The 283,374-nt window shown below is 43.8% G+C and overlaps 12 protein-coding genes and 2 long non-coding RNA genes across 40 annotated transcripts in view; 10 read left to right on the top strand and 4 right to left on the bottom strand.

Moving 5' to 3' along the window:
* The first annotated feature begins 2,401 nt into the window (after positions 1–2,401).
* N4BP3 (NEDD4 binding protein 3) lies at positions 2,402–26,837 on the top strand. Of its 3 annotated transcripts, none has more exons than XM_081900297.1 (5): positions 2,402–2,545; positions 20,086–20,517; positions 22,569–23,105; positions 24,948–25,205; positions 25,673–26,836. In XM_081900297.1, the coding sequence occupies exons 2-5, from the start codon at positions 20,116–20,118 to the stop codon at positions 26,240–26,242; spliced, it is 1,767 nt and encodes a 588-aa protein (XP_081756423.1). In that variant the 5' UTR covers positions 2,402–2,545; positions 20,086–20,115; the 3' UTR covers positions 26,243–26,836. The 3 variants fall into 3 exon arrangements, with proteins under 3 accessions (XP_081756423.1, XP_081756425.1, XP_081756424.1); XM_081900299.1 differs by lacking the exon at positions 2,402–2,545 and adding an exon at positions 18,558–18,843 and having other exon boundaries at positions 25,673–26,837; XM_081900298.1 differs by lacking the exon at positions 2,402–2,545 and adding an exon at positions 19,303–19,689 and having other exon boundaries at positions 25,673–26,837.
* A 3,789-nt stretch (positions 26,838–30,626) lies between these two features.
* On the top strand, positions 30,627–40,299 carry RMND5B (required for meiotic nuclear division 5 homolog B). Of its 2 annotated transcripts, XM_081900343.1 has the most exons (10): positions 30,627–30,765; positions 31,176–31,344; positions 33,853–33,998; positions 35,710–35,844; positions 36,169–36,269; positions 36,673–36,839; positions 37,131–37,296; positions 37,374–37,476; positions 37,586–37,740; positions 38,728–40,299. In XM_081900343.1, the coding sequence occupies exons 2-10, from the start codon at positions 31,206–31,208 to the stop codon at positions 38,789–38,791; spliced, it is 1,176 nt and encodes a 391-aa protein (XP_081756469.1). In that variant the 5' UTR covers positions 30,627–30,765; positions 31,176–31,205; the 3' UTR covers positions 38,792–40,299. The 2 variants fall into 2 exon arrangements, with proteins under 2 accessions (XP_081756469.1, XP_081756470.1); XM_081900344.1 differs by lacking the exons at positions 30,627–30,765; positions 31,176–31,344 and adding an exon at positions 33,089–33,333.
* Positions 40,300–43,376: 3,077 nt separating this feature from the next.
* NHP2 (NHP2 ribonucleoprotein) lies at positions 43,377–45,540 on the bottom strand. The gene is made up of 4 exons (XM_081900416.1): positions 45,310–45,540; positions 45,126–45,195; positions 44,016–44,121; positions 43,377–43,767 (listed from the first exon to the last, which is right to left on the bottom strand). The coding sequence occupies exons 1-4, from the start codon at positions 45,464–45,466 to the stop codon at positions 43,642–43,644; spliced, it is 459 nt and encodes a 152-aa protein (XP_081756542.1). The 5' UTR covers positions 45,467–45,540; the 3' UTR covers positions 43,377–43,641.
* Positions 45,541–45,606: 66 nt separating this feature from the next.
* Positions 45,607–75,601, top strand: BRD8 (bromodomain containing 8). 5 transcript variants are annotated; one of them, XM_081900238.1, is made up of 28 exons: positions 45,608–45,727; positions 46,376–46,472; positions 48,542–48,611; positions 48,900–48,949; positions 49,905–50,027; positions 50,134–50,214; positions 50,651–50,715; positions 51,222–51,358; positions 51,710–51,925; positions 53,845–53,989; positions 55,957–56,166; positions 56,603–56,883; positions 57,244–57,678; positions 58,364–58,457; positions 58,578–58,624; positions 59,815–60,020; positions 60,397–60,489; positions 61,872–61,940; positions 62,207–62,384; positions 62,708–62,812; positions 64,105–64,149; positions 68,588–68,887; positions 69,282–69,755; positions 70,074–70,216; positions 71,163–71,252; positions 72,510–72,578; positions 74,061–74,291; positions 75,163–75,601. In XM_081900238.1, the coding sequence occupies exons 1-28, from the start codon at positions 45,709–45,711 to the stop codon at positions 75,167–75,169; spliced, it is 4,080 nt and encodes a 1,359-aa protein (XP_081756364.1). In that variant the 5' UTR covers positions 45,608–45,708; the 3' UTR covers positions 75,170–75,601. The 5 variants fall into 5 exon arrangements, with proteins under 5 accessions (XP_081756367.1, XP_081756364.1, XP_081756366.1 ...); XM_081900239.1 differs by having other exon boundaries at positions 45,626–45,724; XM_081900241.1 differs by lacking the exon at positions 51,710–51,925 and having other exon boundaries at positions 45,607–45,727.
* Positions 75,602–77,664: 2,063 nt separating this feature from the next.
* KIF20A (kinesin family member 20A) lies at positions 77,665–93,302 on the top strand. Of its 2 annotated transcripts, none has more exons than XM_081900260.1 (19): positions 77,665–77,805; positions 80,712–80,870; positions 81,155–81,241; positions 81,665–81,784; positions 82,102–82,240; positions 82,343–82,530; positions 82,632–82,776; positions 83,464–83,661; positions 83,837–83,948; positions 84,151–84,222; positions 84,679–84,822; positions 85,041–85,206; positions 86,502–86,657; positions 87,181–87,320; positions 87,448–87,550; positions 88,666–88,876; positions 91,475–91,566; positions 91,773–91,910; positions 92,695–93,302. In XM_081900260.1, the coding sequence occupies exons 2-19, from the start codon at positions 80,730–80,732 to the stop codon at positions 93,016–93,018; spliced, it is 2,676 nt and encodes an 891-aa protein (XP_081756386.1). In that variant the 5' UTR covers positions 77,665–77,805; positions 80,712–80,729; the 3' UTR covers positions 93,019–93,302. The 2 variants fall into 2 exon arrangements, with proteins under 2 accessions (XP_081756386.1, XP_081756387.1); XM_081900261.1 differs by lacking the exon at positions 77,665–77,805 and adding an exon at positions 77,853–77,874.
* A 1,604-nt stretch (positions 93,303–94,906) lies between these two features.
* CDC23 (cell division cycle 23) lies at positions 94,907–105,170 on the bottom strand. Its single transcript, XM_081900296.1, has 16 exons — positions 104,992–105,170; positions 103,546–103,618; positions 102,737–102,874; positions 102,505–102,547; positions 102,046–102,151; positions 101,694–101,826; positions 101,170–101,347; positions 100,987–101,084; positions 100,136–100,217; positions 99,840–99,993; positions 99,498–99,617; positions 98,883–98,958; positions 98,325–98,386; positions 97,583–97,661; positions 97,240–97,359; positions 94,907–96,161 (listed from the first exon to the last, which is right to left on the bottom strand). The coding sequence occupies exons 1-16, from the start codon at positions 105,129–105,131 to the stop codon at positions 95,991–95,993; spliced, it is 1,773 nt and encodes a 590-aa protein (XP_081756422.1). The 5' UTR covers positions 105,132–105,170; the 3' UTR covers positions 94,907–95,990.
* A 177-nt stretch (positions 105,171–105,347) lies between these two features.
* LOC309363907 lies at positions 105,348–130,310 on the top strand. Of its 3 annotated transcripts, XR_014165639.1 has the most exons (6): positions 105,348–105,401; positions 109,461–109,681; positions 110,571–110,672; positions 114,822–114,934; positions 126,544–126,716; positions 128,470–130,310. It is a non-coding gene; the product is annotated as an uncharacterized lncRNA (long non-coding RNA). The 3 variants fall into 3 exon arrangements; XR_014165640.1 differs by lacking the exons at positions 110,571–110,672; positions 126,544–126,716 and adding an exon at positions 117,875–118,002; XR_014165641.1 differs by lacking the exons at positions 110,571–110,672; positions 126,544–126,716.
* Positions 130,311–149,961: 19,651 nt separating this feature from the next.
* GFRA3 (GDNF family receptor alpha 3) lies at positions 149,962–169,801 on the bottom strand. Of its 2 annotated transcripts, none has more exons than XM_081900310.1 (8): positions 169,531–169,801; positions 160,393–160,671; positions 159,128–159,220; positions 157,966–158,293; positions 156,858–156,967; positions 156,063–156,197; positions 154,050–154,189; positions 149,962–153,362 (listed from the first exon to the last, which is right to left on the bottom strand). In XM_081900310.1, the coding sequence occupies exons 1-8, from the start codon at positions 169,574–169,576 to the stop codon at positions 153,222–153,224; spliced, it is 1,272 nt and encodes a 423-aa protein (XP_081756436.1). In that variant the 5' UTR covers positions 169,577–169,801; the 3' UTR covers positions 149,962–153,221. The 2 variants fall into 2 exon arrangements, with proteins under 2 accessions (XP_081756436.1, XP_081756435.1); XM_081900309.1 differs by lacking the exon at positions 169,531–169,801 and adding an exon at positions 162,286–163,021.
* Positions 169,802–184,225: 14,424 nt separating this feature from the next.
* On the bottom strand, positions 184,226–201,604 carry CDC25C (cell division cycle 25C; the record flags this gene model as incomplete). 5 transcript variants are annotated; one of them, XM_081899284.1, is made up of 16 exons in its annotated part: positions 184,226–184,648; positions 186,184–186,295; positions 186,428–186,561; positions 186,781–186,879; positions 187,357–187,419; positions 189,580–189,681; positions 190,854–191,009; positions 191,878–191,958; positions 192,972–193,100; positions 193,844–193,942; positions 194,180–194,269; positions 194,433–194,469; positions 196,546–196,579; positions 197,392–197,474; positions 199,311–199,427; positions 201,526–201,604. In XM_081899284.1, the coding sequence occupies 15 exons, from the start codon at positions 199,418–199,420 to the stop codon at positions 184,508–184,510; spliced, it is 1,470 nt and encodes a 489-aa protein (XP_081755410.1). In that variant the 3' UTR covers positions 184,226–184,507. The 5 variants fall into 5 exon arrangements, with proteins under 5 accessions (XP_081755410.1, XP_081755409.1, XP_081755408.1 ...); XM_081899283.1 differs by having other exon boundaries at positions 201,489–201,576; XM_081899282.1 differs by lacking the exon at positions 201,526–201,604 and adding an exon at positions 201,064–201,074.
* Positions 201,440–206,408, top strand: LOC309363186 (oocyte-specific histone RNA stem-loop-binding protein 2-like). Of its 3 annotated transcripts, none has more exons than XM_081899286.1 (5): positions 201,440–201,569; positions 202,347–202,424; positions 204,918–205,007; positions 205,856–205,963; positions 206,215–206,408. In XM_081899286.1, the coding sequence occupies exons 1-5, from the start codon at positions 201,520–201,522 to the stop codon at positions 206,375–206,377; spliced, it is 489 nt and encodes a 162-aa protein (XP_081755412.1). In that variant the 5' UTR covers positions 201,440–201,519; the 3' UTR covers positions 206,378–206,408. The 3 variants fall into 3 exon arrangements, with proteins under 3 accessions (XP_081755412.1, XP_081755413.1, XP_081755414.1); XM_081899287.1 differs by having other exon boundaries at positions 204,918–204,992; positions 205,853–205,963; XM_081899288.1 differs by lacking the exon at positions 201,440–201,569 and adding an exon at positions 201,599–201,713.
* Positions 206,409–207,142: 734 nt separating this feature from the next.
* LOC309363187 lies at positions 207,143–208,715 on the top strand. Its single transcript, XR_014165292.1, has 2 exons — positions 207,143–207,278; positions 208,440–208,715. It is a non-coding gene; the product is annotated as an uncharacterized lncRNA (long non-coding RNA).
* A 1,428-nt stretch (positions 208,716–210,143) lies between these two features.
* Positions 210,144–226,394, top strand: FAM53C (family with sequence similarity 53 member C). Of its 5 annotated transcripts, none has more exons than XM_081900352.1 (5): positions 210,144–210,163; positions 214,615–214,862; positions 220,509–220,566; positions 223,801–224,543; positions 225,961–226,394. In XM_081900352.1, the coding sequence occupies exons 2-5, from the start codon at positions 214,785–214,787 to the stop codon at positions 226,231–226,233; spliced, it is 1,152 nt and encodes a 383-aa protein (XP_081756478.1). In that variant the 5' UTR covers positions 210,144–210,163; positions 214,615–214,784; the 3' UTR covers positions 226,234–226,394. The 5 variants fall into 5 exon arrangements, with proteins under 5 accessions (XP_081756478.1, XP_081756476.1, XP_081756475.1 ...); XM_081900350.1 differs by lacking the exon at positions 210,144–210,163 and adding an exon at positions 210,224–210,246; XM_081900349.1 differs by lacking the exon at positions 210,144–210,163 and adding an exon at positions 210,307–210,583.
* Positions 226,395–228,533: 2,139 nt separating this feature from the next.
* LOC309363839 (C-terminal-binding protein 2-like) lies at positions 228,534–243,905 on the top strand. Of its 2 annotated transcripts, none has more exons than XM_081900331.1 (9): positions 228,534–228,947; positions 231,979–232,133; positions 232,641–232,785; positions 234,506–234,712; positions 236,532–236,746; positions 237,626–237,756; positions 237,880–238,007; positions 238,623–238,743; positions 239,617–243,905. In XM_081900331.1, the coding sequence occupies exons 1-9, from the start codon at positions 228,899–228,901 to the stop codon at positions 239,783–239,785; spliced, it is 1,320 nt and encodes a 439-aa protein (XP_081756457.1). In that variant the 5' UTR covers positions 228,534–228,898; the 3' UTR covers positions 239,786–243,905. The 2 variants fall into 2 exon arrangements, with proteins under 2 accessions (XP_081756457.1, XP_081756458.1); XM_081900332.1 differs by lacking the exon at positions 228,534–228,947 and adding an exon at positions 229,616–229,865.
* A 3,318-nt stretch (positions 243,906–247,223) lies between these two features.
* Positions 247,224–283,374, top strand: part of KDM3B (lysine demethylase 3B) — a 37,269-nt gene continuing 1,118 nt past the window's right edge. Inside the window, exons 1-24 of one of the 5 annotated variants that reach the window (XM_081900218.1) lie at positions 247,224–247,514; positions 253,629–253,820; positions 254,300–254,413; positions 255,503–255,608; positions 257,158–257,282; positions 257,886–257,954; positions 259,089–259,667; positions 260,976–262,221; positions 263,177–263,378; positions 266,171–266,385; positions 267,966–268,118; positions 269,974–270,081; positions 270,913–271,040; positions 271,689–271,968; positions 273,497–273,753; positions 274,505–274,771; positions 275,929–276,100; positions 276,350–276,440; positions 276,551–276,681; positions 278,371–278,490; positions 279,210–279,349; positions 279,752–279,928; positions 282,258–282,392; positions 283,266–283,374. The exon at positions 283,266–283,374 is cut by the window's right edge and continues 1,118 nt beyond it. In XM_081900218.1, the coding sequence (XP_081756344.1) occupies positions 247,344–247,514; positions 253,629–253,820; positions 254,300–254,413; positions 255,503–255,608; positions 257,158–257,282; positions 257,886–257,954; positions 259,089–259,667; positions 260,976–262,221; positions 263,177–263,378; positions 266,171–266,385; positions 267,966–268,118; positions 269,974–270,081; positions 270,913–271,040; positions 271,689–271,968; positions 273,497–273,753; positions 274,505–274,771; positions 275,929–276,100; positions 276,350–276,440; positions 276,551–276,681; positions 278,371–278,490; positions 279,210–279,349; positions 279,752–279,928; positions 282,258–282,392; positions 283,266–283,346 (5,259 nt within the window). In that variant the 5' untranslated portion in view covers positions 247,224–247,343 and the 3' untranslated portion in view covers positions 283,347–283,374. Of the gene's footprint in view, positions 247,515–252,505; positions 252,548–253,628; positions 253,821–254,299; positions 254,414–255,502; positions 255,609–257,157; positions 257,283–257,885; positions 257,955–259,088; positions 259,668–260,975; positions 262,222–263,176; positions 263,379–266,170; positions 266,386–267,965; positions 268,119–269,973; positions 270,082–270,912; positions 271,041–271,685; positions 271,969–273,496; positions 273,754–274,504; positions 274,772–275,928; positions 276,101–276,349; positions 276,441–276,550; positions 276,682–278,370; positions 278,491–279,209; positions 279,350–279,751; positions 279,929–282,257; positions 282,393–283,265 lie in introns of those variants that run through there. The other 4 variants (XM_081900217.1, XM_081900219.1, XM_081900220.1 and 1 more) reach the window with 4 other exon arrangements.

Consider the following 283,374-nt stretch of genomic DNA (forward strand, 5'->3'; position numbering starts at 1 on the left):
TGTAAAGCAATGCTGTCACATCAGGGGAGTGTTTAGTATATTTTTAGCCTCTTTTAATGTGCTTTAGCAGCTGGAAATGAGGGAAGAATTATAGTCAAAAGGTAGCAACTGTGGGATCTCATGGCTGAGGAGGAGGGGGCAGCTGGGCTTCAGCTGTGCAGATTAAAATCACAACATGCCTTCCTGACAAAAGTGAGCTTGGGTAGGAGCAAATGCAGGAATGGAGCTTGGTCAGACGTACCAAGACTGAATCTGATTTCCGAGAAGGGTTCTGTTCTCACCTAGTAAGTGAGGCCCCATTTGTCTGTACTGAGTCCCCATTAAAAAGACTCAGTAGGGTTCATCTGCTCAGGGCATTGATCAGCTCTTGAGGCAAGTAGCAACTTTGGGAGGGTGATAGTCATTCAATAAATTGTGGCACCAAAGTGGGATGAGGGACAGGGAGTTACTACCCTTCTGTGTGTACCAGGATCCCTAATCTGGCCTCCACTGTAATGGCGACCATTTATAAACAAATATTAAATGCAATCATACAAAATCTGTTCTATGCAACCATGCATGTAATAGGTTCTTTGGCTTCATTTATGATAAAATGTGAAGTAAAACAACAACAGCAAAACAAAGTACTTGGGGACCTACTTTCCAACAGTGGGACCTTTTTAATTTCATCTCTTACTTGGATCAGCTCTGTTGTGATTTTAGTCTTTGCACCAAACTAGCAGTAATCTTGCTTTGGGTTACAAAGACTGGCTATTCGAAGACTGGCTCAAGGGCATATATAAATTTTCCAGCTTAAGTTGGACCTCCACACATTTCTGCTAATGTGCATCTCAAAAACATAGATAACAGCTCTACTGTGTTATGCAGAAGGATTATTGGGGAGCTATGAGAGTAGCTTGCTGTTATGTTGTCAGTTCCTCCAGCAATGGCCTTGTAATCACCAAGGGTGTTGTGACTACTATATATTTGTCTTGAGTGGAAATGAAATTATTCTCTCCTAACAGGAAAATATTTTCAGTGCTGAACTCAGAAATGATGCAAGATACTGCATAGGGATGCCTGACACAGAAAATCTTTATATAGTGGCTATAACCATCTCTTTAGGGTATCCCAAAATTTTCTACCTGAGGCAACTCCCTCACCCTGTATCATCATGGCTGCCCCACAATAACAGAATTTTCCCTTCCTGGAGACTTACCATAAATCCAACTCTGAACATCTTCCAGAGGGATTGTAGTATCTTTGAAACCACCACCCCCAATTGGATTTTAATGGCTTGAGTTACAATGGTTTTTATACTGGTTGAATTATATTTGAATGTATTGTTCAGGGGTTGTATTTAAAAATAATACGAAATCTGTAACAATATTGTAATATTTTATCTATTAAATTTTATGCTTGCATTTTGTTTGCCTACCTTGAGGGGACTTGGTCCAGAAAGGCAGCTTATCAATTTAAAACAGTAGTAATAATTAAAAAACTCAAAAGAAATAAATCTGGTGTTATCAAAGTTCTGTGAAGCAAAACCCACACAAACTGTACATAGCATTTTGACACTATACTGTATTCTCTATCATTACCAAGCATTTTTTTACTGATAAGTGCATTATGGAATTTAGAACAACTTCATAATCCCACCCTTATTCCCACTTTAAAAATGTGGACTTGAAAGTACAGAGGCTCAAATTTAAATATTATCCATTGGAAGGCACTGGGCATTTGTTCTTCAAAAGTACACAGGTGTTCTATTCTCAAACACCCTTTATAGCCTTGGTTACTGCATAAAGTTTGGGAAATGAAAACACTGGAAGACAAGATCACACTCAGTACACAACTTCTGGAGTGAACCAACCAAAACCTGCAAGCAAACTTTTATCAAAGTGCTATAATTTAAATTCTAGGAAGAGCAATTTCCTGTTTTTAATTAAATCAGCCCCTGCACTATTCTGCTCCCTGGAGAGTCCCCGTGGGCAACCATCCCAACCTTTCGGATTTTCCAGAGTAATGGATTCTGGCTGCAATCGCTTGCTCTTGATGTCCCAGCTCCGAATTTGCTTCCTGCGTATTCATGAAATAATTCCATGCTTTCGCATTCGTCATCTCAAAAGGTGTAATTTTTCTTGGTCTCGGGGGACAATTTAGCCACTTACGCAGGTGCCATTTTACCTGAGTCAGTGGGAGGGCACCCAGGGCAAGTGGCCACTGAACCTGCCTTTACCCTGCGTCCCATTTGGTTTGGGAGGTTCAAGTTTGCGAAATCCAGGCCGCGCTTTGCCATTGCTCTTGCCGCAGCACCGCGAGGGCCACTGCTCCCTTCGCTGTTACGTGGGTAGGCGCAGATGCCGAGCGGATCCAGACCAGGTTTTGCCTCCTCCCCAGCGGCGCAGCCAGAGACTCCCGGGCTCCTTGCCTGCAGTGGGGTGTTCAAATCTCAGCGAGGGAAGGAAGAGCCGACCGAGGGGCTGCAGCAGCAGCAGCAGCAGGAGGTCGCGGGATGGAGTCCAGCCCAGTCTAGCCGGGGATCAAGCTGCAGGCAGCAATCATGGTGAGTCGCTGCTGGCCGCCACTCTCCTCGGGGAAACTGTCCCAGGTCCCGGCTAAGGCAGGGACCTGTCCATCTGGCGGGTGGCTCTTTGTTCTCATCCGCTTTCGGACAGTGGCGCTTGCTTCCCCTCCTTCTCCCGGGTCTGAAACCGAGATGGATCTAGCCCTCTCTCATTTCGTTTACACGTGGTTGTTCCCCGATCGTCTGCGAATGCAGCCCCGAGCGAGCAGCGTGTCTTCCCTTTGGGGGGTCTGGGACGGGCTCAACAGGGTTCCCTTGGGACGGGGTGGCTGGCTCATGGGGCCGGAGTCTGAGTGTTGCTGGACTGGAAATGGAGGCGTCGGGGCGCGCAGAGACGGGGAAACCCTGCCCGGTCTCGTAACGCTGCCCCGGGCTTCGCAGCTAAGGAGTTCGGTGGTGAAGATCAGGCTAGAGGGCCGCAGGTTTTCGCCCCGGCGAAGGCGAATGGTTACCCCGCGACTTGGTGTTGGAAAGAAAGGCGCATCCTTTTATTGGTGAGCGCCGTCGTTCTTTGGGAATTGCGCAGCAGAGAGGCTCTGCGCAGTAGAATGCTTTCCCGCTTGCCTGCGTGGTAGCAATGATGGTAGGGGATATCTACGATCCGTGCTGGGAGCTTATGTCAGTGCAGAGGTTGCCTCCCGGGTAACTTTACATTGTGACATTCATTCTGGGATAGCTTTCTACCTAGTCGTAGATCTGGATAAACCGGAACATGTACTTGTGCTTGTGTTTGAAATTAAAAAAGCACACAAAACAAACAAAAACCGTACAAGGACTTGACAAGCATCACATGTGGCAAAGATCTGAGCAATTCGCATTACATATTTCTGGCCATCAAACACCCTGACAGTTTACTCCCGGATAGACAGGGGTCTGCCACACTTCTGGGGTTAAAGTGCTCTTTCTTACCGGTATTACATGAACACCCACGTTAAGTGCTCCCTGGAAATAAAGTAAAAGCTGGGAAACAGTTGAATTGTAAAGTATCCTGTCTGTTAACTGAGAGTGAGACCAGCTCCAGATCTAAAAGGAATGAAGTGCCACTTTTTATTCTTTGATAGCCCCACTGCTCTCTCAGCCAAGGAGGTAAAAGCAACAAAGGAGTAAACTTTTTAAATTATTGAAACTAATCTTTACGCACATTGGAATTGCATGGTGTGGTCTGTGAGCATGGCTCTGAGGTGTGGCAGATAATCTGGATGAATTAATCTGGAATACAAAGTTTATGATTATTTTTTATATGTATCCCCTTCTGTGCTATACTAGCTCCATTGAAAGTTATCCTTTCGCCACTTCTTCTGGCCTGTTATTTCTAAGGAACCATGAAGGTGATCATTCTCTTCCTTTGTGGTCTCCTGCCTAGCACAGGCAGAGCATTCCTTCCAGAGACCCCCTACTGTGTGACCAGTGAATGCAAGTGACATATTGAGATTGTTAACTAGAGTGAATTGAATGAAGCCAGCACAAGAGACTGCTCCCCTTTGCTAGGACTAACCCTATTGTTAGAAGAGACCACCCTGAAGGGCTATGGACCCCCACGAGCAAAAATTCCAGTCCCTTTTGTAACTGGACACCGAACACATGAATATGGCGGCATACAATATAAAGCCAGTGGTTGGCTTGAATATTTGACCTTCCCCCTCCCACTTGTGATCACCTTCAAAAAAGTCATCCTCATAAATGTTAACATTGTAAAGTTTTACTTTAACAACCAGGGAATCCTGAATGTTTATGAGTGACATGTATCTACCCTCCCTCCAGATTATAGTATCTGAAAGTCATTGAGTAATCATGCCCAAGATCACAGGATCTGGAAGGAAAAAACTGAGTGAGTGTGATCAGCATGTTGAAAACACCTGTCTCCAGATCTTCACAGCATGGAAATTGGATAGGAGAAGGGACAAGATGAAACCTTGAAGGACACTGTAGGACATACCCAGGACTAGGGATGAGGGAGACATCTCTTCAGTTCACATTCCAATGCAAATTTACCTAATTTTCAAGCCAATAGGCAAACCAGCAGACAGTTATTCTTCCAAATTTGCACATCTCTGAATTTGAGATGCTGTTCTCCAGCCAAAAAATGCATATAAAGGAAGAGCGTATATTGAGGGAAAGTGTGTACACAGATGTGTATATTAGTGAAAATAATGTCCAAAATGTATTAGGGAAGGTTGCCAGCAAAGATGCATGTGTTGGGCAGAAATGTACACAGAAAGGTGTTTATTGGGAGAAATGTGCAAAAAAGTACAGATTTTTGTGTTGACTTAAAAAAAAAAATCAAACTGTTGTGGAAATAGGACAAATTGAGTTTAAGCATGGAAAACAAGAAACCTAGACAAAACAAAACTGACAAATTCATCCATCCCTATCAGAGCTGATTATAGACATCTACCATTACCCCTGGAATCCCTTTGCCAGTGGTAGAACAACTTGACATCAGTCCTAGAGATGTATGTCAAGCCCCACCTTCACAACACATTATTATCAGCAACATCAAGTTAGAGAGGTTGGAAAGGCAGGACCATTCGTCCACCAGCATCAGCAACCCCCACCTGCAGATCAAGCTATAAAATACAGAGCAGGGTTTGCCAGGATCAGAGAGTGGGTACGCTGCAAAAATAGCTTGAAATGATTCATACTGCAAGCCACGCCACACACTGCAGGGGAACACAATAGCCCCCAGGCTCAGTGATCACCGGGGGAAATTCCCAACGTAACCAAACCCTGAAAGTCTAATAAGATCAACATTGCGCAAGTTATTTTGTTGATCTCCAGGCATACATCATCCAGCCACAAGCAAAGTATAACCCAGATCAGAAACAAGATTGGCTTGCATCCAGCAGGCCATTTATCTTTCATTACTACAAATCACACGCCGTTCGGGTGGCTCATATGGCGGCACTTTCTTCTTCACTTGCCTTACCAGATTCTATTTGAAGTGTGTAGTAAAAAGTCCCAGAATATTAGTCAAACAGTAAAGGTTGGAGTCTTGACAAAGGAATCCAAGCCAAATTCGTGGGGTTGTAAACTCAAACGAGAGCTTCATAATGCCCCTGAGTTTGCATGTCTTGCTCTTAAGTGAGCACTTTGTTGCTTTGTACCAGGGGCTTATAAGGCACACACTAAGCTACCCATCTGACTTTATCTTGTCGCTTTTAATAATATGATGCATTATAGCAATAGGTAAATAAATAACGTACAGACATGAAGCTGATGACACTTCCCTCCTTCGAGAATGGTGTGCTGCAAAACACAGTGGTCTTCGGGACAGACCTATTTCTTTTTGCACCCACCTCCCCTCCCACCCAATATTATGAAGCTAACAGCACAGAATTGAACCTAGACAATGTGTTTATTTGAAGAAGAAGAAGAAGAAGAAACCCCATCAAAAATGCAAGATTTGAGGTCTTGCAGAATTTGGAATGTCTTTCGCCAAGTGCAATGTCATGGTAGGAGGAAATGTGGGGATGACTAATGGCTAAACAGAACACAACGCTCCATCCTCTGTAAAGATATGCTAGAAAGCTCCTTAAAAATGAGAACTCCTGAAGTTCTGCCTCAGGAACCGGATTCTGTTCGGCATGCTGCAGCCATAAATCCAGGAAGGAATCTCATAATGTAGTAGTATATGAGCACCTGCTCATGTACAGAAGGTCCCAGTTCAGATTGCTGAAGCTCCAGTCAAAAAGAATCTCAGGATCTCATTTCCTGTGAAGGGATGGGGAAAGTGTCTGCTTACTTGAAGACCTTGAAGAATCACTGTAGAATATACAGTGGTCTGATTCAATTTACAAAGACGGCGATTTTGTTTCTTGAATCTCCAAAGTCTAATAGTTCTTGATGAATCATTGGTATATACATGTTTGGCTTTCAGAACAGAGCATTCTCTTTCTGGGATATCTTAGTAGTCATTTTCTCCATTCTTTTTCTGAGCAGTATAGATTGTTAGCTATGTAAAGATATATACAATTCATACCGTTTTAGTCTCTGTCATCCTGTTGTTTTGAATGGTATATAGATCATAAAAGCAAGACTGAGGTCAGCTTTAGAAAATGCTTTCACCATAGCTGCAGGTCATTTAAAAACAAACCTCTTATGCAGGCATAGGCAAATTCGGCCCGCCAGATGTTTTGGGACTACAACTCCCATCATCCCTAGCTAACAGGACCAGTGGTCAGGGATGATGGGAGTTGTAGTCCCAAAAACATTTGGAGGGCCGAGTTTGCCTATGCCTGCTCTTATGTATGTGGTTTTTTGTTTTGTTTTTTGTTTTGCTTCTTTACAGGACAATTATGATGAGTTTGGATGATGGGAGTTTAGAATCCAAGAATACTGTATCTGGAATACCACAGTTTCCCCATTTCTGGTGTAGCGGTTGAGCAGTTCTTTTGATGCATGCATTCCTTTTTTGAAGGAGAGCTGATCAGTGCAGAAGCCAAGTCTGAGAATACTTATACTCAAAGGAATGTCTGGGTATTGCTTCTAACCTTGAATGCCCCAACATAGTCAACCTTACCTGCCCGGGGGTTTCACAAGCTGCTTCCTGTGAAATTGCTATTTTTAGATTTAGAAGGATACAGGAAACATGAGCCACTTCCTTGTTCCAACCATTGCCTCACCTTCTTTGGAGAGGCAACTGAACAGTTTGCACGGGCAGTACATGGAATAAGACTCTCCAGCTCTCAGGGTGTTGGTCTTGTGCCTAATGCTCTCACTTTTGTACTGTAAAATGTGTGCAAACTTGTTGAAGAGCTGCAATTGGGTGTGGCTTCCCAAAATGTATACAATGGTTGCACATGTAGCAACTGTCCTGTTCCCCCCACCCCGTCTCCCCACTGCATGAAAGTGCATTTGGTATAGCAAACAGCTCTTGGAGCACTCTCCATGCAGTGGCTCCTGGAGAAGAAATCTGTAACGTTAGATGGTCCACATTAGATGACTGATGAGAGGGGACTGACTTGGTTGAAAAAGTTTGTCTGGGCTGTTATATTGACTGAACTTTACAGTTCTGGTAGCTCCATCTCTTAAAAGAAATCATAGATCTCTGGAGAAGTGCAGGAAAGGGTGATCAAAATTATCAAGGGTTGAAATGCCACCCTTTGTGGAAAGGGGTAAAGTTATGGTACTACATCAGTTTGAAAAAGATGATTTATGAAAAAATATGTGGCGTGGAAAGATTAGATAGTGTGATCCCCCTCTATTCCCTTTCATAATACTAAAACCTGAGGTCACCCAATTGTTTCACAGTACACCCAGTAGATTCAGAACAGAGAAAATAAAATAATTTCAAACGAAGTGTAGAATTCACTTCCATAAGGTGTGTTGATGGCCACAGGCTTACATAATGATTTTAAAGGGGATTAGGCAAATTTATGGTGAAAGATTATCAATGGACACAATAGATAAATAGAACCTCCCAAGTTTAGAACATGTATAGCACTGAAATCAAGTTGGAGGTGGTGGTGAAACAACAGTAGAGGGCTGTCCTGCTACCAGCTTCCCTGAAGCATCTAGGTGACCATTACTAGGAATAGAATGGTGGACTAGATGGACCTTTGGTCTGATCCAGGAGGCCTTTTCTATTTTTATGACATTCACGGTCTCCTTCAGATGTTCAGAATCACAGCAAGCTTCTAAAAATCTGATGCTGATTTAAAAGTCATTCTCGGTGACAGCCACATATTGGAATCTCTTAATTTGCCTTCTGGTTTATGAGTCTTGGCATAAACTGCAGTCACATTTTTAATACTTGTTCACACCATGAAGCTTATCGCCTTCTCTTTTTTGAGAAATGAAATTAACATTGACATTCTCAGGAGAGACCAAGAGTTCCTTGGCCCAGAAATGTTACAGCCCACACAAGTACAGTGGTACTTTGGTTCTCAAACACCTTGGTTCTCAAACAACTTGGAACCCAAACACTGCAAACCCAGAAGTGTTCCAGTTTGCAAACTTTTTTTGGAAGCTGAACATACTCCGTTTTGAGTGCCACACTTCCGTTTTGAGTGTTACATTTCCGATTTGAGTGCCACTATTTGGTTTTGAGTGTTACACTGAGGTCTGTCTGTTTTTGCTATTTATTTTGCGTTTTTGTTTTTGTGGCTCTTTTTGTTTTGTTTTTGTGACTGTGTGGAACCCAGTTCAGCTAGTGAATGATTGATTGTGTGACTATAGTACATTGTTTGTTGCTTTCATTTTATGGATCAATGGTCTTGTTAGATAGTAAACTTAAATATTGCTGTTTTAGGGGTTGTTTTAAAAGTCTGGAACGGATTAATCCATTTTGCATTACATTCTATGGGAAAGCACGCCTTGGTTTTGGAATGGACTTCCAGAATGGTACCAGTGTACTGTATTAGTGTGTTTGGATAGTGAAGTTTCAGCTTTTAGTGTCAGGAATCTTTGAGCCTGACTTACTCTCTGAGAATTGGACAAGAACTGTTAAGTTGTGGGTGAACATATCAGACGACACAGCAATTCTTCAAACAGCTCTTCTTTATTCAGATGCCAGAACAGAACTGAATTGAAGGGCTCAGTCAGCCTGCTTATATAGAGCTCTAGTACCTTGTTACTGTAACAACTTTCTAAAACTATCCAATCACTGAATGTCACTTTCGATCCTTCATTTGCATAACTATCTACAGTATTCCCCTGCTGGCCCAGGGTGAGAACTTCAGTACATAACAAGAACCATGTCCATTTAGCCACCACTGCATCCTTACGGTAATGTGCCTCCAGATCTCAAATATCCCCCGTCATCTCTTGCCTTGCATTGCTCTCTTATGTGTGCTTTGTTGCAGTTATCGCTTGCACTGCTAGATCTTCCTTTCCTGCCTTAAACCCTTATTTCTACAACAGAACATGCCCATGCATCGCTTCTAGATTCCAACTATGGATGGTTTCAGGTGTTGCATTGGAGCACTGAAAAGATAACACTCTTTCCATGCTTCTGGGTAGTAGTAATAACAGCAAACTAGCATCTTCAAAAGGAGCTGTATAAGCTGGATACCTGTGTAGCACATAGCAGAATGGAAGAGGATGTGTAAGTTATTCATACATTTCCCCCCAGCAGTAATTCTGGGTAGTATCCAAAGCCATCTTCAGTTTCCCAGACTTTGCCTGCTTCAACTTTGAGCCTGGTTCATTTACATGTCCCTGACTTAGCCCTGACCTCTTGTATTATCCGTCTGTCACTGTCAATTTATTACTGTATTACATTACAGATTCGCCCAGTTTGTCCGATTGCTGCAAATACTTAGTGGAACATCAGAAGAACCCTGCTGGATCAGGCTAAAGGAGGCCTATCTAGTCCACATCCTACTCTCAAGAATTGGTTGGCCACTGTGAGACTTGGAGAAAGTCTCCTTATGCAGTTGGAAATCCTTGCAGAGGGCATTTGCTTTGAATACTGCCCGCTATTACAAGTGAGGTCTCTCTCACCATAGATTTGTATACTGTATTGGCATAAATGGAAGGGGGTCTGATCCTACAGGGAATCACTAGTTCCAGTGTGTGACAAAATTATTATGTTATTGAAGTCTGCAGAGGCTAGACTCTTGGCAATTCCTTCAGCAAGCCAGTCTCTCGCCTCAGTTCTTTTTTTAGCACTTATCTCCACAAGAATTGCCAATTTAGCCCAGTCTTCTGGCAATCACTGGCATTTCAAAATGAGGTGAAAAGTCATGCAAAGCACACACATTGTAAGATAATATACCTCAGAAATGTCATACCCCTATTTTTCATAATGTGATGGAATTTTGCCCTAAGGCTTGAAGGATTTATTTTCCTCCACCTATGTAGCACCAATTATTCTTGCTCTAGTTACCATTTATAGTATAGCTGCCCAATTTATCTTGGTTAAATTCTGATACTTAGATACGAGCTGTGTTGGAGATTTTCATAGGTCAGTTAAAAATTAGGTGAGAGTATCCTTTAATCAGTTTGCAACTAGCCCTAAGGCAAAGCAATCCTATGCTTTAATTTTTCTTTTCTTTTTTGGCGAGGGGGGCAGAATGCACCACCACTGCACTGCTGGAACATCCCCATATCCTATATTTATCAAGTTGGGGACACACACACACACACACACACACACACACACACAAATACAAATACAAAAACAAAAGCAGCATTAGAAAGGGAGACATCAAACAGGGCCAGCATTCCTGGGAAAACTGGCACTGCCCACTATGAATCAGGGATTGTGCCGGCAATGTGACTACACAGCACCCAAGTAATTTCCTGGGCAAGAGGCTTGCAAATATCAAGTGTAGCCCTCCTGCGAACAGGGATTAAAGATTCAGGTAGGGAGGTAAAAACTCTTTGGCCAAGCAGCCCAAGGGAGGGGTTGAGCTGTGTAACAAAAGCAGCTAGCTACAAACACTTGCTGACAGCAGCAACTTTCAGTGACTCACTGCATAGAGCACAGGGCTGGGAAGCAGGATATGAGAGTGTGAGCCCACTAGAGGGAGGGGGCAAATATGGCCATGCTCATCTTTTGTAAGCCTAGCCACACACACAAACACACAGTGGGGAGGGAGGAGGGGGAGGGAAGGAAAAAGCTACCGTATATCGGGAGCAAAAGAGAGTGAGTTTCCAAGGCTTGAACCTACACTGCAAATACAGTGGTACCTTGGGTTACAGACGCTTCAGGTTATAGACGTTTCAGGTTACAGACTCTGCTAACCCAGAAATAGTACCTCGGGTTAAGAACTTTGCTTCAGGATGAGAACAGAAATCGCGCGGCGGCAGCAGGAGGCCCCATTAGCTAAAGTGGTACCTCAGGTTAAGAACAGTTTCAGGTTAAGAACATACCTCCAGAATGAATTAAGTTCTTAACCCAAGGTACCACTGTACCACAGAGCAAGAGGAACAGACAGTTAGTAGACACACCATGGGGCATTTGTTTTCCTCCCATCCTCAGTCTGAACAACCATGCACAGATGCCAGGAGCTCTGGGGCTGCAGAAGAGCAGGCTGGAGGTCCCTGGTTCAAATCCAAGGTGCAACTCCACGCTAGGGAAGGTGAGGGGACACCCTCCATGCACAGCCGGGATAGCTCAGTTGGTTAAAGTGTGGGGCTGATGATATCAGGGTTGCAGGTTTGATCCCCGTATGGGACAGCTGCGTGTTCCTGCATTGCAGGGTTTGGACTAGATGTTCCTGGGGGTCCCTTTCATCTCTACAATTCTATGATTCTTTGTGCCCAGGTACATCTGTGCCAGTCAGGAGGAGTGCTGCATGCCCATTAACCTGATTCCTGCATGGCCTGCCTAGCCCTTTTTGCTCACCTCTGCTCTCTGGCAACCTACATGGTCAATCCACCTCCCTCTCACTTTTGCATCCCAACAGGACCCATTGCTTCTCCTAGCTTTTTGTTATAAAGCAGAGCATTACTGAGCAGAGAATATCTGGCAGGAGAAATATATCCAGAAGTTTAAAATTATGTGTTCATATATTTATATGTGAAGCATAGACAAGAGGCCAAGTGGAAGAAACAAAATGTGAAGCTTGTATTGGAGAAGAATGTGAATAGGAAGGAAGTGAATGAAGGTATATTTGGATGGATTTGGAGCAGGTTGAAGAAGTATGACTGTGCTTTTCCTAAGGGTCCTAGAGTCCAATGTGATATTGTAGAAGATGGGAGATCCTTCAATAGATGATTGAAAGGAAGCTAAGAGGGAAAAGGAACTAGATGAGGACTTGGATAGAACTACATGGAGCAAATTCAAGAAAAGGGTGGAGCCCTATGATGCCCACAAAACATTTCAGAAGACAGAGAACGGTGAAGAGTCATTGGACATCAGACTATGAACTGAACAGTAGAGAAAGAGATCTGGCAGGAACTGGCTTCCATCCCAGTTGGCATGACAGGTCTGACTGAGGAATTTCCATACAGATTCAATGTGTCACAGTCCTAGTGCTACCTGAACAGGTTCATCCATGTGAACCAGCCCAACTTCATTTTATTCCAGTTTGTATGCCACCTTTCCAAATTACTGTGTTTGAGGTGGTTTAGAACCCTAGGAAATGACAAAAGATATGCTAGAAATCACTGCTGCCCTGTAACAATTCAAAATATAACAAAAAACAGTTAACATTCAATAATTTGTTTCACATATAGTATCAACAACATGACAATAAAAGATAATGACCCCATTAGCTAATCATGAAATTACTATGAACAAAACAAGGCGGTATTAGGAAATATTTATTTTATTCCATTCTGTATGTGAATTACTTCCTATAAAATATCTTAAAGTAATAAATACATCAACAATAAATACGTGTGTGTGTGTGTGCGCGCGCGCACACACACACACACACACACACATAGTTTCAAATATAAAAACAATTTCAGTTTGATGCAGATACTGAGTGGGATAAAAATATCCACTGCAAAGGCTTGTTGAAGAACAGAAGGCATTCAATAGACTTTGAAAAGATAACTGAGGTGGTGTCTGTCTGATAGAAACAGTATGGATGGAGTTCCCAAGAGTTGGTGCTGCCATTCTAACGACCCAGTTCCTACATTGTACAGAATGGCCCTCTTGATTATATGGCATATGCAGAAGTCCATTTCTCTTCACAGTGCAGTCATTGGTTGGGCATATATAAGGAGTAATATACTCTTACATTCTGGTCCCAAGCTCTATAGACTTTGTATAGCAGCACCTTGAACTTAGTCTGGTAGCTAATTGGCAGTGGGTATAATTTTTTCAGCAACAGCATAACACAATGGTGATAGTGTGCCTCAGTGAGCAGTTGAGCCACTGCATTTTGCACGATCTGCAGTTTCTGAACCAACTTCATGGGCAGCATCACATGGAACATCTTGCAGTGGTTCAACCTGGAGGCTACCAGTGCATAAGCAACCATTTTCAGGCTATCCAGAAATGGCCATAGCTGTATTGCCAACCAAAGCTGGTAAAAAAGCACTCCTAGCCATGAAGGTCACCCCAGCATCTATTTATTTATTTAAAACCATATGCACCACTTTTCACCATATGTCTCAAAGCAGCTTACAGAAATAAAAACACCCAAGATACAATAAGTACAGTCATACCTCGGGTTGAAGTAGCTTCGGGATGAATATTTTTGGGTTGCGCTCCCCAGCAACCCAGAAGTAACGGAGCACGTTACTTCCGGGTTTTGCCACTCGCGCATGCGCAGGCCCTCAAAATGACATCACGCAGATGCGTGGAAGCGGTGAATTGTGACCCACACACGTGCGGACACAGGTTGTGTTTGCTTCAGGATGCGAACGGGGCTCCGGAACAGATCCCATTCGCATCCAGAGGTACCACTGTCGAGGGGAGAACATTAGAACAACATTCATGGTTTAACCTGACACCTGAAACTTAGCAAGGACAGTGCCTGCCTAATTTCTAATGGTAGGGAGTTCCTTAGAGTAAGTCTGTTACAATGGAGGCATGACTTCTTGTTGACATGAGTTGTGCTTCTGGTCCATGGGGGACCACACTTCCCCGGATGATCTCACTGATCAACCTAGGACATAAGAATAAAATAATAATAAATTTTATTTATACCCCGCCCTCCCCAGCCGAAGCTGGGCTCAGAGCGGCTAACAACATTAAAATGATACAACATTCTAAAATCATTTCATTATAAAATCAATTCAAATCGGATTAATGGCAACTATTGGGCTAGAGTTCTGTGAGGATTGCCAAAGGAGGGGGTCAGGCTGTGCTCTGGCCAAAGGCCTGGTGGAACACTTGGTCTTGCAGGCCCTGCGGAAAGATGTCAAGTCCCGCAGGGGTAAAGCAGTCAGTAAGGTATCCTGAGCCCAAGTCGTTCAGGACTTTGTACATGGTAGCAGACGGGAAGCCAGTGCAAATCTTCTAAGTCCGTTGTCATGTGTTGGTGGTAGTCTGTTTCTATCACCAGTCTAGCCAGAACATTCCACAATAGTTGAAGCTTCTGGATGAAACACAATGTCTTGAGGTTATCAGTACACATGGAATTTAGTAGCCAGGTCATCCCTAATCAGGAACTGCCACACTTGGTGGGCATCCAAAAAAAGAACTCCCAGTCACTGAGGCCACCAAGTTAGTTCCAGGAGTACCCCCAAACTATGTACCTGCTCCTTCAGGAGGAGTGCAGCCCTATCCAGAGTGGGCAACTGCCCTCTCTCTTGTATCTGGGAACCACCTTCTAGTGTCAGAGTTGGATCCAGGAGCACACCTAGTCTACAAACCTGCTCCATTACAGGAGTACAACCCAATAGGAAGGCAACTGTCCCATTATTGAGACTTGGGAACCACTTACCCGCAGCATCTTCATCTTGCAATGATTCAGACTCATTTTTTTGGCCTTTACCAAGTCCACACTCTGGTCCAGGGCATGCACAGTCTCTCCTGATTCAGATGGGGTGTGAGCCTCTAGGCCAGGAAAGTTTCAAGAGTCTTGGCACTGTGTAGGAATCTAGGACACCAAATCCTCTGGGACATCTATTGAAATGCCCCATCCTATCTGCCAGTCAACATGGGATAGGATCATTATAATGAGCCTTTAGCTACTGTCGCTACCCTTTGTCATGTGCACTGGGGACCCAATTATGTGCACCAAGGGTGGAGAGCTCTTACTCCTCTGCAAGAACTGTGTCAACATCTGTTAAAGCTGGGCGGGCTCTCTGCCACAAGCCTACTTTGAACAGACTGTATATTATCAGTACATGTGGGAACATAAATGAGCTGTGTGGAAGTCTGTTGCCATGGAAACCTTCCTCTTTGGGACTGCCTTGATCTACTTGATATGACTGGAGCTGACTTACTGGCCTCTGCAAGAGGGAATGTGGAGTCCCGGGTTCTGTTGCCAGTTTGACTGTGGACCCTTTTTGGCACCTGTTGGCAAAGCCCCTTTAACATTGTGCTTCCATCCTTGTAGCAGCTTTTTGACTCAGGGTTATGAGCATGTTGGGCTGATTCATTATCTGATAATTAATGAGCCGGCAGTGCTTAGGGTCATTATCTTGCAGGGTCAGAGCATGAACATTTAGCAGCAAGCTCGTTTAAAATGGAGGTGCAGAGAGTGCTCTGAGGTGCTAGCCTTCTTAGAGCCACTGCCCTGGGCAATTCAAGAAATCAGCCCTAATTTGGTAGGAAACTGGAATATTGAGATTACCTTCTTAGAGGCCGATGAATAAATGGAAGTGTAGAATAGAGCTCCCCCCCTCCCTGGGTTATGATTTTTGCTTTGTGATGTTTAGCTTATTTTTTGAGTTGATGATTTAAGTGTTTTATGAATTGTAATTGTTTTCCTGATGATTTGTTAAATATTCTATGTTGTTTATGGTGTATTTGTGATGTATTGTGCTGTATCATATTATTGTTATTTATTGTTCGTAAGCCGCTTTGGGATTCATTTGAATGAAATATATTATATAAATATAATAAATCACATCAAATCAGTGCATTGAGCTCTTACAGTGGGCATTTAGGCTTACTCATGCAGAGGATGAGAGTGCCTTCTGCCATCTTTTAGTGCCTTCTGCTAGCTTACCTGACTGGTACACCAACGATGACTATACTTGGACAGAGATAGCCTGGCTTCAGTGATCTTGGTGTGTCTTGGTAACCTAATTCGGTCACTGTGAGGTGTTGTATGTTGGACTGCCTTTGATGATGGTCCAGAAACTACAGATAGTATAGAATACAGCTGCAAGAGTACTATTTGTTATATGGGACTGCCTCTCCTGGTATGCCCCACGGAGGACCTTAAGGTCCACATATAGCAACACCCTAGAGGTCCTGGGCCCTAAGGAAGTTAGATTAGCTTCAACCTTCTCAACTCTGGCTCCGGCCTGGTGGAATGCTCTGCCTCATGAGACCAGGGCCCTGCGGGATCTGATTTCTTTCCGCAGGGCCTGTAAGACAGAGTTGTTCCACCTGACCTTAGGCTTAGAATCAGTTTGATTCCCTCCCCCTCTTTCTTTTTCCTTTCTCCTCCTATGAAGAGACTGCATCCTAATGTTTTAATGTTGTATCTTAATCTTTTAAATTGTATTTTAATCAACTTGTTTTTATTATTGGTTGTTAGCTGCCCTGAGCCCGGTCTTGGCTGGGGAGGGCGGGGTATAAATAAAAATTATTATTATTATTATTTGGGGCTGGGTACTATGAGCCTATTATGCCAACTACACTGGTGCCCAGCGTGTTGCCAGGCCCAAATCAGAGTGCTGATTCTGACCTTCCAAGTCCTTCATAGTTTGGGGTTGCAGTATCTGAAAAACTGCTTTCCCTCCTTATGTACCTATATACTCCGAGATCAACAATGGGGATCCTTCTCCGAGTGCCAGCACAGCTGAGATACAACAGGTGACTATGAAAAAAATCTGGGCTGCTCAGTAGCGGCTTGCCAGAGAGGTTCTCTCTGCTGCCTAGCTAGACGTCTTTTCGTCCCCAGGCAAAACCCTTTCCTATTCTCACAGGTTTTTAAAATCTGTCGCTTTTAATTTCTTTATCTACTCCCCCCCCCTCCTTTTGTATGTGTGCTTGTTTTCTTTTCTGGAATTTGTTTTCCTATCTGAAATGTTGCTGCCTCTTTTAATGCTGTTTCTGTATTGCATTTATTTTTTGTATTTTTTTTCTTGTTTTAATATTTCTTTGCCCATAACCCAAAGAATAACTAAAGCAAACAGGCAAGCAAGCAAGCAAGCAAGCAAACAAACAAACAAACAAACAAACAAACAAACAAACAAACACCATTTTAAACAGTAGATGGGAAGATATAATAATCCCTGGGTGTAGGAAACTATCTTATCAGGACTAGTCTAGCCTATTGCTTGCTGTGCTGGTTTCTGCTCAGGGAGTTTTTGTTGGACTTCTGGGAGCATTCGGAAATATGGCTCTCTACCTGCTGTCAGAAGTTCACCTTTATTTTGCTTCATGTGTAAACCAGACCTTGATCTGTGGCATTGGGAGACCAAACATTCATTTGCAAACAGTTAACAGCAGGCTTTCAGGCTCCCTCCTAGTAATGCCGAGTATTCAAAGCCTTCACACCTGCTCAGGAAATGATGCTGTCCTGCCCATCTTGCCTCCCAAATATCTTTTCCGGTTTCCTCCAATTCAGCTGTTTGTGCTTCCAGCTCATCTCTGAGCATGTTTCCAATTTAGCTCCCTGATACGCTGCCTCATCAGAATAAATCTGTGCCAAGATACTTACTTCAGTTCTTGCCCTGAGAAATCACCAAACAGTTTAAGACACGAGTCCTGCCTTTAGTTAGAGGGGACACAGAGGATTGTTACTCCTTATATTATTGCCTCTATGAGGAGGCAAAAATAGCAAGTCATATATGCTTGTTTCTCTACTGTTCAGCTCTGCCAGCTAGGTCTGGAGACAAGTACTGTATAAAGAAACTTGGTGACATTTCTGAATTTTAGGTGTCTTGAGATTTATCCTACCCTGAGAGTGCCCACTCATACATCACCAAGAAAGAGTAAACCTTACCAAAAAGCGGTAAAAAACCCCCCATACAAACCTGTAGTAAATCTGTATGTGCTAATTCATATGTATAGATGCAGATTTAGAAGGAACTGATATTTTAGGTAAAAGTACAATATATCTATCTCATCCATAGTGGGAAAGATTGACCAGGTGACCTGTGTGCCTCTCAGTCCACTGTTGAGGGGCAACTTCAAAGACAACACCTCCCCTTGGTTCTTTATCTTTAAACTGGATTCTGACCAGACAGCCCAAATAGAGAACTGTCCTCTCCATAGGGGTGCCCAAACTTTTTTCAAAGAGGGCCAGATTTGATGAAGTGAACATGCATGAGGGCCAACCAAAGTTGTTGAATTTTTTTTAGGATTGAAGTTGTTGAGCATTTTTTACAATTTTACCCCAAAGTTGCTGAACTTTTTAAAGGATTTTTACCCCAGAACGTATACTGCCACGGGGGGGGGGGGCGGATTAGGTCCCTAAAACGGACTTTGGACATGCCTGCCATAGTAGGACACATGGCCAGCCTATCTGCCCCATGGAAGCTGGCAAGCATTAGGTTGTGGCAATGAAGACAGAGAAAGTGTTGTGAATCCATGGTTCCATGGCAATGCTGAATCTTTACCTTCCTGCGTACATGGTCATGCTGTGTGAGTGCTGAACTGTGAGGCTGGGCTAGCATATTCTTGAAGCGCCATCAGTGGCCACATGATAGCAAGAGCACACCTCAGTGAGGGAGAGGTGTCAGTGGTTCCACACACAGCAAGAGGGCTGGAACTCAGGGCAATGGTGGAGCTGACATGTCAGCATCTGGTATGTGCCTTCCTTCCTTCCTTCCTTTCCCGCCTGTTAACCAGCTGAACATCAGACTGTACACTTAACTAGCCTAGAGCTAAAATAAAGGTCCTGTTTGATGTGAGAGGGAAATTGCAGTTGCATCATCACTATCACTCTTACAATATGACAGACCAAGGCTGAATCCTGGTAGGAAGCTCCTTTCCTCATTTTGGTCCCATCAAATGTCATGCCAGACTCATGTCCTGTTCTGACTGGCATGTTAAGCCGCAAAAATATGCTACCAGCAAAGTCTTATTATATAGGATTCTGACTGCAGTTGACCAAGTGGGCCAGGGAAGGCTATCAGTGATCATCACTGGAGCAGGATGTTCCTAGGGACAGTAGAGGCTGCCACCAGCATATAATGTATAGAGCTTGGCACCCTCCATATGTTGTTGGACTCTTGCTCCCATCGGCCGTGGCCAGCATAGTGAGGGATAATGGGAGTTGTAGTCCAACTGCATTGGCCGGAGATGGTGGGGAAGCACAGGTTCTCCAGCCCAATATAGGCTTGCCAAGAGTTATTTTATTGGCGGCTAAAATAAGGAAATGATTTGCAGAAGCCTTGGTGAGAGAATAACTGGTAGCTGCGCAAGTATTGTCAGTTTTGGAGCTCCTCCTTTGCCATCCAGCGTGTTTATTTTCGTTTTCCACCCTACTGCCTGAGGCAGGGGGAGGAGCTAGATATGGGAGTCAGCTTGTCATCAGAGGAGAATAACTTAGGCTTCTGTGAGGAGCAGGTCTGGGTGGATCCTGCCTCCTTGTTGGGAGTTGCTTCTTCATGCTGAAGCATCTCCCGCATTTGGACTCTGCTCTGGCTGGGTGAGTAAATAGGTCAGTAAAAGGGATACAGGAGACGGGGCCCATAGTTAGCTGTAGGGCAGGGGTGGGGACCTTGGAGCCCTCCAGATGTTGTTGGGCATTTATGCCCATCAGCCTCAACTAGCAAGGCCACTGGTCAGGATTGATGGGAGTTGTAGGCCAACAACAGCTTCTGGACTCCCTACCCCTCCCGTAATATCAGTGGCTTCTATTGGTGTGCTTGAATACCAAAGCTTAAGAGAGGACTTGTTTCCTAGCATGGTGTCACTAGGAACTGGTGTGAGGACCTTTCGCTGACAGGAATGGATTGGGATAGATTTTTAGCCTGCTGTCCCTACAGGCTGGTGGGAACAAACATATCAATAACTTGTGTGCCTGTGTGACTTCTTTTGGCAGTGCTGGCATTCCGCTTGTCGTTAAATCTCCATGGCAACAGCACAGGCTTCTCATGTGACCTGTGACCCTGGCAATTGTCTTTTTGATCCTTACTCTCTGGATTCTGAGCCTGACGACGGCAGCATGGGCAGCGTGGGCAGCCTAGTAGAGAAACAGGATTTCTTGCCAACTGCTCCGGGAGGTCTGCGTGGCATGCGTCAGCCAGATGGGCTGCTTCGGAAAGGAATGTCACAGCGTGAAGTTTTTGGCTACTTGCATGGGGGCAAGCGGGACACCCGGGCTGAGAAGAAGCACCAGTCATCTGGAGGTGGCTTTAAACGGGACTATGAGAGTGACCGGGAGAACCAGTCCCCCGAGCGGTATTTCCGGGACAATCAACGGGCAGCTGATTTCTCCAAAAGCTCCTTGCCTGAACGAGGACGCTTTGACAAGGTGAGCAAGCTGGGGGTGTGGTTTTAGGAAGGAAGAGAGAGTTTATTGGCAGAGACTGATTGGAAGGGGAATGGGGTGGGGCTTCTTGGCATAAATCCAATGCATTTTCCCACCAGTATTTCTACAGTATTTCTCATGTGTTGAAACAGAAAGCCTTTAGCTGTACATAGGGTCCAGCAGTGTGTGATGTGGGGATATTGGATTAATGGGGTGTTTTGGAGGTCAGGAACTTGCAATCCTCCAGGTGTTGTTGGACTCTAACTCCCATTAGCCAAAGCCAACGGTCAGGGCTGTTGAGAGCTGTAATCAAACAATATATGGGGGCAGGGCACAGGTTCTCCACCACTGCATTGGAGCATAGGAGGAGCTAATGGACCCGGAGGGACCTAGATCTAAGGAGATGCCGTTTATAGTGGACAGAACAACTAGATTGGCTACTGTTGCTGTACTGTTGCTATCGGTGGACCCTAGGATACACTTGGCCTCATGGCCACCAAATTCCACATCGTCTCCAGTATGCTGCTGCTGCTGGCCAGGGAGTGCCCAGCCTCCTTGGTCAAAGAAGTAGGCTGCCCTGGCCTGAAACTTGTTCTTCTTTAAGGCCTATGCCATTTATCTTCAACATCTGAACGAGGAAGTAGTTGAGGGGCGATCAGTAGGGAAAACCAATCTATATAACGGGGCAGCAACCCTTTTTTAGACCAAGGGCTGCAATCCTTTTGGGGCTACATGCCAGTGTTGGGTGGGGCCAGAGGCAGAAGTGGGCAGAGCAACAACAAATGTGAATTTTACTTTTGTGCAGGTGGCTAGTTTCCAGGTGGCAAGCGACAAGTATTATCAATTTCAATCAAGCACACGCTGCAGCCAAGCAAAAACATTCAGGGCAGTATTTCCCACCCCCAATAACCATCACTTTATTAATGCAGCAAAATGAGTACAGTGGTACCTTGGGTTAAGTACTTAATTTGTTCTGGAGGTCCATTCTTAACCTGAAACTGTTCTTAACCTGAAGCACCACTTTAGCTAATGGGGCCTCCCGCTGCCACCGGAGCACGATTTCTGTTCTCATCCTGAAGCAAAGTTCTTAAACCGAAGTACTATTTCTGGGTTAGCAGAGTCTGTAACCTGAAGTGTATGTAACCTGAAGCATATGTAACCCGAGGTACCACTGTACTCCCAAGGCATGTGCAAATGGATCTGCATTGTCTGAGAAAATAGTCTTCTCTGATGAGGGAGTGCACCTCATCATCTGTTTGGTATCTTCTGAGCTCCGAGTGTTGGCAACGCTGATGAACGAACAGTAGACAACAACCCAGGCTCACCACTTTAGCTTCAGCATCAAGTCACACATACTGAAAATCATTCCCAATAGATTCATGTAGTCTGGTGTGGGGTCTTCCAGGATAGGGTTGTTCTCTGTAGAGAGAGGTTTGTACTGTATCTGAGAATGTGATTTGGCCGCTGTGGGTTCATTATGTTGTTACCGGCCATTGTGCACTGCCTATGGCTACTCTGAACAGGCCCCATCGCAACACCAGCTTCCGCTTCTCTCAATACTCAGAGCAGTATTAAAAGAAATAATTTCATGAGCAGAACTACTTCTGCTTGCACAATGGGACTCCCGCTCCCCACTGTGTGAGGTGTGCGCCTCCCCAGATTTGCTCCAGAGTGTTGGGGCAACCCCTAAATCAGATTTGGGGGTCAGGGTGGAGGGAGAAGAGGGGGAGATTGTTGCACAGGGAGAATTCCATGTGCTGATGGAATGTTCACCTGAGCACCATATTGAATTCCACCATAGCGCTATATTGAATTCCATCCTTGAGGCAGGTCCAGTAGCGGGTGTGGCTGAGGAATGGTGTGTGGCTTGAGAAGAGTCCCAATGGCCAGATAAGAGACCTGGAGGACCACAGTTGCCCCCTAGGCCTGCTGTTTTGCACCCCTGCTATATAGAACCAACTCTACAAATTGTGGCAAGAACATGTTGACCTCCTTCCATCCCTGCTTTGCTCATGGGCTGATGTACCTGCTAATGGCTCTTGTGTTCCTTCCAGTGTCGGATAAGACCCTCTGCCTTCAAGGTGGTGTCTGGGAAGAGCTTGTTATCCATGCCGGGGCTGTCATCAGCCAAAGGCCAGAAGCTGTCCAAGAGCAACGGGAGCCTGCACACGCTGCTGACCCAGAGCAGTACCAGCAGCTCCTCGCAACGCGGCCCTCTCCGCAGCCACCTGCTGCACACCATCAGCCTGGACGAGAGCACCAACTCTATCCAAAGCTTCCCCACTTACACTCCCCGTTTCAAACCTGCTCCAACCCAGCTCAGTGCTTCCGTAGGCCACATCAACCACATTGGCGGTTCCTTAGACAGGGCTTCTCGGGGGCCACGGGACCCTTTGGCTGTAGACAAAGCACCTCTGTCTTGCAAGAGCCTCAGCCGCCTGCAGAGCTCTGGGGAACCACCCCCTCCGTATGAACCCACATACTCCTTGGAAGATGTGGTGAAGCAGCTCGAGGACCGGCTGACTGAGAAGGGCATGGAGCTCCGCCAGCTGAAGAGAAATCTGAGTGAGAATGATGATCCCTTCACACAGGTGGGTGGATTTTCACCACAGGATGGGCTTATTTGGTCCTGTGGAAACTACAATTTGCTCTCCCTTTCCTTATTTTGCCTTCTCTTTTTTGGATCTTGCATCATCTTCCGTTCCTAAAGCACCCGATCCTTAATTTGCATCCCACATACATCACTGTCAGCCATGTCACCCTTCTCTAGGCTTGCTAGTAGCCACTTTCCTGGATGCCTGTGGTGAATAAGAATGGCCTCAAGGCAATGGAGAAGCTTTTCTATGGAGTAAGAAAGCTGGTTGCTCCTACACTGCTTTCAGGCTTTCAAAGCGCCATACAGATTACTAACATGGGTATGTTGGGGCAGGTGGACTAGTAACAGTACTTCATTGCAAGCCTGCTTATTTGCAAGACTCTCAGTGTCTGATTTCCACTCCTATCTGGAACCAATTCCTGCTACCAATCTAGTCCTGAGCTACTTTGAAAGAAAGGGTGGGATATAAATTTAATTAAAGAATTCCTTGCACATTCCTCATTAAGTATATAACAGAAATAGAGGAAAGAAAAAACAGTTTACATAGGAGATGTGTGTGATGTACCGTGTGTGCCAGTGGAAGGAAGGAAGGAGTAGAGCATGTAATCGTCGTGGTGAAGCTTTTCCATACAGAAATGGGTAATATTGAAATACGTGTTGCTGAGGGATCTCCTCTGTGGAGCAGACTGTAGAGCTGAGAAGTTGAGCTCCAATTTTTCTGCCTGGTCTGATTTTATTTATTTTACTATATGTATATGATCATTGAAAAACATCTTATCTTACATTGGTCCCAGCACCAGTGTCAAGGGAGCTGAACTCCCCACAGTGAAAGACAATGGCCAAATTGTGTTACAGGCAGGGGTTTAAAAATAATTGTGCAATTATGTTCATAAAAGTGACTTGCCCAATTGTCCCTATGTGAATAATTTGTGTGGTCTAAAATATTAAACAACTACTTTTGGGGGCAAACTTTTCTGCTTGATTTCCTTGAAGGAATTCTTAGCCTCCCTAGGCTGTCAGGTAAATGGTGCTTCATAGCCCCTTTTTGTTTTACTTGGTTTTGTTTTGAAAGTCTTCTTTTTTGTTGATGATGTGGAGAGCACAATAGAGTGAAAAAGTGAACTGCTCAGATAATATTGCAGGGTTTTGCTGCCCATCCATATCTTCTGTTTGGAACATGCAGTCTTACTGAGTGTCAAGCTATGCTCTGGGGACAGAATGACTTGGCAGTTCTGCTGTCACTGGACTGTGTTTTGCTCTACCATCCTTAAAGTGCCAAGGAGTTACACATCGTGAATAATGGAAATCTTCTTTTCTGAATCATAACATATGTTAATTAAGTTTATACAGTCATGCATATTCAAGTTGATTATAAATGAGCTGACTTATTCTGAAGCAGGCTAGTGCTAGCTCTTCTTACCAGTCCTGTCTATAAACAGACTGGCAGCAGAATCTCAGGATGTAGACTCTCCCCAGTTCTGCTATCTGGATCCTTTCAGAGGTAACCAATGTGGTCTCTCTAGATGTTTCCATACTACAACTCCCATCATCCATGACCATTGGCCATGCTGGCTGGGGTTGATGGGGGCTTGGAATCCAACATCTGCAGGGTACTGTGTTGGCTATGCCTTTTACCTTGTGATGCTATGGACTTAAACGGAGACATTTAAAGAATGAGTCCTAGAGTAGAATAGATTTCCCTTCCATAGAAAGCCTGAGCTTTCTGGATTGGGATAGCTTTTGGACTGAGAAAAGCCACTGATTTGCCAACTGAATTTGGCCATTCATCTCAAGGGCTGACGTAAGACCCCTCCATGATCTTCTCTCCTTTTGACAGATGTTTGAGGACAAACAGCGCTTGTGGATGGATGAGCTGGATGAACTGAAGCAGATGTATGTAGCCAAGCTGCAGCAAGTGATGCAACAGGCCCAACGCAGCCAGCGGGCACTTCAGCTGCAGCTCTACAAAGCGCAGCAGGAAAAGAAACGGCTGCAAGAAGAGCTGGACCTTCAGCAGAGGCAGTGTGAGGAGCTGAGGCTGCAGCAGCAACAGGCAGAGCGCCTGAGCCCCAAGTTGGAGGAGACCCAGTGGGAGGTGAGTGGGGGAAACCCATACAGAGCACGGTGCCAATGTCCACTGTGATCCTGGCTCTTCTTTGCTCCTCAGCATGCTCATGGTTCTACTGGTGTCCATGCATCCCCATCTGGGAGTGGAGGCTGCCAGTTCTATTGAACGCTGGTGTTTTTGCAAAGCAGATCAATTCTTACTAGACAGCTGGCAAAGTTTTTGTGGCTACTGCTTCCCTCTTGCCAAGCTGTAGAACTAAGTTTTCACATGCAAAGCCTTATGTTCACAATCCTATCTGAGCAACTCCCAACATCTCCCTTTCTCTCTGGTCTTTGTTGTTGCTTGGTTGACTTTGCTGTGGGCATGACATTGTCCTTTGGAAATATTCCAACCCTTTCCCTCTGCTGTGCTGCAGCACCCAGGATCCAACAGCTCACTGCTTCTCTTTGTCTAGTCTTATCCCCTGTTCTCACCCTAATGTACTATTTTGACAGGTCTGTCAGAAGACTGCAGAGATTTCATTGCTCAAGCAGCAGTTCCGAGATGCCCAGGAGGAGATAGCCCAGAAACTGGGTGAAATCTTCAGCTTGAAAACACAGCTGCGGGAGGTCCGAACAGAGCTGCAAGCCAAGGACTCGCAACTGGCACAATTGGGGGACTCTTTCCAAACCTTGCCAGAGCGCAGCTCCCCTGTTCCTCCACGGGACTCTCCCATGCAAGCATGCCAGGACTTTTTGGGTTGTGAAACAGATGACTCTAAAAGTCAGGGGATGCAGGGGGAGAGCGCAGAGGGCGCTGAGTGGCTATGGGGAGAATTGCTGCGCGAGAGGCGCCAGGCCCAGCTACAAGCTGCAAACTTTGAGCAGGAGCGGAAAACTTGGCAAAAGGAGAAGGAAAAAGTCCTGCGCTATCAGCGGGAGATTCAGGCCAGCTATATGGAGATGTACTACCGGAACCAGACACTGGAGAGGCAGCTAAGTGAGTTCCGGCAGTTCCAAGCTGAGCCCAGAAGTATCAGCTCGGAGCCACCTTGGATTGAAAGAGTTGAGTCCTCAAAGATCTGAACAGTATGCAAGGGGCTCTGTGCTGGAATTACAAAGGGGAGAGGTACCACATAGCAGCATGGACCTTAGGGTTTTGGTAGAAGAAGTGGTTAAACTAAAGGGCTGGTTAACCTCGCCCATAGAGGATTTTGAAGACTGCTGCTGTCCATGGAATGGAATCCCAGCATTGCACCTGGCATTTTCTGTCCGTCCAGGTAGGCCTTTGCCTCCCTGTCACTGCTGTCTTGGAGGGCAGAATGCTTTCCTGTTGTGTCCTGCTTTGTGCCCACACTGGCACTGTCTGTCAGGATGGAAGGCTTGTTATTGTTGAATGTGAACGGCCATGATTGGGAGCTGTGGCCCTTCTTGAAAAGGTCTGAAGAAGAATGTGCAAATGATGGTGCCACCAAGTAGTGAGCCCTTCGTGGAGCTTTGGCTGTGTCTCTTCACAACTTGAGACTTGGCCTGTTGTGCTGAGAAGCAGCGGCGGGGCAAGCTTACAACACAAGGCCCACACAACTGGAGCTTCTAAGAGAGGCACAGCACGAGGACCAGCGGCAGAGCAAACTGATCGGGCACCTGGGATAGCGCATGTGCCCTGCACCTGCGGGGCAGGGCCAGCCAGGACAGGACTCTCTGCAGGGCCTCTGAGGAGTCTGCCTGCCTCCTCCCACTTAGCCACCCTACAGCTGAGGGGGAGGCGGTGGGCAGACCATTTGGGGTAGTGTGGAGCCTGCGGGCGCCCAAGCTACCGCATCACTCCCAGGCCCCGTGGTGAGTGCTGCCTGGCATTTTGTCTCTCCCCTCAGTGGTGACACCAGGGGCCGCCTGCCCCACCACACACCCCTTCTTCCCCCGCTGAGAAGGTTGAGCGCAAACCCACCTCAGCATGAGCCTTGCCCTGTAGGATTTGTTTACTCTCCACCTGGCTTGTCCTCATCAGGGGCGGAGGAATGAAAAAAGGGGGGTGACAAAATGTGGGGCGGCACTCACTGCGGGGCCTGCAGTGTGCCAGAGCCACACACCTCTCCTGGGAGTGACAAAGCGGCTTGGGCACCCACAGGCTCCATGCTACCCCAAACAGTCTGCCCACCGCCTCCCCCTCAGCTGTAGGGCGGCTGAGTGGGAGGAGGCAGGCAGACTCCTTGGAGGCCCCGCGGAGTGTCCTGCTCCGGCTCGTGGTGCCCCTGGGCACAGGGCATGTGCGCTGCCCCAGGCACCCGATTGGCTTGCTCCACTGCTGGTCCTCATGCTGTGCCTGTCTTAGAAGCTCCAGTTGTGTGTGCCTTGTATTGTAAGTGACAAGATGTTCAGCTCCAGAATGTGTAAGTCTGGTCCAAAAGCTCACTGAAAGCCAAACCAATTGGGCTCATCAATCCAGAGGGCAGGCAGGGTCATCTGGGCTTGGGCCAGTTTCTCCATAGGCAATGGGGAGAATGGGGGTGGGACTGTTCTGTCCCTCTATTCTGTTGCTGCTTGGTGCCCCAGTTTTTGGATTTGAAGGTTCTGGGCCAGAGTGATGAGTCCTGAAATGGAAGTTCTACCTGGCAATTCCTGGAATAAAAATCTGCCTGACACCTTTGGCTCCACGTTTGTTGCTTTCTCTTTCCACTGTAGCATCCCCTACATTTCTGCTATTGTTGACCATAGCATTTATACTGTAATTAATGTTCAATACACATGCTTACGTTGCTCCACAACCAGTTCTTGCAGTCTAACCTAGGCCAGATAGAACAGCGAGAAGAAATGGGGCCATGCATAAGACAAGAATGGAGATGACTCTCTTGCCTGTTTCTTCGGTAGGGAGGTGGGTGGGTGGGTAGGTAGGGGGTGGTGATAAAAGGGAATCTTCTTGAAGCATTTTTCTGAATTCAAGGGTGGAAAGTCATTTTAATCCTTTATCTGGACTGCAATCTGAGATGATGGAGAAAGGATTGATTGTGGTTTCTAGCATCCTGCAGCTTCTCTTCCTGCTTTAGAACAGGGTTTGCTCACCCTACTGGTAAGAAAAGTGTGAGGTGAGCACAGAGAGTTTGGCATGCCCAAGCCATTTGAATTCAGGAAATGTACAGCGTAACTACCAAGAGCAGAAAACAAAATAATTATCTGCTGGCTGGTAGAGGATTTGACAGATCGGATGACCAAATATTGTGCTGGGTGTGGGATATCCAGTCTTATATAACACAGCTTCCTTGCCTGCAAAAATTTCTCTAAATTATACTGCAACTGAAGCAGCTAAGCAATTTAATTTATTAGCCTGAGAAACTGGCTGAGCTTCACTGTGGCCCCGCCACCTCTAGAAATCTAATGTATTTATTGGATACCTATGATGTGTACTTGGCTCATGTCCAAGCCACAAGCCACAAGCCAAAGGCCTGGGTTAGTGAATGGTGGAATGGAAATTAATGAAGAAATTGCAAAATAGATTGCACAAGAACACCAGGCTGCATAAAAATACTAGGCCTGGTTGGGAACCTGCTTCCTACAATTCCAGTTGAATTGGACTTCCCTGGTCCCAGGAAACTGCAAAGGCTTGGCTTGTTTTTCTTGTCGGACAGCCGGCTGTTGAAATCCCTTGTTTGTTTCACTGTGCCCACACCAGTCCAGTGCTCTGTTGGCGCCTCATCCAAAATCCCCAAAGCAGGTTTCCACCCATCAATTAGAGCTGTGCAGAGCTGAGGAGCAACCCAGGAGAGGGCGGCACCAAAACTTGGCAGCAAAGCCAGAAACCAAGCTGCTAGCTCAGATGCCACAGGGAAGAGTTGAGGCGTCACAGGGAGCAGTAGTGCTTGCCTTCTAGAGCTGCTGGACAAACCAGTTTCCTGAATTCCACAGGACTGATTCATTCCCTGGAAGGAGATGGGGCCCAGGCAGGTGCCACTGATACAAAGAAATCTGCGGTGCTACAGCTCCAATCCAAAAACATTTGGAAAGCTCAGACGTCCTGGCCCCTCCAGCCATCCTGCGTTTGGCATGTGTTTCCTCCAAAGGTCTATGACAGCAGTGTTTCCTTCTTGGCCCCCAGCCCAGAAACCTGGTCTCTACAGCTTTTGTGGAGACAAGTGTGTCACTCCACTTTACATTTCTTCCCACTACAGCTGGACATAAGACAGCCTCAAAAGCATGTATTGTTCACATTGGTGTTTTTCACTGGTGGGATCGTTCCTTAGTGTCAGTTCTGCCATTTCATTTCCTGGACCTGTAGGCGAACATTGCTCAACAATCCTTTCCCACTTCTGTGGTTTATATCCAGCAAAGATGTGGACACTACATTTTTGTCACAAGCCAAGGTCAGAGGTTTTCTGTAGACTAGCTCCTGTTTCTCAGCTTCTGTAGTTTCTGTCTATGAAGTGGACTGCCTGTGGATTCGCCTTTGTCAACATTGAGGCACCCAAACAGGTACTGATGCTCCACTGCAAGTCTACTGTACTAGCATTGTGGACACATAGCACAATTCATCTGCATAAGCAATGGCCAAATTGCTGTGCATAAGCTGGGTGTTTAGTTGTTTTATCAAATTTTAATCAAGGTGTGATTGAAAAAGAAATGCACACATAAGGAAAAATGTCTGGCACATGTTGCTCATTGTTTTCAATGTAATGCCCCAGCTGAAAACCTTAGAAGAGCAATGAGATACCATGTGCATTTCATAAAAGTTGAATGGACTGCAGTCTAGTGTTTTCCAAAAAGTAAGGGACCACTGCTGATTTGCCTCTAGATGAATAAATATATAGGAAATGAGTTGTTAAGCCTTCATATAAGCCACCCATAAATGAATGTACCATTGGTAATGGAAAGCAGGGATACTTCTTATTTTCCCTTCTTGCCCCAATGGAAGTAAGTCCTGTTTAACGCAATGGGACTTACTACTGAGTAGATGTTTATAGGGTTGCACAGTAAAGGTAAAAGCCAATACACTGAATTTAAGTTTGAGATGTAACTGGATGCCACCAGAGCTCTCCCAGAATTGGGCTTATATGGCTCTAGATAAACCAACAGGCTACCTGAATATTTACGTAGACATGCTCCTTGAGCATATATTAAAGGTTTGTATCACCTCTGACGCCTTGAGCTGAAGAATTAACAGAAATGCTTCAGAAAAGCCATAGTAAAACATGCCAGGGCTGTGTCACCAGTTGGAGCACTAAACCTGCTAGGATTGGTCGTTCTTAATAGGTATCTTTTTAGATAATGAGCTACTTTTCCCAAACCGACAAGCCTCTGCCTGATCTGTCACTGCAGAAACACTTCGTTGGGCTTTCAAACTAAAAGTGGGTTCTGATTAGCTCTAAAAATGGTTCATTCCAGTCCTGCACTGCACGTCATCCGAGCCAAGAATGGTCCGTTCCACCCAGCTGTTGCCCGTTGATGGTTCATTCCAGGCACACCCTATCCGAAAATGAGGATGGTTTGATCCATCATTAGAGAACTTTAGCAGTTATGCCTATATAGGACCGCACCAGGGAAGGAGGCGGCTGGATACGCAATTATTCTTCTGTTGTTCCGGTCCGGAGAAGATTGACGTCTCATTCCGCGACTCTCAGGTTAGCTGTTCTTTTCCCCTTCCCCACCCCGCCTGTCCCTGGAAATGGTTCCGTCCAGTGCTCACACCGACCAGCAAAGGAATGTGCCACTGTAATATAAGGGGTGTGCGTGTGTTCTCCACCCCCACAGTACGGTGGTCTAGTCTCGCCCAGAGAATGTCGGAGACGGGTTAAAGCCTATGGTGTCCCTCACCTTCCCAGTTTGAACGCTCCGGGCCGTGAAATACACACTCCCAGCCCATAAGGGGCTGCCACAGTACCTTTCTCGGCCAGTACCAAGCGGTTAGGGAGGCCGGGGGTCGGTGGGGGGGCTTCCTTTCTTCCTCCCTGACACCTTCCCCTTTGGCTCGGGTCTTTATGGCCGCGCCGGGCCAGTGACTGATTGGGCGCTCTTGTCCCGCCTCCTCCAGGGCGCGCGCGGCAGAGGCAAGGCCGGGGCGATGGAGCGCTGCGCCTGCGTGGAGAGGGAGCTGGACAAAGTGCTGCAGAAGTTCCTGTGCTACGGCCAGCACTGCGAGCGAGGTCTGGAGGAGTTGCTGCGCTACGTCAGCCAACTGAGGGAGGAGCTGGGCGCTGCAGGTACGCGCGGGGGCCTCCGTCTGGCGGTGGCCAGTCGGCTCCTGCCTCTGAGGGAGCGAGGAAGGAAGGGCGGGTGGGTCGAGGGCGGCGTCGGGAGCGGCTACAGCTGGCGGCTTCTCGAGTGTACTTATTGTTATTTACAAGATGCTCCTTTTCTTTTTAGATGCATCAAATGTGTGAAGTGTTATCCTCAGCTGGCAGATATATAGGGTGGGTGGGTGGGGGAATCTGTAATCCCTGGAGCCCCAAAGGCAATGAAATGTAGCTACAGGGTGCATCATTTGCTTCAGTCATTTTACAAGTGAATTAATTGTGAGTCCCTGTCCAAGGAACCAGAACAAATCTGGTTGCATTGTAAGCTTGCGTTACCGACAGTGGAGCTTGTGGTGTGCTCCTTGTGGTAACTGGAAGCTTGTGTACTTCCTAAAGGAAGTGGTCAGTGCAGTGGTCAGCATGTTTCTGGGTTAAGATAGGACTTGTATTGTCCATTCTGTAGCTACACAGTCTAACACATTTCTAACTTCTTACTCTGCCATCAGCCTGAGTCTGGACCAGTCATGGAACAGGTTACAGTGGTACCTCGGTTTACAAACTTAATCTGTTCCTGAAGTCTGTTCTTAAACCAAATACGTTCTTCAGCCAAGGTGCACTTTCCCTAATGAGGCCTTTCGCCGCCGGGGCCTTTCCACCGTTCAGCTTCCATTTGTAGACCGAGGTAAAGTTCACAAACCAGAACACTACTTCCGGTTTTGTGGAGTTTGTAAACCGTGTAGTTCATAAACAGGACTGTTTGTAAACCGAGGTATCACTGTACCGTCTTGAAGTCCTCGAACCTTTTGAAACAGAAGCCAAAGAATGGTTGATCGAAGACAGCCATAAATATTGTATACGTTGGCATAATGTAGAGTTGTTCAGGTATCAGTGGTAGTGTTATTGACCTGAAGATACAAATTTCCCACAGATCTGAAGTAACTGTGGAGGAGGATGTACTGAAATATCTTCAGGAATGACAGTACTGGTAGATTGTGATCCATCTTGGTAGGGAAGTTGATGTTTACAACCTCAACCTCTACCTCTTTGTTTGCTGGAACAGTGTCTCTGGGAGACTATCAGTACATTGAAACTTCAAGGAAATCTCTGACAAAAGGGAAATTTTGGCATGAGCTTGCTGAACCAGAATTTATCGATAAAGTTGTTTGTTTAGGACTCAGAACCAAGGTTTTCTCTTAGGACTAATGATGATAAATTGGCACAGCAAAGATTGTGTTAACCAGTGAAAGCTATTGTTTATGTTACTAATAGATTAGTGAAAAGGTTGAATGTGTGTTTTGCTTTTGTAGAACGTTGTCCTGTTTTCTTGGAGCATATTATACCATAATTTATATATCATCTATTTGAAAGCAGCAAAATTCCTAGAATTGGTTTTGAGTGTTCCTGCTCTAGAAGCAGTGGGAAAAGCCAGTGTGGTGTCATGGTTAGAGTGCTGGACTAGGACTTGGGAGACCAGTATATAAATCTCTATGTGACCCTGAAAGCTCCTCGGATGACCTTGAGATGGTCACTATCTCTCAGCTTATCCTACCTCATCGGGTTGTTTTGAAGATAAAAAGGAAAGAGGGTGAATTACGTATGTCACCTTGAGTTCATTGGAAGAAAAGTGGGATAGATGTAATAATAAATAGATAAAATTAAGATCCCACCCTCCCATAGCCCCATAATCTGTTCGTTCTCTTACTGGTGAACATAAATTTCTCCCAAGACTAAGATCTAGGGGGAAACTGTTGGCTTCTGTTAATTCCTACCTGTTCCAGATCAAATTTGTAAGCAATGAGGAAGTCTTGCTCTATAGACTACAGGTAACTTGCATCTTACATGATGGTTCAGTTCTGGGAGTCCACATGTAAATGCAAAAATGTCCAAAACCGGGAACTTTGGGTGTGAGGGCTCCAGGATGTTGCCAGAGCCCTAGCACTGCCTTCCCAAAGCCAGGTAAGTCGGTGATCACAGCCTTGCGTGGATGGGTGGAGAATAAACAAATGGAGAGTGGGTTTCCCCTGCTCTCCATGTATTTAATAATTCTTCTTCCTTAGTGGTCAGTTGTAGCGAAGTAAGATTGTCTTTCATAAACACGGTTTTAACAATGAGTCCATAAGTGACTGTGGAGGCCAATGCTGGATCCACACGTCCTTCTACACTGGGGACATTGGATTTCGGGCGGGAGCTGATCACAGTGTGGCTTTGCCAAGCATGCCTTCCTCTTAGCACGTTTCTCCCTTGCATCCGGAGTTTGAGTGTCTTCAAAGCCCATAACGCCTTTGGTAAAGGCTGTTCTCCGATTGGAGTGCTCACAGGCAAGTGTTTCCCAATTGTTGCTGTTTATACTACTTTTAAAAATACCTCCCTGCACACAGCTGCAATTGTGTAAGTAAAATAAGTGTAAGATGCGAGTTACCTGTATACTCTTGAACTGGCACCCACACTAAGATATAATTTCTGCTTCTCCTGCAGCCTTGCAACGAACACCACTGTCTGCTACTCTCTCCCTGGTTATGTCCCAATGCTGTAAGAAGATCAAAGACACAGTGCAGAACCTAGCTTCAGACCACAAAGACATTCACAGCAGTATCTCTCGTGTGGGCAAAGCAATCGATAGGGTGAGTAGGTTCCAGGAGGAAGGTGGGAACCCAAGCATTTAAAACTGAAAACTTGATGAGTTTTGAGAGCAAATGTTTTTCTTGCATATGCTCCATCATCCTATATAGAGCTCATTACTGTACTGAAACATGGGTCTTTTATGAATTAGTGCAGTGTGCATCTTCTCTCCTGTGTTGTGCTTTGACTACATCCACACTGCCTGATTTTACTCAGGCCCACAAATGTCTCCCTGTTTTTCCAACCTTCAAAACCAGTGTCTTTCCTCTGTGTTAACACTTAAATCTAGAATTCTGCATAAAAGAATACGGGTTGCGAACGCTGCGGGTTGCGCGTTTTCGGGTTACAGATGTGGCGAACCCAGAAGTACCGGAATGGGTTACTTCCAGGTTTTGGCACTTGCACATGCACAGAAGTGCTAAATCATGCTTTACGCATGCACAGAAGCGCTGAATTGCGTCATGCGCGTGCGCAGACACGGTGCTGTGTTTTGCGAACGTGCCTCCCGCATGGATCATGTTCGTAACTCGAGGTTCCACTGTATTAGATTGTCCAGAGTTCAGTATTTCTAGTAAACACATGTGTGCATTGTATTGGCTAAACAAGGGTGGCTCCTGTTTTTTTCCTCTTCTTCACAGACATAGTTTAAATGGGATTAGTTTTGGTTTTGCAGGGCTAGGAGTGAAAGCACAGGGGACATTAAGCAGAAGAATCAGAGTTGAATCTTGTGAGAATTTCCTTGACTGTTGCCAAGGAGAGGGATATTATTTAAGCCTTGATAGTGAACATGACTAGAAACCATTGCAAACTCTGTTCATGCCATAATAATGTGATCTCTCTGCAGTTGCCAGGATGGCAACCCACCTTGCTTTCCAACATGCATAAGTTCCATCAAATGACTATACCCCCTTTTTAAACTCAAAGATGAAGAACTAGTGGCAAGCACTGTGGGAAGCCCAGATCATGAATAAGTTTTTGGAGTTGAAACCAGTAATTCAGCTGTTGTCTGATATATCATTTAAGAAATTGAAGGAAGTTCTCCTGCCTCAACTGAGGATTGGGCCTAGGGTCCCTCCCCATCAGTATCTATGGAGAGGAAGACTTAACCCATGTGCTTTCCTTTTGCTGTTAAATCAAGAGCATCCACATTTCTCCAGCACACAACAAGCCTTTCTACCTATCCAATTCCTTGCTCTGAATTCAGCCTCAGTTCCGGGTTGATGATGTTCATAAACAACAAGAGTAGGGCTTTTTCTGTTGATAGTTTCCTCAAGGATAGTCTGTGGGGGAGCTACATGATGATAGTGCTGGGCAGGACACTCCCTTTTTCTCCTTGCCACCAGAATGAAATTAGGTTGAGGGCCGCATCCGTGATCTACAAGCTTTATTGAGGTTCCTAAGCTCTGTTGCTTGCCTGTCATCTTTTCTCTTAGACTGCTTAAATTCCTGGAAACAAGTTACTGACAAGAATGCCCCTGAATTTGAAAAAAGACTTGCATGGGGTGTAATATGGCTGCCACTACTATGTCCAAAACTTCAATATACTTCTCTACCTGTCTCTAGCTACTGCCAAATTCATAGTGATATGGGATGACAGCTAGTATTGTACTCAGTGCTGATGGAAAGCCACTTATTGTTCTAGGATCTGGAATACTACTTGTTCTGAGGCTTTCTTTAGTGCTTGTGAGTGACTGACTCCTTGTTCTGTTCCAGCATTTTGATGCTGATTTGTGTGGCATTGTCCCTGCTATGGTCTGGGAGTCCCAAGAGAAGCAGATCCTGGTGTTGGCCATCATAGAGCACCTCTACCAACAAGGGATGCTGGGAGTGGCGGAGGAACTGTGTCAGGTACAGGGGTTTGAGGAGTTGGAAGTGCAAATGTTATTTGCATGGTGTATGGGAACCGATAGTTGTATCTCTACATTGTGCTATGGCGCTTCTTGGTATTGGCCATTGAGATGTGCCAGGAAAGGTCTCTGTTTCTTGCTTACAAATGCAGGAGGATCAGAAGCCTGAATCTGCCAGCCAGTTCCACTGCGAAGTACAACAAGCTGCCTATTATGCTGCCTGTTCTATCCAACCTGCAGAGGATGGATATGTACTTGACAGCTTCCCTCTGGGAATATATATCTTACCTTGAGCCTTGTTCTAATTTGGCTTGCCCTTCCACAGGAATCCACTGTGAATGTGGATGTAGACTTTAAAAAGCCATTCCTGGAACTTAACAGCATATTGGAAGCTCTGCACAAACAGGATCTGGAGCCTGCTCTGAGGTAAGAATGATGAGCTATATTCTGTTTCCCCTCTTAGGAAGTACAGTGGGAGAGGAAACAGAGTCCTAACAGAATGATTTTGAAGTAGCGCCTATGGCAAGGGCCATTGGGGGAACCACACTACTCATTATCAGTGAGCCTATCCACTCTATGGGTCTGCCATCTTTTCTCTTCCAACAAGCACTGAGAACTTCTGCTTGTTTTGTTTTCACTCATTATCTTCTACACAAGGCCAGGGTATTCCTGTAATAAGATACCTGAATTTGTGAGTTCACAGCATGCTGCTGCAACCTGCCTCAGACCAAGTCATCCACAAATATGTAGCTTGAATTGGAGCAGCACCCACTCTAAGGGCAGCTTTATATGTAGATGATGGCATTGAGCAGTGTTGTCTCTTGCTCAGTTGGGCAGTCTTCCACCGACAGCAGCTGGCAGAAATGAACAGCAATCTGGAGTTCCGGCTGCATCGACTCCACTTCATCAGGCTCCTTGCTGGCGGTCCAGGCAAGGAGCTAGAGGCCCTGAGCTACGCACGCCATTTCCAGCCCTTTGCTCACCTGCATCAGCAAGGTGAGGCTGTTTCCAGAAGCCTACTCTGCTACTTGTTCCTTGGGAGGAGCTTTCTTGCCTTTAGGCTGTTTCTCTGGGCCTTGCCGCACCCAATAGAATGGGCTCCTATTTTGTTGCTTCAAAGTGTTTGGAGTTTCCCTTTTTAGTAGGGGAAGTCTTGGGAGTTGTTGACTCAGCCTGGTCATTGTCATAGGTATCAAGCATTTCCCAATAACTGGTTCCATAACAGGCCAGCCCCGTTAGCAAAAGTATGTTTACCTGAGTGCTGCTTCCTGCATTTGTCATCTGCAGAGATCCAGGTGATGATGGGCAGCCTGGTGTACCTGCGTTTGGGCCTTAAGAATTCTCCATATAGGCATCTTCTGGATGAGAGTCAGTGGACTGAGATTTGTGAGATATTCACTCGTGATGCCTGTGCCCTGTTAGGTCTCTCAGTGGAGTCACCTCTGAGTGTCAGGTAAAGCTTGTTATGGGTGGGACTGGTGGTGGATTGAGCAGTGCTGAGCTATCTCCTCCCTCCTTCTCTCTCGGCAGCTTTGCTGCAGGATGTGTAGCACTGCCGGTGCTGATGAACATCAAGGCTGTGATTGAGCAGAGACAGTGCACGGGTGTCTGGAGCCACAAAGATGAGCTGCCTGTGAGTGCCTGGCCCATTCAGGGGCTGCAGGGTGGGGATATTTTTGTGAAAGAGAGTTAACTGTAACAACCAGGTCATGGGCCTAATTATTTTCTGCTTGTTTTATCAGATTGAAATTGAGCTTGGAATGAAATGCTGGTACCACTCGGTCTTTGCATGTCCCATTTTGCGACAGCAGACAACTGATTCTAATCCACCTATCAAGCTCATCTGTGGGCATGTTATTTCTCGAGATGCCCTTAACAAGCTCATCAATGGAGGGAAGTGAGTGGTTTTTACAAACTGTTGTTACTTTCCTCCATTCTGGGAGGCTGTGGATGATGAACTCTTGCCTGAAAAATTGAAGTATCCAGGGTCTCCTACCTGTGAAATGCTGTTGTCACCCTGACAGGATTAGATTCCCCACACATCTCATTTCCATGTACCGTATTTTTCACTCTATAAGATGCACTTTTTCCTTCCTAAAAAGTAAGGGGAAATGTGTGTGCATCTTATGGAGCGAATGCAAGCTGTGCAGCTATCCCCGAAGCCAGAACAGTGACAGGGAACACTGCGCAGCGCTCCCTCTCACTGTTCTAGCTTCTGGCTTAGCCGTGCGCAGCCTCTTCAGGGCAGCAGGGAGCCTTCATCCCGCTGCCCTGAAGAGGCTGCGCAGCTATCCCAGAAGCCAGAAGAGCAAGAGGGATCAGTGTGCACCGATCCCTCTTGCTGTTCTGGCTTTAGGGATAGCCACGCAAACCCTCTTGGGCACAGCGGGAACGCTCCTGCCTCTTCGCTCAAGAGGGTTTGTGTTGCTTTCATGTTTCTTGTTTCCCTCATCTAAAAACTAGGTGCATCTTATGGTTGGGTGCGTCTTATAGAGCGAAAAATATGGTAGGTCCAGAAGTCCCTTTCATCTTGAAGCAGTTTCTCACTATCATTTTATTTTTTGGGACTACATGTTAGTTTCACTGTGTCTGCTGCCCTCTGCTGGGTAACTAGGTCATACTGCAGTTGCTACAGTAAGGGGGACCTTAGCACTGCTCCTTGTAGTATTTTAGTCACTGGCAATCCCAAGGCCAAATCAGACTTGTTAACAGGGCAGAGAAGAGAGTCAGGTAGTGGACCAAACACCAGGACTTGCTAGTGGTCTACTGGAAGTATGGGTCTGGGTCAGCTTCTTGCTTATCTGATTTAGTGGTCTGGTAGGACTACTTGCCAATGAGAATTCTAAGGCCTTGTTTTGATTCTGATCTTTCTTTCTTTGTGCAGGCTGAAGTGTCCATATTGTCCCATGGAGCAGAGCCCAGCTGATGGAAAACGCCTAATCTTTTGATAATGGCATGCCTTGGAGATGTTCTGGTGAAAATAGGCTATTGGGATAATGCTTGATGGAAGGTGGCATATGCTGGCAGGAATGGTCTTCTGCTGTGAACAGTATTAGCTGCTACACGCTGGGAACTGACTGTAGCTCACTGGGCCAGAGGAGAGCAATCTTATGTCTACTGTAAGCCAAGCCACATTATTCTGTACTCCTCGCAACATACAACTTCCTAGGATTCTTCCTGGGAGCGTTAACTGGCAGTGATCCTTCCTAGCAAGATGGTTTACACTCTCCCCATGCATAGCTCTACTTGTTAAGATACAGCTTGTATCACAAATAGTACACAGAGAGCTGTTGCTATTTTTAAAACACTTCAAGATAAATCTAGGTCTTTTTTTCTTTTTCAATCCATCAGTTGGGGGGGGGGGTCTTAGAGCTGCCTTTCTCTTCCCACTGCCCAATATGTGCTTTTGACAATGGGAAGGATGGAATTTAAGTTGGGAGAAGTATGCTGGAAACTTGGCTTACTGCTATTTTGAAGAAAAGTTTAAAATAGGTTGGAAATGCAATGGTGAAAATATTTGAATCAACAAAGGTGGAGTTTGGGCCCTCTGTGTACTAATACACAGTGTAGCTCTTCAAAAAACAAGGGATAAGTAATAAGGTGTATTGTTTCCTAATGAAAATAACACAAGTGAAAAACTGGGACAGCACTGTATTGAAGAAATTCATACTTTATGACAGGTACATGATAGCAGCTTGCTGCTTTTGAGTGTTAGAAAGCCTAGCTAAGCTGCTTTATCTATTGTGAAGGAGTAGAAAATGGAGAAAGTACCATGACTTTGTGCAGGTTGAGAAATCTGGTAGAATAGTAACTATCATTGAGACATCTTTAAAAGTAGGTATACAGTCTATTTTATTCAAGAAATTTGAAGTAATCCTTTCCCCTGACAATTCACAGCATTTGCAAGTACTCATTAAGGTTACAGATACACATCAGAACCTGACAAGGTGAACTATTTTAGGCAATGGTCCTAAAAATGCTCTGTAATATGGGACAATGGGGGTATGGATAATTAACAGGGATCTTGAATCTGATTTAGAGATTTGAACTCCCTTGGAACAAGACCCGAAAGTAATATTAAAACAACTGGCAGAGTTTAAATCTGTGTTGCTTGAAGTCTGAACTTAGCTTTGCAAGCTGAGCCCATTTTTATTAGAACGGTGAGGGTAAATAGTTTAAAGCTGTAGTGTAGGCGCAGGAATTGGTGCCTACAAGTTGCACTTTAATTAGATTTTTGTTGTTGTTAAAAAAAATGCAGTAGTTTGGAGTATCAGTCTGGAATAACAGTGGATGTGAAGATCTGCACTAGCCTGGAGGGAGACGTTTAAAGATACTTTTATGATGCCACACAGCATGTATTCTTAGTTTTTCTTCCTCCGAGACACCAAGAACTGTTAAACCCAGGATAGAGATGGATGGCATGGAAATACAGCTAAATAAATTTCTTTTCAGCAAACTTGTGTATGGTTTTTGGTGTTGATATATTTAGAACGAAAAAGAAACATTTTCCTTAAAGTAGACACGTTCTTGACAATATTGCTTTTAAAGTCTCCCAGCAGAGCAAAACTCTTACACAAGTGTAGTAGTAGTAGTAATAATTTATTATTATTTATACCCCGCCCATCTGGCTGGGTTTCCCCATTCACTCTGGGTGGCTTCCAACAAAATATTAAAATACAACAGTCCGTCAAACATTAAAGGCTTCCCTAAACAAGGCTGCCTTCAGATGTCTTCTAAAAGTCTGGTAGAAGTTTTTCTTTGATATCTGGTGGGTGGGCATTCCACAGGGCGGGTGCCACTACCGAGAAGGCCCTCTGCCTGGTTCCCTGTAACTTGGCTTCTTGCAGCGAGGGAACCACCAGAAGGCCCTTGCCGCTTGACTTATCGGAACTGTCCATCTCCCTTCACCATGCATTCTGTGTTTACTTGTATTATTTATTTTTATTTTATTACCGTATTTTTCACTCTATAGGATGCACCCGACCATAGGACGCACCTTGTTTTAGAGGGGGAGAACAAGAAAAAAATTCCCCCTCTCTGCTCAGCGCCCCTTCAGCCAAGCGGGAGGAGAAATGGAGCCCCTTCCATTTCTCCTCCCGCTTGGCTGAAGGGGTGCTGCACAGCTCTCCCTCTCTGCTGAAGCCAGGAGAGTCTTGCTCTCTCGGCTTCAGCAAAAGGAACCCGAAGCCTTCAGAGCGCAGCACGAGTTCCCACTGCACTTCAAAGGCTTCAGGCGGCTATCCCTGAAGCCTGGAGAGCAAGAGGGATCGGTGCGCACCGACCCCTCTTGCTCTCCAGGCTTCAGCGAAAGCAACGCGTAGCCTGCGGAGCGCAGAGGGAGTGCTCCCTCTGCGTTTTGGATGCTTCGCGTTGCTTTCGCTGAAGCCAAGGAGCCTGCACTCACTCCATAGGACGCACACATATTTCCCCTTAATTTTTGGAGGGGGGAAAAGTGTGCCTTATAGAGCAGAAAATACGGTAAATATACCGTATTTTTCGCTCTATAACACGCAACTGACCATAACACGCACATAGTTTTTAGAGGAGGAAAACAAGAAAAAAATATTCTAAACGAAACAGTGGATGTATGATTTTTGTGGTTCATGCTGTGGCCACAGACATGTGATCTGACGGTGAGTTTGGAGTAGCCCAATGCAAAAATCCTGAGGATCCATGCTTTGTAACCACGTTTTTGCACCATTGCGGCCCCATGAAACAGTGGGTGCGTGTGTTTTTTGGTGCAGGCTGTAGCCATGGATATGCTATGTGATCTGATGGTGAATTTGGGTGACCTAGTGCAAAAATCCTGAGGATCCATGTGGATCCGTGCTTTGTAACCACGTTTTAAGTGGGGAGGGAAGGAAAAGAACTCAAGGGACAAGGAGAACGCGTGGGGGGTGTGGAGAAGGATGCTGCTGATAATGCAGGAGAGGCTCCTCTCTGGCGTTGCTCCTTTAGAACAAGCAGGCTCTGCGTCTCTCCCTCCTCCCCGGCAAGGAAACCATGATAGTAACCACTCTGAGAGAAATCAAGAAAAATTACGACCAACACTCTCCCCCAACAAGCGCAGTGAGGTCAAAACACACACACACAGAGAGAGAACTGGCCCTAAAGTCGCAGGGCGCTGGAAGTCGCAGGGACGCTGAGGGAGTGAACGGGAAGCAAGAGAAGGAGAAGGAGCCCTCTCTCACACACACAGACACACAGAGTGTCAATTCTAAAGTCGGAGGGAGAGCGCAGGGAGAGTGAACGGGAAGCAGCAGGAGAAGGAGCCCTCTCTCTCTCTCTCACTCACACACACACACAGTGTCAATTCTAAAGTCGGAGGGAGAGCGCAGGGAGTGTGAAAGGGAAGCAGGAGGAGGAGAACGATAGCTCAAGCACACACACACAGCCCCTATAGTGGCTAATCCAACATCGGACAGCAAAAAACTGCAGGCAGGGACAGAGAGCACGGGGTTGTTTTAAAGCAGCCAACCCCGCTCTGCTTCTCTCCCTCCTCCCGGCTAGGCTGGCTGAAAAGCTTTGCAGCTACTTAGCAGCTCAGTGGGGAGGAGAGAGGTTGTTTTAAAGAGGACGGGGTTGTTTTAAAGCAGCCAAGCCCGCTCTGCTTCTCTCCCTCCCCAGCTCAGCTCGCTGACAGGAGCCGCTTACACCCGCTTTGCTGTTTCAAAGCGAGCCACGGACAGCTCACAACTGCAGCAGATTCCCCCGCCATCTCTAGGCATTCGCTCCATAACACGCACAGACATTTCCCCTTACTTTCTAGGAGGAAAAATCTGCGTGTTATGGAGCGAAATTTACGGTATATCCCACCTTTCCTCTAAGGTGCTTGAGGTGGCATACATAGCTTTCCCTCCCCATAAACACAACAACCTTATGAGGTAGATTAGCCTGATGGCAGTGACTACTAGTCCAAGGTCACTCAGTGAACTTCATGGCAAGTGGGGATTTGAACTCTGAACTCCCAGGCCCTAGTCCAACACTACACCACAGTGGTCTAGATTACATAAGACTGGAGAAGGGAACTAGCTGGAGGCTAACTAAGGCTACACTTCTATGGTCCCTGGAAGGGCATCTCAGAGGTGCTATTTCTTTTGAGATAGGGGGCATCTCTCAAGGGCAGAGAAGCTGACCTTGAGATCCTCCTCTCAGGAGACTGAAAAGGTCCACAGATGGTGCTTCTTTTAAAAGTCCAAGGATGTTTAAAAGGGAGAAGCTGGGGACCTACAAGCCCCAAAGTTCTCCTGTTGCCCCAGCCCAGGGGAACAAACTATGCCAGCTCTCACCCTGAAATAAATGGGACGGACACTGCTGAAGGGAGAAAACACCCACTGCCACCACCTGCCCAAACAGGGATATTGCAGTTTCTCTACCATATTTGGATTGATCAGCTTACACATTAAATTTAAAAATCATTTATGTATCTACTTCAAGTGGAAGAATGTAAAAGTTGGTGAACACTTCACCTTGTCAAGGATAAGTTGTGGTATGTAGGGGTAAATAGTGTGTTGTAATAGACACTACACAACATTAAAAGTGTTTTAATGAGTTTAATCTCTCCGCCTCCCCCCCCCCCAAGCTTCACAAACTTCCCTTGCTGCAAGACAAGTCAATAACTTCTTTCTAAATCAGTTGCTTAATATCTGGCACTTGAAGCGGGTATGAGCCACAGGGCTGGTGACAGTGCCAATTGCAGTATTCTCTTCCTTGCGCGGCTCCTCTAAAATCAGGGTCAAGCTACTGCCCAGGCAAGTGCCTGTTTGTCAGTCTTAGTAGCATCTCTTACTGATGTTCTTCACAGAGGGAGGGGAAGAGCCTCCACCTCTTCCATACACTCATCATAGGCTTCCTGATATTCCTCATGGGGCTTGATCATGATAACACACGTTGGTCGCTTTGAACCTGCAGCTGCTCCCAAGTCCTGAAAGAAAAAAATAGGAAAGCAGCATTCAGTTTCCTAATTCACATACAAGTTTACCTTTTTTACTTTAAGCAGCAAACGGACCTTGTGCCAATTCACATGGAGAAATTATATAAATGCCAGCTGCATGAAACTGCTCTTCTAGAATAACCAAGATTTCTGTTCCTTATCAGGATGCAGGTCTATGGTGAAGAATAAAAATTCTACAAAAAATGGAAGCCTCTTTCTACTTCCCCACCCTACATTACCGTTTTGGAAGGGATGTAGACATATGGAAGGCTCCTGTCTTCACACATGATGGGAATGTGGCAATAGACATCAATAGGAAGTGTGTCTCCTGCAAGAACTGTGATCCTAAGAGAGACAGACAATGCAGCATCAGCAACAAAAATAAGACCAGAGCAATGCAAGTAGAGAAGACAACAAACACATTAAAACAGATATATTATGAATCTTTCCAAATATTTGATATTGTAATACAGGTATAATCCTGTGTATACGTATCAAATTGTGCTTCATCTCTGCAGTCATCATTTGCACAAATAAAGAGATTTCAAGCATGCATGTACACACATAAGGGAGCAGGTGAAATAGCTCACTGAGGCAAGTAGGTCCATTCAAGGCAAAAAACTTACTATGCAGAGCCAACTGAAAACGAGGTCTGATGAAAAGGATTAAAATCTGTTTTTGCTGGGCAAGGTATACTCATTTGCATGCAAGACACCCTTACTCATTCTCACACACAACCAGGTTGTTTCTCTGGTGATGATGCCTTCAAGGATGAAGGCCTTCAAATGTTACAAATCTGATAATCCCTGAAAATTAGCTATGCTAGTTGTGACTAAGAGGAATTGGAATATAAAGGTTCCCCACCCTTTGCCAATCAGGTGCCCTTCAGGTGTTGTGGACTACAACTCCCATCAGCTGTGCTGGCTGGGGCCCTGAGCTGTAGCCAAAATATCTGGAAGGCACCAGTTTGGCAAAGACTGCACTAAAAGCAGGGTCCCTTCAGTCCCTTTGTCTCTTGCACCAACAGAATCACAGGATTATAAACTAGTTGAGGATTATTTGAAAGCTTGCGACCCTGAACATCTCAGAAAATGTCATCTACTGATTCCAAAGCTGTGTGTGTGTGTGTGTGTGTGTGTGTGTGTGTGTGTAAGCAACACATAACTGCGTGTCTATATCTCTCTCCGATAGACAGACAGACAGAAAGAGGATTTCCTAACACGGCGAGAGTAGGGACCAGACCTGGCGAACCAGACTGGCTCCGAATTCAAGACCTGACTGCTAGCGTCAGGCAGCGGCACGGAGAGCGAAAGAAGGCACATCGCGTCGCAACGGCGCGGAGTTCTTACCCCTTCTCGCCTTTGTTGATGAATTTCTGGACCTCTTTCACCCCACGCCGGATCTGCTTCTGCTTCGATGCTGCAAGTCAAACGGGAGAGTTTCCAGCAAGGGTTGTTGGACGGAACCCCACCGCCCGCGAAAGCCGGACTGCCCTCCTTCCCCTCCCCTCCCCTCCCCGTCCTGCACGCGCACCTTTCTTGATGCACTTGTACAGCTTGCGCGTCAACTTGCGGGAGGCCAGAGGCCGCGCGATGGCGTTCACGTTCTCCACCAGCTCGTGGTACGACTTCTCCGGGGTCGCCTCGGGCTCCGGCTCTTCCCTCGACTCCTGATGCTTGGCTTTGCCCATCTTTGCCGCCGAAAGAACACAGACCCACGTGCGGTCACTTCCGCTCCTGACCCTCCCAGAGCAAGGAACTCTGGGAAGGCAACCATAGAGCTCAAGGGGAGGAAAGACCTTGTTTCCGGTCACCCAGCCGGCTCTGCCATCATCCAATAGAAAAGCGACTTTTAGGAAAAAGTGCCGCCCTCTCCTTCCTCTTCGGAGCAGGTTTCCCAGCAAGCATCGCGCTTGTTCGCATCTTCGGGAAGATGGCGGCGGGGACGGGTAGTGAGTGGGGGTCTTTCTTTGGGGAAGGAGGGACGTGGCGCGGAGAAGGGAGCTAGGGTTGGCCCCGCCATAAAAAAAACCTAGAGAAGGATGCCTGTTTCTTGGTTGAGCGAAGCTTCGTTTGTTGTGTCAGGCAACTTTTAACATGACTTTAAGAAGGGTTGGTTGGGAGGTGGCTTGTCTAAAAGGCCTCCGATGACAGGTCAGTTTTCTCCTTAGCTGAGGTACCCGGGAATAACGGCATAGGAGGTAGTAAAAGGGTTTATGCTTAGACAGACAAACGGTTTATTTATTGTTCATACTGACTGGCAGTGATTTTCCAGGGCTTCAGACAGGAATCTTCCCTACCACTAAGTGAAGGCACCTCTTCAGGATTTCAGATGGGAATGTTTCCTGAGGTTAACAGGAAATTAGCCCTGTGACTTTTTGCATGCAACATATATTCTCTGCCACTGAGTTACCAGTAGACTTTTCATTGAGTTGACTTTTAGTGTGGCTGTTTTGTGGTGGGGCATGGAGGGTGTAATGCTTGAAAACCAAACTTTTAAAAGCAGCATGGATTGAGATAGATTTAATTTTAGTTTGAGGGTTCTTTTAAACTGTGTGGGCATGTTGCAACACTGTAATGTTTATTTTTTTCCACATCAGAGCACAAGTTGCTGAGTGCTGGGCCTACAGAGCCATGGTCTATCCGGGAAAAACTTTGCTTGGCTTCTTCAGTCATGCGGAGTGGAGACCAAAACTGGTAAGAAACTGATATAACTGTTGGCTACATAAAAACTGTTGCTAAATGCAGATCCTACTATGCCTTGGAACATAATTTTATTATTATTATTATTTATTATTTATTTGTACCCCGCCCATCTGGCTGGGTTTTCCCAGCCACTCTGGGCAGCTTCCAACAAAGATTAAAAATACATTAAAATGTCGCACATTAAAAACTTCCCTCAACCCAAGATGTCTTCTGAATGTCAGGTAGTTGTCAGGTAGATCTCTTTGACATCTGATGGGAGGGCATTTCACAGGGTGGGCGCCACTACCGAGAAGGCCCTCTGCCTGTTTCCCTGTAGCTTTACTTCTCGCAATGAGGGAACCGCCAGAAGGCCCTCGGTGCTGGACTTCAGCGTCTGGGCAGAACGATGGGGGAGGAGACACTCCTTCAGGTATACTGAGCCAAGGCCGTTTAGGGCTTTAAAGGTCAACACCAACACTTTGAATGCATATTGTTTAACTGTATTACATACTTCATAAAGAACCCTCAATTGATTTGTGGTGGCTCTTATTCCAAACACAAGAAGTAATTGATTGCCCTTTGTGATCCTAACTTTGCATGTGTTGGAAAAATTGTTAAAAACCGAATTGTAGGATCGCAAGACTAGGAAGCATACCAAAAACCTACTGAGAAGGGATTTTCTAGACATTAGCCAGTGAGCTTTGACATATAACCCAGCTACATATTACATAGCCAACTATGCTAAAATGGTCTTGTGTCAGATAATTTCAAAATATAATTCTAAATATATAATCAACAATATACACTGGTGAAAAAAGGAGAGAAATGGGCTTTAATAGAAAATTGAGCAGGTATCTACATCTGCACTGTGTCATTATTTATATGTAGTTAGTAGTTCAGATGATTGTTAACACCAAATAGTAATACTGACAACTGGATAATTTGGGCTTCCAAAGAAAAACTGATTTAGAAGGATGAAGGTGTTCTTTTATACAGAGGTTCAAGATGGGGGAAGCTGTTCTTGGATACCATGTAACTATCCCTAAGGGTCTCAGAGCTGAACTCGGGGTTATTTTCTGGCAAGCTGTTAATAGTTCAGGAGGCTTTCGCGTTTCTGCTTGCCAGTGTTCTGTTATCCTCTTGCAAGTGTATTTAGCATCATCCTTCCAGTCATGGAACTGCAAGTACAAAACCTACAAGGCAGGGTGGTGCACATCTTAGCTGCACAGCAGCAAAATCAACCACTCTTTCTAGCTCCAAATATGGGCTACAGGTGGTTAGACTTGTAGAAGTCAGTTGGCCCATAACCTGTTATCTTGGGCCCACCATCTGTTGTCGATATTACACCACACTTTGACAAGTGCAAAGAGCAGAGTATGCACAGCTCCAGCAGAGTCATCCAGCAGAACTTCAAAGTCTTCTTACCTTCCAGTAGTCAGTATTTTCGAGAGTTCCCTGTTAAGAAAACTCCTTTACCATACAGCATGTAACATCCACCAACATGATAAAAGCTCACAGTCATGTAAATGCTGCTGAATCCAACCTTGGCTTTATAACTACCACTGCACATACACACATTGCTAGAGAAAGGGGAGGGGTAAGACGTGCTATAGGCCTTTGACCTTTGACTGTTTCTAACCACCCACTTGCTGCTGGGTTTTTCTTTAAACAAAATCCAGATGTGGGTGATGGGTTTCTCAAAACATGGTCCAAGCACTTAGTGCAATTTCATCCATTTTATTCTAAGTTACACTAACACAGAAGAGCATAGGAGATTTGGCAGGAGGGTGTGTGGAATAGACCTCCTGTTTTTTTTCTGAAAAGAAAGGAATGAAGGAAAGTTTTCCCCAATTTTTGTGGATCTTCACATAGGCACCCTAACTACCACAATGTGGGGGAGGAGGGTTACTTAAAATGAGCTCTAGTTATGGGGCACAATGTAACATAGTCATTTTCAGAAAGTATTGTATTGTCTGTTGGTCAAAGTTTCCTCAGTCCAATCAACTGGTGACCAAACCTTCCCCACTATATTTTGCCCAGCAAAGGAGGGAAGATCTTGAAACTTTCTCCTTTTTCTCTAGGGTTTCTGTCAGCAGAGCCATCAAACCCTTTGCAGAGCCAGGCCGCCCACCTGATTGGTTTTCCCAAAAGGTAGGGTGCTTAAAATTCACATCATAATAGGCTTTCATTTCACCTATGGGGAATACCTGTTCAGGGGACTCCCTGTAAGTATCTATTGCATGTTAAATGCGTAAAACATGTTTAAAATCGTTTGCCAGGAAAGTATACTTCCTAGCTCACATACCTGGAAACAGCTTTAATATGTGGAATGTGTGTTATATAAACTACCCCAAGTTTTTGTCTCAACTCAGATTCTTAGTACTGTCTGTTGTGATTTATCTTCTGAAATCTGTATGCACTTTTATTATCTTTTTTTAGCATTGTGCATCACAATATTCTGAGCTTCTGGAGACCACAGAAACCCCAAAGTGAGTTCAAAGGCCAAACCACCTCTTTGAGTGGGGTGGGACAGGGCAGGACTTCACATTGCAAGGAAGATACTGTGTAATGGTAAACTACTGCGTTATAGACTATTTGAGAACTGAAGAGGAATGATAGTTTGAACACAGCATACAAAAGTACCCGAAACGCTGCTTCCTGAAAATCTTTCTTTTTAAGTCTGGCTCCCAGAAATTATAGTAACTTGCATACTTTACCCTAAGCTAAGTTGTTTGGTTACAAAGAAAGATAATTCACTGGCAGAACAATCCAAACCCTGGCTGGGTAGTCACAAAACATGAAAGAAGGGCACAGCCACAGTCTTATCTAGTTCCATCCAGACCCATAGCTCATGCTGACCAGGTGGGGGGCAGACAGAATGCTGCCGGAGCAGTCAGGCCCATTGCCATCAAATGACAGCAATGAGGCCAGCTTGGAATCCAGTGGATTTTGTATTAGCTCAGGCTCTCCTACCCACCTCCAGAATGCTGCATTCTGGTTTGGGGAGTAGATGTGTTTCTAATATTTTTGTAACCTGTGCTTTACTTGAGGGTCAGTTCGACATCAGTCCCCGGGAAAGAGCAGTAGGATGTTTAAATCTGCAAAAGTCACTCAGCTTTAGGAGCCAAACACTTTTTCATATATGTTATTGTGTCTTGTGACTGAATCATTTGTTCAGTCCCTATAAATCATACAATGTACAATGTTTGGGAAGGTAGGCTCCTTGCAGTTTCCCATACAGATTTCCAAAGTGGCTGCCTGATACTTGGGCTGTAGTGATCTTTTTAAGATTGCATTTCCACTGAGTTGCAGAATAGCAAAAGTGGGAAAGAGATAATGGAACAAGGAAGATTAAGGTGGGATATGTGAGGGCAAAAGCTGCTGTATATGGGAAGATTGAAAGCCATTACTGGTTGGTAGATTGTTTTCTCCTTTTTTGTGTAGAAGAAAGCGTGGTGAGAAGGGAGAAGTGGTAGAAACTGTGGAAGATGTAATTGTGAGAAAACTGACAGCAGAACGGGTTGAGGAGTTAAAGAAGATGATTAAGGAGACACAGGAAAAGTACAGGTACCTATCACATTTTTTGGAGTCTGGAGCTCTTGAAAACCCTGGTTGCTTCAGGGCATGTGAATAATGATAACCTGGATCAAACCTATCTGTGTTGTCTCTACAGGCAGCTGAAGAGGGATGCAGAACTGATCCAGGCAGGGCACATGGACCATAGGCTGGAGGAACTGTGCAATGACATTGTGGTGTGGGTTATCTTATTATTTCCCTGCTACAGCTTTTCTTTCTTTCTGGGACTTCATATCTGAGCCCTCAGATTTAGTTCTTAGCATTGCAACGAAATGATTGAACTTGACGCTTCTTGGCTTTATGGCATCATTGCCCCTTGTGGTGCAATTGCCCAAGCTTTGTAGCATTTGCTCACTTTCTCTCCCTCATCCCATGGCTTGCAAGGCCTTGTGGCTTTTGAAGTAGAGCTTTGAGGGCATTCTTGGGAAATGGTCCTGATATCTGGCCTGACATTTTTAAGGTCTTGGCTGAAAAGCCTGCCTCGGGGCTTAATTGTGAGCAGTTACTTATTATATTAGGGACTGTGGGATATCTGTCTAAGACATCCATGGGAAGCACCTCCGTTTTGCACCCAATAGCCTAGTGTAACATTGAACTTGGTTATTGTTTTCCAGGAAGAAAAGAATGGAAGAGGAGGAGGCAGAAGTGAAGAGAAAGGCTACAGATGCTGCCTATCAAGGTTAGTTGGAAGCCAGTTTTTGATCCCATAGAACCAAACTCCTGGAGGTGAACATGGTTAGCGGTGCAACTGAGCTGAGACGAAGAAAGAGGTCTACAGGTCTATCAGGATTGGGTCAGCCTGATTTCCTCAGTCTTTCCTTTGTGAAGTGGAAGACAGTGTATGATTTTCAGAAGCCTCTCCCTTCTTCAAAGACTGTCCTCAGTATTAGATGCCAGGTTATGGTGCAAGAATCCTGAGGGAAGGCAAACTGCCAGAGAGATTCTTCTAAGAGAAAAAGAGATGAATTAAGAAAGCTGCCTGGATTAGTGATGAATAAGCCACTGAGGAAGAATTTGCTACCAGTTGCGTATTCTGATTCTTTATGCTGGGAGAAACGGCAGGAATTCATTAGCACCAAGAATGTTTGTGATGGTGTTTTGGGGATCATTTCATCTTGTGCTGAGATTTCTTATTTATCAAGGTGATTCTTTGAACTTCTTGACTGAATTTTCGGCATTTTCCAGCTCGTCAGGCAGTTAAGAACACATCACGAAGACCTCCAGGAATTATGGTCCGTTCTCCTGCAGGCTCAACCTCGCCAGGAGCAGACTACAGTCTGGGTGACTTATCTCAACCCACGTTGGAAGAGGCTAGTCCAGGGGTAAGGATATGGCAAGAATGAGAAACCATTGAGACCCTATAGGTCTCTCTGCAGTTTTCCCAGACTTCTTGCCCCCCTTTTTTCTTTTATAATGTTGATAGCTTGCATGCAACCTTTTCCAGAGAACAAAGCCTGCTTTGTGCTGTGTGACAAAAGGTTGAAATGCACTTTGGTGGTAACTGCTAGTGTAGGTCTGAAAAGGTGGAGGTACACAAAGGGCTGAGGGGAGCAAGAGTGATGGAGGAGGTGCTTGGGGTATGCTTGGTCATTGGCCCCGGTGGGAGGGGTGATTGGGACTTGTCAGGATGATGAGGATGTGGCATTGAACAGTGTGGTTTTTCTCTTTCTCAGGTAACTCCAGGGACATTGCCCAGCACCCCAGTTGCCTCCTTCATTGGGATCCCTGACACCCCTATGGGCTCCACCTCCCTGGATGCCCCCATGACCCCAGTCACAGATGATTCAGCCCAGAAAAAGATGCTAGGACAGAAAGCAACTCCGCCTCCTTCTCCTCTGCTTTCAGAGCTGCTGAAGAAGGGCAGCCTCCTGCCCACAAGCCCCAGGCTGGTATGGAGTTCCCTGCTTACATATGCAATAGTCCTGGTGAATCTCTGTGACTGACTTTCACTGGAAAGGGCAAAAGGCCCAAACATTTTTCAAAGGGGGAAGCTTAGATAGGACTTAAATGCCACATGTTAATTTCGGCTGCTATATAGCAAATTTTCCAAGCTCCACAAAGCACTATGCATGCAGCATCTTAGTCATTTATATGATAACCCTATATGGCAGGCCAGTATTATTATCTGCATGTTACACCTGTGGGGAAGAGTGACTGTCCTAAGTGAGTTCATAACACTAAGATGACATTTGAACTGGGAATTTTTAGTTCATGAGTAAACAGGGTTGAAGACCATACACAGCCGTATTAAGGAAATGCAGTTGCAGATTGGTTGGGATTTTTATTGCTTTTAAAAAAATTAATTGTTCTTAATGGTGATTGGTTGTTTCTTTAAAAAATTATTTATTATACTTAATACCTTGTTCTAACACGGGGCTCCCAGTGATTTCTCATCCAAGGGATTTGATCAGAACCACAATGGTTAGCCTCCAGTGCTTCAACATTAACTGTTTCCTGATCACTCACTGGACTTATTTTTAGTGTGGTTTGTTTAACAATTTAGTCCTAAATATGTTGTAAATCACCTCGAAGTATGGGAGAGGTGGGATAAAACTATTTAAAGTAAACATTGAGCATACAAAAGAGGAGAAGGAGGCAACCAAGCTGCATACAGTGAAATTAAAACACACTCTCTCTCTCTCTCTCTCTCTCTCTCTCTCTCTCTCTCTCTCTCTCTGTGTGTGTGTGTGTGTGTGTGTGTTGTGTACACACATGCAGAGAGAGAGAGAGAAACTATTTTATTTAACAGAAATTATATATCATTTACCAGAACTAAAAAGACTTTTAGATGGTTTACAACATTAATGTCAAATTAGACATGATTTAGTGCAAGAACTTTAGGAAACCTCACACAATTACACAATAATTTGGATGTTTTGCACTGCAATCCCATGCACCCAGGTAAGTGTGTATGGGATGGCAGCCATAATGTATTTTGTTTTGCTCTCTTAATATATTTAGAGCTTATTCACTGCCTGCATGTGGCGGGATCCCCAAAGAGCAGGGGTGTGTGAAGAAACTGTAGCCCTCCAAATGTTGGACTCCAACCCACATCAGTCCCAAGCACATGACCAATTGGGTTTGGGCTGATGGGCATTCTAGTCTAATAATCTCCAGAGGGCCACAGCCTTCCCATCTGTCCCATAAAGTCTGTCTTCTCTCACCATTGGTGAGTGTGCATGGGCAGGTGGAATGGACACAGTGTGGAAAGGGAGGATCTGCAGCCATATGGGGATCCCTTCATATGAGTAAGGTCATCTGGGATGTGTGTGACCAACTATGCAATGTAGTCTTTGTTTGCTTCATATACACCTTGGTTATTTTTTTCCTTCTCTCCTGTGACTTTTTAATACATAGTGTTTCATTTTGTGTTTTTAGCATTGATTATATTGGGGAGGTGGGCTTGGAAAAAAATCTGTCTTGTGTTTCCAAGGAAAGCTCTACAATTTTCTCCTTTTTGAGCTGATCTTTCCTGTCTGGCATTTCTAACAAATTAAGCCAAGCTAACCTGAATTTCTAGTCATGGATGAGAAGCAGAGTGTTATTTATTTGGATGAGAATGAGGGAGTTTTTTGTTTTGGATTTTCCTTGCCTCTGTACTTGATTGACTTTATTTACTTGATTGACTTTATCCATGCTGCTGGCTCCTTGCTTAAATGCTACACGGGAGCAGCTGGAGCATCTCAGCGGAGCCAGCTGCAAGAACCTGAGTTAGTTTTATTGGTAGTACAGGCAAAACCTTGTTGTATGTAGATAGCAGCGGGACAGTCTGTGTATTGGTTTTTAGTATGTGAATATCCTTTGGCAGGTGGGTGAGAGCGACATGACAGTAGTTTCTGGTCACACAAGCAGCTCTGGTCTCCTCCTGGAAGTGGGAGGGGTTCTTCCAGGGCTGCACGGTGGAGAAATGCAGTCAGCTTCAACTACGGTTCCTGCATCTCCTGCTGCTTCAGGTAGGCCTATTCTGCTATTGTTGTGTTTTTCTCTCTTCTGCATTAGTATCCTAGAGTTGGAAGGGGCTTCAGAAGAAATCCACTGCTACAGTGTGTAATTTCTGGTCTGCCATTTGTGTTGAGAACAGCAGGGGGTGTGAGGGTCCTGTTTCAAATAATGTGAATAAATCAAGAACATATTCTATGAAAGCTGAGACCTTGGAGACCAAATATGTAATTTGCATGGCAAAGCCTTTAGTCAAAGCTTTGCTTGTATGTGTCGGGGCTTTGTGTGATGTTTGATCATGTTACTTCATGTTATGAATGTTATTGCCTTGATTCTCTTCCTTAAATCACTTTGTTCGCTTACTTCCCCTTAATGTCGTGTTTAGCTTAATGTTCCTTACCACTTCCTCCATTCTTTTGGTATGTTTGTTCTTAGTATGAGCTTTCGTGTGCATGGTATCTGAAGAAGTGTGCATGTACACAAAAGCTCATACCAAGAACAAACTTAGTTGGTCTTTAAGGTGCTACTGGAAGGAATTTTTAATGCACTTTTGTATGTATTTAACTGATAGCTTGAAACTTTTATCTGAGCCATAGTGTGTCCTTTTCCCCTGCTCCCCCTTTCCTCCCTCCTTCCCTATCTTTCCCCTGCCCTCATTGTTAAGCACCTAGCAGTAGGCTGGTGGTGGGGAACCTAATTACATCCACGACCTGAGCAGTTAGCCCACTACTGTATGTTGAGATCTTCAGGTATAGGGTGGTATACAGATTTAATAAATAATATTTTCCCCCTTGTTTTGACGTCTTATGGCATCAGGTGCAGGAAAGTTCAAGCAGGAAAAGTTTAATAATAATAATAATAATAATAATAAGAGGAGAAAAGGTGTGAATATATTCCTGAATCTTCCGTTGGAGCCGGGGTTTGAAGTTTGTCACATAATGTCCTACGACATCAGCTAATTAACCCAAGGAGGCTCAGCCACTTTGGGATCCAGCTCTCCAATGTGATCCAATTTCTCACCCCTTGTAGATGCAAAAGGATAATACAAACATAAAGATTGGTGCCAAGTGCAGCACAAAGTACCCTGAGAATCTCAACTTTTTTAAAAAAGTAGTTTTCTGGCCCATTTTAAAACAATGTTAAAAGTGTAATTCCTGAGGAAAATGCAGGTGTTGGGGAAGTGATGTATTCTATACTGGTTGCAGAATTCACCTTCTCTTGGTCCAAATATTTCCAGAGCACTGTTAACATGGTGCATATACAGGCTTGGCTTCAGAGTTCTGCATCAGACTTTGTCTGCTTCAGCTCTGCTACATGACATAAGATTTTGATTGATGCCAAATTGCCTTCCTAGCTTGGTCCTCCTCCTCCTTTTTTTAAAAAGTTCATTCTCGCAATGATAAACCTTATGAGGAAAAATATTTGGGCTCTAAGTCCCCTAAACACTCCAGATTCAGCAGAAGACTTGTGTTGAGCTTCCATGAAAGGCCTTTTATACTTGACTAGCTCCCATGGCTCCAGAATCCTGCTATCCCTTGGGCATTGTTGCCCAGCCCAAACTTTGCCCACTCCCTTCCTTCCCCTATCCGATTTCATCTATACCAAAATATTGTGAATTATGCACACCTTTAAATACTGAAAATTGAATTTAGGTTTTGCAAATAAAGGGAAAGCTATGAAAACCTCCTGTGATTTGTTCACTGTACGAAAATGTTGTTTTGCCCCAGATTTGGATTTCTTCTAGTGGTATAAAATGCTGCCCTTCCTCTTTTAAAAGTACACAGTGACCCTTGCTTGTATATGCTCCTGAGCCCTGCTAAGTGAGTCCCAGGACAGCTCTCTGTGGTCCGTTTTGTGACTTGTGTCGGCGTGTGCAACCCTGGTGGGCATGAGCTGGTCAAGAGCCCAATGATTGCTTGCTCTGTAGTATTCTGTAGCTTCTTGGCTAATGTGCTTTCCCCCTTCTTCACACTTTTGTTAGGTGCTCCTACACTTTCCCGCCTTTTAGAAGCTGGTCCAGCGCAATTCACCACATCGCTTGCTTCCTTTTCTGCTGTTGCCAGTGAACCTCCAGGCAAACTCCTGCCTCCCCCTGTAGAGTCCGTGTCTCAGGCAACTCTAGTCATGGTGCCCACGCTACAAGCACCAGCTGCTGTGCCACCTGCTGCAACTCCCGAAAGTGTAGCGACAGGTGCGTCCTTGCACTCGTATGCCCGTCCATGCCTTGCAGAAGACTTTCCCTCTTAGGTTCGGTAGAAGGTCTATGTGGATGCGGGCTGTGGGTGTCTCTAAAATCTGTAGCTGGGTGGTTGATTTTGGGATTCATTGTGCCAGAGGCCCAGTGTTGTTGAGAAGAGTCCCCCTTGTGTTTCAGGCAGGGTGCAGGAACTGATAAGGAAAGATGATCTGGGGTAAAGTTAGTGAGAGGGATAGAGCTAGACTCCGATGCTAAGAGATGGCTCTTGCTCTGACTCTTATAATTTGGAAGGGTGGGGAAAATAGGGGCCATCAGCCTGCATGTGCCTTTATTTGGGAGCTGTAGAATGTGTTTTGATTTTCTTGATCTGACCCATGCTGCTGGTTGCTGCAGCTGCCAGGCTTTCACTTGACTTGTCACTCTTGTCCAGTGAGTCAGCCCAACACCTGTGTTTCCATGGAGGCAGTGCCTGATCCTCACACTGTGACAGTGTCAATGGACAGCAGTGAGATTTCCATGATCATTGATTCCATCAAGAAAGATTGCCTGGGCTCTGGGGCATCTGGTGCTGTAGGGACTTCCAAAGACCACAGCATTGATGGGAAGGAAGACCTAGATCTGGCTGAGAAGATGGACATTGCAGTTTCCTACACAGGGGAAGAACTGGACTTCGAGACTGTTGGGGACATCATAGCTATCATTGAGGACAAGGTAAAATTATCTAGAGGCTTGGTCATGCCTCTCATATCACATGAAACCATAGTTAAAATAAACTTCATTTGTTTTAAACAAGGGTTAAACCTTGCTGGGTTCAGGTGACACTACAGGGTATACCCTGGCTCAGCACAACTGGAGTTATGAGGCACCCACAATTTTAGCAGCATGTAGTAGCATGCTGCTCGTTCATATTGTTTAAATTACTGTTTTAATGCGACATGTGAACTAGACCTCTACTCCCTCCCTGTGTTTGGCACCCTAGCCTGTTGAATAGATGGGGTAGTGCAAGGGCTTTCTTTACATCTCCATTGTTCTCATGGCCTCTGATTGTTGCCTGTATCGCTGTTGGTAAAGGTGGACGACCATTCTGAAGTCCTGGATGTAGCAGCAGTAGAGGCTTTCTGCGATGAGATTGAGGATCCTCAGTCACTGACCGACCCCTGGGAGCACCCACTCCAACGAGAGCACCCAATCCAACAGGAACACGAGAAGCAGAGTCAGATCCCCCCAATGGCTGTGACTGTAAAGCAGGAGAGACCAGACTGTGAGGAATCGGAAGCTAAGGGGATCAGAGATCTGATGAGCATTGCGGATCTGGGAACAGAAATAAAGACAGAACCTTCTGAGCAGGGACAGATTCATCTGAGCCCTGAGGAAGCTTCAGCACTAGCAACCAGAACAAGTGAAGCCCCTGAAGATGAAGAGACACGGGTTGCTGGTCTGGAGTGCTCTGAAATGGAGATGGAATCCTCAAAGGTTGAAATGGATCATGGCACAGTGAAGACAGAGGTAAATCGATGGAGAGGCTTCTTGGATATAACATGAATGGGGAATCGGTTGATAGATGAGGTATGGGAGGAGAGAGGGAGCCCCTAGCTTGAAGCTGTTTTTCAGACCTATGCTTAGTGCACAGTAACAAGCAAATTTGTTTGTTAGCCAAACTGACTAGACTAACTATGTTCACTCTGTGCAATCTGTGCTTGGGCATTCTTAGATTTACCCCAAATAAAAATCTGGCATGTATAGATTATGCAAATTGCTGAAATTGGGGCAGGGGTTATGGGTATTCTTGTTTTGCTAGCCAGAAGGGAGTGGCAGTGAGTACTGAATCCCCGTCCCCAGTCCCTCGGGAATGTTCTTCAACTATCCCTGTCACTTGGAAGACATTACCCAGCAAGTATATTGTGCAGTCACCCTTTCTTTATCATTGAAATCTGGATTCACAGTCAGCTGAACACTTCATTCTCCATTTCTTTGTACTTGTGGGGCTATAGTATACACACAGTTTTGGCCATATGTTAGATCCTTGGGGAGCCACTTGCTCAGGTATGCAGAGCTTTGCTGTGGATGCAGCTGTTTTGTTGTTCAATTGCTGTCTGCCTTTAGAGTCCTGATGGTATAAAATAGGACTTGATGCTGAGTTGTGTAGGAAGTTGGTCCTGTTGCTCATGTGAGGCCATTCTTTTCTTTCTAGCTTCCCCCTGATGATGATACTTCCTCCCCACATGCACCAAGTGCAAGCGAAGATTCCTCACAAGCAGATCTTCACCACAAATATGAGCTTTCAGGTAACCTGACTGGCTTGCTGGGGAAGGGGGAACTGGTTGTGACACTGCTAGGGAGGGAGGCTGGTATCTGTGGCTGCCTGAAATTATTGGAGTAATTTTTTCCCCTTTCCCCCCTCCCAGAATCAATGAAGGAAGAAGCCCAAGCTCTTTTTGAGAACCAACTGAAGGTATTTTATTTACCCTCAGATTTCTTGACTTACATACAGAATGAAAGTATTTGTCAGCTGTTTGCATCTGAGGCCATAGGTGGAGAATGCCAGAATTAATTTAGAGTGTGATCCCAATATATACCAGGTTCTCAAAAATTACAGACGAAAAGGAAAAGTTGAGTTAATCTTTCTGCAGGCAGAGATCCAGGCCTCCCTTGTAGCTATGCTATTGTGTGTTAATATTTATTCCTATCCTGTTTTTTTCTGGCCAAAGACCCTCAAAAGAATGAACAAAGTATTGTGTAACAAAATGCAATATAATTAATATCTGGCAGCAGGCTGCACTGGGTGGGGGGAAGTAGTGGTGCAGGGATTCAGGGCCACTACCAGCTCTGCTGAGAAGCTAGGCTGCTTCAGCTCACTTAGCAGCAGCCATTAACATCCAACAGTGGGGAAGGAGGGGTGCAGGGCCATATCATCTGAGCAGCTGAGAGACCAGCAATTCTGGCAGCTGTTCGTGAAGTTTTCCACCCCAGCTGCCCACTGGAAGAATTTGAAATGAAGAACTTATACTTGAGTTTGCTTTTTCTTTCTCCCACCCAGTCTGTTTCCCTTTTATGTTGTGTACCTCTAAATTGTAAGCCTGTGGGCAGGGTCTCTTTGGGGAGGTTGGGGTAGGGAGAGTCCTGTTGTAAAAGGGGAAATAATTGTGCTAATAGGATGAGGTACCATCCTTCGTCTTAAGCATGTCAAAACCTGGCAACAATACCATCCATAGATTTTAAGATGCTGGCATAAAATTACAGAAATCAAGGGGAAAGTAGCAGAAGCTGAAAACCTCAATTGTTGAAAAAGTCTTGATGGAGAAGAGTGGGCTTTGCCATCTGTCAAAAGTAGGAGAGGGAGGAAAAAACACCTGCCTTTTGATAGAGGTGCCACTTCTGTGAAGGCCCTGTGACTTGGGGTGGGGGAAGTGGGACAGGGTCCCTTCTGTAAATCTCAGCAAGCAGATAGACTCGTGTGGGCAAGTTAGCTGAAAGGCATTCTCCCTAATCATGCTTCCCTAGTATGCTAGGAGCAGATGTTTGTTCATATAGCTTTTCCTTTTCCTCTGCTGTCTTCTTTGGCAGCTGGTGCAGATGCTGTTATTGGCAGCTGCACCTTAGTTGTGCTACTTGATTTGCTGGAATCTTAATCTTGTATCTAAGGGTGAAGAGGATGAGGAGGATGGTGCCAGTGAGGCTGCCAGTCTGGAAGAGCCCAAAGAGGAAGATCAGGGTGAGGGATACCTCTCTGAAATGGACAATGAGCCCCCTGTGAGTGAGAGTGATGATGGCTTCAGTATCCATAATGCGCCTTTGCAGTCTCACACTTTGGCTGATTCCATTCCCAGCAGCCCCGCCTCCTCACAGTTGTGAGTATTGGTGAACCTACAACTACTCACTAGATAGCCCAGAACATGCAACTAGCCTGCTGAAAGCTGAGACTAACTTTGTCCCTTTGTACAGTGGTATGTAGTGTGAATTAGCTGAGACCCATGCAATGTTATAGTCACCTTCTTCTTCTTCTTGTACTACTTCTTGGCTGTATGGAGAAGCCTCAAGGTGGGACTTTTGCTTGCTAGGAGACCAGCAAACATTTCTTTTTTTTCTTTTTTGTTAACTTAGATAAATTTGAAGTAGGAGGGGATGGATGTTGGAGATCGTGGTTAGTTGCTAGGCCATAATCTGTATGCTTTGCTTTAGGAGCCTTTGGGTGTCCTTTTCTAATAGATGCCTTTTCCTCTTCAGCTCTGTTTGCAGTGAGGATCAGGAGGCTATTCAGGCCCAGAAGATCTGGAAAAAGGCTATTATGTTAGTTTGGAGAGCAGCAGCCAATCACAGGTAAATCAACTTGAATCCAGTGTCCAAGTATGTAGAACAGGAATGGGGAACCTTTTTGGCTCCATGGGCCAGATCTTTTATCAGGATCTGCCTTATGGGGCAAATTTGACAGGTTGGCAGGGCCATCCACCTGTCAAAATCCCTTGTGCTTTGCGAGTCTCCCTGCGCTCCCCCTTTTTCAGCTACTGATTGCAGAGGCTTAAAATGGGAGCAGGAGGAGACTCAGAAACCCTTTTCCAAGTCTCTCTGCAGTTCCCATTCAAGCCTCCAAGATCAGGACTTAAAAAGGGTGGAGATAGACTTGCAGAAGGCCTTAAAACAGCGCCCATGTTCCTGTTTGAGTCTCTGGAGCCACAAATGGGAGTGCAGGAGCTATACTAAAGTCTTTGAAGTAACTTGGGATTAAACTGCTGCCTTGACTGCATGGACTAGTTCCCTGCTGGGAATGCATAGCCAATGCAGGATTAGACCCTGCCCTCCCACTCATCAGCTGATGTCACCAGTGATGTCAGCTGATGGGTGTGTGGGTGGCCATGGTTTGGGAGAAATGACCTGGCAGTTCCCTATGCCCGATGTAGGAAGAGGAGAGACTGCTGTATGTGTCTGTTGTACTAACATTCATTCTAGAAGAGGCATTTCCTTGTGTGAGAGAGAAAGGGGAATGCCTCTTCTTAATAGAGTGTTTGCCATCTGCAGTCCTTAGAAGTACTTGCACTTAATTTTTAAAAATTCTGCCTGATTAATTGGGCATCTTTTTAGTTGATTAATTGCTTAAATTAATATATTTCAAAACTTTTAATCAATTAAATGTTACAACTCTAGGCATTTCCATGCGAGCCTTTAGCATAAATCCTGGCAAACGCCATGAAATTTTGAAAAACTAAGCTGTCAAATTGAAACATAAACCCTCAAAACATGCCAGGTACTGATGGCTATGGGAGAAAACTGAAAAGGTATTGAGTGATCTTACCACATGGGCATCTGCAGCAGAATTCTGTAGCCTATCTTCTATGTTCAGTGGGTGTCATATCTTTGTGTGGTGCAGTTCACAGTACATCCATCTGACTGCATATCTGCTACTGCTCTATGTGCATATTTCTCAAGTCCCAACTACGCTTTGCCAGTTTGATGGAACTGGTACAAAAATATGCATATATAACACTGGTATGTAGTTTTCTCTTTGTGTATCTCCAATAGTAGAAGGTGGATTTTCAGGTGTAGAATTCTCTTGGCTATAGCATATTGAGCAAATGAGAGCATGTTGAGAAACAGTTCTGTACTTCTGCATGCGGAAGTTGTGTTACTTCCACTGACCTTGTATGTACTCAAACTTTCAGTAGCTAGTCCTGTGTCACTCTCTTACACATTTTTTTGTTGCACAGGTATGCCAATGTCTTCTTGCAGCCCGTGACCGATGATATAGCTCCAGGTTACCACAGTATTGTACAGAGGTGAGTCACCAGTTTTTGCCTTAGTGTTGATGCCATCTGTCACAGATCTGCCCTGGACGTCAGTCAGCCTGCAGATTTCAGACACTGCCAGCATATACCTGGGACAGTCTCTTCAATCTAGCATTAATAAAGTTGAACAGGTACAATGATCAGATTCTTGGCAGAAGTGGGGAGAACAGCTAGTTTAGTTCTTTTTAAATATATTTTTAGATTGTATTAATAAATTTAATTTCTTCGGTAACGTTTGCCTGGTGTTTCATTGACAGGCCAATGGATTTATCAACCATTAAGAAGAATATTGAGAATGGGCTAATCCGGACCACAGCAGAGTTCCAACGTGATATCATGCTGATGTTCCAAAATGCTGTCATGTACAACAGCTCTGACCATGATGTATACCACATGGCTGTGGAAATGCAGCGAGATGTCTTGGAGCAGATTCAGGTAAAGCCACAGTCGGAGGTTTTCAGTGGGGCACTGTTCTTATCCTGATGTTGTATGGGAAGCACTGAGTACACTAGAGAAGATGCCTGCTCCTTGCGGCATCTTTATTGTCTCATTAGCTTTTAAGATTCTCTTAGAGAGAAACTGGTTAAACCTGATGTCTGACCATCCCTGCATGATTTACCATTCCTACGATCAATCAAAAGGAATGCAGGCTTAGAAACAAACCAGTAAACTGAAGTTACCTCCATTGTTTCTGTAGCAAGCCACTAAACTTGCATTCATGTTGAGAACCTTAATAGCTATTATGTGGTTTCTTGCAGCAATTTCTAGCCACACAGTTGATCATGCAGACGTCTGAGTCTGGGATCAGTGCAAAAAGTCTGCGTGGACGAGATTCCACTCGGAAACAAGATGCTTCAGAGAAGGTGGGAGCTAACAAGAACCTTTGATTTGTTTGGGGGAGGTTGTTTGAGCCCTTTGATAGATGCATCCATTTGAGGGGAGTAGAGAAGCTTGGAATCCTTCATTTAGAAGTCTCTTTTGGAATAGAAGTGGGCTTACCCTTTCGGTTTAATTAGTAACAAAGATGGCTGTGGCAGTCCCTCTCCCTTGCCCCCATATCCTGCATTTTTCAATATCTAGTACACTGAAAAATTAATTTGTCCTTGAAGTTGAGGATTGCTACCAGATGAGGAGGGCTGGTATTTCAGTGTGTGAAGAGCAGCTCTATTCTGTTATCTGAGTGGTGGGTTAGAGACAGAGAAGTCACTTTTCCAAAACCTGAAGTCAGGAGCCCAATCGAGACATGCTTTTTTGGTTTAGACCAGGGGTTCTCAAACTTTCTACCCCCAGCACCAATTTGAGATGATTGAACATTATTGAGGTGAACCAGTCAGAAAGTAGTGGCAGAGGGAGGAAGAGCTTGCCATAATTGGCTAGCAAATTGCTGTCCTTGTTGTTGCAAGGAGTTCCATAGCTCACCTTTCCTCAAGCTAAGTACAAACATTAGTCTGCAAGTATTGCGGCTGTTTTCCCATGTTAAGCCAGATTCACTGATTCAGATATTCTAAGTGGAGAAGTCTTTTTCTTTTATATTTTTCCATTTCCACCTGCACCTGCATTTTAAAGAGGTATTACCCATCTCTTCTTATTCTCCTATTCTCCTTTCACACTCAACTTGTACTTATTTTCCCACCCACCCACCAATCCAAACTGCCTGTTTCATTCCTCTTCTCTGGTCCTTTTACATTCACTTTTTCCTATAAGAGCTTTCCTTTCTTAGACCCTTCTTTTTTATTCCCAGTTTGTTTATTTTCTTATTAGTCTCAATAATAATAAAAATAACAATAAATATTAAAATTTCATCTTACTTTCTAACTTTCTTCAACACTCTTCTGTCCCTTTTCCCTGAGAGGAGGGAGACCTTCTTTACCTCCTCCCCACCTGAACTTTCATGCCTTCTTATTAGAATTTGCTGCTGCTGTCTTTGGACCAGCCCAAAGGCTATAGTCCAGTTAGGAGGCAGGGAGGCAAGTGAGGAAGAACAGGGGAGGCTGTGACACTGAGGATGCTGGAAAGTGGCCCAAGGCCCTCTGGTGGGTCCCAGACCATGGTTTGAGAAACAGTGGTTTAGACTGCCACGTTGTCTTGTCTTCCTGTGTGTAGAGGTGTATATCTCCATCAAATTCATTTGCTACTTCTGTTTGTCTTTTAACAGGACAGTGTCCCCATGGGCTCCCCTGCCTTCCTCCTTTCTCTCTTTGTAAGTACTTAATGATTACGCTTTCAGCAGCACTATAACAATATGGGGACATTGCATGATGAGGGGCTTTCTAAAATTACAATCAGACTATGGTCATGTCTGGGTTGCTGAAACATAAGACATGTCTCTACCCCCTTTTGCTTCAGTGTATTGTTTCGTGATTGGATGTCTGGGGGAAAGTGGGGGACTTTTTGTTATTTCTGGCTGCAGGCTGCTCACTTCCTTTCATTTCTTCAGTCTGTCTCCTTCCATTCTGGCTTTGGGTAGATCACAAGACTCTACATTTAAAAAGGCAACGCTTAGAGGGTAAAGTTACGCACTAAAGTCCACATTGCAGAGTAATATCCTTGGCTTGCGGCTCTTCCCTTGTTTTCCCTGCATCCCTATGTTGGATTTAATTATTTACATCTAAAGCTTGGTTCCTGCCTTCGTAGCTCACAGGACTGTCAGAGCAGCTTTCTGTAAGACGTAACACAACAATAAAATTGCGAAATTATTCTGAGAATTGCAGAGGAAAAGATCCCCCGGAAGGGTTGTCTCAATAACAGCTTCCCCGGCTGTAAAGAGAAATCTAGTTACATATGAGCTGCTGTTTCATACATACTTCTTGCAACAGTTTGTGTTGAAGCCTCCTCCAAACTATGGGATAGTTCTAGACAGTGTACATTGCAAGAAGTCTAAAATACAGTGTTTTGTTTCCATGAATGCAGCCATGGTCCTATAGTAAGAAAGCTGCTGTTCTGCCCAAAGATGTGTTTTGGCAGTTTCATCCTCCACCCAAGGGAATGCGGGTAGGGATTGTTTTCTAATGCCTATTTATTAAAGACAGAGAAGCATGAGGAAAGGCAGCCAAATGGAGTGGGCAGCAGATGGAAGTGATCTCTCTAGCTCCCGTACATTCACAGAGAGCCGCTGTGAGGACATGCTAGGGAGATAGTGGCAGGGTCACCCACCTGGAAGAGAACTTCTGTAAAGAGAAGCAGTTGATCAGGTATGTTAGCCAGCATCCTTTCTGCCCACTGAAAGAAATGACTTGGAACTTTTCACATGGGGCAAACACATCATCACATATGCCAATGCCAAAAGTCCATTTTCCCCTTTCCCCTTTTGAGTTCACATGCAAACTCTGTAGCTGGTTTCATAAGGTAGTCCTCTGTGTTTTAGGAAGGCAAGTAGCACTGCCTGTCTGCGCAGTCAGTCTTTCCTGGCAACACAGATGGCAACCAGCAGTCTTTCCTTTTTCACAGTCTTGCTAATAACAGTGCCTTCCCTTCTCTTTGCATTTTGATTAGGATGGGGGAACCAGAGGGCGGCGTTGTGCCATTGAAGCAGATATGAAGATGAAGAAATGATGCTGAAGATAAGAAACAGCCCAGTCTTTGGTGTCTGGACTCAGGAAGCAAAATGAGAACCTTTCTGATCCTGAGGATGAAATGGCTATGGACAGGGAAGGGCTGACCTGTCAGTAATAAAGAATATCTATCATCCTGGAATGTGTAACCAGGGTTATCCCAGAAACAAGAGAGCAGCCCCACTGCCTGTTGTAGGGCAGCAGTATTGGGGTCCTATTAGTGTCCTCATATTAGCTAGCAACTGGTGGCTAGTACGTACTGTAATGTGAAGTGTACAGATTTTTTGTATTTGTGGAGTGTAAATGTGTATAATAAACTGTCGTAGAGAATCCTGTAGAATAAGGTGTGCTGGCTGCATTGATTTATTTACATTACCACCCTCTCTAAGAAAAACTTGTTTGTAAAGACCTACACATACTGTGAATCAAGATTTTGACTACATAGTCCAAAATGGCAAATCCATCAGCTAGATCAGACCTGCCAAGCAATTTCAAACAGGTCTGCTAACTCCCATCTTCCAGCCCAGGTGCTGAAAAAATAGTTGCCTCTGCTCTTCAGAGATCAGTTGCTGAAGAGCAAAAGGAAACAATTGTATTTTCCATGGCAGTTTTGGTCTTTCTGGAGGAGTTTGAGCTAGTCTATCAAACCCAGTTCTGTGATAGATGAGTTTCTACCTGTCTCTGGGTGCAGGATAGTCACGTCAACATTGGCCATGGCCCTCTGCTGGCATGTGGTAGTCCAGTACTGTCTCTTTTCATTGGCAGAGGTGTGCATGCAGGGTGTGCTATGTGTGCCCAGACACACCCTAATGTTTCAAGACATGAGGTCACAGCAAGGAGGAGAGAGCATGGAACAGCTATGGGGGGGAGAGACTAAGGCAGAAGTGGGGAGGAGGGAAGCAGAAAGAGAGACAGAATAAAAAGCCTAGAATGGACCTGCAGTTTCCTCCTTCCTTACTGTTGCTGCTGGAGCTAAGTATCCCACCATTGCTTACAGATACAGATGCAGGCAGAAGCTGCTGCCTTTTTTCTTTTGCCTGTGTCTGTCTCATGGCTTCACCACTTGCCTCCTTCCTAGGACAGGAAGATGATGAAACCATAATCTGTTTTGGTCAATTTGGTTTAACTCATCTGTTTAAAGGTCATGACATTTCATTATCACGGCAGCAAAAAATTGGTATTTTTTGTTAATAAAAAAGTTACATTTTAGTTTCTTCAGTTTATTTATTTATCAAACAATGTCCTTTATGATTATGTATTCAATAAATATTCATCCTTGGGGGAAAAGCAAAACCCCGCATACACACCCTCGTTAAATGTGCTGCACACAGCTATGCTCATTGGTAGAGACTGCAAGGCAGGGATGGGGAGTCTGTGGCTTTCCAGATGATTTTGAACTCTTGTCAGCTCTGACCATTGGTCATACTGACTGCACTTGATAGAAGTTGGAGTCTAACAACAGGATCTCCATGCCTGATCCAATATGTTGGATAAGTTTCCCTTCCCAACCCTGCTACTTAAGAACTCTTTCTCCCTTGCCCACTTTTCAAACTGGAGACGCCAAAGACTGAAACTATGATTGTTTAGGTCTTATGGGGGCAGCCAGTTGGTGTGCAGAGGTCTTCATTGTGGTTCATACCTTCTGGGAGTGATATGTCATTGTTGGCTGCGGCCAGAGACAAACATGCTCAGAGAAATGGATGTGATTCTTCACCTTTGTACAGTAGGCTTCATTACAACTGTGTGGAAGTTTCTATACACCTACAGCTGTCCTCCATCCTCCATACAAGCAAGCAAGACATATTTTAACCCAGCAAAAGCAGTCAAGGAGGGCACAGGAAAATAATATAATAATATTTATATCACACCACTCTGGGCGGCTTCCAACACATAACATAATAAAACGTTAATAACAACAATCTGATCTGATATAAAAAAATCACAACTTTAAAATAGACATATCAAACAAAGCAACAATCAACAATCCATCAGGATCTAATAATACATAGTAAAATTAAACAACGGCAAATAATTAAACAGTTCACACATACCACAATAAATAATTTACCAATTTACCAATAAATAATTTATCAATAAAAATAACAGCAAATCACAATGCATGAAAACCATAAAACATATAAAACCATGTAAAAGGATCAAATTGAAAAACAGGTACACAAATTATAAAACTACACACACACACACATCCCTGAAATCCTCTCTTCTGAGCTGCTGCTGTTCTCAAAGTCACAGTCTGGGAAAGGCTGCATGGGGCAGATGGAAACATCAGTGCCTGAGTAGGAACAGAAAACCCATGAGGGATGTGGGCAGAGGAGGGGAAGTGGCTGAGAGAGAGTCCTGAGAGTTGGATAGAGCCCTGGGGAGACCCACCTAGGGCTCCTCAACCTCAGCTTCACCACCACTTCTTTCAACCATGATATCTCAGCAAACACTTCAATGTGTTGCTTCAAAACATATGTCTACTAAAATTTATATTGTCACCAATGGGAGTAAAATAAGAAACCATCACAATGTTTTAAGACATCCTCAGGTTTTGTCAGCAAAAACGACTTCTTGATTTTCTCCACCGTGAATAATCTTTCAGGGATAATCAAAAGAATAGCTGTATAATCGCCAGTTAAGTGATCCCAGCCTAAGCAATACAATTGAGTTTTAGGCAAAGGACATTCCTACCCGTACTTGGAGATACCAGGGTTTGATCCTGGTCCCTTCTGCAGGCAAAGCAGGTGCTCTGCCATTGAGCCACTTCTGGGTTGCCCTGTTCCCAATCCCCACTACTAGCAAACCTGGTGATATAACCCAAGGCTTCAGCAACCCACTCCTGGCTCACCATTTGGATTGCTGTGGGACTTGGCAGATGTGCAGTGCCACATAGACAATTAGAAGCTAGGGATAATTTTTGGTTAAAGTTCTTTCAAGTCACAGCTGAGAGCATTACCACAATAGATTGTATATTTCAGGCTTTGAACTTGGCTCCTTTACTACCTGCTCAAACACCTGATCGGATCTGAAGCTAGCACGTGAGCGAGTGACAAACCCTCTTCCCATCTCGTGTACCTCTTGTAGATGGGTCACGTGTGGACCTGGCTGGAGTCCAAAGAAGAATTCTTCACGGAGTCTGAGAAGAGCAGCAGCTGCCAGTCTCCCCAGGGCTCCCCAGGCTCTAGCTCAGATCTTGACCTGGAACTAGGCTGCTGGAGAAAGGGGGAAGAAACTGCTGAGGAGGAGGTCGAGGAGAGCAGCAGCCAAGAGGAGGAGAGTCAGCTAGGAACAAGTGGTCCTCTGGCATGGGAAGGTGCCAGCAGAGGGGAGCAAGAAGAGGCTGGGAGGTACAAGCAGGATGCTATCTTGAGGTTCCTGTCAGAGGTATGGCTGCTGGTGGGTGCAGTTGAGGAAAAGGTGGTGGTGGGTGACCTTGTCAGTTAGAGGGGACTGCTGAAAAAATAGTGCTCCCAGTCAGCGTGGCAGACTGGCAAATTTCTGTATGCGGTTGGGTAAAGGTACCTGGAGATAGAGGTTCAGGATAAATGTATTGACAAGGGTTGGTGCCTGCCCTCTAATTCAAAAGTGGAAGGGTGTCTTTGCCCAGATGCACTTCTATTCACACGCCCATGGAGTGTTATTCTGTGTTTTGGCTGTGTCTTTATCCTATGCCCGTTAGGACAAAAGATGTGTTGAATGGACAGATCTGCAAATAGTTTTGTAATGTCACTAATTCTGTAAAGGTCTTAAGCTGTTAGCCTGTCATCCTCTCTTCCAGGTAACTCATTTGATGGAGCCCCTTTGCATTGGCAGCACGTACCTGGCCCAGGGTCCACAGGCACTTTGCAGTGCTGGGGAGTTGCCTGGAAGGGGATTGCTGGATCATGAAGGAGACATAAAGGGATCTGTGACCCACCAAGAGGAGGAAGTGGCTAAAGGAAGTCAGCTTCAGGTTCTGAAAAAGAGAGCTACTTCCCAGGGAAGGGGAAAGTTGGCATTTCAGGTCTCAGAAGAGTTGCCAGTTATGAACTGGGAAGCAGAAGGAATGGAAGAGCAACAGGATCTGTGTGAGGAGTCAGGAGACTCTCAGATTCAGGATGACAATCCTGATGGGGGTTTGGGAAAGAAGATGCTGCATAGCCTTGTGGAAAGTGCAGGAGAAACAGATGAAGATGACTACTCATTAGAGCTTACAAATGATACTTCCTTCAGTTGGAGAACACTGAAGGATGGGGTGCCACAAAACATAGAGGTAAGTGGTGAAACTCTCATCTCCCCATTTTTGGATAGAGGTCATATTCTCTGGAAAGGAGAAGCACAGTGAAGTGAAAGTTGATAAGCACCAAGGGAAAGATGAAATCTGTGAGCTAGCCATGATTGTTGGTGGGAAGGGGGAAAGTGAGAACAAGTTGCTTGGGAGGGCTTAGCTGCGTTTTCAGGTGGGGTGGGGAAAAGATGGACCTACCCAGTTAGAATCCTTGTATCTTGGTATCATGGGCATCTGGCCCTGAGTTTGATATTCCAATTGTTACTTTGCCAATTCAGCTCATGCCTATTTTGTGTTCACCAGGAAGTGGCTGCGGAACGCAATGAAGAACAAGCTGAAGACTGGAAAGATTGTGACTTCCACCTGAGTTACAGCAACGACGACTCCAGTCCCTATGGAACACCCTTGATGAGCTCTCCTACCACAAGTACAGCTTCTTTGCCTTTGTGAGTAATGGTGGCACAAAGCTCAGAAATGGCATCATACCTGCTCTTCAGGCTTAGTACTTTAAGTGTAGCCAGTCATCTTGCCATGCAATCATGCACAGGTCTACTCAGAAGTAAACCCCACTGAGTTATGTGGGCCTGGCTCCCAGCTAAGCTTATATATAGGGCTGCAGCCTAAAGCTCCCTCTAGAAGAGGCGCGGGGAACTCTTTGTTAGGAAATAACTGGGGAATTCTAGTTAATTCAGATATTCCATGTGTGGAGGAAACTACAAAAGAAAACGAAAAACGATTGACTGCCTGAATTAAAAAAACATGGGGCTGACTCACTCTGTAGTCAAAAGGGCCCCCAGCAGAGTTTAAAACTAAAATATATGCAGTGTTTGCAAAGCGTGGCAAATATAGGTTGTTAGACCTTTAAATGTCCCAGTATTAAGCACTGGGTACTAATTGTATTCCCCTGTCTCTACCACTCTCAGAGTTAATAGAGCACAAACTTTCGTAAGTTTAAATGCTTTACTTATATTAAGTAAAGGTCACACTCATGCATCAATCAATGCTACAGCAAAAACAACACAGGTAAAAACTTACTGAGTACAAAATATGAAAAGGGTACCTTCAAGCATGGAGTTTGAACAGGGAGCGCCAGCCTCATGTGTCTGGTCAGTTGCATGGTTCAAAAGAAGAGGGAGAGAGGAGCAGGAAACAAACAATACTTCCCCCCTCCCTGAAGGTGAGGGGTGAATCTTAGCTGTGCCTTCTCTAGAAATTTACAGTTCTGTGCTCCTTAACCCCTTCATTTACTAACTTTCATTGGTAAGTTGTACAAATTTCTTTTTCCATCAGGGGCTAACAAACTTAGCTGCACCACTGGTCCAATAACACATTTATCCCACCAATTTCTTTTTCCTGATGGGAATAAATCTGTTCTGTTTCTTATCTGTATAGGATGCGGCTGAGCCAAGATGACCCTCTCCAGCAGCATTTGCTTTTCAAGAAAACTCTGTTGTCCATCTGGAAGATGGTGGCTGGCCACAGGTGTGTTATTAAGGTTTATGGAGGTGAAGAGGACTAAGGGTGCATCCACAGTAGAACATCTTCACGGCTGCTTGATACTAACCATTCAAGAGCTGGTGCAGGTCACACAGCATCTTGCGATTTGTCTGTGTCTGCATGCCACTTCCTGTGAGGGTCCTCTTCTCCCCCCAATTTAAGAGATGCAACCTTTTGCACACTCTGGTCTAGACTGAAATCTCCTGCTGTCCCACTTCCTGACACTGCAGTTTTCCTCTTTCAAATTGTTTCATTTCTTTGAGTGGTGTAACGTTGCATCTATACATCCAGTAACCTAGGCACCTTGCTTATTGCATTTACTGCATCTGCTAATTTTTTTTAAATAGCAGAAATCGTATCAGACTTGCTTCATGATCCTAAAATCCAATACACTCCTGAGATTTTCACCCTGGGGTTTTTTTTTTTGGCAAGCAGCATCAAATTTATCAAGATGTATTTGGGTAAACAGGAGCGACTGCCTGTATCTGGTGGTTATTAAGAGGGCAAACTATGTGTGTAAGGTGAGGGTGAGGGTTGAAATTTAAGAGGAGGAAATGTATAAATAGAGGAAATGTGCCACAATTTAGTACCGATACAGTGAGAGTAAACCTAAGACTTTAAAACCTGTGTGGAAAGACCAGAGTTGGATACTGAGGGAGTCAAAGCTCGAACAGAAAAATGTTGTGGATCAAGCTCAGAGAGAACTGATGAAAATATGGGGGAAGACACTGGGATCCCAGGACTGAAGCCCAGAGGAAATGGAGTGTCCTATATGTATTAGCGTTAGGAATGTTGAAAGCAACCTTATACCAAATCAGACCCTTTGTCCCTCTAGCTTAGCACTCTCTACTCTGACTGGCAGCTATCCTCCAGATTTCAGACTAGGGACATTTTCAGTCTTGTCTGGAGACTGAACTGCAATCATTGCAACCAAAGCAGATGCTCTTCCACTGAGCTACAGCCGAAGCTAGCACGTGAGCCAGTGACAAACCCTCTTCCCATCTCATGTACCTCTTGTAGATGGGTCACGTGTGGACCTGGCTGGAGTCCAAAGAAGAATTCTTCACGGAGTCTGAGTGATTTCTTAGCCGATTGACTTGCATCTGCCAATCACTGTCATCCCCACCAGTCATTCTGAGATACAGAAAAGGGTGTGGCATGAAGTCCGGCGGTGAGCCAAGGGATTGTGTAATGCACATGGGAAAGCCTATTTAGCTCTCTTCATCTCTGTCTCCCCCTTAGATACAGCGGCCCCTTTCTGAAGCCCGTTTCCGAGAAGCAGGCTCCTGGTTACAAAGATGTGGTGAAAAGGTCAGCTGAAAAAGTGGAGGGAGAGCTGGTATGGAGAATAAGGCTGTGAGAGTGGTACAAGTCACAACAACTGCCATGGTTGCAGTTCCAGCCGAATTGTCCAATGCCAGAGTCTATGATATGTGACGGGATCAGTTTAAGCTTATGCAGTCAAGTTGATATGGATAAGATGCTGGTGGCAATACGTCTGCCCACATGCCCTCTTCACCCCTGTCCCTCCTAGCTGCTTAAATCTACCAAAGGGGGTTTGATTCCTTGGGTCCAAGGCATGGAGAACATTTTATTGTGTGATGGGGTGGTTCCAGCTGCCTTGAAAGAGATGGTGGTGTGAACACTCTTGAAGAAACTGGCCCTGGGTCCTTTGGACTGGAATAACTACCATCCAGTTGCAGCTACCAATTTCTTGGTGGCAGAGAGAGTAGTGGCAGGGCAGCTGCAAGCATTATTGGAGGACACAGAGCATTTAAACCCATTCCAATCTGGGTTCAGGCTTGGCTATGGGACCGAGTCATCCTTGGCCACCTTTACAGTGAGCAGGGCAAGGGTAGTGCAGCTTTGTTCCTGCTTTTCTGCCTCTCTGCTGCTTTTGATACCAGTGTCCATATAGCCTCTTGGACTGGCTCCATGGAATGAGAAATGGGGGGTTCTAGTCCTACCTACATTGAGAGAGTACTTTTTGGCCCCTTTGGTGGTTAAATTAAGGGATGCTGCCAGGCACTATTTTATCCCCTATGCCATTGAATACCTATATGAAGCTGTTGGGAAGCGGTCATTAGGCATTTTGGGGCCAGATGCCATCAGTACGCTTATGACACTCAGCTCTATTTCTCCATAACATCTGGATCAGGAGAAGCCTGCCTGTATGCAATGGTGGGATTGATGAGGTCCATGAGTCAGTCTCCCAGTCCCTCCCTTTACCTACCCAGTAATTATTATTGATTGAAAAGCAGTGAGGTAGAGGATGGGATTTGAATTGGGACTTCAGTACTGGGGTAGATTCCCTTAACATGAATCACTCCCCCAGAGGCTATTGTTTAGATGAGAAAAGACAATCACCTGTATCGTACCCATCTTACTATCTACCCACTCTGTGGATAATAGCAGCTTTAGTGCGTGATTTATGTATTAAGAAGCAGTATGAGTATGTGAAGGGTTAAAGCCACCCCCAGAATCATCATAGACCTGATCCAAATTGAGGGAAGGGGCTGATTTCAACAAAAGAAAAGTACCATATGTTGGAAGATTAAATCCACTGTATAACACAGCCAGTAATTGACACCATCCACTGATGGAGGAACAGAAATTCTTACTCTAAGGATTGGATATTTCCTTTGAGAGCTGCCTGGGCTACCAAGTTAAAATTCTGCTAGTTTCCAATCTATAACCGCCCAAATCCTTCTCTGAGAGACAATGTAATTTTTTTCTTAACAACTTGGCCAAAATGACAGACAATTGCAACTCACTTCTCCCTCCTTTCTGAAGACCAGCCGATCTTTCCTCCATAAAGAGGAGCCTCTCCAAGGGCCGCATTCAGAATATGGTGCAGTTCCAGCGGGATCTCATGCTGATGTTCCAGAATGCCATCATGTACAATAACTCCAACCACCATATACATCGCATTGCTCTGGAGATGCAGCGAGAAATCCTGGAGCAGCTTCAGATGCTGGGCGAGGCACTCCTGTGCTCAGAGGAAATGCAGGGCTTTGTGAGAAGGTGAGAGGATTGTGTTCCAAGGGGATCAACCACATCAGCCTCCCCTTTGCCATGTTCCCATACCTGTAGGGAACAAATGAGTGGAAATCCAACCATTCACAGGATGTATGGCATCTCTGCTTGTGTCTCCCAAACATGAGTGCTATTCATCTCAAGGTGAAAGCCTCTTCCTTAGATTTCCCAATAATGAGTAGAATTTTCTGCCAAGCTGCAAGGCATAAAGGTAAAGGAGACCCCTGACCATTAGTTCCAGTCGTGACCGACTCTGGGGTTGCGGCGCTCATCTCGTTTTACTGGCCAAGGGAGCCAGCATGCAGCATGTGGCCAGCATGACTAAGCTGCTTCTGGCAAACCAGAGCAGCACATGGAAATGCCATTTACCTTCCCACTGGAATGGTACCTATTTATCTACTGGAACTTTTGATGTGCTTTCGAACTGCTAGGTTGGCAGACGTTGGGACTGAGCAATGGGAGCTCACCCTGTCACAGGGATTCGAACCGCCGACCTTCTGATCGGCAAGTCCTAGGCTCTGTGTTTTAACCCACAGCGCCACCTGCGTCCCTTCTATATGCAAGGCATATAGATGATTAAAAATCCACTTGGCTCCCTAAGCAGGAACATAGGAAACTGCCTTATATCAAGTCAGACCATTGGTCTGTCTAGCTTAGCATTGTCTATGGTGATGGACAGTGGCCCTCCAAGATGTCAGACAGGGGTCTCCCAGCCCTGCCTGGAGATGCCAGGGATTGAACCTGATACTTTCTGTGGCCCTTCGTAATGAGGTTTATGTAGGCTTAGATACAGGCTATTCTGGAACATGATAAATCCTTAGGGAACTGAGAGATTTACTGTCTTTCTTTCAATTTATAGATGTTGAGGAGCCAGAAGAATCAGGCTAGTCCAGAAGCCGGATTTCAACCTTGATACCTTCAGTCTGGCTCTACGGAAAAGTTGTTAAGATAACCACAGTTCAGCAGTCTGATGCCCCTCCACTTCCCTAAGAGCTTTTGTTATCTATTATATGTCTCAAAGTATTAGTCATAACAGGTTTATATGTATCAGAAAAGTCAGTTTTTAGACTACAGATACTATGTTTTTTCCTGTTGTTTATTCCTGGAACCATGTTGTCTTGTCCTCACCCAGGAGTCTCAGTTGAAGTTTAATGGATGAAAAAGAAAGTTAAAGAACCAACAAGCCATAGCACAGGCAAGACTTGTCCCACAAAGCTAAGCCCCGTTTTTGGTAGCAGGCACCAACAAGGGGCTGTAGAACGTACATTTCCAGAGAATAAATGTTATGTTGTGTATAACCATTCCAGAACAGTTCTGTTCTAGATTCTGAAAGATTTTTTAAAAATCTGTATTGGCTTCCTTTTTAGAAAATTCTAAAACTGAAAGAGCATGCAGTTATCTGCAAACATTATTTTGGAGGCAAAAAAACCCCAAAAACCCTACATGATGCCACTGTTAGTACCCAAGCAAGGTAGCTTTGTTGGTTTCAACACTGGCACAAATTAGCTCTATTCATGCCTCCCTAGCAGAACACTACTCTCTGAAGTTGCATCCATTGTACTCACCTTTACCAGTTACCAAGTAGTTATCACTAGGCGTGGCCTAATTTGGGAAGGGCGTAAGAGATATTGGGAGTTCTCCACCAATAATGATAAATTATTTGTGAATGCCTGATATAAAAGGAGAGGAGCAGATAATGACCACGAGGAAAGAAAAGGGGAAAACAAATACCATAGCACGCTTCGCTTCACTTATACCTGTGAAAACAGGATCACCTTTATGACAAGACCAGATATAATGACAGCAGCTTTGCAAAGTGCCAGGAAACTGCTAGACTCTGCCTCTTCTCTGTCCCACAGAGTTTGAGCATAATGCGGCAGAAGCTAAAGTTGGACTGGGGAGAAACTGTGTGTGTGTGACTGACGGTGAATGTGGTTAAGAGGAAACATCCCTAGCAGCAGGTGGGGTGTGCAATGCTTGGTGTATACACTATTTTGCAGAGCCCCAGCACCTGGTGGGCTGCTACTAGGTAAAATCCATGTATGGCAGGGGTGGGAACCTGAGACCCAGGGCCAGATGTGGCCCTCCAAGCATATCTGTGGCCCTAAGGATACTTCAGATGCCACATCCCCTCCTAATCCACACTTCTCCATCCCTCCCCAATAAGAGAGTCTGTGTTCTGGTCCAGTAAACGCTTCCGCTGCGCAACCAGCAACAGTTCTCTTTGCAGAGCATTAATTAAGTCCAGTGCAGAGATTCTTGTTGCAGTACAAGCTTCAGAGTCTCAGCAGCAAAGAAATAACGACACAGGGAAGCCTGTCTTTCCCCAAAGACAGGTTTATTGCAGACAGATAACAGAAACACCTCCGGAGCTTTCAGACATTTTTGCTTCATGCCCCACAGGCAGAGAAAACAAACACTCTTTATATACTGAGCAACTTAACAACTTAACAAGCTTGACTACTTAAAGTCACATGACATTGCTAACTTGCCAACGTCTTAGGTTTCACACCCTAACACCCAAGTACTTTGGTATGTCCTTAAGCTAGCTTGCCAGGATGGCATCGGATGAGTGTAGAAATGTCTCTTGTGTGTGGCTGGAATGCGGTCTATCATATAAAGGTAAGAGTAACACCTTTTGCCCACCCACTGTCATCTCTAGCCCTATCCACCACTGGCAAATGGCTCCTGGAAGTTTTCCCTTGATATAATGTGTGTGTTTTTTTTTTACTAAAAAAAATGTTCCCCATTCCTGTTGTAAGGGATCTGGGCAAGGTTATCCACACTGCAGTTAGAGCAATTGCAGCAGGGCCCATGCCTGCAGTGGGCCCCAGATTCTGAGCTTCCTTTTTTTTCCAAGAAAAAAGCAAGAGTCTTTTGGAAGCTGAGTTAGGAATCAAAATGTGACTGGACAGGACCCTTTTTTTACTTGAAGTCAAGGATGCAGGTTTCATATAGCTCGCCTGAGCAATTCCCGATGTCTGAAGGGTTCCTTCACCTTCCACTGTGATTGGCTGTGAAGTAATCCTCTCCTTTTCCTTGGAGTTTGTGTTGTAAGGGGGTTGCAGCCAAAGGTAGCCCCCCCACACTTTTTGTGAGATATTTGGAGGTGGGTGGGGGCAAAATTTGGCACTGGAATGGTGGCAGGGGGCATATTTTGTGGCCCAGAAGGGTTTTAATAGAGGGAGAAGAAGCAGACCGAAGTAAACCGCCCGCTGCTTCTTCCATTCCTCTCAGACTGAGGCTGGACTACATACGACAAGAGCCGGAATTAGAAACAGCCTCGCGTTAAGCTCCGCGCTGGCCACGCCCCGGGTAGGTGATTAGCCGCTGAGTTTTGCGCGTCCTGATTGGCTGAGCGGGCCGACCGCGAGGTTTGAAAGAGCAGGAGAAGCAGAAGAGGATTTCGAGGGCTCCATTGTGGCTCGTACGGACACCGGCGATCGAGCGGACAAAGCTTGGCGGGCCGGGCAGAGGAGAGCACGGAGCGGGGGAAAGCCTGGTGAGAGGGGGGGAGAATTGCTTTGGACTCAATCCTTGCTACTGGTGTCGGGGAGAACGAGGCTCGGGCGTGAGTTGCCCCTTTACTTCTGCAACGGCCGCGGCGGGTGATTTAAGTCTCCCGCTGCCCCTCCTAATGTGAGCGCTGAGCATGTCTCATTTTGGGTACTCGTGAAAACCTCCCCCTTTCACTAGGTTGGCAGTCGTATTCGTAATTCTGGGCATTTATTTACCCACCTTATTCCAATTCCTCTTTATCTTATGGGACCTGGAAGATACGTTACAGACGCGAGGCTTGAGGCGGGTCTCCTGAATTAAGTTGCTCTCATAGGGAAAGGAAGAGGTGGATCCCAACGGCAGATTAGGTCGAGTGGCATGTTCTTTTTAAATAACCCTTTGCAGAAGCTGGTTAAAGAAGCTACGCTTGCACGAGGGTCACATTCCTTGCTGCTATAATAGTGTCTGAGCCAAACAATGCACTTTCTAGCACTTCCATAACGAAACAAAGTGCCCACATGATAGTGTTTTCGCTGCAGTCCTAACCCCACTTCCTTGGAGCTAAATCCCAGTGGATTTATTTCTGAGGATATGTGGTTGGGAGTGTACTTAAGGGCTGTCCCTTGGTTGGTAGAGACCACGTGTGTTGAATACAGAAGGTCCCAGGTTCAGTCACTGACATCCTCAGGTAGTGTGCAGACTGGGAAAGATGCTCTCTGAAACCTTGAGAGCTGCTCTCAGCAGGTAGAACAGACAATACTGGGCCCAGATGGAGCAGTGGTCAGGTAAGGTACCTCCAGATTTTTATCTAGTTAGTTTTTCCTAGAATGCAATGCATCTCTAGCTGAGGTATGTTGCTGGTATCCTATCTACTGTTTGGCTAGTGGAGGTTGTGAGGGTTGTTTGTGCTAATGGAAATTGTCCTCTGATTTAATTCACTTCTGTTGAGGTTTAATTGGCAGAAGCCCATAAGCCAAAACAAAAGCAACACGAAACAAAAAAATGTTGAGTGTTGACTTGCAGATGATGATCTAATGCTGGGCTGTGCAGAAGGTAGTGTTGCGTGCCATCTCAATCTCCAAGAGGTGTGAGATTCCAGGGGTCCATATTTCCTTAAAAGACTTAGAAGGGGGACCAGGCATTCATCCAACTCCCTCTCTGCCCCTGGAAAAAAACACACCATCATAATAGTAGATTGGCATTTGCTGCTAGGCCTGTGGATGAGCTACTGTAGATTTCTGACCACCCCACCCCTCAGTTTAACAATGACAATAACAAAATGTTTCTCTTGCCCTGACTCCCACACCTCCACAAAATTAAAAATACTGTACAGTACTGTTGAAATGAGAAGTAAACTGGAGTCGGTTTTTGTTTATGGAAGAGATTGGGAGCTCAGATCAGAACTTGTACTAATCCTTGGCTCTGAATTATTTTATTCTAATGGTAGGCCCTTTGCACCTGGCTTCAGTTGGGAGATTTCAGGGCTCTGGTAAGAACAGGAAAAAACTAACAGCTGCTAAAAACTGTCCACTCCCGATCTAAAGTACCTTTTTGCTAGTCCTCCCCTTTTTATTGGTTAGGTCAGTAGTTAATCCGTATAGCTGACATGGATAATCTTGCTTTTATTTAAAAAAAATCAAAGTGAACCATCAGAGAACGTTGCAAAAGTTATTTCAGATTACTTTTATTGCATCAACTATTTCAGATCATTTTTTATTATAGCTTTGAAAAATGACTGGAACTTAGTTATGTGGCAGTTTAACAATCTTCTGGCTGCAACCTTTTTATTTTCCTTATCCCACAAAGTCTGAAACCAATAAGGGGAAAATTTAACTTTTCTACAGAAAGATGAATACTTTCCTTCATACTTCATACAAGTTGCATGCTACCCTCTGGTAGTATGCAGCAGCTCCTGCCCTTTTCTGGAGCCTGTTTGAGCACACTCATGGTATGCAGGTGTTACGGACAAAGGGGGATACCCAACCAACTCATCAGGAGCATTGGCCTCCTGAGCTTGCATGCTACGCTGTAAGGACTTGGCGACAGCACACACTACCACTGATTTCTATACACTTTGCTCTGTTATACTGGGCTCTCAGTGCCACAATAAGGCAAGGAAACCCCATTTTCTGAAACATAAAAATTCACCAGAAATAGTCAAGTAGATGGTTTTATTCAGTTCCAAAAGGTAATAAAATTGTGTTCCAAGCATGGAGGGGAAGGGACCTGACTCATGGCATGAATGGAACAGGGACTTCATAATTCTCAAGATGTATCATCACACAGTTAACAGCCCTGACAAAGGGGCCAGACTAGGTGTTATCAGAGGGAAATGAGACCCAGGAAGAACAAATAAAGGTGCAGAGGGATGTTTTCCTGACAAGGGGATATGTAAATACTCTCATTGTGTGAAGTGGGTACTTGAACCATGTGTGATTGACAGGGGGATGTCTGGACCTCAGGTTTCTGTCTGGGACATACCTATGTTTTGATGCTGCTTTGTGAAATGTATTATGGGAAATTTTGGGGACTCTTAAGAAGCCATGTGCCCTTTGTTCTGGGCTTCTTCTTCCTTGTTTTAGTTTGGGAATTAAAACCTTGCTGCAACAATAAAGTGATCAAGGCTTCCTAGCCGCTCTTTTGCTTCAATTTGCCTGGCTGCGGTTTCTTGCTTGAACCTGACCAATTCAGAACCTGCAGGGTTAGGCCCTAGCAAAGCTGGGAGACGGTTTCAGTATTGTACCCCAATATTTTATCCTTATCATAGGCATCACACATTTTGCAGTTATAGGAAGTGTTGTTATAATTTATTTAGAAGTGGCAAGGAACCTGGAAACCAGTGGCAAAGTCTGGCAGTGGAACTTATGCTTCTTTTTCTATTCCTCATCCTATGATGGGCTTCTCTTGCAGCATCAGTGTGTAGCCGCTATGGCCTCCCCAGTAGGGCTGTTTTCTGACGAAGAAGCTGTCACTTCTCCTGTGCTGGAGTCCACTGTGGCAGAATGTGGGCCTGGCTTGTGCCGAGACCTCTTGGCGGAGTTCTCTGCCATCTCTTCAAGCAGTGAGCAGGTAAGAGCAGTGAGGTGAAGAACTAAAACCCTTGTTTGTGCTCCCTCGGGGGTAGCCAATGTGATGCTCTTTAATATGGTTGGACTGCAGCTTTCCACCAGCCCTGTCCAGCAGGACCCATGGTTGGGAAAGATGGAGCTGTAGACCAACAGCCTCTGAAAAGCATCTGATTGGCTACCTCTGGTCTGGTTTCAAAACAATTAAAAAAACAACAAAACGAATGGGCTAGTATTGCCTAACTCTCCTAAGTATGAACCTAAAAGTCACATGTGACTTCTCCACAGGCCGCTTCTGATGATAATGGAAAAGTGAAGGTATATGCAAGAGTGCGACCCCTGACACCAGCCGAGATGGAGAAACAGGAAGATAAAGTGAGTTTATAGGCAATGCATGGGCCAGCATCTAAGGTGTGTGTGGGGGGCTGCTTTTCCTAATCTCCTGGGAGGGGATAGACACTGGTCTCTGCCCTTATCCAGAGGTATAATCACACCAGGAGGTTCCTCCCTTTCGCTCTCTGGCAAGGGGAAGAATAGCCTGGCCCCAGCCTAACCTCCTCATCAAGCTACAATTCCCCGAGTTCCTTATAAAGAAGGATCGATTGTTAAGCCATCCTGGTAATTGTAGCTCTGTGAAGGGAATAGGGGCTCTTAACGACTCTCAGCACCTTTAAAAAAAAACAACAACACAGCTCCCATAATTCTTTGGGGGAAGCCACAAATGTTTAAACTAGTATCCAGGGGTGCTCCTGCTGTGGCAAATAATGTTGAACGCAGAATGTTAACTGTCCTCTCTAGGGCTGCGCCTGTATTGACGATTCCGAGACCCTTCTTCTCAAAGCACCAAAGGATTCCTTCACCATGAGAAACATTGAACGGGGGCTTGGTCAGGCGGTGCACAAATTCACCTTCACTCAGGTACATACTTGGATCTTGGGTTTATGTAGGATTCAACATGGACACCAGTTTTTTTTAAGGATTTTGCAGGGCTCCACTGAGGAAAAAGTGGAGAAGCAGGGGCAACCCTTCCCCTCTTCGTTTTACTGCCTAACTCTAACCCCCTGAGGGGGAATGTGTGGCCTGCCTCATATTTTGACCTGCAACTCCCATCAGCCCTAGCCAGCACTGCCAGTGGTCAAGGTTAATGGAAGTTGTAGTTCAACAATGTCTGGAAGGCCCCAGGTTCCCTTTCTCTGCTCTCTAAAGGAACTAACCTGTAACATTTGGGGTTGCAGATCTTTGGTCCAGAGGTGGGCCAGGCGGCTTTCTTTGATGCAACGATGAAGGATGTGGTGAAGGGTGTGCTCCATGGGCAGAACTGGCTGGTCTACACCTATGGCGTCACTAATTCAGGGAAGACTTACACCATCCAGGGTAAGAAGCACTCAGTCTGTGCTGGTTCAGGCAAGCACCTCTGCCTAGTGGCGGGGGGGGGCACTTGTCTCAGTGTCTGCTCACTTCTTCTTTGACTTGCAGGTAGTGGTACTGATGCGGGGATCCTGCCTCGCTCCCTGGCCATCATTTTCAATAGTATTGGGGCGCGGTTGTACCGGGCCATGGATCTGAAGCCCTTCCTCTCGAGTGAGGTGACCTGGCTGGACAGCAAGCAGGTTCGACAGGAGGAAATGAAAAAGCAGGCCCTGCTTTGTGGCAAGATGAAGGAGGTGAGTGTCCCTCCCGCTCGCCGAGTCTCTTGTTATAAGGAGAAAAATGCCCTGATCAGCAACTCAGTTGTCTTCCTTCCTTCCTTCCTTTGGAATTACAGGAGGAGCTGTATACTTCTCTGAATAGAAGTCACAGCACAGCATCCCAGCTGCAAGCAGGCACAAGCGGAAGCATTGACAGTGGCTTAGGTGGCCTCTCTTACAGCTGCCAGTCTGCCAACCTGACAAGCACCAGCCAGCTAGAAGGTACCTACTGCCCTGAGCCACCTGTCTGGGGACAGGTGGTTTTCTTATGGTCACGATCAAAGCTGAGAAGTACCTCAAGAGGTGTGGAATCTCAAAATAGATAGGGCCACCCAACCCACAAGAGAGCAAGGGGGGATATCTAGTGATAGCATCCATATATCAATTTTATAACAATGTTGAGGGGGTTTATGGGGACTCATTGGTGGGCTTTACAGGAGAGGGCCTTTGGGCTTCCTCTGGAGGGGCTTGTAAAATACTCCCTCAAATCGCTTTTGGCTTGGCCATTGCTTGATGGCCAAAGCCAGTTTTCTGTCACTAACTATAAAGCAGAAAGCTGGACTGTTGCTAAAATCTTATTTACCATTCAGTAGAAGATTTGTATTTTACCACTCTCTGATTTCACACCAGTGAGGGCATGCAAAGGCCTTCAGAAGAGTGAGTGGGCTAGCAATGAAGGGACTTACAGGAGACTTAAAATCAAGGCAGATTCAGAGGCATGTGAGAAATTTTGCAAGGGGAGATGCCTATGGCCTTCTTTAACAGGGCAATTGCTGTGTGTTAAAAGGGGGGGGATTATAAAGTTAATGGGGAGCCAGGCAAGGGCATTGGGAAGGGACATTGTGTCTTTTGGATGAATTTCAGCTGTGGCAATCACTGGCAATATACACGTTTGGCTTTCATTGACAGAGTCAGGGCCTCGCTGGGCTGACCCAGAAAATGTCTCAGTGCTGGCACAAGACGTGCAGTTTTCCATCTGGGTTTCCTTCTTTGAGATCTACAATGAACAGATTTATGACTTGCTGGAGACGACCACACTTGGCCCAAACTGCAAGAGGCCCACCTTGCGGCTGTGCGAAGATCAGACCGGCAACCCCTACGTCAAAGGTAGAGACTGGCCAGCTTACCCAGCCAGCGGTTTCCCCGTAGCTTGATCCACTGGCAGTCTGTGGGTGGCAGCATTGGTAACGTGGGCTGTGTAACGGAAGAGGGTCTTGTCTGCTTGCTGAGGGTGATCCCTCGTAGAGATGTGAAGCCTGAAGCCACATATTCCTGTTCCCAGATCTGAACTGGATCAATGTTCAAGATGCTGCTGAGGCCTGGAAACTGCTGAAACTGGGCAGGAGAAATCAGAGCGTGGCCAGCACCCACATGAACCAGCATTCTAGCCGCAGGTCTGTAACAGCACCATCATTTTATTTATTAGCAGAGGGGTTGGGTGAAAGTGTGTGTCTCAGAATTGGCAAAACATGTCTTTCGCACAAGAAAACAAAACCCATGGAGGTAGGAGGGCAGGTCTGGGTGTATGAGATAGGGAATGGGGGTGACAATCTGAGCCCAAGCTACTGGTTTTCATTAATCTCTTGCTCTTTGCAGCCACAGCATTTTCTCCATTCGCATTCTGCACCTCCAGGAAAGCAGCAGTGGGATGGAGCCAAAAATCAGCGAGTAAGTCAAAGTTTTTGCATGCAGCGAAGGGCAGAATTATGAGTTTCCCTGTCAGTTGGCTGAAGGGCAATCACATTTAAGGGCAGGGGAGTTCAGAAGGGCAAATGGGGTGTGTGGGAGAGAGTCCTTCCCCCCCCCCCCCCAGTCACAATGGGCACTTCTCAGACAGACGCCCACTGTATGTGTTGGTGTAAAGCTTTCAGGGGCTTTTCCAGTATCCCTGCAATGTGCCAGACCTGGAATGAAAATCTGTAGTTAGTCCCCCATTTTGCTTACCTGAAGCAGAGCAACCTAAATCTTCCATGGCGCTGAATTAACAGGTTTTAGTTGGGTGTATTTGGCAGTGGTTGACATGTCTGGTGTGCGGGATTTCTAACCTGAAGAATGCAACACTTGGGTCTGGTAGGATTAGACTTCCTGTATCCTGATACTGACACCACCCTCCCTCCTCCCCAGGATGTCCCTCTGTGACCTGGCCGGCTCAGAGCGCTGCAAAGAACAGAGAGTCGGGGACCGCCTGAAAGAGGCAAATAACATCAACACCTCCTTGCACACGTTGGGGCGTTGCCTCACTTTGCTGCGCCAGAACCAGCAGACCAGGTAAAGCTCTTCCTAGCTCTCAGTCCGACGGCTCCTCATAGCTCTGACTTGAACCCAGCAAGGAGGGCTTCCTGTAGGATGTCCTCTCCAACTTGAGATGTTGCTGGTTGTGTGTAGGGTTTGTCGAATTGGATTCCCGGCAGGTGGGGTGCCGGCTATGGTTGCTGCTTTTCTGCTCCATTTCTGGGGCTTAAATCCTCTTCCTGTATCCTTAACAGGCTGAAGCAGAGTGTCGTTCCTTTCCGGGACAGCAAGCTCACCCGTGTGTTCCAAGGCTTCTTCACAGGACGTGGGCAGTCCTGTATGATTGTTAATATCAACCCATGTGCTTCATCGTACTATGAGACTCTTCACGTGGCTAAGTTTTCAGCTATTGCTAGTCAGGTCAGACACAAAGTTGTTGAAGGTGAAACTAGGTGCCTGCAAGGTTCCATAAATGTTGGCTGGCCTTTGAAGTTTCACTGCTAATCCCTCCTCTCTCTCTCTCTCTCTCTCTCTCTCTCTCTCTCTCTCTCTCTCTCTCTCTCTCTCTCTCTCTCTCCCTCCCCTCCCCCCAGTGTACCCCAAAGTGTGCTTGTTACACTTGTACTCTCTCCCCTACACCTCTTACGTGTTTCCCCATTTTCTTTCCTTCAATAATGATAATGATGATAATAATTAAAAATAATTTATTATTAATTTATTATTTATACCCCACCCATCTGGCTGGGTTTCCCCAACTCCCAACAGAATATTAAAAACATCAAACATTAAAAACTTCCCTAAACAGGGCTGCCTTCAGATTTCTTCTAAAAGTCAGATAATTGTTTATTTCCTTGACATCTGAAGGGAGGGCATTCCACAGGGTGGGCGCCACTACCGAGAAGGCCCTCTGCCTGGTTCCCTGTAACCTCACTTCTCTCTGGGAGGGAACCGCCAGAAGGTGGTAGACCTTGGTGTATGAGCTGAACAATGGGGGTGGAGATGCTCCTTCAGGTATACTGAGTCGAGGCCGTTTAGGGTTTAAAGGTCAACACCAATACTTTGAATTGTGCTCAGAAACGTACCTATTTATTTGTATTTATTGCATTTGTTTACTGCACTTTGCCTGTAGATCTCAAGGCAGTCCACGACATAAAAATGCAAAATGCATAATAAAAACAAGAATGGAAACAAACTAATAAGCCCCCAGACCCCAGCCTCTCTTCTCCAGTATCTTCTCCACACCTTACCTTGGCAACCTTTGGCTAAGTTCAGCAGCACCTGCAATTCCCTCTCTGAAGGACCCTTGGGTGCTGGTGTGCTATGTAGCACAGCTGGTTGGCTGCAAGAGAGCGGAGAAACGGGCAATATTAGGGAATATGGTATATCTCAATCCTTGCCAGGGAAGAAACAGACTTTCCATAGTATGAGGAAGGACAGATAGCTGATTGTACTTCTAGGGAGGGCTAGATGTGTATCCAGGCATGGATGTCAACTGGGGCAGGAGAATTTCTGACAATGTGTTAAACTGGCTAGGTTAAACATAAGGCTGTAGCACATGGGTGGGAAAGCGAGGGCCAGATGCAGGCCTCTGCCTTGGCCCTGGGATTCTCCCTAGGCCACATCCCCCTGTGCTATCCTCAGGTGTTTTTGCCTGGCTGGGATGTGCCCATTGCTCTTTGGAATATGCCAACAGCAACACTTTGTATACCTTCCAGATCCTACAAGCTCCTACAAAGCTCCTGTCGATTCAGTCTCTCATCAAGGAGCACAGCCTCCGGGGGAAGAAGATCGCTGAAGAAGTACCGTATCAAGAAGCTGAATCGGACGAAGAGAGCGAGGATGAAATGGATGTGACTACATATGACAAAGAGGCAAGTGCTTGTTTGTCTGTCACTCGCTGAGAAAGTCTCCCATTGGCAGGGTCCTTTGGTAGACTGGAGCAGTCAGAAAACCTCTTATGGACCCAGCCAAGAATAGACCGTGAAGTGTCAACTGAGGTTCAAAAATTCTGTGCCCTCACGCAGGAAAAAATGGAAAGCTGTCTGATGCAATGATAGCCAGTTACCGCTAGGCTCCAAAACCTCCTTTGGATACTTACTTGACCATTAAAAATTGAGTAGCTGTAGTAATGCTTGGATGTCTGGGGCAATTCCTCAACTTGGCTGTTCTGGAAAACCTGGGACTCAGCTACATTAGTCAAAAACCTGCATTTTAAATGCGTTATAAACATGCAACACCAGATGGCGCTGGAGTGTACAAAACTTTTCTATGCGGTTTTACATACAGGGTTTTTTTAAAAAAAATTGTTAAATGATTGAATTTATGACTTACAGCGTTTTATTCCTGTGTGTAGATCCACCCCAGTTGTCATGTTCCTTTCCTCTCTTCCTTCAGGACCTGTTGCGTGTGGTTGAAGCTGTGCGAGACCTTCTGCTGAAAGAGCGGCAGGAGAAGTTTCAGCTGGAAATGCGTCTCCGCGATGAGATCTGCAATGAGATGATGGATCTCCTACAGAAGAAGGAACAGTGGACCAGGTACTGTTGGTGGCCGAGGGCTGTGGAGGCTCCTTTCCAGGATTGGCCTTGGCGGTCCATCCCACTTCTTGTCTGTTCTTGATATGACTCTTTCCCTGCCCACCCACTTTCACCTTCCTCTCTGCAGTGAGCATGTGGACATCCAAAAGGAGATGCTGGAGGACGTTTATGAGGAGAAACTGAACAGTCTGAAGGAGTCACTTACGGACTACTATCAGGAGAAGATTGAGGTGCGTGGGGTGAAGGAGCTGTGGGAAGGAGGTGCTGGAGGGTTTCCTGACGACAGGACATTGCAGTTTCAAACCTTAGCACCGACCTGAAGGAAGGCACCCAGTTTTATTGGCATCTGCAAAACTGCAGGGCCTCATGACATTTTTAAAAAGGTTTAACAAATTTATAACGGCATATGTGTCGTCAAATGTGCGCTCTAAGTCCATGAAAGTTTATGCCAGGGACACCCCAACGTTTTTGGAACCAGGGGCACATTTGGAAATCTCAGAAACTATCATGGGCACTAATCAAAAGCCATTTTACATAAAGAAAAAAGCACACCTGCCAGTTCTCAGAACCCCCAAAACACCCACACCATGCTCCCCAAAACAAATTGAAGACAGGCAAAAGCATGCCATACACCCCAAAATAAGGCAACCCCCACAAAAAAGCCCTTTAAAAAGACAATTGAAGCAATTCAGGAAGAGCAAAGGGTGTTTGGGGGGGCTCAGTGAGGGTGTCTGAGGGTTCCATGGTCGGAAACCATGTCTCTGTCTCTGGGCAAGCAGGAGTGACCTGTGCACAGTTCAGGAACATTTTCATATAACTGGAGAATGCTGGGGGGGGGGAGCCTTTCCATATGTGTGTGGAACAGATCTGATCTGCGAAGAGGCTATCTCCCAAACAGCCTACTGAAGGCTTATAAATAAATATGCAAGAGGTTTGTGTGTGTTGCCACCTAAAACCCTTGGAGGAGTGAACTACAAATGTGATTTGATAGGTTCTGTATGCAGGCGCATTCATGGAATCCTTTGCACACTTGGCACTGAAACTTGGCTCTCATGGATTTCTGGGTGCATGAGAGTCTGCCCAAATGAGAATCTCACAACCCTGCAGGACAGGGATGGCAACCCATGGCCTTTCCAGATGTTGTTGGGCTCCAGTTCTCCAGGGGTGATGGAAGCTGTGGTCCAGTAACAACCAGAGAGTAGTTGCCAGTTCCCCATTCCTACTACAGGAGATTCTGGGGAAGTTTGATCAGCTTATCTTCTGCCACTGCTGTTCATTCTCATCTCAAGGCTGCATCTTCCCAAACAGAGCCCTTCCTGTAAATTGTCTTGTTTCTCTCCCTCAGAGTCAGGATGAAAAGATAAAAGAGCTGCAGGATGCCCTGCAAGAAGCAAAACGGCAACAGCAGCTCCAGGAGAGAAAGGAGGCAGATCCGGAGCAGACTCCGCGCAAATCCAAACGACTGGCAGCAGCAACGCCTGCCCAGAATCAGGAATTGCTGCAGGCGAAAGCCAAGTTAGAGCAGTGTCAAGCAGAGCTGCAAAGAACTACAGAAGGTGAGGCGTTCTCCCCCTTGTAGTCGCATGGGCTCCAAGCAGGTGGTTGTCAAGAGATCAGACTGCCCAGTATCAGTCTAGTGAACTGCAAGCTGACCTAGCCTTTGGGAACCTTGGCTTCTGTGAGTGAGCGGCCATGAAGTGTTAAAGCACACCTAGGATATCTGTCTATTATTAGTGTGGGACCCCTGCTCCTCCTTAAGAGCAGGTCTCCTTTTAAGAAGCTGTATTATAACAGGTCAGGCCGTGGGACCAGTTTTGTCTTTCCCATCCACCAATATATGACTTTTAAAGTGGTGGTACCCGAAAAGCTTTGCATGCAAATCCCATTCCCCATCTTTATCTCTGTAAATAGTTGCGCATTGCAAGAAGTACAAGGAATGGAGACTTAATATTAAATACTTTTTTAATATGGCAGGTTCCCACCTGACAGAGGTCAAATTTAGAGGGGGGGGGGGAGAGAATCCAAATAATTGATTTAAGGCCATTTTTGTTTAATATTTTAAATGCCCTACCAAAATTATGCACTTTGATCAAATTATAAATTTCTTTGAGCATGTTTCTTTGCAAGACAATTGAAATACTCGTAGCCCTGAAATAGCAAGGTCTGGGGTGGTGAAAGCCAAAGAAGGGGGATAAAGTCCCCTTGACTATTAGGATCCTACCCAGTCATATCGTATTTTTTGCTCTATAACACGCACCCGACCATAACACACGTAGTTTGTAGAGGAGGAAAACAAAAAAATATTCTAAAAGAAATAGTGGATGTATGATTTTTGTGGTTCATGCTGTGGCCACAGACATGTGATCTGACGGTGAGTTTGGAGTAGCCCAATGCAAAAATCCTGAGGATCCATGTGCATCCATGCTTTGTAACCATGTTTTTGCGCCATTGCGGCCCCATGAAACAGTGGGTGCGTGTGTGTTTTTTGGTGCAGGCTGTAGCCATGGACATGCTATCTGATCTGATGGTGAATTTGGGGTGACCCAGTGCAAAAATCCTGAGGATCCATGTGGATCCGTGCTTTGTAACCACGTTTTAAGTGGGGAGGGAAGGAAAAGCACTCAAGGGACAAGGAGCATGCGTGGGGTGTGTGGAGAAGGATGCTGCTAATAATGCAGGAGAGGAGTTTAAGGGGAGAAGGAACACGCGTGGGGGTGTGGAGAAGGATGCTGCTAATAATGCAGGAGAGGCTCCTCTCCTCTCCCGCTTTGCTCCTTTAAAACAAGCAGGCTCTGCTTCTCTCCCTCCTCCCCGGCTCGGCAGCTGCCAAAAGGCTCACACTCACACTTAAAGATAATTAAAAGCAACGCCCTAAGACAAACAAAGGAAACGACGATAGTAACCACTCTGAGACAAATCAAGAAAAATTGCGACCAACACTCTCCCCCAACAAGCGCAGTGAGGTCAAAACACACACACAGGCAGAGAAGCGGCCCTAAAGTTGCAGGGGCGCTGGAAGTCGCAGGGGTGCTGGGGGAGTGAACGGGAAGTAAGAGAAGGAGAACGATGCCTCACACACAGAGAGAGACACAGAGTATCAATCCTAAAGTTGCAGGGGCACTGGGAGAGCGCAGGGGCGCTGGGAGAGTGAACGGGAAGCAGGAGGAGGAGAACGATAGCTCAAGCACACACACACACACAGCCCCTACAGTGGCTAATCCAAAATTGGACAGCAAAAAACTGCAGGCAGGGACAGAGAGCACGGGGTTGTTTTAAAGCAGCCAACTGGACAGGAGCCGCTTACACTCATGTAAGCGGCTCCTCTCCTCTCCCGCTCTGCTTCTCTCCCTCCTCCCTGGCTGGGCTCGCTGACAGGAGCCGCTTACACCCGCTTTGCTGTTTCAAAGCAAGCCACGGACTGCTCACGACTGCAGCAGATTCCCCCACTATCCGTAGGCATTCGCTCCATAACACTGTAGGCATTCGCTCCTTACTTTCTAGAAGGAATAAACTGCGTGTTATGGAGCGAAAATTACGGTAATGCAGACGAACCTGGAAAATATACGGTAGTACCTCAGGTTACATACGCTTCAGGTTACAGACTCCGCTAACCCAGAAATAGTGCTTCAGGTTAAGAACTTTGCTTCAGGATGAGAACAGAAATTGTGCTCTGGTGGCGCAGCGGCAGCGGGAGGCCCCATTAGCTAAAGTGGTGCTTCAGGTTAAGAACAGTTTCAAGTTAAGTACGGACCTCCGGAACGAATTAAATACTTAACCTGAGGTACCACTGTAGTTCATTCCTATGTTTAGTGCCCCTAGTCTAGCAGTATATTTTCTAAATCTTCACCATTTCCCATTGTAGGGTAAACTATTTTGCTCTCCTCTGGCCTGGTCACACTTCCAAACTGCATTCTTGCTATAGGACATGGCTCTGTAGCAGAAGAAAGGGGATTAAAACGATGCACAACTTCTCTAAAAATAGCATTGTCAGGGTTCAAATCTGGCTTGAAAAATTGCTCCTTAAACTGAAGAGTGTGGGAAAAGGCCTGGGTGGCCTGGCAGTTCTTGGGGAGAATTCAGCTCTTGTATTGAGGACTGGCAAAAATAATTTTAACGGTTGGGCTACATTGCAATGATCTGTGGTTTGTCCTTAGAGTTGCGTAAACACCAGAAGATGCTGGAGCCTCCACTTTCCTCAAAGCCCATTACAACAAATGTGGACCGGAAGCTGGAAGAAGGCCAAAAGGTAACTGCCAGACCTTCCTTTCCTGACATCTGCCAACCTCCTTCCTTTACCCTGGCCTGAATGGCACTGTCTCTGAAACCTTCATCTGCTGCCAATGGGTGCATAACTTCTTGTTCTCCCCAACCCCAACTTGCCACTGTATGTAGTCCAGTCTTCCTTAAGGGGCTGGATGCTGCCTTGTGCTTAAATGTCCTTCCCTCTCTCAGAATGTAAGGATGCTGAGATCTGAACTGCAGAAACTTGGGGAGTCCCTCCAGTCAGCCGAAAGAGCATGTTGCCACAGCACAGGAGCCGGGAAACTCCGTGAAGCTCTCTCAAAGTGTGACAACATCCTGGCGAAGCAGGTAGGTGAAGGAGTCTCCCAAATTTCAGCAGCTTACGGGGGCATGCATGCTCTGCTACACAAGATTGGTTTTGTCCATTTTAGTCAGTTTACGTTGGTGCCTATAGACTGAACCATAAAAATTTCAGATCCAGCAGCACAACACACACACATATATCCAAGGTGACCTTTGATTTGATGGTGGAAAACCTATGAAATAGATAGATAAATCCTTAGTGTCCTTAAGGTTCTGTGCCTTGATCCATTTTTATCTTGTAAACTGCTCTGAGATCTTCAGATGGAGTGTGGTGTATAAATTAAATACGTTGTTGTTGTTGTTGTTGTTGTTGTTACTATTTATTTGTACCAAGATTGTGCTTGAAAGTGCCAGATATGATGTTTATGTTTTGGTCCATGGAGACAGATGCCACTGGCTGGGGAGAGGTGGGGGAAATACCATATAAAAACATTGTGCCAGTTTTTAAAAAACATTAAACCATTTTCTGGCGTAGTTTGTTTGTGCTCACAACCACACTGCATTACACAACAGTAGTAGCCATAGAATCAACTCCTCCTCCCTCAGTTGTCATAGACCAGTCCACAGGATTTGGTGGCTGGCTGAAGCAGTCCCAGAGGTCCCCTAGAAGGTCCAGGCACCTGTCATCTTCATCTCTAATGTTTCTGAGTCCATAAGCATTTTCAGAAGTCTTCACATTCAGGGTAATTGGCTGAAATGATTGGCACCTGTCTGACAAGAGGGGAGGCTCCATCTTCATAAAACTGAATTTCTCCACTGGCTCTTCCAGGACCAGACTTTGGCTGAGCTGCAGAACAACATGATGCTGGTGAAGATGGATTTGCGGAAGAAAGCAGCCTGTATTGCAGAGCAATTTCACACTGTGCAGAGGCTCCAAGCAGCACCGACCTCTTGCAGCAAGAAACGGTTTTGTGCCAACAATGAAAATGTGCAGCCCAGAAGTCAACCTCCCTTCAAGAAGCCTTTCTTGCACAATTTCCTGACTTGCGCAACAGCCATGCCTGCTGTAGCAATAGAGACCCCCTATAGTAGTATCCTACGTGCCCGTGGCTCTCCAACATCTAAATCCACGGCCTTTGGCAAAAAACACTGACTTTTGGGGGGTTGTAGTGTACCTGGGAACAAGCAACCGGTTGATAACTTTAATATTTTCCTTCACGTTAATGTGTTGAGGCCTGAGCTAACTAAATCTTTGGCTTCCCAAAGATGGTTACTTACTATGCATGCCCTCGGTTTCAGGCCAGCTGCTACTCCAGTGTATATGGAATCTGGATTCATATTCCTTATGTTTATCACCTCCAATAGCTTATGTTATGCATGTGAAATGTTTATTATCTATGTTAATTGTATAATAAATGTACCTTGTGTCTTCTAAAACCTCATGTTTATGTGAACAAGCTCTAATAAGGGAAACCTTTCTGGCATTTGTTTTTAAGTTTCTTCTATTTGCCTGGTGGACTAGGCTCCACAACCATGAGGCCATAGCTGTTAACCTTTCCCTTTTCTTGCAAGGAATCCTATTCGGAATAAGGGAAACGTTGACAGCTATGCACAAGGCTGATTTTGGTGTCCCTCTGGTAGCCCAGGCATGAGACTTGAATGGTCAATCTACACATGATCCCTAATAAAGAAAGTATTCAAAATTCAAAGATTTTAATGGAACAGGCAATGTATCCTACTCAGTTGTGCATTTCTGGACAAAGGGAATCTAGCTCCTTGGGAGTGGGTAGAAGAACAGACTATATTTTCCATTAGTGCTACTCTTAGTATAAATAAAAGTACTTAACTGATGCTAAATTGGATTCCCAGCCTTAAGACAATTATGAGCAGTGCAAACTATTCCAAACCAACAAGACATAATAACTACATCTATGGGCATAAATCCTGACAAAGTTCCAAGTCTGGCCTGCTAATTCCGGTTCTTGACTGAGGGCACAAATAGAAAGGACTCCCATGTCTTAAGGTTGTAGTTTTAAATCATGGCTATAATTCTACAGCAGTGGTGAGAAACTTGTTGCAGGCATCACATACTGACACCAGGGCAAGGTGTCTACTCTAAAAATACCCAGTTTAAACTGATCCTTGGAGGTGGTACAGTATTGTAATTGTCCTATATTTAGTCTTCTACAAAGCTGAAACCAAGGCATATACTATTAGATACTGATAACATACGCAGTAGAGCAAATTATGTGTACTACATTTTCTAAAAGCCACTCGCCAGGAAATTACCCTAGAGACTTAACTGTTACTTAGGCAGTGGCACAGCGGGTGTGGTTCTGGAGGGTCAATAATTAAAATTATATATGAGTTACACCAAACCTCTATACAATTTTGACAACCTATATACCCTAAATAGGCAGAATCCTTATTTACATGGTGTCTGGGTTTGGTTTTGCATATATTGCAAGTATGGTGCAGATTGGTTTTGCATATATTGCAAGTATGGTGCAGATTGGAATGCAGTGGATTAATAACTGCATTAACGTGAAAAATGTTAGCCTCCAATATCATTGGTTTTCAGTGCTAAGCAAGGCTATCTAGGATATAAGCTAAGTTAGTGCTGGCAGAGCTGAACCAAGACATTTTGCTGCCTAAGCCAAGGTAATTTGGCACACAAGATAGAAAATCCCACAACTGCTTTTCCCCAGGAGTAAAAATACATTAAAAATATTTTTTTTATTTACAGTTCTTTCATGGCATCTAAAATCAGCTGTGACACTGCCCAATGGCACCCAATGGGTGGCATTGAATGTTTGAATTTGATCTGGGCCCAAGTTTGTAGCTGACTATGAATCAGTCTATCTTAGCCTACCCACCACCACCAATTGTGATGATAAAATGAGGGCTCTGTATGAAACCCTGCCTGCAAGGATCTCTAGATAAGAGAAAAATTAACAAAATGTGAGTGCTCTAGCCCCAACATCTGTGCTGTACAACAGAAGTCAAAGTTCTGTGTTTTACTAACATAAATGACAAGAATGTGTAGTAAAAACAATTTAATAGTGGAAGCAGAATTCAAGCTTGCTTGATACCATTACCTGCTCAACTGTAGACAAGTCAAGTTTCCATACCTGAATTCTCATGTCAGCTGAAGAAATTCATACCATTGTTAATCTTTACCACCTAGGTTTTTTTTTCCTGCTAAGTCACATTGAGGATAGATGACAACCATTATTTTATGTCATAGGATCATATTCAACAAAACTGCATCCCTGCTAGGAAACTAGTTTACAACACCCCAGCTTCTAGTTCAAAGAACTAAGCAATAGGTTTTTTTTCTACTGAACAGTTATGTTGTGTTCCTGGGCAACAAAAATGTGTAGATGAGTTTTGCCACTCAAATAGTGGTGGATACTTCTAGAGCCCGTATATATGGAAAAGCTATGTCAACACTGCACTCTTATCTTAATGAACACATAGAAGTCCCACCACTTCATTGTTACCAGCTACACAACAGCATCGGCTGCTGCATTAGTAAGGGATATGAATTACTATATTTTTCACCCAGGTCTCTACATTTGTGCTAGACAAACGGCAGTCCCTTTGCTCTCTCCACTGGCTCCTTTTACCAGCTAGCGAATCTAACACAGCGATTTTGCTTGAAAAGTAACTAAAACCAAAAGGACAAGGGACCAACTGCTGCAAGGACATTCTTTCCATCATGAAATAAGAGCGAGGCAGCACCATTTCTCCTCCAAAAGATGACACACTGGTAGCCAGCAAGACATTACGAAGGAATGCCATGAACGTGACAGGCAGAGAAGCAACTCCAATTGGTGTCAATGGAGGAAAGTGACCTTGGAATCCCTTCTTACACCAAGATGTCATGCTAGAAAGCAGAGGCATAAGAGGAGTAGAATGGATTCAGTCACTCTCTATGAAATATGGTGCCACCAGCCTTTGATGCCCGCAATGTAACTATCTTCAACAATGAGTTATCAGCCCTTCTAGGAAGGCATCACTGGATACAGAACTCTCTTTAGAGAGGCAGTATTAGAAGGAAAAACCCAGGCTCCAGCTGGATTACATTTGCAGTTCACATCAGCCCAGAGAGGCAGGCACACTTTAAGGTGTAATATTGGACAAGTTCAGGGGTGACACACGGCGTGTTGGAGTGTTATTGGCAGATAGTGAAGACGGAAGCAAGAAAGGTGTGGCAATCTCTGTGGACGAGGTCTCCCCTTGATTTCGTAACTGTAAGATTTGCCGCAAGAGGGCCTTCCCTTCTTCTCTTGTCTGGAAGAGAAATGAAGTTGCATGAGCAAAGAGCAAACACAGTGCAATAACTAGAAAGGGGACACATGGGTGTTCCTGTGCAAAGATCAGCCATTCTGAATTATAACCAAACTTGTGGTTCACTGTCAGATCTAGCGAGCCTTTAGATACTGCAAAGCCCATGATATATTTCTCCCTGAAGTGGCTACTCCAGCAAACTATTCACCAACTCTGGGGTGAGGAACCTCTGGCTCATGTGCCAAATTTGGCCTGCAAAACTGTTTTCTCTAAACCATGCCCACCTGTCCCATACCCAGTGTCCTATGTGACATCAGGTGTGGAGAAGGTAGAGACATGGCTTTGTCACCTGCACAACCAAGTTTCTCTTTAAGAAAGCTGGCTGTCAAGCATTTGGGAAGTGCTGAACAATGAAACTTTGACAGGTGAGGCAGGGCAACCTACCTGTCGATCATCTGATATCACAATGCCACCCACCTATCAAAGTTGGCCAACGGGGTGGGGAACATCTTGCCTGCTGTGCCAAAAGGATTCCCCATGCCAAACCAACTCATCAACAGGATTCTAAATACTTTACTTCCTGTTCATGCTTTCTCTTTATCTATTTCAAGGGCAAGCTGCAGGCCATATAAAGCCCACTAAGAGGTTTTTGGGTGACCTGCAAGCACATATCTGGATATTTTCATGTTTTATCCATGTAACTAGCAACACATTTCTTACCAAGCAAAAACTAGCTACCTCCATTTCCACAAGGAATGAATTTTTTTTAGCAGATTTCCTTACTTGCTTTTCACAAAGTTCTTGTCATGATCTGGTGTATTATTGATTGGTTCTATTAGTAGAAGTGGATGGGCGAGCACTCTGACAATCCTGAAGGATTTAGATTGTTGTTCTAGAAAAGGGTTGGGCTTTCAGCCTCTCTTTTAGGTTCTTTCAAAATCCTATGTAAGTATGACTTAACACATGTGTGGCCTCAAATCATTATAGCCATACCCAAGAGTGGTCTCAGTGGTGGCACTGTGGGTGGAAGCAGGCATGGGACCCAGTGAAGAAGTCCACAGATGATGTGTTGGCTACTCACGTCATTGAATGCACAGCATTTCTGGGCACAGGCTGAGGCTTCATCCCAGAGTTTACACTTGAAATAATATTGAGCCAGGTAGCGGAAGGCAGTGCTTACTTCCAGGTGCTCCACTATCTCCTAGAATAGAATAAAGGTATTTATGGTTTGGTTCAGGGTAAATTCATTTCTTATATCAAGATTTAGTATTAACCTGGGAGAAACTGAGTATTTACAACTTTTTCTTTAAAAAATCCAATTTAAATACAATGTTTTTCTTTATAAAAAAAACACAACACCTGTTTTTATCCACTCTGTATATCCTTCACTCTTTCATTCCCAAAATCATTTGGAACTGACTCACCCCACAAGAATAGATATCTTGTATGTATTTGATATAGCACTGAGCAGCTTGCTCTGATTCATTCAACTGTTCATGAAGCCTGGGAAAGAAGAAAAAAAAGCAAAAGTGTGTTCTTGCTGAAAGGATAAGACCACCACTATAAGAGAAGAAGCTACCTCTTGTCCACTATAAGTATTCAGTATGTAGTTGATGGGATTATCCTAATAACAAATGACATGCTTTGGAGTAAGCCTAGGTAGCCTATCAAATGTGAGCTGCATTTATAGGGGGGAAAGACATTAAGCAATGTCTTAATCTCTGCGCCTGTTACTCACAGCTATTTCCCAGGGGTCATTTTCATCAAGATAGGCAAACATCCCATTTCCACACTGTAGCAATTTTAGTTTTATATTTATCTTGATATACAGAATAAAATACTTTTTATACTTAGTTTATGTGTAGCCATTTAATTATTGCCAGAACCTGTATGAACGCACATTGTGTGACTCACCAAGAACACATGCCAAGAACTATGGAAAAACCACTAGTAGTTATCCAGAATATTGCTGCCATAAAGGTCAAAGATAATCTGGAGTACTTCCCCTAAATAATTTCCTGGGATCACAAGGACTAAGAGCTATGCAGAAAGACAGGAAACATCCACATCATAACGCCTGCAGACTAAGATTTCAGTCCAAAAGGCAGTGGTCAGATAAGGTTTTGCCAATCTATCCAAGAAAAGCAATATAAAACTACTACTTACTTTGCTAGTTTCACCAGTGCCATTTTTTCCACATCTCCAACAGCATAGGCTCTCCAATAACACTGTCAAGAAAAAAACAACAAATGCAAAACTGTCTAGTCCAGAGGCAAAGGTGATATTGCCTACTATCCTGCCTAGCAGAGATGAATGAATAGTATGAAGCATATCAGAAGTAACATAATACAAGACTATAGGAGTGATAACTCCTATAAACCTAGCTCCAAGTTTTGGACAATATTTCCCTCTTTTTTTCGAGCAGAGGATGAAGAAACAAAGCCATCTGAAGATCTGATTGCTATTATTATATGGAAGAAAAGTGCAAACGGAATAAAAGCTCAGTTCTGGAAACTGCTCAATTTTTAGCACTTTCCTCCACTACCTATGTTCCAGCTACATAACTTACATTCACCAGTCCATTCTCAAGAGGCAATGAATGGACAGAGCAAATTCAATTGTTATGACAAAACAGCACAGCAGAAATACACTAGCATTTCCTTTATCTGGTTCAGGATAATGCCCACTGCTGCTGCTCAAATGCAAATCCATGTCCCGCCCTACCTTTTTGGCTTCCACTAGCTGATTCAATTTCTCATAACATTCTCCAAGAGCTACCAGCATACGGGAATCATTGGGCCTGTGAAAAAGATGAAACTATCAGCTGGCTCACAAAAGACCGAACAAGCTCAGAATTCTAAAGCTACCTAAAACCCAATGAGCACTAAGCCTCACTTTTAAATCTTACAGCACAACAGTCTTTTTTTGGTCTACGTCCCAAAAGAAGAGACTAAAATCAAACACTTAAAACCCAGCTGTTGGGACTTGTTATGATTTCAAAACTGAGTTTTAAAATTTGGATTGTCCCATGCACCCTTCCTTTAACTGTAGAGTAGGGAAGAGTCTGGGAGCAATGGAGAGATACGGGGAGCTATATTAAGTGCCAAATTCTCATTATTTTTTTGCAAAAGATCAGATTATCTTTTAAATGACTGTTAAGATCCCCTGCCTCTGGTCAATCTCAAGTCTGCATTGAAACGTTAGATTTTGTAATTTGCAGGGCAGCCATGGCAATGCACATCCCTATCTCATTTATAGCAAGCTGACTCCATACACTGATAATGGCAGCTACTAAAAAGAGTTAGACACAAGTACAGTATCTATACTGGGCAGTTTTACCTGAGCTGATGGGCCCTCCGATAGTAATAGAGACAGTAAAAGGGCATCTTGAGGATCTCATATGTTTGCCCCAATCCGTACCATGCTCTGTAGTCTCTTTTATTCACTTCTATGGCATGTCTAGAAGAGAGAAAGCCACAGGAATTCTTTGAAAGAGTATACAGGTATACGGCACAAATGGAGGTAAGATCATAACAGTCTGCATTTGTTAAAAAAGAAATGCACAAGCAGAATCAATTGGGAGAGTAACAACAATAGAAAAAGATCTTGTTAAAAGTACTCCCCACCCTAGGTGGAAACCAGAAGTAAGCCTTCTTTTTTGGAAGGCATCTGCACACGCACCTATATGCCTGAATAGCTGCTGATGTGTTTTTCATTTCCATATATTCGTGTCCCATGAGGGTCCATGCTCCAAGGTATCGAGGATTCAGCTTCAATGCTCTCTGGAAGTAGAGAGCTGCTTTTTCATGCTGTGAGCGCAAACTATAGTAGTTCCCTGTGGCAAAAGCACAATGAAAAGTGAGCAGAGAGCAGCCAGGGGCTGGGAAACAACAACTCTACTAACACTCTTTCATGTGAAGGAGGATCATGTCCTGCAGCTTCCTCCCATCCCTCTTCAAGCAAGCAAGGTCTCTCACCAATCACACAGCAGGTCTCAACACGGTACTTGTCAATCTCACATAGGTTGTGGGCCAGATAGCTCAGTTCAGGCTTCATACTCTAGTGGGATAAAGGAAAGCGGTAAGCTTAAGGACAGGAGCCAGTGGGTGGGGGTGGAACTGCAGGGATGGAAACACACTCTTGTAACACCACTGCATGAAAAAAAAAGAAGGAACAGCTTTTCAAGCCACAAAACCAGTCAGTAAGTTGTCTGAACTAGGAGAGTACAATGTGAACAACAAATCTTGGGATGTTTGGAAGTCATCAGCAATGGACTACCAAATACTTGGCAATTTCATACAATATCCAGAATAACTTCACAAACCATTTCAAGGCAACTGGAACATCTCCCTGTACCAAATGTTTCCTGATTCTGTTTGCCATTATATTCTCTCACTTGATAGTGCAATGCTGTTATTTCCTTACAAACCAAATTTCCCTACTGGGGTTTACCGCTAAGAAAACATGAGTAAGTTTAAGGGATATAGACAGAAAAGTTCTGTAAACAAACTGAAGGATTGCGAGCAATTTAAGGTTGAGGTAGGGTCATATGCAGTAGCGGCCAGCATGGTAGTGCAGGAAGTGACTGCCTACCTGGCTCCCCAATGCAATGCATTGCTGCCAGTTACCAAGACATTAGGCAGCAGGGAACTCAGCACAATACAGACAGACAGCTCAGCCAATCCAATGCTCCTCCCACTGTGCCAAGCTCCCTGCTCCCTCCCACTCTCCCTTTCTGTAACATGGCTTTGGGAAGACTGCTAAGCAACTCCAACCTGCCCACACCAGCCACTGCTCAACCTATAATGTAATTCAAAAAAGTACTCACCCTGACATAGAGCAGATTAGAGAACGTGTCCATATTTTCTATCCTGTAAGGGTCTTGTTTTCTTAGTTCATTGAAGATGGACAAAGCTTTATCAATATCTGAGGAAAGAGAAAGGCAGGCACTCAGGGGGGAAAAGCAGGAAACAAAACACCAGAATGCCCAAATCTGGAAGGATTCACTGACCTCTGATATTGTGATAGGCCACTGCAATCTGAGAGATAATGTAGGTGCTCTTTGAAAATCCTGCATCAATAAGACTCTGGTACTTCTGTAAGGCCTCATCTATCAGCTGCAACTCTGTGTAGATGTGTGCCAGGAAGAACTCCTTTATCCAGGTATCTGGCAAGGACAGGAACTTCAGCTGGCAACAACCACAAACAAAGAGGGACACATTTAGAGAAGCAGTCTACAGCAGCCCCCAAGAACTGCAGGAAAGGTTACAACATGGGCTCGGTTCTCTCCACCCACTCAATGGAAAGAATGCTAACACCTCCAAGTGCTACTGAATTACTTAAGATTTGCTGGCAAATTCAAGTATTCCAAATCAGAAAAACCACCAAACACAGTATCGACCTCATGATAGTTCATGGATCAAATAGTACCAGAAAATAGTGGCCGGATCTGAATTTATATCCTGCCTTTCCTCCCAAAGAAATCTAGGGCAGCAATCATCCTGCACACCTGCACCTGAAAATCCCACAAATTACCATTTCTTTGTCCGTGATCAAGTTACAAAGCTCCAGCCAGGCCCCCCAGTGCAATGGCAAAACATGGGTAGCTTCAACAAACACATCAATGGCCTCTTTCACCAGGTCCAGCTTTCGCAACACAACTCCATACCTAGGGGGATACAGAAAAAGAGTAAGAGAAACACTACTAGGGCAAGAGTCTAGCCTATGCCATCCCCGTGCCCTAGCCTGACATTTTGTGTGGTGAATTGCATGCACACAAACATACAAGAATCTCTATTCATTTCACAATCCCAACTTCATCATACCTGGATGTAAACATATGGCTATTCCCTACAATATGTCATTAGTGCATCACTTCAGTGCTTACAGATAAAGGCCAAATCCATCCAGCTCTCTGGCTTTGCGTTTCTTGCTAAGCTCTACCCGTAGCTCTCTTAGAACTTCATTCTTCACCTGCCCCTTTTCCAACGGACCTGTAAACAGAGTAATCTATTATTTGGTACCATTAGCAGTACGTGTTTATAAAACCATTTTTAAATATTGTACTGCAAAGATTCTGCCAAAGTTTTGTTTAAAGCAAAGGGTTGTACTATTGCAAAACGTTTTGAGGACTACTGCTTTAGACAGATGCTAAACTAGCTCAAATACAGAACAATGTATGATGGAGAAAGGGAAGTTAATTTAACAGTTAAATTTTGCTGATGTTTTGCATTTTATTTTTTAAAAAATCAATCAATAGTTGAAGAAAAAAATAAGTTGTAGTCTTGGAAATTGTAAATAAAGCGCCAAAAGCCAAACTGGAGAAAGTTGTGTGTTGGTTTCTTACCCAGACTATCCACTGTTTCATCATCCTTCTTTTTTTCACCTGACTGCAAACAAACAAATTTTTAAAAGAATTTTAAGAACCAGCAATTTTCTACCATGAGATGTTCACTGGACATGGGTCCAGCTACTAGAAGCAAAAAGAATAAAACTTCACTTTCTAGATATATCACATAATCTTTATGAAGAGAGGGAGGAAATCAAGGAGCGGGAACTGATTTATCTTATTAACTCACCAGGTATCTGGAATACATATATAGGAAATAGGCCTTCTGGCTCTTGCAGCCCCGGAGGAAGTAAGCAGCCCTGTCATACTCTTTCAGATCAAAGTAAGATTTAGCAAGGGTGTAGGCATCCAAGTCACGAGCATCCTCCTAAGGACAAAAAAATAAAAAGTTAAATTCCAAAGTAATGAATTCCTTAGGCACCTTCTTCTGTCAAATAACAAAAGCAAATGCTTTTCTTGCTTTTGGTTTCCACTGAAAGACAAAATACAGGGTTGAAAACAGCAGTTCTCAAATAATGTTTGGCTGACCAAATTCCTATTATTTAATACAATTTGAGCTTCTCTGAGAATAATAGAAAATCAGTTTAATTTTATGATATTGTAAGCTTTGGTGACAAGAGAGCAAAGTGAGAGGGATTAAGCCCAAACAAGCTAAAAAAAAGGGATCCGAAGAAAGCAAACTGGTTGCATTAAAATTTGTTTGCCTGGCAAGTGACCCTAGCACTGCTAGAAAAAATATTGGGAACCAAGGGTCCTCTAATCTTTGGATTGCAGCCAGAACCCTTCCCTCCAACTCAGCTACAAAGAACTGAGCATTAAATAAATGCGCACCTCTCTCATCCCTTCCTTAAACAAGTAAAGCATTCAAGTGGATTAGACATGCAAACTGACTTGCAAATGGAGCCTGCTTGTCTTTTTTCTAGCATTACTGTTTTCAATTGCCACAACTTTTTAAAGTTATGATTTTCTAGGATACTACATCAGAGCAGCCTCATCTGTTTTATGTGTTGCAAAAACGAGCCCTCCTCCCGTACGTACCTCTGTGAGTTCAGGTGCGGGAGGCAGCTCATTAAAGGGCAGAGGGTCCAGGGCAAAAGCCAGCTCTGAGGCCCTACAACAAGAAAGCCCACTGCAGCTTAAAAAACACCACTTTCTGCCAGTCTGGCTCACAATACAGCGGCACCTCGAGTTACAAATGCTTTGGGTTACAAACACTTCAGGTTACAGACTCCACTAACCCAGAAGTAATACCTCGGGTTAAGAACTTTACCTCAGGATGAGAACAGAAATTGTGCTCCATCAGCGGGAGGCCCCATTAGCTAAAGTGGTATCTCAGGTTAAGAACAGTTTCAGGTTAAGAACGGACCTCAGGAACGAATTAAGTATGTAACCAGAGGTACCACTGTACTCATTACATACAACAGGGGAAGGGAACCTTTTTCTGTACAAGGGCCATTTCCCCTCATACGCAACTTTCCGGGGGCAGCATGATGCTGGGGTGTGGGTGGGTGTAGAGGCAAAGAGTGGGAGGCACAATTGATGTGACTCTCACCTTTGTATGACAGACAGCCTCCTATGTTTCCAGGCTCACTGCATCCAGGCAAAAACCCTTGAGGACAAAGGAGGGCCATGGTAGTGTGTAGCCTGGGGAAGAGCCATAGCCAGCAGGCAGTTTCAAGAGCAGGACACAGCAGCTTGATGAGCTGCACTTGGCCCCCAGGACTAAGGTTCCCCAACATGCACAATAGCATGAACAGCCTCCCCATACACAGGGCTGGATTTTGGTTTGATGAGGCCCTAAGCTACTGAAGGTAATGGGGCCCTTTATTTGTTCAGCTGTCCTTTGTCAACAACAAATTGTTGCTGTTTTTTGTGTTGAATATATGCTATATGGTAATTTATGGATCTAACAGGTCCATACACAACACAAAACACTGTTGCTGTATGTAGGTTTTATTTTATTTGTTTTTTAGCTTGTATTTTGGAAATGTACATCCAGGTTTTTTTTTAATTTAATTTCTTTGGGGGCCCTCAAGAGAGTGGGGCCCTAAGCTATAGGTTGTTTAGCCTATATGTAAATCCAGCACTGCCCATACATCCTCACATGGCAGGCGGCCTGCAGCCCGATATATCTGGCACTTCAATGTGCACATTGTATACAGGCCCATCATAAGCTATACTTAAGCAACCTTAGTAACTAGCAGAACGGCGTTCCCCCATAATAGACAGCCAGCCCCCTACTACAATTCAGCTGTGCAATAGCCGGATGACACCTGGTCATGCCCAAGAGTTAGCAAGCGGCGCGCAGGCTGCCGAGGTCTTTTATTCCTCGCCCTTCCCTACGGCAACAGCATCCCGTCGCCCCAGAGCGCCCCTTGCAGACTGCGGAACCCCCGTTTTGCTGGAGACCCTGCACGCAGCCCTCCCGCGACTCGGTGGAGAGCACGCGCAGCCTTTTCTCCGCCACCGCCGCGGCCTCCTCACCACTTCCCGCTGTGCTGCAGGCCGCGCTCCCGGCTCCGCTCCGCCACGTCCAGCAGCTGCTTCTTGATCCCGCGCAGGTCGGAGAAATCCGCACTGGTGGACCCGGCCACAACCGCGGGCGCCGTGGTTGCCGCCGCCATCTTCCCGCAGACGCAAGCGCCGACCAACCAAAGCCAAGCCTCGCTCCTCGGCTCGCGCGCGACGCAGCCCCGCAACCCTATTGGAGGACGCGGCTGGGCTCCTTCACGCGGCCTTCGACTAATGAAAACTGGAGGCCTGGAACTCCTGGACCCTGATTGGCCGAGAAGTGACAGCCTGGAGGAGGCGCGAGTGAGATAAATTCCGAGCCCGCCGACGGTTCTTCCTCTGCATTCCTCTCCTGCAGGATGAGTGTTGTTGCTCTAGCAGGGGTAGGAAAACTAAGACCCAATCGCCTTCTAAATCCGGCCCGCGAAGGGTCCGGGAATCAGTGTGTTTTTACATGAGTAGAATGTGTCCTTTTATTTAAAATGCATCTCTGGGTTAATTTTGGGGCATAGGGATTCGTTCATTTCCCTCCCTAAAAAATATAGTCCGGCCCCCCACAAGGTCTGAGGGACAGTGGCTGAAAAAGTTTGTTGACCCCTGCATGGCATGCAGCAGTTTGAACTAGACACCTGCTCCACAATTTAGGGAGCAGATTAGAGTACGTTTATCCTACCTACGTCTTGGTAAAAATTGGTGCAATACCTCGGTATTTATTTCCTTGCATTTCCGAGATATAAGGAAAACAGGTATTTGTACAACATGAATGTGCAATCGGAATGGGCCTAAAGTTCTGTCTCCTATTCCTTTGCAATCCTAGAAACCTAAAAAAAATACCCAAACCCTGCTGGTTTTTGCTTACTGACAAGTGATTGATGGATGTTTTTCCATCCAGCAGATGCACACTCATAAGCTGTTCCTTAGAATTATTGATTGTATTGCACATAATCGTTGAATAAATCTGGTATTCTATGAAACACTTGGTGCTTTGAAGTTGTAATCCTATGATGCTTTCCTGGGAATAAATCCCATTGGATTTAGTAGGATTTATTTCTGAGTAGACATACATGGGACGCGGGTGGTGCTGTGGGTTAAACCACAGAGCCTAGGGCTTGTCGGTCAGAAGGTTGGCCGCGACTGGGTGAGCTCCCGTTGCTCGGTCCCTGCTCCTGCCAACCTAGCAGTTTGAAAGCATGAAGTGCAAGTAGATAAATAGGTACTGCTCCAGTGGAAAGGTAAGCGGCGTTTCCGTGCGCTGCTCTGGTTCACCAGAAGCGACTTAGTCATGCTGGCCACATGACCCAGAAGCTGTATGCCGGATCCTCGGCCAATAAAGCAAGATGAGCGTCGCAACCCCAGAGTCGGTCACAACTGGACCTAATGGTCAGGGGTCCCTTTACCTTTAGACATACATGGGATTGCATTATAAACCTGGATGATCCTAGTCTTGTTATTACACATACAGCCCAAATCTAACCATGCTACTCAAAAGATTCATTAATTTTAGTGGAATGTACAGCCAAGCAGAGTTTTAGTTGTACCATGAATTATTATTTTTTGGTATGGTATGATTTTATTGATTTTACAAATAATCCAGGCTGAGGCAGATTAATTCCAAAGCCATATAGATTGGTATGGGTAGAAGCTCTGAAGTAAATGTTCTGATATCATCTAATAAAATAGAAATGACAATTTGTGAATAATTTAGAGATAAAAGGAGAATTCAGTAACTATATCTCATGTATGGTTTTTGTGGGTATGTAGATGTAGTTTATTATGCATTTGTGGGTTTTTTGTTGGGGGTGTTTACATGGCCTCCCATGGAAATGACTTGATGGTAGTGAAAATATCTGTTTTCGTGCTTGCCGATCAGAAGGTCAGCGGTTCAAATCCCCACAATGGGGTGAGCTCGCGTTGTTCGGTCCCTGCTCTTGCCAACCTAGCAGTTTGAAAGCACATCAAAGTGCAAGTAGATAAATAGGTATCACTTTGGCAGGAAGGTAAACAGCGTTTCCATGCGCTGTTCTGGTTCGCCAGAAGCGGCTTAGTCATGCTGGCCACGTGACACGGAAGCTGTCTGTGGACAAACGCCGGCTCCCTCGGCCTATAGAGCGAGATGAGCGCCGCAACCCCAGAGTCGTCTGCGACTGGATCTAACGGTCAGGGGTACCTTTACCTTTACGTAAGCTGCTGGGATTTCCCTACACTATGCTTAGTCTATCACTTGCAGTTGCTGTTTACTTCGTGAGTTAAGAGTCCATGGTCTCTGGCTGGACTACACTTCTCATCCAGTTGGGCAGTAAGTCCTGCAGCAGGGGATGCTGGGAGTTTTGGTCCACCAGTGTCTGCTGGAGGCTACTCCAAGAGTGCTGCAGGAGACCCCTAGCGGTGCAAAAGTGTATTCCGTTTCTGACCGCACAAAAGAAATAAACAAGACATAGGGTGCTTCTATGCGGATGCTCTCTTCAGGAGGGATTCACATACTAGTAAATTCAGGATGTGCATTTAAAGTTGATCTGCAGGTCTTCCAAAAAAGTATTATCTTTCCCTATTGCAGGTTTGTTGTGTAATAAGGAAATTGAGGGCAAAATGCTGTGGAACATGTGAGAAAACACTTGTTTTGATGTCACATCTAGCCTCTTCACAAACAAATCTGAGCAAATGCTCATTAAACTGCTGACATTGTCTAATTGCTTAGCAATCATATCAGGATGAATGCTCAATAAACAGGGTGTCTGGCAGTGCCCCGAGCAGAAAAAGGGCCTTTTCCAAAAATTGGACATTGTATGCAGCCTGAATTAGTAGCAATGGATAGATGCCAGTTGCAAATAAATATTATGCAAGTGTGGTCATCCCAAAGTTTTTAGCCTTATTTACTAAATATAAGTAAAAACGGGCATGCTTAATTAGATCACTCTGTAGGCCCTAGAGTCTAATGCATCAGGAAATTTTCTAGTCCAAACTGAAAATTCCCCTAAATTGTATGGAGTAATTCTGAGGTTTCCAGAAAACCCATATTACTGGAAATAACTTATTTTGTTTCTTTACAAAGTTCTTTCTTCCTGCTACTCTTTAAAAAGCTTCCTGCATATAACCCTCTCTCCAAAAAGACAGAGCGCTGATTTCTTTTGCAACCTCTCGCCACTCTGAATGTCTCCACAGAGATGGGAGAATTAATATTACAGTTTTCCACACACATACCCTCCCTTCTCACACTCTAGTCTCTGTCATAAGGGTTCTAAGTTAACACCATAATGATCTCACAGAGGTGTGCATTAGGGTCAGAAGTCAGCACCATAAAATAAGAGCACTGATTAGCGCGATGCAATCAGACTCGCACTTTGATTATCATGCTGGGGAAATGTTCTGATATCTTTTAAATCAGCAATTGTCAAATCTCCTACATTAACCTGGATCTCTATGGGTACATAAATGGTCTATGGCTACTAGGAGCTATATATAGATAACTACGTAGTTATAGAAATGTACAGTTATTTAGAACCCTGTCTGAGGTGTTTTCTGAAATGGATATTGCTTTGTGTGATTTGCAACATGTTCATATGCAAAATTAGGCTGACCAAAGCATGCTGATTTCAGTTGGTTGAGGTATACCTGAAGTACACATCATACCTTTAAAGGCTTTCCACGGAGAGCAGCAGCATAGGCAAGTGAGGATCCTGCTTACAGAAGCAGACCCAGAAAGGAGGTACCAGGTGGCCTTGAGAAAGGATGTGCTAGGTGGCCTTCTCTCTCCACTGCCCTGCCCAAGGAGGTTTTGAAATGTATTAAATTGGGGAAGGGAGAAAGGTCACTTTGTCAAGGACAATTCAATTTGCATCCATTCTTATCTCTGCAGGTAGTAGGGCTGGGCGATATCTGGTTTTCAAGATCATGATATATCACCAACTAAACATCACATTATACCAATATATCACAATATCTGAAATCAGGATGGAGCTTTGTAGAGGCTGGCTTCAAGGTTTTTCCCACATTGTGAGTTTTGCATAATACACCCCCCACACACCATGATTTGTGATATATTGCCAGGTCAAAAAATTATGAAACTGATATCACAGTATGGACTTCAAACCAGTTTGGGACGATATATCAATATATCAGACCCTCCAAGTGTCCCTATTTTCCAGGGACATCCCTGATTTAGAGTAGCCACCCCTGTTTTTTATTTGATCCTGGAATGTCCCACTTTTCCTTAGGATGTCCCTGTTTTCATTGGATAAATGTTGGAGCTGTCTGCAGGGAAGGTTTTTTTTTAATGTTTAGTGTTTTATTATGTTTTTATATATGGTGGAAGCTGCCCAGAGTGACTGAGGCAACCCAGTAAAATGTGTGGTGTATAAATAGTAAAATTATCATTATGTAATGGGACATCCCTATTTTCATCAGAGAAATGATGGAAGGTATGATATATCACCCATCCCTTGCAGGTACCATACTTATCAGTGTCAGCTGAGGGAGGCAGTGGAAGACAGGAGTGCCTGGTATGGTCTGGTCCATGGGGTCACGAAGAGTCAGACACGACTAAACGACTAAACAACAACAAAAATGCCAGTTTTATCATCCCATTGTTCTGACTGACTATTAGGCGGTTTGTTGAAGGCTTGGGCACTTCTGGTTGGCATGTGCCATGTGCACAGAAGCAGACTGGGTAGGTGATTTAACTGATGGACAGGCAGCTAGATCTAAATTTATAAGGCCTCTCTCTTAGCAATTCCCCTCGGACAGAGCTGAGTGCTCACATTATTTTTGGTTCCAGTTAGTGAGCAGAAGATGGCGCTTTGGGCTTTTCCTTGAAAGCTGGAGTGAAAAGGGCGAAAGGGTACTGATTGCTAAGAGTTCAGTAATCCAATTTCTCCAGACTGGCTTCATAATGAGAGCTCATAATTCATTCTGTCACTCTACTATGTAATAGATGCACCTTTTAAGTGACACCCAGGGCTGGCTTTTAAAGCAGGAGGCTAATTAAATACGCCGCGCATGAAGCTGATAACATCTGAGAGAGCTGCAGATTAACTTAGCTGACATTAAGTGGGGAGACGTTGGGAAAGCAGGAGTTAGTTCATCACATCATTGCACAACGGCACGATTTTAGACTAATAATCTCTGCTCTCCCCTGGAACAACCTGCTAGTGAGAGAATGACCGAGAATCAATAAAAAGATGAAGGGTAATGTGTCCATTACATGAATAAATTGCTAAGATGCAACAATTATTGGGCTATGAGCGTTTATTTGTAAGGTTATGGACCCCAAGCCCACAGTTTATGCTAAGAGAAATTCAGCCAGAATAATCTTTGATGGGGCAGAGAGCATTGTGCAGAAGTGGACCAATGTTGCATACTTGTGAACAAATTTTGAACTCCTAAGAGGAACAAAAAAATCATTGTCCATCTATAACAGCTAGTAATGCACATTTGTACTGTATCTGAATTTTGTGTGTTAGTTGTATTCATTTTAATGGGTTTTTACACAAACCTCTTGTGTTTTTAAATTCCATTTCTGTCTAAAGATAACTAGATTACGTTTAACCTTTGGACAGGCTTGCCAGTCTGAAACCAACGTTGGCTCTCCTTTTAGGGTTTCTCTGGGCAGTATCTTTCTCAACCAATTAATTGGAAATGCTGAACCCAGCCAGGAGCGGGTGGGTAAGGAACTGGAAATGAGATGTACCAAACAGCACTTCTTAAGCTGTACTCTAGGTCTTTCTAGGACTTATTCCCACTGCATAGGATTGCATCTTTAATCTGTTTTGCCAATTGGTAAATTGCTGTCTGCTTTGGAGTCTCTTGTTTTCTTGGCTTCTTATCTGTCTGTACTTCAGCCTGTCTCTATTTGCCTGTTCTTCTCTATTTTCTTGATACTCTTTTGTTGGTCAGATTAATCCTATTTAACACTTCCATCCATTCTCTCTCTTGATCTTTCCCCACCTACTCACATTGCCACTCCTCTCTCCTTGCAAGTGTTTGAACAGTATCTGGAAATGTGTATTTTCTCCCCAAACCTGAGATCTCCACCTGTTCTCCTAGCCTTGCCTTCCCCATCCCTTTCCTAATAGTCTTATCTTTCTCAGATCAAGAACCTGTGGGCAGGGTTTGCTCTTTTTAACTTAATCATTGTGCAGTGACGGGTGGTGATTGAGGATGATGATGATTACTATTCTAAAATAGGGCACTACTCAACTAATGTTTAAGGTAAAGGACCCCTAGACGGTTAAGTCCAGCCAAATATGACTATGGGGTGTGGTGCTCATCTCGCTTTTCAGTCTGAGGGAGACGGCGTTGTCCACAGACAGCTTTCCAGGTCATGTGGCCAGCATAACTAAACCGCTTCTGGTGCAACGGGACATTGTGACGAGTGCCAGAGCGCATGGAAACACCATTTACCGCAGCAGTACCTGCTCACCCTATTGCACAGATTTGAACTGCCAACCTCCCAGTTGGCAAGCCCAAGAGGCTCAGTGGTTCAGACCACAGTGCCACCCACGTCCCAACCAGTATAGAACAGACCCACAACAATGTATATATAGGTCACTCAGCACAGCTCACACTGCTGTCTTCTCAGCATAAAGACTTGTAGATACGACCATGGGGAGGTGGCAAGTCCTCTTTAAATTGTATCCTAAGTGATTCCATTCTACCTTGTGTGCATTAGCCCTACTAGTAACTGAAGTAGCAAGACTCCAGGCTCACATCTCTTATTTGCCTAAGTTTATAGTTCTAAGATGTGAGAGTATGTCACATTTTGGTCTGATGTGCATAGAACAAGCTGCATAACTTAACTATTTTATTTTATTTTAATTTATTTACAGGTGTCTAAATTTGAGGCCCTCTTTGAGAGGGAAGCCCCAGGCCAAATGGCCCTCCTGGACCCATTGCTAACAGGTCCTGTGTAGACATGCCCTAAATGAGCAGGTGTTGCTGTAGATAGCGGCTGCAACAACTGTGGTGTCTCACAGTATACTAGTGAGGTCTGAATGATGGTCCACAATTTATCCTCAAGCACAGTAAGAGCGAGTCATTTTTAATCAGCTGCTCAGCAGGGAGAGAGGTGCCACACAGGACCACAGAAAATGGGGGAATAGATTCCCAGGATTAAAACCCAGAGCCAGTGTGTGTGGAAATGTCATCTAATGGGCACTGAGGTTTCCCTTCTTCAGTAATGAGAGAGAAAGAGCTTACAAGGCATTGAGGTCTTGCAGATGCTTAGAGATTGATGAGAACTCTTAACGCAGAGTTCCTGAGACTTTCTTCATTTTCATGGTTGCAGAAAAAGGTTTGTTAAAAATAGATTCAGAATTCAAACTTGGAACATGATAGTTATTGAGAGCGGGCTTCCCTCATACATTTTTAGCTCTCTTTAAATTGTGGTTGGAATTGATACCAGAATCAGCGGATTTACCTTTAATTAGAAAAATTTGAAAACTGTTTTGAGCTTGGGTTTCATTTATGCAGGGAAACAGAAGGATGTGATCCTTTAACAGCTGTTCACATGAACTCCTGAGTTCACTCCTAGTTACCGCAATGATAGAATGAAGATGGAGAATATTCAAAATACAAGATAAAAATGATTTTAACTTACAGAATATGTCTGTAATGAGCACAAAATCTCCAGCATGATAAATGAGATGTGAAAGGTGTGTTGGGATCTACTATTCACAATTTTATCCCCTGGGATAATATGGGATGTATTTCCATAAGACATAGAAAGGCAGCACATACATTAAATATGAAAAATACATATTCTTTACAATGCACAATTGACCTATGGAACTAGGTTCCTTTGGGAGGAAGGATGGGATATAAATTCAATAAATAAAAATAAAAGTCAACTGCCCCAACAGATCCCTGAAAATACATAAATGTATAACAAGTAGAGCCAGAAGGAATTATTGAAGATGGTTTTTTTAAAGTGTTTTAAAACTACTTTGGAGCAAAGTGCTGGTGTGTTAGACACTTGGAACATTCCCTGCAGGCAGATATATCCTTAATTGGGTCCAGGTCCAGATTAATTACTATGCTAAGCACGCTGCAGAATGGTATTAAGCTCCTGTAGTAAAGCTGGGGTAGCTATGCTCCCCCACCCCATTCTAATTTACCAAAGACGCCTGAGGTGTCAGAATTAGGAGAGAAATAAAAAGCAGCATAATACCATTCTATCAGTATGTAGATGAACAGGGACAGGGTCCAAAACTAACCACCAGAACATTTCCTCCCACCCTTTGGTAATGTTTTATATTGGTAATGTTTTTCACTTCATAGTACTGTAGCACATTAGTGTATGCTGTCTGATCTTCTCCCCTTCAATTTAGTTCAATTTCCTTTTTTCCCAACTGAATGTAGGCACTCTGTACAATTATTATTGCTACTTATCATTCCCTAACAAAATGCCCATAATTTTAGAAGCTATGTGGTACGTGAGGGATGGGCCCTTATATGGACACTCTGGAATGTGCAATAGGACCCTGTATGCACTCTGTACAAGAAGAAATACCACCACTTCCAGGGCACAGGTGGGAAGCCTGTGACCAGGGACTGACTTTTGAAAATATATTTCCCCCTCTTTCCCTGTAGTTTCACAATAATTGTAAGTGGCAGACCCTTATTTAAGAAAAATAAGCTGATGTGGATTTATTTATGTTACTTTTTTCCTAGTGATGTGGCTTGGGGAGTGCGTGGCACTGTGGTCTAAAGCACTGAGCCGCTTGGGCTTGCCAATCAGAAGGTCAGCGGTTCAAATCCCCGCGACAGAGTGAGCTCCCATTGCTTTGTCCCAGCTCCTGCCAACCTAGCAGTTCAAAAAGCATACCAGTGCAAGTAGATAAATAGATACCCCTGTGGCAGGATGGTAAACAGCATTTCCATGTGCTCTGGCACTCATTATGGTCCTTCATATGCCAGTAGCGGTTTAGTCATGCTGGCCATATGACCTAAATAGCTGTCTGTGGACAAATGCTGGCTCCTTTGGCCTGAAACAAGTTGAGCGCCTCACATAACAACAACAACAACAACAACAACAACAACAAATCATTTATATCCCACACATCTGGCTGGGTTTCTCCATCCACTCTGGGTGGCTCCCAACAGAACAACAACAGCAATGTGATAAAATATCAAACATCAAAAACTTCCCTAAACCCCACAGATGCTTTTGACTGGAGTTAACCATCCAGGAGTCCTTTACCCTTTTTCCTTACTTGGCATGTCTTTGGAATATATGGTAATATTTCAAGCCAATTACCACTGCCTTTAAGTTTTAGTTCTCTATGTTACATGATTACTGCTTTGCAAAAGTTTGTAAATTATATGAATATTCTGTATTCATTATTATTGGGAGGGGGCTCAAACAAAATGGAAAACCATAAATTCAGTTATGCTTTTTTTAATGAAGAGGTAAGTTACAAAGAACAGAAAAAATGAAGAGTAATCGTATCAAAAAGAATATTATTGTTTTATTTATTAAATCTATAGAAACTTATTATGGCATAGGCTTCTGTGAACTAAAGGTCATTTCATCAGCTACAACTTAGATGAGAGCCAGTGTGGTACAGAGGGTAGTGTATTGGACTTAGGGTTTAGAAGACCCAGGTTCAAATCTCCGTTCATCCATGAAGCTCACTGGGTGAACTTAAGCCATTCACTGCCTCTCTCAACCTAACTACCTCACAGGGTTGTTGTGAGAATAAAATGTACATTACGTTGAACTCCTTGCAGAAAAGCGGGATATAAATGTCAAAGTAAATAAAATGATAATAAATAGTTAAATGTGACACAAGACTCTGTGTTTGCTGCAGGAGACTAATGCAGCTGTCTACTCCCCTGGAAAAGAATAGAAAGGCAAGAGTGGAGAATAAGCTTGAGAAGTAAGTGCAAACAAGAAGCACCATGATGTGCCTCAGCTTCTGAGGTAAGTTGAGCCCTGTAGAGGGGGCTAAAGCTGCAGCAACTGCAGGTCCTTCACACACGGCCTGTTGCTGGTTGCTATAGCAGGCAATTATGTACCACAGTTCCAACTCCAGTCTCCAATTGTCTCTCTCTTCCACCTCTCTGCTCATTTCCCCTCTTTACCCCTAGCTAGACATCTTATAAATCAGCTGCTTTGTGTTGCAAAAACCAGGCAGGCCGTTTCATTGGCTGTTGCCAGGAAGATGTCTCATGTGACTGAGGTACACACACATCCGCGTGGTCCTTGGTGGTGGTGATGATTAGCTCTCAATCTGAAGCATCTACTATCTGGAGAGCCTGTTAACATGAGTAATAGAACACAGAGTTTGACTTTCCAATTATTTGATGCAGTGCTATCTGTGCTCCAGCCCTTAGGGGACAATCAATGACAGAATACACTTAAGGGAAAGCAGGGAGCAGCACTGATTGAAAACAGACCCTTCCTCATTACAGAAATGGCAGTAGCAAACCATTCATTGCAAGAGTTTATTTATTCCTGTCATCTTTTGCTGGCAAAAGGTGCTAGGCTGTTAGCCCTCGAGACAATTCTTCCATCTGCAAACCTAGAGCTCTGTGCAGCAGAAGCCATATCTCACGGCTGCATTTCAAAAAACAAGGATTATTTCTGTGACTGATAATGAAACCTCGTCTCCATGGCTTTTTCAGACTGTGACCTCTGTTGAGATTGAGGGCTGGTGGCTAGGTTCTATGGTGAACTAGGAACGCTAAGGCGTTATGAAATTATCTTTCTGCATGGAAGGTACTAAGTGGAAATGCAGTAGGAACCGGTTACTCTCAGCATGTGCTAAATGTAAACTAGTGATAAAAACAGAAGAGCCTGCTGGATTAGGCCAATGGCCCATCTAGGCCAGCATCCTGTTCCCACAGTGGCCAACCAGATGCCCATAGGGAACATGCAAGCACATGAGCACACTCGTCTCCTGTGGTTTCCAGCAACTGCTATTCAGAAGCTTTGCTGCCTCCAACTGTCTTGAGAATTCTCATTGAAATGAGATTGTTTTCTGAGCCCAGGGAAATTTATCTGGTTTATAGTTTGTCCCTTGTTTCAGAACTAATCATCATGCTTTTCCTGAATTAATGTATGTTCTACTCATGATTCTGGGGTAACCTAATATTATGCTAAATTTATTCATTTATATCCTGTCTTTGCTCCTTGAAAATATATATATATTCTCAGCCAGTCTTTTCTCTAGGCACTGATAAGACGCAGCATTTCTGCAAGATTGCGGCATCACTTGTCTTCAAACTATGCCACAGAATGTGTCAGTAAACCCCTGCACACACTGCCACACATTGGTAATTCTGATGTGGTATACAAAAAATAAGAAAATGTGGGGAACTATGAAGTGTCTCCATTATGTTGTGAAGTAGCTAAGAACGCAGAAGATCAGAAAAAGGCTCCAATTCCAAAAAAATATTTCTGTATAATTTAAAATATTTGAAGGCCCTGTCCCTGTACCTGCCATAGGGGTGTGCACCAACCATAAAATCTGGCTTGGATCACAATTCAGTGTTTTGTAAAACAGTCCATTCTGGGTGGAACAATTTCAGTGGCTGCTGGATTTGTATCAGGAGTTCAAGTCTTCTTCATTTCACCTCATGGGAAATTTAAAAAAAAAAAACTTTTTCTCTTTTGGCAGAAGTAGATGGCATTTGCATGCATGCATTGCATGCTCATCACAGTGGCTAAAGCCTAATTACAGGCAAAGAGTTCTAGGGTCTTTAAAATGTGACTTCATCCCCCCCCTCCCAGAAGGAACCAACTATAACTGTTTTAAATTTGGGGGCAAAAATGGATGACATATGTATTCTGAGGGCAGGTTTAGGTTTAGGGTGGGAATCATCACTCATTATATTTAGTGGCTGAAAATTGCATATATTATAGATACACTCCTGTTGGGCACGGGGAAGCTACCAAATTGCAGACATATAGGTCTAGGGACTTTGTGCTGGGCACCTTTAAAATGGATTTTGGAGTAGAAAGAACTAAGGGATTCACTTTCTGGATAAAAATTCCCTTTGATTACAAGCTTGACCTGTCAGTCATTATGGAGCATTCCTCCTGTGCCTTTTCACTGTTTGCTCTCCCTTCCTCCATCACCACACCCAGATATTATGGTATCTTTAGAGACGTTACGTTTGCTTTCAGCAGACACTTGTCTGCTGTATTTTTTGATGTCTGAATCGCTGAAGTCCCACAAAGCACTTCAGGGCTCCTTGCTTCAGCTTGTACCATATTGTAAAGATCCTGCTTCACCTCTGACAAGTTCAAAATGCCTTCACAAAGTATCCCATTTTGATTTGGGATTTGAAATTCATCTGAATCTGCTCTCACACACAGGCAGGAAAGTAGGGCTTCTGAGGCAGGTCTCGGGCTGTGGGCACAGGCAGTCCTCATGAATCCTTGTCCCAAAACATTTAGGGCTTTAAAGTTCAATTGCAGCACTTTAAGTTGGGCCCAGAAATGCACGGGCTGGTCTCTACATGCCCTAATAGAAACCACCTCCTGATCAAAATTGTTAAGTACTCTTTTAAAGCAGTCAGTCGGTTAAACCACAGGAGTGCTCTAGACAATGGTTGCAGAAGACACCATTGTTAAACCACTTACATGGCAATCATGCTATTGATTATAATGGGAATATATGCTGTTTAGTGGCTCAGCTATAACCCAAAAGCTACATTAACCTGGCTAAATACTCTTAGGGTGCAATACCAGTTTGAAATGCTTGTTTAATATGCAATAGAAATGCAATTTCACTGAGGTCTGATTATTCTGCACCTCTGCCCTGATCTGCTTGCTGCATGAGTGCCTCTCTCTTTCTTCCTTAAAAAAACAACACCCCACACCTCATTTTTCTGCATTTCTCTCATACCTTTTCAGCACTTAATTCCAGGCATCTAGTGATCTGTCTCTGACTTCACCATTACAACATGATGACTTCATAGTTGGGTTCAACGTGTCAAGAATGCTATTAATCTTTCCCCGCTTGGGGTTCATATAACTCTCAGGTGAGATGAGTGATACAGTTAATAAATTGGGATGGAATAGCTGCAGTTGTCTCTAGGGCACTCTGATTCATGCAATGTAAAGACAGACACCTCGTCTTCAGCTCCTTCTTTTATAAATGCCCCAGGAATCCATTAGCAAAATGAACAATATCCAAAGCCAGCCAAAAAGCAGTCTTTGTTGCCATCACCAGTGCATGCAGCAAACTCCAAATCTAAAAACAAATTGAATCAAGAGCTCTGAGATTCCACATGTGCTCAAATCCTGTCTCATCCCCAAAGGAGCCGTTATAGGAGGAAAAGTTTGGTAAACATTACTTTGGAACAGAGTTGAGTTGTATTGATTAGATGTGAAGTGTCTCCAAAATACAGTGGTACCTCGGGTTAAGAACTTAATTCATTCCAGAGGTCCATTTTTAAGCTGAAACGGTTCTTAACCTGAGGCGTGCTTTCACTAATGGGGCCTCCTGCTACCGCTGCGCCGCTGGTGCACAATTTCCTTTCTTATTCTGGGGCAAAGTTCTTAACCTGGAGCAACCACTTTCTGGTAAGCAGAGTTTGTAGCCCGAAGCATCTGTAACCCAAGGTACCACTGTACAGTCATACCTCGGGTTGCGAACGTGATCCGTGCAGGAGGCACGTTTGCAACACGCAGCATTCGCAGCCTGAAGTGCCACGTCTGCACACAGGCGTGATGCGATTCGGCGCTTCTGCACATGCATGTGACGTCATTTTGTGCTTCTGCGCATGTGCAAGCGCCAAAACCCAGAAGTAACCCATTCCTGTACTTCCAGGTTCGGCGCGGTCCGCAACCCGAAAACGCAAAACCCGCAGCGTTCGTAACCCAAGGTATGACAGTACCTCCCTTTTGTTATGCACCTAATTAAAGGCACCAGAATGCTAATTAAGGCCAGAGGGTGGCAGCTATGTCGATATCCATCTGCTTGGTGCTTTACCCAAAACAAACCCGCAAAGTGGAGTTAACAGATGGTGTGGTGAAGCAACAGCTGAACTTTGCTGCCCGATACAAGCAGGCCAGCCTCTGGTTTCAGTGCTCAGTGCCAGCTAGTGGCTTTGGGACTTATTGTACACCTCAAATGCCAAAGACCATGGATGTGATTGCACACTGTGTGAGCAAAACTACAGTTGCAGGCTTGATGGTGGCTTTTAGGGAGCAGCATTGTAACTTTCGATTCCCCACCCCCAAAAAATAATAATGTAGGGTTTTGTTAAAATATGTATATATTTCCTTATGTTAACTGTGTGGTTCTAAAGGAAATGATTGTCAAACAATGAAATGCTTAGCACATTCTTCTTTCTTTTAAGTGTTAAATAAAGGTCAAAGTACAGTGAGTGAGGTTAAATACAAATTGCATCAGCTGGGGGGGCTGATTGTTAAAGTAATTGGATCAGGGCAGGCATGGAACGGTAGTTAACCTTTTCCTTCCCCTGCTGCAGTCCTAAGGAAAATTCCTCTTCTGAGGTCTGAGGTTCTTTTGGTACCTCTTTCCCCCCACCTCAAAAGCAAATACTAGCTTCAGACGAGGGAGGATCTCTCAGGTCCACACAATGGTTTCATTCAGATCCCATCCATTATTAGTCCCCAACTGCACTGATGCAAATTGCATTTTTCTAAAAACCACACAGAGGCATTTCACCTCAATCATCCTTTCGCCCTGACTCATCATTACCAGGGAGCTTTTGAATACATGGCAAGTTTATGCAGTTCTGACCAGTCATTGAACCCCTTTCTGGGAGTGGACTTGTTGTACAGCATTTAACCCCTGGTCCAGCAACTAATAAAAGAATGATCGGAAAAGAATGAGTGGAAAAGTAAATAAAAAGCACCACGATGAAAGAAATCAAACACCAGCACAAAGAGAAACCACTCCCTTTTCCTTTTCCATTTGCACTTGCCATTGTTACGAAAGGCATTTGACTTCCAGCCCATCTATAGAAGCATCGGGGGTTGAGAAGAGTGTGTGGTATGTACATGCCACACAACAGATACCTAGACAAAAATCAGGTAGCAGAAGAACACTAGCTCCTAGCCCTTGTGATCATTTAGAACCATTTGTAAATGCATGTGTAGCATGTGGTGGAAGATCTGCAGACTTGGAAAGGTCTGTTTTGCTGAACAAAGAGTCCAATGACCAAGAACTTCTACTAACCCAAGTGCTGCTGTGGAACCTGAAAGGTCTGCTGCCCACAATCCCTTGCACATTATAAAGTGTCCTGAGGCCCAGCCCTTCAGTCTCATGCTGTTTTACTGGCACACATACACTTACATACAGACAGATGGATCAGGCCAGCGGCCCATCTGATTTGGCATCCTATTCTCACAGTGCCACCCCAATACCTATGAGAAGCCTACAAATGAAACCTAAATGCAGCAGCTGAAGTGTACTGCCTCTGACCAGGGAGGCAAAGCATTGGGGTTAGTAGCCTTATCCTCCATGAATCTGCTTGACTTGCTTAGGACAAAAGCTGGGTCTGCCCTTGAGGAAGGGCTACAGATAGTTCTTGGTCCTTCTCCACTGGCTGCTGCTTCCTCGGCCCTACACTAACCAATCCCATTCTCCATTTCTTCCTCCCTTTTCCTCTCACCATGCCCAGAACAGCTCCCATCCTTGTCAAAAGCTGTTGCACAGCTATAATAAAATATTATCTAGGCTCAGCTCCGCATTTGACTGGGGGCAGTGCAGTGGGCTGGAAGTCATGTGACCTGCTCAGAGCACATAAGCTGGTCAACGGGGGCTCAAAATTCATGAATGTCATGAATTAAAAAACCAGCGATCTTTCCAAGATCTGAGCAAGCTTATTTGGAAACGAGCTGCTTGGAAATCAGCAGGGCTTCCCATCAAGTAAATGGGCCAAGCATTGGAGTGTAGTACATAGCCTTTCTCCGCTGTTGTTCTGGCCCAGGTTCCTTTCATTTAGATAGGTCTCCTTGTGCCAGAAGAGCACTTCATGGGTCAGACTGTTAGTAGCAGCATTCCTGGATGGAGGAAAGAGGGAGGGTGGTGAGAAACGTCCACTTCACTAAACTGAAAGGACGTGTGCTTACCCTGCAGGGAAGTAGAGCCCACAGGTTTGCTCTGCCACCCGTCAGCTGCATTATCTAAGCATGGCCTACTTTGATGGCGTCTGCCATAGCAGATTTCCTGAGAATGGTGTTCCACATTAGCAGCACACCTTGCCTCCCAATGTTCGCTATGCTCATTAGGCAATGCAAAGTGACACTGTACCCCGACAAGTCTCCTCTGTCTTGTTGCATTTTTCAGAGAGGCTTCTCTCCCCTTGTTTTATAGAGCTTCATGCTTCCATCAGATCAGATAATGGGGCAACTGCTTCAGTCCTGAGCTTGTTATCACCCTTGCTAAAATGTGGACATCTTTCCTGCTTGCATCTTTGGACTGAGCACTTAGGAATTGTCATTAAAACCTCTTCACAGCAGTTGCCTACATTTTAAACGAAGAGTGATGATTACTAGAGCTACAGGTTTTGTCAATTAATCAGTTCATTTAATTGTTCTTGAGCGGTCAGAAAACTTGCGCCCAATTACCTAGACAGAATATTTTTTTCAAAAGGAAGTTTACTTTTAATGCAATCACTTGCAGTTAAAAATATATGCATGGCAGGCATCTTCTTTGAAGAGGCATCCCTTCTCTCGTATAAAGAAGGGGCTATCTCTTCTGAAATGGTGTAATAATGGTGGTTGATCCAGACAACTCTGTTTTAGTTCCCCAATTGTATTCTTCTTGTCCTTTGTATGATACTCGCAGTGCTCTTCAGAACTCGGAGAATACTCTCAAATTTGATGGAATGTAAGTTATGTCTGCAATCCCATACTCATTGACAATAAGTGCCATTGAAAATGATTCTGGGTAAACACATACAGAATTGCACCAGGAATCTTATTTCTGTTTTTTCTTAAGTCCAATTCATTCGTGGTTGGGCCCAAGGTTATATTCCTGAAATCTACGAAACAGTGAAATGTGAGCATTGGCTCCATTTTATTAATAAGCAACCCCTCATCTTAGCTTTTCAGCCATACCGTTCATGGTGATATATTTGTGTGGTCGCCATTCTGTCAGAAAAAGTAAGCCCTCGATGATTAATTTAAATATATATGCAAATTCAAAACTGCCTGTTGTCTAACATTAGGGCTCACTTGTCACTATCCCAAGGAGGTGGAGAATGGTTTGGCCCTTTCAGCCTTGGCCAAGTGACCAGACATCATGAGGTTCCCAGAAAACTCTGGATGGATAACAACCCTAATGATAAGATGAGATGCTTTCAAGCTAAACTAATTGGGCGTATTGGAATTCCTATTTTTATTGGCCACATTGACTCAGATAAAAGATAAGATGGTACCATGTACATTCTCATCATGGAGCAGTAAATCAGCCAATAAGGTTTATATGCTGTCAGTACATTAGCTGCAAATGTAAAACTTATTTCCTGGATGTTGCTTCGTAAGATGCACTATTAGACAATCTGAAGAAAATTAAGTCATAAGTGTTGCAGGCTTACAGCATCAGCATCATACATTTTATGAGAGTCATTGGGTTTGCCAGATAGAATCAAGCCCATCAGCTGTGTTTTACTCCAGAATCTGGTTTCAGAAACTTTCCAAATCCATTCATTCTTGGGAAGGGGGACTTTTAAGGTGGCCAGAAAATCAACTGGGGGTTATGAAATTAAGATCTCACCCAGAATAACTTTGGGCTGGTTTCTCGATGTACAGTGCATTTCCCCCCCAGTCTGATAACTTAAGTCAATTTCAGCGTTGAAGAGTATCTAAGGCCATGTTCATCAAGGAGCTTCCTGTACTTGCCTTGGGGCAGAAATGCAGACTCTTATATTGGTAAATGTGTGCTCCAGTCTCACACTGTGTATCATGAGATAATGGGAATGTGGAGAGGGAAACTTACAGAGGACAATTGATTGGTTGGTTGGTTGGTTGGTTGGTTGAAGAGGTGCTCAGCCCCTTCCATGTTTGCCTCTTCTTTCATGCACCTTCCCCACAATGTCCTAATTCACCATTCCCATTACAAGCTGACCATCTTGTTATAATCAGCAGCAGATGCTAGAAACCACCCCGAGCAAGTTGGAGTTAACTTTTTATTAGCAAAAACAGGATCTGCACAGGAGCAACTCTTCTTCATGAAGCAGTTGTGGAGACTAAAGGTTCCTGTCTCCCCACATCTGCCTAAGTCTCCTCCTTTTCAGGGTTTTCCCCAGGCAATCTGAGACTTTGCCTGCTTGAAGCTAACTTCTCTGCTCTCTTCATGCCTCTCTTGATTCTGGGAGACTATGGGGCGAGGAGCTTGTTGCAGCATGAGGGGGAAACACCCATGACTCTTCACCAGCCTTTTGGCCTCCCTCCTTCCACTCGCCTGCTTCAGCCTCTGCCTCTGATTCTGGACTTCTCTCCGCCACAGACTGTGCTGAAAGTTGGGGTACGATCTCAACTATATATATCTGCAGCCATTAAGGCTGCCATACGTCCGGATTTTCCCAGACATAACCGGGATTTCAAATGTAGAATTGATGTTTGGGATGAATTTCTGATCTTTGACCCTAGCAGCCATCACTGCAGTTACAGTTAAGTGAATGCAGTACATGTACATATCTACTTTTAGATAGAATAGTTAAGAATCTGCCATCCTCCTTTGCACTTGGACAGAGAACCAAGAACCCTAAGTGTGCTGTTAGCTTTCATTATTAAAAGAAACGTAAGAACGGCTTCATTTTCAACACTGCTTTTAGTATGGTCAGACAATGGGAGTTAAAAAGCTTTGTTGATGTATAATTACAGCGAGAAGTGCAATTTTCTAAAGAATAACAAGCACTCTTTTTCATGATTGTAGTTAAAATGTGATTATTACAGTCCCTTAGAGCCAACGATGCTTAAATGCAGAAGAGGCGGGAAGTTACATCAGTTGCAAATAAGAGAATTGCTGATAACTGTCTGAGGACCAGAATGTAGTACTATTGCAATATTTTCAAAAACAGGGTAGGAGAAACAGGGAGGGGCAGGTAGAGCCATGCAACCTCCCGCACTGTGATCCACTTTCAAAATGATTCTCTTCCTCCCATTGCTCCTTGATCTACTCTCCCAGTCCCTATAGGGCAATCTGTATCACTGCTGTATTCCAAAATTCACTTTCCCTAAAACAAATCTGACCCAGGCCCTTTGTTCTTTTTAGTGGCCCCAGTTCTTGGAACAGATACAAGGAGCTGGGCTTTCTCCAAGTCAAGAATCCAGCCTTTCTGCATCATTTTTCTCAAGCAAACCCTGTAAAACTCTGCAGAAATAGTTCTTCTAATTGGTGGTTGCTGCTGTGTCTGTGTGCTCTCTGCTAAACCACACACACCCTGCTTCGATGGGCTTCCTTATTATTGCTTCATATCCAGCCTAGTTACGGGAACATGCGGCAGAATTGTGGTCAGGCATCCGCCTCACTAGAAAGTTGCTGCTGAGTGGACTGTGGATATGTTCCTGTCTCATTTATGTTTGCAAGGAATCAGCTTTGTTAGACATCTGCTGAGGCCTCAGCACCTCAGCTGTGTCTGCCACTGATCCCCTGATTCACTGCTGCTGACCAGGAATGGCATCAGCACTTGTGCAACAAGAATATGCAAAGCCCTTAGCCAGCAAGTGGAACTGAGATGGTTCCCTCCATCCTCCTGAATGTCCTGAAGCCTGTTGAAGTTAGGCTGGCCAGAGTTCAGAGGAGGGCTGTTTCCATTGTGGCACCCGTTTTGTGGCATGAGCTCCTTATGCTTTGGAGCTCAGGTGAGCAGCAAATATGGGTGCTTTCACAGGCAATTGAAGGCCTTCCTGCAATCACCCTAACTGTAAGGACTGGAATGTAAGTCCACATGACATGTCACCATCAGCAAAGGCACGAACAGATCTGGTCTCCTTGTAGAAGTGCTTCCTTGGAAGCACTGTCTTCTTACCTTGAACAAGAACCACACAAAAGACCAGTCCTACCCCTTTAAAAGTAGAGCCAGGGCACGTGTGTCAGGTGTGGAGGCAACACATTTGCTTTGCCTAGCCAAGTTTCTGCTGGTGTACCTTTTGAGCCTTGCAGCCTGTATTCTGAGACAATGCAGTGTGCTAATTTTCTTAATAAAACTTTCAGAATTTCCTGAACCAAGGGTCCGAGTCATAGGATCACAGGAGATCCTAACCCTCTGCAATGTAACATCTTTTGCGTGAAGCTGGAAGCCTAGACAGGAGGAGTCCTTAGAATGCACAGGACCCTAGGAGAAAGCATGGCACTTAGAAGTGAGGTTTTATAGGAGAAGTAAAGTTTTATATGTTTGTAGTGGTGCTAAGTATCCCATCTCCTGCCCCACACCTCTATGAACTAGAAAGGGATGCCCCACCTACGCTGTTTCCCACAGCTTTAAGCAGAATCTGATGCTGTTTTCCTCAGTTATTAGCATGTTGATGCTGCTGATCATCATAGAAGTGTAAAACTGTAGAGTTGGAAGGGACCACAAGAGTCATCTAATCCAACCCTCTGCAAAGCAGGAATCTTTTGCCGAACCTGGGGCTCAAACCCATGACCCTGAGATTAAGAGTCTCATGCTCTACTGATTGAGCTATGTTCCTTGCTGCTGTTTTATATACAGTACACACACACACACACACACACACACACACACACACGTTTTATGTTGAAATCTGCCTTGTGAATCAGTTTTGATTCAAGAGGCAGGTTTTGATTCAAGAGGCAGGATATTCAAGAGGCCTCCTTGGTAGTGGCACCCGCCCTGTGGAACGCCCTCCCATCAGATGTCAAAGCGATAAACATCTACCTGACATTCAGAAGACATCTGAAGGCAGCCCTGTTCAGGGAAGTTTTTAATATGTGACATTTTAGTGTATCTTTTATCTTTGTTGGAAGCCGCCCAGAGTGGCTGGGGAGACCCAGCCGGATGGGCGAGGTACAAATAATAAATTATTATTATTATTATTATTATTATTATTATTATTATTATTATTATTAATATTTTAAAGAAATGGTATTAAAAATACAGTTGACCTTGAATCATAGCTCCTTGTTGATCAGTTTCTTGTTTCCAGCCTGCCTTGGAACCAAAGCTTGAGATTTCCACACCCCACACACTGCCCTTTCTATGTAACTAGCACTCTCAATATTTTCAAAGTAGATGCTTGCAGTGTTGGACTTCTGCAGTCCTCCATTCTGGTAAAAGATAATGGCTCAAAAGGTGTTTGCTTGTGTGTACAGATATCTAATGAATATAAATAACTCAGTTTCAGAGACATAACAGTTAATAACTGTAGCAAATAAAAGGACTCGGACAGCAAACCTCCCAGGAGTCTTAGCTTTCAGTGAGTGACAGGTACATTAACTGGAGATGATTGGACTGCATCCAGTCAGTTTATAAATGGAGCAGTCAGGAGTAGTAGAAGCACATTGCAAGCATGTATAAACACGAGATTTATCCCGGGAACATTTAATTAAACTGGAAAGGTAATGTGTAACTCTTCCATTTCAGGGAGCACTACATTGGAGTCAGATGAGTTACTGTACAAGGGCGAACACTTTGTCAAGTTCAGGGTATACATACAGCATGTATGACATGCGATGAAAGCAGCCGGAGAAATGCCACTGCTTCTCTTCTTTGGCTGTTAAACTGTGCTAGACTGGTTGGTTTAAGCAGGGGAATTGGTAAGTCGCTGCAAAGACACCTATCCTTTAGAAACAAGCAAACAAATAAAGAAATTAGCATGAGAAAACATTGCTTTAAAATTTATTTTATAGTATCTTGTTTTCACTGTGAGGCCCTGATGAGTCTGCTGGACTGAAATGTGGGGTATAGAGGCAGAAAAGAACAAACTGTGTTTATCATTTGTGGTTTGTTGGGATGGGGCAAAACAAACCATGAACCTTGGCTCAGAGGTAATGCTAAACCAGACCATGGCTTGTTTTCCAGCAGTGCAGCAGCAGCAGCAGGAGTGTTGGGGATCAGTGGCAGAGGAACCCTCTCCGGCACCCGGGGCGGAGCAGCCTGTACAGACTGCACATGTGTGGCATCCCAAACGGACTGCGCATGTGCAGTGACCGTACGGGATGCCGCACATGCGCAATCCATATGGGCTGTCGCTCGTGCATGGCAACGGTACAGGCTGCCACGTGAGCACCATCCCATACGGACACCGCTCAAGCGGCGCCCATATGGACTGCAGGCCCCCTTGGCTGCTCTACAGCTGGGGGGAGGCAGGGCCCATCTTGTCACCCCTCCCAGAGTGGCGCCCGGGGGGACCCGCCCCCTCCGCCCCTCTTCCTACGCCACTGGTGGGGATGAGGGAGGAAGCACTCACAGCTTCAGCAGCGAACATTGGTACACTGCACAGAGCATACCGTAGTTTAATTTAGCTACCCTTTAAAGAAATGTGCAAACCAGACCAGAGTGTTATTCAGTAACAGGCAACCTGTGCTGGGTCGTCCAGGCCTGTCACGAGGGCATTTGGAGCTGCTGGTTTTTGCGTTGCAATTTCTGAGAGTGTAATTTTAGAGGTTAGAGCAAAGGAGACAGGGTTAATCGAGCAATATCTTCCAGCATACACTGTAATAAAGCCCTTCTGTGTGCTAAGTAAATGCCAGCTTATTTCCGGACTATGCTGTAATGTGCTAGCTGCGCAATTATATTTTTCTTGAATAACACTGTACAAGCAGCCTGCTGCATAGCATCCTTGTTATGCTGGACGCCACCAGCTTAATGAAGCTGAGTTCAGTGAAACTTTGAAAGAGAATGGGCAAATCTGCCAGTACTGGTTTCTCTCAGTTTCCTATTTTTATGTTCAGTTCACCACATTTCTTCATCAGGTCCTCATGAATATTCACCAGCATTTTAGTATGAATTTCTCCAGGTATACACATTTTTGTAAGCTATTTCCCATAATATAATGTTGAGAAGAGCAGGGCTTCATTGTCCAAACTAGCTGCAGCTTGCAACTGTTTGAATGCTAAGACAGCCCCACAGGTTGAAGGTTCATGGGGATCCCAGACCTACACTGGTGATATATTGGTTAATTCAAGAGAATTTAACTGCACACACACACACATCACTGTCTAAGTGGAATTGTTCAGTGAAGTAGAATAGTCTCGCTAGTGACATTCCCTATGCCCATGTAGCTATGTTCTTTTCTTCCCGGCATTGTATTCCATGTTGCTAAGGTAATTTCCCTTTCTGAACGTCTGTGGCCCCATATCACCTCTTCACCTCAACTCAGAAATCAAATGCAAAGGTCGGAATTACCACTCTAGGAAGCCTCTCAGCAGGGACAGCAAACACTGAATTACAGCAAAAAAAAAAAAAAATGTCCCAACATTTGCTACCTTGAGATGCTAGCCTCACCCTGAGTCTGCATGCAGTCTGCTTAACTTTCTTCTCGTTCTAAACTCTCTCTCTCATTTTTAGGTGAGCAAAGAGCATCCTTCCAGAGCAAGTCTGTAAAAAGCTCCTGCCTTCTTGAAAATTGCTCTGAAGAAGACACACCTTTACCACAGGGCCTACTGGAAACTGCCAAATGATAATGGCCAGGAAGAGGGGTGGTGTTCTGTCAAAGGATCTCATTTACTTAATTGTTTAGCCAAAAGCTGAAATGTCTGGAAACCACAAAGTCATGGCCCTTAGAAGTCCGCATTGTTCTGTACTCTCACAACATTATAATAGAGTGATTTCATCACCGTTATTTTCATCTTTTCTCTCCTTCAGTTCTTTTTAAATAGTAAACTAGTGAGGCTGTCCTATAGAATGATGGCCCTATAGAATATATTGAATATCCTTTACTGGACCAAGTACTGTAATTGCATAAAATAGGAATGCTCTCCAAACCTTAACTTTAGGAAGAGTTGTTTAGAGCAACAACAACGTTAAAATCCTCCTCTGCCTTTAACAACAGCCCAACATGCGGATGTAGTTGGAGAAGCTTAACCGGCTAATATGTCTCTGGATCAGGCTAGTGATATAGGCACAGTAAAAATAAATAAATTTAAGTGGCAAGTCTAGTTTTTGACCAGAGGTTATAGCATAACAAAAATGACCCTGAACAACTTAGCATCATCAGCAAATTTGGCTACCGCACTGCTTACCCCTAGCTCCAGCTCATTTATGAACAAGTTAAAAAGCACAGTGCAGATGACAGAATTAGATAAGCTTATGCTATGCACTTCTGTATTGAATAAACATGACGGAAAACATTTTAGGGAAAGCATTGTGTTATTAGCGCCATTTGTGCAGTTTCATGTAATATTGCCATGTCAGATATCGGCCAATCATGGATGTTATTGATTGGGCATTTTCTGCTTATTGACCTGATGATTTCAAGCAGGTTCAACACAGTTTGATTTGTGTTCTTTTCGGAACATAAATCCACGATAAAAGGTTGGCGGTCATTTGGTCCGATTGCTGGTGATTTATCTGTTCAGAAGAATTTTAGGTCTGGGAAGAGGGGGCTGACCCATTAATTTGGCAAGGAAGGTGGCAGAATTGGCCATCAGGAATAGTTCTGAGTGCCTCCACTTTCTTGCCAATAACACTTGTCAAATCTTTCAAGGCCAGTTAATTTTTTTGGGGGGGGGGGAGGGAATCACTATTAATATGCATCAGAAAAGAAGGAAAGCTATAATTAAAGAGAATGTTGCTTCCTAGGCCCTGGGCTGTCCATCATATAAGGAGAGCGATTCTGCTTAAAGCTGACGTCTTGTTTAGCATTGATAATTCTAGAAAGAGTCCAATTAAAGTATTTCAAGAAGACATCCCAGTGCAACTCTACATTGATTGTGTTGCTAATGTATATTGAGTTTTAGCTAAATACAGCCCCAGGTGCTGTACTGGAAAGCACAGGAGCTTGCTGTCCAAAGCTCTTAATCTTTTTTGTATCGATTTGGCCGCTAATGATATAACCTTCTTCTCTAATTAACTGACATCTGCATTAGGCGGAACAAGAACTCCCCTTTACCAGACTTTGCCCACCTGTTACCTACTCAAGTTTTTGTGTTGAGAATTATGGCCTCCTCCTCAGTGGTCATTGTACCCAAATTTCATTCCCCACAAGAACCATCCTGGGAAAGAACTGCATGCCCTCCAAGTGTCCAGGGACAGTCCTGGAATTGTGAAAGCCATCCTGGCTTCTGATTTGATCCCAGAACGTCCCTGTTTCCCTTGTCAGTGCCAAACTCAGGGAGAAGGATGAGCTGGTGCTTGTCCCAAGTGACAGCAGCGGTGGCAGCTGTGAGGGAGCATCACATTGCCTCTACATGGCCTCCTCCCTTGGGCAGCTTGTGGCAGCTGCTGGAGAGCAGGCGAGGAGGACAAGAGGCTGTGGCTGCTGAGGCCTAACCCCCCGTGCTGCACCAGATTTCAGGGGCAGGCATAAGGCAGGGCCACCCTGGGTGAAAAGAAGGGGGAGCAGAATGGAGCGGAGCACAAAGAGTCTTGATTTGTAAAATGCTTTGTGTGTCCACATCTAATCTTGCCCCATTCTAAAATTTATTAATTGCTGTGTGTTTTTAGTTTTGCAAATCTACCAAAGAATCTACCAAAGGTTTGTTTGATAATGGGAGCCATCAGCCAGGGAGAAGACAATGCCGGCATGGAGGGGGAAGTTACCAGGGTAATGGGGGGGGGGACCACAGGAAAAAAGGTGTCCTTTTAAACTGAGGTTTTGAGCAAGGGTTTTTGGGAAGGAAAAAGGAGGGGCCAGAACTGGCTGGGAGATACTGCACTGAAATATCAGGGGACATGACTAGCTGCTGCTTTGGCCCCAAACCTGCTGAAGCCATGAGAGGAGCCATGAGAGACACTCTTGGGGACTAATGTTTTGCATTTCCTCCATCAAAACTCAGGTTGTAAATATGTGTAAAATAAACTATATTCCTTAAAGATACTAGTCTTCGCTGTGTCTCATTCCAAAAGATCACAAATCCTAGTTAAATGCCAACACCACTGCAATCTTGCTACTGCTTAGCAGAGATTGGGGTGGCCTGTAACAATATCATTGCCCCCTTTAAAACCATGTCGACAGTCCTTTGCTACACAACATAACCAAGGTATAGCCAAGTACAATATATTTTCTTGAGTCCTCAAAAAAATGGCTTACAAATCTGAGAGTACTTGCTTTTCAGTTATAACCATTTAAACATTTTTATCTCGTGTTAATTGGTATATGAGGTAAACTGTAACTGCACGATGTCATCCGGCCAACCTCAGATGACATACCCAGATGACATACCCTATTTACAGGGGCTTTTTGTTTGCATACACTGCAAACATCCTATCTGCATCCTCAGTGGGAGATTGTAAGAACAAACAATCATCCTGGTCCTCTCAGCAGGAAACATTTTATCTCTTCTCTCTGCTTTTTAAGACAGCCCAAACACCATCTGACTTCACAAAATTCATTACTAAAGTTGTTGTTTTTAAAAATTAAAAAGCTGGATCTCAAATACTTTTTATTACCAATTATTGTGAATGGGGGAAGAAAATAAACATCAAAGAAATAAATAGGCATATCCCTCAATTTCTATAAATACTAAATGACATACTGAAGTGGGTAGTTCATCTTGCACAGTTAAGTAAACTTTCCCTCTGATGGAAGGAAGCAATATCACTTGTCCTGTGTGTATTGCTGGATGGCCTCTCCACTGTTAGTTTATTGCTTTCCAGATTTGATTTGTAAGATTCATGCTTATGGGCTGATGGCAACATGGAACCTTGGGTGGTACAGCGAATGGCATTGCTCTGGTCTTCAGCTTGCCAGGTTTAGGGTTATAGCCAACTATGTTCTACTCAAGAGTAGTCCCACTGAAATTAATAAACCCATTCACCACATACATTAATTCCAGTGGATCTGTCTAGAGTAGGACTCATGTTGGCTACAGCCCTTAACATGGGAGAAGGATAATGCACCTGTCACATTTTATATAGCAAATAAATTTTAGCATGCAACTTTCCCCACCCCATGCTGTGAAAAGTGATTGAATTTTTCTATTCCACGTCAGCAGTGAGGACTCAGGAGCTCTGTGGTGCCATGAGCAGGTGCACTGATACTGTACCTTGTGAGTGAAACTGGCACGGGGTTGGTCATGGTGCCCCACACGTAAAAAAATTGTGAAATTGCTCAAACATACGCTGTGTTAATGGAGCACTAATGGTTGCAAATACCCTTTTATCAGATGGCATGCATAGGTTTTGGAACCTGCCAAAGATGATTGACTGCTGTTTAGGTCATGCCTCTGATTATCAATGTGCTTAATAGCTTTCTGCATTTATGACAGCATAATGGGTAAAAGCAACATGTGATGAAATCATTATTCTAATTCATCAAATTCTAATTCATCAGGGAACAGGAGGAACTCAAGATGTCTTGTTGAATTTGCCCTTTTTAACAGGCTCAGAGGGCAGTGGCCAGAGAACTACAGTTTGCAGAAACCAATATAATATATACCATTTGCATGATCCCACAATATGCTGTGCTGGGTGTCTCTGCTGTAGACAACTTGCCTTCTGTTTGCATGTTGTTCCCCAGTTGAATGAAGATTCAAAAATAGAAGTCTGTCTGTAAAACGCCATTAATAAGAGAGTCAGACACAGCACGCACAGCAAGAGAAAAGGTGATGGCATGGAGCCAGTGCAAAAATTGAGGACACAGTCTCTTCTGCTATACCTTTGTAACCTTGAAAGGATGTGCACATAGGTGTATGTGAAAGCAGAAGCTGGCCTTTTGAAAACAGAACTTTCCCCCAACTATATAGGCAACCAAAATATTACTTTGTTGGGTATTATGTGAGCTTACGCTCCTCTATAGCTGATCAATATGCAGAGCAAAGGTGTTTAGTGACTCATCCCTTAATTTCCATTTCCAAAGGAAGTATTGATTAGCTTCCTGCATGGTTCACCTGCCATGCCAAGAAGATTTCTACATTGCTAGAGTCCCTTAACTTCGCTCTACAGGTGACTGCAGCTGGCACAAACTCTTTGCGAGCATGACAGTGGAAATGAGTCTAGCTCTACACTGGCTGTCCTCACTGACAGTATTTGTCTGCTTTTAAAAGTTCTCTATCCCATCCAATTTTTATCCCACTGCTTTCCCAGGGAAACCTCACTCTTTAGGACCAATGGTCGTTTGCTCCAAGCCAGCACTAAAGAGTGGGTTTTGCCAGGGGAAAGTGGTGGAACAAGAGTAAGTCTGGGTGAGCCCTCCGTTGTTTTCAATGGTGACTTACATCCAAGGAGGGCTGCTTCAAGCTGCTTCAAGGCAGGGATTAATCACTGTCTCCTACATTTCCTAAATCTCACTGACTTCCTGTCTTCTCTTGGCACAAACTTGTGTCGTTTGCATTCCCACATTTCTCTGGTGTGCCTAGACTTCCATTTCAGCCTAGTGGATCCCCAGCACCAACCTCTGCTGTTTATGCAGCAACACTAAGATCTCCCCGACTCTGTCTCCGTCATAGAAACTAGCTAAGCAGACACTATTGGTCCAGGTAGTGTTTCCACCCCCCAAAAAAAATGTTTAGGGGTACTCTCAATTTTCCTACTCATATTGAAATACTGCCCTCAATGAAGCCAAACTTTGATTCACAAAATGTTTAGAGGTATGCGTACCCCTACGTACCCCCCCCAAAAAAGCACTGGGTCCAGGCAGCAGGGATTTGGGCAGCTGCTATACGAATTTTATGCTGTCTTACTCCTCTGTATCTTAACAATTGCATCATGACAATACAAACAGCATAGCTATTTTATTATTTAATGCCATTTGGGCACCTGAAACAATGGATGTTCTTTCATTTGAATCCAGATTGGGACTCGGTGGTTTTTGCTAATTCCTCCAGGTAATTCAGGTAAGTAAGTATATAATGCAACCTCCTTATGACGAGCCACAAATTTCAATATAAAAACTCCGAATATGTTGCTACTGTGGTTATATGTGTAGACACGCATGTCAGCATAACACATGCAGACTTGGTAACAAAAGGACCATTCTCTAGTTGGTGACCCCTGGAAAGGCACGCAAGTCCCTTATTCTCCCTTTGAGAATAGGAATAGGTAGTAACCACTCTAATCAGGTGCCTGCTTCCCCCCCTTACTCAACTGGGGGGCACACCTGCAGCATTTTCCTTTTGTACAATTGCTAGCTGATGCAAATGGTGAAAGAGAGCAAACCAAACAAATGCAAAAAAAGTTGTTGTTTTTAGAGAAGAAGAGTTTGGATTTGATATCCTGCCTTTCACTCCCTTTAAGGAGTCTCAAAGCGGCTAACATTCTCCTTTCCCTTCCTCCCCCACAACAAACACTCTGTGAGGTGAGTGGGGCTGAGAGACTTCAAAGAAGTGTGACTGGCCCAAGGTCACCCAGCAGCTGCATGTGGAGGAGCGGAGACGCGAACCCAGTTCCCCAGATTACAAGACTACCGCTCTTAACCACTACACCACACTGGCTCTCTCAAAAGAGAGGAGAAATCAAAGGTCAATTTTCCAGTGACATATTAAAAAACGTGCAATTCGTACAAGAACTGCTTCCCCACACCAAAAAGAAAAGGCTAAAGGAAAAGAAGACAAATTACACAAATACGGTACAGTCTCTTTGGCTGCAGAATAAGTAAAGCATGGGCTTAGTGTGTGTCCTTCTGCTTGAAAGAATAAGTATAGAAACCAGTTACAAATAAGCCAGGAAAACCTAATGGGGAGAAATGCCTGCCTGTAAATTTGACAATGTTACACATCCCCCTACATATAACTTCAACACAGATCAAATCTAGTTAATTAAGACAAAGCTACTAGGGATGAGCAACCCAGAAAGAAGAGAGATGCTATTTAGCCCTTGGTCTCTCCCTCACGGCTGACAAGCTCTTCTTCTTACTTTTGTGTCAACTAGGCCCTGTGCTTCTTGCCAACCTCTCGGTGGGAGGGTTGCTTGGATAAAGATTTGGCACATTCCATCTTTGTAGGTGACCTGCCAAGGTTTATCTAAAGAACTGGCATGATTTTTATTTTGTATTTTTTAAACTGTGGCTTTGTCTCTGGTGAATATCGTGGCAGACTGATTTCATCATTATTTTTGGAAACTGGAAATGTCATAAGCTAACAGTTTACTGGCTGAAAATTACAGGCATTTCCCTCCCTGCCCCATTATGTGGGGGTTTTGTTCCCAGACTGTGTGTGTATATGTGAAATTACATAAAGTGGGGAGGGTGCTGTTGAGAGAGACTGGGAAGTGGCTCTCTCTCAGCAGCTCCTGTCTACCCCACCCTTGAATGTGTGCACCCTGCCTGCCTCTGGTGACCAGAAAGTTGAGCTGGGGGTCGGTGGGTTGGTGTCTGGGTGGCCCCCAGTGCCCAGAGCCGCTGAAGGGCACTCTCAGCGCTCTCCCTGTTAGTGCTAGAAGTTGCTGGATATGGTTTGTTTTTATCTGTGTGGCTTTCCTGAAAAGATCCAATAGTGCACACAGCGAACCACAAAGTCTAAGCAGAAAGTGTTATTGACAACAGTCCCAAGGGCAACGTTAGAGAGGAGTCCAATGATCAAATGCAGGTTCAGGTCCAATGTAATGAGAAAGGTTCAAAGTCAAACCATTAGGCCAGGTTCCCATCTCTGAAGCAGATCCAAGGTTGGAATCCTGGAGTCAGCCCCAAAATCGCAGTCTGATGGAGCTCCCAAAACAGTCAAGCCGTGGTCTATCAACTTCTCTTTTTGTTCCTTCCAATCTTACTTGATGCACCTGAGCTTGTTCCAGCTGAGGAGCTGTGCCTCTCCCCTTAACAAAGGATATGGTCATCACCTGCCCTGAGCTTATTCAACAAAACTCCTCCCACAGCTAATGTCCCATGATCTCCACCTGATCAACTATAAGCTGGGCTGTGTTCTCTTGCCTGCCACAGCCTCTTAAAGTGCACTTACTGCTGTTCACGACGTCTCAGAGTGTCAAGTTGTGGGTGAACATATCAGACGACACAGTGATTCTTCAAACAGCTCTTGTTTATTCACAGGCCAGAACAGAACTGAACTGAAGGGTTCAGCCAGCCTGCTTATATAGAACTCCAGAACAACGTAATTGTAACAACTTTCTGTAACTATCCAATCACTGAACGTCACTTTCGATCCCTTGTTTGCATATGTGGACCTGAACTATCTACAGTATGCCCCTGCTGGTCCAGGGTGAGAACTTCAGTACATAACACCGAACCTGTTGTGTGCATGGAAAAGTGGGCACCTTGGGGTCGGGTGGTGTGTCCAGTTCCCCTGTCTCCTGTGAACTGTCAGCTGCCTCTTCGATGTTCTCTGGTGTCCCCTGAATACCTCCCCTTTCCCCTCTTCAGCTTGTCTCCTTCCTCGGTGTCCTGCCACTTTATGACAGACAATGGGCAGATCCATACCGAAGTGTAGGTGGGTTCTCACGAGGCAAGGCACAGTGATTGTTATGTACCGAGTTGAATAGGATCCAAAATGCAGCAGTCTGATTGGTCCTAGAACAATAAGATTCAGAATGCAGCAGTCTGATTGGTCCGCAGGAGTCACCCAACCCAACTCCAGGTGGAAGTGAATCCGAAACCTGATTGGCCTAGAGGAGAATCCCAGAATTAGCCAATCACGTGAGGCCCATTGTGTAAATAATGTATATAAAGCAGACATTTCAGGGGAACTTCCATTTCTCACTACTCTGAGCTGAATAAAGAGCATGAAATCCACACTCGACTCCGAGTATATTTCAGTGATAATAGCAATAATCTTTATTGAACTAACAGAACTGGACAACGGGGCAAAGTGACTGCTTATATACATTTCTGAAGGCCTGGGCCGCTCCCACTCCCAATGTGATTGGCTGTCTAAACTTCCAAGCTGCGAATCATTACTCAGAGTTTAAGGGCCAATGGCAGAGGTCCAAATCCTGAAATGTTCTGTGATTGGATATCATGTATCGAATCAGAACACAGGGGCTCAGAATCATTAGTCTAGACTCAAGTTCAGACGAACACAGACCGCTGAATACATAACAAACACCATGCATCTAAAGCACATTTAAAGTACATGGTTTCCCTTAAAGCACTCTGGGAACTATAGTTTATCCCCACAGAACTACAACTCCCAGCATTCATAACAAACTACAGTTCTCAAGATTCTTTGGGAGAAGCCACGTGCTTAAAATGTGCTTTCAGTGTCTGGTGTGGATGCGACTGGTGCCTTTCATCCTGTCTGGTCTCACTCACCATTTATTAGAGCTTCTCTTTTTGTTTCTGACAATGTAAGCATGTTTGATTGATCATATTCAGCAATCCCCACTAATATTAATTCTTTCATTTCTTGTTGCTTGCGTTGGTTTTTGACCTTTCACAGTATATGGCTGTTTCCCCCCTAGCCCTGCAGAGATTTTTTTCAGTAATGAATAATTCCTCGTTCTGCTCCCTGCTCCTCCACCAACATGCTCCAGCAATGTTAATGGAATTTTGAAAAAGCTAAAAACAACCAAAGGGAAGGTGAGACAAAGAAAAAACTGTGAAAAAAGTGCTGTAGAGGTGTGCAGGCTGTGATTCTGTGGAAGTGTGAAAAAGCCACAGAATGCAACGTTGAGTGCAGAATTTTGTGTCTAGCAGAGATACAGTTCAGTAACATCTGCAGGCAATGGTTGGTGACTCTCAGCAGGAAGTTACTGAATAGATAAGCACAGCTTCAGTGCCCTGCATAGCTTCTTGCTTCTCCTGTCAAATGGCTGGAGTGGAATAAATAATGCAAATTGGAAAGACTGTGGAATAAGAAATAAAGCACAATGGGAAAATACACACTTTGTGTTAATTTGCATAATTTATTCAGGTCACAGAACTCTGCTTTTGTGTTGCAGAATTTGGATTACCTCAATGCAAAATTCATTTAGGGTTCTCCCCTCCTTAGAATAGAAATAAATATACAGCTCTGACCGCATCTTTCAGAAGCTGAATAGAAACAATGTTCTGGGAGCTGTATTTCACATCCACAGAGGAGTTCAGCAATCTGGCCCCAGGATCACATAAATACTGTCTACCATGGCTTGTCCCTGCACTGCAGGCTAATTGGGCTTTGCGAGTTTTTTTTTAATTCATCCTCCATCTATCTTTGCTTAATTTCATCTCATTATTTCCTAGTTATGTTCTTTGGAACGCCCCAACTAACAGCACTTGAAGCGGAGCGACTAGGCTTGATTTAATTTCTGATCCATCACTCCCTCCTCTTTGAAGAGACGCATGTGCGTAATGAACCCTGTCACTCTGAGTTAATAGTGACCCAGAGTCTAGCTGCATGCCTCAGTGGCAATAATTACATATTCCATTAGACCAGGGCATGATGCTCACAGAAGCTGGATTCTTTCCAAACCTCAGGTCCAGAAAAGTGGGAAGGAGTGAGAAGGAAAGCAGCAAGCACAATACAGGGATGCTAAGGGCAAGTTTTAAGGATTAGCAAAAGGTTGCTTTGCCTCGTGGAATGGCTTGTTTCTGAAGGCTGCAGTGTGTGGCTGATTCATCAGTGACCTGCCAAGAAAAGTGATAATATAATAATACAGAAAATTGTTTGGGTTAATCAAGGCTACAGAAGTCATGATGGAACATCAGAAGAAGGTAACTATCAGTGAGTGGGATCCATAGTAAGGGGTTAAAGTAAATCCTGAGGAAGGTAAGAAATGCAAGGTGAGGCAAACAGATAATTGCACAATTTCAATGGAATAGTTCAAAAGAAAAACTAAGGGAAGGAAAGCTGTTCTGTACAAGGTAAAGCCAAAGTCAAAGGAAGTCTTTCATCCAGCTGTGATATGTTTGGAGTACCATATATTTAAGGACAAGGACAACAGAGGTGTTTTTATTGGGTTAAATAAAACTATAACTGAAGCAAGAAGATGTCTGAAAAGCAATTAATTTGTTCATATTCCTAGCCAGCTCTGGCAAATATGAAAATTTACCAGTAATTGATGGACATTATAATGCACTTGGGTCATTTATTGAATAGTTTTGGTGGTTCTTGAAATGTACCAATTAATGCCTAATGATTATGTTACAACCTGAAGCTTGCTTTTGATATTTACACCTGGAGCACGATAAATGTTATTGATTAATAGGAAATGAAGTTGACATTTAGTCACTTAGCAAAAGTACTTACTTGGCCATAAGATTAGCAGTAGCTGTCAGAACAATTTCTCATAATTACCATAGCATACATGCATCTAAATAACTGAGGGAAGCTCAATGTCCTTCTGTGAGCACCCCTCCTGTGTCATTGGTTGAGTTGCTCTGATGTCATAGACTGACTGGTCACCAAATTTAACTACGACAGAGAAAAGGGTCAGTCGCAGAGAAAAGGAGGACAAACGGTACATCTTCTGCGAGGGAAATGGAATTGGACATGTAGGCAGAAGAGATATTTTGTGTTATAGCAGCAAGCAAGAACAGAGGCAAAAAGATCCAGGGCCGTCTGGGTGGATGAGGAAAGCACAGAGGGCTGTGAACGTTTGTGCAAAGAGATTTCAAGAGGCGTGGCAACTAAAGGATAAATGGCCCAGAAGACCAGGTGACAGAAGGAACATTGGCAAGGCAGGGAATCAACTCAGAAGGGCTTGTGGGATAGAGGCTCAGAGCTGAGCTAAATGGGAACAGATGAAGGGAAATTGGGGGGAGGAGGACTTTAGGCTGAGGCTGCATACACACATCTTTAAGACACATTCTCCTCCCCAAGACAAGAATAATGGGAAATGTAATTTACCCATCACAGAGCTACAATTCCCAGTACCCTTAACACACTACAGTTTCCAGGACTCCTTTTGAGTGGGGTATGTAAACGTATGGTGCACAAACAGCCTGAGATGAACATACCAAGGTGTATTTATAAGTGGGAAGAGGAAGGGGATTCAAAAACCTAAGAACTGGGGAAGCTTGGAAACCAGAGGGACAAAGGGCTAGAGGGGGACTAAGAGGAGAGAATTCTGTATATTGTTGTGAAACAGCCAACTTCAAACTTCAGGTCCCTTGTGTAGTATGGACTATGCTGCATGTCTACTCCGTTCATCCTAACAGGTGTAGATATTTTGGTTACTGTTAAGGAACGTTTTTGGCAGGAAACCAGCACACAAAGGATGGGCAGGGATGACAGGGATGGTGGGCTGTGGGCAAAAGTAACTAGCATGGAGGTCAAGACAAACAGTAGAACAGTGCATTTCAACCTTGGGTCCTCAGATGCTGTTTGACTAGAGCACCTATTATCCTTTACCAGTGGCTGGGGATGATGAGAGTTGTAGTCCAGCAACATTTGGGGATTACCAGATCGAAGAACACTGCAGTAACAGACCACTGTTGCAAATAAACACCTGCTTGGACAGGGGTGTGGGGAAGTGATTATAATACCCAGGGAATCAAAATGTTTGGGGTAGAGGCACATGAGAATTTCTGCCTCAGAAATAAGATGCGAGCGCTTTAACCTCCTCGGATGTCTCTGCTAAACCTTACATTAGGAAACGGAGGTACTTAACTGTTCTCATTTGAAGCAAACACTTTCCCCAAAGATACAAAGATTTAAACCCAAAGAGCTGTAGTCTGGGAAAAATAACCTCCATAATTCTCTATTTCTGAAAAAAGGAGGGGAAAAAACCCCTCAAGCAATTCTTCCTTTATTGCCTTGAATACATAATGGATCCCAAGGGATCTCTGACAGAACCAGTTTCTCAGAGCCACTAGCACTTAGCAAAATTGACTTCAGCTAATCAAAAGATTATTTCAGAATCCCTTGGTCTCTGGCTTTTGCTGGCTGCTAGTCTGGGAGGCTGCAAAATAAAACTGTTATCTCAGCCATTTAGAATTCAGGGAAAGTCTTAAGCCCATAAACCCACCCTTAGTTCACATCTGCTTGGCCTGTAGTGGAATGCTGTGGGGGTGTTCAATGAGAAGCAGGGGAAGGACACAGAGCAGCTGGAGTTTGGTTCCATAATGCAGAAAAAAAACATTCTTCCACAATTAGGCAAAGGAAACACCCCCTCACACTTCATAATTCATCAGTCATGTTCACGCAGGGAAATAACTCTTATTTATAGGTAAGTAGGTGGCGCTGTGGGTTAAACCACAGAGCCTAGGACTTGCCGATCAGAAGGTCGGTGGTTCAAATCCCCACAACGGGGTGAGCTCCTGTTGTTCGGTCCCAGCTTCTGCCAACATAGCAGTTCGAAAGCACGTCAAGTGCAAGTAGATAAATAGGTACCACTCCGGCGGAAAGGTAAACGGCATTTCCGTGCGCTGCTCTGGTTCACCAGAAGCGGCTTAGTCATGCTGGCCACATGACCCAGAAGCTGTACGCCGGCTCCCTAGGCCAATAAAGCGAGATGAGCGCCGCAACCCCAGAGTCGGCCACGACTGGACCTAATGGTCAGGGGTCCCTTTACCTTTACCTTTATGTTGCAAAGCCACAGTCTGGGAGAACTGGTCATGTTTTTAAACCCCAATTAATATCAGTGGGATTGAAGCAACTGTGTGTGTCAGATTGCGGCCCAATTCTTCAGCGAGTGGCTCTGCTTAGTCATATTAGAGATCATTGAGACTTCCGCTTGCTGCTTACACCAATTTAGCACTAAAGAGCGGGTTTTCCCTGAGAAAGCAGCAGGGCAAGTGGAAAACCGCTTGGGCCTGTGCTTTCTAGGCAAGGGCCAAGCAGAAGTGTGGACGAGCCCTCAGTGAGTAGGGATGGGCAAATTTCGGTATCTCATTTTTCTGATCTTAAATTCACTTCACATCTCCACAACAATCTGCTTTTTTTTTTTTTAGAGTCTTCAGAATTTTAGTGCAGATTTCTCCTAATATATTGCATTTTTGTACACCGTTTGCACCCAATGTGCCCACTTTTGCATAGCAATTTTCCTAATACAACACTTTTTTGTATGTTACTTTTGCCAATATACGAATTTGTAGGCAGATTTCACCCCAGTATATTCATTTCTTTTGCATATTTCTTGGCTGGAGAACTCCCTTGCAAAATCCAGAGATAAGCCAGTTTTGAAGGATGGCTGTGTTTCAGTTCACATATTGTATTGGAAAGTGTGGATTAGATAGGTTTACCTTTAAATGCAGACGTAACCAAAGTTCTCCCCCATCCCTAGCTACACATGCAGTAGAACAAAGTGATACGGTATCACCTCTAAGGTGGTAGAATGGACTGCTGCTTCACTTCCTGGATGCTTTTTGAATACTTCCTTCCATCAAAAAAAAAAAAGAACCCTCCAGTAAACTAGGCTGGGCTAGAACTGTTCCTTCTGCTGTTTGATTACTCTTTTTCTAAGTTGAAGCTGTGTTGGTCTCCTTACCTTCTGCCCTACCAATCTCAACTGGTAAAAGTCTCACATATCCCACCCACTTTAAACTCTGGCCCCATCCACCACTGTCATGCAACCTTCAAAAGGTTGTTCATGAGAAAGTACACCCCCCGCAAACCTTGTAGGAAACCCATCAAAACCAATGGACTGACTCCTTTTTCTTTTTTTTTTAATCTGCAAATAGTTAAGGACAAATCTTTCTGGCACCATATTAGAGAGGAAGAAAGACTTGTTGCCTGCAACAGAAGAGGAGTTATGCAAGATCTGGCAAGCCATGCTAATGAATAAATTGGACCATTATAAATGTGCCTGGGAAAATACAAAGCAAACTGCATTTGCCCTGTGTGATCAAGGGTGACCTTTTGCTGAATACTGGAACATTAATAGATGACGTTTGGCAAGAACTATTGTCTATGGCTTAATAGAGCAGCGTGTTAACTTATTTCTTAAACTTTGTTTACATTATATGTTATCTGTAAATGGCATATATATGTGAAGGTCTTTTTGGGATAATAATTCAATAAATGATTAATTAAAACAGAAAGTTTTGTGAATCTGCTTCAGGAAATGGAAGACCTGGCTAGTCTAACTTTTTCTTTTCCAGAGTGACCAAGCAGATGCCGTTGAGAAGCCCACAGGAGGGACATGAATGTCTCTCCTGTTGCTGTGTCGAGAGGTGTCCAGAGCACTGTCTAGCCCTGATGTGTTGGATAAGTTTCAGTTAGTAAGGCTCAAGGATGTGGACAAGTTGCTTCTATCAGAGCAACTACTTGCCCCTCTTGGCTGAGGCTGATAAAACTAAGAGTGAGGGGGCCAGGGAGGTGATTAATACCTCATTGTGAGAGGGTGTGGTCCATGCCTGCTTGAAGGAGGCAGTGATAAAACCACTCCTCAAGAAACCCTCTCTGGATTTGGAAAATCTAAGTAATTTCTGGCCATCTGTCAATCACCCCTTCTTGGGCAAGATCATGGACCAGATCCAGTTGCTTTTGGAGGAAACTGAGTTTGGAGCAGGTGGTCATGGACCAGATCCAGGTGTTTTTGGAGGAAACTGAGTTTGGAGCAGCTATTTTGATACATTTTGGCAATATCCAGTTATTGTTTATTGGAAAGAAATTCTGGAGAAAACAAAGGATTTATCCAGAAATGAACCATATTGCACTATTTGGAATTATTGTTTTGCTGCCCATCATCTACAATGTGATTAGTGGAAAGTTGGAAATCAACGACAACAAAATTTACCCTTGGAGTGTTATGGATATGGATAAAAGCTTTACTTAAGAAATTCAACTATTTTAAAATTGATAACATAGGTAGATCATCAAATAAGGTTGAAGAACACTGAGTTTTGTTTTCAAACCATTGGAACCCAAATTTTCAAGGTAATTTGTATTACAGTGCAACATTTTGGTAAGCATCGCTGCCCCTCAAGAAAGAAAGGCAAGGGGGATATTGAACCTGGCTCCTGCAGAACACAGTGTGGTATTTGCTGCACAATAGTAGCCACAGATAAGGTACAACTGCCAGGCATCTCAGATGTTTGGCATCATACCATCAAATAATGCTTTTCTCATCACTACTGAGATGTGATCCATTTGTCTTCTCCCTGCTCTGCCTCCTGCTATGTGGCAAACCCCATATATCACCACAATTCAAGGTTGAAATGCAGGGGGCAGGATTTACCAATTCAGACAAACCCCAACCGCCACTGCAAAACCAGAGCTTTGTACAGGAACACTGTGATAAAACAAATGGAAAGCAGTGCCAAAAAACCTGCTAACTTTTATTTTGCTTACAGATACCTAGTGATTTGTCAGACGAGCCCTTCATTATAATTTTATCTCCATGCCAGAGAATGCATGACATGCTAGATTTCTGCATGCTATGTAGCTGCTACAAGTGCAGAACCAGCAAAGGGTAAAACCATCACAAAGGATAGGGCAGGAGACCCAGTTCCCTCTGCACTGATCATCTGAGCCACGGCTGCACTTTTCTGGACTCTGTTTATATTGATGGGATGTAGCCGACGCACAACGCCGCTGAAGGTTAACTTACTAATTAACTTTGATTCAGTTGCAAAATCAATATAACATCCCTTAGTTTATCCATCTCTGCATGTGCTTCAAACTGAGTAGCGTTGGCTTTCCTGTTTCCTGCTCGCACACAGCCTCTGAACTTGACACTGTGTTTTTCTGTGGTGTGGAGCTTCTACTTTCCTCAAGGCAGAAGCAATCGGTGCATCTTCCCACCCAAAGCCCCTTTTGCTAAGTCATAAATTCCTGCCAGCAGATGCTTACTATAAAAATTTAGAACCACATCTGACTTTTATTATATCACCTTTTACCAATGGTATGCTTTTAAAAAGCCACTTGGAAGAAGGCTGAAGCCAGGAATTATCTTGTTTAGACTTTGATGGATAACGTCATCTTGCGCCAATTCTTTTGCCCATAGGTAAAGGCCTTGTTATCTTTATCATTTATCAGGTACACCATTTTAGTACAACTGTTTAAAAAGTAGGACAGAAACCCCTTTCCACCTTAATCAGACAATAACTCATTGACTCCAAGTGAGCCTTCATCTTCTAATTATTTAGTACACAATTTAATGTCATTAAACATCTTTTGAGTGGATGGAATTGCTCTAAAAGCCTTCACTCCAGAGTTCTAATATTAGGTTCTTGGCAACCATCCCTGTGTGTGAAAAGCAGCCAGTTTGTTTACCAGGAATTCAGACTTGCATTACAGGGCAAATTAGCAGCCAGCTATTAGTCTCTGATTCAAGCACTTAACAATTACTGATCATCTCCTCCCGGTCTGTGGATAATGGAAGAGATCAGCTGCAAATGGAAAAGATGAAGGACTGTTTGCTTGTGGGCACTGGAGAGAGAAAGCATGGCACAGAGTAACCTTCCTTGACCCTAAGGCCCAAACAGGAAAAGGCATTCTGGAGGACCATCTCCATTAGTATCCCAACCAACTGGTCACTAAAACAGACTCTCCTTTACCAGTGTGAAAGTTCAACCACAGCACCCAAAAGAAAGGCCTGATTCATTGCTCCTGCTGTCCAACTATGGGACTACTTCCCTGAAAATAACTGCAAAGCAACAGTAACCATATGTTAGTTCATCTGCATCTCTGTAAGGTCCTTACAGAATGTCATATCGTGTCGGTTTCATAACGCTGCACAGAATAAATTACGGATGTGGAGACCACCTCTTCAATATTAGCTCCACATCTCTGAAAAAGTTATTAGTGGGGTCGTCACCTCTGTCTCAGGAGGACCCAGTTAGGACACACAGCTGGGGGCCAGGGGGGAGCCAAGGCTGCACCTGGCAGCTCTCCATCCATATCTGCAGAGGCCTGCCTCAAACTCACTTGAAACAAATTATTGGCAAATAGTAGAAAACTACAGGTTGGTGTCTGACTCAAAAAATAGGTTTAGTCCCTTATGAAAGCTACTGCAGAGTGCGTGGGCACTATTAGGTTTAAATAATTGAGAACATCCACATTCCATAATAGGACTCTTTTGGTGGGTCAGCAGATAACTCCTTAATTGCTTATGGATCAACAGTTCACCTACAGAGCCCAAAGGATCGTCTCTGGTAGTTTTTGCTGATAGTTATCAATAATGAATAATAAAGGGGCATTAAAAAACAAACCAATTATGGAACAATCTGCTTGTAAGTAGCTTCCGGAAGAGATTTAGAAAAAAATTAATCGGCCATCTGCCCTGCTACATAATGACCATTACCTGACCTATTTGAAAAGAAAGCCAAAATATTTCTAGATCCTCATAACCATGTGACACATCATGTAGCCAGATACCTTCATGCACCGCTCAGCATTAGGGATGTAAGGAGGCATAGTTTTCCTTTCTTCCCTGTATTCGTCACACGCAGCAGTGTTTCCGTTCTGCTGCAGTTTGTCTTCTGTCGAAAACTATGTTACACCTCTCACTGCGATGAAATCTTATAAGTTACATAAGTTATGTTGCCATTACATTATTCCACCCCATTCATTTCAACGGAAAGGAAATGGAATGCAGATTATAATTTGAAGAGTGAAACCAACAACAGTCGATGCCAATCATATTCACTAGACATGAGATGAATAAATGAACACTGGCAATTTCTGCTTTCATTTCTGTTTTCATAAGAATTCTCCTTACTCGGCATAAACTAGACAGGGAGCTGCTTCCAATCTGGGCTCATTAGTGAGTGCACTTGTATCATGAAACATGTAATTGTGAACATGTTTATATTAGATTATAGCTAAGTCTGTGTCCGAGCCTGTATCTAATTGTATTTTATTAATTTGATGTATTTATATCCTACCTTTTATAATAAAGTCTTCACAAGGTGTCATACAGTAATTAACAAATTAAGCGAAGTATTAATTCTTATTAATAAGTTGAGCAATTAAGTATTGATTTATAAAGCACTCCAAAGCAAGTATACTTTTTAAAAAGTACATTTAAAAGCATATTGGATCAATTGGATGCACAACCAAAAGCATTGTGTGACATAACAACACCACAACACCCTGCCCATCTGACTGGGTTGCCCAGATACTGGGTGGCTTCCAGCATATATAAAAACGTAATAAAACTAATGTTTTAACATAAAAACTTCCCTCTACAGGGTTGCATTCAGATGTCTTTAAAAAGCTTTATAGTTACTTGTCTCCTTGGCTTGGGGGTCACATAACTCCACACCCTCCAACATTTCTCTGATGAAAACAGGGACATCCTAAGGAAAAGTAGGGCATTGCTGCCTTGTATTGTCTTTGGATTATTAAGAATAATTTTAGAAAATCTAATTTCTTTCATTAAAGCGTTTGCATTCTGCATTGAAGCTTTTCAAGCAACCAAGGCAGCTTATCAAGTAATAAAAACAAACTATAAAAAAATCAATCACTGAAAAGAAAAAGCAGATAAGGGAAGCACAAAAGGGAGTAATAAGTAAGCAATAAGCAATCATCCGCTAAATGCATGGGCAAATAAGACAGTTTTAATCTGGCGCCTGAAGGATATAGAATGTTTGTGCCAGGCAACTGTGGGGACTCTGACCGCAGCCCTCTTGTAGCCCCCCCTGGTCCCCAGCTGTTCAGGACTTTACAAGTTACAAAACCAACCCTTTGAATCACACCTGGACACAAGCTAAGAGCCAGCGAATATATTTTAGCACCCGTAAAATGGGTGCAGTGTAGTAGATCCCTGTTAGCAACCTGGTCACTGGAATCTGAGCCTACCAAAGTTTCCAAATGTTCTTCAAAGGGAAGCCCATGTGCAAACACCACAGCAATAATACTTGCGTGTTATCAAAGTATGTAAAGTTGTGAAAAGGCTCTTTCGAAGATGAGGTGCAGCTGGCAAAGTGGTTGAAGAATGGGACTATGTGCCACAGATGCCATTTGTCACACAAAGCCATTATCACTCGCTGTTGACTTAAATAGCATTTGCCAAGCCCTACTCATCAGCACTATTTCCATCTTGTCTGGGTTTAGCTTGTTAGCCAACCTATTGTTTCAAGTGAAGGCATCTGTTCAGGACATCCACTGCTACATCTAAATTATAAGAAAAGCAGAGCTGGGCATCATTGATATGCCAACAACACCTAGCTCCATAGCCACAGATGCCGCTGCACAAAGCCAAAGTCCTCCACCTCCACTTTATGAGACCTGTGTGTTATATAGGAGTGGAACAACAGAAGCATAGTACAGTGGTACCTTGGGTTACATACACTTCATGTTACATACGCTTCAGGTTACACACTCCGCTAACCTAGAAATAGTGCTTCAGGTTAAGAACTTTGCTTCAGGATAAGAACAGAAATTGTGCTGCGGTGGCGTGGCAGCAGCAGGAGGCCCCATTAGCTAAAGTGGTACTTCAGGTTAAGAACAGCTTCAGGTTAAGAACAGACCTCCTGAACGAATTAAGTACTTAACCCGAGGTACCACTGTACAGTATATCTAATTCCCAATCCAAATTGTCCCAAATACTAGGACTGATGGTACTGAAAGTTGCTGAGAGGTTCAGAAGAATCAACATCACACTTTCTCCTGATGTAGGTCATCTACCAGGGCAATCTGCTACCTCATGTCACCCAGAAACATCTGGAACTTAACCACCAGCAGTGGTTAAGACTTTAGCAAGGGAGGAAGAGGTTAATTAGCAGATTCCCCTCTCCAGTCAATGCAATTTGCCTTTTAAAAAACAACACAGAAAACCTGCATGTTACAGATGCATGTCAGGTGCAGTTTGGAATGAATGTCGAGTTCTATGTTCCACTAAGTGCTTAGCAATAAGTCACAATGAACTATCTGTAACCTGTTGGTGTTCACACTGGGGACTAACACTCTACAGACCCTTTGCTACCTAAACAGTTCCACTGGACTGCAGTGTGTGGATGCAATAGTGGTGGGGAGACTTCTTTCTTTGCAACTATCACCACTAAGTATGATCTAAAGTGAGATCTAGCCTGTGTTTAATCACATTTAGAATGTGTCTTTCTCCACTTACATTCTACTAATTATCCCTGCTGCTATTATTCCAAGTTCCCTGGGGTACCATTCAAGGGTGTGTACTTAGAAGAGATTGCATCCATTATCTGGTTTACCTCATTTTTTCCACAGATCAACCAGGGCTTCAACAGGAACACATGCCGAATCAACGATAAACTCTCCCAAGGCTATGATGAAACAACCAACCTAACCTTTCCCCATCTCCAGAGGAATAGTGAACCTATGGAATAGTATCTGTTTAACAAAGTTGGCACACTGATGAACTTATTTCTTCACCAAGTTCTTAGACTGGTCTTTGTTGGCAAGTGTGATGGAAGCTTTATAGATAAAGGTTATCGCTGAAATCTTGCATCACAAGAAATTGTATTTTCACAGCATGACCTGGAGCAAGTAAGTGCCTGGTCCCTCTCCTGCACCATCAGGGCAGTTTCTGCATGTGCTGTAGAGGGAAGTGAGGGGCAGATGGAGCTTGTCAACCTGAGAAGGTAGCCAGTCTAGAAGGAAAACTCTTATCCTACACCTTTGCTGCCTTGCGGGCTATCTTCAGGAGAAGAAACGGCTAAGGCGTAAACCCTACACAAATCTGGAGTGGAGTCCCTAAAAGGGCTGGATGACATCTTGCATGCCTCCTTCTGGCAACTCCTGCAGCCAAGCTGGTGCTGAACATATTGCTCTGCTTGTCTTTGGACTACGTCTGTGAAGCCAAGAGGGGGTCGTTGTCTGGGAAGCCCAGGATCTCCATACACACCACCACGACTTGCACCCTGGCAAGGTTACTGGTGCTGCTAGCACAGCGGTTTGACTTCACCCCTGGAGGCACACTCCATTGTCTCTCGAGGCAGATGAATGCCAACACATAGAGAAGTTGAGGCTTGAGGGTCAATGCTTCCTGTGTCAAGTTATATAAGCACAATTGAATTCTAACACCATAGGTTGCCAGGAGAGACTAGACATATCTCTCTGGTTTGGTTCCATTTTCAAACCTGTTGTGTGAGAGCTGCCTGCACTGTGCAATCACTAGATAGAACTGACATTTTGTGCATTTTTTGCTGAGTGTAAAGGAAAGGAACTCCCAGAGTTGTAAGATAAACTTTATTTTGGATATCATAGTCTGAACCACATTTGTAAGATATTGCAATGTACATTACAGCAGCTCTCAATGCTTCTGCTTCCTCTGTTTGCCAAAGAGACCTAAATTGTATTTTGAAGACGGATAACATTTTAGAGATTTCTATTGCCCTGAAGCTTTAACAAAGGCATGAGAGTTGCTGGTGTATTCAATAGAGACAAATTACCATTGTTACTATGTTAAGAAGCAGGAAATAACGTCACAACATTGAAAAGTCCACAGAGACTCAAATACTGTGTCACTTCAGCCAGATACGGAAAATGGAATTTCAGTGGAATGCACTAGAAATAAAAGCAGTTGGGGCGTGATCCAGTCCACTGCAGATCCAGCAAGCAGTTTTGCCCCTTCCCCCACATACCCATGTAGGAGGAGAAAGGGACCACACTTTTCTTCCGCCATACAGCCTCCCTCCCTCCACAGAGCAAGTAGTTTATGTTCTGGAGCACAAGTAATTTATAGCAAAGTGACAGGGGGAGCGGGGCTGAAAGAGGATGGTGAGAAAGGCACGTGGACCTAAGAAGGCACCCACTTACTCTAACCAGGGAGAGCTAGAAAACAAAGCTCAAGCAAGGGTTGCCAGCATGCCTGCAAGTACCTCCTATGGTTCCCATGGAAGGTCTCTGTAAATAATCCCCTTAAAAATCCAATGCACAATATTTTGCTCAATTGCTGCTTGCACTGAGCCCCCCCAGTCTAAAAACATCCCCACATTTACATGGATGCCAGGACTGGACACACTCCCTTACATGCTGAACAGAGAGAAAGTGCAAAGAGCTTCTCTCTTTGAATGCATAAGAGGCTGAGGTCCCCCCACCCCATTGATAGCAGGGCTGTATACACTGTTGTGGGCCACTCCCACACCATTTGGTGGCCCTGTCTCTTTTTCTGTTCTTTTAGATGTGGCAGCCATTATATATATTCTGCCATGCCCCAAGGTAGCATTTTGTGTAATTTAAACACCTCTGGAGCCGCCATTTTATGACTGGTGCTCACAGCAGTTTTTCAAAATTTCACAAGTATGCCCTGGCCTAAAAAGGTTGGTGACCCCTGCTCTACTGGGACCAATCCCACTGCACATGGGTACTGGACCTATTGTGGACTGGGTTGTGGACTTGAAATCTTACAGTAAGTATGCTTCTTAGCTGGATAAAATTGCTGAACTTTATTTTTGTAACTTGCTATGTTGTAAGCCTGATTTGGCAACTGAACTAGAATGGAGAACAGTGTTGTGAAATGCAAATTGGCTTATGGGAAAGCATTTACAAATGAAGTTTAAGACTTCCCATGATTTTCCACTCAGGACTTGCTTACCCTAAGGAATGCTGTAAAAACATTTGCACTGTTGAGAAAGCTTTCAGCTTATATGGATACTAAGCCTGTTCCAAGGTCTGGATTCCCACAACACTTCAGGTGCCTGGATCCAATACATATTCTGTGCCAGTATTACACTGCCAAACCCAATATTTGTTCCCCCCCTTTTTTTAAAAAAAACAATAAGCTTTTATTGTAACCCTTTCACATTCCTTGCCTTGTTTTTCAGAAGACATGCTTTCAAAGTTATCTGTACAGCTACAACAAGCTACAAACATTTTAAAAACACTAGTCATCCCTCATGTTACATTTGCTTCAGGTTGCGTGTTTTCAGGTTGCGTCCTGCGGCAACCCGGAAGTACTGGAAAGGGTTACTTCCGGGTTTCCCCGCGCACGCATGCGCAGACGCGCAAAATGACATCACGCGCATGTGCAGAAGCAGCAAATTGCGAACCGCGTGTGCGCAGATGCGGGTTGTGTTCTTTTCAGGTTGCGAATGGGCCTCCGGAACGGATCCTGTTCACAACCAAAGGTACCACTGTACAAGCAAATCCTTTTTTGCCTTCAGCAAAGAGCTGGAATAATAATAAACACCATTCCCACTGCAGAATGGATTGGCGGGCCTTTCCAAATGATACCTCAATGTTTGAGACCAGTAAATGTACATAGAAACAGAGCCTATGCTGGTGGGCAGTACAGGGATGCCTTCACTGGGCACAAATAAGTAACTCATACCTGGATGAGAAAAACATGAAATTCACAGAGGCATTGTCGTCACTGGTTGATGTGGTAGAACATTCACAGGAAGATGGATTGTGCCCTTGTTCCCCACCCACTCCCAAATATAGGGCAGGAAACTTTGGCAACCACAACATTGTCCATTTTTCTTGGGGAGTAGGAGAGAAACAAGATGCAATACTGACTGCATCTTTCACAGCCACCAAACAGCAACACAGGGAGGTTGTAGCAGTTAGCTTGCTACCTCTTCCAAAAATTTGAGCAAGCCAACAAGGAAGTGGTGACACAATGGGGGTGTGAATTATTAATGTGTGCCTAGAAATGGACAACATACCACTGCAGCACAAAAGAACAGCAGTTTACACCACACAAATATTTACACCTGGAATTATTACATTATGGATAAATGTCTGGTGCTACAGAATGTACAGAAACACATGTGGAGGGATGCTTGGTAGCCACATATGGAAAAAAAATATTTGCTCTGCAGCTCAGGGGAGAGACTTCATTGCTCCGAGGAAACTCTGGTGGGTAACATCTTAGTAAGCCTGCATGCAAATTCCTATGAAAGCCTAGAAGGCTCATATAATACCAGACAGGAAAGTTGTATGTTACTGAGATGAATACAGACGCCCAGCCTAGCTCTGAGGTGTTAAATGTCTCATGAGTCACAGAAAATGGGGCAGAAAAGGGTTAAGTGCAGAGGATACAATTTAGCATCACTGTCAAGTTTTGTTTTGTATGTCTAAAGAAATGGACATGCGTACACACATGGCCCTGAACACCACCAAGGAGTAGAGGATCCAGATTTGGGGGCAGAAGCCTGAAGCCAGAAATAGCATTTCATTTGCTAGTCTAGAGGCAATGGGCGCCTTCCTCTTAAAATAAAAAATATTGGAAGGCAATAGGTCCCTAGAATCTCCAAGCTGCCTGCTTTCTTTTCCTTGTGGGCACTGGGAAGAGAACCAACACCCCTGCTCCTTTCACAGGCAGGCCAACCTTGCATAGAACAGCGAGTGAAAGTGGCAGAGTTCTAGGCAGACGGGGGTGAGCCCTGGGAAGAGGCTTGCGGTGGTCAGTGCTTCCTCTTTGGCATGAAACAATGTCCAGTTTCCCTTCTCATGGAATTACAAGTCAGGAGCAATGCCAGATGTATGATGTTATGGCGGACCAAGTAACAGAAGGAGCAGCGTGAAGGTCAAAGTGAGTGAAGAAAGATGGGCTCCAGAGTAGACAGAGTTAGGAAATGATCTTCCGTCTTGCATGAGGACCTCTGGCTGCATCTTACTTTTCTCAGCTTCCTAGAAAGGCAGAGAGAGAGAGAGAACTCATGACTGGATACATCTGCTGTCCGTCGCAACATATCATTTGAATCCCTCCTTTCCACACCAGCACCATTTCCACTTGCATGGTGTCCCCTGCTCTACTCAGAAGACCTGAGGACATCCTTGGGAACAAAGGTGCCAGCTTCTTTGCTCATCCTTCTCTCACAATAGAACACACTTAACTAAAGCAACCTTCACAGCTATCTGCGAATCACAGCTATCTGCCAATCACCCATTCCCACCACCCTTCTGAGTAATACCCCTCCCCACCTTCTCACTATATAGAAGGGTCTGGAAACTTCTGTTTCAGTGTATCTGAAGAAGTGTGCATGCACACGAAAGCTCATACCAAGAACTGACTTAGTTGGTCTTTAAGGTGCTACTGGAAGGAATTTTTTTTGTTTTGACTAAAGCAACCTTGTTATGCCAACCATTTGCTTTATAGGCGCATAACAACATACCTGATTCCACTTACGCTACAGATCAGGAATGGGAAACCTGTGGTCCTCCAGATGTTGCTGGACTGCAGCTGCATCGTCCCTCATTACTGGATGGATGGGAGCTTGGAGACCAGCAACTTCTGTGGGGCCACAGGTTCCCCATATCCCTGCTACGGATTCAGAAGAAGCTGGCTTTGTGTCAAACAGAAGGAACGGTTCGTACCCAACGCATTTCTGAAGTGAAAACTGTGCCATCTGTGCTGGTGGCATCTCCTTGGAAATTCAGGGAAGCTGTGAACTGCAGCTGCTCCTGAACCTCCATATTCCTCTGGTTTAAGATCATCTGAGACTGGATTGCACTTCCTGTAAAGCAGAGAACACACAAGAGATTGTGTGAGGACCTGAATGCGTGTATACAGTCAGGTTACACATTCTGGGTTCCGGAGACTTTGAGCGCCAGGTGTAACTAACAGGATAAATTATTGTAAGACACCCATGCATTGGTGCCTGAGAGGGAGCCAGCAGACCTTTTCTGCTCAGCTTTGGCTATGCATGCATCTACTGCGGGGGTAGAGAACATCAGACCCAGGGGCCAAATGCGGCCCTCCAGGGGCTCTTCCAAATCCCATGAATCACCCCAAGCCATGCCCTCTTCCCAGGCCACACTCTCAACAGCCCTGCTCTGTGCTCTTGAGTGCTTTTCTCTGACTCAAATATGTCCTTGAACAGCACCATCGCCTTTTGCTTGCCTGAATGACAGAGAGAAGTGTTTGTGTGTATGGAATTCTACAACTTTTTGCATGGCTTGAATACAGCCTGCTGAACCAAGTTAGGAGCCACTTTTATTAATCCACTCATTTTTGCCCCTGGCCCCACCCACTTATTGGCATGTGTGCCCCCCTCCCCCAAAGTTGCCTACGAGGGGATATGGCTCTTGAGCAAGAAAACACTGCACACTCCTTGTGTAGTTTGATTGATTTTAGTGAATCAACAAATTTTTTTAATTGATTTTTGATTGCCGAAGCATGTGGCAATTAACCCACTGCAAATCTACTCCGGAATTTGCCACTGTGCTTTAGGTGTCATGATTTAGCTGGGCTCCTGTTTCCATGCTGTAGGGGTGCATACAGGGAACACAGACCAGCCAATGTCTGCAGGGGCATGGCTTATCTTCCTTCCAAAGGGGAGCAGCACCTTTGGTCAAAGAAGAGCCCAAATCTTAAGGGGGGGGCATGAAAAACTTTTCCATAAATATAATCAACAGATAAGAAGCCGAGGCATTAAATGTTTATCAAGCAAGCTTTGGTTCTGTTTTACGTCCTCTGTGAGCTTTTATAGTCATAAAATATTTAAATCTTAGGAAGACCAAACATTTTAAGAGATGCGTTGACAATAATAGATAGAGAGAAGGGCAAAGTTAGGGCCAATATCTGATTTTATGCTCAAGAAGCAGGATCAATGAGCTGATGTAAAGTCCACTGGACTAGTTAGAACAAATGAATTTGTAAATGCCAGAGTGATTAATTAACGGGGTGGGGAGCCTCTGGTCTTCCAGATGTTGTTGGATTCCAACACTTATGAGCCCCAGTCAAAACATAGTCAATGGTTATAGGAGCTGTAGCCCAGTAACAACTTAGAGGGCTACAAGTTTCCCATCCCTTGCTTAACGAGCAACAAGGGATCAGAATAAAGGATCAGAATAAAGGACCTTTGTTTCCAAAAGAGGCTGACTAGATGCCTCTGGTAAATTTGTATGCAGGCAAGAGGCCAGTAGCTAGATGGGAAGGGGTAACTATTGCTAGACTCCAACTCCCATCAGACCCAGACAATTTGCCCTCAGGGATGATGGGAACAACAGCTGGAAGGCCAAAGGTTTCCCACTCTGGAACAAGATGTCTCTGTTTGTAGCCAACTTCTGACATACAACCTCTAATATTATGGATGTTTCTAAACAACGAATAAGTTGACAGATCTTTCTCTTATGAATTTCTCTGATCCTTTATAAGCCGATTTTCTTGAGCAGCTTCAATGAAAAGGTGGATTTAAATTTAATATATGCATAAAATCCAGTGGAGGTATTCTCTGGATAGAGAAGTACTTTGTTTTGCCTGTCCTGAATCTGCTGCCAAATTAATTTAATCAGGGAAAAGTTGACTTCTAGTATTATTATAAAAAGGGGATAACAATTAATAGGGGTAGATGGACTAAATGTCTGGCATACGTTTGGATGACTTACTGAGGCATCTGTTGCTGGCAAAGGAGCGGAGGACTTGCTCACAATCCTCCTTCTGATTGCCACTGTCCTTGCAGGAGCACCACAGTGTGACGTCAGTACTGGAATTGCTGGCATAGTTGGGGGTCATAGGTGTACCTATTTCAAGACCGAAAAAAACAAAGAGTCAGAATTTTCCCATATGGAATACCAATGAGTCAAAAGATACAGACCCACCAGTCTAGGCATGCTTTCCATAACCCCAGAATGTGCTATCTCAATCTGCTCAATTCAACATCCTGCCAATCTCAAACTCTTTCTAAGGATTTTGGATGTGAAGTCGCTCTGTGCTCCAGATTGGCGGGAGGGAAAGGTATAAAAATATATCTAATTTTAAAAATTGTAATTAACTAAAGCATAACCACACTGTTGCTGTGGTCAGCCAAATGCTTCATAGGCAGGGCATGAAGTGATCCTGTTTCTGGCATCAGCATATCAAAATCAGAGGCGTAGACATGGATACTCAATTTTGTTACCATGGCTAATAACCACCTAACATAAGAAACTGATGGTTAACATTCCTCCTCCAACTTCAGAGTGAACGTGAAAGTGGAATAGTATTCAGCTATAAGGGAAAGGAAGATGGACCAAGTCTTCAGAAGAGGGAGTTTCCTACAGCTCAGAGAAGCTTACGCTCCTTTCTCACTCTCTGTTCCATAGACCGGGAAGGCAGGACCTTACATTGCACCCCCCCCAGGTATGTCTAATGGTATAACCCTCATCAAGCTCCCAGTGTATTCCTCTGGGCCCAGCACATACCAACCATCCCCATGTAAGCCTGCAGGCATGCAGCATGGTTGTGCGGAGAGCAGCCATCTGAAGATGTGCCTGAAGGCTTGCATTGCCCTTGGAAGTCTGCCAGCCGGGATCTGGTGGAAGATAACAATATCAGAACGAGGGCTTTCTTTACCACCACAGAGATTGCTTTATTCATTTGTCTTGTAGTTTATAAACCAAAGCCACTTTTTAGGCAAAGCCAAGCAACATCATAGATCTTCATTTTAAAAGTAATAGCTATATTAGGAATGGGCAACTGATGGTTCATGGCTTACGTGGCTCCTGAAGCAGTGTTTTCTGGCAATACTTTATAGGACAGACATGTTAGTCCTACATCTCTCACATGTTTAATGTAATATACAAACATACAAGGGGACTGGGTGGAGCTGTGGTCTAAACTACTGAGCCTCTTAAGTTTGCTGATCGGAAGGTCAGTGGTTTGAATCCATGCAACGGGGTGAGCTCCTGTTTCTCTGTCCCAGCTCCTGCCAACCTAGCAGTTTGAAAGCACACCAGTGCAAGTAGATAAAAAGCTACTGCTGTGGCTGGAAGGTAAACAGTTTAGTCATGCTGGTCACATGACCTGGAAAGCTGTCTGTGGACAAACACTGGCTCCCTCGGCGTGAAGCGAGATGAGCGCCACACCCCATAGTTGCCTTTGACTGGACTTAACTGTCCAGGGGTCCTTTACCTTTTATAAACATACATATTGAGCATATGCTCTCCTTAAGAGCAAAGTCCTTTTTACTAGATGGTCTTCAATTTTATTATGAAACTGACCACCTCCAGCTCACAGACATCTGTCTGGAGAATAAAGTGGCTCTCAAGTATGTAGAAATTGTCCATCCCTGATTTAGGTGATGCTTTTCCTGATCTGGCTGTTTCAAAAACATAACAGATTGCATTTTAAAATTAAAATGTGTATAGACTGGGACTATCTAAATTGTTAGGCATTATGGAAACATATAGTTTTATTTCCTTCTTTTACTGTATCAAGTGTACAATCCGCCTGAGGATCCAGTTACTTGTGCCTCATACAACTAATAGCTTACTATGGCAGCCACCCCAACGCCCTTGGTGCCAGACCTACTTGCAGATATTGTCCTTCAGACAGGAGTCCAACAGGACGAGGCAGTTTGGCTTGCTGCTGCTGCTGCTCTGGAAAGAGCACTCCGGGACAATGGTATTCCAGCGCCGCTCACCACAGACCTCGTCTTGACAAGGGCAGAAGAGAAGGCTCTTGGTGAAATCCGCGCTGATCCTCTCAAAGAAGTGTCTCAGGTGTCGGTGGCATCTGCGCCGATCACAGGTGGTCTCTGTGCTGCAGGTCTGGGCATAGAGTGAGCGCAGACGCATGCACTTGTGGTTCAAGTGGCAAACGTTTGTGGCATGCAGGCAGGGATTTGTCCTATCCATAGCTATATGGGAGCCAACAAAAGTCACAGAAAGACAAGAATATATAGTGGGTTCCAGAGATCATTTCCATGAAGATGTGGATTAAACACGAAGAAAATGTAGTCAAAGCCATTTCCAATATCACTTTGCAATTCAGAAATTCATTTATTTACACCTGCTTCCTTTTCCTTCATAGTTTGCCCTGTGTGAAGCTTTAGATTGTAGACTCCTTGGAGTAGGCACTTGTCCTTCTGTGCTCTGAAAAGCACCATGCACACTGCTGTTGTTGCCCAGGGTAATCTACCCAGATACTCTGTGCAGCATCAGAGTAGACTTGAAGGCTGGGGGAAGCAATCACATGGGTGGGTTCTACCCTTATGCAGAACCTCATTTGGGAAGATTTTATACTAGGCCAGAGTTTTGGTGGGTGGCGCACTCCTATTCTCTGTGTACACACATCAAAAGGTGTGATACCTTCTACATACCCAGTGAGTTTTCTTTTGGCTGCTACTGCTGTTACCTCTCAGAAGATTCCTCTCAGAATAAAACTTTTTTTCTGTGGAAAATTTACCTCACAGGACTACTTTATCTTTGAGAGTCTTATACTTTCTGCTTTCTGTTCCATTATAATAACAGTTATTTCTGCCTTTCAGATTTGAGTTTGTGTTTTATTTTTGGTCTATGCTGATATCCCTCACCTCTAGACCATATGTTTACCCTGGAATCCTAGCATTAGTCTGCTTGACGCTACCTTTAAATTGCTTATAAAACATTTCCTTTCTCCCTAAAAAAACTCAGCTGTAGTATGTAGGTCCTGAGGAAAAGAAAAGACAACCAAATGTTAGTATAGGTTCTACCTGAAATCCTAGTTGACAGTTTGTTGTAATTGGTCTTTGAAGAGTCTTCATTGTCTGCATCTTCATAGGGTGACACCTCTAAATGAAAGTCATCTGTGCAAAATAAAATTATTTACTTAGGAGTCACACTATAACCATGTTCTGTGTGTAATGAATAAAACAGAAAATCACAAAATACGAACTCTAAAAAAAAGGTAACCAAGGCAGCAGAATGCAACTCTAAACATATCCAATTACATAAAAGCACAAGAGCAATACAAAGCTAAAACACATGTCAATCTAGCACAGATTAAAATTCTTTCAGCGCTAAATTAAAAACAATGAAACAGCATTAAAAAATAATTTCATAAAAAACTGGGTTAATTGAAAACTATTTGCCTGGTACCAACATTTATTAATGTAGGTGCAAGGAAAACTTTGGAAAACCAATAAAAATAATTGGCAAAAAAGGGAAAATGCCCCAAGGGACAGCATGCCCTGTTCAGGGAAGTTTTTAATGTTTGAAGTTTTATTCTGTTTTTAATGTTCCCCAGACTGGCTGGGGAAACCCAACCAGATGGGCAGTGTAGAAATAATAACTTGTTGTTGTTGATTATGATGTTATGCCATAAAGGAGAGGCCACAACAGAGAAGGCCCTCCACTTTCAGCGTGGGAGAGCACTTGCAGGCAGCTGCATGTGGAAAAGAAGTCTATCTACATGTTCCCAGTTGGCTCCTTAATGTGGGGGCCGGGGCACATAAAACTAAGCAGGAAATGCTTAAGATTTTAATTAACAGAAAGAGAAGAACCACACCTCAGTCTAAAAAACAATTATGAGGGATCTTTTTTGATTTTGACATCTATTTTAGAATATTGTCAATGTAAACATTCAAATATATATGTTTTTATTCTTTTTGTAAACCATCGTGGAAAATAAAATTTCAAGGTAGCAAAGATTAAGCAATGGGTTTCTAATAGCTTTCTATTCTTTGGGAGGAGCCATAGCAGAAGATCCAAAAATCAACCCTCAGCATCTCTGGTTAAAAAGAATTTCAAGAAACAAGGCTAGATGTAGGAAGACTGAGACCCTGGGGAGACACTTCCTAGTCAGCCAGACAACTGCTAGTCTTGAGTTGGTGCAAATTTTTTTGTTTTGTTTTTGCAATCAGGTCCAAGGGTCTTCTCCCAGATATTCAGGTATTGCTCTGGAGTGGGGCACACAATTCTTATCCTCCCGCCACCAGTGATAATACAAAATGAAAAGTGAGCAAAGCTTCTATCTCACCAAAATGAACAGTCCAGTAGATGCGCAGGCACAGCTGCTCCAACTTTCGTGTGCGCCGGTGACACTTGCATTCCTGAAAATAACTGTTTCTTACAAATGTTCCTGCCGCGAAGCATCTGTTCCTGGTTTCTTGGTCAGGGAGGAAACTGCTCTTGGGAAAAGACTGGGAACAGTTTTGCAAGGTCTGATAAGCGGCGCTGCAGGCAGGCTCAGCCAAGCAAAGGGTCTCTGCTGTTATACAGGTGTGCGGCTGATCAAGAGAGAGAACAAGGAGGCCTCCTGTTCAAGTAGAGAGAGTGTGTGTTAGCATTTCATAAATTCACATGCTGCAGCCACTTTCTCATCCCTTCAAGGGCACAAGCATAAGCTCCTGCTTTTTGCTGAATTAAGCAATCTGGAATGTTTATACTGCCACAATCACTAATGTGGATTAGCACACATGTATGCTTTGCCTATCCTGTTGTTCATATTATCAAGGTGGGGGGGGGATGTGTGGGATTCAAGTAACAAGTCCTACTGGAGGAAGCAAAGACAAGGACTCCAGCTAGTGCAACAGGACTTCCCTCACTGTCCCCCCATTGGCTTTTTTTTGGGGGGGGGGTGAGTTCAGTCAGAGCTGTAACTAGGGGGAGGGGGGTAGTCTTTCTCTTGCCCTATGTTAAGCCTCCAGAGGACTCCCACTGAGGCTCCCTGTGTGTGTGTGTGTGTGTGTGTGTGTGTGTGTGTGTGTGTGTGTAAATGTAGAAGAAGAGGAGTTTGGATTTGATATCCCGCTTTATCACTACCTGAAGGAGTCTCAAAGTGGCTAACATTCTCCTTTCCCTTCCTCCCCCACAACAAACACTCTGTGAGGTGAGTGGGGCTGAGAGACTTCAAAGAAGTGTGACTGGCCCAAGGTCACCCAGCAGCAGCAGGTGGAGGAGCGGAGACGCGAACCCGGCTCCCCAGATTTTGTGACTACCGCGTAGGGGTGGGGGTGTGCCAAACTGGGTCTTTGACCCGGGTGAAATAAAGCCTAGTTTCGTCCCCGATTTGGAAGAAGTCTCAAAACAGTGTAAAGCAGGAAGAGAAAGGGTGTTGTTCCATCTGGCAAGCTGAAAAGCTTGTTCTGACAAAACAAACGCCATAGTGCTACACTTAATTCCTCCCATTGCTATATTATGGTTTTTATTTTGATATTCCAACTGATGTGTATGAGAGTTCTTTTTACAAATCTACATTTATCTATCTCTTGCTGTTGGCAATTGATAATTGCTAGCATGTAAAGATCACCACTCCTTGCATTAAATGCTTTTTAGAAGAAAGGAAGATCTCCACACTTTAATCTATTCTTCTGATATAAAATCAAGAGTTTCTAAAGCCTTTTTTTTAAAAAAAGCAGCAGTGTCCAGTTGGGCAGGATTATACTTTGGCGTTGAATTTTGGTGGAAATCTACATTTTGGTGAAATAGATGGGCCCAGTCTTTGACAGCAGTGCTGTTTGAACCTCCAGTTCACTTCAGCAATTTGGCACCAGCTCCAGACTCACGTCCTGATACTTACATAAGTGTCAGAAATGACAGCTACAGACAGACTTCCTGGTATCACGTTTGGCATCTTACTATAACCACTAATAAATAGACTCATTTCAGGTCCAACCAGTTACTGCAGTGGTTTCTATATTTGAATGTGAGCCAAATGGAGAACAGCGCAGACTGAACCATGCTTGAAGGGCAGATGTTCTTGTCCTTGAAAAATGACAGTTGCAGAAATGAAACGCTCCTCAAATTTCTATCACATACAACAGGGGTGGGGAAACTGTAGGCCCAGGGTCCAAATGTGGTCCACTAGATCTATCTGGCCCCTAGGGCTCCCTTGAGGTCTGAACTCCTCTAGCTTGGCCTTGTCCCTCACCAGCCTTGCTTGGTGCTCTCCTCAAGTGCTTTTGTCTGTCTGGAATGTGTCCTTGGATTGTGATAAAGCTTCTTCCTTGCCTGGATGGAAAATGGAAAGATACGTGCGCATGAGGGCCTTTAGAAATCTCTGGCATGTGTGTGGCTGGGAATGGAGCTTTCAGTAAAAAATAAGAGCCCCATCCACTTTTGTCTCCGGCTTTTCCCACCCCTCTCAGGTGTGTCATGAGGGAATGTGGCCCTCAAACTGAAAAGGTTCCCTACCCCAACATAGAAATATGGCCCCATTCTAAAACACTCATATTCCTGTCCACCATCTCTCATTTTCCCCAGTGTGCTTTTGATTTACATTCAGTGTTTCTCTTCGCATATTGATTTTCAATTTTTATTATGGCTTGGTTAACATCCATTGAATCCCAAGCATTCTTACTATACACTTAACAACAGACTTTAGGAAATTCGGACAGATCACTTCCACAGCATAGACTTAAAGCACATGGGCTTCCCACATAGAATTGTGAGAATTGTGACTCTGTGATGGGTAGATAACAGTTTCCAGGATTTTTTAGAGAGCCATGTGCTTTAGATGTATTTTAAATGTATGGCAGGGATTTGACTATATAGCGTCCCATGGAGTTATGCAGGGGAAAGGGGGCAACTGTCTTACAAAGTATAGCTGCTGCAACCATCTTCCATGTCTCTCCCACCGCCACACCTCATATGGCAGGAGGAACACAACCATCGCATAGGCGCCGACTCCATGGGGCCTGAGGGGGCCCGAGCCCCCTCAAAAATTCATTTGGGGGGGCTCTGCCCCCCCAATAATTTAAGAAAATTATTGAGCGAATGTGTGGTCCCTGGAGCCGGAGCGCAGCGGCAAAAATCAGGGAAAAATAAGATCGGGCGGTCGTGAGGGAAGGCAGAAGCTGCTGCTTTCCTGCATTCTGCCTCAGGGTCTTACTGCCCACACGCTTCTGTTGCTGCGTTTGCTCAAACTCAACAAAGAGCAGGGAATCCCCTGCCCTCCTGGCAAGCAGAGGGTTAAGGAAAGGATCGACTCCTAATTCTTTCCTAGTCACACTGCGTGCAGGCTCCAGCCCACCACCTCCTCGCAGGCAGCCGAAAAACATGCAGGTGGGAGAGAGAGAGAGAGAGAGAGAGGGCTGGCTTGGGGGGGGGGACTTTTGCCTTCCTTTCCTCCCCCCCCCCACCCTGTTAAACTCTTCCCCTGCATTCTTAGCAAGCTGCTTCTCCGCACACCCCTCTTGTGCTTCTTGTCCCTTCTGTGTTTTTCCTTCCCTCCCCATTTAAAACGTGGTGACAAAGCACGGATCCACATGGATCCTCAGGATTTTTGCATTGGGTCACCCCAAATTCACCATCAGATCACATTACATGTCCATGGCTACAGTCTGTACCAAAAAAAACACGCACCCACTGTTGCCTGGGGCTGCAATGGTGCAAAAACATGGTTACAAAGCATGGATCCACAGGATCTTTGCACTGGGTCACCCCAAATTCACCATCAGATAACATAGCATGTCCATGGCTACAGCCTGCACCAAAAAAATCACGCACCCACTGTGGCCTGGGGCCACAATGGTGCAAAAACGTGGTTACAAAGCATGGATCCACATGGATCCTCAGGATTTTTGCATTGGGTCACCCCAAATTCACCATCAGATCACATAGCATGTCCATGGCTACATCTTGCACCAAAAAAATCACGCACCCACTGTTGCCTAGGGTCACAGTGGTGCAAAAACGTGGTTACAAAGCATGGATCCACATGGATCCTCGGGATTTTTGCATTGGGCTACTCCAAACTCACTGTCAGATATTAAAAATCTTTATAAAATAGAGAATTAAATACATACAGAATGTTAAATTTTCAGTTTCGAAATATTAGTACTAGTTTAGTACTGTATTTCTATATTACTATAGTACTGTATTAGTTATTTTCAAATACTTAAATATTTTTAGGGTGTAAGACCCAATTAAAGCCCGTTATTTACATACAGTATTACAGTATTTACATACAGTATTAGGCATACTGTATTAACTTTATTAACTGTATTAAAGCATTAACTTTGAGATATTATTTTTATTTAATGAACCCTCAGCCTTATTCAAAGTAAGCTTAAATTAGCTATTTCACTTATTAATCAAAGCGCTATTACTGTGCGACAGCAATATTTTATGTTTTATTCTTTTAATGATAGTTTAGGATTTATTTAAATATCATTTCAGTCTTTTCAGAGCTATAAATTCACTGCTCTGTAATAGTCTATAAGCATAATTGTTACTGTAAATTAAATTAGCTTTTTACGAAAATACCGTGCGTGTTTATGTTTTGTTTCTTTTTTCAAAGCCAAAAAGTGTTTCAGGCTTGTCGAGTTTCCCGGAGTGTGGAGTTATAGAGAGTCGAGTTTTCGGGGTTCTAATGTTGATCATATGACTCTACAATACTTTTAAAAAACTTTAAAACTCACTAATTTTCATCTAAAATTTAGAAAACTTCCCGGGGCAGGACCACGGTATGGGCCCCCCCAATATTTTTTATAAGTCGGCGCCCCTGATCTGCAGGGATACCACAACCATTCGTGTAGGGAAGGGAGGAAGGGCCAGGCAACTGTCTAATCAGGGCAATCACAGCCCACAATCCGAAGAGCAGCCAGGTGGATGGAAGTGTTGTGCCAGTGATAGGCTTACCCCTGGGTGTGGGGGAGCACTACCAACCACCAACCTTGTCCTACCTGGGCAGGAAGTCCCCTAAACCTTGGGGATGGGAGTACAGCCAACAGGAGTACAGCCCACTACAGAAACAGAAGCTGGCTGCAAATGAGACATGCACCAGGGAGGAGATGCAGAAGTAGAGGAAGGGAAGTGGGGCCAGGATGGATAGCTGGCTGCCTAGGGAAAAAAGAGAAATAACAAGCAACAAGGGGTCAGGCAACAGGTCCTCTTTGCCCAGTGTGCCCAACAAGGACGGCAAAGGAGCTTCCAACACCAGCTGCTGGTGCACAACCAGTTTCAGCTATAGCACTCTCTGAAGCTGAAGTGGGACAGTTGTTCTACTGCAGGGTTGGCTCCTCACCTGTCATCTGGTGCCCAAGGCCCACAGCAGCTCTAATGAACCTTTGCAGTCTGGCATTAAGCGTAATGTCTTGGATCTGACAATGCTCGGCCTAGATCCTCTGTCGCTGCCTGGAATTTTAGGGTGCCACTTGCAGAAGCAAGGATGCAAGGAGGTAATGAGCGCCAGCACAGATAACCCTTTCTGGATCAATTAAGCCCAGGGGAACAGCTCAAAGGCAGGTAAGCAGATGAACTGGGGCAGGCATGGCCAAACGTAGCCCTCCAGATGTTTTGGGACTACAACTCCCATCATCCCTAGCTAACAGTGGGAATTGTAGTCCCAAAACATTTGGAGGGCCAAGTTTGGTCATGCATGAACTAGGGGTTTAAACCACAAAAAAGAAACTGAGCAGTTTCTCTAGAGAAAATAATAACCTTCACCATTTTTACATGGTGATTAAAATGCTACATGCTGCTAACTACCATGCTGTTTACCAATGCCCTGTGAGATGCAAAAGGGAGAAGCAAGGGATATAGGGTCATTAGCTATGATGTTCTGCATAATTTCAATAGAGAAGTAAATGCTGACAGATATAATGCCACCAAATGCTGTTTCAATACACACAGAAAGTCAGTGATATAGCAGATGGGTAGTGATAAACATCACATTTCACTACTAAATTACTCTTTATTACTCAATCAAGAATATTATCCATGCTGGCTATATACTACCTCCAGAATCAGATTCCCTCTGAATACCAGCTAAAGGGGAACAACATCAGGAGCGTGCTGTTGTGTTCATGTGCTACTAGCGGAGTTGCCAGAGACAGCTGGCTTGTAGATATGGGAAATGAGATGCTAGACTAGATGTACTTTCAATCTGATCTATCAGGACTCTTATTGTGTTTCTTACCGCTTGTGATGGATACTGATTCAACATCTCTCAGTACAGGTGGTCACACATATCTCCCAGGTCATTAAAAGTATCCAGTTGCAATAAGGTAAAGGACCCCTGACAGTTAAGTCCAGTTGCGAACGACTCTGGGGTTGCAGCGCTCATCTCACTTTACTGGCCAAGGGAGCCAATGTTTGTCCACAGACAGTTTTCCAGGTCATGTGGCCAGCATGACTAAGCAACTTCTGGTGAAACCAGAGCAGCGCATGGAAACGCCGTTTACCTTCCCGCGGGAGCAGTACCTATTTATCTACTTGCACTATAGGAGCCTGCATTCGCTCCATAGGACGCACACACATTTCCCCTTCATTTTTGGAGGGGGAAAAGTGTGTCCTATAGAGCGAAAAATACGGTATTTATCTACTTGCACTTTGAGGTATTTTTGAACTGCTAGGTTGACAGGAGCTCGGACTGAGCAACGGGAATCTCCGTTGTGGGGATTCGAACCGCCAACCTTCCAATCTGCAAGCCCTAGGCTCAGTGCTTTAGACCACAGTGCCACCCGCATCCAGCCAGTGGTACAGCCAGTGGTATATCTATCTAAAATTAATATAATCGTCATTGTGTTATGTTTCTAGATTAAAGTTTGTGAACCAATTCTGTGGGGGATCCAAGGAAGGAAATTTGGTTTCCCTGCAAGTGAACAATGCATGTGGTTCCATAAAGGCTGACCCTACAACTGTTTACCAAGCAGTATATTTTCATTTACAGTACTTGTTAAATTTCTTTATTGCCCTTCATCTGAGGATCACAGGGTGGTTTACAATATAAAAAACAAAAATGCATAACATAGTAAAACAAAAATAATAAACACCCATAAACACACACAGTTTAAAAGGCCATAGGTTGTTTAATAAGCCAAAGGCCTGAGAGAAAAGGAATGTTTTTGCCTGGCATCTAAAGATATGCAAGAAAGCACCAGGTGAGCCTCCCTGGAGAGAGCATCTCACAAGCAGGGAGCCACCACAGAAAGGGCTCATTGTATCCTTTCTGTTGAGTAAATGTGCATAGGATTGTAGCCTTAAAACTCTATATTGCCTTATCCCAGAGTTCAATTCTACCACGCAAACTAAAGATGAACACAAGTTTCAAAAATAAAATAAGTCTTCATATTAGTTTAGTCTGGAATGAGTCACTTGTGAATTATGTTAATACAGGGTAGAAAGCAGAATAGTGTTTTCATGTTTGACAAAGCATTTTGACTCACTCCCATGCAATCTGTGCATGTGTTAATGTAGGAAAGTGAGCAGATTAGAGCTATTCTAACAAAAGTATGTTTTATATTTTCAGATCACGGATACAGTAAACACAACAGCCCTTTCTGTGATATTTTCATTCATGATACAAAAAACCCCACCCCATTACCAGTATTTCCCTAGTTTACAATGTCCTGTTCCAGGTGACGCAAGGACAGAGCAGCTGACAGTTAACCATGGACAGTACTGGACTCAGTTTGGTATTAGTTGCATGTTCAAACCCAGGGGCAGGTTAAGAAGCAAGGTCAAAGGCAATCTGAAGTCAAAATGTGAGATGTGGGGGAGGTCTTGAATTGAACAGCTAGGTAGACAGGGATGCGGTCATCAGGGCAATGGAGCAAATTTACGGCTAGAGCACTTTGTGCCATGAACTGAATGATTTTTAGTCTGAGCACAGCAGCAGGGCATCTGGGTTGCCTGAGGATTTGGTCTACTCGTGAATAGCTTTTTTCACACAAGTATCACTTTACTCTGGTGTAGTGCTTGTTCCTCAGGCTTGCACTCCAGTGCCTAACTAAGCCTGCACCTTCAGGTACCTGTGCTTCCTAGGGCTCAGTGGCTGTCCAACATCCCACGGCCCCTTGCTGCCCCATGGCATGAGCTGCTTTGGAGAGCTCTAGGTCATCCTTGGAAGATTCCACCCGCAGCAGCATGACAGATAATGCCATGCTAAAATTCACATCAGATGGAATGTGCATTTCATTTTAAAATGGTCCTCTTCCTCTTTCCTTCCTGCATTAGCAACCCAAGAACTGTCCGTGTTTGATTAGACCTTTCTATGTTATATTAGACCAAGGATCCACCTAACAGTACTCTGTATCAAACAAATCTGTCTGGGAAGCTCACAGAGCTAGACGGAGATAGCTGTCCCCTGATGTTGCCCCTGACAAGTGTGAAACGCAACTTAAAAACCAATATAGCCAGTGTAGGATATGCAAATTAAATGCAGACCATACATATGCATATATTTAAAATATATATAAACGTCATGTGAAAAACCCTTCTGATCGTATTCCACAATCGGAACATACACAGATCTAATTTTGGGCCAATTTACAGTATAAGAAAACGACTCCATCGAGCAGGCGAGTTGTACGTTGCAAACTGCTCCTATAGCGCGCTGCGGAGCGGCTCTAACTCTACGGCTGAGGAAAGGGTCACAGCCCTTCTCTGGTCGGCAAACAGCTTGGCAGCCACTTGCCGAAAGTTTCTCCGACAGAGAAAGCAGCCTGGCACTCGAAATGGAAATCTGCGATCAAATCTTTATTCCCGCAAATCAGCTACCCCGTAAGCAACAGGCACTTTCTCCCCTCCGTTAGCAAGCGGCGGAATAGGGACTGCGCTGTTCCTCCGTAGCCTTTTATATGGCCGTACAGTACATCCCTCTTTCCTTTCTCTCCCAGCACCCATCAATAACGCCATCGGGGATCTGCCTGGCCTGAACACACCCAAAGTGATTAGCAAACAGGGTGGTCAGACAGTCCTCCCCGTCGCCGCCTGCAAATCCGAGACGCCGAGCGCGCGCTGGAACAGAAACCTGGACAGACACCGCCCCGCCGAGAGAGACACGCGCAGCCCGATCCTGAGCGGGCTTACATGGAAGCAAAGTCCGCTCAGGGGGCTCGCCTCCCAGCAAGACGGGCATAGGATGCCAGACCCTCTTTGCCTTGAGACAGGGGGGAAAAAACTACAGAGAAAGGATGGTCCTATTAGAGACAGCGGGGCGCAAAACAAAAGCTAAAAGACGCGGATGGGCACACAACTTCTCCCTTGACCCGCCGCAGAGCGCCCGATTCTCTATTCCCGTAACCCCAGCGCCAGTCCCGCACGACGGCGAGGGTCGCCAAGCAAGCCGGAGGTGGGGTAGGGTAGAAAACATACAGCAGATCCAACACCGCCTTTCCCCCGCACCGGACCCCTTTCTCAACGGCGCCCGCCCCCCACGACGCCCCATTACCGGTTCGGGAGAGCAGCAGCAGCCCCAGCAGCAAAGGGAGGCCCATGGCGGAGGGAAGCGCAGCAGGCGCAGCACGCGCGGTCACTCCACTCCGAGCCGGTCTTGCGAGGGAAGGGCTCACATGCTCCGCTAGTTCAGCGGGGACTGGGCAGCCTCGCGTGGCCACCTGCTGCCAGCCTGCCCTCGTCGTCCCGCCTTCGCGGGGACTCGCCTTCTCAGCTCGCACTGGGCAGGTGCGCGCGCGGAGCTACAGCGGGAGGCGGGAACTCGCCGCCGGCGCGCGTGAGGGGAGGGGAGGGGCGCAGGAGTAGCGCCCTGGCGGAGCGCGGCAGGAATGGCCCGCCTCGCGCTAGGGCGCTTGCTCTCTCTGGGTGGGGTAGCGGTATGGATTGGGAGTAGGGGACAGGGTCAGCCCCGTCGTGGCCTTGGGGTTTGGTTTCTGGCGCTGGGAGGACGCTTCCCCTCACACAAGGAGGCGGAGCGGCCCCTGTTGCCTTTGAATTTTGTGAGCGGTGGAACCTCGTCCGGAAAAGCAGAGAGGACGGGTCTATTTTTTTTTCCCCCAGGTCTGAAAACGCCGCCCGGGAAAACGGGCGTGTCGCCTTCGCTTTTGTAGCCGCTCAGGCGTTCTTCTGGCGCGCGCACGTTTCCTCGCGCCGTGTTGCTCTCGCGCTCGTGAGGGGTGCAAACAAATAAGCGAGCTCAAAACCAACACTGTTGGAACTGTTTGCAAATATTGCTCATGCGGCACGCCATTTTAAAACATAAAGGAAGCATATAAATTTCACCCAGTCTTCCTTCAACACTTCAGTTAAATCTGAGAGGAGGGAGGGGGCAGATTTAGCACACAGCGTTGTTGGTCCATCTAGGCCAGTGTGGCTGCAGCTCTCCGGGTTTTCAGACAGGGGTCTTGGCCAGTCTTGCCTCTGCTGGAGGTGACAGTGATTTTTGCATGTTAAACTTGCTCTGGACTGCTTAAGGCCCCGCCTGAAGCTGGAGAGTTGCAGCTATCTCTCGGACATTGATCTGTCTTTTTGCGGGAGAAGGAGAAACTTAACCAAATGCAGCAGCAAAACGTGAATAAATTATTGGGTCACACAATTGTTGGATACATTCTGATTTGGGAACTTTTTTCCCCGCCTAACAACAGGGATCAATCTGGGGGACACTGTCCTTTGCTTGAATTTCCAAAACGTTTGGGCATCCTTGAGAGGCTGGTGTAGGGATAAAATGATTTTCACTATCAACCGTATTCCACACCAATTTTCTATATGCACTAGTGTTCTGAAGTCAAGAATGAGCAGTGAGATAGCTAGGCTTAACAATGAAATCCTGTTTATCATGGAGAAATACCAGGTATCTCCAAAAGAATCTCCAAAAGAATCTCCAACTGAAGGATTGGACAACAGAAAGGAATATGAGGGCATGGGAAGTCCATACACAGTTCTACTGCAACAATACTACAATAAGCTTGATATTTCAACTGATCCATTATTCTTATTCACAAATATAATTTCAGCTCAGACTTATATTTAAGGTCCTTCATGGCTCAGGCTCCTCAGAAGTGACCTTATATCTTTAAAGCATTTTTATATACTTTCATTGAAAACAAGTTTTGAGTTTCCATTTCCAGCATCCTGCAGGTGTTATTTCATACAATGTCTGAACAGAAACTTTAAATACTGTGTGGGATATTGCCTCCCGTCCTTTAATAAGGGCTTGTCCCCCAGGTATGTCACTAAAGTCAGTCCCTTAAGACATCTGCTGCCACCACCCACTGAATAGTAGAACTCTCCCTTTATATTTTATGGGACACTGGTGGTGCTGTGGGTTAAACCACAGAGCCTAGGGCATGCTGTTCAGAAGGTCAGCAGTTTGAATCCCCATGAGTGAGCTCCGGTTGCTCAGTAGAACATGGACAGCATGGCTCTGCCATTCACTTACCTAGTAGAGCAATTGGAGAGGTAAACTTAAGACTGTAATTCCACATAGCTGAGGGAACATTGCATTGAATTTAGTGGGACTTGCTTGTAAACATGCTTTGGATCATCTGCTGCAGACTGGGTCAATGTCTTCATGAACCTGTCCACTATGATTCCTAAGGTCTCACACTTTCTTCTAAATCCGGAGGCTCCCTATGCCAGAGCTTTTCAACCTTTTGGAGTCCATGGCTCCCTTGACCAATTACGTTCTTCCTGCGGCACCCCTGTGGGGCTCAGGAGCCCGGTTATGTCACCCATTGCCTGCTGGCAGCCTCTTACCCTTTTTCGAACACCCTCCCTTGTGGAGCATTCCCTCAGCCTCCTCTCATTTTCCCTCTCCTTGGGAGTCCTCAGGGCAGCAGTCTGTCTCAGCTCCTGGCAGTCAGCACCCCCTGGCCAGCCACAGAGGCACCATTTGCCTGGGGAGCTTGTAGCCAGGGATACTGCAACAAACAGCCACAAAAGCCTTTGGGAGGCAGAGACAAGAGAGGACACCAGAGAAGGGAGGGAAGGAAAGAGGGACAGAGGCCTATGTTGCCTGCAGCACCCCTGAACATCTTTCAATGCACTCCAGAGTGCCACGGCACACTGGTTGAAAACCCCTGCCCTATGCAATTGATGTAGATTTCCTATTTAGATTTTCAGGGCATAGGGAATCTGGATTTAGGGAGAAGAAAGAGTGGGACAGCAGTAGTTGGGAGGAAGACAATGCAAGGATGAGGGAGAATTAAAGGAAACACAGCTGGGTTCACAATCCACATTAAGCCAAGATATGGGCAGGCCCTTAATGGTCAAAACAGATCAGTTACTGCTTGTTCTGTACTATTATTGTTCATCATCTTGTTTGTATTATTGTGCATTGCCCTTTTCATCTTTTTGCTCATTGGAGTACATTAATGGTATATTTGTGGCTCTTATTGCTCTTTGTCTTTGATACATAGAGACCCTTATTGCTTAGTGTACTGTCTGAATTGGCACTGGTTGTACTAATACTTTCTCGTTTTAAGATCAGCCTGATCAGATCAGAAATTCCACAAAAAACCATTTCTGTTTGTAGCAACTGTTTGCCCACCATTTCAACCTCTGTCCATATCATTTTGAGCTTACAGGCCTCCATTTCCTTCTGATGGCAGTGTAGTTTTAAAGGTTCTTATGTTTATGCATTGCCATCTTCCATGGAGCACAGGTTTACCTCCCCAAACACTTATTTGTGTCAGGAGATTCAGCCAGATTCTGATCAGGAGGAGTTCAGCCTTCGGCCTTCTCAAGGTGATCCCTGCCTCTAAATCTGAAATGTGTTAGAATTGGAAAGGCGGCAGATCCTTGTAAGGAAAAGGCTATTTTAAATAATAGCCTTTTCCTTACAAGGCTTTCTTACAACCTTTCTTTGTTTTAACTTTACATTTTCTAGAATTCAGCCTTGCTATTGAAAACAGATCCTGGGGCTCAGCCCTGGCACAATTGAAGCCCTGGAGAAACGTGTGTTAACTTGGCTCCTGTTGCAGCCAAATAAAACTAAGTGTTCTTTAGCAACCTCTAGGTTCCACAAGTCTTATGAAGTGACATAACAGCTGCTGACAGAAATTTGGAGATCTTGTCAGCTACTCTTTCCTTGTTCCTAGTCTATTTATTATTATTATTACTGCTCAATATTTATATCTTGGCAATTCAAATAATTAGACAACACTCTGAGAAGAAATAGCTTTAGACAGGGCATGTGCAGTTTCCTAATCCTGATTCACATGTTTCTTTGTCTACAGTGGGCTGTCAAGAACAGAAACTTCTCATATTTTCTAACCGGCATGTGGCCAGCAGCTTGTGAAAAAGTTGATTCACCACCTGGCATGAGGCCTTTCTTGGATTAGCAGAAAGCACCTCTGAAGAAATTTCAGGAACTGAGTTTGGGTAACTTCCCAGTATATACTTCTCATGACCTTTGAAACATGCACTACAGTGTCAGAGTGAGAGAGAGAAAACATACTACCTAAAGCAGAGGAGAAGCTTCATCATTTGATAAGGTTTGTAAGAACATACTTTGAAAATCCATCAAATAGGAAAACTTGCATATGACGACTGCAGGGGTGTTTGTTTCTTCACAGAAGGCCAAGCTTTGCATGCAGTTCTTTTATAATATTGGAATGCTTCAAGATGCAAAGCTTCTTGCCCACAAGGCCTTTGTTTTCCCATTGTTTGTTGCCTGTGGAACTGCAATGGGCTATCCAGACAATTGTTAACTTTTCATTCTTTATAAGTTTGGTCATGCTGTTTCACCAGTGGAAAGAAAAGAGTTCATTCCCTGCCACTGGTTCCCTCATAATTCCCACCACTTCCCTCGACCCACCCACATAGCTATTTGTGTTTGATTAACATTCACACACATGCTTAATACACATCCTCCTTTTCCTTCCCTTCCTTCTTCATCATATAGCATTTTCCAACCAGTATTTCAAAACCTTTAAATTCTGATTAGCCACAGCCTTTCTTCCTCTCCCCTTTTCTGTTTCCTTTTCTAATCACTTTGGCTCTAGCAAGTGGTATAAATGAGGCTTTTTTCTAATTTTGCACATGTACAAAAATGGAGCAAGGTTTGGGAGGGATACCTACTGGAGAACTGAGGAGGTAGGTTCATAACATAGAACCTCAATTTGCTAGACTTGTAGTATGCGGGAAGTGTTGCCCTTTCCACATGAAGCTCTCTTTTTCAATTTTAAAATTGAGACACATCAGAATTCTGCAAGCCCCATTCCCACTGCCTGCCTTTTTATAAATATTTCAGTTTCCTGTGAAAAATAGTAAGTTTTCTGTTGACATATACACACTGCAATTTGCATTACACAATGGAAAACGTGGCCTGCTATCGTGTTTCATAAAGTGATGAATGTAAATGTAAGTGGCAGATACTTCCTTATATTAAAGGTCAGGAATATTTACTGTGGTGGGACCACTTGTCCACATTCACGCTTTGGGATTCTTGAGCAAAGAGCTCCTCAAAACCATTATTTGTAAAAGTAAAAAATGCCTGGAGCAAAACAGAATGGCTCTGGTTTCAGGTGAGATGCAGCTAAAAGAGAAGAGGTGCAGTCGGTGTTTAGCCTCCCAAAATACCCACATCAAAACCACACCCACCTAAATCTGAGAAGTTAAAGTGTAAAGAAACATCTATATCTAAGGTCTGTCTAAAAACAGGAAAAAGGCTTTGCATGGCAAGTCCCCTCCCCCCTTGTGAAATAAAGACACAGGACACTTTATTTAAGGTGTAAAGAAACATCTATATCTAAGGTCTGTCTAAAAACAGGAAAAAGGCTTTGGGGGAAAAATATAGAATTCCTGGAACCCTCTGCCACTGTGTCTTTTGGTGATGTAAAGCCTCTCTTTTGGCAATGCTTAACTGGCCACCCAAGCTTTGACCATAGTGTCTGGACCTTAGTCAGGATGAAAACGCCGCTGGCAGCATGAAGCTGTTTGAACACTTCTCCACTTGAACTAATGTGTTTTAGGACAATGTGATTCTCTCATTATAGAGACAGGGACAGGGACAGGCAGAAACACAAACACATACACACTGGAGTCAGGTATGCACTAGCATCTGTGCAACACAGTATTATTAACCTCCAGCAAACACCCCAGCCCAAGCAAATGTCAACATTCAAAGGACACAAACAAAAGCACTCTTGTTTCTTAACATCTGTTCATTATATACCCCATAAAGCACTGTCTAGAATTTAGTGCAAGATGTTAAGAAGGAGCATCTGCATTTTGGGCTTGAAATCCCTTTGCTTTTATCTTCAGATGGAAATATATTATCCCAAGATATTTTAACCCCATGGTGCTAAATCTCTGGGACTAATATGCTGTTGTCTATTATGCTTAAGTACCAGTTTCCTCTTCTCTAAACTTGCTTTCTCTTAGGAAGACACAGTATGAGTGAGACACAACTATACAAACAAAATTACAGTGCTTCCACAACGTATCATTGGACTCCTTTGGGAAGAAGTGCTGGATAAAAATCTAATAAATCACTGCCGCCGCCACTGTAAAACTGCAGAGAGCCATTACCAGTACAAAGCCACAAACTGTTGGTCAGGCTGCCACCATTGGTTTTTATTAATGCTAAGGCCACTCTGGATAAAACGTAGGGCTTATGTGATGCTATGGAGTCTGGGCAATCCCTTGTCTTTTCTCTTTAGACACTGGAACTGCTTACATGAGCCTGGACATCCTTTAACAAGACTGCTTCCTAAGAGAGTGGATGCAGTTTATTTAAATCCAAAGGCAAAAGGGAAAAAATATTTTGGAAGTAAATAAGAAACACTTAGCATTAAATAAGTAAGACAGTAATTAAAGACAAGTACTTTTTTCCAGCTGTGTCAGATGGTGGTACTACTGACAAGTAATAATAATACTTACACCCTGCTCATCTTTCTGGGTTTCCCCAGCCACTCTGGGCGGCATACAGCATATCTAAAAACAAAATGAAAACATGAAGCATTATCTTACAGTAGTTCTACAAACTAAAAATACTGAACCTATGGCCCTCCCAATGAATAAGGTAAAGGTAAAGGGACCCCTAACCGTTAGGTCCAGTCGTGGCCGCCTCTGGGGTTGCAGCGCTCATCTCGCTTTATTGGCTGAGGGAGCCGGTGTACAGCTCCGAGTCATGTGGCCAGCATGACTAAGCCGCTTCTGGCGAACCAGAGCAGCGCACGGAAATGCCGTTTACCTTCCCGCCGGAGCGGTACCTATTTATCTACTTGCACTTTGACGTGCTTTCGAACTGCTAGGTTGGCAGGAGCTGGGACTGACCTTCTGATCGGCATGTCCTAGGCTCTGTGGTTTAACCCACAGCACCACCCACGTCCCTTCCCAATGTATACCACAAGATTATTGTAGAAAGCTCTTATTCTCCCAGAGTTTTGACACAGAGGCTGTATACACACCATACATTTAAAGTACATACATTTCCTCCCCAAATCCTGGGAGCTTTAGCTTGTTAAGGGTTTTGGGAATTGTAGCTCTGTGAGGGGTGAACTACAGTTCACAGGATGATTGAGGAAGGGATGTGCTTAAAATGCATTGTTGTAGGGCTAGGGGATTGGTTTGAATTATGCCCATTTGTCCCAACCAAGTCTTAGGATCTCTTAGATGGGAGTTTGTAGCAGAAGGGAACCACTGAGTTGGTCAGATCAGCCACTTTGTTAAGATAACAGCCCCACCTGGGTCTATAAGCACCTGCTATTTGCATGACTAATGAGTGGTCATGTTGCCATGGAGACAACAGGGTGATGATGTTCTTTCAGGAGAGGGAAAGGCCTCCATAGACCAGGGAGCCAGCTTTTGTTCTTAGCCTGCTCTGAAACTGGAACTCACAGACGCTTGACTAGCTTGTTCTTGATGCTGAATTCAAAGCTGTGGTTTTGAGGACCCCCCCTCCCCCAGAAACATAATAAGGAAGCAAGATCTGTGGGTGTGTTAATGCTGTGTGAGCCTTTCCGTCTTATGCTAGGTTGTACAATGTGTAAATAAAACCATATATCCTAAAGACACCACAGTCTCCATTTATCTTAATCCAAAGAAACCGAACCCTAAGTGCTGGCACCCCTGGAGTCTCTTGGTGCCTGGATATTGCATTGTGCATATGCAGCCACAGCCTTTTATAAGTCCCTTGCCTTAGCCTCTCTTGTCACAAACCCAGAGAAAGAGTAGTCAAGTCTTCTGAAATGGTAAAGGGTCATCTCAGTCACTGTGAACTCTTCCACATTGGCAACAGACAACAGACCCATCTATCTTGGAGCAACTATCAATATATTTGAGCTCAGCAAATATAAACTTTAAGTTCCCTGGAACAAAAATGCAGTTAACAACAGAGGTCTAGAGGGATTAGTAAATGACTCCTGGATAACTAGGAGATATCTAGATTGTAGCTAGCCAGAACAAACAGAGAGGAAAAGCAATTAGCATTCGAAAGGAACAATATTTTGCTTGAATCCCAGGGTGAATTGTCCACATGAAATCCCAGGAAGCATTTTATAAAACTAGCACGAGGGTGATTCCTCACAGCGATTTATTCTAGGCTTGATGCTTCCAACTTTTGTGTAGCATCTACACAACATTGTCATTGTCAAAATGCCATCTCGTTTCTCTACGCATTTAATACAGATTTACTGTTTCTACAGATAATCAGGTAATCCTCCAGATTTAATGGGAGGAAAATACAGGCTGCCATTTTGATAAGGATGGGATCCTGCAGACAGTGCAGAAAACTTGCACCCATGAGCCACACCAATAAACTGTCATGTGGAAACCCTCACATATATATATATAAAATGTGAAGCTCAAATAATTATCACACGTGGACAAGGGGCATTTATATGCCACCTTTTTATCCAAGGAGATCAAGTTGGTGTACATGGTTCTCCCCTTCTTCTTCAACCCCCTTAACATCCCTGTAAGGTAGGTAAGGCTGAGAGGCAGTGACTAGCCCAGGGTCACCCAGTGAGCTTCATAGCCAAGTGGAGATTAAACACTGGTCTTCCAGGTCCTAGTCTGGCACTCTAACCACTGCACCATACTGGCTCTTCAAAGGAAGAGTAAATCTGCCACCCCGCACCCCCCACCTCTTCTCTTTTGAACTAGATGACCTTTGTGGTCCCTTCCAACTCTACAGTTCCTTGAAGCACTGCCCCCACTTATCTGAATTAAAGGTAAAGGTAAAGGTACCCCTGCCCGTACGGGCCAGTCTTGACAGACTCTGGGGTTGTGCGCCCATCTCACTTAAGAGGCCAGGGGCCAGCGCTGTCCGGAGACACTTCCGGGTCACGTGGCCAGCGTGACATCGCTGCTCTGGCGAGCCAGAGCCGCACACGGAAACGCCGTTTACCTTCCCGCTGGTAAGCGGTCCCTATTTATCTACTTGCACCTGGAGGTGCTTTCGAACTGCTAGGTTGGCAGGTGCTGGGACCGAGCAGCGGGAGCGCACCCCGCTGCAGGGATTCAAACCGCCGACCTTTCGATCGGCAAGTCCTAGGCGCTGAGGCTTTAACCCACAGCGCCACCTGCGTCCCTCTTATCTGAATTACACTACTGCTAAAAATGCTGGTTTTACTTAAGAACGACCCTGCTTCTCTAAGCAAAGTGGGCACCAAGTTAGCCTTCAGGACTGTCAGGAGCAAGACCTGGGGTACTTCCAGACAAAGACCTGATATCACAAATGTAACATTGGCAACAGGCTTTTTAAAAAGAAAAAGCTATCTAAATTTTAGTGGCAAGTCTTAATTTGGATTAAATGATTAGAAATTGCAAGATGGCATTCTGATGCATGTGGACACTGCAAAAACAAATAAAAAAACTGCTTGAATGATCAGCACCCATCCCAAAGCATCCTTAGAATAGATATTATCTGCTGCTTTTGTGCATTAGCTGTGTGTTGCAGGACAGTTTCAAAATGGCACAGCCAAGCCGTTTCCCGTAAGCCTCAATGTTGGAACATAGTGTGTAAACATTCCGCATATGTTTCAGTTAGTTGGCATTTGCCATTCGCAATGAGCAGAGCATGGCATTTTACTCGGAGCCATCGTTAGCTCAGTTTTGAGGGTTTTTTGGCCAACTGACACTGGCACCCTCAGAAAGAATTACAGCAGACTCAGCAGAGTTAAGTTTGAATAAGTAGAATGCTTTTTGTATAGAACGGAGAAGCGCCTGTGTTTCAATATGCTCTTCTCTCCCTTGTTTTGCCTTCCCTCATCATATGCCCAAGTTTGCAGATGTGCCATAAGTTTAGTGGCAACAGAGTGCCTTCCTTTGCCCAAGGCAATCCTGGGTGAGTGTGCACTGGGAGAGATAGAAAGATGGGCCAGGGCCTCAGGACCGGCAGCTGTTGAGAGAGCTAGCGTACTGTGCTGCCACTGACAATGAGCAAAAAGCTTAGAAGAAAAAGCCATCCTTGGCAGAACCAACAAAATTTTGGAAGCATTATAGAGTGCCATAAATTTATTCCCCATGAACATTTAGAAGTACAGTGGTATCTCTGGTTATGAACTTAATTCATTCTATAACAATTAATGATACAAATCTCATTCATCATGTTATTTACAATTATTCTCCCTCCACTCCTCTGGACTTCCCTCAACTCCCTCTCTGCTGAGTTATTTAGTTTTATATATCGTATCCTGCTTTTCCTACACAGCAATAAAATCCCTTATCATTTCTCTAAAATATCTGTTACTCAAATGAAGTTGTGAAAGTTTATTCAAATCCTACCAGTGAATCCAGTCCATTCTGTTGTTTCTGCAAATATACTGTAAATGGTTCCCAGACTCTTTTGAAGTCCTTTTTGTCCTTCTCTCATAGTTTGTCTGTTAGCTTAGCCAATTCTGCATAGTTCACCAGCTTTTCTTGCCATTGTTCCTTTGATGGTATTTCTTCCATCTTCCAATATTGTACAATCAAGATTCTTGCCGCTGTTGTAGCATACATAAATAATGTCCATTTTTCTTTTGGTAGCTCTTGGTTTGAGATACCTAACAAAAAGGCTTCAGGGTGTTTGGCAAAATTAATTTTAAACATTTTTTCCAATTCATTGTATATCATTTACCAATATTTTTTAATGCATTTGCATTCCCACCACATATGATAACATTTTCCTTCCTTTTCCTTACATCTCCAACATCTGTTATTTCCTTTCCTAAACATCTTTGCCATTTTCACTGGTGTGATATACCATCTATACATCATTTTCATGTAATTCTCTCTTAATAGTATGCAATCTGTGAATTTTATATCAACTTTCCATAATTTTTCCCAACTTTCAAATTGGATGTTGTGTCCCACATCCTGAGCCCATTTATTCATAACTGAATTAACATCTTTATCTTTGGTTTCCCACTCTAATAAAATATTATATGCTTTTTTAAACAATTTAACATTCTCTTCAACTATTTCTTTTTGAAATCTGGAGATTGTATAACTAAACCCCTTTTTATTGTCTTCTTTAAAAAATTCATTTAATTGCCTGTGGTGTAACCAACTTTGTAAATAGTCTTTCAGCTCATCATACTCTTTTAGTTTGAGTTTACCTTCTTCTTCTGTTATCAACTCTCTATATGTCAACCGGCTTACTTTTTTGGTCGACTTAAGTGAAAATGCTTCAGTGGGTGACAGCCACCATGGTGTTTTCCGCTCTAACAGATCTTTATATTTTCCCACTCTCTTATTAAGGAAACCTGAAACTGTTCTTAACCTGAGGTACCACTTTAGCTAATGGGGCCTCCCGCTGCTACCCCACCACCACCGCGCAATTTCTATTCTCATCCTGAGGTAAAGTTCTTAACCCGAGGTACTACTTCCGGGTTAGCAGAGTCTGTAACCTGAAGTGTTTGTTACCCGAGGTACCATTGTAATCTGGTGGTTGTTAGCAAACAGGATCACTGTTCCATGCAAACACAGAAAAGGAGAAATGTCAAGAGCAGGTGATGTTGGACTAATCTTTCTCTCTCATTCACACACCTGAACCAGATTATCGCCTGACAACAGTGCTGTTTTTCGATCAGATGAGAACACCCCCTTGCTTACAATTAGCATGGACACCTGGAAAGGCAGCAGCGTAGAGGCAGCTGTTTTCCCATTTTCTTTATCAGCATAGCCAAATGCTGCAGTGACTTTAGCCAGAGACTGAGTAGAGGGCTTTCCCTTCAAATGGGACTTTGACCCTCAGCAGTGAAACTGCTGTGCACAGACGGGTTGTTGGCATGACTTCTGAAGCTGACAGGCCCCCCGCTCCAGCCCCTAGCAACAGAGGGGCACTTTTGTTTTTTTTTGCTTTTATTAAGCCCCCAGGCACACAGAGCCAGCCTCCAAGAAGATGATTCTTGGTTCTAGTCACTATACAATATGTACTGAGCCAAAACAGATGGGACTTCACAGCCACGACCCCAAAATACTTTGGAAACGGATACAGGCTAGAACCTTGGGAGACAGGACGCTATCTGAGGACTCCGTTTGGAAGCGTTCTTTCAGTTCGTGGGTTGGGTTACTGCTGCTGGGCTTCAGGAAACAAGAGAATTAGAGAAAGGAGACAGTTACTTCTTAGCGCCAAAGTAATGCATGAGCACCAGGATTGAATGTTGCCTTGGGAGAAGAGCAGAGTAAGCAGGAGGAAAGAAACAGAGGACCAAATGGCGATGCCATTCTGCACAGCACTGAGTTTTGTCTCAGGTGCCAAAATGTCCTGGGCCAGCCCCGTCTTTGTGTGGCCACAGCAAAAGCAACAGAATGTATGGGTTGGCTGCTGGTATGACTACATCACAGTGATAGCCCCAGGCATTTTGCTGCCTGAAGCAAACTCCCAATGCCCCCTCCACTCTGCATTGCTTTAAAAAGCCTTACCACCCCATGCCAACATTAATTCCTGCCTTTCACCATTGCCAGTACTGCCTGGAGTAGGTTCCCTTGCCCTGATGTATGGCAAGGACCAGCCTTGCATATACCAAAATGGTGGATAACCTTTCTGGCGGACAGGCAACCCACCTATCAATCACATGACATAATTACGACATCACACACTTGTCCCACCCACCCATCAAATTCCCTTGTGCAGGTTTCCAAGGTGTCCAACGGCCAGCTGGCTGACGGGCATTTGGGATCCACAGTGCAGGGGCTGTTGCCCCAAGCTCAGTGTTTTGCAAAGTGCTGAGCATAGGGGGCCAGCAAAGCATTAGGGGATTTTCTGCGCTATCAATTTAATGAGCACCCAAAACATTAATTTGTGATTTGTATGCCTGCAGGGAGATGCTCCCAGATGTTGGAGGTGGTTTTTGCCCCTACAATAATGCACCAGTGATTATGTGAGCATATGAGCGCCTTTTGAAGAGCTTATCCATATGTTTGTTAAGCTTATACGAGCACAAATTAGAAGACAGCACATAAGGTAATTGATGTCTGCAGTGCCATCTGATTTGCGACTTCAATTTTGTGCTTGCTATTCATTTTGTTTCAGTTAGTTTCAAATCAGGTGAATGGGCTAGGACATTATAGATCCCATTAAATGCCAACTGCAGGACTAAAGGTACCAAGCAAAGGCCCAGTCAGAATATCCCTTTCTGCACCAATAACAGAAATAACTGTTGCAGCAAAATAAAGAGCGTTGTGGCACCTTCAAAACAGACTTATTGTAGCATAAGCTTCTTCCAGAGTCCATCAGATGCTGTGGGACCCTAGCCCACCCATGGCTTATGCTATGATAAACCTGCTCACCTCTTAAGGTGTCACAAGGCCATTTGTCGGCTTTTCTGCTACAGTTCTGTGCATCCCGACCCTTTACCAGTTTGCTTCCTGCTGTCATCATTTCATTCTGCCTAGAAGTTGCCACCCAGAGCTGACAGAAAGGATTTTTACCCACACTCAAATTTGGGCTTAAGCGTTGCAGCGGTGCCATCTGGTGGCATAACTCTTTTGTAGCAGGCAATTTTTAAAATCTGCAGTAGGGACCTTTCTCCTGAAGCAGTCAAATCTAGACGATGCCACTGCTTCATGAGGTTGCTCTTTAAAATTCCACCAGACATTTAGGGAGCCCCTACCACACGCTTATGCTTTAAAGCTGCCTTAAACCCATTATCTTCATGTTGGCAATTGTCATAGCTATATTAAGAGTCTCATGCTCTACCAAATGAGCTAAGGGTTGTGGGTTTGAGCTACACATTGGGAAAAAGTTCCCTGCATTGCAAGGAGTTGGACTAGGTGACCCTTGCGGTCCCTTCCAACTCTTCAATTCTATGAGGGACACGGGTGGCGCTGTGGTCTAAACCACTGAGCCACTTGGGCTTGCTGATCAGAAGGTTGACGGTTAGAATCCCCGTGATGGGGTGAGCTCCCGTTCCTCTGTCCCAGCTTCTGCCAACCTAGCAGTTCGAAAGCACGCCTGTGTGAATAGATAAATAGGTACCTCTGTGGTGGAAAGGTAAACGGCGTTTCCATGTGCTCTGGCTTCCGTCACAGTGTTCCGTTGTGCCACATGACCCAGAAAGCTGACTGTGGACAAATGTCGGCTCCCTTGGCCTGAAAGCAAGATGAGCGCTGCAACACCATAGCTGTCTTTGACTGGACAAGGGGTCCTTTACATTTATTTTATCTTCTTCCCTCAATGTCAGTAAATAATATTCTAAGCAAACACGCCTATACAGTATATTAAAATACAGGGTTATGGCCAAATACTCAGATTAGACCCACTGAAATTAATAGACCTAGCTTAGTCATGTCTACCAATTTCAATGGGCTTTCTTTGAGAAGGACTAACACTGGAGACAATCCACACACTTCATCTCCCAGGTTTGTGTGGATCAGTTGCAGCAGAGATGTGGTTCAAACTTAAAAGTTACAAAGAAACCCACCCACTCTTTGCATCCCTCTCAAACAGCTTGCGTGCCTCTTATGTTTATATGCTATCCAGAGCAACATCGACACCTTCACACGTTATGTATCCATACCCTTTCAAAATGTGGCTCTTTCGGGAGGTGGGTATTATTGAGTTACTGCTTTTATTTTATATACTGTGATCTTTTAATGTAAACTGCCCTGAGACCTCCCGGTGTAGGGCGGTGTATAAATTTAATAAATAAATAATAAATAAATCTAGGAGACATTAGTTATATTTCCCCAAAATTGTAATATATTGACCACTACACTGCACAGGAAGAAATGCATATGCAAAGGAGTAACAGGTATTATGTTCCAGTACAGTTTATTCTACCATTAAAACCAGACGCTTAAGTGCCAGTTCACACTGAGCTCCTTCTCAAATGAAAACTTGTGGAAACGCAAATGACGCTTCCCTAACATTTCTGAGCTCTCCCTTATTGCAGCAACTGACATGCACTCCTAAGTGCTGGCTTCCTCACTTTCTGAGCCTCTGTGTGGCGCAGTCAATTATAGAGACCTCAGGTTATCCCTTTGCCAGGGAAGAGTCCTCTTAGAGCAGAATCCCTTCTCCAAGACAGCCTTTGTCCTCACGGCTTCATGAGACGCGCAACCTGACCCCTCCACCTCCGCTCTCCTGCCCATGTCTTGCTTCTGGTGCGGAACTTGAGCATCTCTGCCTTGAAGTCCTGGTGGCGCATGGGGCAGTAGCTCTGGGGCTCACACAGCTCCTAAGGGGAAGGGAGACGCAGCAGAATGCAAGGTCTGGAGCTTTTCTTTCAAAGCCAAAGACCCAGTGAATTCATCACAAACATATCAAGCCACAACTTAAGAAACCCCAAACAGTGCATTTCCAGCTCTTTGGCACATAGGAGGAGGAAAACTGAAGTCTTGTGGACTTTTTCAGTTAAAGGATGAGAAACCATGAAAGGGTCTGGATGGGACTCAAGCAGATTCTTATATAACCATATAAGCACGCCTTCCCCTTCCATATTCTCCTGCTTTTATGTACAATTAGCTGCTCAACATTGTTCCCTAGAGGAAACACATCCTTTCCCCATCTAATTTCTTATGTCACATCAAAGGATTTCAAGTTCTACACAAGAAGCATATTACATCTATGTCCCATGCCTCCTCCAAGGCGCTTAGGTTGAGGTGACTAAGTTCTAGTTTAACATTCCTTCAGATTTGGTCAGTGGCGTAGTGTGGGTTGTCGGCACCCGGGGCAAGGCAAGTAATTTGCACCTCCTAACCCGTGGATTTGCGCCCCCTAACCCTAACCCCCAGATGTTGCGCCCGGTGCGGCCGGCCCCCCCTGCACCCCCCACGCTACGCCACTGGATTTGGTGCATTCCTGCCCCATGATTTAAATGTGTGCAATATAGATTTCCCTAAGCTTCTTTAAGCACAGAATTCCAGGATTCCTGCACATCACTCAACAACAACAGTTTACCCACTACATCCTCAGTGATGAGAGGCCTGGCATAATCATAATAGGGAGATATTTTTTTTACCAACCTGCTGACCAGCATCTAGCAATAGAAAGCCCTGACAGTCTGCCCACAACACAAACATGGGACCTATATTTTTTGAGTTCCAAACAAGGATACGACAAATGCATTGAAGACTACTTTGTATTCTCATTTTGTATTTTCCTGTTGTGAACCGCCCTGGGATCTTCAGATGAAGAGCAGTATATAAATTGAACAAACAAACAATTAACTTCAACTGGTCCAAAATACTGCAGCTCCATGTGCTTCCACTTGTAATTCAAAGTGCTGGTTTATACCTACCGAGATCTATGTTTGGATCAAGGAGTCCAAAGGACTGACTGTGCCCATATTTGTTAAGCTTATTAAGGTGATCTTCCACTGGTGTTCCTCTTTCAGATGTAGAAGAGTGGAGACAGGACCTTCACTGAGGTGGCACCACAACTGTGCAACACCCTTGCCCGGGTTGTTAGTCTGGTGCATATGTTACCTAACTTTTTGTGCCTGATTTCATTTGCCTGAGCTTTTTAAATGAACAATAATTGATTCTTGATTGCTTCTTGCTATCTCAGCTGTTGGAATTCAATCTGATGCATTATAGAGACATTTTATACTGATCTTTTTAGGATTTGTTTTTAGGTATTGTTTTCTTGTCCCTCAAAACATGCACAAGAGGGTTGACAAGACATCATTTTCCCATTTGCTAGGAGAACCCAAATCTTGGAATGAGATGTTCCTGCATAGTAGGATTATGAAGTCAAAGTCTTGGCTGTTACCTTGTATTCTATGAAGAAGTCCTTATAGCCACCCTGAAGGACATACAGTTCAGGATAGTGCAGCGCAGGATACTCATTCATGGCTCTGTCTTCTTCCCTCAGATAGCGACACCTTCAAGTAACAGCAAGGCAGGAAGAGTAAGCAGAAAGGCAAGACAAAAGCCACCCTATCAAGCAAAGGACCTCCAAAACCCCACCTGTTTATCCTGCTCCCAAGAGCTGCCTCACTGAGACCCACACTCACATCTTTGGGCCCCTCTCTGAGGAATATTCACAGTGGAAAACAAGGATGAGGCGCTTCTGAGGCGTTGATGAGAGAAGAGGCTTCCTCAGGAAGGATTCAAATAGATCATCTTCCCTGGGGATATTCAGAGCCCCCTGTAGTTAGAAACAGAAAACAAATTCTCAGAATGAGGTACAAGGCATCAACATCAGCTGGTCGTGGTTGTCTAGCATTGATATGCAGAAGCCCCACATGGAGGTGTGAGGAATTTAACTGTGATGTTTTGCATATGCCTTGCCACTGAGGTAAGGCCATCCCATCATGCAGCCCACAAAACCAATCACCACCCGTAATTAAGCGCATGATTCTCTCACCATGATATGTCCCCCATCATACTCATAGGGGTAGCGACAGTCAATAATGCAGAACTTCTCTATAAGGCTTTGGAACTGACCTTGGAGCAGAGCAGCCATCTAAAAGAATAGCAGAACAAGACCCAAGTTCAACTCGTCGCTGTCTCTCAAGCCTTACCTACATCACAGGGCGGTTGTCAGGATAAAATGCAGCTAGAAATGGGGGAAGAATCATCTCTACCACCACCTTGAGCTCCTGGGAGGGAAGGTGGGCTAAAAATGAAGTAAACAAAACTACAAGCTCTACTATTTCTTCCCTGTCATTACATGGTTACCTATTATATCCTAAGGTGGAGGATAGCTCTAGCAGGTAACACTAAAGGTAGACTGAGGTATAGCTGGGGTCCTTCAGTTAGTGCACAAAACACAAATCTGTATTGGGGTGGGAAGGACAGCTATATCCCCACCCCCCAAGTACCTTCTGGGATTTTTATAGAACCAAGTGTGGGTCAAGGAGCCAAAATTCAGCTGATGTGGAGGAAACCAAAGGGCCAAAGACACAGACGCACACAGATAACAGAAGAGGTGATTGCTCACGGTCTCTGAAGTGATGTATTTCAGGTCCTGATGCCTTCCTGCTACTGTTGGCAGTGAATACACCTAGAGACAATGCAGCCACGTTCCACTTCAGGCTTTGCAATAGCTCCCAAACCCCCCCAGATCTCCTAAGCCCCAGCAAAATAAATTCTAAAACCAAAGCTGTGATCCTAAGTGCACTTAATTGGAACCAAACCCCAGTGAACTCCATAATGAGACCTACTTCTTAGAAAGCATACAGACATTTGGGCTGCAAGCACTGAATGTATCATCTGATTCCTGGTTCAAAAGCACTCCTTATGCTCTGAAAAGCAACGTAACCACCTGATTGATCTTTATTTGCTAGGCTGCATTTTCCGCAAGATTACAAGGCAGCGTTGAGAGTTCTACAAGAAAAATCCTTTATAGTCTGAAAACTCATACCCTGTTGGCAGAATTACACAAATTGGGGGGAAGTACGGTATATATTTTATTGGAATTGTCAGGGGCAGATTAACATGGGTGATGCCACAAAGGGATAACACCATAGGGAAGATGCCTGGAGTGTAGCCCTGTACAACCTGGTAAAAAGCAAAACACAGCAGATTGTGAATGAAGGGAGATTGTTTTTGTTCTTTTCATTTTTCAGTTGGTTTCTTGACAGCATGATTAGTGGCACTTTATTCCACTTTTGCATTGGAGAAATGTACAGTACTGCTGTTTAACTCTTAAACACCAGAGCTATATTCAGCTTAGGTGCAAGTAACGTTCCAGCAACTAGTTAAAGATGTAACGAAGGACAGCTATTCTGGCAATGCTGAGTGGTTGAAAATAGGCTTTTTGGGTAATATGCAAACACCTTTTCTGAGGAGTGATGTTGCACTCCTGTTTGTAAAATGAATCAGGATGATGCAGCAAGAGACAAATGGGATAACCCATTCAGAACTTTCAGCAGACAGTCCCCATATTCTAAAGCTTCCCTGCAATAAGAATAAAAAAATGTTGAGCGCAATACCTTAGAGCAGTGGTTCCCAACCTTATTTTGGCCATGCCCCACCTAAGCATCTCTAAAATCCTGATGCCCCTCCCCTATGACATATAATTTTTATTATTCAAAAAGAGAACTCCTATTCACGTGGAGGAAGCCTAAAAGGCCATTAACTGTTAATAGCTCATTGTCGAATTGCCCCCCTTAAAAATCAAATTGCCCCCCTGTGGGGCATGTGCCCCACGTTGGGAACCATGTCCTTAGAGCATGGGTAGGCAAACTAAGGATCGGGGGCCGGATCTGGCCCAATCGCCTTCTATATCTGGCCCGCTGATGGTCCGGAAATCAGCATGTTTTTACATGAGTAGAATGTGTCCTTTTATTTAAAATGCATCTCTGGGTTATTTGTGGGGCATAGGTATTTGTTCATTTTTTTTTTCAAAACATAGTCCAGCCCCCCACAAGGTCTGAGGGACAGTGGACTGGCCCCCTGCTGAAAAAGTTTGCTGATCCCTGCCTTAGTCTCTGGATTGTGAAAAAAACCTTATCTGATTCTGTGCAACAACAATTGGTAAAACAAGACTGGAGGGAAGCACAGTGGCATCTAGGCCATATTGTACTATAACATTCAATTCTCATTAATTAGTACAGAACAGTTTAACATGAAGAACTGTTTCTCCCACCCTTTTAAAGATAGCTGCTGAAGTTTTGATGGGATTGTAGGAACTGAAAGGCATTTTGACACATGGGCAGGGCAACCCATATGTCAGTCATGTGGCATCAGTTATGCCATGTGACTTACAGGTAGAATCGCCTACCCCATCTATCAAAGTTGGTGCACAGGGTGGGGCCACTAGGGCCGCAAATGTTCCCCACCCTTGAACTACCCCAATACAATTCTCACGCATATATGTACCAATCTGGTTAAGATCTTCTTGACTCATTCAGGGAGCTGCTTATAGAAATGCATTATTAGTTGGAACCCCACCCAAAACATGCAAGTAGTCTTACACCTAGGTCACAAAAACAGGTGTGTGTGTGTGTGGTATATCAATATACACCCCAAGTCCACTTGTAACTCTGTGCCTGCCCTGCTTTGCCCCCAAAAGAGGATAAACTATCAACAGGCAGTTTAAATATGTAGAAAGCTTGCATCTCCCAGCATCGGCCAACAATCAAGGTAAGAAATTCAGCATCATTGGAGAGTGAAAGACAAAAGCCAGCCTCCCTGCCCCACAAAGGTTGAAGAAACCTACACAGGAGAAATCTCCAATCAGCTGCCTGAAGCTGTGGTCTTGATCCAGTGCTCTGACAATTTCCATGTCAGAAAGGGAGGCTGCCTTCTTCAAATGCATTACCTATATAAACAAAGCAGGCAGTCATCAGCAACATGTAAGCAAATGAATCCCTGCCCAGCTACCTACTTGCTAGTTTCTCTCTGTTCACACAAGTGTGACAGTAGAAATCACATGCTACCACAAGATAGAGTGATGGCCTCCAATTTGGATGACTTTAAAAGGGCTTTGGAGAAATTCATGGCTATCAATGGCTTCTAGGGCCCCCTCTAGGCATCCTTTCTACTGTGCATGCATCTTGGTTTGTGCTCATGATGCTATTAGGACAATTGTATGCAATCAAACTTTCAATACCATTTGCGCACGCAGAAGTTCTGCTGATACTGCCTTGGCTGCAATCAGCGCACATCCTCAAGTTTCCAGCTAAAGCGCCATAACGTTTTACACTACAAATGTTACGGTTCATCTTTTCACTCTTGCTGTTAATGTACTATCACACAAAAGTGCCCTGGCAACGTGCCAAAATGCATCTGCTCCTTTGTGACGTAGCCACTCTCCTATCCCTCCTGTTAACGCCCAAAATTGGCATTCCTGTGGGTGTTTTCTTTTTAATGGAAATGAGCAAACATTTAGCACAGCAATCACAGCCCGAATATAAAAACTGAAAAGGTGTTGAAATGAAAGTGTAGTGGCATGGTGTCATGGCATGACTGATTTGCACAGCTGGGAATTATGGGTAGCCGGAACACGAACAATGGAACGGGCAGAGTGGAAGCGTGGATGCAATGACGCAGGTATGTTGGGGAAGCATCGCAAAACAACTGAGAAAACGGGGTGTTTGGATAGCTCAGTACAAATCCATTTCAAATGCACTATGAATCAAACACTTTGCTGCATACACCCGCAACTAAACAGCAGTCTGATGGGCCCCTAAGTTATGATGGCTGTGTCCTGCCTCAAAGAACAAAGGCATTGTGGGCTAAGAAATAACTGGTTGCTGGGGGAAGTGTTGCAACACTCAGGTCCTGCGTGTGACACCCCGCCTCTCTGGCATCTGGTGGACCACTGCAAGAGGAGAATGCTGGACTAGACGGGTTTATTATCTGCATCATCAGGTACGCTCTCATGACAGCAGCTATGCCCCGATAGCTGCCTGTTGATACAGCACATGGGACTGCCATTCTGCTGTCACCACCTAGACCCAGAACTCATACTTGAACCAAGCAGGATCTTACCCCATCTGGCTCCTCTTGGGTTGGGCTGTGCTTCTGTGTCACCTTGATGGGTGCTTCGTCTTCATCTTGGCTCTTTGCTGCCTTCTTCAGCGCGGGCCTGTTCAGTTTCTCTGGCAGTGATGGGGATCGGAAGAGTCGAGTCTTGTTCATAGAGACCTGCTCAGAGTGCCACATAGACAGTGATGAAAGTTGGGGAGCAGTGGGGAACTCCCTTGCTTCATTGACAATGTTTCAGGGCTCCTACAAAAAAGGCTGGTGGTGAGCAGCACCAGCCTCATCCTCATGATTTTAGTTTTTGGTAATTACTAGAGAGATCAGGGATGGGGAGCTAAAAGAGCAGATTCTTATAACACGCCCCTGTGTATAAGACAAATTAGCCAAGTCTCACCTATTTTGAGGGACTCAAAATTAAGAAAATGGGGAAGATTGCCCCCGTGTATAAGACTACCCCCCTTTTAACATTTTTTAGTAAAAAAAACCTAATCTTGTACATGGAAAAGTACAGTATAAGTTATTATTAAGTTTAAGTTAAGTCTGCTGCAACTGGATTTCTGACAAACTGTGCCATTCCTGAATGTATTGGATTTGTGACCATTACACTCATTTTCCTTCAGTAGCAGTAAAGCTCTGCTGGATGAAGTACAATTGCCTCTGGCCTATTTTGGGGAACTCTGCAAGGTGTTTAAGTCTTTCCTTCATACGCGTGACAATTATGACATCAGGTGGTTGGCAGGTAGGTGTGACTTGGCTAATTTGGCCTGGCAGGCCTGATTAAGCATGCAGGCTAGATGTTCCCCATCTCTAACTTCATCTGAAGGAACATCACAGCTTGGAGAGGAGGGGTTAAACCTCTGCTCCCTATGTGCTGCATCCTGAATTACCTATTCAGCCTAAGATAAAACGTTAATAAATTGTTTAATAAACCCTGATGCAGTTTCTAATTACATTTTCAGGCTTTCCTCTAGTCTGAATCTTACTTGCCATAGGCAACCAAGGAAGGCTAGGTTTGCTATATACTACTTGCCTCACTGACATTGATGTCCTGAGTAAGAAGTGGTCCCGAGAGCAAAATAGCCATGCTGGAGAGATGCCCAGAAAGTGGCTTCTAAGAGAAACAAAAAAGAAAAATGCAGAACCCAAGCAGTATTTCACAGTATGAAGACAGAAGAACTTAAAACTGTTTCCTCCGCCCATAGGAAGAAACAACATGACCCTCCCCTTAAAGCAAGTGACATAGTGTTTTCATACAGAAAAAAGAGGCTTATTAGTACTACAGATGCCCAAAAGCTTTACACACGAGCTTGCCACAGGGAGGAATAAATGCTTTGGGGACAGATGACCAATAATAGTAGATGGAATAAGGGAACCTTGAGTTTTAGGGGTGGACAAGGAGTGTAATTTTGGTATGATAAAACAAAAATGGGACAAATAAACAGAACCTATTTTTGACAACCTTGCCTATGACTCCCATTAAGCATAATGTATGAAACCACTGTGTGATGTTTTGAGCCTTCCTCCATATAAAAACTACTGCACTTGGATCAAATATCCCTGTTGAGATCTCACAAGGAACTTTCGCATTTCATCATTTTCCTACTCGTAACCATTTACTGCAGATGGTTGGATGACTCTTGAGGAAATGACAACGGATGGAAAATAAACTGAATTGCATCTAGGTTTTCAGAAGTCACGATGCTGAAATCAAGACTAGATCATCTTTAGGGTAGCGGGTGAAATACAGAAGCTGCTCAGCACAGCTATGGCAACAGTGTGAAAAAAATCAGTGGCCCATTGTGAACGCTTTACTATTACATGTGTTGGGACACTTGACCATATACTTTTGAGCAAGATACCTATAAGTCTTCTACTGCTTCATGATGTTTCAGTGCAATAGTACACAAGTCCATGATTTAGCCATTACCAAACCACACTTCTCAAAAGGCTCTATCTAAGCTCTCTCTCCAACCACATTGGCAGCTTTGTAGTAGGAACAGATCCAAGACCACTGTGTTCTGGCAGCCCTGAGAATCATAACTGGCAAGATCTACTTTTCCATTTTCTAAGATTTCTTGCTTTTCACAAATGCCAATAATGGAGTGAACATATCATTTGTCTCACCTCAGTCTCTTCCTGTTCAGGGGAGAGTTCTGGAAAGCCACCCAAGGACTCTGGCATTCCTGGTGGTGTCACTGCAGAAATTGGGCTACCAAGATCTTTCATCTCATACTCCTCTAGATCACCTCCTTCCTGTCAAGAGAAGAAGCTCACAGATGGCACCTATTGCTTCTCTAGCATGATATATGTGTGTGTATCTATATATCTTTCCCCTAGAACTTTTATATATCTGTGGTTGGGTAATTTGGCTTTTATATTAGTTTTCTGTACTAGGAAATATTTGATTGTCCTTAACTGTTGAGATGAAAGCACCTGTTCTGTTGGTATGTTTTTTTGTCTCGATACTTGAATATTCCTGTAAGTGCATGTGCTATTTGTTAGTTTTGGCAATTCAAAATGTAACCATATATATAATTGCACATAAACTGATTCCCTTGGTGAGCCACACCTCCCTTGTAAGAAGGGACACACGATGGGGGCCAGCATCTATCACCATTACATGCCTTGGTGCTGGGAGATTAATTCTGAGCTCCCTAACCAAATGCTTCATCCCCATTCATGTCCAATGGAGAAGTTCCCTGCATCGTGAAGCTTGAAAGACTGGCCTGAACTGGACATTTAAGTGGAGTACTCTGGTAGACTAATGCTCCCAAGGAACAATGATTTTTGTAGAGGAGAAAAAATATGTAGACCTGCAATGCATGGATTCCCATGTATCAGTATAGATGAAACTGAAAACAAATCAAATTATGGTGTTGGCCATACTGATAAGGGGTAGGTCTGACTACTACTTAATATCTATACCCACTCATAGCTGAAAAGGTCCAAACCTAGTTCTATTTGAACAGCAAGTACTGTAAACAGTATTAACTTACCAGCATAGTAGCATAGGTCTGCTGTGCATCTCGTGGTTTTTTCCAGAACAGCAGGGATTTGGGCATGCTCCACCTTGGGTGCTTAACAGGGCTACCCTCCTGGAAGGAGATAAGGAAAGGAGGTGGCTTTTAGAGTTGAGAACTACCTCTGGAATCAAGAACCTAGGGAAGTTTCAGGGAAGTTAAGCTAAGTATTATCACCATGAAGTGAAAAGAAGGGCCTAGCTTCTGTACCCTTCTGGTAAGCAAAGACTTCTGCCTGCCTGATATCCCGGCCTGCAGCTTACTAATATGGCTGGAAACCCCAGCTTGCTGCAAAAATAAATAAATACTCACATTCTCTTTGTTCATGGAAGGACTGCTGATCACCCTGCTAATGCGTCGGAAGCAGCTTGGAGTGTCTGGTGTGCTACACAGTACCCGGGACTGGAAGACCAAGCAGAGAAACACATTTTCAGTAAATTAATATTGGTTGTGAATCTTAGAACGGGGGCTCCAAGTCCTCTGACTCATTATCTCACAGTTCTCTGGCAGCAGAATATTACAAAGAGGTGAGTGAATTCCACCTCACCAGACAGGAAATACTCACCTGGAGCAATTGTGAACACTGCCTCCCTGAAAGTCTGCTGGGAGAAAGAGACAACTAGTCAGAAAGCCTTCTCATTGAAAAAGAGTGATCAATCTGTCAATCCCAATCTGCCTTGTATACACTTGCTAGAAATCCACTAGGATGGTAACACTTGTCCAGCAGGAGGAGATTTCAGCCAATTTTTCAGTCTGAAGAACTGAGGCAAGGTCTCCTGGCCTTTCTGGAAATCACTTTAGAGTCCACCTCCTGGTTTATTCACAGGACAGTTCCTTATTTTATAAACTTGGTGTTAAGTTCATGCTACCCACTCACTTTTCATATTTCCAACATCTGGGGTCAACTTCCAGATGACACACAAAACTAAACCCCAACGTTCTCTTTATTCTCACAATAAACTAACCTAAAAAGGTAAAGGTACCCCTGACCATTAGGTCCAGTCGTGACCGACTCTGGGGTTGCAGCGCTCATCTCGCTTTACTGGCCGAGGGAGCCGGCGTACAGCTTCCGGGTCATGTGGCCAGCATGACTAAGCCGCTTCTGGCGAACCAGAGCAGCACACGGAAACACTGTTTACCTTCTGGCCAGAGCGGTACCTATTTATCTACTTGGACTTTGACGTGCTTTCGAACTGCTAGGTTGGCAGGAGCAGGGACCGAGCAACGGGAGCTCACCCCGTCGCGGGGATTCGAACCGCTGACCTTCTGATCGGCAGGTCCTAGGCTCTGTGGTTTAACCCACAGCGCCACCCACGTCCCTATAAACTAACCTAGCAAAGACCAAATCTTAAGAATGCTGGTGTGCAAAGAAAAAGCAGTGCAAGTCCTTTGTACAGCCATTTTGCTTGTGAATCCTGATGAGCAAAATATCATCAATTGGACCAGCATCTTATAGATTCAGCATCCTCAGCTCATGGATAGTGACTTACTGATGTGGGTGCATGAAAATTAAGCAATGGACCAACCACTCTCCACCTGCACTTGGGTTGGAATTTTCCAACAGAGACAGACAGACATTCAGAGGGTAAGGCACCTTTTCCCTCTACTGATAAAAACCCACATTTTAATCATGTAAGAGTTCATCTATATTGTGAATAAATCCATCTAAGGCTGAAAAGGTCTGGCTTGTATTTCACTACAGTTTGGGTCAAACTATTGATATGAATGTTTGGGACTGCAAATATCAAGAGCTTTGGCAACTCAAGTTCTACCTGTGTCCACCAGGCATGAAAGTTACGTCGTATGCAACTAAACCATGCAAATTAGTAGCAAGCTGTTCCCCAGTTTATAAGGCATTTCCAATGCATCTTCTTTAGCAATGAACAAATAAATTGTTTTAAGAAAAGTGAGAAGAAAGGAATCTAGGGCCTGCCAGACTGTTTGGTAGAAAAGCAACAAAAAAAGAAGAAAAAGAAAAAAAGCACAAAAGCCTCCACAAGCATCTCTACAGTTTTCTAAATATACTTTGGCAAACCCTTGAAAAAGACAAGAGTGGTAAGCTATAAAACATACTAGGGACATGGGTGGCACTGTGGTCTAAACCACTGAGCCTAGGGCTTGCCGATCGGAAGGTTGGCGGTTCGAATCCCCACGATGGGGTGAGCGCCCATTGCTCGGTCCTTGCTCTTGCCAACCTAGCAGTTCAAAAGCACGTCAAAGTGTAAGTAGATACACAGGTACTGCTCCGGCAGGAAGGTAACAGCGTTTCCGTGAGCTGCTCTGGTTTCGCCAGAAGCGGCTTAGTCATGCTGGCCACGTGACCTGGAAAAACTCTCTGCAAACGTTGGCTCCCTCGGCCAGTAAAGCGAGATGAGTGCTGCAACCCCAGAGACGTTCGCAACTGGACTTAACTGTCAGGGGTCCTTTACCTTTTTATAAAACATACTTGCTGCCAAAGAACCCAAATATGTCTGTGCTTTGCTCAGGTTCACAGATTTCTAGCTCTCAGGGCTCAAAAAAGGAAACCACCTAATTGGGAAAGAATCGTCCCTCTCTCCTATCATTCTCAGCTTTATCCCCCATTATTTTCAGCTTTGAAAGCAGATCAACATTTTAAACACAAATGGTGGTGGTGGGCTAATACTAATATGCTGTAAGAATGTGATGGCATAACTTACAGCTTATTCTGGAGTCCCATTGAACCCTTCTGACCTATAAAAGAATAAAGAAATCAGCAAAAGACCAGAAAAGATCCAGGCTTGAAGTGTAAGTGACAAGACAAGAGCCAGAAGATGTTCCTACCTGTAAAAATGGCTTAACCACTGGTTCCCAAACTTTCCCCCCATGGACCACTTGAAAATTGCCAGTGGTCTTCCCAGACCACTTAATTGTTTTTCTTCCTTTTGTAGCAATTGTAACAGCTGTGCAATATGCTGATTTTTAATTGCTTATTTTATTTAGTGTATTGTATTTTATTGTATTACAATTTGCATTCCATATAATTAAAATTAGAATACAACATAAGAAATAAAAGAAGCAATGAAAATACAACTAAAAACCAATATTAATATTTATTGCAATCATGCCGCAGACTGCCTGAATGAAGCTTGTGAACCACTGGTGGACAACAGGCCAGTTTGGGACCCCTGCCCTAGACTAACCAGAAAACAAATCACAAAAGCCTACTGGAAGCACACAATGAGGGGTGTGGCTTGGGAAGAGAGCTTTCCCAGGGTTCTAATAAAATGGCAGTGGGAGAGTCCAGGGCACTTGTTTCCACAAGTTGCCTGGCATGTTAACATGTAATCAAATTATCTGAGGGGGCTTGATTTACTGACAATTTTATGCTGCATTTCTTATGGTTCTTTTATTTTAGTGAGCCATTCAGAGAATGTTGTCATTGGGCAGCCCATATAAATGCCCTAACACATTAGCCATTTGAACAGAGCTGCAGGAATCAAGACAAGCAGCAGCATGCAGAGAATTGTGCTGCTGGCAACAAATATTACCAGTTTCCAATGTACCTGGGGACTGGCTGAAGTTGAAGGCAATTTCCTCTTCCCCATTGCTGAGATTGGACAGATCTAGGCAGCGTCTTGGTGTATCCCTGCATGAACAAAGTAACAGGAATGCTTGGGAGAAACACACACATCTTATACGAATTAATACAGATCATAAAAGACTGAATTTCTGATTGAAATATAAAGTTTGTGAGTGTATTCTGGTCTGTGTGCTTCTCTCCTAAGACAGTAATCACAATTAGTAGACAAATTGCATTTAGCTGCCATTTCATCAGCTTCTACTATACATGATCAGGGGATAACAACCAGTTTAGAATGCTGCAGCAGAGAAGTAATTACTAAGGACTGAAGTCAGATTAGGATTTAGATTAAGTGAGATGCATTTAAGACTCACTGACTACCTTAAGCCCCATTTGCCAACTTCCATCAGGACCCTAATCGTGTCTACTCAAAAGTAAGTCCTATTGAACTCATTGAGACTTAATTTCAGGTAACTGGGTTAAGTTTGCAGCTGCAGTCTGGCTCCAGCTCTACATCACTGCCATAGGGACACCATTTAGAGAGCACTTAAGTTGTTTTTACTATGATCTGCTTTAGAATTAGCTGCTGTGTTTTGATTAATTGCAACCGCTATTTTTTTTAAATCACCTGTGATTTTATATACTATTGCTTTGCTTTGAATATTTTGGGTGGTATTCAATGCACTCATTCTGTCAACACAAGGACTCAATGGAACTTCCCCTTTTCCTTTCCTCATATGCCCCCTAAATCTGGTCCAGGGCCCCCACCCAAACCTCCAAGGCAAATTTGGGGGTGGTGTGGGGCACACACAAATAAGAGGGGGGGTGTTCTGTTGCACTAACAGAACAAGTGCATTGTTCTGTTGCATGAATTTTCTCCACATTGCCATTGTGTGTCATTGCCACCATTTGTACTTTTCATGTACAGAGCAAAATAGCATGTTTCAATGCAAATAATTTATAGATAATGAAAGAAAATTTGACTAATTAGCACAAGCCAGATTTAATTATGGAAGGGGAAAAAATCACAATGTATGCTGCTCAGCACTAAATACAAACTAGGTCAAATGCAATATGGTTATGCTGTCAGTTCTCAATAATTATTTTACCAGTATCCATGAAAAAGACAGTCACCCAAAGTACTAGAGATGAAAATTGACATTTGTTTTTATGTTCAAGAGCCTTTACCACAGCTTTCAAATAATCATAGTTGCTTGGGCTGTAGCCTATTTACCTGTTATTTCCCTAACAAATTACATACTTGCCAAGGCCATTAAATTTTCAGCAGTTCAACTGATTTAGCCCTCTCCTTTTCAAACCCGTCTTACAATAATAAATGCAGGTCCCGCTATACAAAAATTCACTTATGTTCATGTTAATACTCAAACCTTACTATACATATTGCAGATTCAGATTTCCAAACAGTCAGACCAGTGTGTTGTACTGTAAACAAATAAAGCCTTAAACAAGCCTTGTGTTTTGCTGGTCCCCACTGGCCATTTTACCAGAGACAATAGTGGGAGAAGAGACTGGACAAACAAAGCATTTTCCTTCCTTGTTTGTCTTTTGCAAGGTTTCAGAGTTTTTTTGTCATTTAGGGGTCAAAATTCTGTGGTTGCGAACACATTTTCCCATAGGAATTAATGGAAATTGTTGACTCATTGTGCAAACACACACCTAAAGAATGATTTCCTGTGACTGCATAGTGTTTGGATAGTGATGGTGTGTAAGTTATATGTGCATGTATACTTCGCAGAGATAGTCATCTGAAAAATTAATTACACATTTGAAACTACCTAACGTGAACCATATTGTATCCACTCATTATGCTGCTAAATTAAGGAAATTGGGAAAATGCAATGTTTTCTACCTCATTTCACTATTCTGAAAAGAGAAACTTACCCGGTTAATGTGCTAAAGGTCCTGAAACCCTGAGTTAGGTTAGAGATTGGGGTAAGAGGTGCCTCTGGAGTAAAGGGTAGTGAGAACTCAGCATCCTGGAACATAATCATCCTGCATCTGGATCGGAACCCAAGACACAAATGAGAGGCATCAGCCTCTATGGGGGGAAAGTTCTCAGACATGGTTTGACACAGAATCCACTGAGCAGCTGCCTGTGGAGAACAACAATTACTATTTATATCCTGCTTTTTATTATAACCAGACTACCTTACAGCATAAACACAAAAACTGCAATATAAACAGTACAGTTATCACTGAAATTATTAAAACATACATAAAACAAACTTGACAGCAGTGAGGTTCAAAAGAACCACTCAAAAGTGGTAGCGATAAGATTAAAATAAAATACATAGTAAGCCTGCAATTTATGCACATTTAACTTGTGTGCATTCAGCTTTATGCATTTGGCAATTAAAAAAATAAAAATAAGGAGAGAGTAGCATGGAGGTGGGCATCCAGTAAAAGCCTTTGGCAATCCCACTTGCCATTGCACTCAATGTGTTGACAATACACAATTTTGGCTTTGGGAGCGAACCCTGGAACAGAACCCTCATGCAAATTGAGGGGTTATAAAATTAAAAGATTATAAACCCATCAATATACAGTACTCATCTTCCATTTCCAAAGCTAAGCAAAAGTCAAATTCTGGCAATTTATGATTAAAGCCAATTCTGTCATACATGGCTTGAATCAAGCTTATGGGTTTGTGGAGGAAAGCATCCTGGTGTTGGTAAATTATCACCAACGCAGCTGTTGCAGTTTGTCACCCAGCGACCTCACTCTTCCCTGGCCCCACACATGTAGGAATATCTGCTAGTTTCCTGCACCCATCTGTCCATGGAAGTTTAATCCCTCACAAAGCTGCGTTTCTTCAGGTCGTCTGAAGACTTGTTCCTCCAGTGCCAGATTTACATATAAACTAAACAAGCTATAGCTTAGGACCCCACTCTCTTGGTGGCCCCCAAAAGATTTAATGGGGGGAAAACTGGATGTACATTTCAAAAATATAAGATAAATAAAATAAAACCTACATACAGCAACAGTGTTTTGTGTTGTGTAGGCTCCTATGATGTACGTAATGGGCCCCGCCTGCTAGCCTGCTCCCTAAAATATCACTGGTTTGCTATTATTATTTCATGTTATAGCAAGTTTCTAGAGACTAGATTATGAGTCTTTGTAAATTGTGTTTTAAAGGAACTTTTGTTATTGCCAAATGCCAATGTGTTTGCATTATTAAGTTTGTTATGAATAAAAAAATCATTTTAAGTTAGAGCTTAATAATTATGTCACTATTACTATACTTTTTAATTGTATTTCAGTTCAACAATTACGTTGATAAAATACATATTTTGTCATGTGCAAATGGCTTTAGGTCCATAAATTACCATAATAGCATATATTCAACACAAAAAACAGCGACAATTTGCTGTTGATAAAGGACAGCTGGACATAAAAAGGGCCCCATTACCTTCAGTAGCTTAGGGCCTCATCAAACCTAAATCCGGCTCTGCTCTCCCCCAGACTCCCTTGACCCCATACTGCAAACATACAGTACAAGGGCAGCCAGAACCTGCAGCCCTAGGCAGGTAGAGCCTCGACTGCTCCCCACCAAGGGAATCTCTCCGTCCCCTCGAGGACCGCCACTCCGAGCAGAGCTCATCCCACCGCCTCGCTCCCGTTCCCCCAAACCCACCTGCTGCCCATCGACGCCCAGCCCTTCCCGGGACAGGCTCGAAAGCTGGGAACTTAAACCTGCCGCCCGAGCAGCCAGCCAATCCCAAACGCCGTCTTCTTCGTCAACCAACCACCGAAGCGCGGAGAAAGAGGAGCCCTAGCTACGGCTTGAACAGCTTTTCAATTGGTCAAAGTAGCCACGGGCGTCAAAGAGGCCCCGGAGCACCTATTGGGAGAGCGTAGTGGTGGTAGGCGGGGCTTTGCTTACCACGCTTGTTATTGTTCCGCAGCGGCTTTCCGCCTTCCTTTGTGCTTTTCGTGCAGCCAATCGCTTAAGGAGGGCCCGCCCCCACTACCACGCGATAGGTCAGGACTGTGCTGCAAGCCCCGCCCTTCTGAGCTACTGGAGGGAGATTTAAATCCCGGGAAGATTCTGCTCTGCACCTGACAGACACGCTGCTGTTCCATTTGAGTCATGCACCTTGGGAGCTCTGTGGGTGATGGGTGGGCTCCCGTGAGCGACAGGTGCTTGTTCCTGGATTTCTGGAATGGGTGGAATGCGAAGCTCAGTTTTTTTCCTTCTGAAATGTAACGAGAAGGAAGCTGCTGTTTGCTGGCTGCTTCGTTCTGTTCTGTTTCTTTCCCCCCGAGTATTGGTTTCCAAAGCTGGTAGGAAGAGTGCTGCAGAGCCACGGAATAAATGAATGGTTTCCTTGTAGCACAACATTTTAAAAAATGTTGTTCTAAATTTAGCTGACCAGTTACTTAAAAAAATTAGGCTCAGCACCATGTCAATTTGTCTCCCGCCCCCCATTTCCCGGGCTCAGTTTTATTTTCTGTTGGGACTAACTGTAACAGCTCTGATCCTCCTATTTTCTGAACTCATATGGAAAGGCTAGAAGGGGGTAACACGTTTGCATAAGAGGTTTGTAGTTATGTTTTGCTTTGCTCTGCAAATGTGGTTTCATGCTGCAGGGGTTTTGCTGTTTGCGTGTTATGAATGAGATGAGAACTGATAAGAGCGTAAGTGCCTGGGAACAGTTTTCAGTCCACTCTCGTTAGCTAGAATATCCGCATAGGCTAAGATCTGTTGCTCCCCTCTGAAGAAGAAGAAGAAGAGTTTGGATTTGATATCCCGCCTTTCACTCCCTTTAAGGAGTCTCAAAGCGGCTAACATTCTCCTTTCCCTTCCTCCCCCACAACAAACACTCTGTAGGGTGAGTCTGGGAGGTGTTTGGGATTGGTAATAGTCTCGTTTGTAGAATATTTATAACAAATTACTGTCTTTTAATCTTCCCTCAGTTCTCTGTACTATGGGTCATTGGTTTTCAATCATGGGGCACTTGCTGCTGGGATGTCGCCTGTGTTTCAAAGAAACAGGTAGGTGTTTCAGTGGGGATGAGATGAAGTAAGATATACCAATGAACCAATAACTTATTAGCAGCAATGAAGAAACTTTTTCCAGATAATAAGAGCCAATTCATTAGTTACGTGGATTCACAAAGGAAATCAGTTGGGAATTCTGGTGTAATGAAGGCACCAGTTTGTGATACAAATCACAATGTCTTTGAAGAGGGTTAATTGTTTGATCTCAGCCAACGTCTCATGCTTTAGAATGGAGCTTGAGAGCAGGATGAATGTAATATAGAAGGGAACAAACAATAAATCTTTTTCAGCCTCTAGTGGTCATATTAAAGCATTTAAATACAAATGAAACAAAGATAAAAGCAGCAGATACTGCATTTGCTTAAGCATTTAAGATTTGTTTAAATTAAATCAGTTAAAATGCCTGGATTTTTAAAAATTTTGCCTGGTGCTCCAAAAGATAAGTGTTGGTCTACTCGAATGAGTATCACTATGAGAAGCATAAAGAATAAAATAGTAAATGTTTTCCAAGGCACTGAAAACTGTCCAAGACTTTTGTGTTATGCCTTATTATTTTTATTTTATTTTGTCATTCATGGTCATGGGTTTACTCATTACAATAGTGAACAGGTTCCTTCTGGGAGCAATTCATGACTGCTGAGCTGGAAATAAACACAATAAGGAGGCTACCTTGTATATAGTACATGAACTAGGGAATGAAACTGGCAGCAACTTGTACCTCCTCTAATTATGGACAGCCAATCACTGTCTTTTGGCCTAGTTCATTTTATAGGGTTACTGTTGTGATTTTTAAAAGTGTATGAGTGAAGAAAACTGAGAAATGCACTTTGATTCCCATGAGGAAAGGTGGGATAGCTATGTCATAAGAAAGGTAAAGGGACCCCTGACCATTAGGTCCGGTTGCGGACGACTCGGGTTGCGGCGCTCATCTCGCTTTATTGGCCGAGGGAGCCAGCGTACAGCTTCCGGGTCATGTGGCCAGCATGACTAAGCTGCTGAAATGTGAGGGAACGTGTGGTCTCAAGGTATAAATGAATCCATATTATTAATAAAACATTTCCCTTCTCCCCATTCAAGGCCACAATGTTGCATAGAGCAAGCATTCCCAAACTGTGGTCCACAGGTGGACTGTGAGCCTCTTTCAGGTGGCATGTCTGTAAAAATGTGATTAAAAGTTACACAGCATCTAGCACAGTGCACTGCACTTCCTACAACAGGCAGAAAAATAATTAAATCGTCTTCCAAGAAACTCAGCAATTTTCAAGTGGTCTTGGTGGTGAGTTTGGGAACTGCTAGTATAGAAGATGTTGCAATAATATGTAGCACCTGGGTTCCTCAAACTGGCAGGCAGTGTTTGGTTTAGGGAATGTATAACACTAATATTGCATGATTCAGGTAGCTGCACACAAAACCTGAGGTTTAGTTATGCATGCTCTGGGGAGAGTAGCCAAGAGATTGCTTGGACACTTGGAAAATGTTAAAATTAATGGGAAGGTTGGGGAGAAACAAAACGGAGCATATTGAATTGAGCATTGGTTTAGGTATTTTTAGTTTGGCATGAAGAGTGTCAGACATATCATGGGTGATAATCAGGCGATTATTGCAGGCTAGCATATTGTACATGGAATGTGACACAAAATGGAACAATAAAAATGCTAACTTTCCTTCACCTCTAACTTAATGTCCCACATTATGAATTTGCACATTTAAAGCCCATGCTGTCCAGCCTTAAACTGGCACAACATTAAGACTGATTTCAAAGTTTATGGGCTTTCTCCATAGTGTGTGGTTCTGATCTTGAACTGGGTCTGAAAGTTGTATGGTTGCCTTGCTATTGAGTTTCAACCATTACCGGTAGTTCCTGGAGATAGAAACCTTTTGCAGAAACCATTTATTAAAGGGATCCTGATGCATCAACTCCATTTCTAAGAAATAACTGCTATTTGTACATTGAGACATCCTGTTATGCACCTCTTAGTTGAAAAAATGTACCCTTTAGGCTGCTTCTGTGGCTTCAGACAGTGGCGTAGCGTGGGTTGTCAGCACCCGGGGCAAGGCAAGTAATTTGCGCCCCCTAACCTGTGGATTTGGGCCCCTTAACCCGTGGATTTGCGCCCCCTAACCCTAACCCCCAGATGTTGCGCCCGGTGCGGCTGGCCCCCCCTGCACCCCCCACGCTACGCCACTGGCTTCAGATGGCAGTAACTACTTAAAGGTTCACTTTACTTTACTGAATAAAAGATCCTACTGATTTTCAGAGGCATGTTTTAACCCGTGAATACCTTTCAGTAGTGACCATGGTAGATTGGGGGTTCTCGCCATAGCTGGCTCTAGCCTATTTTTCATGCTCTGTAATCAAAACAGATGATAAACAGTGAAGTCATATTTGAAGGAGACCCACTTAAGTAAATAGATTTAAGTAACTTTCAGTAGGCCTACTCCAAGTATGACTACCATTGGATATTGGCTCTCATTTTCTTGGAACAGGCCTTCATCCCAGGTCTTTCCTGTTGAAATGGTGAGTGTGTGTGTAGGCACCAGCCCAGAAAGGACAACAGAATCCAGACCAGAATCCAGGTAAGTTTTAGTAGGACTGTAGTGCTTTTATTTGGGGGTGCGGGGGCTTATATATCATAAACACACTTACTACAAACTTATACCTATATGTACATCCATTGATACAGTTTACATGTTGTTCACATTCTGTTTTGTTCACATTTGTATCCTGATTTATTTGACTTTTAGAAGACACCTGAAAGCTGTCCTGTTTAGGGAAGTTTTTAATGTTTGAACTTTTATTGTGTTTTTAATGTTCTGATGGGAGCTGCCCAGAGTGACTGGGGAAACCCAGCCAGATGAGCGGGGTATAAATAATAAATTATTATTTTAATTATTTTATTATTATCATTATTATTTTATTTCCTAGTTCATATTGATTTCATATTAACAGATATACATCTCTGTTCCCTTAACCATCTAATAATTTCTACCTTATCTCATATTTTTTGTAATAATTCTACTTTATAAAGCTTCCACTTTCCCTATGATATGCACTCATTTAAAACCAATTTTCCCTATATTGAGCTGCCATTGAGAAACAAAACCCAAGAACCTCTTTTGATAAATAATTTCAAAATGTCATCTGGGACCTCTCTCTGTCAATCTCTGCACCACTTTCTCATAGGCACTTTTCTTTATCTTACTAATCAGTAGCATCCCATATAGTTAGCTTTTGCTTATTTGCTGCTGCTAATTTTTCAGTTTAAATAAAAACACAAAATTTGCTTTGATTCCTCAAAAAATGTTTATTTGGATATGCTGAAAATACGGCATTCTTAACTACATCAACTCATTCACCTCATGTCTTCCAATACTGTTTATTACTGATGAAGAATTTGCATTTAGCATTACATCTCTTCTCTCAGCAGGTCTGGCGTGGAAACAGATGTGGCTGTCTTGCAAAGGAGGCAGAAGCAGATAGACTATGGGAAAAACACCATTGGTTACCAGTGCTTTGTACAGCAGGTGCCGAAGTGAGCAAAGCGAGTTGTTTATCTACCAAGTCTTTATCTTCATGTAGCACGGGCTTGGAGTCCACAGCTTTCCTTTCCAAATGGTGGCTGGCAGCTGTTCTCTAAACCTACTTCAAGGGACTGGCATTTGAGACATTCACTTTGGCATCTGCTCCTGATGAACCATTGGGAAAGGTTACCACTTTTTGGGGGTGGGGGCTTAATGTGGTCTTAAACGGTAGAACCTAACAAGTGTTCATGCTTTGTTCTAGAGCTGCTCGGCAGCCAGGTGTTCACCCAAGAACTCCAAATAAATATAAGAAGTACAGTCGCCGCTCCTGGGACATGCAGATCAAACTGTGGCGACGGGCACTGCATGGCTGGGACCCACCTGGACTTGAGTTCACAGGAACTGGACAGGGAAGTATTTGCTAGTGTCTCTTAGCTATTCCGGGATAATCTGGGGGAAGATTATGTGTGTCCAGTTTTCCCTGCCCAAATCTTTTGCTCTAGAGAACTTGCTAATGGAATTCATTCTTTGACATACTCCTGTTGAACCTTGGTTCCATATTAGAAAGTAACTACCTTTTCATTGTGGAGCATTCACTGCCAGCAGCCCCGTGACCCATTTATAAAGCAATCTTAACACACTCTTCAGGAATTGCGGGCCTAGTCTATGTAGGCTCTCTCCCTGGTATTCCTTATCACCATGGAGACAGGGTTAATTGTCAACACAGCTCTTGTGCTCCTTGCTGAGAGCAAATGGCTCTTGGGCTTATCAAAGTCTGGGAGTATTTTTGTACACTGTTGTGTGAATGCCTATGTGGTGGTGGTCACATGTGCATTGATAAGAGGGAGAAATACTGCTGTGATATAGAAGTGAGAAAGATGTAGCCAACTTTATATTTTAGTGGATTTCAATCATTGCCTATATTCTGGCAGTTGGTGATCTCCCCAGAGGTGTATGTGGTGAAGAAGAATTTAGTCATTTGAGTTCAGTTACCATCAGTGATGAAGAGAGAAGCCATACACTTCTCTTTCAGTATGGTTATCATAGCGGGGAGATTTCATCCTTGGCGTCCAGGACAACGTGGGACTTCTTGGCCTCTAAATGTTACTTATTATCAACCATGGTTCGAGAATTGTACACAGGTTCCTTATGCCTGGTCTGGGATCGAAAGACATCTAATGCTATCTGCTGCCTGGTTCAGTGTGAATGAAATTCTGTTTGCTTGCAAGGCAGGAGCTGGTGGGTCCTCTGCCTGCTCTTTCAAATGACTGGCTTGTTGCCCAAGGGACCCTGGAAAAACTTTGTAAATAAGTCTTGCATGGGCAGGTATTTAACATTACTCAGTTGTGCTCCTTATAGCTTTATTTTGCCATAGTTAAAAACAGTGCTTTTTTTCCCCTGGGGGGATGCAGGGGTATGCATATCCCTAATCATTTTGTGAATCTAAGTTTGGCCTCACTGGGGGGCAGTATTTCAATATGAGTAGGAAAATGAGAGTACCCCTAAACATTTTTTTAGAAAAAAAGCACTGGTTAAAAGAACAAAATATTTTGACTTGAATTAAAAAAATAATTCATAGGATTTGGGGGAAAGCATAATTTCCTTAAACTACAAGTTCTCTATCACAGTTCTGTACAAAATCTTCACTACCATTGAAAACCCTTTGGGAATGAGATATTATTGGTGACTCTATAGACAAGATCTCTTGGATTAAAATTTTGGACATGTTCTCCAATCGCTCCTCCTCCGCTAGAGTTCACTAAAATAGGCCCTCAAATTAACTTACTGGTGGTGCATGTAATCTTCACTACTAATAGATGCAACTTGCCCAGCTACCTGTTGCAGCACCTGTGGCCAGCCTCCTTTTTCCACAAATGATAGGCTCCTTAGTGTCCTCCTTTGGGGAACTGGTCTTTCACAACCAAATAACAAATAGCTATAGCACCTGATACCCTTATAACTGATGGCTTACCTTTTAAAGAACTTACTATGCAGCTTATGACAGCAGCTAAAAACTGGAGGACATTGAACATGGACTTGTATGAAATGTGACTGGCACAGCTGTGGGAATTAGCCCTAATGGACAAGTTAACTAACAGAATGAGAGAACGCAGGAGTAACAAGAAAAAAAGACACTTTTAAGAGAAAATGGTTTGGCTTTATTTCATGCACTCTCAAGGAAGGATGGATTAGACCACATGACCATTTATGGACTGATACACTTATATGAAGTTATAGTTAAGGTGGAATTTACATTTCTTCTTCCTATCCAATAAGTGCAGCTGTTCTGTTTTACCGATAAAATACAAATAAACTTGGCGGTTGTTTTTTTTTAAATAAACATAAACTGTAGAGTTCTAGATGTTCATGTGCGATTCAATGACAGGTGGGGTGGGGAAAATAACTTTAAATGGGAAAAAAGGTTTGTTAACTACGAAATCTCATTTTATTAGACTACTCATTTAACACTGTCTCTTCTGGTTTTAGTTTGCTGGTTTGTCATCTTCTGACCACTCTTCTGCTTTGCTGTGTCATGATGATAACTTTATGGAAGATACAGAAGATCATCCATACTGCTTCTGGGTGTGAATCATATCTTCTGGAAACCCAAAGCACCTGATGCCCTAGAAGAGGCAGCATCTTTAAAATGAAATAAGAAGTGGAGAGTGGGAACCTGAGCTATCTTCAAGCTTTTTCCCACTGTGGCCAACTCTTGCTTCCCTAGATTGCTGCAATATTTTGTAATACATTAATCTATTTCCATTCTTGAGTAATTTGCTCTATACAGTTTTCACACAGAGAGCACTTGTTACTGCCTCTGCTTCACCCACTTACTTTGAAGAAGCCCTGTTTGTATCATTGACATTTCTATTGTTGAAGCATGGGTGGAGGATGTAAAGTCAGTAAAGTACATTCCAGAAGTGGAATACTTGGTGACAGTACCTTGCATTGGAGGGGGGAAAGGGGGGAGATGATAACCAAAGATGAAAAGTTTGAGCATGAATTACTTTAGAAGGTAAGCACCCAGGATCAGCTTATCAATGAGTTCCTCATTGGCCTGGCTTGTTTAGATCTACTTGACACAAGTACAGTGGCGTGAGGAAAGCCTCCTTTGTACTTGGTCTCAGTTCAGATCCTTCTGTTGCTTAGGTGAGAACATCATCCCCAAACCTTGGGTGGGAGGTAGAGAATTTATAAGTATGAAGCTTAGTAAGGGACTAAGGGTTGTTTTTTGTGTGTGTGTGTTTGGAGGGGGTCCTATCAAATGCATAAACCTTGGCCTCTTTCTGTTTAAAATGGAAAAAAGTGCACCATGAAGAGCTACCTGCTCTCCCCCCGCCCCACAGCAGGGAAAAGCTGTAGAGTAGGGATGGAAACCTTGGGGCACCTCATATATTGTTGGACTAGAACTGGTTTGTCTCTGACCATTGCCCAAGCTGCTTGGAGCTGGGAGTCCAGCAGCATCTCATGAGCCACAGGTTACACATGCCTGCTTGTGACCTAAGTATATGACTGCCCCTATTCATTTATCATTTAGTCATGAGTGTGGCTTGGTTACGAAAACAGGACTTTTACTTTTCTGATTATGCACCTCCAGCTGGTCGCTCTCTCAGTATATGCCATTCTCTTCTCTATATGTGTTGCAGCTGGTGAATCAGGGCACAAAACATGTTTCATAGGTTTTATCAGTTGATCTGCAGCTACAACCTGTCAAACTTTGCCAAAAGTTGGTCAGGCATACTTAGGTCTAGGTAGTTCCAGAAATACTGCTTGTGTTATGAGGGGCCAGGGCTCAATGCAAGCAGTGGTCCCAGAAGCGTTATTGCTCAGTTTCAGGTGGCTGGCCAGGTTGGCTAATAAAGAGCTCAGGTGGAGAAAGAAAGGGACTCTTGACATCATTGGGGTATATATATGTTTAGTAACAATATATTTCACATTTTATGAGGCGGAGCCCTCTCGCTGAAAGGTATTTATTCTGTAACCGAGGCTGGCTTAAATTAAGAAGTGGAAAATGCCTCTGGGCCATAGAAGGAATGAGCCAGAGGAAGGGGTAAAACGCTATTCTCCCAGAGCCTCACTTCGAACTACATATCCCGTCATGCTTTGCCACTTGGTACGGTCCGTAGAAGGGGGAGAAGAGGAGGCTAGCGTTGGGGCAACCGAGGACGACAGAAAGCCAAGTCCCCGCGTTGCTGCAAGAGGGGATCGTAGTGGGTTGTTGCGGAGAGGCGAGCCCCTTCCTGAAATTCCCCTGTGGGCTGCAGCTGATCTATGGGGCTTCACCGCCCCCCTTGTGAGTTGGGTGGTTTGTCCTGAGCAGGTCGATCCACTCCCGACCGAAGGGGGAGCAGAGGCTCCTGGCGGGGTGGTGGTGGTGGGGCTGGGAGCCCTGGCCGCCGGGTTGGGGGCGGCAGCTGGACCAGGGAGGGCCGGTGGATGCTGGCGTGTCGGGGGAGCCCAGGAACGAGGTCTCCCCACACACGCGGCGGGCGGGTGGTCTCGGGGCTGTTCAGAATCGGGGGTGGGGGGCGCGAGAGAGAAAGGGGGGCGCACAACTGCCTGGCTGCGGGCCCCGCGAGGAGGTGCTGGAGCCGCCGCCGCCGCCTCTGCCGCCGCCTTCAGCTGGCGCGGTGGGTATCGCGAAAGGTGGCAAAAGGGGGGGGGGCTGCGGAGCTCGGGTGGGTGTAATGCTGAAATTTGTGGGGTGTGTGCGCGCGCGGTGGGGGATTGTGGTGGTTCCAGGTGTGTGTGTGTGTGTGTGTTTATGGGGTGGGGATCTTGGGAGTCTCCGGCGAGGGAGGGGGGTTGTCTTTGTGAGGTGCCTTGGTTACAGACGTCTCCTGTTGTCATAAAAGAAAAAAAGGGAAAAAAGGAACCCTGCAAGGCAGAGGTTGTTTTGTTTTGCTACGTTATGGGCGCTTGCTTCACTGGATTGGATAACGTTGGGGTTTCGGCGGAAGATGTGGGTTCAGGGGCTTGCCTGGGCGTGCAAGGGAGCGCGTGAATCTATGGGAATTTGGGGTGGAATGGAGGGCCTTGGTGGAGAAAGGGGGGGAGTGGTTCCCTCCGCGGAGGCTGGGATGGTTCTGCTTTGTTAGGTATTGCGTCCCCTGTGGATGCATTCCTAAAACTAGGTTGACGGGACCCATTCTTAAAAACACAGCAGAATCGCACTGCATGGCACAATCCTGTCATGGAGTCTCGCGCTGTCTCCCTATCGCACAGGCTCGAGGTTGCTTAAGGCCTGCTTGTGTTTGGGGTTTTTTAAAAAAATAATTAGATCGCTATATAAACGAAGGAATCGAGTCTTGGGCGCATCATGTAGGACTGGAGGAGGGGAAGCAGCTGCAATGAAAACCCAACACTTTGCTAAGCTGTTGGAAATTTTTCTACACTAGTTTTAAGGTGTCTGGTAATGGGGCTTGGTGGATCAGTGTTTTCTAAAGGCTTGTGGCCTGAAGCTATTAGAATAAGTAGGCGTGGAGGAAGATGCATAGCAAAGTATTATAACTAATTGCCTGAGGACAATACATGAAGGATAAAAATAATTCTAGCACGTTCTTTACAGTGAAAAACAGCCACAAGATTTTGGGCACATCCTAGGAGACTTGTTCTTAGTTATTCTTGCAGACTTCTCCCACCCTATCCTTGAGGCCCAGGGTGGATTACAGTTCATCTTTTTATCTTTTCTCATCACAACAGTCCTGCAGTTAGGTTGTTACTGAGAGATACTGACTTATCCAAGGCCACCCAGTAGGCTTCATGACTGAGCAGGGGCTTGAACTTCCGTCTTTCAGATGCAAATCTTTTGCATGCTATCAGCTGCTAAATTAACCAGGATTAACGTGGGGAAAGAAATTGTTCCTGGCAGAATCTCTTTAGAACAGAGTCTATGGAGTATTTTAAGTTCAGAGAAAGTTATGAGGAGCCTTCAATGTATGCAGTGTATGCCAGGGGAAATATTAATTGTTGACCAAGTTGCTTGTGTAAATTGGAAGTGGCAAAATTAAGCTATTTCTCTGTGTGCAGCGTGGTCCTATGCACATTCACTCAATCCCTAGCAAAATGCATAGGACTGCAGCCTTACTAGATTTATGGTCAGAAAGTGCTCTGGCATCTGTAAAAAGTAGTAGAGGAAAAAGTACACCCCACCTTATCAAGAGCATACAGAAAATAATATTGTGAAGTTTTGAAAATGTATTTGTTATTATGCTTAGAGAGCACCACTGGAGTATATTTTAGTTTACTGAGTTCCATAAGCAAAAATGTAGATAGGCCCCAGCTCCTGCCCTGAAGAATCTTGCAGTCTAGAACAGATAATGGGGAGGACAATAACTGATGAAGAGGCAGAGACAGGACTAGAAATGGATGAAAGTGTGTGAGCAGCTTGGTAAATCTATGGAGCCACACTCTTTCCCACAATTATTGTAAATTGTGTTGTAATGCTTAATGTATGATTTCAGAAAGGGTAGAGTGGAAGACAAAGGTGCAGCAAGGAGGCCCTAGAGAGGCAATTTTAAAATGAACTTCTATTTTGAGGTAACAAAGAAGGGATGTAATACAGTACTTAGAAAAACTAAGATTTTCAAGGAAGCAAGCCACCTGACTTTTCTCAGCTTGGTTTTTTCTGGACTAAACTAAGAAATGGACTGCCAGTTCCTTTCACCTGAAACAAATACAGCATAGTTTTTGGTGAACTACTCCCCTCCCCTCCACAGCAAGTCCATCTTGTTGAACTAATCCTTTTCACACATTGTCTTTGGAGTCCTCTTTTCCCTTTGGTAAGGGACGCGGGTGGCACTGTGGGTTAAAGCCTCAGCGCCTAGGGCTTGCCGATCGAAAGGTCGGCGGTTCGAATCCCCGCGGCGGGGTGCGCTCCCGTTGTTCGGTCCCAGCGCCTGCCAACCTAGCAGTTCGAAAGCACCCTCGGGTGCAAGTAGATAAATAGGGACCGCTTTCTAGCGGGAAGGTAAATGGCGTTTCCGTGTGCAGCTCTGGCTCGCCAGAGCAGCGATGTCATGCTGGCCACGTGACCCGGAAGTGTCTTCGGACAGCGCTGGCCCCTGGCCTCTTGAGTGAGATGGGCGCACAACCCCAGAGTCTGGCAAGACTGGCCCGTACGGGCAGGGGTACCTTTACCTTTACCTTTTACCTTTCCCTTTGGTTTTAGGACTAGTTAGTTCTCCTACTATTTTTGGAAAAAGTAAGAGTCATTTGTATGAGTTTGTGTGTATGTATAAATATGCATTGAGACTGCAATCCTATACCCACATAACTGAGTATAAACCCCTTTGAACTAAGTGGGAATCACCACACTGTGAAGATTGTAACCACTTATACTGTAATCCTATACATATCTATTCAGAAGTAATTTGGACAGTTTAAGGAGTTACTTCCAGCTAAAGTGTGTGTAGAATTTCAGTCTTCACATACCAAAAAGTGCTATATAAATTGGTATGTATAGTAATTTGCTTTTCCTAGATGACGAATGAACATCATAAGTAGCCTGGGTTGTAGTCAACATTAGTCATACTCAAAACAGAGAGATGACTAACTTAGGTGCATTAACTTCAGTGGGTCAGCTCTCTATTAGGCTATAACCTCTTACCTTTGTTGCCTTATTTTACTCTATAGTAGAGCTTCTGGGCTGCTGATCTTGGTTTTGTAAAGCACATTGTGAGAGTGTTTAGGAGACGTATAAGTATTAACCTGCACAGAATAAGAGGTGTTCAGTGAAATACTGTAGTTAATTTGCCTTATCTATTTCTAGTAAGCTATTTACAATACAACCATCACTTTAGCATTCTGAGATAAGTTAGCAAAGCTTGAACATTAGGGATTGGTTATCCACATCAAGAGGGAAAGTTCACGCTGGGAGAAAGGTGGCAGTGGCAAATGATCAAGCTTGCTCAGAGTAGATGTTGACTTTTAATGTACTGAGCGCTGATAATGAGAGATTAAATTAGGTAGGCTTTGCATCTGATTTAGATTTTGCTCACAATACTAAGTTCTGTTTCCTTATTATGGAACATTGTATGTTTTACTATGATACATTTAAGAATCCCAGACACTAGCCTTTAAGTATTGTAGATAATTTGAAGAATAAGGTAAGGCATCAATTTATTCAAGGAACCAGAAGGAAAAACTGAGGATGGAGTCCTGACTCTTTGTACTACAGAAATAAGATATCACATGGTTGGGGCTTTCTGAGAGTGCTGAAATAAAATCAACATGCAGGGGGAAAAAGTTGGACAGCCAGTGTGATGATATACAGTAGTCTCCTTGGCTTAAGTTATAGAGTTTGAACTAAATCCGCACACAGCTAAGAAGCTCACTGGCTGACATTTGGTCCATCACTATCTTGTTGCTTTCACCTACCTCACTGGGGAGGTCTGAGGATAAAATAGAGTAGGGGGAACAGACCCTATATGCTGCTTGGTGTTCCTGGTAGCAAAAGCAGGGTAAAGATGTAATATTTTAAAATATGATGCTAGCTATGGAGGTTGGAGCCTTATCTAAGCTTGTTTAACTTGTGTCTTGGTGGTATACATATATTGCACACATATGCATGTTTATTTTTTAACAGCAGATTTGGAGAGAATAAGGTGGTTGTATGAGATGATATAATATGCCTTCCTTAATTAATGCCTGTCTTTTGCAGGGTTCCTGAGTATGAGATGGAGTATGGCTAGCATGTATGAAGACAACAACTTAGCAGATGTGATGGTGATGCTTGAATGCGGCTGGACTTGCTGAGGGAGGCGAAAGGGTGGCAGGTGGCAGGAGCTGGAGTCTCTCAAGGGTTCTGGTGCCTGGCCTCTGTAAGAAGCCATGATCACCTTGATAACTGAACAGCTACAGAAACAAAGCCTGGAGGAATTGAAATGCACATCCTTCAGCATCAGCCTGGTAAGATTTGCCCTGCCTTGCCTTGCATCTTGATAATTTTCAAATCAGTTGAAGAAATAATGTTTGTTTTTATCTTGAACCATAGGGCCACATTCAACTAACTTGTTCTGTTCGTGGAAACCAATTCAGGAACTCCTGCCAGTGCAGCAGGGCTCCCCTTCCCCCATGCCTCTTCCAAATCCACTTTGGAGGTTGGGAGAACCCCCAGAACAGTACACAGGGTGGAAGAGAGGGAAGATTGTTCTGCTGGGCAAGCAAAAATGCTTGCAGTGGTGGAATGATTTCCTCAGTGACCTTGAATTCACCCGTTGCCTCATTTTAATAAATGAAAGATTGGAGAGATTGCTACGCTGTGATTCAAGCAGCTGCTGCTGCCTATGACCAGGAGTCAAATAACTAATTCTGATTGCCTAAGTATACTTTGGGTCTTCCCTGCCCATAACAGTCTTCTGCCCATACTGCATGCCAAACTGCTTTTGAAACTGAGGGGAGGTTCCAACAGAGCTTTTGATATGGCATGAGGATCTGCTATTCAAAGACTAATTTATTAAATCTATTGGGCTAGTACAAGTACTTTGTGGCAGTCTAAGCTGGAGTAACCAACATGGTCTTCCCCAGATCTTCTTGAACAACAGCTCCCATTATCCCTGATCATTGACTATGTTGGCAAGGGTGAATGGGAGTTGTAGTCCCAACAGCATTAGTTTTGTTGTGAACCAGCAGCCTGCTATATTGGCTTGGGAGAGAGGGGTGTTCTGCAGAGCTAGCACTGCCAGTAGTACATATATTTTGTTTAGTGCCCTACCGCCAATCACCCTTACAGATTTTCTGTTTTGATCTTTACCTTGGCAAAGCTAAAACCAGCTCTTGGGAACATGGCTAACACTTCTACAATAAGTAAGAACACTTATTCTGGTGATTGTTATGGGCACCTCTTGTTATGGCCATGGTTGTGACCCATGAAACAGCTTATATTCCCCACCCCCACTCCCAAGTTTCCTTGCTTCTCCATGGCCAGAGGAGATTTGGAATTTTAAAAAAAGTTCTTAAGCAGATGAACAGATGAGTAAGTATCTATGCAAATATGAATGTGGTGTGTTGGGGTAGACATCTCAAAGTGAGGGTTCTGCTTCTTTCAGCAGTACCCTGGCATTCAAGAACATCATCTTTTCCTTAGCAGTAAAACCGAGTAGACCAAAAGCTGCTTCTATTCTCCTCAAAGTCAATTTCACCAATCCAGTGATGTGTTTGGGGTTAAAGAAAAGGGCTGTGATTTTACACTTATAAGAATTGATAAAAAATAAAGACAATTGCTTCCTTCCCCCTCTTACCCATTACTTTTCTACAATTGTGGAGCTACTGTTGCTGGGTTGGAGTTATTGCCATGGTAGTAGGCAATCTTTCTTCTCAGAGATTATTATCTATACACTGCTTAAGGAGAGAGATTCCATTCTACATTTACATGTAGTTAACCTATGGAACTGATCTCCACATGATAATGTCTATGAAGGTAAATTGGTAGGCTGTCATTGGCTAATAGTTTCATTAGGCAGGAGTGATGTCTCCATATTTATAGAGATGTTACAGTAGAACTGAGTACCTGACACCAAGTACCTTAAGGGGAAGATACTGCTTTTGGCATGATCCATGTGTTCACCACACCTGGTTTGGGACTTTAAAGGTAATTGCTGGGTCTTTAAATTGAGCCCAGAAATGCACTATTAATCAGTGTAATTGGTGCAATATAGTTGTTGCTTGCTCTAACCACCTGACCTTCATCAATACTTGGGCAGTTGCATTTTGCACCATTTGAAGTTTCTAAACTGCCTTTAAAGTGGCCTCACCGTGGCCTATTTCAAGGTAGCAGTGACCACAGTATTCCCTGATAAAGGTGCTGAATCACCTCCAAAGTTCAGATTGCATAGCCTAGCCTTGGCAGATTTCACTAGCTAAAATGGGCAAGGGTTAAGGGAATATGTGGTGGGCCTCAACTCTCCAAGCAGCTTGTATATGTCTTCAGTTTGGTGCGAGGTGGTGATAATCATAGTATGACTCTCATAGAGGCTCATAGTCTTGGACTCTATCACAGTTATTACACCCAAGTTGGCACAGGTGCAAGTTACTTTATCTGCAAAATAAACAGCAAACTCAGGCTCTACATCTTGCATCACTCAGCCTCCACTGAGGAGTCTGCTCATCACCAGAAACAGCTGTGGTGGATGATGTTGAACAAATGCAGTGGTGGCAGAGAAGTAAATTAACTCTCATTTGTGTTTGGTCATATTTGTTGAATGTTTTCTGTCACTTACACACTAATTGTTGGTTCAGATGATTCATCACCATTAGCTTCTTGGAATACCACAGAGCTGACATGCTTATACAAATCAGGTCAAGGATATTTGGGAGCTATCCCATGAACTGCTGTTGTGATCTCCTCATTCCAAGCAGATACCAGAGCCTTGGCAGGACCATCAGCTAGACCTTTAAGAAAATCTCCAGTGATTACAGAAAACCATTGAAATTAATCAGGTTCTGTGGAGATTACAGACAGCCTGAATGTCAAATCTGATCATGTAATGAAGTGGCCAACGCAACAGAACCAAGAACAACTCCCTCACCTGCAGATGTTTCCCTCTTTGTTTTGTATAGAAGACTAGCTTCCAAATTTGTCATCCTACGTGTGTTGAATCAACCTCAATTAGGTTTGGTGGGGCTATTAAAGTTTCCCCAAACCATAAACTGTGCAGTTCTCAATGCCACACTGACCACCTCTGTCAGCTCAAACAGGGAGAGTGTCTGGTACATGCAGAGAATCCCAATTTGTTATTGGGTCTTCAATACCAGATATAGACATTCAACTCTGGCCAACTTTTCCCATCCCAAATTGAACTTTGTGCTGTACTGCGAAGTTTGGTTGGACATATTTGGGAGATGGTAACTCTCCTCCCCTCACCCAGTCATATTTTGGCGATGCAAGCCAAGTTGCATATACTGCATGCCTTGTCTTTTAGTGTTCAGAAGGTTACTGTTTAATGCTAGAAGAGTAAGAGACTTGGCACCCCATCACGTGATTAGGTGCTACAGTAAAGTGATTTGTGAGTAATGCACCAATTTATACCTTTGCCACAGGGGCCCTTTACTTCCTGGGTGCTCACCTGGAGTTGTTGAGCAACATGTTTTATCCTCAGAACAATCCTATGAGTTAGGTTAGGCTAAGAGAAAGTGACTGCCTCAAGATCACCCAGTGAGCTTCATGACTAAGTGGGGGTTTGAACCCTAGTCTCTCTAGTGCAGTACTCTAACCACTACATCACATTGCCTATCTGGTGTTTTCAAGGGGCTTATCAAAATTACCCACATACTGATTTTTCTTTCTTTCTGTGAGAGCAAGAGAATGGGTGGGTTTTTTTTGTTTTTCCCATGCTAGTTCCATAATTTCCTGTTTTCAAGGACAAGTGAGGGACAGGTATGGTCTGAAGTTATTGCTACAGATGACTACAGATATGCCTCAGGTTAGCATTATATCTGTTGCTGCTCTGAACAGGTAAAGGTCAAAGGCTCGTTTGCCATTGAATGACTGAGGGTAAAGGTCACTCCTTTGGAAGGTGATTTATTTATTTACTTACTGAATTTCTATGCAGCCCTTCATCTGAGGATCACAGGTTGGTTTACAATACATCACAGGGCAGTGATGGAAAGAGTAAGAGTATTGGGGAGGAATAAAGAAGATACTGGTATATTTCTTTGCTTTATAGAATATTACTCAAGCATTCTACTGCGCTGGGAGCTTGCCTTTTTTTTTACTATTATCTGTAAATCCCATATTATTTTCTTCTTTTTAGCATGTTACTGTTTGAGGACTGTGGAATATCACTTACAAGGGAAACTGACCTGCAGTTTCCAAGTTCCCCCACCAGTTTCTCACTCATGTGCATGTGTTCTATCGTCCTTGTTTTCCAATCACCCCAGTCCTTATTAAATGTAAAGTGTTTCCCAGTACACTTTCTCCATATTTTTTCTTAATGGGGATAAGATAAACTGTACCAAGGGATCCTCTCTCTAATCTATCCCTGTAATCTAAGGAGAGCTGCCCTGACTTGGAAAATGAAAGGCAATGTGCTGCTGTAGCAAAAATTAATGAAAAAGAGAATGACATGGTGAAATATGAAGCATGCGTTTCCTGATTTATCTTGGATCTGGAGTCCATGGAAATAAGTTTTTTGCCTCAATATGAGTTAAAGATGCACTAATCTGTTGCCTAGAAATATTGCCCAGAAGAAAAGTTAAAACTGCACAAAGTTGCAGCCAGTTACAGAACTTGACTTTTCTGCAACATTGAGGTGTAGACTTCTAAGAATGGGATGTGTGGCCTAATGAAGCTTTTGCAGGGGAAGGCACAGTCCAAAAGCATAATGATGTTTGAGCAGAGGAAGCTCTGTAGCAGAGAGTCAGTGGTTTGGAGAACAAGGGACTTCAGCCTTTCAAGTTTTAAACATGGATAATGTGCAGAGGCACGCTACTCTATCAACATTTGGAAACAACCCATGGAGGCAAAGATGACAAGAATTAATCCTTCCATAACTCTTTGCTGTGGTGTTTTGTTAGGTATGTTTAATGGGTTATTGTCAAGCAAGAGATTTGATGAGATCGCTCATTGCTTTAGGTAGAAGTGGTGCATCTTAATTTATGGTGGCCTGTGGTACAGTATTTAGTGTCTAGCTCTCCTTATATTAAGGGAGCTGACATACAGACAAATACTACATTGTCCTTGTCTCAGAGGGCTTCCAGTGATAGAATGAAAGAGGAAAATAGTGCTAAGTGCAAATTTAGATTATTTCTGTGGCCATAATCTAAAACATTAATTTATTGGTGTGTCTTCTCACATTTTTTCTAATGAGAGTGAAGTATCCTCGGGCTTTTGATACTGAATAGTTTAGGCATGGTATAAAGGGAGCAGTTTAAATCTGTGTAGAACAAGCATAGGCAAACTCCAGCCCTCCAGATGTTTGGGACTACAATTCCCATCATCCCTAGGTAACAGGGCCAGTGGTCAGGGATGATGGGAATTGTAGTCGCAAACATCTGGAGGGCCGGAGTTTGCCTATGCCTGGTGTAGAACCTCTGTAGCATAGTAGCTTGTGGATGACTGTAAGAGCAGCACCATGGAAAGGACTGGTAGTTAAGCTTGAGCAAATCAGAGTTTCCATTTGGTTATTTTGCCCCTCTGAACTTTGATTTCCACATTCAGGTTAAAGTAAGTTTTGGAAGCTTTCCGTGGGGAAAGCTTGAAGATTTGCTACTAATAATGGCAGGGGTGGGAGGTGGGGGTCATAGGATCCAAGGAATTCAGATAGGTCCAGGAGTGGGAGACCTGTGGTCCTCCAGATGTTGTTGGACTCCACCTTGTATCAATCCTAGCCAGTATGAGTAATGGTGGGAAGTGAATGGCATCATGGTCCACCAATATCTGAAGAGCCACAAGTTCTCCAATACTGAGATACAGCAAGATATCTGAATGTTGGTAGAATCCCACAGCTGGTACCACTCTTCTGTTGTAGGCCACAAGTTGGGAATTAGAGATCCAGAGGTGCTTATGAGATGCTGGTCCTTGCTGTGATGTGGTGACTTCTTGTGTTTCCTCCCTAGCCTTTGCCTGATCATGCTGATGTGGCCAGCTGTGGCAGCCCCTTCCAGATAGCGCCTGGTAAGAGCGTCTGGCTGGACTTCCACCTTTTGTGCCTACATCCATTTCTCTTTTGTCTGTCCTTTTTATCGTCTGATGTCCTTTATATGCAGCTCACAGTTAATAAGATTAGCTTGCTTTCCAGGTCTCCTAGAGCTCATGTATTTTGTGATACCATCTCCACTTTTAAGTGAAAGCTTGGTGCAAATAAAGGGCCAGCTGTGGTTTAGTTTTAATAACGAGAATTTAACAGAGTTAAATGCAGGAGGATATCCCAATAAATAACAGGAATGGCTGTTTTCAGTAAAGAAATGTCATTATGCTTCTGACGAGTGGAAGGAAAGAGATCCAGTGAAGAAGTGGTGTTCTATTTAGTAGTTTTAAAAAATTATCCTGCTAATGCTCCCATCTCATTTTTCTGTCTTTATTTTTGAACTGGCAACCACCACCGTTTTATCTAAAATGTTGCAAACCACTAAGATTCTTTTATCTAAGATATAAATTGTCTAAACTATAAAATCAAATCTAATACAGCTTAATATTGCTATATGCATACTGGGTGCTGCCTATATTAAAAATTTATTTATTTATTTATTTATTTATTTATTTTAAAATGTATATACCGTTTGATCAAAGCAGTTTACGTATGTGGCCAAGTACCACCACTGGTATTCTGGTCATGTAAACACTTCAGGATAGGTAGCACTAATAATTAACTCTTGATACAAACTACGTTGTAGCATAATTACATTGGCAGTATACATACTCTGATAAATAACTTGATTTTGGCACTTGAATTATAGATGTGCTTGATTATGCATGGAGGAAGAATGGATGCCAGGTGGATAATCTTAATTTTAAAAAAATACTAGCTGCTGTCTTCATCAGGTCTGTTGACTCTTACTGCAATTGGCCCATATAGAATTTTGGTACGTAATTAATCTCAGCTGTATGTCATAAAACTGTAAGCTATCAAAGTGTATTCCTGGATCCTTTGTAGCTCTTAAAATAAAGAACTGCGTTTCCGATCAATGTAGGAAACCTACATTGTACAATCAGTGTACTGAGCCTTGAGTAGAATAGCTTCTAGTCACTTATTTTAAAATAGCATTTTTGTTTGCAGCACGTTTTCTTTGCAAGGCACATTAAAGAAAGCGTGTGTTCCCTGCCAAAGTGAGTCATTCCTGTGACTGTTCTGGTCACTTGTACTAGAACCATATTGTACAGCAATCTGACTGTGACTCCTTTGTAGGCTTAGAATTAGAATATTTTCCACATAATAATGACTTTGTGGGTGTTGGTGGCGAGTGTGTTTTCTTGGTTCAGCTATAGCATGATGGGCCATTTTATTTATCTGATTTATTTATTACAGAAGTTTCCACCTTATCCTTTAAGCAAGTTTCCAGGCTGACTTACAAAACAAAGTACCTTGGCTTTAAACTTGTTAGCTTATACCTGCTTGATACGGGACAATAATAGGCTGTCAGGATATTCAGCTGCATTAACCTGAGCTAAAAGAGCTTTATCTTCTGCATAATAATTGCTCTAATGGAGTGTCTGAAGAAGGCCATTTCAGAGGCTACAGACTTCTAACATATGTATCGTGGCATAAGTCTACTTCATCAGGTGCATCAATTGGAGGATGAAGATTTAAATACACACACACACACACACACACACACACACGGAGATCTGCCTCAGTGAGGTAAAATTGGTTCCAATAAAAGGTACTGCTCACCTGTAGATATTGGGAGTCCTAATGGACCAGCATGGTTATCTTTGATTTTTCTTCTACACAACATATTGGCGAGCTGTAGCCTAAAACTTGATGCCACAATAAATTTGTTGGCATTTAAGATTCAACAGGACTCAGTTTTGCTGCTACAGACTAGTATGGTTATGCTTTTGGAGCTCAGATAGGCTATGTGAGTGACTTCGTGTGGGATTTACAGAATATTTAAACTTCTTTCTGTCTTGTTGGAAAGCATGGTTTGTGTTTCTCAAGGTTCCTGTCATGTGTCTGCTCCTTTCTCTTTGTGCAGCATGTTTGGTTCTAGCTTTTGCTTATTAGTCCTCTTATTTCAGTTTGCAATCAGTATGCTTTTGAATGAAATGAGCCATATTAGCTCCTTGTCGTTTAAAAAACACCACCTTCTTTATATAGGCAACTTGGGGTTTCTTCTCTAGATTTACTTCAAGACAGCTTGGCTTTTGACTTGGAGGCTAACTCATTTGATTATTGTTTCTACCAGCTTTGACCACCTCTAAGAGACAAATGAGTCTTATAAAAACAATGTCATTAAATGAACACAGCCTTTCTGGAGGGACTGCAGTTGTGAAACACAGGACTGCTTCTTGCTTTTCTTAAGGCGTGACTAAGAAGGGAAGTGGCTGGAAGATCTTACTATGTGCTGATGTTGGCGAGAGAAATATTCCAGCTATTTTATTATATGTGTGTTAAATATGAATGGGGGTGGGGGGTGGACATGAAAAGCACCCCAAATTCATCAGTTGTGCTAAACATGGAAGAACCTGGAAAAAAACAGGAATTGTTTTCTTCAACTGTTATTCGGTTTGAATTAAATTCCTTTAATTGGTTCCCACAGTTGTTCAGTGAACTGCCCCAACTGTAGTAATCAAGCAATGAATAAATTGTAGATTTTTTTAAGGTAGGATATCTTAATCTGGCTCCCCGCCAACATCTTGCTCCAACTGTAACAGGGGTGTAAGTATTAAATAAAATTTATGTTGTCCCTCACTCGTTTTACTCTTTCTCTGATCCAAAAGTGCTTCCTATCTAACACTGAAAGAAGAGAATTGCTTCTTCAATGTGAAGACCTCATGCATCACAGGAGAAGGGGAACCAGGGGCATCATAATCAGGGAACTAAGGGGAGCAAATGGGGAATGTTATCCTGGAGAACATTTCCCTATCTTGTTGTCATTGTGGGTTCCTTCTTAATGGAGAGTGATACACAACAAAGATGATTAAACCAGATCTTAAATCTTAATTGAGTATAGTAGAATAGTTAGGGCCATTTCTGATCTAACAATGGCTTGGAATGGTTGTTTGTTCTACAACTGCTGTTGTAGAAGCTTCTGAAACTTTGTATGTGTGATGGTGCTAATAAAAAGTAAAAATAAGGCAACAAAGGGTGCTGATTGCTCACATGTTAAATGATAAATTGGCTGTCTGGCTTGTGGTGCTAATTAGAGCCTTCATCTTTCAAATTCTGTCTTGTGATATTTCTTGCAGAGGGAACTTCATGGAGGGACCTAGCTCCCTGTCCAAAGATCCATCTTCAGGACAGCACAGGTCTTTACCAACACTCCAGCTTGAGCCTTCCCCTGCCCCCCTGCAGCTCAGACAACCGTCCTCAGAACAGCCTCACATCCCAAACACTGGCCACCAACTCAGTAGTCTCAGAAAAGGCTTCTGTGCCCCCCACCAAAAGACACTGCCGTTCACTATCAGTGCCTGAAGACCTCTCCCGTTGGCAGGCTGTCTGGAGGCCCCTGGGCTCCAAAGTCTGGACACACGTCAAACGCCGGGACAACAGTGGAGGGGACACTTTGGCAGTACAAGCCCAGAACTTGGCCCAGGGAGCCAACAGACCTTGCTTCAACCCTGCCCCCAGTGCCTCTCACCAGTGTGTTCAAGATGGTCCTGGTGGTAGTGGCAGCGGCGGCGGCAGGAGCCCCCCTTTCTTCAGCCTGGCCCTATCCCGAGAATCGCCAGCAAGCACATCATGGGAGACTGGAGAGACTTTGCAGCCCTACCCTCTGCAACGACGTTTCTCCCTGTCACCTGTCAGATTCCTTCCCTCCCCGCGAAGCTCCACCACCTCCACTCCAGAGTTGCTTCGACACCAGCACAGCCTCCCTCGCAGCCGCTCACAACCATGTGACTTGGACACCAGGAAATCTGGTCTCAAGCGGCGCCACGATGAGGATGTGAGGTGGCATAGGCCCTCGCTTGATTTCTACAAGATGAACCAGGTAGGGAAGGAAGCAAGCACTGTTCCCATCTGAGTGCCTTAAGGATACATATGAAAGGGAAAATGTTGGGGTGCAGTGAGATTAAAAGGGTAATCTACTGAAGTAAAGAACAGAATTTGGCTATGTCACATAAAAATAGCGCGCGCGCGCACACACACACACACACACACACACACACACACAGCTTCTCTTGCCTCTGTCCTTAACCTCTGACAACAATTTGCTGTTATGAGATAGTTGAGATGAGATTACAAGCACTGGGCAAGGGGGCTGGGAGCCACACCGAGATTTCTCTGAATGATGCCAACAAAACATGTTACTCTGTGTTTATTGGTAATGTTGGGTCAGGTGCTGCACAAAATACAGAAGTGATAATAGACCCTGCTCCATGGGCCCCGCCATTTACATTACCGGTTTCCATCTGAAACTACTGTTGTTTTATGTCCCTATTGCTACAGAGTTCACATTTGACCAGCAGTAATTGGTTGTTCAATTATTGCTGGAAGATCCATCAACCATTCCATGTTTTTTTCAGATTCAAAACATAGAGTTAGGGCAGAAATGTTTGGGTAGAGCACCCATTCCTATTATAGCATCCTCCATACACAGTGTGGGGTATTCAGTTATGGCCACTGCCTTCCCACTCCCTCTGCCTTGGGCAAAGCAAATATGAACACTGATAGCTTAATTATTATTAAAGTGTAGTTTGAATAGCATTCGGGACTTTAGCCCCATTAACTTCAACAGTAGTCTACTATGGTCTGAGAAGACAGATTAAATAAATAATTATATTGTGGGGAAAGTAAGGTGGCTACCAGAAATACATATGTGAAGCTAGTGCTTCAGGAAGGCTTTGTTAGAATAACATTGCCTGTCTCACACTCGTCAGCTTAGGTCAGCAATGAGAGCAGTTAGTTTTTCAAAATTCAAGTCTGTCTCCCATCTGCTCAGATCCATAGCCAACGGTGAGCCTTCAGAAGCTTGCGTCATCTTCAGTTTATTATTTGTTTATGACAATTATTTATGTCCTGCTTTTCAGGATACAAATAACTTCAAAGGCAGCTTTCACAAGAAACATTAAACTACATTTAAAAAAATAAAAAATACAGTACTAACATCATAAGGATCCTTTGCATGTGGTAGTAGATGGCACTGCAGGTGGGGCACTGCATTGTGCAGCCTGGAACAGGCTTTGAGGTGGCTTTTCATGCCTTATCTGGAATCTTGCCCACAGGTAGATGACCCAGAGCAGGGGGGGGGGAGTGGGAGTGGTGTTTTTCTTTGGCAAGTTATGACTTAAAAGAGCTCTAGTGCAAGTGATTATTAATATGGTTATAAATTGTCAGTATTAGAATAATGTAATCTAAGTATGGAAGGTGCATTGGTATATAAAAACTTGTTTTGTTACATTTGACAGAAACCATTTGCAGGAGGCGTCTGTCAGCTGGACAAATCTGAAGAAGGTGGCTATTCATCATGGCTCTTGGGCTGTAGCCCACAAGCACCTTCAGCTCCATGTAGTCCCCTCAGCAACTGTGCCCAGGTTCTTAGTGAAAGTGAGGAAGAGGAGGAGGAAGAGGAAGCAGCAGTACAAGCGGCACGGCGACTAAATTGGAATTTAGCAAGCAAAAGGACACTCTTCCAACCAGACTTTAGCGATCTGGATCTAACTTTGATTGAGGAGAACTAGGGGTTGGATGTCTCCACAAGAAACTGACTCTGGGATCAGCCACAAAGGGAGGCTGCACTCCTTGATGAGGGAAGTGGGGTGGGTGCAGAGGGGAAAGTGGCGGTGGGACTGGTGGGGTTTTGTCTGCTTGTTTCTTTTTTATTAAAAAAAAAGGAAAAATGGCTGTATAGATCCTGTATGTCTCTGGGATGGAGTGATGGAGTCCTGCCTGAGGGGTGTGTCCATATGTGAGAAAAACAGAGAACTTTGCCAATAATCCTTCTCCCTATTCCCATATCAGTTTTTTAGCAAGCCCCTTGAGCACCCATGTTTCAAAATGGACTCCATTACCCCAAAGGGAGATAATAACATTATAGTCTCTAATACCGTAAAACTACTGGGAGCGGGGGTGAGTTCTACTATGACCTCATTCCAGTGAAATTATTCCACAAATTTGGTGGGGAAAATAGGAATCTCTATAAAAATGCTGGACAAAACAAGCAGAGTTGGAAATTAAATTTTGTTGCAGTGCTTTGTAATACTCATTCCCTCCACCCCCACTGGTAGTACCTACTTCCTTTCTGGTGGTAAATATAGAACTCGAGGCTTTTGCTGCTGTCCTCCTTCCCCATATCAGCCAATCCAAAAGTCAAGACTTCAGTTTAATTTTAGTTTTGTTTCTTTATGACAATTAACAAGGAAATAATAATAATAATAATATTTTATTTATACCCCACCCATCTGGCTGGCTTCCCCTAGCCACTCTGGGCGGCTCCCAACAGAACACTAAAAATAGAATAAAACTTCAAACATTAAAAACTTCCTTAAACAGGGCTGCCTTCAGATGTCTTCTAAAAGTCAGATAGTTGTCTATTTCCTTGACACCTGTTGGGAGGGCGTTCCACAGGGCAGGCGCCACTACCGAGAAGGCCCTCTGCCTGGTTCCCTGTCACCTCACTTTTTGCAGTGAGGGAACTGCCAGAAGGCCTTCGGAGCTGAACCTCAGTGTTTGGGCTGATCGATGGGGGTGGAGACGCTCCTTCAGGTATACTGGGCCAAGGCCATTTAGGGCTTTAAAGGTCAGCACCAACACTTTGAGTTGTGCTTGGAAGTGTACTGGGAGCCAATGTAGGTCTTTCAGGACCGGTGTAATATGGTCTCAGTGGCCCGGCCAATCCCAGTCACCAGTCTAGCTGCCACATTCTGGATTAGTTGTAGTTTCCAGGTCACTTTCAAAGGTAGCCCCACGTAGAGCACATTGCAGTAATCCAAGTGGGAGATAACTAGAGCATGCAACACTCTGGCGAGACAGTCTGTATCTTGGACTTGTCTCAATTCAAGTAATGCTATCCTTCTAGCAGAATCTAAATTTCTTACACTGTAAAGATTGTATGTTTTGCCTGACTGTCGGAAAAGCAGACCATATGTGAATAACTGGAAAACATGCCCAAAGGGGAAGTGTATAGAGAAAAGGGAACTATTGAACAGCTGAGACTGGATTCATGTTTTATAGTGAAGGGAAGGTTTTACACACAGACACAGACACTTTTTATGTAAGTTATTTTTGAGACACTGCAAAAAGTGAGACTAATATTTTTTAAAAACAGCTTTTGGACAGGGGCAGAACTAGGCTTTATTTCACCTGGGTCAAAGACCCAGTTTGGTCCCCCCTCCCCCCCACATGTGTGTGTGCAAACACACACACACACAGGTTGGGAGCCTCAATGGCACCCCTTTGGAGGTTTCATTGGGATAAAAAAGATTTTATTAGAATATAAGGAGCTGAACTTCAGGATGGGAAACCTGTGCCTTTAAAAGGCTACATAAGCAGAAGTTCAACAAAATGCCCACTGCCATAGCTTTATTGCGCTAGGATTGTTTGAATTCCTGTATGGTGCCCTTTATGAGCACTGGTGACCTGGCTAATTTTTCATGCTACATATAGCTTGAAGAAAGGCGGGAAGTGAACACACCTAATAATAAACTGCTATAGCTGTGGTGGTTCTTTATAGCTGAAACAAACCCAACGGGAGCTTTTCTCATTGCTGCACCTCAGGAGTTTCTGCTTTGCACAAGGCACCTAAAGAGGCGAAAAGGGTGAGGGAAACACATCCTTCTATCCATGCTTCAAAGTACGTACTGCCGCGACCAGAACCTTTAACCACGCCTTGCTTTTAATTTAATTTTTTTCTGCCTCGCCGCCCCTGAATCTCTGCTCTTGCCTTGCGCCTGGCTCGACAGGATTGTGGCCGGCGCCGCTGGAGAGCCCAGAGGACCGGAAGTGAACATTGGTTTCCGGGGGCCGCTCTGGGCGCGCTACTCTATGGCTGCGCAGCCCGTTGCGCTCCGGCTTCGACGGGGATCTTGCCCTCCGCGGACCCAGCCGAGGCCTTCCGCTTCCCTTTTGGAGGCCGGTGGCGAGCGACGTGCGGTGGGGGGAGGGCCGCGGCAGGCGAGAGGCAGGAGGACGGCGCCCGGAGCGCATCCGCTGAGCTGGCCTGGCCTTTCCTCCCCGCCCTTTTCTCCTCCGGCTGTAGGCGGGCTGCTCGCTGCCGCCGCCGCCGCCTCTGCGAGTCTTTGGGCGGGGGCGAGGCCGCCGCCTCTTCCTCCGGTCCCCGAGCTTGCGCCTCCCTAGCGCCCGCCTCTCCCGGGCTCAGAGTCGCGCGGGCCTGCCTCGGTGTGTCCCATGGACAGGCACAAAGTGAAGCGCCAGAGGCTCGACCGCATTTGCGAAGGTAACGCCCTGGGCGGAGGGAGGGAGGGAGGCGTTCGCTGGGCGGCAGCGGGGAAGGGGAAGGGGCCTGGCCCCGGGGCGAGCGCCTTCCTTTCTGCCAAGCGGCGGAGGATCTCGTCGCCCTTCCGCCGCAGTGACAGGCGACTTCAGGCGGAGGGTTTATTCGCGCCCCCCACGCCCCTTTCTGTTAACGGGGTCTTGGATGTGGTGGCCCTTTCGCCACTCAAAGCTTAGATCCTGGTACCCTCGCCAGGTCCGTCCAGATACTGAATGTGTACACGAGCAGGATTAGCCCAAGTGCAAATGCCTCCCTGCCCTTTAGGGAGCCATGAGCAAGGCAGCCACATCCCGTTTCCGGTCTTGCAGAGCGGTTCAGGTGGCTACACATGCTCCCTGTATTGTAGATGGTAGAAAGAGCCAAGGCCAAGAGAACCGGGGCTTTCCTTTTCTGGTCATGAACTCTTAACAAGTTCATGACCAGTAACCGAAAGGGCTCTTAATACAGTACTGCTGTTTTTATTATCTGCATTTTAATAATTTGTTTCTTATAATGTTTTAATCCTATTAGAGCTTAATTGCTTTTTAACAATTGCTCTTTATATGTTTTTAGCATTTTATAGTTTATCTGTGTTAATTTACATAAGCCACTTTGAGTTCCTGTCTGGGAAAAAGATGGGATACTACTACAACTACTACTAATAGCAGCTTTACTCCCATGGTGTGCTAGACTAGGAGTAAAGTGGATTCAAATTTGTGGGAGAAATGGAACTATAAAGTGACATAGTCTTATCTTGAATTTTCAGACAAAGTAATTCCATTAAAGCAGGGCGTGGAAACAGCTGTCTAATGTTTCAAAGTGGAGCAGAAAAGATTGACGGTTTTTATCTTGGCAGAATCTGGCAAAAGCTGTGCTGTGGTGGTGGGTCATTAGAAGCTCTGGCAGCTGGGTTGTGCCTGATGGGAGAGTCCAAGTAAACCTCTCCCAAGTAAACAGTTGATGCTTCTGACAGGTGCTTCCTGAGTCTTCTCGCATTGTGTGGGAAATTGGGGGTCCAGTCTAACTGAAAAGTACAGAACATTGTATTGGATCTGGATTAGGTTAGTTGAAGTGAAGTCTCATTTATTCAATGGGACTTAAGTTGGACTAAATCTGGAATCAGTCCATTATTCACAGCCCCCTTTTAAGACTCTGTGTCATTGCCCCTTTTTTCTTAATTGGAATACTGTTAATGTGGTCTCTGGAGTCACCGCCCACTTCTCCAGACTTCATATAAATTTTCAGCTTGTCTGCTTGCCAAAGTAACCCAGTCTGATCTAAGTAGTGAGGCTGGAAGGTATTGTTCTTTCCCTGAGTCAAGAGGACATCTGCAAGACTGTTCTAAAGTAAAGTTAGAAAAGAGAGTAAGGAACTTCATCTGTTCGGCAGCAGATGTGTGGTTACTTGAAAGTAAAGAGAATTGTGAAGAAACGGGTTGTGTTGCTGGCTCAGCTGTTATTTGACATTATGCTTTCTTAATTCTTATGCAGTGGTTGCCTCATCTTGTGACTAATTCCTTTAATTGCCCGACAATGGTTTCTTATCTGTATGCTTTAATGTGTGAGCTGGACCATTCTTGGGTGACACTCTGCGTATAATGCCCTGTGGCCTAACACTATTGCACAAATAATCCTGTATCTGTGTAGCATCCTAAAGAGACAGGGGAAGATGCTGATGCAAGTGCAAATGTCTCCTTTGTTCCTCCTTTCCTGATTATATTGTGATTTATCAAAGCAGAGTGCTTAGCTCTTCACTCACTCCTTCATTATCTTAGATTTTTACTGACTAGACTCAGGCATCAACTGTACTGTCTCCATACCCTGGACACACACATATACACACAATGTCTTAACTAGGGAGGGTGGGTCCAGTTTTTCAAAAGGTGTTTGGATTCACCCTCAAAACATATTGTCAGTTCCCTTCCCTTCAACTAGTTGCATGCATGGTTGAAGTTTGATCTCTGTTAGATAAACTGTCCTTGCTTTGTACTGCAGCATGATTCTGTGCATGGTGTTTGGCAATGTCTCTTTCTATTGAATTTACTCCTTTGTAAGGCTTGATTATCATTATCCCTGTGGATAGCAAGATGAGCCTGAGGCTTCCTCTGTTCACCAGAACAAGCAGATACACTTTTCTATCTCTGGACTGAGAGTCTGGAAGCTTAGCCACAGCTTGTGCCATCCTAACAGACAAACTGTGGTTAACTATGGTTTGTTTCAGACTAAACTTTGAAACCATGGTTTTAGGTTTGCATGTTTCAAACAACTGCATGCTTCCTGAAATGAGCACAAAATACAAAGCGTTGTTTTTGTGGGTTGTCATCACTTTGTATAGAGACTTAGAGACACTGCTTCTGTTCAAGAAAAGCTGTTTGCCTTATCTCCACACTCCTCTCAGATTGCTTTTAGACCTATTTCCTTCAAAGTAACTTGTGAAAAATATTGCTCTTCTAATTTTATTTTTTCTACAGATAACTCCCAAATTACATACATTTGTGAACGGGTTATCAGTATCTGTTATATGATAATTGACTTTATAAAAGGTCTGTGAATAGCCAAACTTCAGAACTGGTTAAATAGTTTGCAAGTATCTCTGGGTCCTGTTGCATGCATCATGAATTCAGGTAATGTTTGCATGCTGGTATGACACAAGTGATTCATGGTAGTCTTTGCATGTAAGAAAAGCAACACAGAAAGCTGCCTGTGCCAGATCAGACCACTGGCATACTAGCTTTATAATGTTTACAGTGGTTGGCAGCAGCTCTCTAGCGTTTTAGACAGGTGTGTTTTTCAGTTCTGGAAATATTTGGGATTGAGTCTGTGACCTCCTGCATGCAAAGCATGTGCTTTAGCACTGAGCTGTGACTCTTCTCGGATTCCCCCCTAACCCTTACATTTGTTTTCACTACGAATTCTTGGTGATGTTTGCTTAGGACTGACATAAGAATCTTGTCATTGTCACATTTGCAGCTCATTAAGATGCTTTTTCCCTGTAGGTATAAGGCCTCCTATTGGTAATGGCCCAATGCAAGCCCGTCCGCTGGTTGCCCTCCTGGATGGCAGAGATTGCACTGTAGAGATGCCCATCCTGAAGGATGTTGCCACAGTGGCTTTCTGTGATGCACAGTCAACTCAGGAAATCCATGAAAAGGTAAACACACTTAAACAAGAACATCTTTAATAACTAGCTACTATTTGTAGTTGCTTCCAACCCCCTCCCCCCAAATTCTGCAGAAGCCCAATGAATTTGCAAAGAATTTAGCAGAGAATTTGTGGGAGGGTGATGCATTTTCTTAGACTTCACACTGAGCTTGTGCAGAAGCCACACTCTATGGCTTGCTGTTTCTGTCTACTGCAGAAGGCCATGGGGGAGGGAGAGAAACAACTCCTCCCTTGAATTCAATGAGAACTCAAGACAAATTGAGGGAAAGTGAGTGGTTTCTCTTCTTCTGTAAAAGCACTGAGATGCTGCTTGTGCCTTCTGCAAAAACCACTGCTTCACAGAACTTAGGGAAAAGGATCCTTATGCTGGGTGTGTGGGGTGGGGCAGGGAGGGGCAATGCTGCTGGCAATCAAGTAAGTGGGTTTGCAGAATCCTGATCTGACTAGTTCTAATGCTGTGGAGCAAGCATTATTCTGTTGTTCTGTCTTCCCATAGGTGCTAAATGAAGCTGTTGGGGCTCTGATGTACCACACCATTACCTTGTCGCGCCAGGACCTGGAGAAGTTCAAAGCTCTCCGGGTCATTGTGCGAATTGGCAGTGGCTATGACAATGTGGATATCAAGTCAGCTGCAGAATTAGGTATGGTGATCCCAGTGCAATATTTTCTAAAAAATAAATGAATACATAGAGTGAAAACATGTGCACTGCCTCTTTGTGTTCAGTTTACTGGGTCTAAATTGGGGGCTAGCCAAAATCATAAACTCCTAAGAAGCGATGAAATGCTCACTATTGCAGATAGAGAGAAATTTGCAAAGCGCACCACTGTTTTATTTTAATACATTTGCTTTCATAAGAACCCCTATAAGTTAGACCTACTATGGATTAGAACTATTTTAGGAATTTTATAAAATGTAAGCTGTTAAATAGCTACTTGTTGCATGTAGTGGCAGACCTATGAGGACATGCACTAACAGCATAGTACTTGTGTTTGCTTTGAGCAACAGTTTTTACAGGCTGCTAATGTTCTGGTTGCTATGTTAGCTAAGGCTGTAATTTTCTAACTTTCTGATCCTAAGCCGATTTATGTGGAGATAATTTACTGATTTCAGTGGGCCTTTTTTCACAAGGATACTTTGGTTCAAGATGTAAACCATTTTAATAAGTAGACTTCTTCTTTCTTTGGCAATCACTCGTAGCCAAGTAAGATTGTCTTCCATGAACACAGTCTTAACAGTGAGTCCATAAGTGACTGTGGAAGCCAATTCTGAATCCATACATCCTTTCACAGTGAGCACATAGGTTTCTGGGTGGGAGTTGATCATGGTGAGAGTTTGCCAAATGTGCCTTCCTCTTAGCACGTTTATCCCTTTCGTCCTGAGTTCAAGCGTCTTCAAAGTCCATGACACCTAATTACTAATTAAGCAAACACAATACAAAAGTATAGCGTAGTTTGCAAATTAAACTCTACGTATACGTCTAGCTTAAAAGCAGTAAGTGTTCTGCTACTGATCTCAACACCTGTGTGAGAGCCATGTAATGGAGTTCCTATAGATTCTGCAGTCCTAGCCTTAAACTCTTGTCGTACTGAATAACCTAAATTCTCTTGAGTTTTGGTGGTGGTCTGTCTGTATAGTCTTCTTGAAGTGTTTAATGCCAAATGGAGTATTGTGGCGCTTTTAGACTATAGTGTCTCCTGAGCTATGATTTCCACATGGGCAAGTATTTTCAAGAAAAGAATTACCCTATTTTCCCGTCTATAAGACTCCCCCATGTATAAGATGGCCCCTATTTTGGGGGGCTTCAGTTTAAGAAAATGGGGGGGTGTATTTGTGTATAAAAAGCCCCCATTTTTTGACATTTTTAGGGGGAAAACCTAGTCTTATACACAGAAAAATGTGGTATATAATCGAGTCCCTTGTGGATAGATCATAGCTAAATAGTAAGTGACATGTGTTGTGAATAGAAGGTTCTCTCAGGTTTAGTCACTGATACATACCGTTTAAAATCTTTTAGGTAGCAGGGCTGGGGAGAACCTCTGCCTCAGAAGTTGGACAGCTAATATCAGATAAAAACAGGACTAAATTAGATAGCCTACTTACCTGATTTGGTGCAAAGCAGCTTCTTCTCTCCTTCATCCAACTGCCTGATTGTGACAGAGAGTTTTCCTGTCCCCCAAATTATCATGGTGTTGATAGTGGGAACAGGATTTTGCTGTACATTAAAATGTTGGGCAATGTGCTCGTGTCAGTATCAAATATATTGCTTTGTTTGTAGCTCTGGAGTGTTGGGGAATCCCTTTTCTTCATCTGTATTGAGATTGTTTGGGAATTGCACTAGCCTCTTCTTCCTATTTCCTCAGGCATTGCAGTGTGCAACGTCCCTTCTTCATCTGTGGAAGAGACAGCTGATTCTACCCTTTGCCACATTCTAAATCTTTATCGTCGGGTTACTTGGCTCCACCAGGCCATGCGAGAAGGAAACAGAGCCTCAAGTATGGAGCAAATCAGAGAGGTGGCTGGAGGTGCTGTGCGTATCCGTGGGGAGACCTTGGGCATCATTGGCCTTGGTAAGAAATTGGCTGCTCCTAGAGATACAGACATAGTTTAGACCAAACTGCTCAGAGATATAAGATCAGACTTTCATTTATTCATTTGTATACTGCCTTTCCACAAAAAATAATGCTCCAAGTGGCTTGCAGCAATGAAAACAGGAATGCATTTCAAAAGCAAAGAGTGCAAAAACTATTTCATAATAACGTAGCAAAACAATACAGTAGCAAATATAATAATCTGATCATCATCCTCTTTGTGTGCCTCCTCCATGAGAGGGTGGCAACACAAGAATGGACCTTTTTTGCAGTGGCTCCTTTGTTGTGGAATTCTCTCCCCAGGGAGGCTTGCCTGGCGGCTTCATTACATATCTTCAGGCGCCAGGTGAAAATGTTTCTCTATAACTAGGCCTTATGGCCTTTAAATGTTTTTGTGGGAGAAGTGGCATTATTATGTATTTTGTGTTCTCATTTTGTATTATTCTCAGTAGTGGCGCCCTCCCTGTGGAACGCCCTCCCTTCAGATGTCAAGGAGATAAAGAATTACGTAACTGTTATAAAACATCTGAAGGCGGCCCTGTATTGGGAGGTTTTTATTGCTTTGCTTTGATATTTTTATTATGTTTTTAGATATGCCGGGGTATAAAAAATAAAATAAAATATAATTAATCAATAATGTTGTCAACCACCCTGTGACCTGGATGAAGGGCAGTGTACAAATTTAATAAATAATAACAACAGTTGATAAACTTTTCAGTACTATTAATATATCAAGATTACATAAACAACATCCAGCATCCAATAGCAAAAATAACAAGGGAGCTTTACAGTTTCACCTTGGTCCTAGAGTCACCCCTCCCATGATGTTGCTCACAGTCCCTCTCCTGTCGTGAAGGAGCCTTGCAGTGTGGCAGCTCTCTCCCTCTTTTCATAGCTTGAGGCAAACCATTGCTATGGTTTGTGCTTCTACTGCAAACCAGGATCGGAGAGGTAAAAGACAGGTGAGGTGAGGAGGGAATGTCTAAGCCCAAAACATTCTTGACTGCTTCTTTATATCTTCCGGCTTTGGGGTGGGTCTCCTCGCAAGCCCCTAGGACTCTCCAGGGTGCTCCCCATTTATATGTCTTTCATTGACATGCATAGAAGTCTGGAACATAACATCTATGTAAATGGGGACTTACCTGTATGGGAAATTTACTAGATGTGGAGAGACTTATCTAATCGTTAAATTGAAAGTTTGCAGAAATGGGTGTCGCATGTTGAATGACGCTCCTGCTCATTCAGCCTTTCTGCCTTGTTGGTTTTGTAGTTCAACTTTGTTGCTCCTAGTGCGAATGGGAGGTTCCCACTGATAGATTTGGGGTGGCATTGGTATCTGCCTTATATTTAGTTAGGCCAGTAGTTCACCTGGTAGAGCAGCCCTTCCCAATTTGGGGCTGTCCAAGTGTTTTGGCCTATAACTTCCAACATTCCTGACTATTATCCATGCTGGCTGGGGCTGGTGGGAATTGCAGTCCGAAACACGGAGGGCCCCAAGTTAGGGAAGACTCTAGTATTGTGAACAATCGAAACTTCAGTTGCGTTCTGCAGTGCTTGCAAAGAACCTCAACTAGTCCATTGATCACAACTGTTGCATATATGTGGGGTCTGTTTCCTTGGAGAGAATACACAGAAGACCTCAGCGCCCACCATCAGTCTTCCCTCCCCTTCTCTCTATCCCTAAAAAAAAGAGTATAGTGTTTCGTAGGTCATTCCAAGTCTCCTCCCAATGACTTAGCTCTTTGGGAGGAATGTGTTGTGCTGTTATTCAGGTGAATATGTGTTCCTTTTTTCCAAGGTCGAGTTGGGCAAGCAGTTGCTCTGCGAGCAAAACCCTTTGGCTTCAATGTGATTTTCTACGATCCATATCTGCCTCATGGAGTGGAGCGTTCCCTGGGGTTACAGCGGATGAGCACCCTGCAAGATCTGCTCATGCACAGTGACTGCATCACATTGCACTGCAGCCTCAACGAACATAATCATCACCTCATCAATGACTTTGCCATTAAACAGGTGCAACATTGCATTGTGCTGGGAGTATAAGTTGCTGCTGTAGGGTGGTTTCATGAAAGCTAGAAATGTGTGGATCTGGTGCTTGCATTTCTGCTGAGCGTGGCTTCTTTTGTTGTGAATAGATTGATTCTGTGATTAGAAACTGCCTGTAACAAATGTTTGGCTTCAGTCTAAATATAATAAAGTCTGTAACTGGCAGTGCTGAGTAAGCAAAGAACAGTGACAGCACTGAACTGTTGCAAACAACTCCAGATTCTTTTAATGTCATGTTCTTCCCGGTTTGCCCACTCAATGTTCTTTTTAGAGCGAGTGTGGTTTTATACTATAGTGACTCAATTCTTGTTTCATTTGAGGTCTAATTTTTGTACTTCTGTTATATGGGTTTGCAGTAATGGTTCTTCCCAATTGTTGTCACCCCATGATCCAAATGTTGGCTGTTCTCTTCAACTACTACTTTTAAAAACCTTGAGAGGGATCCCAACAGAACCTAAAAGCAGTTGTTCTGGTTGGTGATGAAGAGTGCAGAAAATGAACAGATGATGAACCTCTCAGGCACTATTTTCAACGTCTGTCCCCCCACCTCCAAGTTTCTGTTGTTAGATTCCCCTTCTTTTCTCTTTTCCCTGCTCCCTGGGCACCTTTTGAAGATTTATGTTATTTTTTGTGTGATGTTGTGCTGAGCCCTAAGTGTGTTTTTGAGTAGGAAAATTGTGTATTTCAGAATGTATGTGAGGGAAATACTTCAAATCTATTCTGTCCTGATTGTCCCATACTCCTTTTAAACTGTGCTCCATTTAAATTTTACGAACAATAATGTAATTTGGACTCAATAGTAGGTTATTCAAGCTCAACAGTAGCCTGTATTTTTTTTTTTTGCAGATGCGCCAAGGCTGCTTTCTGGTGAATACAGCTCGTGGAGGACTAGTTGAAGAGAGAGCCCTGGCTCAAGCCCTAAAGGAAGGAAGAATCAGAGGGGCAGCATTGGATGTTCATGAGTCAGAACCCTTCAGGTAACAACTCCACTATTGCTCTGTACTGCTGCCAGCCTATACCGCTTTTCACCTCTCCTTCTCCAAGTGTTAGGGCTGCCAGAGATCATAATAAAAAATAATGCCCCTTTCTCTACATCACAGCTTTGCGAATGGACCCCTCAAAGATGCCCCCAACGTGATCTGTACTCCTCACACAGCCTGGTACAGTGAACAGGCCTCCATTGAATCTAGAGAGGATGCAGCTAAGGAGATCCGAAGAGCCATCACAGGTAGCTCTGCTTTTGCTTCAGAGATTGTTTCACTGGGATAGGTCTATACAACTGTTGTGATGGAGCTCCTTGCCTAATTGGTGGAGGTGGAAATTAAGTCACTGGATTAGTTCTTTAGCTTTTTAGACCACTTAGGCCTGGCACCCCCAACCTGCGGCCCTCCAGATGTTTTGGCCTACAACTCCCATGATCCCTAGCTAACAGGACCAGTGGTCAGGGATGATGGGAATTGTAGTCCAGAACATCTAGAGGGCTGAAGGTTGGGGGTGCCTGAATTAGACTGTTTTCCTACCCTGGTGTTTGGGAGATGTTTGGTGCTGTTTCAACATGGAGTGATGCCTTGGAGGATTTTCTTGACAGCAGTCATGTCTAATGACATTGGTGCACCTAGAAACTGCAGTTAAGGGAATCGTTTCTCATGAACACTGTGGAAGAAACAAGCAAATTTTTCTTGCACTACACCATTCTTATTTTTCATATTATATTTGTGGATCTATCTTGCATCCTATATACAAAGTAGAGAAGCAGTTAGGGTATCTTTCCCCTGTGACATTTGGGTGTAAATAACTGGCATTAGCATCTAATATACCTCTGTATATTTTGACTTTGTTTTAGGTGTCATACCTGATCATTTGAGGAACTGTGTTAATAAGGAGTACTTGCTTTTAGCAGCTCAGTGGTCCAGTATTGACCCTGCAGCTGTGCATCCAGAGCTTAACGGAGCTGCAGCTTACAGGTGAGATGTGCATGCATTCTTACCAAAAGCTTTTTGCACAGGTCACGTATGCATCAGGTCTCAAAAGGATTGTATTCAGAAAATTTATCTAGCTTTGTGAGACTGACCCAGCCTCCCTGTCCACCTTCTTTCTGGCAGCAAACTCATTTGAAATAAAGCTGCATTGCTTTGTAGATTGTAGCTCTTGAATAAAGAGCACCAACCCAGGTTAGCCAGAGGGCTTCAGGACCTTTTTCAGATGGGTTACTGGCTAGGCACCCTTGTAATGATTTTAATATGTAGCTCTAGGTAAAGGTAAAGGGACCCCTGACCCTTAGGTCCAGTCGTGACCGACTCTGGGGTTGCGGCGTTCATCTCACTTTATTGGCCAAGGGAGCCGGAGTACAGCTTCCGGGTCATGTGGCCAGCATGACTAAGCCACTTCTGGAGAACCAGAGCAGTGCACGGAAACACCATTTACCTTCCCGTGTACCTATTTATTTACTTGCACTTTGACGTGCTTTCAAATTGCTAGGTTGGCAGGAGCAGGGACCGAGCAACGGGAGCTCACCCCGTCGCGGGGATTTGAACTGCCGGTCTTCTGATCGGCAAGTCCTAGGCTCTGTGGTTTAACCCACAGCGCCACCCGTGTCCCTAATATGTAGCTCTACCCTGCAGCAATTAAGACAAAACCTGCTTCGGAAGATAGTGGCCAGAGGATTGTGGCCTGATAAATGCCAAGTTAAAGCTGTAATAGAATTTACTGTAATGCCATTTCCTACTAACCTTCACTTAATTGCTTAATTTCTGAATGCCTTTTATATAATGTCAGTGAAACCTTCAAGGAAACACTCCCTGGATTGTAATCACCCTGTGCTTTCTTTTTTGTGGCAGGTTTCCTCCAGGAGTAGTGGGAGTAGCAGCCACAGGGCTCCCAGAGCCACCAGTAGAGGGGATTGTACCTCACGGTATTCCCTCTGTGTCTCACTCTGCACCCCATACCCCTTCTCCGGGAGAGTCAAGCAAATTGGAGCCAGACAGAGAAATCTCCACTGACCAGTAGCATCTCTGTTCTCTTTATCCCCCCATGAGAAAGCAGGGAATGCCTCCATTTTTTTTAGGACATATTGTGATCCCTGTGGACTATTTCCTGTTCGCACCGGACAGGAGAATGCATTTCATTGTTGGCAAATTCTAGCTCTTGCCTTTAAACAGATATTTTATATCAGATTTAGTTTAAATCTTTTGGTGAATCTTTTTCCTTATCTGGGGCAATGAAGCAGTGACTTTTCACCCTCTTGGTAATGTTTAGTTTTAACATGCAGGTTTCCTTGCCCCTGCCTCCACTGTGTGATATACGGGAAAACAGTACCTGAGTAGAATACTGAGAATTCCAGTGATTCCAGAACAAGACTGGTCTGAATTTAAGGTGGTTTCTTAGGTTGAAGGTCAGCAGAGTTTCAGGTACAAGGGGCAAAGTACACTGTAATGGGGAGGGAAGGTGCGCATGTAGGTTTGCTTGGTAGGAAGGGGAGCCCTGGCTCAGTTGTGGGCATTTACTGCTTTGGCCTGCCTGTATGCTCTTAACTGATGTGCTTGGTGGGTGATTTGCTCCTAGGATGCTGGGGGTAAGTAATTATACGAACCAGAGTGAATTGGAAATTCTGCCTGGAATCTAATTTGTGTTTCAAGATGTGCAGAGAATTTGCATCGACAGCCAAGATGCTTGCGAAGTTACAGGGAGGAAGATTCAACTGAGATTTGGGCCCAGCTCAGGGAATGAGGAGTCAGCTCCATATAGGGAGGCAGAAGGCGTTTCAGAAATCAAGGTGTCAGGTTACATAAATGCCTGCTCTTTGCACGCTTATTAGTGCAACTTTGCTACAATAAGATGATTATGCTGAAATCCTAGAACTTAACTTGGGACCTAAGTCTCGTTGACCTGTCTCTTAACACGCATCAAAGGCCAAGCCAGGATTCTTCCCTTATTTTTGTTTCGTATGAAATGTCCCAGGTGTGTGCGTGCTGAATTTTCAAGTTCTTTACTTCAACCCCTTTCTCTGAATTGAGTCCTTGTCTTGCAAAAAAACCAACCAACAGAATTCATTCTCAAAACCTACAGATGGCCACACAGATTCTTCTTGGGGAGAAATAGTTGGTGTGTGGCAAACTATGGCAGTCGCCTTTTAAAAAAACCAACAGGGGTATGTTTTAACCAAGGCATTTAAACCAGATTTAAAGGCAGAACTAGTGCTGTACATTGTCTCTTATGAGGTGAATAAATTCTTATTCCCTGGCACTGTCCACACAGCATATAGTTCATAATTAAACAAAGTATTTATTATTGTTGGAGGATAGCCTTGTCACGTTGCTTGGACTTTACAGAACTCTTTGACTAGGAAAATGTTATGGCTTATAATCAGACCGCCTAAGTATTAAGCTCAGAAAACAATTGGGGGTGAAGAATAGGAATTTTTTGTTGTAATCAGAATTCAACTTTACCTTGTTTTCTTCCAAACAAAATGCCAGCCAGGCAATCTGGGAACTGGGTGGAGTAGAAACCTCATCCTAGATCTTGCTTACAACTGAACATTGATAATGGGCCAGCATGTCCCCAAGCATCCCAATTTTCCAAGACTGTCTGCAGATATTGGCAGGATTTCTTCAATGCCAAGTGCTAACTGACAGGTGTACAGAGAATCCCTTTCAAGTGAGGGAAGCGCTGAGCAAGAAAAATCTTACTTTTGTATTGTGAGATGGTATATGGTGCCCTTGTAGTGTGTGCTTTGTTAGAATGTGAGTTGGAAGTGTTTGGTGTAATGTAGGCTCTGGTAGTGGGGGAGGCACAATAGCTTTATAATCTCTTGGATGATTATGACTTCATGTTTAAAATTCACATACCTCTTGGGTCGCTCAGGGTTTTTAGCAGTCTGTGCATGGGGGGGCATGCTAACAGATGTTAGTGCTAAGTGTGTGGCAGTAAATGTGGGGAACCTTTGAGTGAAGCCTTCACCTCTGAAGAGATTTAAATTGGGGCAAAAATAACAGTTTCAGCTTTTTATTTGATCTGCATACTAATCTGCTCTAACCAACCTGAAAACTGGAATGCATTGCCATTTGGGTTGTTGCAAATATAACACAATGCTGGCCTTTAACTTGGGTTAAAGAAAATGGGAGTAGCCTGTGTGACAAGACACTTCCTCACCCCTTCCTTTCTCCTGTGTAAATTTCCTGTGCCCGCACCATTCCCCACCTTCAGTTCCAAAATCTAGGTTCACATCTGTGTTAATCAAGATTAATATTGCTCAGACCTAACTCTAAACAAGGGCAAAGAGAGCTAAAGGAATGTATCTGTGAGAGGAGACGGAGATGTGATCTTATTGTTTGCTGTTGATCTGTTGGCCTGAGCCAAGGGCCAGAATTGTGTCCGCACCAGCCCTTGAAAAACTCTGCTCTCTGTAGTGGGCAAACTAGCCAGCTGTGAGGTGGGCTGCATGTATTACATTTCACAATCTGTTGAGGAGAAAATCCCAATCTACAAAACATTCACACATTGCTGATGTGCCTCAGATATCCATAACATTAGGTGCTACTCCAGAGGGCAGTTCAGGGTTGTGTGTATTCTCCACCAACCTCCCCATTACACGGCACTCAAAATTCTGATTCATAATATTATAAATGTGCATATTCTGCTTCCAATAGACCATCATGTTTAGGGTATTTTTACAGAAACGGCAGGGAATTGTAGAGAAATTGGGATTAGTGAGAAAGACGGTAGGAAATAGCCATTGAGGAAGAGCAGGGAATTGCAGGGCTCTAGTGCCCTGCCACTCTGCCTTTTAGTTTCTTGTACTTTACTCAACATTAGTTATGCATTGTCAAGCTGTTGGCTACGACCATAAGAGCAGGAATGTGCTTTAAAAAATGAAAGCTGAAATTCTCAGGATACCAGGTTTGATTAGATTTCATACTTGGATAGGAGATACTGATGTATTTCACTGTCCTGTTACAACCCGACTAATAAGTTCTGTCAACCCATGGGTTGAGCATTCCTGCAGTGGAGAATAGGATGCCTATTGCCCCAGTGTCACATTGTATTACAAGCAGAGAAAATCAGCAGCATCTTTTGCTCAGCTTGCTGCTAGCAATTCCTAAATTCTGTTTGTAAGATTTTCTGATCAAGGTCCCCAGTTGTGGGATTGCCCAGAGTCTGTTCATCTTGCCTGTTTCAGGGAGTAGTGTAAGATACACTTAATTAAAAGTGGCAACCATATATTAGTAAGCAAAACTATTTTTTACACATGAATACCTCTAAAGACTTATCAGGTAAAAACCTCCATAAGGAGAGAAATTGGGAAGATCCCAGCTGGCTAGCACTGAGCCTTTTGTTTTGTAGAAACCGTGCTGATTGGCATACTAGAAATACATAAATGATAAGGCTGTGTCAGTCTCTGAATGCTGGTGAACATTGTATAAGCCTTAAGCCCTCAAAGATAGCCAGTATTACCTAGACCTACATTTGGGAAATAAAACAACTTTGAAACTGCCAGAGTGGCATCGCTTGAGGATCCAGATCAGGTTTGAGACTCCTTAGCTAATCAAGGGGTTTTTCCCCAGAAAGCAGGATGGGCCAGGTGCTGATGAAAGTGCTCCAGTTGCACATCATGGTATATTTTTGGTTCAGACTAGCAGTTGCCACAAGAAAGGGTAATGCTAAAGTGGAGTCTCTCTCCTGACACTAAACATTGGTTCAGTGACCCCTTCTCACATGTATAGATGTGAAACTCCTTGCTCCAAGTTTTATGCATGCTGGAGGAAGAATAGACTTCCTTCAGAATTAATGTGGAGCTTAATCCCAAAGAACATTTGTTCCTAACGTTGAGGCAGGAGTGCCCTGGGTCATGCCAAGCTTATCTGCAGGAGGAGCTCACTCTGTCCTAAGGTATATTCTGCTTGTCAGGTTTGCTGTTGCTGACCAGCTTTTTTTATAGAGGACTCAGAGTTTCAGAAATATATTTTTGTAGCCAATAACTAAACTGTGAAACTTAAACAATAAAGCATGTAAAAGCATTTCCAATGATGTTTCCTGTACAGATGTTTCTCCCTTCAACTCTCTCCTGGCTTTTGTTAGAAGTTTGACAGTTTCTTTGATTATATTTTAATAAATATTTCCTTTATGGTCATGTGGGTTTTCTCATTTCACTGTGTTGCTCCCTTTACAATGTATTTGACTAACCGTTTAGCGTCTGCATTACAACTTTTGCAAATCTGTGCAATTGGTAAACCCCACCTACGGAAGTGGGGTGGGGTGGGGTGGAAAGTGACTAAGTGGGGCATTATGGGGAAAGGGAGAAATAACAGAAAGTTAGTGAAGTAACTTCTGTAAGTGTAGTTTCTACTCACAGGAGATGCATCTGCCCAGTTTTACACTATATCCCTGTACATCACAGTCTACCCTATTCAGAAATGTCTCTTGACCCTTGGAATAGCCAGGAAGAGAAGGGGATTGGGAAAGTTACCTTTGACCTGCCTCCTTCCATAGGCAGATCCGCATCCTGGGCACTTGGTATGTGGTCTCTTAAAATTTTAAGATTTTAGATAAGAGAAATCTGGTAAGTCTAAAATGGTAATAAAAAGTTGATGTAGCAATGGAAGGCAACTTCCCCGTAGCTGCTGAGGTCCTCTCACAAATCCCACAAAAACAAATTGGAGATGAACTTGCAGTATGTCCAAATCTGGGCGAGTTGTGTACAGCTATTAACCAAATGAAAAACAACAAAGCCAGCAGACCTGATGGGATACATGCTGAAGTCTTCAAATTGGGCGGAATTGAACTTACACAACAACTTCAAGAGCTCATCAAAAAAATCTGGGAGGAAGAAGAGATCCCAGCAGACTTAGAAGAAAAAAAATCAATTTTTTTTTTAAAGATGATAGAACGGTTTGTGGAAACTATTGAGGCATCTCTTTATTAGCTGTGGCTGGAAAAATTCTTGCAAGGATTTTGGCAAACCATCTCCTAGCTATATCTGAGGATATTCTTCCCAAAATGGTTTTTGACGTTCTAGGGGGACAGTGGATATGATTTTCACTGCTTGGCAAAGAAAATGCAGAGAGCAAAACCAAGCCCTGTATGTGGCATTTATTGACCTGACTAAGGCCTTCGACACTGTAAATTGCACTGTCCTGTGGAGTGTCCTTCTGAAAATCGGCTGCCCAGATAAATTTGTGAACATCCTTTGACTCATCCATGATAATATGACTGCAACAATTGTGGATAACAATGGCTCTCAAAATGAACCGTTCACAGTGGGATCAGGCGTTAAACAGGAATGAGTTATCACCCCAACTCTATTATCTTCATCGCCATGATCCAACACATTGTCTAAGGGAAACTCCCCACTGGAGTAGAAATCATATAACGAACAGATGAAAACTCTTTAAACTGAGTAGGATGAAAGGAAAGAGTAAGGTTACCATAACTTCCATCATAGAGCTTCAGTATGCTGATGACAACGTAGTTTGTGCACACTCAGAGAATGACCTCCAAACAAACTTAAATAGCTTCACAGCTTATGGAAAGCTTGGCCTATTGCTCAATATCAAAAAAATCAAAGTGCTGCACCACAGGCACACAAAAAGCCCTATGCAGTGCCACAAATCCAACTTAATGGTGCCATGTTAGAAAATGTTGACCACTTTTCCTACCTGGACAGTTATCTTTCCACAAGGGCCAACATCGATGCTGAAATTGAGCATCGCCTGGGCTCTGCGAGTGCAGTTTCCTCCCAAGTGAAGCACTGAGTGTTTGAGGACTAGGACATTTGCAGGGAAACCAAAATGCTTGTTTACAAAGCCATTATGCTACCAACTTTACGCTTGTGAAACACGGACAACTTATAAATGCCATCTCCAACTCCTCAAAAGATTCCATCAACGGTGTCTCAGAAAATTTTTACACATCACTTGGGAAGACAGGTGAATTAATGTCAGTATACTGGAAGAAGCAAAATGATTCTTAAACATCAACCAAAACATTCTTAACCAAAACCTTAAATGATTCACCAGTGCCGAAGCAAAGATTCTTAAACATCAACTTTGTTGGACTGGTCATGTTTGGATGCCTGATTATCATCTTCCAAAGCAACTACTATTCCCAACTTAAGAATGGAAAGTGAAATATCAGTGGACAACAGAAGAGGTTTAAATATATTCTCAAGGCAAATATTTTAAAAATGTAGTATAAGCATTGATAACTGGGAAACACTGGCCTGCAAGCGCTCCCATTGGAGAACAGCCTGTACCAAAGTTGTTGTGGACTTTGAAGAAGCACAAACTCAGGGTGAAAAGGAGAAACGAACTAAAAGGAAGGCATGTTTGGCAAACCCTCACCGTGATCACACTGTGGAAGGACGTGTGGATACAGTCACTTACAGACTCACTGTTATGACCGTTTTAATGGAAGACAATCTTACTCGGCTATGAGTCATCACCGAAGAAGAAGAAATGCAAAGCCTTCATACTTAGACTGGAGCCTGGGGAACACCCTATTTGTAAATTGTAAATGACTACTGGGGAGAGCAGACTGTCCTTAAATGGAGCATTTTGCACAGTGGGTGACAAAAAGCTGGCCTAGGTTGGTTGCCAGTTACTTTATTAGTTCAGTTACACTCATCAGATGAGCAAAATCCAAGGCAGGCAACAAACATTTTACAACTTAACAGTGTTATAAGAATTTAAGGTCTTGAATATATAAATTAAATGTTCATAAATTTACAAGGCAAACACATACATGAGTATATAAACCATATGTCTGAAATAGTATAGGAAAGCAATCCTGAAACCATTTTGACTCCTAAATTGACCTCAAATGTTTCTCTGCAAGGAGGAAGGAAATGGGAAGGCCTCTCCATTGTCTTTTGCTTACCTGTCTTAAGGCCATATTTGTGTATGAATAGGGTGAGCCTGTGACCAGGATTCAGGCATTAAAGTACTTACCATCACAAAAGAATGAAATAAGAATTCCCTAAACACACATGCATGTTCAGGAAATCATACACAACTTTAGCTGGTGAAAGCTCCTTCCCGCACTGTGAGTGCGGGCTGAGACCTCGTCAGTACAGTAATATGACTTATAACACCCGAAAATAAGAGGGCAGCCCTTCTTGTACCTCAGGTCAACCAAGGCGTGGTAGGTGGCCATTCCACTTTCCCCATCAAGTGTGATGTGCCTTGTGGGGTTGGGGGGAGAGGCTTTAAGGTTCTGTGGGGCGAGTATCGGGGCCTGTGGAATGAGTCCCCTGCAGCGCCCCCTACGGGCAAAAACGAACAACAGGCACCTTGGACAAGAGCGCGACGACTGCGGTGCATGCCGGGAGCGGAGGAGTAAATAAATAAGGGCGCGCGCAGGGCACGCTGGGAACTCGAATCAGGGGCGGGGCCGGCAGGCTGGCCGGCGCGGAGCACGCCGGGATTGGAACGGAGGTTCTGGCGCGGGGCACGTCGGGATCAGGGCGGGCTGGTGTTCGGGGGGCCCAGCGCAAGGCCGTCGCTCACTCGGTGTCTCCGGCGGCGGCTGTTGGGCTCGGAGGCGCGACGGAGGCTGCTTCTGCCCGGCGGGGATGGCGGACACGGCGGCCTCCCCGGTGGGGAAGCGACTTCTGCTGCTGCTGGTCGCGGGGCCGGGCGAGGGCGAGGCGGCGGGGCCGGAGCCTGGGCCTGCACTGCCCTCTCGAGCCTGGAGGAGCGGGACCGTGCGGGCCATGAGCGGGGCCGTGCCTCAGGACTTAGCGGTGAGCGCCTTCCTCGGGGGCGGGGAGCTGGGGCTCGTGTCCTGCCTACGTGTGTTTATGTATATCTCCCTCTCTGCCTAGGTGGGGGTGGGGTGTGTTGCTGAGCTTCTGCTTGGACTCCGGAGGGGAGGGGGAGGGGTTTATCCGCTTTCCTTCTTCGGCCGAGGTAGCTCAGCCTCCCTGCTCCGCCTCTTCCTTATCTGGTGGCAGCTGCTGCCGCCGCTGCAGAATCTCTTGTTACGCTTCGTCTTGGGTTTCGGTTGCCGCATCTATGGCCGTCCTTGGTGATTGCCCCCGAAGTGAGACAGCGCGCGGTGCTGCACCCGAGACCGTTTACCTCGGGGGTGAGATGTGTGGGGGGTTGTACTGAAGCGGCGGGCGGGAGAAGGAAGTATGCTGTGCGTTCCTGCTAAGGAATGTTTGTTCGTGGTAGTTAGGATTGTGGCGCCTCAGATCCCTTAACGCTGGGTATCCTGGTCTCTCTCTCTAACTGCAGCGCGTTTGAAGTCTGGGAGCTTTAAACGTTTCGTGTTTTCCAGCTTAGATCCCGTACTTTCCTTAGTTGTTGGGATCGCTGCTTATGTTTACTTCAGTGCAGTGTTGTGTTTTCCCTATGCCTTGCAGTTTTATTAGGTAGAAAGGATAATCTAAACTTCGAAGATGCTTCCACAAAAGTACCAGGTCGAGGGCTGCCAAGTGTTCCAAATAGGGCAGGTTGAGGCTTGTGCGTGCAGCCTTCTATGGGATATATATATTTGTGTCACTGGTCGAAAGCCAGCACTGATAATGGGTACCAGTTCAGTGCTGTTGCTATCACGATTATGCTGTTATTGTCTGTGAAGGATAGCTGCCAGTGTGATTATTTTTGAAAACACCATATCCACAGCACTTAGCTCTTGATTTCCGAGATTTAAAGTACTTTAGCTAAAGTGCCTGAGGAAGTTGTGTTCCAAACAACTGTGTAGCAACTACTTTTTTGTACCACTTTGTGCTATGCTAGTACCATTGCCTTTTTACATCTGCCATCATACCTTGGTTGCCTATTCTGGCACTGTAAAATAAGGATAGGATGTTATTTTTCAGATTACCCCCAATTTTTAAAATTTAAGGTGACTTAATTATTCAGAAAGTAAGTACACTGAAGACCCGGAGAAGGCTCTTTCCCATCTGGTTGATAGAATCAAATCGATTTGTCATTCTGTTGCTCTGTTATTAAGTAGGGTGCAATACAATTTGGAATAAATTATCCTAAAAGTATGAAAACATTGAATTAGTTGCAAATAATTGCCTAGGAAAGAGATCTTGGGAGTTTCAAAAAAAATCCTGAAAATATCAGCTGAAACTGTTTAAATAATTGACAAATCATGTGGGCTGTGTTTATATATGAAAATAAGAACTCTGCTGGAACAGATCAAACACTAACCTAGGACTCAGCTATACAGCTGCAAATAAAACATTTAAAGTGTGTTTTAAGTGCAATATACCATGTGGCACTAGATGGCAATGGTGAGCCTTATGGAAAATTCAGTGTATTTTTAAAAACACTTTTAAAAAAAGCATTTTCAGAACCATTTTTATATGTGTATAGTTTCCACCCTTGACTAGCACCCTATGTCTGTAGTGGCCATTACTTATGAGACACCCACAAGCAGGGCATGAGAGCAAAACCCTTACGTTGCGGCTCTTCCCAGCAACAGGTATTCAGAGGTATACTGCCTCTTATTTTGTAGTTGTATATAGCCGCTGGTAGTCTTTTTCTCCCATGAATTTGTCTAATCCCCCTTTCAACCCAAATTTGTGACCCATCAACATCTTGTGGAAGTAAATGTTATAGTTTAACTGTTTGAAGAAGTCTGATTCTTTTTTCTATTCTTATTCTCCCACAGTTCCACTTAGCTGGATTCCCTGGGTTCTAATATTTTAAGAAGGGGGAGAGAAACATTCCCCTCTCTGCTCTATATCTTGCAAATTTTATTCACTTCTGTAATCTGCTCCCTTGCTCAACTTTTTCAAAAACTGAATAGCCCAAATCTTGTTATCTCTTAGGTATATATTCCAGTCTCCTGATATATTTCCCCCTTTTTCTGTACTTTTCCCAAGTTCTACAATAACTGGGCTCCTGAGCCCCACAGGGGTGCCGCAGAAAGAAGGTAGTTGGTGAAGGGAGCCGTGGGCTCATAGGGCCTCTGCCTTATGAGTACTTTTAATTTAGAGATAAGGCGATTAATTGGTGACATGAAAGAAGTTGATAAAATTATGCATGGCATGGCAAAGTTTTTATCCTTTCATAACGCTAGAACTCATGGACATCCAGTGAAGTTGAATGTTGGAAGATTTCGAACATACATGGTGCCATGTGGTGATTAGCTTATATATTTTGAGTTTATAACACTGCGTAGAATCCTCATTAAAAGTCCCAGTATAACTGACTAGATTTTCCAGGAAAGGCATGGTCAAATACAGATATGATTGACCACCCCCTTTCAAGATTTCTGTCCAGATTTTTACACTGAACAAACAGGGGCATCTGTACATGCTGAAAAAGAAGTAGCAGTAGTGTTGAACAGGGAATGGCCATAGTTGATTGTGCACATGCTTAGCATGCAGAAGAACCTAGAGGTTTATTCTCCTTGCTGGGAAAGAAAGAAAGTCAATGTAGGCAATATAGGGCTGCTAGATGGACTATACTGATTTCTGTGTCGGCAAGAACTAGGCCCCTGTATGATTTTTATGTGCAAACATGCTATGAGTGATGTTTTGCAGATTTCTTTCAGTGGACCTTTGAGGGTTCCTCTTCCTGAGGCGTTTCCAAACTGTGGTTCATGGACCATCAAGCTTCAGTCAAGTGGCCTGTTGTGTATCTATGAATTTTTGGTTGAAGGCACAAGATGGCAGAACCCTTGCATTAAATATTCATATTGATCTTATTATTACTGCTTTTATTATCTTGCATTTTAATGTATTACAATTTTAATTCTATGGAATTAAAATTGTAATGCAATGAAATTGAACATAAAAGAAATAAAAGCAGCAATTAAAATCGTATAGCATGGTAGTTTGTTACATAATTGCTGTAACAAATTGAAACATAATTTAAGTGTTGCACCAAACTCTTGGCAATTTTCAAGTGGTCTGTTTTATAATTCTTTCTTAACACTTTTCAGACTTGTGTTGGTGGGAGTGATAGTCTGAGACACCTGGAACCAGGATGAGATATTAAGGCTTAGATATGTTCAAGTTTTCAGAATACCACAATTTATAATGGGGTGTCGTCTAGGTATTGTTACATTGGGCAAGTTACTTTAGTAAAAATGCTTTCAAAGAGACTTCACATGCTTAGCATGCCTTGTCATTATTTAGTGATAGTGAAAGGCTTACTTAATATGCAGCTGGCAAACAATTTGTTTAATTTCTGAGCATGGTATGTTATAATCTAAAAGAGGACATATCCCTTTCCAGGGTAACTGTGTGCAATGCAGGTACAGTTGGAAGATCTGCTGGGGAGACTCTTTTTGTCCCATCAGCAGCTGAAGTGCAAGTGAGGATGTGGGAGGGTTCAGTTTAGACTGAGGAGCTCCCTACCTAGGGAAGTCAGTCTTGCCTGCTCTCTTTCTGTTTTTCTGCCATCTGGTTAAGGTGATCTTGACCTGCTGGGTTTTTTGCTGATGCCCTGACTTTGTGTATCTTATCTTCAAATTTTTAAAACTCTTAAAAAATTCTTCTTCAGTGTATCTGAAGAAGTGTGCATGCACACGAAAGCTCATACCAAGAACTAACTTAGTTGGTCTTTAAGGTGCTACTGGAAGGAATTTTTTTTGTTTTGACTATGGCAGACCAACACGGCTACCTATCTGTAACTTTTAAAACTCTTGTTAGGATTACCATTAGCTGTTTGGCTATTTTGAAGATGCTACCAAGTGCCTTGATATTTTTTTAATGGAAAGGTGGGATATAAATACATTTAATTATTAAGCAATACTAAATATATAATATAATCAGTAGTAAACAATTAAACACCAAAACTTTGCAAACTTTTAATCAAAACTCAGATAATATAGGATTATTATCAGGATACAGAGCAGGGCAATATTTTTAAAATAATGTAACATTTGCATTAACAATCCATTACAGACACTTCATCAAATAAAGCTTAACATCAGGAAACTAACCACTAAGGAATCTAAATATAAAAATCCAAGCAAAAAAATAAAATGAAACAAGATTGGGAAATGGGAATATAAAGAAGAAAATAGGAAATTTGAATTACCCTCAAAAGCATTCTGATTAGCCCCAGAGATCATTATTGTACTAAATACAATAATAAAGTACCCAACTGGCTCCTTATTTGTGTGTTCTACATACACCTATTAATCCCTCCTGTCTTCCAGGGACAAAAATAGAAGTAAATAATGCTTTATCTCTCACTAGAGGTAGCAGGTATTAGAGCATCTCTCCCACTTTTGCTTCCACCAGCTTCTCATTTACTGAAGGCAGAAAATCTTAACCCACCCAGGTGGGTTCACCAGAGGTGAAGACCTTCCAGCTCCCCTTCATCCAAACATTATAGTACTTGCTGGTGACAATTTGTAGAGATGTGACATGACTCCAAAAGGGGCAGAGTCAATTTTATTTTTATGTTCTGAACTGCCCTGAGATCTATAGATGAAGGGTGGTATACAAATTTAATAAATAAAATAAAATAAATACAAAGTGGAATATCCTAGAAAATGGTACGTCCTGGAGAATAGAATTTCTCCTGGGTGATTGTTTCCTTTCCAGATTTAATGCAACAGGACTGTTATATAGCAGCTCTGGATCAGAGAGGGGTTGGACTAGAGCAGCTGCAAGCCTGCACACAGGTTCAGACACAGATAAAGACATGATCAGGAGTGGCCATGGTAGTGTCCAGGGAGGTCTGTCAAGAGCTGAAGATGAAAGGCAGGAAATGGGAGGCAGCTGAGCAAGAGAAATTATCAACTTGAGTGTTAAAATCACCAGAAAGAAGCATGGAGATGATGTTAGAAAGGAAGAAGGTACGCCAGGCATCAAGTAGACTCTTTTCCAGAGTGAACTTCAAACAGTGTGACAGTGGGCAAACACTGAGGAACTAAATTGCAAACAAATATATGGCATTAAGTTATTGTAATCTAAGATTGGACAGATGCAGTTTCATTCCTGTGATCACATCAGGTACATCACGTACATTACATCTGGAATGTTGTATACAAACATTATTCTTCAAATGGTTTTGTTTCAGAATTGGGCGTCAACAGTGTCCCTTAACCCCTTAGTTGAAAATGGCACCTCCTTAGTGGAGCAGTTTTGATAAGAGATGATAGGCATCACTGTTTCTGCCTTCTCTTAAGCTTCTTGCAAGTAAAAGAAGTACCTGTCTTCCATAGCACAGAGAGATGGAGCTGAAGATGGGGTCTTTTTTTATTTACAGGACACTTTGGAGAAGGATGGAGACTGTGGGTGCACAGTCAAAGATTTTGCCAGATCCCATCTGTATCTTCTTCCAACCCTCCATGTTTGCTAGAGGGCTTGATGGAAGAGGGAAAGTATTTACTGTTTTTCAGGAAGCTTTGATGAAGACAGGCTGTGTTTCCCCCACTTTTTCTGTCGTCCTCCAAAGTTTTCTGCAAGTCAGATATTGGTTGCTTCTCCCTCCAGCCCTTTTAAGAATTACAGGAGTCTGAAGTGAGGTGCAATTTTACTTTCACTGGCATTAGTTTGCATAAGAAAGCCAGGCACTTCCCCCACTGTTTCTTATCTTATGCATACCTCCATGCATATAGACAAGACTCTGCCTCTGTCCCAAGCCCTGTATGCGAAGGGGGTGAAATCTTGTCACCCTTGCAGCAGAAAAAAATGGGTGGGGTGCAGAGGAACCTCTTGTTTTTTCTTCCCCACACTGCAGCTCAAACAGAAGAGACCCTGGCCTCTTCCAAAAGCCCCCTTTGCTTGTGTCATAGGTGTGGCAGTGGGGTTAAGATAAAATTTGTAGTGAGGACAGGGTTTATCTGGTAAGCCAAGCTGATATTTGTAGACCCCTATTCATGACAAGCATTTTGCTGACTGATTGTTGTGACTTTGCCCACATGTGTTTGAAAGAACCCATTCTGGGATCTGTTGCAGATATTTGTGGAATTTGACCGGTGCAATTGGAAGCAACACGCCTGGGTGAAAGTTCATGCTGAAGAAGTGATCGTTTTGATGCTGGAAGGGTCTCTTGTTTGGGCCCCTCGAAATGACCCAGTTCTGCTTCAGGGAACTAGAGTGTCAGTTGGGCACTGGCCTGCGTTGGTGAGTATCTTCATTTAGCTTGTTACCCTTGATAAAAAACATTCCTTATGTCAAAGTCAGAATGGTGGATTGTTTTGTTATGTGTCTCAAGGCCTATTTTTTCCAAGTGTCTTTGTTTCTTGTAATTCTTATCTAGGCCATTGTGAAAATGTATTCTAATAAATGGAAACATGTAAGATTAAACCTTAGCTGAGGATTTTTATTCAGCTGAATGATACGGTTTTAGAAACTTTATAACTTGAAGAGTTACTTGGTATGCTGTTGTATCTATATTAACACCCAAGTTATGAAATAAACTCGAGCTTCTGCTAGATAGTTGATTGATTCCTTTCAGCAGATGATGGAGTAAGACTTTTTCTCGGAAGCATCTAAGGAGGGTAAAAAGAGTGAGGAAATACCAGTTATAATAGCACTTTTAAGAAATAAGTATGCTACCTTCTGTTTTCATGCAGTCGTGTTTTTTATATTCTCATTCACAGACTTTCACTCCCTTGGTCGATAAGCTTGGCTTAGGTTCTGTGGTTCCTGTAGAGTCTCTTGTAGACCGAGACTTGAGATTCCTGTCTGATGCCACTGGACTACGTCTCTTCCAGGTATATTGTTTGTTTGTTTGTTTGTTTGTTTAGTTATTTTAGTTATTTTAATTTATTACCTGCCCTTCACCCTAAGGTCCAGAGTGGGTTACAACAATTAGCAGTGTTAGAGGTACATGTGGTAGAGGTATCATGACTTCAGCAATATGGTCCTGGAATTCTCTCGCTTTAACATTCTCTTCCATGCCAGTTAAGCAGGCAAAAAGGGAAGCAAGGTAATAAGCAGGCAGAACACTTACACAGCTAATTCCATTAGACCAAGAGGATTAAGGTCCGACAAAGGTCCGTATAGTTAAAGCTATGGTTTTCCCAGTAGAGATGTGTGGAAGTGAGAGTTGGACCATAAAGAAGGCTGATTGCCGAAGAATTGATGCTTTTGAGTTATGGTGCTGGAGGAGACTCTTGAGGGTCCCATGGACTGCAAGAAGATCAAACCTATCCACTCTTAAAGAAATCAGCCCTGAGTGCTCACTGGAAGGACATATCCCTGAAGCTGAGGCTCCAATACTTTGGCCATCTCATGAGAAGAGAAGACTCCCTGGAAAAGACCCTGGTGTTGGGAAAGATGGAGGGCACAAGGAGAAGGGGACGACAGAGGATGAGATGGTTGGACAGTGTTCTTGAAGCTACAAACACGAGTTTGACCAAGCTGCGGGAGGCAGTGGAATACAGGAGTGTCTGGCATGCTCTGGTCCATGGGGTCACGAAGAGTCAGACACGACTAAACGACGACAACAACACATGGTCAATGGCTTTTGATTTCAAAAAGTGGCTTGCAATATGGCATGAGGATCTGCAGTGAAAACAAAGGCATGGGAAAATCCCACCTTGTTGTGCCTAAAATAGTTCTTTAGATTACGAATTTAATTTAAGGCACTTTAGTGCTAATGAAATGAAAAACAATTACATGTACCAAGCTTAGCTTTGTAGGCCTTCATAGTTTTTGATGAGGTAACTTACACTCAGGACTACTTCTCACATCATTTTGTGCTGGAAAAGCCTCTTCTGTGTGATGTGAATTTGAGCAAGTTGTTTTTCTCTGTCATAGTTCTTGAACAGCTATTACATATTTTAAAAAATTGTTTGCAGATGGCAACTGAAAGTCAGAACCAAATTCTCCAACAACAGCCAATATTGAGGGAAGCTGTCAATTCATTGGTCAGTGATCAGAAGCTTCAGGAGATATTTAGCAGAGGTAAGATCAGCTGGTTTTAGTTTTTTAAGGAACCTAATTGGTTCTCCTGGAAATTATATTCAGCTTACAGCTGCTTCTTAAGATCCTAAGACCTGTTCCAGCTTTATCATAGGTCTGTTACGCATGAAGTTTCAAGATCTTGAAACCGAGGAATTAATTGAGCTTTGCTGTGAAGGAGAAAGCTCAATTTTTCCTGAATTTTCATTTCCTTAACACTCTGTTTTCTTGTTTGAATCAGTTTTGTTGTTTGAGTATGAACTTTAGCTACCCTTTCAGGAGAAAAAAATGTTTATAGTCCTTATTGTAACAGTACTCTGGCATGCTAGAGGAATGCAAGAAATCAGTAGGGTAGAGCAACTATATTAATCTTAAGTCAAGCAACAAGAAGAGAATCAGCCATGGAGAACCACTATCATTAGTCAAAAATTAATGACTAAGACAGTTATTAATCAAAGGTTAATAAAGAAAGACATTGAAGAACGACTATATTTAGTTATATATTATTAAAATAAGAGTTGGAGAGAGCTATTCAGAGGAGCTTAAAGGTTCCTGACTGGCTTAGATTTGAAGGAGTCGATTTCAATGACTATCAAATGTCATATTGGAGCTATACGATTGACGACTAGTATTACATGTTTAGCACAGAAGGGATCCAGAATACTCTGGCCAGAGTATTGATAAGGGGTTCTGATCAGAAGTATGTGATCCTCTTGTTGGAGCACCTCCACTAGATTCCAGATTGTTTTGGGGCACAGTTCAAAGCATTGGCAATGAATTTGAAAGCCCTAAAAGGCTTTGAATACCAGTGCAAAAAGATCTGAAGGAGAGATCCTTCCGGCAACACTGGATTTGTGTTTGGTGGGGGTACAAGAGAGTACCTAGCACCAAGGTGGCTGCACCAAGGCCCTGGAACTGCTTTCCTTCCTAGCAACAGCTATCCAGCCTGCTCTCTGGCCATTTTCTGACAGCTGGAGTCCTTGTTCAGACAGACCTGTAGGTTATTGAACTGAGGGTATTTTGCTGCTGCTAGTTTTTAATTTAACTGACTACTCTTACTCGTTTTGCTTCAATTTTTATCTTCTCATATGTTTGTAACTGTATATTTAGTTTGTTAGCCTGCTGCATTGGGCCACTTACTGTGGCAAAGGAGGGTTTTCTCCAAGCATTCATGGAGTAGTCACAGATATCGAGCAGCTATTGTGTTTGCACAAATGGTTTGTTAACTTGTAGGTGTAAAAACAAAAGCAAGAAGAATTCATTAAGAAGTTAGCACTTGAGTTATATGTTTCCAATATGACGTAACTAAATTCAGAATAAACATATCCACCCTTTGCTGGAATTTTAGAAACAGACATGTAAATGAAGACACAGAACTCCACAGTATTGTGGTGATTACTTTTGTTATCCCTTGTCCCAAAACATAACCTAATAAAGCTTTATTTGTGTGTTACATTAAGAGACCAATGCTTTAAGTCCATGCTCACTTTTAATTCTTGGTGCAGTGGCACTGGTTTGGCTGATAGCATTCTCACTTGGGGTTCTTTCCCAGGTCCTTGCAGCATCCAAGGTCAAAGAGTGAAGGTGTACCAGCCAGAGGAGGAAAACAGCTGGGTCTCTGCTGTTGTGAGCTGTCAAGATCCTATCACCTGTCTGATGGAGGTGGTTTTGACTGAGGTGTGAAGCTTTTCTTGCGGTTTCTTGATGCCTGATTTCCTTTCTTCATTTAGCTACCAACAGTTATTTACATGGTCTTAGTTATGTTGCGTGGACTGTGACATTTAATACAAGCACACTCAGCATGAGCAGAACTCTGACAGTTTTCAGCATTTAAGCAAATTCTAGTCTTTTATACTTGCAGCCAAGAAAAGCAGTCGGAGTGGAATATCTTAATGGTTAGGGAATGCATCATTTTCAAAGTACAAACATCACCTTCCTTTCTACCATCTTACATTTATTTCCAGTCTCCTAAGCTTATAGAGCCAGGCTCTTTTACAAGTCCTCCTTAAAGAAAAGATTGTGTTCCATATTTTGCTAAAATCATTTTTGCAACCATGAAAATGTATGTACTATTAAAATGGAATAAGTTATGTAAAATTACTTCAGTTACATTTATAAGATTGAAGATGATAAGGGATATGGAATGGGAGCACAGCTTGCAGGGAAAAGGCAGGTGAAGAGGGACATTGGGGAAGCTGCTTTTATGATCAGTATCTTACCAGTCTTTATGATTGACTTTGTCTTCTCTCCCTCTCCCCCTTTGTTGCCCACAAAAACCAGACTGGTGAAATCAGGTCAGTGGATCCCCGACTGATTCATGTAGTGATGGACACCTCTGCACTGAACGAGGTACACATACTGTGTTGCACCAGGTCATTATATTAGCAATAATGTTTTAAAGATCTCATCTCAAAAACATATTATGACAGCTGTCTTAAATGTATCTATATTTTCATAGAGCTATTAGTTTGACTTCCCAGTTAAGGCTTCAGTCCGTAACAGACTTAAGCTGAGTAAATTCCATTGAATTCAAGGGACTTATGAATGAGTAGGTATGCATACTATCGTGCTATAAATCTTTTAGGTATCCTGGTCCCAAGCTGTATAGGGTTTTGCACACCAGTACCATCACCTTGCTCCTTGCCTAGTAGCTAATTGGCAACTAGTGCAAATTCAGCCCCAGTGAGCAGTCAAGTCACTGCATTCTGCAGTAGCTGCAGCTTCTGAGCCAACCTTAGGAGCAGCCCTACCCAGAGGCATAGCAGTACAGTGGTACCTCGGATTACAGACGCTTCAGGTTACAGACTCCACTAACCCAGAAATAGTACCTCAGGTTAAGAACTTTGCTTCAGGTTGAGAACAGAAATTGCGCAGCTGCCGCATGGCGGCAGTGGGAGGCCCCATTAGCTAAAGTGGTGCTTCAGGTTAAGAACGGACATCCAGAACGAATTAAGTTCTTAACCTGAGGTACCACTGTAATAGAGGATAGCAGTGTGTGGACTACAGTGATCATCGTATCCTGGTCCAGAAACAGCCATAGCTGTCTTACCAGCCATAGCTGGTAAAAAGCATTCCTACTCAGTGAGGTCACCTGACTCTCTAGTGACAGAGATGGATCCAGGAGCACCCCAAGACTATGAACCTTCCTCTTAGAGTATACAGCTCCATCCAAAGCAGGCAGCTGATGAACTATTGGGAGCCACTCACTCATAGTGCCTCTGTCTTGCTTTGATTCAACTCATTTTGTAGGCCCTCATTCAGCCCACAACAAAGTCCAGGCAGTGGTCCAGAGCTCTTGCACAGCCTCTTCTGTTTCAGATGTTACAGAGAAATAGAACTATGTATCATTAGCGCACTAGTGACACCTGACCCCTAAGCCCCTGATGTTTAAAGCAATGTATTAATTGTTTCATGGCCAGGCTCATTTAAAACCTTTAGCACTGGCTTCTTCTTTGTAGTGATATGTGCTTTTATTTGTTATAGGGAGCTTCTCTAAAGGCAGCAAAATCATCAAAAGGAAAAAAGAAGAGAGAAAGTGTAGAAGGGAAAGATGGACGAAGGAGAAAAAATTCTTCCGATACTGGGTGTGATCATGCAACGAAGAAGCTAAAGGAGAGGGGTGAAGTGGATAGCAATGGGAATGATGGAGGTGAGGCAAATAGGGGAGCTTGGAAAGGATGCAGCAGCAGCGACGTGACTCTGGATCCAAGGGCCAAGCAACTTCCTCCATTTGTCCCTCAAGTTAATCGCAGTATTCGTTTTGCCACATACACCAAGGAGAACGGCCGAACTCTTGTAGTCCAGGATGAACCAGTGGGTGGTGAACCACCTATGCCCTTTACTTCCTTGTCTTCAACTGCTTCCCAGGCACTGCTGAGTGGCAGTGGTAACCAAGAAATGGCAAAATCATTGGAGCAGGTCAGCCAAGTCCAGGTGCCTGCCCCTGCCATTATTGCTACAGCTGGGCCAACGTCAGCTACTGTGCGGATTCCAGATGCTGGCATGTCAGCAACTACTGGACAAGAAAAACAGAAGGCAGGCCATTTGCCTGTTCAGGGAGAGGTAAGCCATTTACAGTCAGCAGAGTAGTGATAATACATAGCACATATATATATAGCACTTTGTATACCTTGTCTTGCTGTAACTCTTAGAATAGCTGTGTTAAGGCTATGTACAACTGTACAGTTGGAGCATTATAGCAGACTTGAGATCCTTGCCTGTTATGATTGATGTGGCCATCTAGCAGGATGTGGAATACTACGACTGCAGACTTGTGATCTGGTAGGGTCTTACGTTTTGCTCAGTGTACAGTGTGTTCCTCTCCAAATTTATACATTAGGGAAAGGGTGCTGGGTTTCACATTAAAGAAAACTTGAATTCATAGCCTCTGGTTTAGTATATCTTTATTGTCCATAAGAACATCCCCCCCCCAAAAAAGTGATTTCTATAGCTACGGGGGGAAGCTCATGGGGAAAATATAGCAACTAAACTTACAAGAGAGATCAGTGTGTTTATATTTTAATCTTCTATAGATAGGAAAACAGTCCTACTTGGTCAAGGGAGAGAGACTCAAAGGCAAACAAAGCACCAAATCCAAAGCCCTGCTGGGCTTTGCAGAAAAGGGGAAAGTGTCCTCTTTTTTTCCTCCTCCACTAGAGGCTTTTTAAAAAAATGATTTTTCCTGCTATTGGGACCATTGGGAGGCACCATAACTACGCTAGCCCCAGGGGTAATGTACTTTCGTCCTGTTTCAGGGGCATGTCGAGATCCAAAGCCTCCCCCAGTCCACCTGCAACACACTCCTCAAATACCCCCTTTTTGCTTTCTCTGCCATCAGAGCAAAAGCAAATAAATGACAGCCGTGGAAGTTTTGACACTTGCAAGGCAGCCCCACCCATAGCTCTCCCTCTTCCTCACATAAAGGGAGATCTGCAAAGTCCTGAGACTCCTGGGGCACCTAGGGACCAGAAGATGGTAGCCTAGAGGGAGCAGTCAATAATTTCGGAATGGTTGTTTTGATACACATGTTGCCATTTTAGAGTAACATTTTAGAAATTGAATTAAAAATATTGAATTTCATTTGTTTTTCTTTTCCATTATACCCATTCTTGTTAGCAAGGTTTGCAGAGATACAATAAACTCATTTAAAATTTTGAAAGTTTTAAATTAATTTGGGCAGCCTGCAGAATCTGGGCATTTTGTCTCATGCCTCGACTGTTGTTGTGCAACATGTATATTTCTGATAAAGAACAAGCTGCCAAGAGATACTGCAAAGGCAGTATATTGGGGAAAATAAAGCAGGCTTCGGGAAAGTGTTTTGTCCTCTCTTGGGAGAGGAGAACAACTGACTGGTTTCCTGTTTTGTTTCAGATTTCCCCCAATTCAATGTTGGCTTCATCAGGGTTTGGAGTGGCACACTCAGCTGGTTCCCAACCTGTGGTGTTTGACAGCGGGCGAAGCCAGTCCAATGGAGTAATAGCTCCAGAGAAGAAGCCTGTTGGATTTCCATTTGGTAGTAGCACTGGTCATGAGGTCCAGAAAGACTCTGATTTATCAAATAACTTGTTTTTTCAGTGCATGTCCCAGAATCTTCCCTCCAGCAACTACTTCACAGCCTTGTCAGAGAACCTGGCTGAAGAGCCCGCTAGTCAGGACTCGTTAAAAAAAAATTCAGAGAGCCTGAGTGCGGGCATCTGCAAAGGTAAAGCTCTTGCAGGAGAAGCTAAAGCTGGGACTCAATTGGGCAGTTCTGTGGACCGGAAACTGCCAGCGGAATCTATGCCCACGCTTACTCCAGCTTTTCCCCGAAACATTATGAGTACTCGACCTCCAGAAAATCACGAGAATCTCTTTTTGCAACCCCCAAAACTCTCACGAGAGGAGCCCTCAAACCCTTTCTTGGCATTTTCAGAAAAATCAGAACTCAGTCCTTTCAGCAGCTTCGCCTCTTCATCTCAGCCAGGAGCAACTGCTACTCCTTCTTCAGTTCTTGGTTCCAAGGCAGCTTCTGGCTGGCCAGATTTGCACACTGGAGCTGACTCTTTAGCTAAAAAGAAAAGCTTGTTTATAACGACTGATTCTTCCAAGATCCTGTCCAGTGCACCTACTTCAACTCGCTTTCCCGGTGTTCAGAGTTCATCTACTCTGGGGAATGGCCGTTCCACCTCACCTATCGGAAGCTTGACACAACCTATTGAAATGCCCACGCTCTCTTCCAGCCCAACAGAAGAAAAGCCATCTGTTGGGCCTGGGCAGCAGGACAATCCTCTTATGAAAACCTTTTCTAATGTGTTTGGCAGACATCCGGCTGGCTTTTTCTCTTCACAGGCAGAGCTGGCACTGGAGAACAAAAACCCCTTTGAAACTGTGAAAAGGTTCTCTCTAGATGAGCGGAGCATGCCGTCTAAGCAGGATTCTGATTCCAGTACCAATAGCGACCTCTCGGATATGAGTGATTCTGAGGAGCAGCTGCACACCAAAGCTTGTCTGAAGGGAATCCCAGAGCATCTGATTGGGAAACTGGGTCCTAATGGCGAGCGGAATGCGGAACTACTAATGGGCAAAGGAAAAGGGAAACAAACCCCTAAGGGCAGGCCTCGCACAGCGCCCCTGAAAGGTGACAGCTTTAAAGGAAGGGTTATTTGAGGAAGGCTGAAGGAGGGCTGCTTTTTGTTCTGTACTTCCATATTATCTGTGTGGTCAGCCGTGTGGTGTGTGACCTTCTGTCAAATATGTCCTCTGCATGTAGCCAGAAGCAAGGCATCAGAAGAACACACCATCAACCTGAGATTCTTACATCTGTCTGCATGTACTTGCAGTTCATTATTTGGGTGAAAGTATTATCTTGCACTCTTCACATTATAGTAAAACATTTACTCCCCTATTTTCAGGAAATTATAAATGGATACAATCTAGTTGCTGGCAGAAGTATATGTATGAACTGAATGTTAACTTAGAAGAACTGCTTAGGGAGCACAGCAATGTATGCTACTGTACTAATGTGACTAGATGTTTCTGCATCTTGAAACCCCTAATTAATATTGATACTTTAGAGCAAGTTTAGGAACCCTTGGTGTGAATGCTTAAGTCCCATGCAGACTTTTTTTAATGGGAAAAGACTAAATGCAAAGGGGAGTGGAATCATGCCTGCTCCTGCTTTTGCCTGGCTGAAATTAGGAGTGATAGCCAACTTTACTCAGTTCAAATACAGCCATTGAAAAATGTGGACAGAGTACTCCCATTGAATCAATGGATAAGTTACTTGAATTTCACTTAACTGCATATTACCTTATGTTTGTTGAAAGGCATGTAAATATGTCGGCCTGATCGAAGCACTGTCTTTGATATGTAGAGATTATCTGTATCAGGCTTGCATGCCCAGGCCCCCATGTTGATGCCCAGGTCACAAATGTCAAGTACAGACAAGTCCAGTCCTTCTGCCTGTCAAACCTAACATCGGTACAGTGCTACATTCTATAGGAGTCAGCATTAAATAAGTACTACTTGGAACTTGACATCCTTTCCCTCTGTTGTTCTGTTGAATGCCTCTAATTGTTAACTTTGCTTCATAGTTGGCCAGTCTGTACTGAAAGACATGAGTAAGGTGAGGAAGCTGAAGCAATCAGGGGAAGCATTCCTCCAAGATGGCTCCTGTATCAACGTAGCCCCTCATCTGCACAAGTGCCGGGAGTGTCGGTTGGAACGCTACCGGAAGTTCAAGGAGCAGGAGCAGGACGACTCCACTGTAGCCTGTCGCTTCTTCCACTTCCGCAGGTAATAAAGCTCCCTGAGCATGTCTTGTTGGTATACTGTGCTTGTTGCTGGTTAATGTGTCACTTGGCTTTTAAATATTTTAATGGCAAGATAATGCTAAGTAATTTTATCTCTTCAAAATGGTACATCCTTTCTGCAATGACAGTTGCAATTCCTGCTGTAGCTTCTGAGGGCTCCTTGCACTCCTAGAACTTTCCATTGAGCAGTGATCTCTGAACCCACTGGCACTTCTGTCCACCTGGTGCTTTTTCTTAGAATCATAGAATTGTAGAATTCAATCCCCTGCAATCAGGAATCACAGCTACATAATCCCTGACGGACTTCTGTTTAAAAACCTCCAGTGGAGAATCCACCACCTTCCAGGGTAGTCAGTTCCACACATCATCTGGAAACTGGCCTGTAAAATTGCACCAGAATAACATGATGACCATTTAAAGCAAGAGTTTAATATTTAAAAGCAAAAACAAAGATGGATTTTTAATTTAAATATGATTTTTATATTATTATTTTTTTAAAAAATCAGGTACATTTCACTTTTAAAAAACCTTTCATTCGTATTTTACTATGAAATCATTTAAACAAACTTGTTGAATTTTACACTTAAACCTCAATCCAATACTCTGTCAGGCATACTGAATTAAAACCTGCTTTTCTATATCATAGAACAAATCATGAGATGAAATACTTTATTTTTGAGGCAGGCAAGCATTATACTATAGGTACTGCATTATTATGACAATTAAAAAATACTGAGTTCTTATCTGCTAATGTGAACATTTACTTTCCCTGTTACAGAGAGAGATGGTTTTCTTATAGTGGTATCTAATAGGCCTCCACTGATAGGAGACTCTTTGATCTCATGTAGGTGTCCTTCGGGGAACAAGGAGGGGGGTGATTTCTTATTATCCCCCCCCCCACTAGCTCTCCTGCACCACCCCCAATCTGTTCTGGAGGATGGAGGGTGCAGGAGAAAGGGGAAATTGCCTCCAACTGGATACAATCCATAGTAATTACCCCCCTTACTTTTAAAATGTTCTGGGGAATTGGTTCATGGACCAACATACCCAGCTGTATTGGATTGTGTCTCTTGTGTTAACAGTTTTGCTTGCCTGCGAGCAGAAAACCAAACAGAAACCTATTAATGACAAAATATACCCCCTTCTCTAAACTGATATAATTGTGTGATACAAAAGGCATGTTGGTTGCTTGACCAGAGACTTTGAATTATTCTCATAGATAGTACTAAGTACTGTAGAGTTTGAGCTACAAAACAAGATGTGTTGCTTATTATACCAAATGATAGGTGTGTACTCTTATTCTGGAAATGCTTGTATTTTGTTGGGTTGTGTCCAGCTAAATTATTGCACACGCAGACGCTTCCCCCAACCTGCTGGAGCAGATCTGGGTGTGGTGCAGGAAGGAGGAAAGCTCTGTTGTGGTTGAGGAAGCTGTTCCAGACATGCAATTATTTAGTTGAATGCAGCACCATGATCTACATCCATATTTTTTCTTGATGATTTAAGCTGCATATTAAAAGCACCTTGATTTAAGAAATCCATTCTGAAAAATAGACATCTGTTTCAAAAGAGGGTTATATGCAGGCATTTTGGATGCTGTATGAGTCTGGCCTCACAAAGCTTTAGATTTTAGTGTGCATTCATGAAGGATGTTAATTGTATAAGACACTAATAAATATAAAAGACTAAGTTGCTTGGCAGGATGTCAGTGTTACAGAAATGTGGTTAAACTGGCTTGGAACTAGTTGAAGTGGCAAAAGATCATGGATTCATAAAACCCATGGTGATGCATACCCTGCTTTAAACCATACTTCTCTGTACGTGTGAGTGCATGTTGTGCTGTTGAGTATCTGTTAACTCATATGTGATCTAATGAAGAAAAGCATGGGGAAAATAGTAATTATTATTAAGAATTTTGCCTTCTAAAAATGGCGGTATGCAAAATAAAGAAAATAGTTGATTATAATGTTTGTGCATCCTAAATAATATTGCCTCTTTTTGTTTTGTTTTTAAGAATCCCTCAGAGGCAGGGGGAGAGCATTGCTCAATAGCAGGACATCAGCTGTATATGCATATAGTCCCACGTTAAATTTCCAGTTAAGACTAGCCTAGATAATGCGCTCATTTGGGGGGTAGGAGCTGTTTAGGCAGAGAGTGAGTGAGGTGTTGACCAAGGACTAACCATTTTAAGGTAGTTTATATGTTCTCTGAAAGAAATGGTGACAATTTGACAATTTGTTTTGAAATTCAGAGTTCCTCACTTTGTTTGTAAAGAGTACTTGCTTCCAAGCCCACTGTCCATTTATTCCCTGCTCTTTAACCAGTTACTGGACCATAATACGATCTGTCATTTTAATCCCATTATTGCTTTGGTACTCAATAGTTTTTGGTGTAGGGCTTTATCAAAAGTTTCTTGAAAGTGAGTGGAATTGGACACATCCTCCCCCACGTGCTTATTGGCACTGTCAGATAACTCTAAAAGGTTAGTTTGCAGAAGCCATGCTTGTTATTCAGGAAGACCTGCTCTTTAATATGCTTGGTAATTTTTATCTTTTAGAAATGCTGTCTACCAGTTTTTTCCAGAACAGATGTTAAGCCAACCAGCCTCTAATGATAGTTTCTAACAAAGGTTTCTACAGCACCGTGTCTTCAGGAAGAAATCTATTAATTGTACTAGTTCTAAAGAATAGCCATGGAGGAAACATCTATTTCATTTGTGTTTTGAAGAGATTGTAGCTAATGTGCTCTTTTAACTAGCTCATAGTTTTGTTTCAGACTGATATTTACTCGGAAGGGTATACTACGAGTGGAGGGATTCTTGAACCCCCAACAGAGTGACACTGACGCTTTGAGCTTGTGGATCCCGTCTACTGCCCCTGCAGAGGGAATTGACCTGGAAACCTCCAAATACATCCTGGCCAATGTTGGAGACCAGTTTTGTCAGTTAGTTATGTCTGAGAAGGAGGCAATGATGATGGTGGAACCACACCGTAAGTTGGTGTTTTCTTTTAATCCATGTGTGTAACTGGAACTCGATTATTGAAGAAAAGATACCCAACCCATTACTCTATGGTTTATTCTGCAAGTATTTGAATACCTGCAAGTGTTGAATAGCCAATGGAGTTGCCCTTGTGGAGTTTGGAAGTGGATGGTGGCCTCTTTCTCACATGCTAGTTTTGTCTAGCCAATGATCTAAAGCAGTGGTTTTCAACCAATGTGCCGTGGCCCGCTGGGGTGTCTTAAATGATGGTGCCACGGGCAACACTGGCCTCTATCCCTCTTTCCTTCCCTCTCTCCTCTGACGCTGTCTCACGTCTCTGCTTCCCAAAGGCTTGCTCAGCTGTTTGTTGCAGCTGTCCTGTGTACAAGCTCCTCAGGTGAATGGTGCCTCTGGGGATAGTCAGGGGGTGCTGATTGCCAGAAGTTGAGGTGGCCTCGGAGTAAGCAAGCCAGCCAATCCACCAGCCCTTGCTGTTGGGAATGGACAGACATGTTCTAGGCCCCTGTGGGGCAGTGTGAGGAGGCACCTCTCTTTCGGGCAGGGGAGGCAGCTCAGAGACCAGGGGCAGAAGCTGTGGCTGCTCAGAGGACTCCCAAGGAGAGGAGAGAGGGAAGGAGACTAAGGGAACACTCCACAAGGGAGGGTGCTCAAAAAAGGGTGAGAGGCTACCAGCTCTGCAGGCAAGGGGTGACATAACTGGGCTCCTGAGCCCCACAGGGCAGGAAGAATGTAACTGGTCAAGGGGGCCTTGGACTGAAAAAGCTTTAAAACCTCTGATCTAAAGGATAGTGATATTCATTTTTCTTTTACATATCACTTCTCTGGAATGCATGGGATTTATGAAAATGTCTTAATAAATCAAACCTTGGCCTACTAATCTGTTAGAGGACCAATTTTCTTAAGTCCCATTTTTACATTATATGCTCTTATGTAACTAGGCGTAAGTAATTTCCTTAAGTCTTCATATAAAGGAATCTCTTAAAAATTGGCAATAAGAGTATAGGAAGAGCCCTGCAGGATCGGGCCAAAGGCCCATCTAGTCCAGCATCTTGTTCTTACATTAGCTAAACAGATGCCTGTGGGAAGCCCTCAAACAGTACCTGAGTACAACAACATTTTCTCCACTTGTATGCAACTGGTATTCAGGGATATGTTGTCTCCAACAGTGGAGGTGGAACATAGCCTTCATAACTAGTAGCCTCAGCTAGCCTTACCCTCCATGAATTTGACTAATCCTCATTTAAAAACATCCAAGTTGGTGGCCATCGCTGCATCTTGGAAACACCTCCCCCCCCAAATGTCTCCAGAACTATTGCATGAATTATCCTGAATCCAATACTGTAGATGTGTGATCCATGCATTCAAAGAGGCTTTTTCTTGAGTTTCTCAAACTCTTCTCTCAATACCACCATCACTTCTTTCTCTCAAACACATGTTTTCATTTTGAATTTGAACAACTTTTAATAAATTATTGTAAAACCAGGAAATTGTTGTAAACCAACTTTACAGAATGGTTCTAATGTATAATCTGTTAACATGTGCCTCCTTGATTTTATTTTTTTGTAATAGAGAAAGTGGCCTGGAAGAGAGCTGTACGCGGAGTGAGGGAGATGTGTGATGTATGTGAAACAACACTGTTCAATATTCACTGGGTTTGTCGCAAATGTGGCTTTGGGGTGTGTCTGGACTGTTACCGTCTCAGAAAAAGCCGTCCACGCAGTGGTGAGTACTTGATATTTGTCCAAGAATGCTGTAAAGTTTAGATGGGTGTTCTGCTTTTGGTGGTAGGGTTGGGGGGGAGTTGTTCTGTGTGAAGGCTAAGTGATCAGTTTGCTGAGTTGCTAGATAAGATAAAAGATGATATGGATTGAGAGTATTGGCCTGATTTCCTCGGCTGGTGCTTCATCTTCCTGCTTCCTCATGGCAGCATAATACAGAATTACCTTCTATGTTGAGCTTAGCCATGCCTTCAAGAACAGGGATGGCATGTATAGGATCATCATGTAGAATGAGGACAGTTGGAATAAGGAAGAACATAGGGAATCGCAGGTAAAATTCATAATTTTGCGCTAGGAATAGCTTAAAGAATTCACCAATGCATTCTTAAGGAACTTTCATTGTGACACAGTTGACCTTTGGAGTAAAGCATGGCATCTAATTGCTAGTTGCTAAAGTAGGCCTTTTAAGGACGCGGGTGGCGCTGTGGGTTAAAGCCTCAGCGCCTAGGGCTTGCCGATCGAAAGGTCAGCGGTTCGAATCCCCGCGGCGGGGTGCGCTCCCGCTGCTCGGTCCCAGCGCCTGCCAACCTAGCAGTTCGAAAGCACCCTCGGGTGCAAGTAGATAAATAGGGACCGCTTTCCAGCGGGAAGGTAAACAGCGTTTCCGTGTGCAGCTCTGGCTCGCCAGAGCAGCGATGTCACGCTGGCCACGTGACCCGGAAGTGTCTTCGGACAGCGCTGGCCCCTGGCCTCTTGAGTGAGATGGGCGCACAACCCCAGAGTCTGGCAAGACTGGCCCGTATGGGCAGGGGTACCTTTACCTTTACCTTTAAAGTAGGCCTTTAGTTATTTTCCAAGTGTCAGGTATTCCCATTTAAAAAACCCAAGGTTTGGGATATTTCAGACCCATCAGCCAGGAGCTAAGAAGGTCTTGTATTGAAATAACTTTGGGTTCTTCCATTTCATGTTTCTTTACCGGGTGGGGGAGCAAGGAGGAGGTGTGTGAGTCTTTCTCACCCAGCCTCCCTGGAGACAGTTCTGAAGGAAAATAACTTCTGAATAGGTTACAAAAGGCTTTATGGTTGTGATTCATATAACAATACTTGGTCATGCATAATTTTGCAATACTCTAGGTGTGCTTTTGCTAGTAAAATTGGAGCCCTTGGTGGGGTAGTTTTTATTTCATTAGAGAATGCAAGCCCTTTCAATGCTTTGAAACTAAAACAGGAACTGCGTGCTGACTTAGGACAGATGGGAACAAGGGTTTCTGTCTGATTTTTCTATTTTGTCCTGTGAACTGTCCCAACCTATTATGTCTTTTGTAAAAAGGAAAATGAATATAATGTTTGAGGCAGGATGTTCCATCTTTAAGAGGTAATGTGAAAAACTAGCGGAAAAGCAAGCACAAGGCTGCACAAATACACATTATTGATACACATATAGATTATTGATGCACAAACACATTACTGAAAGGAGTTGTGGAGAGTTTCAACAGAGCTTGAAAAAACATCTTCCAGTGTGGAAATAGGACAGAATATTGATTCTAGGTTTGTGTGTTCATGTTTTAATCTTGCATACCTAACGGTTGTTGTATTGACACACCTTCCATTAGCACAGCCTTCATTAGTCCTCCAGCTGTTTTGGACTGAAACTCCCATCCAGCTGTGACTGTCTCTGAAGGGTTTTAGTAGCACATTAAGCACCACAACAGTCGGCTGTTGCATGTTTTGTTTGACTATGAAGAGAGTGCTCAGCAAAACCTGCCACCTTTGAATTTATTAGTTTGAAGCCGTTGTAGTACTGGAACATGCAAGCAAGCATTTGGAAAGTTAAACGATCTAATTGTCTTTCTATTTCAGAGACAGAGGAGATTGGTGATGAAGAGGTTTTTTCATGGTTGAAGTGTGCAAAGGGACAGTCGCATGAACCAGAGAATCTCATGCCAACACAGATAATCCCTGGCACAGGTGAACCTATTTTCCATGTCCTATCATGTCTCTCTTCTTTGACAGATTTGATCCCGCTTTTCAGCCACAAAGGTTCCCAGATCTTGCAAATACCCATAATAAGATGGCCCCTGCTCTCAGGCTTACAATCTAAAAGACAAGGGGAAAGGGTTGAAGGGAGGAGGAGAACAGCAACCTTGGGCATGAGTTCATAGTAACAAATTTCTTATCACAATCAGCAGGAATGGAAAACAGTTTGCTGACAGAAGCAGAAAGTTGCTGCTCTCTTAGCTGTGCCAGTGGCATGGCTCTGCTCCCCTCATTGTCGTCCTCTCTGCTACAACAGTTGGTGGAAGCAGCGGCCTAATGGTGCTGGCTTCTAAGCTGAGCTTTATAGGATCCTGCTTCCCTTCACTCCCTCTCTTACAGCCTGAGGTAATGACTGTTGCCAGGTCCTTCTTAGGTCATAGTTTGTTTTTGCCATCAGATCGAGCCAGGTGGATTCATTATTTGAATGCATTTTTGTAACAAGAGTGCATCTGCAGTTGAAGAGTTTCCATCGCTTACAAGGATGCTTATGAGGTTATTAAAGCTACTTGAGGCAGTTGTTAAAGAGAGTATCCTAACAATTAGTGCCATTAATAGTATTGTCACAACAAAGGTAATGATTTTTATGCAGACAGAGGGTCTCCCTTCCCAGCCTAAAAGCCATACTCTTAAACATAGGTTCACACTTGTAAAAAGCCTAGAAGATCTACCATTCCGGCTGTAAGCAGGAAGATACCAGTCCTTGCATTTTAAGACTTTCAGATCTTGTTGCAAAATTTGATACTGAGGTTTCTCACTTTTCAGCACTGTATAGTATTGGAGATATGGTTCATGCAGCCCGTGGCAAATGGGGAATTAAAGCCAACTGTCCATGTATTAATCGGCAGAATAAATCTGTGCTGCGACCTGCCGTCACCAATGGAATTTCACAGGTATGTGAACTTTTATTATGGCCGAAATCTGTTATGTGATCCTGTTAGAAATTGTCCACTTCCTCTAGGCATCCTGACCTGGGCTGTTGTTTTTGAAAAGAGTTGTTGGTATTTTGTGTGTTGGAATATTTATTTGCTATTGTTTTGTGGAATTTGAAGTGCCATGTTAATGAAAATGCAGATTATAAAGAAACAGCCATTACTAAAGATGTGGTATTTCATACTTATTTTGCCTTTTTACATGGCCTCAGATAGTGTGTCTACCAGTAGAATGTTTATTTTTTCTGAGTTTGGAATATACACAACCTGTTATTTGAGAGAATAATAAGGTACCCTGGTCTCCTTATCCAATATATTGGCTTGTATCCAGAAGAAGCTCATGTAATGGGTTCATGGAAGCTAAGTCATCCATCCCACTATTCTCTACCCTCCACCCCAATGTTCTACCAAGGGTTAGGGAGACCCTTCTGAACTGGGGGGGAAGATGGACTCCCTTAAAATATTTTGAGTTTGTCTCATGCTGGTGTCTAGTCTTAATACTGCTAGTTTTTAAAAAAAACTTTACATTTGTCCCAGTTGTTTAAAGAAATACTTAAGTTTCAGTTACCACATTTTGACTTCCCCGTGTGTGATCCTCTGTTTCAGCAGCTGCCCAGTATGAATCCCAGTGTATCCACACCTGCAAATGAAAGCGCTTTCTCCAGTGGCACAGGGACAACAGAAGGAGGGCAGACGGACCCGAATGTTATTCCTAAGTCTGAAGCTATGGAGGACAAAGCTGAGGAGCCTATTAAGACAGAGGCTCAAGGAACCAGTAACAGTGGGGAGACAAAACCTAACAAGTCACTATGTCCAGAAACAAGTCCCTCTTCAGCACTGCATTGGCTTGCAGATTTAGCAACACAAAAGGCAAAAGAAGAAACAAAAGGTAAGTTCTTGGAGAGCTGAAGATTTTTGCTAGAGAGCTGATTATCACCATGGAGAGAGAGGGATGTTTTTGAAGATGAGAATTTAGAAGACCGAAAAAAACAGGGACACTCCAAGATGGCTGCTTTTTGCATGTCAAGACACATTGTTTTAATACTCTTGATGTTCATAATCCACACTGGGACGTCTCTCTTTCTTAGCTCAAATGGCAAACAGATAGTTCTGTGGCGTTTCAAGCATGCCAAGGGATTAAATTTGGGTACTTAGCTATTCAGGGATGTTTAAAAGATTACAGCACTAATAAAACAAATGCATCATGTCCCTTTCACATACGCTGCAACTGCATTGGAAAAATTACTATTTAACATCTGTTGTAATTTCACAAGTGCTGACATCATTTATTTGATAATTCCTTCCAGTAGCACCTTAAAGACCAACAAAGTTAGTTCTTGGTATGAGCTTTCGTGGTCATGCACACTTCTTCAGATACCTGAAGAAGTATCTGAAGAATGGTATGAGCTTTTCGTGTGCATGCACACGAAAGCTCATACCCAGAACTAACTTAGTTGGTCTTTAAGGTGCTACTGGAAGGATTTTTTTTGTTTTGACTATGGCAGACCAACACGGCTACCTATCTATAACTACATTTATTTGATGTGAGGGGAGTCATATCACATGGAATTCCATGCCTGTCTGAAAATTTGGTAACTATCCAAACAGTAGTATTGCACCTGCATTTCACATAGAATTGTAGAGTTGGAGGGCACCACAAGGGTAATCTAGTTAACCCCCTGCAATGCAGGAATCTTTTGTCCAACATGGGCCCAAACTCACAACCTTGAGATTAAAAGTTATTCTGTTTTGGCTTTGTAAAACTGATACATAATTACTTGGTTTTGTCCATTTCTTAGGCCATTTTAGCACATCTTAAACTGGTAAAGAACTTGTGTAAAGGTGGGGGTTGGGTTTTATTTTGCTTGGATTTCATACTGAGACCTCCATACTGCATTTTTTTCTCATGTGTTTAATGATCAAATGTATGAGTGGCTGGTATCTGGACAGCTACAAGGATTTTTTTGTAAATCTTCTGGAAGATTTGTGTCCTAACAAATTTAAACTGATGCCGGCTGGAGCATATCTAAACCTTTGACACATAAAACACTGGCCCTTTGACATTAAGACATTCCATTCCATGCTGATTAAAAAAGCAGTCACAAAGTCTCTTGCTTATGATTACAAAAATTGTATCTACAATTGAAGAATGTCCAAAGATACACATTAGTATTTATGCAATATTTTATTTTCTCCTTCCTCTCACGCTTGCTATCTTTTTCTAATTACAACTATTTTGGCTTACTTGTTTTGTACTCATAAATATTGTAGCGGTAGTTATGATAAGTTTGAACTTATGAAATCTCTTGTTACAATTCATAACCTCACTTCCCTCCTCTGTGATTGTCAAAATACTTCCTTGGGGGGGGGCGCGGAAATATACGTCTTCTCATGGTGCCTTTTTTGCTTTTTTACAGAAGCTGGATCACTGAGGTCAGTGCTCAATAAAGAATCTCAGTCACCTTTTGGATTGGATTCCTTCAACACCAATGCAAAGGCCTCCCCTTTAACTCCAAAGCTTTTTAATAGTCTCTTATTGGGCCCAGTTGCCTCAAGCAACAAGACAGAAGGTTCCAGTCTTCGCGATTTGCTTAACTCCGGGCCTGGAAAGCTGCCTCAGGCTTCACTTGATACAGGCATCCCTTTTCCTCCTGTCTTTTCTGGAGCTTCCACTGTAAGTAATACTATTTTTGTTTAGATGTATAGATAGTTGCTTCTTTAAAGTGGTATGATCTCTTTCTTAGGTAGGAATACCTATACAGTACTGAACTTTTCAAAATAAGATTTATTTAGGCATATTATTGTTTGTCCACTGGCCCAAAGGGGGATTCGTGGGAGTGGTTTGGTTCAAGTATACCAAAGAAAGATTTTGAAAATGCCAGAGTGATCAGTTCTGGTACTTTATTATAAGAAGGAAATGTAGACATACAGTGGAGCCTTTACAGACCCAGGGAGAGGTTGTCATGAGTAATCCACACCCAGGCAAACATTTATACATTCTTTATTCACCAGCACTTCGGCCAAGACTTCCCATCATTTCGCCTGAGCAGATGAGGGCATAAGTGGCAAATATCCAAATCTTACAGATAGTTCCCCTTTCTGGCCCCAAGCCCACAGATGAACTAGCCAATTAGCTTCTATCAAAGCAAGTGAATATAAACATATATGAGCTCATTGTTACAACAACTACCAATTAACTGTGGTGTTATCTTGACTACCAAGATGGCGTTTGCATTGCTTCTGGAACAGTTCCCCTTTGGTTCAACACATTGTTATTAATTCCTTGGCATTGTTTTAGCCACTTTAGTGTGCTAACTTTTCTAGAAAGTGTTTAGTTAGTTGAAAGATCAGAATCTGTGGCACAGGCAGTATATTCTAATTCTTTACCCAAGACTTGGGTTGCTATGTGGATTTGTGTCTTCTAGGGTGCTAAGAATAAGGCCAGCTTGCCAAATTTCCTTGATCATATTATTGCCTCAGTGGTGGAAAATAAGAAGACGTCTGATGCTGCCAAGCGAGCAAGCAACGTGGCTGATACTCAGAAAGAAGTGAAAGAGATGGTAATGGGATTAAATGTGCTGGACCCACACACTTCCCATTCTTGGCTCTGTGACGGAAGGCTTTTGTGTCTCCATGACCCCAGCAATAAAAACAACTGGAAGATCTTCAGGGAGTGTTGGAAACAGGGCCAGGTAAATAAAAAGTTTGTGTGGAGATCCTCTCTGCCTGTGGCAAGATTTTCATTGTACTTAAAACAAACTAGCAGCTATTTAATGATGATTATGTTGGTGCAAACTTTGTTGGTAGTTTAAAGTTGAAGGACAAAACACAGTTAATGGCACTTGTCTATGTGTGATACAAGCACAAAAATTCATTTCTGGAACAGGATGTGGTACCCTTAGAACCCTGGGATTCAGTTAAATTACAGCAACAAGTTTTGGGCCCTTATGGTTGGGAAATTGGGCTAGATAGAATATGGATAATGCCTGATGAACATTCAGAACTTGGCTGGGTTGACCAGGATTTCCAGCAGCCAGAAGCTTAGAATTCAGTGCTTCTGTTAAAAAGGTAAATATATTGGGTATTATCAAAAGATGGTCATCAGCCCATAGATTTCAATTTGTATAAAACTAGAATAGCTTTTCTTAGCACAGAAGTTGGACTTTGATTTTTTAATCCATATATAAATTTACGAAACCTACCAAAATATTAGAAATACATAATCTATAATAACATATAATAGTCTTAAAATTTATCACTATAAGGTATTACCTACTTAATTTGAATTTACATTATTTAATTTTTCTTTTTTATATTGTATTTATACAAAATGATATCTTAGCAACCAGAGCATATCTGTTATTACCTCTGTTTTGTTGTTTCATACAATCAGTGACTTCCATAGTTGCTTCTGTTTCTGTTGGTGCCTGTAATTATTTTTGCTGCTGTTAAAAGGTCTACTAATTCTGAACGCTCCCTCCTTATAACTTACTTAAGGCAGCCAAGTAAAATATACAGAGGATTAGTGGAGAATATATGTTCGTTTTGTTTATCTGAGTTGCAGCCTTCCTGCAGAAATTATTGTTGTTTTTCTTCTTGAACAAGTCCATCATTTACGAATCCATTTTTTAAAAACAAAACGACAACAGCTTGGTCCTTTGCCAACATTTCCATCTCTTACATTTTCAGACCAGACATTTTTTAACGAATTATACTGGAAACATAGTGGTTTCTTATTTTCATTTTGTCTGGCTATATTTTTATAAAAGATTATAAATTAGTAAAGAAAAAAGAAAATGCCTTCTGCGAATTGTCATTTTGGAATAATACCTCCTCTTTCTTTTTACAGCCTGTTTTAGTTTCTGGTGTTCATAAGAAGCTGAAGCCTGAACTCTGGAAACCAGAGGCCTTTAGTCAAGAATTTGGAGATCAGGATGTAGATCTGGTCAATTGTAGGAACTGTGCCATAATCTCAGATGTGAAAGTGCGTGACTTCTGGGATGGCTTTGAGGTCATTTGTAGTAAGTGCCACCTAATTTTGTTGATATTATTTGTGAAAAGCCATCTATCACATCAGTGTAGTCTCTGCCCCAACTTATGACACTATTAATGTCATAGCTGAACAGAAGATTTAAACCCAGATCTCTCATTATGGATTTAGGTTTCATTCTTCCCTCCCTTACTCCTAAAAAATCCTGTAGATTTCATAGGAAAAGCAAACTAATAGCGATAGAACAACATACAAGCCAAGTAAAACTATTTATTTTCAGAGCGTCTAAGATCTGATGATGGACAGCCCATGGTACTGAAGTTAAAGGACTGGCCTCCAGGAGAAGATTTTAGAGACATGATGCCGACAAGGTAAGATCACTTGTTACTCTGGGTCTGGGCCTCTGTAGGAATTGTTGTTGTTCTAGCAATGTATTCTTCTTGCCTTTGCCAGTGTCTAACATGGTACTTGCCCTTTTCAGGTTTGAGGACCTAATGGAGAACCTTCCTCTCCCAGAATACACTAAGAGGGATGGAAGACTGAATCTGGCATCAAGGTTGCCAAGCTACTTTGTACGACCAGATCTGGGTCCCAAAATGTACAACGCATATGGTATGTAGACCAGGAGAGCATAATTTTGTCCCTACTCATAGTTTGTGTCTTATGAAAGTATATGGACTGAGAAGTAAATGAGTTAGATGGATTATTACCCATGTGAGACATAAAATTAATTTGTTTCCTTTAAATCTGTTTGCTTCTAATTAAAAGTATAATGACATTAGAAGTGGAATATAATTTGGTAATTGTAGACTAAATGGAATCAGACAGTGTTGTCAGAATCAAAGAGAACTTTGTAAAATGAAATGATGCTGTGCAAATCAGGTAAGAGAACTCAAGGACCCATGCCCATCACACTGAAGAGCGGATGAGTTTTTACACTAGTTTATGTATCCATATTCAGTTGCATCCATGTTCTCTTAACCTGTAAAAGGACTGTTTTTGTCTGCTCATCCCAATGAGAGAAGCCCCTGAGACTCGCTGTGATCAGTTTGGAAGTTATTTTGCAGATAAAATCACTCACATCTGCTCTAACTTGGATTCCAGTGTTGGAGCAGATCTGGGTATGGGATTCAGGAGCATCTGCCTGTCCAGTTTTGATGAGCAGGTTTCAACTACTATTTTCCAAACAAATGGATGTGATTCTTGGGAGAAGAATCCTCAACCCTTGTCCATCTTGGCTGGTAAATCTGCCTGCCCAAGTTCAATAAGCTTTTGCTAGCTGTGGTAAATAGATCACAGAAGGGGCTATTTCCTTAAGGGGCTAAAGGAAGCGTTGATCGTCAACTCCGGAAACATGTTTTGATGCCCCCTTGTTCTGTTGGCTTGGGAAAACCTGATGTTTCACAACAGACTTTGTTATTGGCTGAAGGTGACTGGCCTGGATTTTCCTTTCTGCTGGTGTTTCTAGGACACCTATTAAGAGCTGAGTCCTTAGTGGTTTTTCTGTGTGCATTTTATTTTTATCAGGTTGTGTGCCACTTCGAGTGTGGTAGTGGCTGTGATAAAAAATATTCAATAAAGTGCATTTGTTGATTCGAAGCAGTGGACCATAACATCTGTTTGTACTAAGTGCTGCAATTACAAAGTGATAGGGAGTTTGCACCTTAAGTCTGGCTCCTTTTATAGTTAAACATGCATAGCAGGTGCCCTTATGATGCCCTCCAGATGTTGCTGGACTACATGCCCCTTCATTCTTGATGTTTGACCTTAATGTCTGGGACTGGTGGGAGTTAAGAATCCAATGACATCTGGAAGACATCATGTTGGCTACCCTTGATATCTAATCAGCAGAGATCAAGTATCTCTGCTACTGCTCACATTATCATGGCTAATAGCTGAATGTTCTCTGTGTGGTGATATACTTTGAATGTAGCATAAAAAAGCATACAGTGGTGCCTCGCAAGACGAAATTAATCCATTCTGCGAGTCTCTTCGTCTTGCGGTTTTTTCGTCTTGCGAAGCACGGCTATTAGCTGCTTAGTGGCTATTAGCAGCTATTACTGGCTTAGTGGCTATTAACGGCTTAGCGGCTTTAAGACAAAGGAAACAAACTCGCAAGAACTCGCAAGACATTTCGTCTTGCGAAGCAAGCCCATAGGGAAATTAGTCTTGCGGAACGACTCAAAAAACGGAAAACTCTTTCGTCTTGCGCGTTTTTCGTCTTGCGAGGTACCACTGTACCTATAACAAGTAGCTTCAAGCTTGCTGTCATCGTCTCTCTTCTTTGCTTCTTTTTTGTAGGACTGATAACGGCAGAAGACAGAAGAGTTGGTACAACCAATCTGCATTTGGATGTGTCAGATGCCGTTAACGTCATGGTGTACGTTGGAATTCCCATCGGGGAAGGTTCTCATGATGATGGTAAACATCTAAGATAATCTTTTTCAATGTTTAACTTAACTTCTGAATCTGCCCCTAGATATGCAAAATATTGCTTATATTAGGCCTGCACCATTTAATTTCTTTTTGTTTTGATTTCTTCTCTGTTCTTGTGTTGCTCTTTGCACATTGGTAATACATATGAACAAAGGTAATCAGAGGACAAAAAAGATAGTTCAGCTGCAAACTGGAATGCCTAGTCATGTGAATTTACTCATGAGTAGATGTATCAGTTTCTCTTCAAATAAGATACCTATCTATTAATCATGCAGAACATTATAATAAGCAGAGTACTGCTGTGAGGCGCTAACTCTGCCAGAATGAAACTTGGATGTGGAGTCCTGATTGAAAGTATCACCTGTGCACAAATGCAAATGTTACCAGTTTGATGCGTTTCTTAGGTTATATATTTGTGATATATGGATAGTGCAAACATAATATATGATTTTTAGGCATACATAAGCACCCTTGCAGGCTTGAAATGATGTGCTCTTGACAAAGGGAACAAATTTAGTGCTTTTTCCAGAATTACAAAAGATAATATGATTTGGTCTTTTCAAATTTCCTAACTGTCCTGTAACATTAAGTAGAATAACTTTCTTAGATAATTTCTTATGGCTGTAGTTTTGTGCTTCCTTGAATTCATTTGAAAGTTACACATTACACTAGAAAGCCATGCAACTTACTGATGTGAATTTCAGAGGTGCTGAAAACGATTGATGAGGGAGACGCTGATGATGTTACAAAACAGCGAATCCATGAAGCAAAGGAGAAGCCTGGAGCACTATGGCACATTTATGCTGCTAAGGATGCTGAGAAGATCAGGGAACTTCTTCGCAAGGTGTGATGGTTGGATGTTTCCGGAGTTTAATATTTCACACATTATTCAATAATAATAATAATAATAATAATAATAATAATAATAATAATTTATTATTTATACCCCGCCATCTGGCTGAGTTTCCCCAGCCACTCTGGGCGGCTCCCAATCAAGTGTTAAAAACAATACAGTATACTGATAAAACTTGTGTCCCAATATTTTAATTGGACTGCCCTAAAACCCTTGTTGAAGAGTGGAGTATTCATGCCCTAAATAGTCTGGGAATGGACTAGGGCAGCTGTAAAGTCCACCTTAGGCAAAGCTAAGAATTTCATCATAATGTAATTTGCGGTTGTTTGTTGAATACAGATGAAGAAGAAATCTGCAGGTAGGGAGCATTAAACTCTGATACATTTGTATTAGGTTGGTGAAGAACAAGGACAAGAAAATCCTCCAGATCATGACCCAATCCATGACCAAAGCTGGTACCTGGACCAGACCCTCCGTAAGCGTCTGTATGAGGAGTATGGAGTACAAGGCTGGGCAATAGTGCAGTTCCTGGGAGATGCTGTATTTATTCCTGCAGGGGCCCCTCACCAGGTGAGTGTGGAGTGCTAGAGCCGAAAAGGCAAAAACTTAAGAGCATAAAACAAGTTGTTCATGAAGCGTTCCAAAAAGAGCACAACTTTAGAATGTGACAGGTAACAGAATTTTCAGAAACACTGTACAATTGGTTAGGTTGGTTTTCCTGAGCTTTTTCTGTTGCGGGGCGGGAACAAGTTTAGAGTACTGAAAACCTGCTGACTGTGCTTGGTAAAATTCCAGAAGCTGAAATAAGGACTGAGAGAACTTTAGTTCTCAGAAGTGTCAAGTTTCAGTACCTTACTATAGAGTTCCATGTCTACTATTCCTGGGTCTCAAGCTCCATATGTTTTTCTCAAAAATTTATTCCAGTTCTTGAAAGGGTTGGGGGGGGTCCACATTCCTTGAATACGGGAAACTAGAATAAATAATTAAAAGTAAAATATCAGCATATGCGCTTAGCGTGTTTACTTTAGTGTAAATTCACTATCTGGGATTCTTAGGTGAAGCAATAAAATATTTGTTGTACATTCTGTGTGCAGCTAGTTATTTGAGTCTAGCAAGGATACAGTAACTTTGTAGTGCCTAGCACCCAGGTGTGAACCAATAATTTGTTTTCAAACTAAAACTGTTCCCTCATCCCAGCTCTGGAACTTGTCTGCTTGCTGCAGTTGTCTCCTTTTATTACTCTTATACCAGGATTGTGGTATCTATGGTGCTCTGAATATTGTTCAATCCTATCAGCTCCACCCAGCATGACCAATGGTCAGGAATTACTGGAGTTGTAGTCCACAAACACGTGGAGAACTGGGGGTTCCTCATTCCTGTTTATACCTCTGAACTCTTCAGTATTCTGTGAGCAGAAGAACAGTATATAAATATGTTAAATAAGAATTTGAACTTTATTTACAGTGCAATTCTCCTTGCAAATTTTATCACGCACATCATAAAGCATAGGTGTATGCTAAAGTGGTGATAATTATTTCTGCATGATTGCCAGTTGTTTCAGGAGGCAGTTAAGCAGCAGACGTAAACTTTGTTTGGCCTAATATGCCAAGATATGCACAGGCCTTCTGCTCTCACATGTAGCCTCCTTTTTCCTTCAGTTTGCAGAACACAGCAATTAAACTCAGAAATCCACAGTTAACCAGAGTTTGCTGTTCACCTGAACCTGGAAACTGACTCGTGCAAAGTGGCCCCACTAAATTATTCCAGTTTTCTTATCTTTCTCTCATTCACTTGGCACCAAATCCTATGCTAGTCTGTCCGTTTTCAGGAGCAGCTTATGGAGAAGTGGGCCTTGGGGGTGGGGAGCCATAAAGCCCTGTTCCAAGAGTCCTCCTCTGGATTGAACCCTGTGCCTACCAGTTTCAGTACAGGGCAGGATTTTAAGCCACTATTTAAATATCTTTGTTTCTTCTGAAGCTGGTAACCATAGTTTCTTGGTTTGGATGAAAAAGGAAGTTGGTTAGTTGGAGACTTGCAAGTTGGAGATTGCAGAATGTAATAATGAGAGGAGTGAGGAGGAGTGCGTGCATGGGCAGCAGGTTTCTGTGCATCCTGACTTATTTAGCTGAGAGATGATTGCCTGAGCTTGGTCATCTCACCATTTGGTCATCATTCAAGGGACAGTGAGAAATTTGTTTTCCAGAGTGATCCGCCCCACTCCTAACTTTTCTTGCCCAACGCTGGTTTTTTATTATTCCTATCTTCATTGTGAAGAACTGTTTTTCTCCACTCTTGTTTTCTCGGTTTTCTTGATCTTGGTTATTACTAGTTACAGATAGGTTGCCGTGTTGGTCTGCCATAGTCAAAACAAAAAAAAATTCCTTCCAGTAGCACCTTAAAGACCAACTAAGTTAGTTCTTGGTATGAGCCTCCGTGTGCATGCACACATCTTCAGATATCTGAAGAAGTGTGCATGCACACGAATGCTCATACCAAGAACTAACTTAGTTGGTCTTTAAGGTGCTACTGGAAGGAATTTTTTTTTGTTTTGGTTATTACTGTCATCTTGGTCTTCCTATAAAAGTATTAACTTGAAGCCTCATCATTTTTTAAAATATAAAATGACCCTAGAAAAAATAATCACATATTTCCCACACAATCTGGCCTGATTGATGGAACACTGTTATTTCACTCATAGTGCAAAGTCATTATTTGAATGGAAGGCAGTTTGGAAAACTTACTTTGAACATCTGATCTCTTTCTACCTGTTAGATGTGGCTCATGAACACACTGAAATAGCATTTACCAATCTTATTTATACTGCAATATTTTGAATATACATTGGATTGTTGAGTTTTGATGTTTATCTAGCACCCGGTTCTGCTGCTTATTTTTTCAGGTTCATAATCTGTATAGCTGCATTAAAGTAGCAGAAGATTTTGTATCTCCAGAACATGTGAAACACTGCTTCCGCCTAACCCAGGAGTTCAGGCACCTGTCTAACACTCACACAAACCATGAAGATAAGCTGCAGGTAAGCATCTGTTTTCATGGAACAACCTCTAAAGCACATATCAGACTTGGCAGAAAGTATTTGCAAAATTGCATAGGGTTAAATTTGACTAAAGTTATAAGCTAGCTGCTGGCCATGTTAGCTAGGGCTGCCATACATTGGCAGGGGGGTGGGGAATTGATGCATGGGAGGGAATTTCCGAAAGGTGGTGCTTTGTCCTGGATCTTAGGCAAGTCACTTGAAAAATTATGGTGGTTTTTGGCATTTTTTTATTTAAAAAAGGGTCAATGCACTTGGGTTTTGTTTACTTTTTGAACCCTGTGTTAGCCGAATGAATTCTTATAAAATGGGTTGAACCTAAAGAAGGGCAAGAAGAACTCCACTGGGGCTTTCCTGTTTCCTCTTCACTGTAGCCCCCTGCACTTTCAAAAGACCCCTCTGGATGCTCTGGAATGGCTTGCAGTAGGTCATAAGGAAGGCTGCCTTGTGGGGGTGCTTTTCGACTAACATACTATACTTTTGGATGCAATCCAACTTAAACCAGTATCAAAGGCTTAGCCTGTTGCTAAGAAAAGACTATCATAGTAGATGTGTACATGTTTTGCCAAAAAAGGGGGGGAGGGCAATTAAGGGGTTCTCCTGACTTTGGTTTGAGAGGAGGGAGATCAGCATTCATATTGGAATGTAATATTTTATTGGATGCTTTGAGTTTGATCCAGTATCCTTGTAAGACGTATTAGCAGCTCAGACACCTTCCCATATTCATTTATGAATACATTCATTTATGAATACAGTGAATTAATAATTGAGAAACTCTGACGTGTCTTACATAGTAGGTGGAAATGACTGTTCAGAGTTTTGATTTTCAGTGTCTTCATTTTCTTCTGTTTGCAGGTGAAGAACATTATCTACCATGCAGTGAAAGATGCTGTTGGCACACTAAAGGCTCACGAGTCCAAACTGGCTAGGTCGTAGGAACTGGTGATTCCAAACACCCCCCTCT

The sequence above is a fragment of the Podarcis melisellensis genome, assembly GCF_964234715.1.
Source record: "Podarcis melisellensis genome assembly, chromosome: 2".
NCBI classification, from domain to species: Eukaryota; Metazoa; Chordata; class Lepidosauria; order Squamata; family Lacertidae; genus Podarcis; species Podarcis melisellensis.

Bases quoted from the DNA above. Each gene is read 5' to 3' on its own strand.
- N4BP3 (XM_081900297.1), top strand. From the start codon at position 20,116: ATGGCAACAGCACAGGCTTCTCATGTGACCTGTGACCCTGGCAATTGT. The intron at 23,106-24,947 runs GTGGGTGGATTT...TCCTTTTGACAG, and splicing joins ATGATGATCCCTTCACACAG to ATGTTTGAGGACAAACAGCG. The intron at 25,206-25,672 runs GTGAGTGGGGGA...CTATTTTGACAG, and splicing joins TGGAGGAGACCCAGTGGGAG to GTCTGTCAGAAGACTGCAGA.
- RMND5B (XM_081900343.1), top strand. From the start codon at position 31,206: ATGGAGCGCTGCGCCTGCGTGGAGAGGGAGCTGGACAAAGTGCTGCAG. The intron at 31,345-33,852 runs GTACGCGCGGGG...CTTCTCCTGCAG, and splicing joins GGAGGAGCTGGGCGCTGCAG to CCTTGCAACGAACACCACTG. The intron at 35,845-36,168 runs GTACAGGGGTTT...GCCCTTCCACAG, and splicing joins TGGCGGAGGAACTGTGTCAG to GAATCCACTGTGAATGTGGA.
- NHP2 (XM_081900416.1), bottom strand. From the start codon at position 45,466: ATGGGCAAAGCCAAGCATCAGGAGTCGAGGGAAGAGCCGGAGCCCGAG. The intron at 45,196-45,309 runs GTGCGCGTGCAG...TTTGACTTGCAG, and splicing joins GTACAAGTGCATCAAGAAAG to CATCGAAGCAGAAGCAGATC. The intron at 44,122-45,125 runs GTAAGAACTCCG...TGTCTCTCTTAG, and splicing joins ATCAACAAAGGCGAGAAGGG to GATCACAGTTCTTGCAGGAG.
- BRD8 (XM_081900238.1), top strand. The intron at 61,941-62,206 runs GTGAGTCACCAG...TTTCATTGACAG, and splicing joins TACCACAGTATTGTACAGAG to GCCAATGGATTTATCAACCA. The intron at 68,888-69,281 runs GTATGGCTGCTG...CCTCTCTTCCAG, and splicing joins TCTTGAGGTTCCTGTCAGAG to GTAACTCATTTGATGGAGCC.
- KIF20A (XM_081900260.1), top strand. From the start codon at position 80,730: ATGGCCTCCCCAGTAGGGCTGTTTTCTGACGAAGAAGCTGTCACTTCT. The intron at 82,241-82,342 runs GTAAGAAGCACT...TTTGACTTGCAG, and splicing joins GAAGACTTACACCATCCAGG to GTAGTGGTACTGATGCGGGG. The intron at 84,223-84,678 runs GTAAGTCAAAGT...CCTCCTCCCCAG, and splicing joins ATGGAGCCAAAAATCAGCGA to GATGTCCCTCTGTGACCTGG.
- CDC23 (XM_081900296.1), bottom strand. From the start codon at position 105,131: ATGGCGGCGGCAACCACGGCGCCCGCGGTTGTGGCCGGGTCCACCAGT. The intron at 102,152-102,504 runs GTAAGAAACCAA...CTCTGTTTACAG, and splicing joins TGAAACAGTGGATAGTCTGG to GTCCGTTGGAAAAGGGGCAG. The intron at 97,662-98,324 runs GTAAGTAGTAGT...CTTCTTTCCCAG, and splicing joins GCACTGGTGAAACTAGCAAA to GCTTCATGAACAGTTGAATG.
- GFRA3 (XM_081900309.1), bottom strand. From the start codon at position 162,511: ATGACACACCTGAGAGGGGTGGGAAAAGCCGGAGACAAAAGTGGATGG. The intron at 160,672-162,285 runs GTGAGGGACAAG...CTACTTGAACAG, and splicing joins GAGAGCACCAAGCAAGGCTG to GAGGCCTCCTTGTTCTCTCT. The intron at 153,363-154,049 runs GTACGAACCGTT...CTGCCTTTCTAG, and splicing joins TCACTTCAGAAATGCGTTGG to GAAGCTGAGAAAAGTAAGAT.
- LOC309363186 (XM_081899286.1), top strand. From the start codon at position 201,520: ATGCACCTTGGGAGCTCTGTGGGTGATGGGTGGGCTCCCGTGAGCGAC. The intron at 201,570-202,346 runs GTGCTTGTTCCT...ATCTTCCCTCAG, and splicing joins TGGGCTCCCGTGAGCGACAG to TTCTCTGTACTATGGGTCAT. The intron at 202,425-204,917 runs GTAGGTGTTTCA...TTCTTGGAACAG, and splicing joins CCTGTGTTTCAAAGAAACAG to GCCTTCATCCCAGGTCTTTC.
- FAM53C (XM_081900352.1), top strand. From the start codon at position 214,785: ATGATCACCTTGATAACTGAACAGCTACAGAAACAAAGCCTGGAGGAA. The intron at 220,567-223,800 runs GTAAGAGCGTCT...TATTTCTTGCAG, and splicing joins CCCCTTCCAGATAGCGCCTG to AGGGAACTTCATGGAGGGAC. The intron at 224,544-225,960 runs GTAGGGAAGGAA...TACATTTGACAG, and splicing joins ATTTCTACAAGATGAACCAG to AAACCATTTGCAGGAGGCGT.
- LOC309363839 (XM_081900332.1), top strand. From the start codon at position 229,793: ATGTTTCAAAGTGGAGCAGAAAAGATTGACGGTTTTTATCTTGGCAGA. The intron at 236,747-237,625 runs GTGCAACATTGC...TTTTTTTTGCAG, and splicing joins ATGACTTTGCCATTAAACAG to ATGCGCCAAGGCTGCTTTCT. The intron at 238,744-239,616 runs GTGAGATGTGCA...TTTTTGTGGCAG, and splicing joins AACGGAGCTGCAGCTTACAG to GTTTCCTCCAGGAGTAGTGG.